General features: G+C 35.9%; 49 protein-coding genes, 2 non-coding genes and 5 pseudogenes across 81 annotated transcripts; 26 read left to right on the forward strand and 30 right to left on the reverse strand.

The window, feature by feature from the left end:
* Positions 1–4,105: 4,105 nt before the first annotated feature.
* Positions 4,106–7,660, reverse strand: LOC148930156 (uncharacterized). Its single transcript, XM_089066372.1, has 7 exons — positions 7,451–7,660; positions 6,529–7,296; positions 6,321–6,437; positions 6,119–6,250; positions 5,836–6,062; positions 4,892–5,414; positions 4,106–4,369 (listed from the first exon to the last, which is right to left on the reverse strand). The coding sequence occupies exons 1-7, from the start codon at positions 7,658–7,660 to the stop codon at positions 4,106–4,108; spliced, it is 2,241 nt and encodes a 746-aa protein (XP_088922498.1).
* A 1,842-nt stretch (positions 7,661–9,502) lies between these two features.
* On the forward strand, positions 9,503–10,442 carry LOC148930157 (putative disease resistance protein At3g14460). Its single transcript, XM_089066374.1, has 2 exons — positions 9,503–9,595; positions 10,002–10,442. Exons 1-2 carry the CDS (start codon positions 9,503–9,505, stop codon positions 10,440–10,442), a joined length of 534 nt encoding a protein of 177 aa, XP_088922500.1.
* Positions 10,443–13,457: 3,015 nt separating this feature from the next.
* Positions 13,458–17,299, forward strand: LOC125214089 (ATP-dependent Clp protease proteolytic subunit-related protein 1, chloroplastic). Its single transcript, XM_048114967.2, has 9 exons — positions 13,458–13,697; positions 14,665–14,780; positions 14,967–15,170; positions 15,267–15,371; positions 15,507–15,569; positions 15,711–15,822; positions 16,457–16,518; positions 16,597–16,779; positions 16,914–17,299. Exons 1-9 carry the CDS (start codon positions 13,475–13,477, stop codon positions 16,995–16,997), a joined length of 1,152 nt encoding a protein of 383 aa, XP_047970924.2. The 5' UTR covers positions 13,458–13,474; the 3' UTR covers positions 16,998–17,299.
* Positions 17,300–17,430: 131 nt separating this feature from the next.
* BUB3.1 (Transducin/WD40 repeat-like superfamily protein) lies at positions 17,431–20,927 on the reverse strand. Its single transcript, XM_089068503.1, has 9 exons — positions 20,675–20,927; positions 20,438–20,568; positions 20,145–20,227; positions 19,180–19,446; positions 18,754–18,829; positions 18,351–18,431; positions 18,016–18,094; positions 17,814–17,914; positions 17,431–17,740 (listed from the first exon to the last, which is right to left on the reverse strand). The coding sequence occupies exons 1-9, from the start codon at positions 20,792–20,794 to the stop codon at positions 17,653–17,655; spliced, it is 1,026 nt and encodes a 341-aa protein (XP_088924629.1). The 5' UTR covers positions 20,795–20,927; the 3' UTR covers positions 17,431–17,652.
* Positions 20,928–23,166: 2,239 nt separating this feature from the next.
* LOC148930159 (uncharacterized) lies at positions 23,167–27,310 on the forward strand. The gene is made up of 9 exons (XM_089067022.1): positions 23,167–23,325; positions 23,697–23,777; positions 23,863–23,983; positions 24,082–24,176; positions 24,835–24,906; positions 25,415–25,654; positions 25,765–25,873; positions 26,526–26,712; positions 26,961–27,310. Exons 1-9 carry the CDS (start codon positions 23,302–23,304, stop codon positions 27,043–27,045), a joined length of 1,014 nt encoding a protein of 337 aa, XP_088923148.1. The 5' UTR covers positions 23,167–23,301; the 3' UTR covers positions 27,046–27,310.
* A 238-nt stretch (positions 27,311–27,548) lies between these two features.
* On the reverse strand, positions 27,549–32,926 carry LOC125215510 (vacuolar-sorting receptor 3-like). The gene is made up of 12 exons (XM_089068322.1): positions 32,467–32,926; positions 31,338–32,030; positions 31,170–31,258; positions 30,983–31,052; positions 30,835–30,918; positions 30,673–30,749; positions 30,520–30,601; positions 29,567–29,649; positions 29,408–29,474; positions 28,303–28,431; positions 28,112–28,221; positions 27,549–27,961 (listed from the first exon to the last, which is right to left on the reverse strand). Exons 1-12 carry the CDS (start codon positions 32,765–32,767, stop codon positions 27,863–27,865), a joined length of 1,884 nt encoding a protein of 627 aa, XP_088924448.1. The 5' UTR covers positions 32,768–32,926; the 3' UTR covers positions 27,549–27,862.
* A 1,744-nt stretch (positions 32,927–34,670) lies between these two features.
* Positions 34,671–34,744, reverse strand: TRNAN-GUU (transfer RNA asparagine (anticodon GUU)). The gene has a single exon. It is a non-coding gene; the product is annotated as a tRNA-Asn (tRNA).
* A 1,492-nt stretch (positions 34,745–36,236) lies between these two features.
* On the forward strand, positions 36,237–41,344 carry LOC125214405 (uncharacterized). Of its 6 annotated transcripts, none has more exons than XM_089069177.1 (3): positions 36,237–40,775; positions 40,879–40,955; positions 41,080–41,344. In XM_089069177.1, the coding sequence occupies exon 1, from the start codon at positions 36,769–36,771 to the stop codon at positions 38,293–38,295; it is 1,527 nt and encodes a 508-aa protein (XP_088925303.1). In that variant the 5' UTR covers positions 36,237–36,768; the 3' UTR covers positions 38,296–40,775; positions 40,879–40,955; positions 41,080–41,344. The 6 variants fall into 6 exon arrangements, with proteins under 6 accessions (XP_088925303.1, XP_088925302.1, XP_088925300.1 ...); XM_089069176.1 differs by having other exon boundaries at positions 36,237–40,197; positions 40,277–40,345; positions 40,457–41,344; XM_089069174.1 differs by having other exon boundaries at positions 36,237–40,955.
* Positions 38,327–42,897, forward strand: LOC125214407 (beta-1,4-xylosidase). Its single transcript, XM_048115420.2, has 2 exons — positions 38,327–41,146; positions 42,247–42,897. Exon 2 carries the CDS (start codon positions 42,495–42,497, stop codon positions 42,762–42,764), a length of 270 nt encoding a protein of 89 aa, XP_047971377.1. The 5' UTR covers positions 38,327–41,146; positions 42,247–42,494; the 3' UTR covers positions 42,765–42,897.
* Positions 42,898–42,941: 44 nt separating this feature from the next.
* On the reverse strand, positions 42,942–45,522 carry LOC125214406 (cyclin-like protein). Its single transcript, XM_048115419.2, has 4 exons — positions 45,338–45,522; positions 45,029–45,245; positions 44,258–44,318; positions 42,942–43,712 (listed from the first exon to the last, which is right to left on the reverse strand). Exons 1-4 carry the CDS (start codon positions 45,403–45,405, stop codon positions 43,123–43,125), a joined length of 936 nt encoding a protein of 311 aa, XP_047971376.1. The 5' UTR covers positions 45,406–45,522; the 3' UTR covers positions 42,942–43,122.
* A 135-nt stretch (positions 45,523–45,657) lies between these two features.
* Positions 45,658–54,614, forward strand: LOC125209228 (mediator of RNA polymerase II transcription subunit 14-like). Its single transcript, XM_089069171.1, has 8 exons — positions 45,658–45,975; positions 46,785–47,855; positions 48,648–48,745; positions 49,277–49,451; positions 50,018–50,780; positions 50,894–51,915; positions 52,414–53,495; positions 53,615–54,614. Exons 1-8 carry the CDS (start codon positions 45,763–45,765, stop codon positions 54,393–54,395), a joined length of 5,205 nt encoding a protein of 1,734 aa, XP_088925297.1. The 5' UTR covers positions 45,658–45,762; the 3' UTR covers positions 54,396–54,614.
* Positions 54,490–55,448, reverse strand: LOC125213282 (uncharacterized). Its single transcript, XM_048113735.2, has 2 exons — positions 54,874–55,448; positions 54,490–54,747 (listed from the first exon to the last, which is right to left on the reverse strand). The coding sequence occupies exons 1-2, from the start codon at positions 55,393–55,395 to the stop codon at positions 54,580–54,582; spliced, it is 690 nt and encodes a 229-aa protein (XP_047969692.1). The 5' UTR covers positions 55,396–55,448; the 3' UTR covers positions 54,490–54,579.
* Positions 55,449–57,789: 2,341 nt separating this feature from the next.
* LOC125209229 (endo-1,4-beta-xylanase 5-like) lies at positions 57,790–60,599 on the forward strand (annotated as a pseudogene).
* A 747-nt stretch (positions 60,600–61,346) lies between these two features.
* On the reverse strand, positions 61,347–63,468 carry LOC125210140 (putative indole-3-acetic acid-amido synthetase GH3.1). The gene is made up of 3 exons (XM_048109714.2): positions 63,105–63,468; positions 62,929–63,030; positions 61,347–62,818 (listed from the first exon to the last, which is right to left on the reverse strand). The coding sequence occupies exons 1-3, from the start codon at positions 63,383–63,385 to the stop codon at positions 61,489–61,491; spliced, it is 1,713 nt and encodes a 570-aa protein (XP_047965671.1). The 5' UTR covers positions 63,386–63,468; the 3' UTR covers positions 61,347–61,488.
* Positions 63,469–71,622: 8,154 nt separating this feature from the next.
* On the reverse strand, positions 71,623–74,304 carry LOC125216213 (zinc finger protein 7-like). The gene has a single exon (XM_048117870.2). The coding sequence runs from the start codon at positions 72,179–72,181 to the stop codon at positions 71,750–71,752; it is 432 nt and encodes a 143-aa protein (XP_047973827.1). The 5' UTR covers positions 72,182–74,304; the 3' UTR covers positions 71,623–71,749.
* A 2,622-nt stretch (positions 74,305–76,926) lies between these two features.
* On the reverse strand, positions 76,927–78,905 carry LOC125211600 (uncharacterized). 5 transcript variants are annotated; one of them, XR_016136532.1, is made up of 4 exons: positions 78,664–78,905; positions 78,407–78,522; positions 78,059–78,156; positions 76,927–77,273 (listed from the first exon to the last, which is right to left on the reverse strand). XR_016136532.1 is itself a non-coding variant. In XM_048111466.2 (4 exons), exons 1-3 carry the CDS (start codon positions 78,819–78,821, stop codon positions 78,134–78,136), a joined length of 297 nt encoding a protein of 98 aa, XP_047967423.1. In that variant the 5' UTR covers positions 78,822–78,905; the 3' UTR covers positions 76,927–77,273; positions 78,088–78,133. The 5 variants fall into 5 exon arrangements, 3 of the variants coding, with proteins under 3 accessions (XP_047967423.1, XP_047967422.1, XP_088923453.1); XR_016136531.1 differs by having other exon boundaries at positions 78,088–78,156; positions 78,365–78,522; XM_048111466.2 differs by having other exon boundaries at positions 78,088–78,156.
* A 4,817-nt stretch (positions 78,906–83,722) lies between these two features.
* On the forward strand, positions 83,723–85,775 carry LOC125213384 (transcription factor bHLH113-like). The gene is made up of 5 exons (XM_048113899.2): positions 83,723–84,179; positions 84,256–84,369; positions 84,506–84,574; positions 85,151–85,291; positions 85,373–85,775. The coding sequence occupies exons 1-5, from the start codon at positions 83,961–83,963 to the stop codon at positions 85,520–85,522; spliced, it is 693 nt and encodes a 230-aa protein (XP_047969856.1). The 5' UTR covers positions 83,723–83,960; the 3' UTR covers positions 85,523–85,775.
* A 1,201-nt stretch (positions 85,776–86,976) lies between these two features.
* REV1 (DNA-directed DNA polymerase) lies at positions 86,977–97,860 on the forward strand. The gene is made up of 23 exons (XM_089068083.1): positions 86,977–87,316; positions 87,637–87,778; positions 88,015–88,130; positions 88,221–88,297; positions 88,796–89,283; positions 90,140–90,304; positions 90,497–90,629; positions 90,707–90,795; positions 90,896–90,946; positions 91,022–91,225; positions 91,415–91,534; positions 91,770–91,862; positions 92,595–92,654; positions 92,726–92,812; positions 92,933–93,016; positions 93,094–93,166; positions 94,095–94,163; positions 94,287–94,376; positions 95,402–95,689; positions 95,805–95,878; positions 96,077–96,597; positions 97,457–97,517; positions 97,729–97,860. The coding sequence occupies exons 1-23, from the start codon at positions 87,147–87,149 to the stop codon at positions 97,777–97,779; spliced, it is 3,306 nt and encodes a 1,101-aa protein (XP_088924209.1). The 5' UTR covers positions 86,977–87,146; the 3' UTR covers positions 97,780–97,860.
* On the forward strand, positions 97,729–100,001 carry LOC125213386 (uncharacterized). Of its 2 annotated transcripts, XM_048113900.2 has the most exons (3): positions 97,729–97,860; positions 99,057–99,312; positions 99,385–100,001. In XM_048113900.2, exons 1-3 carry the CDS (start codon positions 97,806–97,808, stop codon positions 99,758–99,760), a joined length of 687 nt encoding a protein of 228 aa, XP_047969857.1. In that variant the 5' UTR covers positions 97,729–97,805; the 3' UTR covers positions 99,761–100,001. The 2 variants fall into 2 exon arrangements, with proteins under 2 accessions (XP_047969857.1, XP_088924210.1); XM_089068084.1 differs by lacking the exon at positions 97,729–97,860 and having other exon boundaries at positions 98,869–99,312.
* A 5,885-nt stretch (positions 100,002–105,886) lies between these two features.
* On the forward strand, positions 105,887–107,091 carry LOC125209891 (uncharacterized). The gene is made up of 2 exons (XM_048109465.2): positions 105,887–106,194; positions 106,549–107,091. Exons 1-2 carry the CDS (start codon positions 105,890–105,892, stop codon positions 106,925–106,927), a joined length of 684 nt encoding a protein of 227 aa, XP_047965422.2. The 5' UTR covers positions 105,887–105,889; the 3' UTR covers positions 106,928–107,091.
* Positions 107,092–110,337: 3,246 nt separating this feature from the next.
* LOC125208892 (uncharacterized) lies at positions 110,338–111,236 on the forward strand. The gene is made up of 2 exons (XM_048108404.2): positions 110,338–110,660; positions 110,735–111,236. Exons 1-2 carry the CDS (start codon positions 110,353–110,355, stop codon positions 111,111–111,113), a joined length of 687 nt encoding a protein of 228 aa, XP_047964361.1. The 5' UTR covers positions 110,338–110,352; the 3' UTR covers positions 111,114–111,236.
* Positions 111,237–112,903: 1,667 nt separating this feature from the next.
* On the forward strand, positions 112,904–114,199 carry LOC125216968 (uncharacterized). Its single transcript, XM_048118772.2, has 2 exons — positions 112,904–113,302; positions 113,624–114,199. The coding sequence occupies exons 1-2, from the start codon at positions 113,001–113,003 to the stop codon at positions 113,997–113,999; spliced, it is 678 nt and encodes a 225-aa protein (XP_047974729.1). The 5' UTR covers positions 112,904–113,000; the 3' UTR covers positions 114,000–114,199.
* An 809-nt stretch (positions 114,200–115,008) lies between these two features.
* Positions 115,009–119,307, reverse strand: LOC125212869 (methylthioribose kinase 1-like). Of its 3 annotated transcripts, none has more exons than XM_048113150.2 (7): positions 119,011–119,307; positions 118,202–118,511; positions 117,584–117,758; positions 117,278–117,479; positions 116,662–116,876; positions 116,289–116,487; positions 115,009–115,848 (listed from the first exon to the last, which is right to left on the reverse strand). In XM_048113150.2, the coding sequence occupies exons 1-6, from the start codon at positions 119,194–119,196 to the stop codon at positions 116,316–116,318; spliced, it is 1,260 nt and encodes a 419-aa protein (XP_047969107.1). In that variant the 5' UTR covers positions 119,197–119,307; the 3' UTR covers positions 115,009–115,848; positions 116,289–116,315. The 3 variants fall into 3 exon arrangements, with proteins under 3 accessions (XP_047969107.1, XP_047969108.1, XP_047969106.1); XM_048113151.2 differs by having other exon boundaries at positions 115,009–115,876; XM_048113149.2 differs by lacking the exon at positions 115,009–115,848 and having other exon boundaries at positions 116,012–116,487.
* LOC125209231 (uncharacterized) lies at positions 115,137–115,841 on the forward strand. The gene has a single exon (XM_048108834.1). The coding sequence runs from the start codon at positions 115,137–115,139 to the stop codon at positions 115,839–115,841; it is 705 nt and encodes a 234-aa protein (XP_047964791.1).
* Positions 119,308–120,621: 1,314 nt separating the features above from the next.
* LOC125209232 (uncharacterized) lies at positions 120,622–121,365 on the reverse strand. The gene has a single exon (XM_048108835.1). The coding sequence runs from the start codon at positions 121,363–121,365 to the stop codon at positions 120,622–120,624; it is 744 nt and encodes a 247-aa protein (XP_047964792.1).
* Positions 121,366–125,861: 4,496 nt separating this feature from the next.
* On the reverse strand, positions 125,862–130,624 carry LOC125210586 (uncharacterized). Its single transcript, XM_048110122.2, has 10 exons — positions 130,388–130,624; positions 129,731–129,798; positions 129,238–129,263; positions 128,529–128,619; positions 128,149–128,244; positions 127,163–127,231; positions 126,907–126,965; positions 126,702–126,824; positions 126,354–126,425; positions 125,862–126,276 (listed from the first exon to the last, which is right to left on the reverse strand). Exons 1-10 carry the CDS (start codon positions 130,472–130,474, stop codon positions 126,203–126,205), a joined length of 765 nt encoding a protein of 254 aa, XP_047966079.1. The 5' UTR covers positions 130,475–130,624; the 3' UTR covers positions 125,862–126,202.
* Positions 130,625–131,395: 771 nt separating this feature from the next.
* LOC125211826 (reticulon-like protein B11) lies at positions 131,396–133,973 on the forward strand. The gene is made up of 6 exons (XM_048111765.2): positions 131,396–131,589; positions 131,715–131,895; positions 132,262–132,403; positions 132,509–132,578; positions 132,667–132,843; positions 133,616–133,973. Exons 1-5 carry the CDS (start codon positions 131,538–131,540, stop codon positions 132,834–132,836), a joined length of 615 nt encoding a protein of 204 aa, XP_047967722.1. The 5' UTR covers positions 131,396–131,537; the 3' UTR covers positions 132,837–132,843; positions 133,616–133,973.
* Positions 133,974–134,603: 630 nt separating this feature from the next.
* LOC125212285 (stress enhanced protein 1, chloroplastic-like) lies at positions 134,604–136,014 on the forward strand. Of its 3 annotated transcripts, none has more exons than XM_048112404.2 (4): positions 134,613–134,782; positions 134,868–134,948; positions 135,111–135,295; positions 135,706–136,014. In XM_048112404.2, the coding sequence occupies exons 1-4, from the start codon at positions 134,728–134,730 to the stop codon at positions 135,727–135,729; spliced, it is 345 nt and encodes a 114-aa protein (XP_047968361.1). In that variant the 5' UTR covers positions 134,613–134,727; the 3' UTR covers positions 135,730–136,014. The 3 variants fall into 3 exon arrangements, with proteins under 3 accessions (XP_047968362.1, XP_047968361.1, XP_047968360.1); XM_048112403.2 differs by having other exon boundaries at positions 134,616–134,782; positions 135,690–136,014; XM_048112405.2 differs by lacking the exon at positions 134,868–134,948 and having other exon boundaries at positions 134,604–134,782; positions 135,690–136,014.
* A 380-nt stretch (positions 136,015–136,394) lies between these two features.
* On the reverse strand, positions 136,395–138,044 carry LOC125215212 (ribosome biogenesis protein). Its single transcript, XM_048116566.2, has 5 exons — positions 137,890–138,044; positions 137,722–137,780; positions 137,462–137,499; positions 136,954–137,102; positions 136,395–136,866 (listed from the first exon to the last, which is right to left on the reverse strand). Exons 1-5 carry the CDS (start codon positions 137,907–137,909, stop codon positions 136,671–136,673), a joined length of 462 nt encoding a protein of 153 aa, XP_047972523.1. The 5' UTR covers positions 137,910–138,044; the 3' UTR covers positions 136,395–136,670.
* Positions 138,045–138,200: 156 nt separating this feature from the next.
* On the forward strand, positions 138,201–141,065 carry LOC125216391 (DNA-directed RNA polymerases II, IV and V subunit 3-like). Its single transcript, XM_048118085.2, has 3 exons — positions 138,201–138,741; positions 139,756–139,993; positions 140,547–141,065. Exons 1-3 carry the CDS (start codon positions 138,293–138,295, stop codon positions 140,817–140,819), a joined length of 960 nt encoding a protein of 319 aa, XP_047974042.1. The 5' UTR covers positions 138,201–138,292; the 3' UTR covers positions 140,820–141,065.
* A 3,650-nt stretch (positions 141,066–144,715) lies between these two features.
* LOC125213032 (cyclin-D3-1-like) lies at positions 144,716–146,931 on the reverse strand. The gene is made up of 4 exons (XM_048113380.2): positions 146,361–146,931; positions 146,104–146,299; positions 145,885–146,018; positions 144,716–145,254 (listed from the first exon to the last, which is right to left on the reverse strand). Exons 1-4 carry the CDS (start codon positions 146,817–146,819, stop codon positions 145,081–145,083), a joined length of 963 nt encoding a protein of 320 aa, XP_047969337.1. The 5' UTR covers positions 146,820–146,931; the 3' UTR covers positions 144,716–145,080.
* Positions 146,932–149,270: 2,339 nt separating this feature from the next.
* On the reverse strand, positions 149,271–150,950 carry LOC125209040 (protein IRX15-LIKE-like). Its single transcript, XM_048108623.2, has 2 exons — positions 150,520–150,950; positions 149,271–149,874 (listed from the first exon to the last, which is right to left on the reverse strand). The coding sequence occupies exons 1-2, from the start codon at positions 150,930–150,932 to the stop codon at positions 149,373–149,375; spliced, it is 915 nt and encodes a 304-aa protein (XP_047964580.2). The 5' UTR covers positions 150,933–150,950; the 3' UTR covers positions 149,271–149,372.
* Positions 150,951–152,770: 1,820 nt separating this feature from the next.
* On the reverse strand, positions 152,771–156,154 carry LOC125211454 (CBS domain-containing protein CBSX1, chloroplastic-like). The gene is made up of 8 exons (XM_048111256.2): positions 155,872–156,154; positions 155,093–155,180; positions 154,918–154,982; positions 154,731–154,779; positions 153,928–153,983; positions 153,655–153,770; positions 153,418–153,475; positions 152,771–153,325 (listed from the first exon to the last, which is right to left on the reverse strand). Exons 1-8 carry the CDS (start codon positions 156,082–156,084, stop codon positions 153,254–153,256), a joined length of 717 nt encoding a protein of 238 aa, XP_047967213.1. The 5' UTR covers positions 156,085–156,154; the 3' UTR covers positions 152,771–153,253.
* A 4,068-nt stretch (positions 156,155–160,222) lies between these two features.
* On the forward strand, positions 160,223–165,007 carry LOC125213652 (polyadenylate-binding protein 2-like). Its single transcript, XM_048114306.2, has 9 exons — positions 160,223–160,869; positions 162,032–162,150; positions 162,278–162,934; positions 163,033–163,110; positions 163,219–163,308; positions 163,567–163,704; positions 163,970–164,149; positions 164,235–164,435; positions 164,597–165,007. Exons 1-9 carry the CDS (start codon positions 160,629–160,631, stop codon positions 164,828–164,830), a joined length of 1,938 nt encoding a protein of 645 aa, XP_047970263.2. The 5' UTR covers positions 160,223–160,628; the 3' UTR covers positions 164,831–165,007.
* A 441-nt stretch (positions 165,008–165,448) lies between these two features.
* On the reverse strand, positions 165,449–168,910 carry LOC125213653 (wax ester synthase/diacylglycerol acyltransferase 5-like). The gene is made up of 5 exons (XM_048114310.2): positions 168,096–168,910; positions 166,422–166,494; positions 166,052–166,332; positions 165,826–165,963; positions 165,449–165,750 (listed from the first exon to the last, which is right to left on the reverse strand). Exons 1-5 carry the CDS (start codon positions 168,834–168,836, stop codon positions 165,598–165,600), a joined length of 1,386 nt encoding a protein of 461 aa, XP_047970267.1. The 5' UTR covers positions 168,837–168,910; the 3' UTR covers positions 165,449–165,597.
* Positions 168,911–171,447: 2,537 nt separating this feature from the next.
* On the reverse strand, positions 171,448–172,098 carry LOC125211222 (small ribosomal subunit protein uS9-like). The gene has a single exon (XM_048110943.2). The coding sequence runs from the start codon at positions 172,045–172,047 to the stop codon at positions 171,607–171,609; it is 441 nt and encodes a 146-aa protein (XP_047966900.1). The 5' UTR covers positions 172,048–172,098; the 3' UTR covers positions 171,448–171,606.
* Positions 172,099–173,112: 1,014 nt separating this feature from the next.
* LOC125215650 (caffeoyl-CoA O-methyltransferase-like) lies at positions 173,113–174,499 on the reverse strand. Of its 2 annotated transcripts, none has more exons than XM_048117133.2 (5): positions 174,356–174,499; positions 174,193–174,272; positions 173,953–174,097; positions 173,701–173,832; positions 173,113–173,496 (listed from the first exon to the last, which is right to left on the reverse strand). In XM_048117133.2, the coding sequence occupies exons 1-5, from the start codon at positions 174,425–174,427 to the stop codon at positions 173,203–173,205; spliced, it is 723 nt and encodes a 240-aa protein (XP_047973090.2). In that variant the 5' UTR covers positions 174,428–174,499; the 3' UTR covers positions 173,113–173,202. The 2 variants fall into 2 exon arrangements, with proteins under 2 accessions (XP_047973090.2, XP_047973089.2); XM_048117132.2 differs by having other exon boundaries at positions 173,701–173,835.
* A 1,861-nt stretch (positions 174,500–176,360) lies between these two features.
* On the reverse strand, positions 176,361–177,266 carry LOC148930160 (caffeoyl-CoA O-methyltransferase 3-like; annotated as a pseudogene).
* A 1,493-nt stretch (positions 177,267–178,759) lies between these two features.
* Positions 178,760–181,567, forward strand: LOC125210852 (uncharacterized). 8 transcript variants are annotated; one of them, XR_016136896.1, is made up of 6 exons: positions 178,760–179,457; positions 179,985–180,593; positions 180,658–180,705; positions 180,843–180,946; positions 181,043–181,202; positions 181,304–181,430. XR_016136896.1 is itself a non-coding variant. In XM_089067970.1 (5 exons), exons 2-5 carry the CDS (start codon positions 180,000–180,002, stop codon positions 181,424–181,426), a joined length of 852 nt encoding a protein of 283 aa, XP_088924096.1. In that variant the 5' UTR covers positions 178,760–179,457; positions 179,985–179,999; the 3' UTR covers positions 181,427–181,567. The 8 variants fall into 8 exon arrangements, 2 of the variants coding, with proteins under 2 accessions (XP_088924096.1, XP_088924095.1); XR_016136898.1 differs by having other exon boundaries at positions 180,843–180,858; XR_016136895.1 differs by having other exon boundaries at positions 180,843–181,202.
* Positions 181,568–190,077: 8,510 nt separating this feature from the next.
* On the forward strand, positions 190,078–191,821 carry LOC125209233 (transcription factor bHLH95-like). Its single transcript, XM_089066898.1, has 3 exons — positions 190,078–190,350; positions 190,859–191,284; positions 191,420–191,821. Exons 1-3 carry the CDS (start codon positions 190,078–190,080, stop codon positions 191,504–191,506), a joined length of 786 nt encoding a protein of 261 aa, XP_088923024.1. The 3' UTR covers positions 191,507–191,821.
* A 2,719-nt stretch (positions 191,822–194,540) lies between these two features.
* Positions 194,541–196,063, reverse strand: LOC125210439 (U-box domain-containing protein 26 pseudogene; annotated as a pseudogene).
* A 6,954-nt stretch (positions 196,064–203,017) lies between these two features.
* On the reverse strand, positions 203,018–207,782 carry LOC125214946 (uncharacterized). 4 transcript variants are annotated; one of them, XM_048116188.2, is made up of 4 exons: positions 207,683–207,782; positions 204,850–206,523; positions 203,486–203,552; positions 203,018–203,416 (listed from the first exon to the last, which is right to left on the reverse strand). In XM_048116188.2, exon 2 carries the CDS (start codon positions 206,487–206,489, stop codon positions 204,903–204,905), a length of 1,587 nt encoding a protein of 528 aa, XP_047972145.1. In that variant the 5' UTR covers positions 206,490–206,523; positions 207,683–207,782; the 3' UTR covers positions 203,018–203,416; positions 203,486–203,552; positions 204,850–204,902. The 4 variants fall into 4 exon arrangements, with proteins under 4 accessions (XP_047972145.1, XP_047972148.1, XP_047972146.1 ...); XM_048116191.2 differs by lacking the exon at positions 207,683–207,782 and adding an exon at positions 207,493–207,676 and having other exon boundaries at positions 203,018–203,352; XM_048116189.2 differs by lacking the exon at positions 207,683–207,782 and adding an exon at positions 207,493–207,676 and having other exon boundaries at positions 203,018–203,410.
* A 2,281-nt stretch (positions 207,783–210,063) lies between these two features.
* Positions 210,064–210,843, forward strand: LOC125216375 (uncharacterized). The gene is made up of 2 exons (XM_048118066.2): positions 210,064–210,471; positions 210,588–210,843. The coding sequence occupies exons 1-2, from the start codon at positions 210,138–210,140 to the stop codon at positions 210,725–210,727; spliced, it is 474 nt and encodes a 157-aa protein (XP_047974023.1). The 5' UTR covers positions 210,064–210,137; the 3' UTR covers positions 210,728–210,843.
* Positions 210,844–215,256: 4,413 nt separating this feature from the next.
* On the forward strand, positions 215,257–217,161 carry LOC125211482 (uncharacterized). Of its 4 annotated transcripts, none has more exons than XM_089067648.1 (5): positions 215,257–215,406; positions 215,940–216,099; positions 216,217–216,430; positions 216,621–216,749; positions 216,832–217,161. In XM_089067648.1, exons 2-4 carry the CDS (start codon positions 215,944–215,946, stop codon positions 216,707–216,709), a joined length of 459 nt encoding a protein of 152 aa, XP_088923774.1. In that variant the 5' UTR covers positions 215,257–215,406; positions 215,940–215,943; the 3' UTR covers positions 216,710–216,749; positions 216,832–217,161. The 4 variants fall into 4 exon arrangements, with proteins under 4 accessions (XP_088923774.1, XP_088923775.1, XP_088923772.1 ...); XM_089067649.1 differs by having other exon boundaries at positions 216,846–217,161; XM_089067646.1 differs by having other exon boundaries at positions 215,258–215,406; positions 216,621–216,757.
* A 1,177-nt stretch (positions 217,162–218,338) lies between these two features.
* LOH2 (LAG1 homolog 2) lies at positions 218,339–222,097 on the forward strand. Its single transcript, XM_048117953.2, has 6 exons — positions 218,339–218,742; positions 219,346–219,554; positions 220,080–220,235; positions 221,017–221,202; positions 221,291–221,469; positions 221,743–222,097. Exons 1-6 carry the CDS (start codon positions 218,626–218,628, stop codon positions 221,760–221,762), a joined length of 867 nt encoding a protein of 288 aa, XP_047973910.1. The 5' UTR covers positions 218,339–218,625; the 3' UTR covers positions 221,763–222,097.
* A 109-nt stretch (positions 222,098–222,206) lies between these two features.
* Positions 222,207–222,279, reverse strand: TRNAR-CCU (transfer RNA arginine (anticodon CCU)). The gene has a single exon. It is a non-coding gene; the product is annotated as a tRNA-Arg (tRNA).
* Positions 222,280–224,263: 1,984 nt separating this feature from the next.
* On the forward strand, positions 224,264–225,044 carry LOC125217120 (uncharacterized). The gene has a single exon (XM_048118946.2). The coding sequence runs from the start codon at positions 224,501–224,503 to the stop codon at positions 224,918–224,920; it is 420 nt and encodes a 139-aa protein (XP_047974903.1). The 5' UTR covers positions 224,264–224,500; the 3' UTR covers positions 224,921–225,044.
* A 262-nt stretch (positions 225,045–225,306) lies between these two features.
* Positions 225,307–228,761, reverse strand: LOC125216486 (uncharacterized). The gene is made up of 7 exons (XM_048118201.2): positions 228,484–228,761; positions 228,008–228,065; positions 227,697–227,777; positions 227,366–227,401; positions 227,046–227,285; positions 226,813–226,954; positions 225,307–225,926 (listed from the first exon to the last, which is right to left on the reverse strand). The coding sequence occupies exons 1-7, from the start codon at positions 228,660–228,662 to the stop codon at positions 225,496–225,498; spliced, it is 1,167 nt and encodes a 388-aa protein (XP_047974158.1). The 5' UTR covers positions 228,663–228,761; the 3' UTR covers positions 225,307–225,495.
* A 1,786-nt stretch (positions 228,762–230,547) lies between these two features.
* On the reverse strand, positions 230,548–231,829 carry LOC125214607 (2-hydroxyisoflavanone dehydratase pseudogene; annotated as a pseudogene).
* Positions 231,830–232,405: 576 nt separating this feature from the next.
* LOC125209236 (stemmadenine O-acetyltransferase-like) lies at positions 232,406–233,723 on the reverse strand (annotated as a pseudogene).
* A 4,924-nt stretch (positions 233,724–238,647) lies between these two features.
* Positions 238,648–241,863, forward strand: LOC125213041 (polyadenylate-binding protein RBP47-like). 2 transcript variants are annotated; one of them, XM_048113391.2, is made up of 6 exons: positions 238,648–239,137; positions 239,829–240,306; positions 240,816–240,847; positions 240,924–241,054; positions 241,334–241,430; positions 241,532–241,863. In XM_048113391.2, the coding sequence occupies exons 1-6, from the start codon at positions 238,805–238,807 to the stop codon at positions 241,670–241,672; spliced, it is 1,212 nt and encodes a 403-aa protein (XP_047969348.1). In that variant the 5' UTR covers positions 238,648–238,804; the 3' UTR covers positions 241,673–241,863. The 2 variants fall into 2 exon arrangements, with proteins under 2 accessions (XP_047969348.1, XP_047969349.1); XM_048113392.2 differs by having other exon boundaries at positions 238,650–239,137; positions 241,550–241,863.
* A 1,084-nt stretch (positions 241,864–242,947) lies between these two features.
* LOC125213040 (serine carboxypeptidase 1-like) lies at positions 242,948–245,033 on the forward strand. Its single transcript, XM_048113389.2, has 7 exons — positions 242,948–243,376; positions 243,460–243,567; positions 243,659–243,930; positions 244,000–244,245; positions 244,315–244,430; positions 244,507–244,593; positions 244,666–245,033. Exons 1-7 carry the CDS (start codon positions 242,989–242,991, stop codon positions 244,916–244,918), a joined length of 1,470 nt encoding a protein of 489 aa, XP_047969346.1. The 5' UTR covers positions 242,948–242,988; the 3' UTR covers positions 244,919–245,033.
* A 1,370-nt stretch (positions 245,034–246,403) lies between these two features.
* On the reverse strand, positions 246,404–247,367 carry LOC125210964 (uncharacterized). The gene is made up of 2 exons (XM_048110617.2): positions 247,105–247,367; positions 246,404–246,773 (listed from the first exon to the last, which is right to left on the reverse strand). Exons 1-2 carry the CDS (start codon positions 247,343–247,345, stop codon positions 246,514–246,516), a joined length of 501 nt encoding a protein of 166 aa, XP_047966574.1. The 5' UTR covers positions 247,346–247,367; the 3' UTR covers positions 246,404–246,513.
* A 2,082-nt stretch (positions 247,368–249,449) lies between these two features.
* Positions 249,450–250,661, reverse strand: LOC125208884 (uncharacterized). Its single transcript, XM_048108390.2, has 2 exons — positions 250,340–250,661; positions 249,450–249,923 (listed from the first exon to the last, which is right to left on the reverse strand). Exons 1-2 carry the CDS (start codon positions 250,596–250,598, stop codon positions 249,664–249,666), a joined length of 519 nt encoding a protein of 172 aa, XP_047964347.1. The 5' UTR covers positions 250,599–250,661; the 3' UTR covers positions 249,450–249,663.
* Positions 250,662–251,735: 1,074 nt separating this feature from the next.
* Positions 251,736–256,010, reverse strand: SQN (peptidyl-prolyl cis-trans isomerase / cyclophilin-40 (CYP40) / rotamase). Of its 2 annotated transcripts, none has more exons than XM_089068193.1 (10): positions 255,718–256,010; positions 254,805–255,305; positions 254,612–254,699; positions 254,453–254,505; positions 253,514–253,618; positions 252,518–252,593; positions 252,375–252,412; positions 252,224–252,284; positions 252,013–252,123; positions 251,736–251,925 (listed from the first exon to the last, which is right to left on the reverse strand). In XM_089068193.1, the coding sequence occupies exons 1-8, from the start codon at positions 255,889–255,891 to the stop codon at positions 252,231–252,233; spliced, it is 1,089 nt and encodes a 362-aa protein (XP_088924319.1). In that variant the 5' UTR covers positions 255,892–256,010; the 3' UTR covers positions 251,736–251,925; positions 252,013–252,123; positions 252,224–252,230. The 2 variants fall into 2 exon arrangements, with proteins under 2 accessions (XP_088924319.1, XP_047971949.1); XM_048115992.2 differs by having other exon boundaries at positions 252,009–252,123.
* A 1,203-nt stretch (positions 256,011–257,213) lies between these two features.
* Positions 257,214–259,421, reverse strand: LOC125217110 (la-related protein 6C-like). The gene is made up of 9 exons (XM_048118937.2): positions 258,925–259,421; positions 258,775–258,856; positions 258,614–258,708; positions 258,386–258,537; positions 258,206–258,287; positions 258,081–258,128; positions 257,938–258,006; positions 257,761–257,853; positions 257,214–257,629 (listed from the first exon to the last, which is right to left on the reverse strand). The coding sequence occupies exons 1-9, from the start codon at positions 259,267–259,269 to the stop codon at positions 257,426–257,428; spliced, it is 1,170 nt and encodes a 389-aa protein (XP_047974894.1). The 5' UTR covers positions 259,270–259,421; the 3' UTR covers positions 257,214–257,425.
* Between the last annotated feature and the right edge of the window lie 3,909 nt (positions 259,422–263,330).

Below are 263,330 nucleotides of genomic sequence, written 5' to 3' on the forward strand. Positions count from 1 at the left end.
TTTATATATACAAAATAAAGAATTTTTGGCATTCTTCTTTAGTTCCATATTTCTCAAAGTGACTCGTGACATTACTCTTTTTGTCTAGTTTAAGGAATAATAACAAACACCCACAATTATAAATGTTCCCTTTACATACGTGATTTTATAATTCAATTGATTTCTTATGTGCAAGGATTCAAGAATCGGTTTTCCCGGCGCACGTAATTTGCATTTCCTTCAAAACGATCGAGGTTTGTGAGATTCTGTTAAAATTCAACTGCGACAAGAAAAAATCGAAATCAATCTCTAATATTAAATGTAACTTATGATATTGCTTTGCTTAGTTGGTTGACTTCAATACAGTTGGATTGATTAATGAACAAAATTTTTACTCTAAACCAATATCAATGGCATTGATTATAGGGCGCTGTTAAATAGGTTGCGCCTGCAAAAGTCTCAAATGATTAATTCTTATAAAATACTCCAAAAGAATTTGTTAATACATCTATTAAAAAGGTAATCAACTTATAGTATAGAGTCAAGTAATTTTTTATTTAAATTTTGAACTTTACATTGAACTCATAAAATAACAACATTTAACGTATAACTTATAAAATAACAGCACTCAACGTATAAAGTAATCGTTGTTTTGCAAATATGTAAATTTTGTGTTTTCTTTAATATGCAAATCAAATACTATACGATTCAATATAGAGGTACCTATCCTTTTAAACTATGAAACAGAGGTACGCGTATATTATATTAAAGTAATTTAATATTGTCCAGCTTTATACACACCACAAATGAAGGTACAAATGAAGGTGTAGATGAATATAAACGCATGTTTTATGGGTTGAAATATATTTTGAAATTTTAATTAAATATTGACTAAAAACGATGAGAACCTCTCCAAATTAAAAAAGAGTAATTTAATAGAGTTGATACAATGAAAAGCTGTGCCTTATCCAGAAAGACACCTAAGTTTCATGAACGGGAATGCGTAGCCACGTGTGTAATGATTGGTCATAAATATCCTTCCACTCGTTTTCTAGAACTTTACGGAACTGTGTTATTCCACTACACTTAAATTACCATAAATGCCCCTCTTAATTCAAACTAGGAGTAAAATATAACGATATGTGACTGACTGACTATTATTATCAAACACATATTCCCTCCGTTATTTCTAAAAAAATTAATTGCTAGTACTGTTAAATGGTACTCCATATTTGGTAGTAGTAGTAGTAGTATGATAGCTACTAAAAATGGAACAAGACCATTAGTATTTTTTTGTATTTTGAGCTAGACTGCTCATACAATTAAAAATAATAGTACTAATGTTAGAAAGATCTGAGTTCATGAATATTAAAATTCTTTATACCACAGAAAATATTTTCTCATGAAGTACGCGACTTAAGAGTTTCTACTCTTTTTTCAAACCATTAATTAAGTTTATATTTCTAAATTAAAAAATGAGTGTAAGTTTTAAAAATAGTGGAGTAGTGTACGACGGGGGTGATTTGGTAATTTAGAAGTGAGCAAGAGTGAAGAAGTGGGTGATAACTAGAAGAAAAGCTCGCCGTAGTTGTGGACACGGCACGTAACGACACGTGTGAGTAGCGATAAAATGAGCGGACACGTGTAGGTTGCATATGCAGTCGGCCGTTTGTTGAGTATCTGGGACACGTCAATGTGGAGTGGAGTGTAACCGGCTACTTACTGACTAACCGACTCGCCACGTATCAGGAAGTGTGTCTTAACCAAACTAAATTTAGCTACCTAATTAATACGAACCGCCACATGTTATTTCTTCACGGACAATCGGATTTATACTAGTATTAATTTGGATATGCTATAGTTTATATAAAATAGTTTGGTCATTTTTGTGATATACTTTGATTCTTTTGACAGATCTTCAGGTTTATGATATGCGTTTTATATTATATCTCGAAGAAAAGCAACACCACACTATTTTTTTTTATTACTGTTGAATCTATATTAATATTGTGTTGATAAGTATTGTGTTTGCGTAGTTTCATGTGATTAATGATCAGTATTAGTATGTTATTGGCATTTAAGGCTATTATTCTTTTTTTCCTATCAATTATAGTTGAGAGGAATAAAATATAAAAATTAAAATTGTATTTTATATGAATACTTAATCAAATCACAATTAATAGTTATGTTATTCTATTTTGGTCTGTAAATAAAAATGAGTGGTTGTCTTTTGTTTTAATAAGTTCCTCTTTTTAATAAGGTCACTACAAAAAACAATAAAATTACCGACGGAATATGTTAATAAGTTTCTCTTTTTAACAAGGTCACTACAAAAAACATAAAAATTACCGACGGAATTTTCCGTCGGTAAATATCTATTTTCCGTCGGTTATTTGCTCACCGACGAAAATTTTCCGGGCGTAAACTTCACGTCGATAATATTTACCGACATAGCACATTCCGTCGGTAATTTTTTCCATCGGATTGCCCAACCGATTTCTACCGTCGGTAAATTTAGTGCAAAATCCGTCGGTAAATACCGATTTCTTTTTCCCACTATTTCCGTCGGTAACTACACCAATTCCGTCGGTAATTAATAAGTATTGTTCACAAATTAATTCAGTAATTTACAGTGTGTCACCTATTTTCATTTATACAGTCAAATCACCTATAATAGCCAAAATAATCCAATAATAGCAACAAACCAATAATAACAGCCAAAATAATGAAGATATGATAGATAAAAGGTATATTAGTTAAACATCACCAAAGTACGGATAAAAAAGGACACATAATAGGGAGTTTATATTAAATATGTATTAAGTCTGTGAAGCATCATCATCAATGAGTCGTGAGAGATGGGATTGTTGGGACATCATGATCCGGTTCATCTTCTCCTCCATTAATATTTATCAAGTCTATGAAGCATCATCATCAATGAGTCGTGAGAAATTGGATTGTTGAGACATCAAGATCCGGTTCATCTTTTCCTCCATCGCTGAATTTTTCACACTTTGCGCATCTAAATATTGTCGAAATTCCCCCCTAATTTCCTCTCTTATTTCTCCTTTTAATTCACCCCTTAAATTTTTTTTTTGAAGAAAAAACAGTAGATTGATTAAAAGTATTCAACGATACAATCCGGAATAAAAGACCACAACATAAAGGGAGGGTACATAAAGGAGTTACGAGCTGAATATGTGCTAACATATTGTTTGATCGACGAACCCAAACAACTACCACATCAGGTCTCTGTAGTAGTAATTGTTGACATTCTGATATGACGACTCCATATTCGGATCAATCGGGTGATGTGTTCATGATGGAGAAGACTACACCTTGTGCATTTGTGTATATGATACCTGGCCCTGGACAGTGTTGAGAAACATACTGAAGCGTAGTACGAATGGCTATCGCTTCAGATACACGGGGAGGCACAATCCCATATTGGCAAGATGAAAACGCATTAAGAAATAAACTGTCGTGCGATAGCAATAAAGAACCTGTGCCGATCATATTGGACTCTGAGAATGTAGCGGCATCCGTGTAACATCGCCAGCTTTCGGATGGTGTTGTTCTAGTGTTGAACTGTGGAGGTTCGCGAGCAGCTATGGGGTCTGCGTGAAGGCATGTTTGTTTTCCACCTTGTGCCATTTGCCATTCTACAAGTGTTTCTCGAGCTTGATCAACAATTACACCGGGTGGAAAATAATTCCCACTCCATACCGCTTGGTTGCGTGCCCACCAAATCCGCCAAGAAATCATAATAAACTCCTCTAACACATGTTTGTTGTTTAACTCCTTGATAGTTTGATAACATTCTACAAATGGAAGTGATAAGCTTGTTCACATTTTCCCCAATGTTGCCACACGGCTCTTGCTTTAAAACAAGTCAATAGGGCATGGTTGAGATCTTCATTCGAGGAGCCGCAACCGCAAATAGTATCAATAGATATGCAGCGTTCTTGTAAGCGACATTTTGTTGGTAACACATTGCGTAACACACGCCATAGAAATTCATGAACTTTTGGGGGAATGTGGAGTTGCCATATCTTCTTCCAGTCAATAACATGGAGTGGTCATAATAACCGGACTTTACCGTGTAAGTGCCACATTTATCGAAGTGTCAAATACATCTATCTGGGATGGTCGGGGAGACAGGGATAGATAGAATGGTAGTGATGTCGCGTTCGCTGAACACATTACAAACTTTATCCAAATCCCATTGTGTTTGAGACTGATCAAGTAAGTCGATGACGCGAAGTATAAAGTTGTTCGCCTGATCAACCTTGAAATCATACTCTCTTGGTAGCCATGGGTCGTGCCAAACACGAATCCTTTCACCATTACCAACTCTCCATCTAAGTCCCGCTTTCAACATAGCAGTAGCCTGATGAATACCTCTTCAGGTGAAACTTGGGTTGTGCCTCAGATTCGCAGATAAAAAATCACCATTGGGAAAATATCTAGCCTTGTAAATGCGGTAAATAAGAGAATTTTCAGAATTTAGTAGCCTCCATCCTTGTTTAGCTAGCATAGCCAAATTAAAGCATCGCAAATTCCTAAAGCCTAAACCACCGTTAGACTTTTTCTCACACATCCTGTCCCATTTCAATCAATTCACTTTTTTACCACCATCATCTTTCGAACCCCACCAAAAGGAATTCATCATCTTCTGTAATTCGTCACAGAGAGAACTTAGAAGCATGAAAACACTCATCACATATGTGGGAATGGCTTGTGCTACAGCTTTTAATAAAATCTCTTTACCAGCTCTTGACAAAAATCTATTTTTCCAATTTTGAATGCGTGCCCACAGTCTATTTCTAATGTGTGCAAAGATAGATCTTTTATTACTTCTGACAAGGGATGGCAATCCTAGATATCGACTATGATCAAGAGGAGTGAATACCTGGAGAATACTTGATAAAATCTCTTTCTGAATCTCGAACACATTTGAACTATAGAAGATGCCAGATTTTGTAAGGTTCACTGCCTGTCCTGAAGCACGTTCATAGGTCTTCAAGATATTCTTGATGGCGAGACATTGTGGTTCTGTAGCCTTGAAGAATAAAAAGGAATCATCTGCAAATAGCAAGTGTGAGACGAAAGGGCTGCCTTGACATATGGAGATTCCCTGGATGATTCCGCGTTGCTCAGCCTCATTTAGCAAGGTAGTTAATCCCTCCGCGCATAGGACATACAGGTATTGCGAAAGTGGATTGCCCTGTCGAACACCTCGTAATGAGAGAACTGGCCCTATCTCATTTCCATTGATAGAGATTGAGTAACGAACATGTCGAACACACATCATAATCATGGTGGTCCATCTACGATCAAATCCGAGGGCTGCCATCATAGCTTCAAGGAAACCCCAATCAATGCGATCATAAGCTTTGCTTATATCAAGTTTTAAAGCAACATTCTCTCCTGCTCTGCTTGAACGATTTTTCATGTGATGGATTAGTTCGAAAGCAACCAGGATATTATCGGTAATCAATCTACCTTTGATGAAAGCGGACTAATTTTCAGAAACTACTTTGGGGAGTAATCTCTTAAGGCGGTTAGCAAGAACTTTTGCAATAATCTTATATACTCCCTCCGTCAATAAAAAATAGATCACTTTTGCCATTTTGGGACGTCCAAAAAAAATAGATCACTTTCTAAATATGGAAAGTTTATCTTTCATACTTTTCCACTTTTTCTTCCCTCTCTCATACTTTACTCAATTTTTCTCCCTATCTCTCTCTTACTTTACCTACCTTTTCTCCTCCTCTCTCTTACTTTACTAATTCTACATTAAAACCTGTGCCATACACAAAGTGATCTATTTTTTGTGGACGGAGGGAGTAAGACCCTGCAGCAACAACCTCATCACCTATCAAATGCCAAAATTTCTGATAGAAAGCAGGATTAAGACCATCAGGACCTGGTGCTTTATCGGGATGCATAGAAAACACAGCTCTTCGAAATTCCTCATGTGTAAACGGGGCAAGTAATTCAGCATTATCATTTGAAGAAACTCGTGGATTAACTAAAGACGTTATGGGCTCAAAATCTGTAACTTCAGCAGTATATAATAGCTGAAAATAATTATTAATAATAGAATGAATACCATCTTTGTTGCGGATTGTTACACCTGAGTCATTTCGCAGCTCTGTAATAGTGTTTCGTCATTTGCGATTATTTGCTGCAAGATGAAAATATTCCGTATTCGCATCTCCTTCTTGAAGCCAAAATTCTTTAGCTCTTTGTTTCCACTGAATTCTTTCTATGTCAAGGATTGTACTCAACTCAGCTCGTAAGTTAGTGTGCTCATCTGTGTTATTGTCTCGACAAACTTCAAGTCTGATCTTTAAATGTTTCTTCTTGATGTTGAGTTTCTTGTTCAGATTGCGTCCCCACTTCTGTAAGGTACTACCCATATGCTGAATTTTGTGAGTAAGTCTGTGATTTGCCTGATTCCACAGTGATACAACCAATTGCCGAAACTCAGGTTGTTTAAACCCAACTATTCTCAAAACGAAAACGCCTCATATGCCATTGTACTGCAACAATATCGGTAGATAGTATGATAGGTGAATGATCAGAAACTGAAGAAACCCCTGTTTTGATTATTGCGTTTTCAAATTTCTCAAACCATTTAGTGTTAGCTACCGCTCTATCAAGTTTCTCACGAACCCAATTAGGTGATCCTCTACTCCTCTCCCATGTATAAGAGTAACCAAGCCATTCTATTTCATGTAAATCACAGTGCTGGAGTGCAGAACGGAATCCATTTAGTAAATAGGTTGGGTGATCATTACCACCGATTTTCTCTGAACTACATGCAAGATCATTGAAATCACCAATTACTAGCCAAGGTACATCAAGACCAGGGTCAAGAGACTTCAATAGTTCCCAAGAAGCATGCCTACGAAATTTTTCTGGGTAGCCATAAAAACATGTCATTAACCACTCAAAACCATCATCCATATAAATTTTCACATTTACATAGTTATGAGAACTTGTAGTTACAACTATCTTGCTTGATAATCTACTCAAAACTGCAAGACCACCACTTCTACCTGTTCGGCTGACCCCGTACCCAAAATCAAAATGCAACTTCTTCCGTAGCTCTTCAATTTTCTTACTATCAACTAAAGTTTCAATAAGAAAAACCACATCCGGCTTGTACTGGCGTAGGAGATCGTCCAACGCTTGAACTGCCCGGAGGTTCCCGAGACTCCGACAGTTCCAACTTAGTATTTTCATGATGACTGGTCGGGTTGCACAAAGGCGCCCGCCAATGTAATTGTTGAACGAGTAAGTAACTCGCTAGAGACGGCTGTCGAGTCGATCTCAGTCGAAACTTCAGCGGTCGGTGAAACAGTTGTCCTTTGTCGTTTGAAGTTAGACAGAGGAGTGTTCTCACACGTAATCATATCATTCATATTGTGAGTTGTTGTTTTCTGAGAAGTTGTATTAGTACCTGGTTTACTGAATGATCATTCGAGTGGGCTTCCATCATTGTTGCGCAACCAGCTGCTCCTAGGTTGTTGTATTCGACGTGGTGTTGCCCTAAGGGAGCTGTCCCATTCGAACTCTCTGTTGTTACCATTCTCTTGAAGGCGTTCGGGGCACAGTTTTTCTCCGTGTCCAATGATACCACATAGGAAGCAAAAAAGAGGAAGGCGTTCATATCGGAATTTTGCAAACAAAGATGTGGTAGCAGTCACACGGATTTAATTCACCCCTTAATAAAGCCTTAATTTATCACGCAATTCAATTCGCAAGGAAGGATCCAAGGTTGTTGCTCTTGCAGACTCTGTCGAGGTGTAAACCACGAGGTTAGGTGCCAAGTTTCCTGTCCCGAACATCCTCTTCTTCTTATCGAGCTTTCCTCCACAAACATCCTTGATGAAGGATGAAGATGTCACTCAAATTTGGATTTTCTCCCTTTGTTGCTGCAATCGCTTGCACCATTGCCTAGATAATAACAAAATTATACGCATAACTAAAAACATTGAACTGCACCTCAAAAAACATATTACTTGAATAATTGATAACAAAGAACCAATATGACAAATTGTTCATGAAAACTTCTTCATTCCTATGCCTCTGACCTCTCATACCCCTTAAACCAGACCCCCCACCACTTCCCTGACCTCTCTTACCCCTGAATTGCAACAGTTGTTGGGACACCAATGGCTTTCCTGATTGTGCCCATGCAGTCCCTTGGTCAGGATAACTGGAAAATAGCTTGCTCTGATGGGCAGTTATATTGGTGGAGGCAAGTAATTTAAACCTTACATTGCAATCTTACAACCTTCGTGAATAGCACTAAGTCTCAAATACACATTTATCTTGATAGCTTTTGTTTATGATTTCTGGAAATTGTACTATTGTAGAATGTACTCTGGCTAATCCTATGTGGTCGATATGCTGAGCTGGAAAAAATGTAGTGTTCGGTGACATGTTGTTAAAATCTTATTATGTGGTAGTATATTTAGTATACTATCAATACTGTTTTTTTTTCTTGTGTTTTCACATGCAAATAGAACTTATGCTCCCCATATTCATTTTTGTTGCTGAATAAAGCAGACATCCTAAAAAACTTGATCTAATCAAACAAACAGCTTGCTTTACACATAACATTCCTATTACCAAAAAAGTTGAAATCATTCTAATCTCTTCTTCGCATTCAATCCCAATTCCTCTAATCCTCCTATTCACCTCCACTCACCACTAAAACTTGAAGTTGTAATAACCTTGGAGTTGTGTTCAACGGTAATTCCGTCAGTAAATAGCGCATTTTTTTAGTGGGTTATAGTAGGTTTCAATTAATAATATCTCAACCACTTATATTCAAATTTATATTCGTTCCATTTCTTTTTGAAAATGATATGAATTTTAATATAACGTCAATAACATAGAAAATAGATAAATATATCATAAATAAATAAATAAATTTGACTAAATTTTATGGAAAGGAAGAAAGTGTATGATCTTAATATGAATTTAACAATAATGCATGATAGTATGATGTTTAAGAAAAAGAAAAAGAAAAATAGTGAAGGTAGAAAATTAGTAATGGTCAATGGTAAAAGCATAAAATTAAGAAGATAAAATAAGAAATGGAACCAGATAATAGGATCAATCTAATTATACGATCAAATATAGAAGATTAACACTAAAAGTGAATAATCTTCAATTCCAACGTCACTACAATAAAATCGCTAGTTAGTGGCAGATTAATGTTATATAAAGTCGTAATTCAATAGCTTGTCACTAAAAATGTTTAGTGGCAGATTTGCGTCATTAAAATTACTAACCTGCCATGGTGGAAAATATAGGGTTGGTATATTCATATTAGTGACGGATAAATGTGTCACTAGTTAATGACTAAAGCTTTCCCATCACGTAACCGTCACTAGTTACTAAGTGATCAATCGTTGTTATTAATTTCGTCACTATTTTGGTACAATATACTGTATCGACCCAACCCAAGGCAGAAGGGTTTGTCCAGCCTAAAGGAGCTGAAATGTTGGAAGTGGAAGATTTAGCTGAAGGCTATTTCAATGATCTACCATCCAAGTTCTTCTTCAAGCAATGTGAAACTGCATCAGATCAACAAGTAAGATATAAAATGCACAGTTTCATTCATGGTATGGCCCGACTGATTTCCAGGGATATATGCTTCCACTTGAAACATGATGCGTCGAGTTGTTATCCTTTATTTGGGACTTCCTGTCATTTTTCATTGCTTAATGACAGCCAACAAACATTACTGTTGAAGGGGTCGATTCAGAATACAAGGTTGTTGACATTCATACTAATGAGTATTGATCATGTTTCAACAGAGATCGATTCCAAGTTATTCTCACATTTGAAGTGTTTGAAAGTCTTGGGATTGAGTGGTGCTAAACTAACTGTGCTTGTGGAGTCGATAAGCAAATTGGAGTATCTTCGCTACCTTAACCTCTCTGACAACCCGATTTCTCAACTTCCGCTCTCCATATGTAGCCTTTCTGCTTTTACAGATACCAAAGTTAAGAAATTGCCCCAACCTTACTAAGTTGCCGAAGCATATGAGTCGTTTTACAAATTTGCGACATGTTTTTCTGGATGAGGAAAAGATTCAACGCATGCCACCAGAATTTGGTAAAATAACTCAACTCCAGCATCTCTTAGTTTATGTCATTAGTAAGGACAGTGGTTGTGGCATTGTAGGGCTGAAGGACCTGAACTGCCTTAGGCGCTCGCTTCACATAAGAAATATTGAAGTTGTAAGTGCAAGCGAAGTCAGTGACGCGCCGTTAGGCATGAAGACACTCTTAGAGAAACTGGAACTTGAATGGACATCAGGTGAAGAAAACTCAGCACATGGTCAAGTGCTTGCAAATCTTCGGCCTTATGTAAATTTGAATGAGTTGTTCATCCGGAACTATTCTGGCACAGATTTATCCTTCTTGGTTAAGTGATTCTTCCTATCACTTTACAAGTGTTCGACTGGAAGGATTGCAATATTGTGACCGTCTTCCGTGTTTGGGAGAACTTCCTCCCCTCACATACTTTTCTGTGTCAGACATGCCTCGTTTGGAGTTGATAGACGATGAATTTTACGGTAAAAATGTTGTGCATGTGGTGAAGTTCCCTTCATTGAAGTGCTTTGTGATTGAAAATGTGTCAAAATTGACATAGTGGCAGAACAACCGCAGCGCAATGATATGTCATGTCTTGACACATTTACAGTTGTTGAGGGTCCACTGCTATCCAGTCTACCTAAAAAGCTTCAATCCTTTTTCCCACCTCACATGTTAGAAACTGCCCATCCCTTCAGCCTTGATGTTACGGGTAATCTCATCTTTCGTTATTAAAATATACTATTACTATATTTGAGAGGCTACAATGATTAATGTATATGCATGCAGGTATATTATGGGATTGTGCAAACATCTGGATTCGCACTTGTCTTTCTGTACACCCTTGTCACCTACTCTGGTCTCTCTGTGGACCATATTCAACACCTTAGTAACCTATTATTGTAATGTTTGTTAGTATATTTTATATGTTCAAACAACTCTTTCTTATGCACAATCGTGTTTAAAATCGACAGGGTGTTTAATAGTTGTAGGGTTATTCCTCTTTTTCGATTAGATTACAGATAAAGCATGGCACTGTGTATATTAATAATCACCCAAATTCAAATAAATTGCACAAGCGATATTGTAACCAACTAACCAAGAATATGAGATATATATACTCTCAGCTACACACGAGCTTCTACGCTTCCTCCAACCGTTTCAACTACCTTTCATAGCGAACTATAAAACTTTGTTCAATAGCTCCCAATATATCCAACACATAAAACTCAGGCAAGGAATTGAACCATAAATCATTCCTCGTAGCCGCATAATCGCAAATGAAGGGGGAAAAATGATGTCAATAAGCTCAGGCGATGGGGATTTGTGTGGCTGCTAACCTTCCACATAAAGGGCAAAGTGGTTTATTACACCAACCAAAGTATAATTTGGATTATATATTAGTAGTATGTTTATGTACAAATGAAATCAATCATAAGCATGAACTAATTATCTCAAGCGTTCGCATCCACTTTGGAAAATAAAAAATCACCTATGTTTGAAATCAAATATATTTGGTTCACACTCGTTCAGAAATCAAATATATCAGCCATTATTAATATTAAAGTGAATTACTAGTAACATATTTGAAATTGTATTCATGTCCATTTTAAATACTATCAAATATACAAGGCTTTATTTTTTAAATGGGTGCCATGCATAAATTTGCTTTCCTAAATAGAGAGTTCTTGTTTAAAATTTTGAAATTGTGACAAGCACATCCCATAATACATCACATAAAAGACGTATATATTGGTCAAATGGTGGTTCATGACCCCTAAACATATGTGAATAGCCTAATTTTAAAAAAATAATTAAATTACATATAACATAAAATATAAATTTAGTATTGGGGAAAATTACCCAAAAAGTCATAAACTTTGGGTAAAGTTTGGTTTTTCCCACAAATTATAAAAGTTGCGCCTAAAATCACGAACTTTATCGAATCGTGCAAATTTCCCAAACTATCAACCTGACGACATATTTCCGTTAAAAACTTATCCCACGTGGCATGGCGGAGGCGTGACTTGGCAAAAATTTTTACTGGGCATAAAACGACGTCGTTTTATGGTTTTTTTTTTATGTTAAATCTTCTTTATACGTAGCCGATTTCATCCCTAAACTGTTTGACGACGATTTCACTCTTGTCGATTACGTTTTCCATCAATTGAATTGGGGTTGCGCTTTCGAAATCAGCCAAAAAGAGGTTATATTACTTGAGTTTAGGGTTAAGCCAGAAATTTTGCCAAGTCATGCCTTCGGCATGCCACGTGGGATAAGTTTTTAACGGAAATATGCCACTAGGTCTGGTAGTTTGGAAATTTGCACGATCCGATAAAGTTCGTGACTTTAGGTGCAACTTTTATAGTTTGTGGGAAAAATCAAACTTTCCCCAAAGTTCGTGACTTTTTAGGCAATTTACCTAAAAACAAATTAAACTTATGAATATAATAATCGTAATGCTTATAGCACCATAATCCAAAACTAAGACTAAATCTACACCCTTGGATTTTGAAATGAGTGGATGAGATTAAAGCTCACAAATTTCAATAAATAGTATACAAAATATCAATAAAAGGGTAATATCGTCATTATGTTATCATATGATAATTTTCGTGGGTGTTTTTTGTTATCAACATAGTGTATTACAAATATCAACAATATGACATAAGAATATCAACACAAGGAAAAGAAAATATAAACACATTTTTATTGATGTTTTACCTACATTATATTGAGATTTTGCATATACTATATTGAGATTTTTTTTGCATTTTTTGATAAAATCTGCTTATCAACATATATTATAATATAATTTATCAAATTTCATCACTCGAACATCGTTGGAACATATGCAATTGAAATCTCGTTGAAATCCTTATAAAATTATCTTTAATTTAATATATTTTTTATGTAAAAATAATTTAAATCAAGAGAATTGCATTAATTTAAAGTTTTGAGATGATTTTGATGAGAGAGAATTGACATTAATATCCTTTAAGTTTATTTAATAATTTTTTTAAATTAAAAAAATCTAATCTATGGTATTATTTCAACTGTCAAATCTCCTAATCTAATGATTAAATTTTTATCTTAATTTATAATTGCTAATTAATTACAGTAGTAATTAATCCTTCTAATCTAATAAGTAAAATTTGATCTTAATATAATATGTAATTACTAATTAATTAGCGATTGATTACTCCCTAGATGTAGGTAAAGTTGCGAGTAAAAAAAAAAATATACTACAAAGTTGGGCAGATAAAATGAGGAGAATAATTAAGCCCAAACCAAAGGGTAAATTAAGCCCAATAACTAGGATTCATAATATAGTTTCAATTTGGTTGGCTTCATTTCATTTCGCAATTTCAATGGCGTCTTCTTCTCTCCTACTCTCGCCTCTCTCATCCACTACTTCCTTAGACAACCGTGAGCAGGCCGCGACCTCTGCTTTTCTGCACAATCCCAAGCTACTATTCGCAGCTAAGACCCGTAAAACCGCGATTCGGAGATGCGGATTCAAGTCTCCGGAAGCTCGCAAATCTCTCGACCATATACCCAAACAGTTTCGCCAGGAAAATCTCAAAGATGGCTGTATGTGATGCTCTTCTCTCACCTCCTTTTCCATATTTTTTGTTTTTATTTTTATTTCTGGCGTATTGTCTTGCTTGGTAGCTTTTGTGGGAGCTTCATTGGTAATCCTTGTTCGTTGGAGATTTTTGGGGATTTTTTGAATTCGGAGGCGTGTCTTTGTGTGTGTGTGTGTGGAGAAGAAAGAACTAGCGTATGTTATGAAGATTTTATATGTATGAAGTAGCTGATTCTTACAGATTTTCCCCCTTTTGCTTTCCTCGTGCATCGTGCTCTAATCTTTTTTCGAAATTGCAACCGCTAATGAAGCTAAGTGTGAAAGAGAAGATGATGTTTACATATCAATAAACGTAATCCAACCTTAGTTAAATGTATTAGCTTTCCAATTGGATAATGGCAAGTTATTCACATATTAATTTACTGCTAACAGTGTCAATGCTATCTGGTTGCTGCGTAAGCCTACTCTGAGGAAGGACGTTATTTATAGCTAGGTCTTCTGAGCAGCAAACGCGCTATTTGATGAGATCATCTGTGGTTATTTTCATTTGAGATAGAATAAATTTAGGATAAGTTTGATTTCTATTCCCTAAGTGTAAAGACTGATCCATAGAGTTCAGACCTTGACATATTAGAGCAGAGTGTGCCCTCAGAATCAGTTACTAACATTTCCAATACTGGTTAGTTTTGGTTTGAATTTAGCATTTAGGTAGTAACTTGTGATTAATCGATTAGTTAAATGAAGCTTTTAGATGTTAAGACTTAAGACAATAATGATCAGACACATGAGGTCATGTTTTTCTTTTTGTCTATGTGTAGTATTACAGTACTGTACACTCTTTTTGGTTGAGTTCTTTATTTTTGAAATTTGAATTACTTCATCATACTATGCTTTGTTGAACAAGCTTTTATATTGCATCAAAATGCCTCAAGAATTTTGCAGCCTGTAACTGAGGTACCATCTCTTTTGTAGTGATGGAAAATTACAAGAATGCGCCTCAGTATCTATATGGCCTTTCACCATCGCAGATGGATATGTTCATGACAGAAGATAACCCTGTCCGTCGACAGTCAGAAAAAGTCACAGAGGTACAAATCTCTGTGTTTTCGCAACACCATATATGTGATACCTCTTTCCTTTCCTTGTTCTTTTCGCTGTATTGCATCATATGGCTGCAATTTGCAAGTATCATAGTTATACGGTATGAGGAAACAATTTTTGCTGCTTGAGGAATCTTTCCCCAAGAGAATACTGATTAGTTTTTGCTTATTTAGGAAAGCATTTCATCAGCCTGCAATTACTTGAATAATGGTGGAATGTGGAGCACAACTGGCATGAATGAAAGAGGACCCTCTAAGTATAGCATGAGTGTAAGCATGTACCGCGGAGGGGCCAGAGGAGCTGGAAGGCCTAGAACAGCTCCTCCTGATTTGCCATCTTTGCTATTGGATGCCCGGATCGTCTATCTGGGGATGCCGGTAGTGGAGCTCTTGCTTTACTGACCTTGTACACAATACTTGATTCTTTCAAAGTCACATTTCTTTATTCTTACTGTTTGATTCTGTTTGATGCAGATAGTACCAGCTGTTACCGAGCTTCTTGTTGCTCAATTTATGTGGTTGGATTATGACAGCTCAACAAAGCCAATATATCTATATATCAACTCTTCTGGCACCCAGGTAATCAATAATCACCTGATATAATTTGTTTTTCTGTACATGTGCACAAACCCAATTGTCTCGCATGCACTAGTACTCCATATATATATTTTATAATCTTACATTTTTCTCTTCTGGCCTTGTTTGTTTTCCCAGAATGAGAAGATGGAGACTGTTGGATCTGAAACTGAGGCCTATGCAATTGCTGACACTATGGCTGTAAGCTCCTGATTATAAATAATGACTTAAGTTTATCAGTTGACAGTAAGCTTCATGATCCAACTGTGGAGAGACTGCCTCTTATAATTGTTTTGTTGGAGTCTGGTGTTTGACATTTTCGTCCAACTGTTCTGTCATTAGTATTGCAAAGCAGATGTCTACACTGTGAATTGTGGAATGGCATACGGACAAGCAGCAATGCTTCTTTCTCTTGGAGCAGAAGGCTATCGCGGATTACAGCCAAACTCATCCAGTAAGATATGACCTGTATATATCACTCTGCTTTTTGTTGAGATATTTAGATCTCATATTATGATAGTAATGGTGCATTGTGCTTCAGAGAACCTTTTTCTTATTAGTACTACTTTTCTGGGGTAGTTCGTCATAAGCTTATCTCTCATTCTCTAGGATATCATGGACTAACACAATATATAATGCGAGTTGATAGATTAATGAAGTGAATGATATATCGTTGGTGTATTTTGAAGTCCCTAATGATTGATTATCTATGAAGCTAGCTCCTTTTCTGCTCGAGAAAAATATTTTATATGGCTTGCTTTTTATCTTTGCCTGGGGCCAACCTTATTACCCTCAACCACTAAGAGGAAGAACATGCTACTCTCTGTTGCTACTGATTAAACACATGAGTTTTCCAGCTTTTTGAGTTTGTTTCTTGGTTGTTTGGATCCTGCTGGTTTTTGGGAAACATTTTCAATTTTTCTACTATCATTTAAGGCACAATGGCAATGCCATAGGAAACTGCTTGTGCTTTGCCTACTGAATTGGCTTTGATAGTTGATTTGTTTGGTGCTTTGGTGACTTGTAGATTCCATGCTCATCGTAAACTTGTGGGTTTTTGGTTTTTACGGTTTTGCTTCTTGCTGCAGCAAAACTGTACCTTCCAAAAGTAAATAGATCGAGTGGAGCTGTCATTGACATGTGGATTAAGGTATCTCTCTCTCTCTCTCTCTCTCTCTGTGTGATAGCTTGTTGCATCCTTAAGGTTATGTCTTCTATGTCTCCTCAGGCAAAAGAACTAGAGGCAAACACGGAATATTACCTCGAACTCTTAGCCAAAGGAATAGGAAAACCAAAGGAGGAGATTGAGAAAGACATCCAACGCCCAAAATATTTCCAAGCACAGGAGGCCATTGACTATGGCATTGCTGACAAGATCATTACTTCTCAGGATTCCGCCTTTGAGAAACGGGTAACATACATAACTCATTATTTTATTTCATTTATATTTTTTGGTGTACTTAGCAGCGTAGTTTCTGACCACCACTGTATGCTTTAAAAAAATACCTACCATTTGTATTCTAACAATGAATCTCCTATTGTCAGAACTACGAAGAGCTGCTAGCACAGTCGAAAGCAATGAGAAGAGCTGCAGCAGGCCCTCAAGCAGCTCCATCGGGGTTTAGGTAACTTGTGAGATATTTGTGGCAAGGTTGGCATGACATTGCTGTTACTGGCCCTCAAGCAGCTCCATCTTGGATCTACCACTCTTGATGATGTTACTGGCCCTTATATAATGCTTGTACTTTATGAAAAACATATGCCACAAGTATTAGAGCTTTAATGCTCATCCTTTACAATTATTGTATTCTGAATCGAAGAAAATATAAGATGTAACGACTAATAGTGAAATGTTGTTCGAAAATTGTGTATATGACCCATTTTGCCTATAACCATTTGCAACACTTGAAGTGGGGCATCTTTTGTTTGTTTGTCTGTGAAGAAAATTGTGTATATGATCCATTTTGATTTAAATTTCTCAAAATGCTAGTATCATGAACATACATTTACTCCTGTCGTACATGTTCAATTGAAACTAAGTATTTTTAGCAATGTAGTCAAATTATATGGAAGTGAGACAAACTGCTGCGGAAGCAGAGCATGCTTTAGTTTTTTACTAAATCACTTGTCAATTGTATTCGTAGCACACTACAATATTAGACATATTCGTACCATTAAAAACTAGACATCATCGTCCCATTAAAACTAGTCATCAATGAGTAAATGATCACAAAATAACACTCGCTTAGGAAACAGCACACAAGCAACTTCACTCTTGCCTAACTCATGAAGCGGGGTTGGGAAGCATTTTAGGCTTTGGCTTGACTTCTACTTCGTTCACACTGCGGACATATATGGCATCTGGCTCATGGCTGCAAAAGTGATCAGAGTTAGAAATGTGAATTTATCGAAACAGGGAGAGGGAGAGAGGGGGAGGGTTCTCACTGTTTATCTCCCTCTTCGTATGTGTAACTAGATGCGACAGCCAGCAGTCTACCGTCTCTGCTAAAGGACAATGCTGCAATACTTGTCGGATACTTTGTGTACTTCACAATGTAACCAAATAGCAGCGGACAAGAGCAACTTAGTAATCACGTCTTTTGAAACATGGCAGTCTAAGTAAAAAATGAGATTTAGCATCTTATACCTGATACAGCCTCTTCTTGTTGTTTCCATCCCACATGTTAACATAACCATCACAACCCCCAGTAGCAAAGGTACCATAGCTGCATGCAGCGTTATCAAGCGAAGTTAGAGACTCCAACAATTATCTTAATTCATGACTAGCCAAATTTCTAACTTTGTTCTACATGTATGCTTGCCCTTCTCCATTATAGTGCATGATGACAGCAGTTTCTACTTCTATTTCCTATTCTTTGAAAAGTGAACTTCAACAACAGACTCAGCCAAATTAAGAATATGATGAAGTTAAGATATAATCTAGGACCAAAAATTCAATATTTAGAGAGAAAATGAACTTACATAGGGTGAAACGCAATGGCATTCACAGGGTATACAATATCTCTTCCTGCTTCAGACTTCCTATGGCACTTAAATGCATACCTGCAGATGAGAAATTTAACAAGGATATTATGAAACAGTAAATATTATGCAGCTAAGTGAAACTTCAATAAAGATTATTACATGCTACCAAGATAAAACTGGTCTGCCAGTTTATAAATAGTCATGCAGAAAATTAAATTAAGCAAATTGGTTATTTGTTATACGAGTACAACTACTGTAAAGATAGTGGCACAAAGAACAAGGTAGACATCAAAAAAGAAAAATAAAATAGAAGTTTTCTCCCAAAGTTATTTAGTCATATGTATCTTCAGGAAGTTTTTCGTATTCCTACATCCTCAAATATGGGGCAATTGATACATACTTTTTAGATTGGCCTGCCTCTGACAGATCGAAAAACTCCATGGCTACTCGCCCTTCAACAGAGCTAAGAGCATAACCTGAAAATCTCAAACTTACAGTCAGAAAGAGCAGTTATGAGTTGACAGTTTCAAAAAAATTTGTACTCAGTATTATCTACTAAATGTAGAAATTTTTAATGTAACTCTTTTCCATAATCCATATGGGATCTACCAAGCAGCATAACTCCATTGTTATAATATAGCAGAGTTTTCACGATTCCTTAGCAACTGTTAACCAACAGTCACTAATAAAATTTGATATTTTTATTTTCTATGTAAAGGAATTCAATCTACTTAACAACTGCTCATGATAGCTAAAAATCTCTGGACCAACAATTGGTTTTACTCCACAGCAATCTATGGTGAATAGTAAGTTGAGAAAGCAGCACCTGTCCCATTAGGATAACATCGGACACATCTTGTTTGGTATTTCAAAGAAGATTCCCTCCGTTGTTCAGGTTGAGACATGTTCCGAAGATCATACACATTTACATGTCTTCCAGCAGTAGCAACCACTACGCGGTTGCCCACAACAGACATAGAATATACACGCTCAGGTTGAGTATATGTTCCAACAAGAGAACGATCCTGGCCACTGGAACTTCTTGGATCCCAGCACTTCAAGGTTTTGTCCCAGCTACCCGTGATTACTTGACCTAAAAGAAGATAATGTACATTCATCAAAAGAAATAGAATTATCCATAGCTCCATGCATCTGCAGTGAACCAAGCTGAAGTTGAGTATTGGATAATTCAGTGAAAGTTCAACTTCCTGACTTCTGCACTTATAGCTTGTTCAAATTCGAGAATGGACTTATACAACCTCAAGTGCATGTAGTGGACATCAAGTAGCCAAATAAGTGCCTCTTTGGCAATCACATAGTTCAATAAAATTCAAAACTTTATAACAAGCTTAAAAGTGTAGACAGTGGTCCAATGGATAACTGAACTGCATTACATCAACTTGCTAAAAAAGGAACGAGATTTCAAAATTTCATAGGCTACAGCCTACAGTCTATGCTGACATGCAAGTACTGGAAAATGGATAAGAAAGAAAGTAATAACTGATATTTTGCTCAAGTATCATTCCAAATGCACTGAACAAGGGATAAATATAGTAGGCCTTTTATGTGTACATTAGTCTTAACAACTATATGAGCATACATGCTGTAACATTTTCTCAGTCCTAACATGTTCAGCTCAGGCTAAACGTGCTCCACAAATAATCAAAATCACGTTTAGAGCAAAATAAAAGTCGTTTTTTTGTGGAATTCATTAGAATACATAACTGTCAGAGAAAATTATACTTTAGCTATAGACAAAGAAACAAAAAACGGTTGTGATGAAAGACCAACCAGTTGCGTATGAGTATTCAACACATCGCACAGGCCCATCGTGCCGCCCCAAAACATCCTCCCTGTTGTAGTTGAACACGAGCCTGGAGAATAACAACAACCAGTAGCCACATAAATCAACAGCAACCAAAAAAACTCAAGAGGAACTAAGATCCATCACACTATCAATCCTTTCATGGAACTAAAATCAATTAAACTAATAAATCCTACCAATGACCTAAAACATTATAGTGTACCATTTCAGAACAAATCACCCAAAAAGCTGTCCAAAACGAATAAAAATCGAAAATCACCTTCTAACAGTATGATCAGCAGAAGCACTAAACCCCGAGGTATCATCATGGAAGCAACAATCTAGCACAGCGCCGCCGTGCATAAACTCCCCTCTGAGCGCATTGGCACTAGCATCATACAATCGGACACTCTGATAGATAAGAAAAAAAGGAATTAAATCGAGATATCAAAACGGAGAAATTCAAAATTAGAAAACGAGACTTTGCATTCTAAGCTTAATGAAATATAGTGATAACCTTATCCCATGAGGAAACAAGGAGGTGGTCGCTGTGGTTGGAGAACCGGAGGTTGGAAATTCCGTCGGTCGGGGGGTTCAATAGCTCCCTCCCCGTCGAAGGTGGTGGCGCCGCCGTCATGATTACTGCAATTCGCAGTGGGGATTCGGCGGTGAGAGAGACGAAACGGAGGTGATTTGATTATTTGTGATGAGAGAGAGAGAGAGAGAGAGGCGGAGGAAAAGGGAATTCAAATTCAAATCCAGATGAGCTCCGTTTTTAAAACAGTTTTAGGTTTGGCCAAAAAAATCCCTAAAAAGTTTCCCAAACCCTTTTTTTTTGTGAGTATTAATTTACTATTGTTTTCTAATTTTCATTCCACTCTATATATTTAAATTACTATACATTACAAGCATTTTAGTATCTCTTGCAACTTGAAAAATTGGACGAAAAAATCATAAAGTGTAATGTTGTTTGAAATGACGGAATTAGAAATTTAAATAAGTTTGAAGTGCTATTTTTTTCAAATTATAATATTGAAGTATTCATTTGGTACATACTAGATAGTATCTTTACAAAAGTTAAAATAAAAAAGCATTTTCAACCACTGTTTTTTTATGTCATTAAGAGTTCCAGTTTATTTTTACTAGATAAATTTTATATTTCATTTATATTTTACTATAAAACTAACAAATACTCCTAAAAAAGGTCTCAAATTCTTCTATTTTTTCCACTCACATTCTTTTATATTTTCTAAAATAATAAGTCAAATGAGACTTCTAAATGCGAGATGGAGAGATTAGTATACATCCCAAAACTCACAAATAAAAATGTCAACACGTAAACACAACTCATAAATATATTACAATCGAGATAGAACTATCCTATGTTTCGCAAAATTGTGTTATTTGTCAATTGATTTTTGTTTTTTTATTAAGTTTTCGCTATAGAAACCTCAGTGATAATACTGAAATTGATGACACTACTTGGAAGACTTTATTTGGTATTGTGGTGTGGAAATTATGGCATGATTCTGATAGGAACGATACTGTATTATTGGATGCAGATATTGGCGGATGTAGAAATATTTATTGATAGGGGTGTCTTGCTTGGTGTCGAGCTTGGGAAGGGCTGTTACTTAGAACTAATGATGTTAAGAAATTGACGGTAAGGAATAGAATCACAGAGCCGTTGTTGGTGGCGTCATTAGGATCTCGAGCCGTGAGTGGTTTTTGGATATAGAAATGGGCCGTAAGTAATTAGCTGAAAATAGAAAAGGCCCAATAGGAATAAGCCCAGTAGAGAAATACTATGACACAGAGCTGTGAAAGTCTCTGAAAGATAGATTACAAGATTTATGCATGCTGCAATTTTATGAATCACACAATGACTATAACATTGAAGCCTTCTTTACTAGGAGTATTATGTTTTTGGAAAATTTTAATCTATTTTTATGCTCCACTAAATACTACTCTCTTCATTCCACAGTAACAGGGGCGTTTTTCCATTTTCATCCGTCCCATAGTAATAGAGTCATTTCCCTTTTAGTAAAAGTCAACACATTTTTCCACACCTATTTTACTCTCTCTTACTTTTTCCTCTTTCATTCGATCAGGTCATGTAGGAACAAGGTTCAAGTCTACCGGTTTGTTAGGATGCCTCAGCTGCATACATCACTGCACTTCCACTTGACACCTATCGTAATGATAAACGGCTCGTCTCGCCAGTCTAGGCTTCCTTCGCGCAGGCTACACATGGCTCCGGGCGTCATAAAAGCTAAAACTAATTCCTTCTCTTGTCGCAAAGGTGAGCTACAAGAAAAATCCCCGCTGCTACCATATGGTAGCAGCGGGTATAAGAGCTGAAATAGGAGTGGGTCCCTCCATAGCATCAGGTAACCACACATGAAGGGGAAATTGTGCAGACTTAGCAACTGCACCGGCAAATAATAAAGTAGAAAAACGGCTCGAATGGTACGATCCCTCCGTCACCCCAGAATAAAGGAGGTGATCTCGTAGTTCTTGGTCTGTGAAGATGCATTGTTAGGTGCTCTATTTTCTTTTCCCATTGAGGACGAACCTAAACTTGTGCTCGAGAGATAGTTGTCCATACATTGATAAGGGGTGTATGGATTCTCGAGAAGAGAGGAGCCGTAATGGCCTCCTCCGGACCGCCCGGATTCCACGAGTGAATCGAAAGTTGGATCTTTTCTATTTTCATCTCTCCACCTTTTTCATTTTTCATTTTATTTTCTTTTTACTTAACTCACCTAACACAATTTTTCTTAATTTTCGTGCCGAAAAGTTTTACCTCTATTACTATAGAATGGAGGAAGTAATACGCCAGATGGACTATCCCACAAAATGAAATGTCTAATAATTGGGCGAAAAAAGTAAGTACATAAATAAATAAATAGAAAGTAATTATAAATAAATTAAGAGAGGTTTGTCCACGAAATTTGAATAATTAAATAAATAGTGAAAGTACAAATAAAATTAATGATTTTTTCCACGATTCGTAACCAAAATAAATCAGGAATTCTCCGACACGATGCTAATACTGTCACTGCAATTTCTACACCAAAAAATTTCACCTAAAACCCTCTAATCTCAATTTCGATCTGGTTTTTTATCCAGCAGCTCTACAGCATGGTGGTCTGCAAATGCCGCAAGGTATATTTCACTGGTTTGCCTTATTCTATTGTATGTAATTTCTGAAATTGATTGAATTGTTGTATAGTATAATTTAATTTGCAATCGGTGGTGGTTTTAGATCCGATCGTATTCGCCATTTTCCCTCATAATATAGGAGATCGTTCGATTTTGTAATTTAGATTGTAGTTTGCGATCGACTAGCTTAGCAGATTCGAGCTTGCGTTTTTTTTCGCTACTGATATAGTGATAGGCGGTGGAATCTAGTTCGTCGATGGATTTGCGCAATATGGAATCAAATTGCGCAATACAGTGATATATGGATTTACTGATGGTGTTTTTTTTGTTCCCGATTTTTGGAAAGCTGATGAGTTTTATCTATTTGGTTTTAGGCGACTAAGTTGTATTGCTTCGTCCACAAGGTGCCGGTGTGTGGTGAATGTATATGCTTTCCGGAACACCAAATCTGTGTGGTATGATTAATAACAATTCATCGAAATTCAGTTTTGGAGAAGTATTGCCTGTGTAGCTGTTAAACAAACATGTTGTTGCATTTAGGTGCGTACTTACTCGGAGTGGGTAATTGATGGAGAGTATGATTGGCCTCCTAAATGCTGCCATTGTCAAGCTGATCTTGCAGAAGGGACTGACCCTCAAACTGCTCGATTGGGCTGTTTGCGTACGTCTTCATGCTTCTTTATATTCATATTCAAATTAGTTTAGAGGGGAAAATGTTGAGGCTAGCTATGCATCTAACTCAATGCTTGGAATGTGCAGATGTGATACATTCGGATTGTTTAGTTTCGCATGTTAAAAGTTTTCCTCCGCAAACAGCTCCTGCTGGATATGTCTGCCCAGCCTGTTCTACACCGGTATGTTCTGCTTATGGAAACACTTGGAATGTTCAGCTACACACACTTGCTTTTTCTGCTTTCCTTTTTGACAATGTTATGGTGATACAATAAGGGTATGTTTTGTCAGGGATTGGGAGGTTTATGTTCCGAGGATGAGATAAATGACTTTTGAAATCCTATTAAATAGTATAGTGTTGTGTTTGTTTACAAATGTTACCTTTTACCTTAACATCCAATGGGGACAGGAGTATAAGAGACTATTTTTTGTTAAGATTTCTCTGCCAACACGGCAACACCTCCTTGCTGTTTCTGTTCATCTAATCAAGATCATAGATTAGATGATCGTAAAATTGGAAACACCTACGAAGCACATGGTATGTAAGGAGTCAGGAGGTCACAGTCTTAAAATTGGAAACTAGGTTTTATATACTTCATATACTGACAAAGTAACATGAGAAAAAATGAAAATATGTTTATATAACTCTATAAAACCTTGGGTAGGAGTATTTTACTTCATCTTACTGGATTTGGGATGGAATGTCAGATTTTGCTCTGCTATCTATGACAATCATGTGTGTTCCTGAAGTTATTCCATAGGATCTTTACCGCTAAGATTGTTTGTAGGTATCTCCCTTTAGACCATGATACTTTTTCACAACTGATGCTCAACTTACAGATATGGCCTCCGAAAAGTGTGAAAGATTCAGGATCACGCCTCCATTCAAAGTTGAAAGATGCAATTATGCAGGTTGTATAATCATTTTCTATTTTTTGGTTGCATAATGTTGTTACTTATAAACTGTTAAATCTCATATCTGGTTAGAGAAGTTAGTTAGTACGGAGTACTTTTTTTTTTTTACTTTGGTGGTGTCTATCTCTCTTGACAAAAGCCATGGCTCATGCATTCTAGATGATCTATTTTTTAGAGTAAGAAACACTCATATGTCACTAAGTGCTTCTTGGATTTGTGGATACTTTTGCTATGATCTTGTTCCTGCATTGTGAGACCCAGCATTGGGTTGAACAATATCTTTTGTGGAAACTGTTATAATGTGTGTTTATGAATCTTTTGGTTGCTTATGTTATTATTTATATAGAATTTGGTTCAATTTTCTAGGTGCTCTCTTCTTCAATTTAATCTTTTTTTGGGCGTAGTGGATTTACAGAACTTTGTGCATATAAATCAGTTGGGAACTTTCACTCTTCTTTTTAATGCATGCTCTTCTCACATCTGATATACATGACCTCTCTTGCAGACTGGTTTGGAGAAGAATGTATTTGGGAACCACCCAGTAGCACTCCAGGGAGCAGAATCCCGTAGTCCTCCACCTGCATTTGCTTCCGAACCCTTGGCACACACCTCTGATGGTAAAATTGCAGCTTCTACTGAAAGACCTGAAAATCTGGATATTTTGGAGATAGATGGATATGGCTCTGGGACGTCATCTTTACCCAATCATGGACCTGACTTTATGAAAAACACAAGTCCCACTGGTGTAAGATATTTTTATGCATTAATTGTTTTGTAGCTTTCGCTCTTCACCTCCATGTCTTGTGTGGTTTGCGTCTGGCTGGTTATGGGTTTCTCAAACTTCTTTTTTCCCAGCCTGGTGCAACCACACGAAAAGGTGCTATGCAAGTGGAGAGACAAAGCTCAGAGGTTCCATATTATGCCGACGATGAAGACGCAAATAGGAAAAAGTACTCTCGAAGAGGTGTGTTGAAGTTATTTACTGCTAAGATATTTGATTAAAATGCAAAGCAATAGAATGGGAAATAAATAGATAGGAAATCCTTATGCCAACCTAAGGCCATGCACAACCTGCTCATCCATGCAACTTGGTCCAGCCCCAGAACCCTGCTTCATAATATTCTCACCCTGGCAATCAGCACCTTCCTTGTCAACCTCAGTCTCGAACATATTACTTTCCTAATGAAGCCTTTTTGGTTGGATATTCATGCCTTTTACAAACTCTAGTTATTCCTAAAATTGTTGATTTGTTCAGTTTTCATTCTACTATATCTGGAACTGAAAGCAACAATTAAACATACTACCTTGTTACTTATGATTTTTCATATCCCAAGGCTTTTGTACGTGGATTTCTACACTAAATTGTAAATCAAGGGTTCCAATTAGGTTCAGTGAAATGAAAGAACAAAACAATATTTGCATAGGTAAAGATATTTTGACTTTTACAGATGCACTAGTTTTCACCTCAAATCTAGATTGATTGTCCATGTTTGGATATATTTGGTGATATGTTTTCTATCCTGCGGTGTACAATCAAATTGGTTTCTGCCAGGTGCGACTTATGATATTCTACATTGCACAATGCTAAATCAGGTGTGTGGAATTATGAAATGTAGGTTCATTTCGCCATAAGTTCCTCAGGTCATTGCTGCCTTTCTGGTCTAGTGCATTGCCTACTCTACCAGTGACTGCGCCACCAAGGAAAGATGCATCTCATGGGGATGATGGCCCAGAACGCCGTACAAGGCACCACAAGACTTCACGAATGGACCCAAGGAAGTTGCTCTTAATTTTAGCCATCATGTAAGATATTATTACCTGCAGTTGTTTCATTTGGTTCTGAAAATTTATTTGGAAATTTTCATCTATAATTCTTTGCATATTTTACTTTTAACAGATATTGTAAGCTTTTCCTAGGAATGGTAGTTCGATAGCTTGGTCAATAAGATTGGCAGATTGTTTTCAAATTTTAGCTGATAGAGTTTTTCTCTGCTTTCCTTGCTTCAGTTATGAGCATGAATTCATTTACAAGCTTTTTCTCGTTTGCACAGGGCGTGCATGGCGACAATGGGTATTCTATATTACAGAATTGCACGTGGTCTGGGTGACGAATTGGGCGATGACGAGCCACAATGATCAACCTTTGAGAGTGAGAGTGATTCAGGCTATAACACAGCCGATGAAGGACCTTTGTTAATTTTATGGTTTTTGTAGAAAACACAAAATCTCCAAGATGTGATTTTTGGTCTAAGCAATATTCAATTTCGTAACCCTCTCTCCCGTGATCTTGTTTCCGGATTGTGTAGCTAAAGTACCATTGACGAGTTCAGAGCGATGTAATCGATTGAATTGTACCTTTTATATGGGACACTGCTTTGAATGATTTAAAACTTCAGTCACAGTATTGGGCTTAGAGCATCGGCAACCCAAGTATTCTGTGCACTACAATGCTTGCATAAGATTCTTTCATTTTCCCACTTAAGACATCTTTTTGTTTCAAAAAATTTAATTTTCAGTAAAAATCACAACAACAATATGATAGTATTAACTTTAATATAAATCTCAGCACACTTACACGGACTTGAACCAAGCGATTTAACCATCATACATCTAAAATCTGCATAAAACATTTCCACAGAGAAACAGAAAAGAAAAAGGTCCACTCAAAATCCTAGTTTTCCACAATATTAAATTAATACAAGACTCATTTTGTGAATAACAAGGTGTCTTTCCTTACATCAAGAAAAGGGTTTGATGCATCATCTATTGTATACAAAATGCTATCTGCTAAAATGTACACAGTTCGAACCTATCACCTTCTTGTTCACCAAATACATTTGAGGGTTAAATTTCATAATCCCAACAAAGTTTTACTAATATATATAACTCTTTATCTTCCCAACCGCGTTACCGCTACATCACACCCTTGCACGCCAATGCCTGTTCTCCATCTTCAAGCACGCTCTTCATTTGCATGACTTACAACTTCGTTTTGGCTGTCTAGCGGCATGTATTGCGCCATTATAGCCCGTATCTCCGAGTCCATATACGACTGACAAACATCACACAAGAAATTATATCATGTTAATGACTTTGAAGTGCCGTAACTAACTAGTAAACGCCATGCTTTTGCTTAGTACCAATCGTGAATCCATGAATGATATGAAACAAGATAATATAGTGATATGTTTAGAAAGCATACCCTCAGCCTATATCTGTACACCAGATATGCTCCACAGGTAGCCATAGCCAATCCGAGAAAAATGACCCAAACAGCAGTCCAGGCAGACCTGACCTCGGTAGCCCTCTTACCTGCACAAGAAATGTAATTGATGAAAAACAGACGAATCGAAGTGAACCAGCGACTTGACAAAAAGATGAAAGTGGACTGACTTATGCAGGTATCATGGTCCCTGATGTACAACAGGTCTCCGCTACAGGTGCATTCATAACTACCCCAAGTATTCTTGCAACTGCATTCAGGGCACTGACATGCCTTCTTCTCGCTACATTCATCAATATCTGTATGTATAAAAGAAAATCAGCGAAGGGCAGAATTTTCTTCAAGAAAACAGTGGACAGTCATATAGAAAGTGATGATCTTTTTTAGCCTCATGTCCACAAATCTTTCAATTTGTAAGCAAGATTTGCCCAATAGTCATATCCGATTCTCAGTTGATGACATAGTATTCCATGCCATCCTCCACTTCCTAAATATGTTCCATAACAATAGCAGAGAGGAATTGCAGATGCATCAATCTTGTTAATGAAAGCAACCAATTAATGTGTTTTCATGTGTTACTTTGTAACTAGCATCCTTCATGAATTGACTTAATAATAAAAACCTTTAATAGTATAGGCAACCAAGAAGGGCTTCGAAACTATGGCTTTGCTTTGGTCATGTTTCTTGGCATCAGTTGTAATTTTTTCACTGGGCCCACTTTATATATTTTTCCAACCATATTACATACTACTACTACTATTTTTCATGTAGAACCATACCTTTACAATGAACCCCTCATTTTCTAAAAAAACACTTCATAATATTTATATACTATAAAAGTAAAGTCAATAAAATTCCCAATTTCCAATACAATCATCTTAAATGCATGATCCTCTTCATAACAAAATCAATGCAACCTCCTAAGCTCAGCCATGTACAATGGAAACTTGATATATGAACAAATTTAGGATCATCACTCGCCCAAGATATTTAATGAAGTTTTAGCTGAGCTGAGAAGACAAAACTTGCAATTTATCTTATTGATTCATTTTGGAGATAGCAATTTTTTCATTTGGCAATTCAGTTAAGACTAGTGGAAGTAACGTTTCGGCAGCTTATCAGTGAAGTGCTAGTTTTTAATATAATGGAACTATATAACAATACTTAGTGCAGTGGAGTTATTCTTCATGAACCGGACACGTGAAAAATGCGCCTGGAGGGACACAAAGGTATAACATATATCCAAAATACGTAAAAAAAATCAAGGTATCTTACCTTCACAGCTTTTGACACCATCACCTTTAAATCCTGGAGGGCATGTGCATTTCCCATCATCATTATCCTGTTAAAAAGGAATGCCAAAAATTTTATATCGGACCAAATAATTAATTTTGGAAATAATAACTAAACATCATAAGAAAGTAAGAAACCAACCACACAAGCAGAGAAAGTGATCCCATTTTTGGTGTCGTGCCAGCATCCACCATTAGTGATTTTGCAGCGCCCAGGTCCACTTGCTGCATTAAATATGGGAAAAAATTATGACAACTAGACAATTATCTCCAAACAGCTTAAGATATTTTTGCAAGGAAATAAGAGTTTTGTCTCCTAATTCTAGCGGATAAATAAAGATTTGAAGTGGTCTACCAAATATAATTCCTACAAACAAGAACTATGGTTAAAAAATATACAGAACTAATTGTTCTATTTTTGCACTAGCCCATTGATTTACAAGATGATGTGAGTGAGCATCTAGGAGAGAATTATATGCCTTCAACACTAGTATCAGAATCCACATGGAAAGCACTGTCATAATTTATGATTTTAATAAAAAATTAGAAGTACTGGCATGCAGTTCTATGTGGCTTTAAATATGGGACAAAACCTCCACTTTTCACCCTTCATGTTAGTTGCTGAAATTTTGTCCACATATTACCGAGTATGTTACTATGTAAGGTTGAAAGAAACAATCATTGGTGAGGTTGCATATATCATCATATTATGGAAGCCATGCGCCTACTCCAGTTCATGATAATAATGTGAATAACTACACAACCAAGACCCCTCACAGCAATGTTGACACATGATTCATTTGATTAGCACTTCACATATAATTCCGTGATGTATTACAAAGTTTGTGCGATCTTGTTTAAATGCATGGCACAAAAAACTAGATCCAAGCGATCAAAAGATGCTTGTGTATATTTATTTCTAAAATGAAAAATGACCGCATAAGATAAACTTTATACATGCTTACATTGCTTACTACTCTCAATTGTTAAAAAAAAAACAACTTTCAAACACCGGTTTTATGTCGTTAGAGGCATTACAGCTATAAAGAAATAATGAGGATCATAAAAACAACCAGCTTCTTCCAGTTTACTTACCAACGCAAGAGCTATAACCATCTCCCTTAAACTGCACGCCATTAACTACTGGGCATTCACACACTCTTCCTCTAAATGTATCCTGGATGTGCGTAGAATAGATGTTAGAAATTAGCAACCTCTGCAATGATAAAAATAATTTTGGTCAAGCACCTTGCAAGCAGTAATATTGTTTGGTTTGTCTTCCCAACAGCCACCATTGTTATCCAAGCACTCATTTGTTTCTACATCTGCAGTTACCAGATCAATTAATCCAAGTTGTAGATGTGAATGGACGCTTTCATTATGGCACGATTTACTCTCAAAATATCTTACCACCACTTAAACAAACAGATGGCTCTGTTGTTTCCTCAAAACCAGCACATAAAGCCTTCAATACTGCCCCTTTCTCCAATTTTCCTGTACAGCAGGCACATTAGATAATTATAATATGAGAGGTAATTATATTAAGCAGTGAGCATACCCCGATATTGCCGATTATTCACCACAAGGGTAGGCAATATGGTTACGTCACCGCGTGAGCCTTTGCCAACCTGCAGGACTTGTACTTCTCAGAAATTTTACACAATCATCTTCAAGACAAAAAGGTGGTGCAAACAAAATTTCTGTTTTACTTCAAAACTGTTTCCAAACTTTGTTGTAATACTAACCTGAGCATCCTGCTCTTCCTTCAGAACCTGATTGTCCGAATCAGCCTCAGGATCACCCATGCATTTTTCAATTTTTTTCAGATCAAGCCCTGATTTGCAAGAAACATCAGTACATGAGTATTCCACAACAAAGGCATGTGTGTTAATGAGAAAGACATAAGCAACCACCTAATGATTTGATGACACCCTCAGCACATTCCTTATTGTATTTCTTCTCTTTCATGGGGCATCTAATTTGGAAATCTGTAACATAATCCCACCATATCCAAGGCTTTTTAGTTTCATTGGCTACCCTGAACACACATAGCTGCCTCAAGTTTTCAATGACGACGTCTTTTCCCTCGTAACCTGTGCTGAAGTCTTGCTCGGGATCTGGAGCACAATACCTTCCATGGTTGATGCACTGCGACTTGCACTGTTTGCTTATGGTAAATGCCTGTGGGCAATACCATGTGATATAATGTGGTGTAAATTGAGTATAACCAGATTTCTCGAGAATCTGAGCTGCACCCTTAAAATCCTTCACAAATTCCATCAGCATATCACACTTGAATCCACACTCATCGTTACTGTTAGTCCACAGTTCATATTCAACCCGATCATCCGGATGGGGAACAGCTTCTCTCCAATCAAGATTCACATTCACCATGTCACCTTTATTGATTGCCTCCTTCAACTTTTCGCCAAAACCTTTATCAATCAATGCAGATGGAATTGTTATGTTCGAGATGTACTTTTCAGCCCTAGATTTCTCTTCAGGTGAGTCCATTGTAATCAATGCTTCATCAATGTAATCAGCCACTAAAACTGCAGCCGCGCCAGCATTTTGGGCATTCCAAACCTTTAAAGCAAAAAAACAATCTGCAGTGGACATGAAGCATAATAAATAACAGTAGAATTGAGTCCATCCCAGAAAAATGATGAGAAATTATGCTTTTAGCCCACCAACCAGACAATGTAAAAACAAAATTCCAAATACGTCCTAGAAATCAAATGAATAACATGATATGTCAACTAACTAAATAACCATCCTAAGAAAAGAACTGTCAAAATCAGATTGATATAAAAATCAATAGAATAAGCCGAAAGGGAATCGTTCAAAACTAGGGATACTGCCTATAAATAACAGGCTTCAAAGCAAAATTAGAAACCAAGTAAGCTAACAAAAGAAGACATCTCACTATCTCGCAAAAACAACACCATCAAATTAGGCCTCTTTATCATCGTCGTCAAAAGCCCCCTTTGACTACTGGAGATGCCAGTCACACCTGAACATTAGGTAAAGAAAGGACCGTACCTCCGCGATCGAGAAGAACAAAATTAGGCATCGCTCCAGGTTTAGCCTTGAAAGAAATCCCAAAATCGTCACATCCTTTCTGATTATCCTTCGGATACACCACAGCTCCGGCCATGCTTCCACCGTATTGTGGAATCCCGAAATTACCGATGGCGCTATCGTGATTACCCTTTATGCTATCTGGCGACATGACCTTCAAACTGTTCTTCTCCACCACGAAACGACCCACCACTGATTCCGTGAAAATCAGCAACGCGACTCCAAGCAAGAGTGCGGCTTTTAGTCCCCGAGAACACCCCATTTGATCGGATTTGCAGAATAATCAATGAAATTGGAGATCAGCTGAATTCTCCAGATATTTTGGGGTGTTTTTCTAGCTTTGTAGGACTTGTGTGTGTTAAATATTGACCGGGAGACTCCAAGAAGAAGGTTGAAAAATCTTGAAGAATGACAGTGAGTTGAGAGTAGCAGTTGTGACTATTTTTACTTTTTTAGTGATCAAATTCGTCATTTTGCTGCTTTTACTATTGTTGTTTGAGAATGAGGCGTGAACGTGTAAATTAGATTAAGAAACCATACTTTATTAATTAGGTTTGGTTTAGTTTGAGAATTATAATATTAGTAAATTCAACCTAATAAATTGTCGGTTAGTCGTAGTAGTAGATGGAAAGCGATAAATGCATACGCCCAAAGAGCATACATATGTTATGTAGAGGTGTATTAGAAACCAACATTTTTAAAATAAAGAATTTAATAACAATATGATAAGGGCCCATTTGATAAGTTAGTAATGCATAGATATAGATACTTATATGAATATTTCTAAGCGTTTGATATCATAGTTAACCTACTAGGTCAGCCTGTGGTTTTCTCTATGGCCCATCCGAGCCCGCAAATTTTTCCTTAAAATACAAAGATATGTATCTCACAAATTTGGTCGGATAGTATTTCTACCTCATTTATTATGATTTATAAACAAAATCTAGATAATTTCTTGTCTACCAAACAACAACGAAAAAACCTTCATCCGAGCTTATCTTGACACGAAGCCCGCATTTCTTTTCTTATTTAACAAATTTTGTTATATCTCATCTTTCTTATCAAACGGGCCCTAATTATAGAATTATACTCTGATGATATCAATAACATTAAATCGTGGCCATCAAATTTCCGATCCTGAGAATTATAATGAGCTTACTTATGTACCATAGGGTCAATTTTACATTCATATGATGTGCGCATTTTCTCTTCCCTATTCTTATGCCTTTTTCTACAAAATGCATGAGCTCATTGTGCGAAAAAAACTACTCCACTACTTAATTTACATAGTTATTGATAATATGTACATACAATTATGCTACTTAAAATATACACCTATCTTCACTATAGTTTTTACATATGTATATGCTACTATATTTTATGTATAAATTTAAGATTTGGAACTTATATATTACTACTATGTTTTATAAATTTTACATCCAACACAAATTCAAAAATTTATCATCATTCATTCATTTATTAAAATATAGAACCAAGTGTCCAGGCCACCATTCAGTCATTCACCACCCAAAAAATAAAATTAACCATGTAAAATATCAAAATAATCAAAAGTCCAAAGACTTCAAATTGAAAAAACGACCAACACAATATCATCAATCACCATCTATATCGATTATGAATAACTGTTGGTGTCTTTTAAGTGATTTATCCAATGATGGCTAAAAGGAGTACCAAATCGATAGACATGAACAAAAAAAGTTTGAATTGAATAAATATTACTACTAGTATTCAATATTATTTAAACTTTAAATCATGGATAAATTTTTGAAAGAGCACTGTGTAAACATGCTACTCCAATATTTGATAGTCAATATTATTCAATTTAACATTAAAAACGAGTGGCTCTTTATCTGTTCCATATAACATTACTTATTTCTTTGGGTATTAATTTTAATAAGAGTTAAAGTATGCTAAGATAAATGGCAGATGCCACGCTTAGTTTTTATATAAACATTTTAGAATGATAAAATGAATAATGTTTTAAGGAATGAAGCAAGTATTTTTTCAAGTTAACATGATTTTTTTGTGAAAAAATGAAACATGTTCTCATACTAAATTTAGGTCAATTATAATTATATATAGTTATTTTTTACAGAAACGTATTTTTAAATCTTTAATATTTTGCTAAAAAAAAGCCTAGAAATCGCTAGAAGGAGGGCTTGAACCTCCGACCTTGTGGTTAACAGCCACACGCTCTAACCAACTGAGCTATTCCAGCTTGATAAAATTTATTTTATTTACAATTTATAAAGCAACTCACTAAATCATTTTGGCGAATGTCCCATTTTCTATGCATGAAAGATTATGTATTAATAAAAACAAGTGATGGAATATATCTATAATAAAAAATCCATCATAATCCATTGATTAGAGATAAACTGTCATTATTTAAAAGACTGGGATTTTTTTTTTATCTCTGAACTTTGTTAAGGTATTACTTTTGGTCTATAAATTTGAAATATCTTCCGAAGTCTTTGAACCTCGATTTAATATTTTTGATCTACAATTTTATTGTTAAACTTTTTTTATGGCGAAATATCCTCAAGACTACAAAGGACAATTTTGTCAATTTACTATCTTCTTCATTAAAGTATTGGATTACATCTTTTTTTGTCTGGAAACTTTGCCAAATTATCATTTACAATTTTTTGTCTGGAAACTTTGCCAAATTATCATTTTTCGTGTAAGCTTTAGTCCTTTCTATGGTTCTTTCTCTTTCATCCTCTCTCACTAGTCAACGAAATATAAGCTCACTCCTAATTCATGGAGCTTTGTTACCAAGCTTAATTCATGAACTCTTGGTCACAATTCTCTTTCTAGAAAAATCTCAATTCTTTAGCAAGATTAATATTTCTCAAAAAGTTGGATTTGAGTTGCAACAAATTTGAAAGAAGTATTGATGAAATTGACAGTTTGTTGTCATTAAAGAGGATAAATCTAGAGAAGAACAATCTTAAATTTTATGGCTTGATTCCATATTTAATTTAAAAACTTCTAATCTCTTAGTTCTAAATCTGAACACAATAGATTTCGTGATGTAATCCCACAACTCATCGAAAACATCACCTCTTTAAACTACCATGAACAATCTCACTGGAGAATTCTCACTTTCTCAAGGAATTAAAGCTTTAATCAAAACTGATATTTTAACAAAGTTTGCGGATCAAAGAAGATATTCTCTCAATATTTAGTGAAGCAAAGAAAGTAAATAGACTGTAAACTAATACCTTTCATGAGCTTGAGGGTATTTTTATAATTTTTATTTTAAAATAATAAAAAAGTAGCTCTAATAATATTAATAAAGTTTTATAGACCATGAGGACATGTTACGTGCCAAAACGGTTTAGAATGTTTTTAACATAACGTGACAAAAATAAACAAATGGTGTTAGGCTAGAATCTCGAGTTCTAGCAAAATAAGTAGTAAATCACAATTAATTTGTAAAGAATTGCTATATTACAATGGATAGGTCGAAAGTTTTGAGTTATTTTGGACACTTATATTAATATTTCTGTTAATATTATTTTGATTTTATTAATTCATGAATTATTATTTAGTACTCCGTCTGACTTAAAAGCTACAATAAATTCCAAATTTAATTCGTTATATCTTCGGTATCTAAATCCAAAATAGACTAGTAAAACAATGAATTAGGTTTTAAAAAACTACTTATTTCTACTAAACCAATATCAGCCATCAACTGCATGACTGTTTATGTTAGGCGTTTCACGAAACGGCATCGTTTTTTACTTTGGCTTTTCCCTTGATTTCTCTTTACCCTAAATCAGTTTGGGCATCTTTTTTCCTGAGCTTGTCGTCCCCAATCCAGAATTTTCAGGTTCTGCACCAAGATTCCCCTTCTTCCGCCACCACGCCGCCGCCGCCGCAACCGCCACCGCATACTTCCACTCCGTAGTGAACTAGGATTTGCAAATTGGGGCGATTTTACGTACGCTTTTTCTCAATTTCGCCGCTCTTTTCCCTCTCGGTTTTATCTGGTGGTTATTTTCCGCTTCCTTTCGTTCCTGGAGATGCTGTGCAGAGGAGTTGTTACGGTGAAGGAGAGCAGAGGAGGAGAGGTTGACCTCCGGTGACTAAATTGTAGAGCTCGTTACTGCACAATCACCGGCCCTAATTGAACACTTAACTTCCTCGTCGACCATTAACCGATCGCCCCCACTATTTTCCTTCCTCTCTACCTACCAACCTTCTCTACGCTGACAGCGAAGGGAGTTAGTGGGAATGAATTTAGTGATGAACAACAACCACCCCAATTTGGGGCCGGTTTTACTAGATCCGTCGCCGATGGGAATCATCGGCGAGAGCTTAGGTAAGCCGTCTATCTATTTCTCGGCTACTGATACTCCTTACCTCGCACCTCGCCTAGGACACGTCATTGTTGGAAAATTCCCCCTCTCAATCCCCACCTCCCAACATATCCAAAACGCTTTTGCTAACATGAATTTTGTTGGGTCGTGTTCATGGAAATATTTAGATGATAGGCATGTTCTCATTGAACTGTCTGATTTTACTGACTATGTTAACTTGCTTAATGGACCTAATGGCATACCTGTGTGGTTCATTGAACAACATCCTATGCGTGTGTTTGAATGGACAACTGAGTTTGATCTGTCATTTGAATCCCGTAATGTTGGTGTTTGGTGTAGTCTATTTGCCTTGCCTCTGCGTTTCTTTGATACTGCCACCCTATTTGCAATTGGTAGAATGTTTGGCAATCCTATTAAAATAGATCACGCGACTATCACGCGCTCTAGAATATCCTTTGCTAGAATGTGTGTGGAAATAGACATATCCAAACCACCACCAAAAAAGTTTGTGCTTGATATTGGTGGACGTGAAATCACCCGAAGGGTGAAATGGGACAAGATCCCTCTGCTTTGCATGGATTGTCGAACTGTGGGGCATTCAAAGGTGACATGCTGCAAAGCTTTTAGGAAGAAAAGAAAAAGACCAATCCCTCTGTTTCGCATGGATTGTCGAAATGTGAAGCATTTAAAAGAGACATGCGGCAAAGTTTTTAGGAGGAAAAGAAAAAGACTAAAGAGAGACTATAACAAAGCTGTGCAAATGCCCATTGATCAAACTACAAGAAGAAAACCCACCAGATCTGCCTTCACAGGAGCCACGGATTTGGGTATTGGTATGCAATGTGAGACGTTGCACGGTAATGAAGAGGACGACTTCATGCTACCAAATCCACTGCGACCTAGGATTATGAGGTCCCTTCTTGTGCAATGGCAGCCTCCAGATCATCCCTGGGTCAAGCTTAACACTGATGGCTCCTTTGCCGCAGGATCGGGGCAGGCAGGAGGTGGAGGACTGGTGCGGAATTCAGATGGCATGCTCCTTGGTGCCTTCTGCACCCCCCTCGCCGCTACTTCAGGCTTTGAAGCGGAGCTTCTTGCTCTATGTCAAGGTTTGTTGATGGCAAAGGAGCATGGGGTCCATGTTTGGATTGAGCTTGATGCGGCTGCTATTGTCACCCTGCTTAAATCAGGGAAGCAAGGCCCAACAGCTCTCCGACACACAATAGTTCAGATCAGGCTTCTCCTTCGGCAGATTCAATACAAGATCACTCACATACCCCGTGAAGGCAATCGCGCAGCAGACTTTTTGGCAAGCAGCGGGACCCAAACCTCTGACCTCACTGTTTATGATCATATTTCCGCGCCACCAATTCTGACGGCACTTGTTAGGATGGACCAATGGGGTTATCCTAACCTCAGATTTAAATTTGAGGATGGGTAAGACCCCCCCATCGTTTTGTGGCAGCTGGGTATATCATGTTTTCTTTGTGGGGGATTGACCACTTTTGGGTCGTTCCTATGTATATTTCTCATAGTCGTGGGGGATTTCCCACTTTATGTTGTTCCTATGCATGTTTGCTACTTTGTTTACCAAAGTTGTAGAGTTGGTTGGTGACCCGCCATCCTTGGAAATAGTAGAAAGTTGGTATTTTGGTATGATCATTCTTTTAACTTACTGTTTCCCCATGGTATTTCCCATGCGTAACCGTTATAATTCATAGTATTAATTTTTTTGACGCTTTGAGCCTACTTGTGATGCTTAGCTAGATCCTATCCTATTCTTCTGCTGACTGTTAAGACATTTCTTCCCTCTCATTAGCAATTTCTCCAGGAAGAATTTTCTATCTCATTTATAGAAGGAAGAGCAAAATAATAAAAATAGTCTGCAATAATAATTGAGATATTACAATACAACACAATAATCTGCATAAAAGTTTAGCAAATAGAATATCTATGATCTGGTATCTTCTAAATGAGCATCAACGAGAATAGACTTCTCAATTTCTCCAGCAGCACAAGTCCTAGACGATTGAGATGGATAAGCTTCGTATTCTCTTTCCATACAAAGATGGTCTGGTAACTAATTAGTAAGGAAATTAGGATACTGAGCTCAAATTTGTATCTGCTGAAAGTTCATTTTTAATACTATAAAAGCTTTGATCTATTTAGCCATCTGTGGTGAAAACATGTCATCATATAACTTCTATCAACACTTAGCAGAAGTGTTTGTTATCATAGGGTCAAACAAAGGCAGCTGTACTTTCAGATAGTTCACTGATCATGGGTGTACGTTGAGGTTTCATCTCATTTGTAATGGTAGTTCCTCACCAGGAAATTGTCTGCTAGGTATGTAACTTTCAAAAACCAAAGTCACATGCTTGGCTATGTGTGTACTGGGTGAGTCTGTGTAAGCATTTCTTGTATATGTTTGTTAAGAATGGAAAAGTCGGAGAAGGTTTTTCTTTCCTGAGCAAAATGAATTTCCCCAAAGCAACACTATTGTTGTAAGCTTTTCAAACCAAAACTTTGATGACTGCTCGAGCCAAAGGCCCTTTTCAGCTTGCATTCCATCCCTGCATCCAGATCAGTTGTAGGATCTATCAGGAATATATAACAAGTTCAGATTAGTTCGGTAAATAGCAAAGTCAGTAAGCAGTTACAGAATCTATTCAATGAGTTAGTAGGATTGAAGTCAGAGTGGTTACCAAAATTGAAAAGCAGTTTCCTTATGCGACTCTTGTAAGTGCTAACTTGTATTATTAGAAACTACCTCTCTTTTCTATTCTCTTCCTATTTGTTATTTATTATTCATATTGTGATATCTGATGCAATAGTTTCTGCCAATTTTTTTCTATCATGCCATTTTCTTCTCTAGCATTCTCTGCTACAACTAATTTTCTTCTTTCTACCTTCAGTAAACTCTTTTCCTTAACTTGGTTCTGGATGGATTCTGCTAATGAAAACTCATGTTTTAGCTGCATTTCATTCTTACAGTCCTGACTACATTCTCCTCAGATTAAAGGGTGCACCTCCTCAATTTCATTCATGTTAGAGCGTTTCTTCTAATTCTAGTCAATATCTCATCCTGAAAGTTTGGTTTCTATTCTTCTCAGGTTACTAAGTATTCTAATAAGTAATATCTGCTTGGGCGTGTCTGTCACTTTGGTTTGTTTACATCAGTTTCAGCGCGAAGCTAGAGCTGTGCACCCGTGTTTGGTCTCTTATTCTGTTTGTCCAAGGCCACGAATCCGCTATATTGTCCTATTACACAGCCCAAATCTCTCATCCCTTGCTGTTTAGGCCTCTCTTTTTCTGCTATGACCCTTCTGCAGACTTAACCAAAGTTAAGTCACACCTGTAATAAGTTCGTCCCGTATACTGAACCCTTGTTTCTGATTGTTCATAATTGATTTCTTGAGCAGTGGGCTGTAATAGGTAGTTGAACTTGCACTGATGTCCCCAAACACAGCATTCCCAGTTAAGAGATTCAGGTTCTTCTAACAACCTGACACCAGCAACCTCTATGATCTCATTAATCATAGCAATTAACAGTATTTCATTTCTACCAGTTGTATTATGCTCTTCTTTCAATTTTTATGCAGGTCCTGCTGTCAATTACAGTTGGATCTGGGGATCAAGACAATGAACTTTACAAGGATGCACTTCCCTCATCTGCCAAACACTGTGTTCCATACTTCCGTGGATGAACCATCATTTATACCAGTACTTTAAATGCTTAATCAAAATACACTGAAATCATGCAGGGGTCTTTAGCTATATGCGCATTTGTCTGTCCAGATATGTTTGTGAAAGTAGCTGCCATGTAGAGAATATGGGGTGTTGCCTGTTGGTGGTGTATGTCCAATAATAGCTTTGTGATACTGATACAGACTGGCTCCCACCTTAACTCGAACAGATACTGTTTGTAGTTTGTTATCCTTTATTTGAAGCATTTTGTTGGTTTTTTACATTTCGATATACAATTCAAAAGCATAACATTCTAATTTGTTTTTACGTTTCTCAGGTTTTGTCTGCAACCATCACCGCTTGGTCGTTTATCCTGACAATAACCAACCTTAATCAACATCTCTGGCTATATACGTACTCTCATGAACTTTTTATCTTTATTGAAAAGTACTGTTATTCCTATTTTTAATTTTGTCCTTCAGCACACACGCGTTTCACCTTCTGAACCTGGACAACGGTGATATCTCTGTCCGTGCAGCAGCCTTGGATGCTCTACGTGTTGCCATCTACACCTAAGACGGGAAAATGCACCGCCACATTTGCTGGTCTGCTTTCCTTGTCGCTATTTTCTATTACGATTTTCACAGTAATTCTATGTTTGATTTAGTTATACTCTAGTACTATTCTGATGGGAAAGTGCATTTATGCATAATCTATTTTATGTCATTGTTGTCACACCTGAAGAACATTCATCAAAGGAGGAGGGTTGTGCTTATTATTTATAGAGAAAAGCTTAGTTTGTACTTCCTTGGTCCCGCCATAAACTAGTCACTTCTTTTGGCACAAGATTTAAGGAATTGATAGTAAAAAAGTTAAAATGGAGAGGGTAAAGTATAAGAGATGGAAAAGTAGAGGAGTGCAAGGAATAAAATAGGCAGGAAAGTAAGAGATGATTTTTTGCTTAAAATGAAAATGACTCACTTATGGTGGGACATCCCAAAAAGAAAAGTGACTCGCTTATGATGGAACAGAGGGAGTAAGTATTATTATAAATTTTTTTTGAGAAACTTTTAGTAGTAGTTTGTAACTTGTTATACCATGAACTTGTTAATTCATAGGTACATGGAAAAGTATTAGGAATAATACTAGTATTCCTTTTCTTTAATGTAGTAAAAATTATTTTGGTTGGAAAGCAATTCATGTAAACCCTAAAATTTTTGTTATAAAATTAATACTCCATTATAAATTAAATTTTGAACCCTAACAGACAACACAATAATAAATCAGAACTAAAAAGTATAAATTATAGTAGTATGGTTAAAAACCTACAGACTAAATTGGATATAATTAATCTGAATTACTATTAGTTAGTACTATAAATAAAATTCAAATATTATTAGAAAATGAAATTGAAGAGAAAAACCCAACTAGTAGTGATACACAAATAGGACACTGAGTATGTGATAAACTAGAATAGGAAATGCAATTGATGAAGTAATTCATTTCTCGAAGGCATTGAATAAATGTGAGCGTGTATCTTTTAAATAACCAAGTTGTGTTTATCTGTAATGATAAAGAAGTCAAAAACAATTAATTGGAATTGAATTTCAAACGAAAACACTAAGATAAAAATGGGGAAATTGTATTGTCTTAAAAAATGGAAATTGTATTTGACTATTCTAATCGCCGCCATTGTCTTTGCCAGCTGCTGTTTTCGTCAACCAGTCTAAATTCGAAACACAGATAAAGATGGAAACATTTCCAAATTGTCAACAAAATGTATCGTCTTGGGATAAACATGTAGATGTGGTTGTTCAAAGCAATACACCTCCATTTTTCAACTAAGCTGACCTGAAACAAGTCTATATATTCCTCATCCCAATTCATAGAAGTAGTATACCAAAAACATTTTATTGCATAATCACATCTATACTTGAAGAATCAGATCACAAAATGGAAGGTTTGATACCGTTTCTTATCCACGCCATGAAGAAGGAAAAGCCGCAAAATGCTTACCGATGTCTCTCCGACAACTCCACCACCGCCCGCAGCTACCATCTCCTCCTCGGTGGCAGTGACTCCGTCGAGGGCTCCTCCCATCGTCGGACTCGCTCCGACTACCAGCCTCCATCCACCATCGATTTTGGCCATTTGCCGCATGCCAAGAGCTTCAGTGCCAAAGCTCCGGCCAACGTCGACCATGTTGGAAGGACTAGTAAATGAGGCCATTAGCAAGAGATGATCATACATACTGTCATGAAGTTTGATGGAATGTTTAATTGTTTGTATATTCTTTTATTTGGTGTTGTAATGGTAGAATGTAAAGGGATTGAATAAATCAAATTCAAGTTGTTTATATGCATGCAATCTTTGAATGTGTTACTAGTAAATCAACAAAAATGAACAATAAATCGCTTTCAACTTTAATTACAGCAAGAAAAACTAGAAATTGTTCAGTTACTCAAAATAGGTTGCATTCCAATTCCAAACGAATGTATTATGCACCAAACCAATCAGAAGAATGCATTTCATACAATAAAAGTTGGGGTTTATGAACTCCCTAGATTCAGGAACAAAGCATTTACGAGGCCAAGAGAGATTCAATTTTCGAAATCTGATCTTCTTCATTCTTCCGGGGTGGACTTCTGTTGGCCTCATCGTATAGGTCGTGCTTCCACTTCTCAACACGCCCCCCACTTGGAAGATTGCCTTGCCTAGGAGTGAATCTATTATCTCTACCTCTCTGTCTACCGTTGGCGTTAAATCTGTCTCTGGATGGGAAGTTACCCCTCCAAGGTTGAGCATTGTTCAACTCTCTTTCCCCTGCAACTGGTCTTTCAGGTCTGTCAGAGTACCGAGAGCTATGCACCCTGTCGTTTCTTCTTCCACCATCTATGGCATGATCTTGTGGGTTTCGCAGCACTGGATCATCAGCAGCTTTGCTGGGTTTCTCTGGATCGGCAGGAATCTTCTGCTCTCTGAAAGATGGCCTTCTACGAGCAGGAGGTTTTTGATTGCCTTCCATTTCAAAGTACCTATCATGGCGCCACATATGACTGCCTTCTCTGTTGTCTTTAGATTTTTCATCCTTTAGCTGAGCATCAGTTGACACAGTTTTATTGGTAGATCTATCATTTCGCTGTTCCTTGGAATCAGGCCACCATCCACGTTCTGGAGAAGAAGATGGATTTTAAAAGATAAACTCTTGATATAAGAGATAAGTAACACTTCTAAAAAGTTTCAAAAGCTGAAGCATAGCTGGGATGCATCTTGATATACTGGTAGTAGTCGAGAATTATGAAGACATCACAGAAAATGAAAGGACATACAAACAAGATGTAGGACATAGAGATAAATTGATCATATCAAGGTGCTATGCGTGGCTAAAAAGACCCCATCAATATATGATAGTCTTATGAGTGCTGAAGACCGTACAAGTAAAGAATAACGATGCTCAACATTTTTCTGTTCCCCGCTTACTCATACTAAGAACCATTCTGAAGTTCCTCTGAATAATGCAGTCACTAAGAAAAACTTTTAAGAAATTTAATACTAGTATATCATTAAGTAGTTGGATGGAGATGAAGTAAGCACCTAAAAGCAATTAAAGAATGCTGATCAGACATCCAACTACTACAACTTAAGAACTGCCCCAGAAGTCATTTACATGAAGAATGAGAGGAACGGGAGTAAGATTAACAAGATAAAAAGCATACCACTCTCTGTCCTGCGGCTGAAGCCTCTTCCATTCTGCCCAGCACTATCACGACCATCGTGCTGTTACAAGACATGCACAGGCAGGCCTAAACTGTTATATAAATGGGGGTACTCGTATTCAACCAGCTGAACACAAAAGTAAATACCTGGGTAAACAGTTTTCAGAATGCTGACTGAATCAGGACTGATATTTCAAAGAATTACACGTAGACCCTAGGTTTCTGAATTACAATTACTACTAAATTTAAAGAATTGTACAGTGTTTGAAGACTAGTACTCCAACATAGCAACAGAAAGCATTCAACTACTTTCATGATGATGGAACAAACTCCTATCTGGCTCCAGCAACCTCGAGTACAAACACCATAATCATGGACGTCCGAAAGCTAAAGCTTAGGTTATTTCAACGCATGTCAGAGTCCAAGCAGCCAAGCAAATATCAACCATAGAGATTATGATTTCGCACCCGATAAGAATAGCTCGTTTTCTATTCCTATCAAGTCCTACATGCATGAACACTCTAGGATAATATAATTTTGCTACACATAATATATAAAAATAATGTAGTACACTAAATCAATTTGAAATCATCAATGAAGAACACCGGAAAGATACATCACAATTTGAAAGCTATATTACTCAAATAGCCAGCAATTACAACCAACAGGCAGAATAAAGAAAACTCATATCTGAAAGATACATCGCAATAAAAATTTCACAAAATTGTAGAACAAAATCTGCATTGCAAGTAAAGAAATTTAAATAGATACCTGAAAGTACGGCCGCGACTGAGGTATTTTCGTATGATTAGATTCTTTATGTCCATCAGCTCCTCTATCAGATTCACGGCCGTTCAAGTTTCCAGATTCAAGCGGCGGCGGACCTGGAAGGCGGCGGTGGTGCCGATGAACCCGGTCCGACCGGTCCCTATCCAAGTCCGGCTCGGTTTCAGTCTCCGATTTACCATCTCTCCTAGATCTCTTGGGGCTTCAGCGCAGACATACAACACGAGAAGCACTCGTCAATTCATCAGTTATCAACAATCAGAGAAATGTGAAAAATGTATCATTTCGAAGTACCTAGGTTCACGGTCGAACCGCGAACGGTGGCGCTTCGGTTCCGAGCTACGGTCTTCTCGACGTGACATTGGATTGCGTACTGAGTGAGCGGCGCCACCACTTTGTTCTGGTGAAACTGCCGCACCAAATTCGATCCACTGAGCCACTCAGCTGAACCCTTTCACGCCCTATTTTTATTCTTCTATCTATGAATTAACTTTATTCGTGTTTGAAAATAATACATTGGGCCGGCCCAGATCCGAATCGACCCGAGCCCAGAACTGAGTCGATGTTAAATAACAGTGGCAAGCGAAATCAATTCCTTTTACTACAAAGAATAGAAGAGAGGAGAGAGAGACCAAGAAGCAAACATCCTGCTCCGATGATTTCCTCTTCTCCGTCATAACGATTCAATTGTTAAATTCGCGAATTCACTTGGGGGAATCATGACGGAGGTAGGGCAGGAGACGGTGGATTTCGCCGCTCTCGTGGGGAGGGCGGCGGAGGAATCGTACGTCGCGCTGAAGGAACTGGTGGAGAAATCCAAGTCTTCGGAGTCGATGCCGGACTCCGAGAAGAAGATTATGATTCTCAAGTACATTGTTAAGACGCAGCAGCGGATGCTCCGTCTTGATGTCCTCGCTAAGTGGTGCCAGCAGGTGCTATCTTTTTGTCAATTTACTTTCATTTTCTACTCCAGGTTTTGTGTGGATGTGTATCACAATGGTGTGACAGAGAATGAAGCGGGTTGAGTTTCCCTGGACTTGTGGTGGTGGATTTGTCCAGTTGAAATATTAAGGCATTTAGGTTATCTTTGATGGAATGGAACGGATGATAGATTAAGTGGCCGAATTCTTGATTTGAGTTCAGTTAAATATGGGGTGGAGAGAGGGGTTTTTGGGGTGTATAGGAAGATTTGTTGTTTAACTTGTTTGGGAGGGAAGATTATGATTAAATATGACATAAGGGTTCGATAAATTGGGAACTGGGGCTTCATTGATATTTGAATTTAAATGTATTGGTAAAAATTGGAGGATACAGTCAAAAGAGTTGCTTGAGAGACATTGTGCCTTTCTATGTTGTTTCTGATTAGTGGGTACAGATAGAGGATCTAAATTTTTCACTTTTTCTTTTGGACCCATATAGTGAATTTGTTTAATCTGGTGGAAGTACCCTTTGGATTTCCTTTTGGGGCTGTATTTAGGTTGTGTTCAACGGAGTTCACAGTGTTTGTTAGTCTACATATCATTGCAAATGCAAATTAGTTCCCTATTAGTAGTTCATTTAGGTGGCAGACTTTTACCAAGCTGCTTTTTTGATGACCATACTGCATATCGTTATTATAATTTCAGAGAGAGATGCTATTCAGTGTTCAAGATTATATTTTACCTTATCATATTCTTTTTTGGGTAAAGATACATATTTTCATAGTATTTATTGTTTCTGCTTCTTGCTACTGGAGTCACAGGTCCCTTTGATACAATATTGCCAACAACTTTCGTCGACTCTGTCCAGTCATGAAACTTGTTTCACTCAAGCTGCAGATTCCATGTTTTTTATGCATGAGGGACTACAACAAGCTCGAGCTCCTATTTATGATGTTCCCTCTGCCATTGAGGTTCTACTTACTGGAAACTATCAGCGTTTACCAAAATGTGTTGAAGATGTGGGCATGTTGGGCACATTGAATGAGGACCAGCAAGGGCCAGCTTTAAAGAAACTAGATACACTTGTTAGGTCCAAGTTACTTGAAGTTTCACTGCCAAAAGAATTTACCGAAATTAGAGTCTCTGATGGTGTTGTCACACTCCGTGTCGATGGGGAATTTAAAATTCTTGTTACACTTGGTTATCGAGGTCACTTATCAATGTGGAGAATATTGCATTTGGAGCTGCTTGTTGGTGAGAGAAGTGGACTCGTGAAAGTAGAAGCCTCACGACGACATGCTCTAGGAGATGATTTGGAACGTAGAATGGCTGCATCAGAATCACCATTCATGATGCTGTATTCTATCCTACATGAGCTATGTGTTGCCCTTACTATGGACACTGTTATAAGACAAGTGAATGCACTTCGACAAGGCAGGTGGAAGGATGCCATTCGCTTTGAACTCATATCGGATGGTACTGTTGGGCAGGGAGGGAGCACTGGCTTCTCTCAAGATGGAGAAACTGATTCTGCTGGGTTGCGGACTCCTGGATTGAAAATCATATACTGGTTAGAGCTTGATAAAAGTAATGCTTCATCTGAAGCAGGGGCATCCCCATTCTTAAAAATTGAACCAGGTCCTGATATGCAAATAAAGTGTTTGCATAGCACATTTGTGATTGATCCTCAAACTGGCAAGGAGGCAGAATTTAACCTTAACCGGAGTTGCATTGATGTTGAGTTGCTACTACTCCGAGCCATCAGCTGTAATAGATATACTCGGCTGCTTGAGATATACAAGGAAGTAGAGAAGAATGTAGAGATTAATAGAACTTCCGGAGATGTCCAAATTAAATTTCATTTGGATGGTTCTGAAACTGAAGATGAAAAGGTACTAACCATCATAATGTTGTACATATGTCTTTATATTTCGTTATAAAATGAGGTTTCTATAGTCAGTAAATAGTCCCATAAAACAAATCTCCTTATTTATTTATTTTAATCCCTTTTTGTGTCCAGGAAGAACTTTTAATATAGTCTGAATAGTGAGTATGGTTTGCTTATGCTTGTATCTGGTGAAGCGAGAAGATCCTGATAAATGAAAATAGAAATCTGCCTGTGTTTTTGGCTTCCAGAATTTACACTAGAACTACAATAATTCAATATTATATAAGTCAGATTGCCATTTGATTTTTTATACTTAAATTGTACGGAGTATCATTTGAAAATACTGATAAAATTATTACAGTGCTGCTATTCAGCTCAGGCAGATCTTATTGTTTGAAAAAAAGGCATCAATACCACATCATTATGTTTTAAGGCTTATATATTCTCTATCTGTTTCCGGTGATCTATTTTTGCAAAATGTCCATCTAAATTAATTTGTCTATGTCAATAACTGGACCTACATGTAATCCTTGAATTTTTGGGAATACTTGATTTTGCATACTGATTACTGAGAATCCATCTCTTCTAAATTGGTGCTCCAACATCTAAAACAACATAGCAATTGCATACTGCTGATTTGGTTTGTTATTGCACCAAGTTCACTATCATCGGAAACTGTTCTTATACATTGGCATTGTAGTTGTCCCCTTGCTTTGGTTCTTATGCATTGTTTTATTTTTTCTAAATATTTTGGTTATTCACTGTTTAACCATGATTTTAATTTTTGCATTTACAGACGGATAGTACGCTTGATTCGCAGAAGCATGATGACGAGGAAGTTCTTCGTTTGCGTGCCTATGGTTCTTCATTTTTCACACTTGGAATAAACATAAGGTTTCTTTTACTTCCCTTTCTGCTGCCAATGCCTGTGCTCTTTCAATTCTCCATTATGATATTGACACTATAATGTGTACTGCTACATGATATATCCTTGTAAATATGGTCAGCTCATTGTTTATAGTGTATCTGATTACTATATAAGGTGAGGATTCTTTTTATCTTTTCTTGTGTGTGCCTGTGACCTGCTAACTGTACTTGATATTATTATGTTTGAGCTATATAAATGTGGTGCTCAGATAGGTTATTGGATGGATCAATTGATGTGCCTGTATGTAAGGTGTTTTGAGATATCTTTAAGTATTTGGTGAAGTTATGAAAGAATCTTATGAACTCGCCTGTAAGTTATGAGGGCTTGATAAGGTTTTCTTTCAGCAAAAAAATGGTCTGACTTACTCTGAGGGATGGAAAAAAATTCTTATTTAACAAAATCATTAAATTTTGAACAATGATCTCCAAAAGTATTCTTTTATGATAAGATATGATTACTAATAAGAACTAAGGACTGTTTTTCCTTTTATGTTGCAGGAATGGCCGTTTTCTTCTTCGCTCTTCAAAAAATATTATATCATCGAAAACTCTGCTAGAGTGTGAAGAGGGACTGAACCAGGGAAGTATTACTGCAGCCAAGGCTTTTGTCAACTTGAGGAGTAGTAGTATTCTACATTTATTTGCATGCATTGGGAGATTCTTGGGTCTTGAGGTACGTATAATTATTTTATAATAAATTGTGATATTACTATCCAAGAGGAAGGTATTGAGATCTGGTAACAGTACTTGATTTTCATATATGCATTCAGAAAAAAGGAACTGTAAGATATACTACAGATGCCTAGTGTACTCCCTCCGTCCCAAATCAAGTGATACACTTCTTTTCCGCACGTGTTTTGGGAAAATCATAATAAATAGTTATAGTAGAGGGAAAACATTATTCTCTCTCTTACTTTACTTTCCCTCTACTTTAACTATTTATTATGATTTTCCCAAAACACGTGCGAAAAAAAATGTGTCCCATGAAATGGGACGGAGGGAGTATAAAACATTGCATATAGAAGTTGAGATATTTCTGATGCCACTTTTAGCATATGACACAGTGGTTCCCATGTATTTAACAAACTAAAATGCTGCGTGTCAAAAAATACATGTAACAAGAGTAAAATTGTAATAGTTATATCACTTTGTTGTCTACACAAGACGTTGGACACCTAATAGGTGTATCTTCTGTTAATTATTATCTATTAGAGGAATCTAATTAGGTATGCCTTGCAGGTATTTGAACACGGTTTTACAGCAGCAAAATTGCCTAAAACCCTAGTAGAAGACTCAAATTCACTGTTCATGGGATTCCCGGAGTGTGGAAGTTCTTATTTCTTGTTGATGCAGCTTGATAAGGAATTTAAACCCTGTCCCAAGTTGATTGAAGTCCAGTCTGAATCTTCTGGGAAAGGTGAGCCATTTGGTGACATCAGCAAAGTTATTCGAGTAAAAAACTTGGATATTAGTCGGATGCACATGTGTGAAGATGAACTCAATTTGAGCCTTCTTGACCGGAGGAAGATTCTATCAGTTCCCAATGAGGTTAATGCTAATGAGACTTTTGAACACGGTATTCCTTCTAACTCAAACTTGGATGGTGCATCGCTTCGGTCTAATATTCCCATTAGTTTTTCCTCCATTGTGGATGAAGTTTTTGGGCTTGAGAAAGGGTCAAATGGACAGAGCTCCTCTTCCAAATCTGTTCTGACCTCTTCATCCAATTTTGGATTGGGCACTATGAATATTCACAGCATAAAACCTTCCATATCATCACCTAACTGGGAAGGGAAAACATCCCAAAATGCACTGAGCAATTTCAAGAGCTCGATGCATTCTGGGTCTACCAATTCGCTAACCACCAAAAACCAATCCATAAAGAAACTAACAGCTTCAAAGTCAGATCAGGATTTGGCTGCTCTTAGGTCGCCACATTCTGAGGCTGTGTCTGGTAGCTTTGCTGTCTCTGGTTCTAACCCATGGGTTGTTTCTCCCACAGGTAAGGGGTGATCCACATTGTTTCTTATTGCCTTTATTTCTTTGAATGCATTAACCTTTTTTTGTACTGTTCTTAATCACAATTTCCATGCTTGCCTCGTCTCCTGTTCTCAGTTTCCACACTGAATTCTGCTGTTCTCAACAATGCAAATCAAGAAAATGTTACTAAACAAGAGGGCAGACCTCGAAAGCGCACTGTATTGGATATGTTAAAATCTCTTCCCTCACTTCATTCCCTTGAAGTAAATGAATCTTCTAACAAGAGAAGAAAAATCAAGGAAGCTCCACAAGCTCAACTTCCTCCCATGCAGTCGATTATTTCTTGCGAGCATCCTAACAAAACGGGAGGACACAGTTTTGCAAATCTTATAGCTGAAGCAAATAAGGGCAATGCATCTCCTAGTATTTACGTCTCTGCTCTTCTTCACATAGTAAGGCATTGTTCACTGTGTATAAAACATGCTCGGTTGACCAGTCAGATGGAGGCACTTGACATCCCCTATGTTGAAGAGGTGGGTCTAAGAAGTGCATCCTCAAACTTGTGGTTCCGCCTTCCTTTCTCTAGAGGTGACACATGGCAGTATATTTGTTTGAGGCTGGGCAGACCTGGAAGCTTGTACTGGGATGTGAAGATTATTGACCCACACTATAAGGACTTGTGGGAGCTTCAGAAAGGGACCATTACTACTCCATGGGGTTCTGGTGTTCGAATAGCTAATACATCTGATGTGGATTCTCATATTTGTTATGATTCAGAAGGTGTTGTATTGAGTTACAACTCTGTCGAGGCTGATAGTATTAAAAGGTTGGTTGCTGATATACAAAGACTATCAAATGCTAGAACTTTTGCTCTTGGAATGAGAAAACTACTTGGTGCAAGGACTGATGAGAAGATAGATGATAGCAATGCAAGCTTAGATAGCAAATCATCTCCTGGATCAAAATTTGCAACAGAGGGTTCTGAAAAATTCTCTGAACAGATGAGAAGAGCTTTTAGAATTGAGGCTGTTGGACTTACGAGTTTGTGGTTTAGTTTTGGCTCAGGAGTTATCGCCCGCTTTGTTGTGGAATGGGAATCTGGTAAAGAGGGATGCAGAATGCATGTTTCTCCTGACCAGCTTTGGCCTCATACTAAGGTTTGTTTCCCTTGTTGCCTAGAAGACAGTTTCATTTCTATTTTGTTCAATCTCTCTGTGTTCCTGTCTTCTCACTTTACTGAAGGAGTATATATGAATTATAGTTTGTCATACAATTGAAGTTTCTTCAGTATTCTTTAGGAGGATGAGATATTAAAGGCTGGTCATTGGCAATATGGCACGTTCTAGATGTGTTGATATCTCTTCATCCTTATCACGTGGCAATGTTATTTCTTATCGTCGTGTCACATCTAAGAAATTAAGCATTCTCCTCCTATAAGTGCAGAAAGATGTGTTGCATACTTGCATCTGTGTTTGTGTTATTATTTGAATTACTAATAGTAGTTTGACTTGATGGATGAGTTTGGTTATATACTTGGTTACTAATTGCATAGTTGCTTTTTGTGCTCCCTAGTCCCTGCAATCAAGTAATTTTTCTTTTTTCCTCATGTTTTTTCCTATATGAGTACGTAAACATATGGGGTTTTTTTTGGATAGTTTCTTGAAGACTTCATCAATGGAGGTGAGGTTGCATCTCTTTTGGATTGCATTCGATTGACTGCTGGACCACTGCATGCTCTTGCTGCCGCTACAAGGCCTGCACGAGCTGCTCCTGTTTCCGGACTCCCTGGCATCACAGCTTCTCTTTCTTCCACTTTAAAGCAGACTGGATATGTGCCATCTCAGGGTCTGCCTAGCAATGTCAACACAAATGCTAGTCAAGCTTCATCTGGTCCTGTAGGTAATCCTGGTATAACCCCACAACCAGGCCCTATTGGAACTCACAATACAGCAGCTGTGTTGGCAGCGGCAGCAGCTGCAGCGGCGAGAGGCGGACCTGGAATTGTTCCCAGTTCATTGTTGCCCATTGATGTTTCTGTGGTACTAAGAGGCCCATATTGGATTAGGATTATATATCGCAAAAAATTTGCAGTTGACATGCGGTGCTTTGCTGGAGACCAAGTATGGTTGCAACCAGCTACCCCACCAAAAGTTGGTCAACCCATCGGAGGATCCCTTCCATGCCCGCAATTTCGACCTTTTATTATGGAGCATGTTGCTCAAGAATTGAATGGCATAGATTCTAATTTTCCAGCTGCTCAGCAAGCACTTGGATTGCCTAATCCAAACAGTGCCAATCCAGGTCCAACTCCAGCTCCACAGTTGTCAGCTGCTTCGGGGAATAGGACCAACCTCCCAAGTGCTGCTGCAGTATCTCGAGCAGGAAACGCGCTAGCTGCTTTGAACCGCATAGGTACTGCTCTTCCAGGAGCAACCAATTTACCCATGGGTAGTCCATTACGTAGACCACCTGGTTCTGGGGTCCCTGCTCATGTTAGAGGAGAACTGAATACTGCTATTATCGGACTTGGCGATGATGGTGGTTATGGGGGAGGGTGGGTCCCTCTTGTGGCACTTAAAAAGGTCCTTAGAGGCATTCTTAAGTATCTCGGAGTTCTCTGGCTATTCGCACAATTACCAGATCTTCTCAAGGAGATCCTTGGATCGATTTTGAAGGATAATGAAGGTGCTTTGTTGAATTTGGATCAGGAGCAGCCTGCCCTGCGCTTCTTCGTCGGGTAAGGCACTCGTACAAGAGCTCCTGCGTGCATTCAGAGAGAAAAAAAAGAACGGATTCCATTTTCTTCATTCTTGTATTGTTTGTACAGTTTCTGATGCAAGGAAATGTCTTTTGCAGAGGTTATGTGTTCGCAGTTAGTGTTCACAGAGTCCAGCTTCTTCTCCAAGTTCTCAGTGTGAAAAGGTTTCATCATTCTCAACAACAGCAACAAAACCCTGCCGCTGCCCAAGAGGAACTGACTCAGTCCGAAATAGGAGAGATATGCGACTACTTTAGCCGGCGTGTTGCATCAGAGCCGTACGACGCTTCTCGGGTTGCTTCATTCATTACTCTTCTGACTTTGCCAATCTCAGTCTTGAGAGAGTTTTTGAAACTCATAGCGTGGAAGAAAGGGTTAGGTCAAGGGCAAGGAGCCGAAGCCGCCCCCGCACAAAAATCCCGTATCGAGCTGTGCCTCGAGAATCACATGGGGTACAACAGAGAAGGGGTCTCTGATAGCTCATCAGCCTCCAAGAGCAATATCCACTATGACCGAGCCCATAACTCGGTCGACTTTGCATTGACCGTGGTTCTCGATCCCGCCCACATACCCCATCTGAATGCTGCTGGCGGTGCTGCCTGGTTGCCATACTGCGTCTCTGTCAGGCTAAGATACTCATTCGGTGAAAGCCCCGTGGTGTCCTTCCTCGGAATGGAGGGCAGCCACGGAGGGCGCGCCTGCTGGCTGCGCGGCGACGACTGGGACAAATGCAAGCAGAGAGTGATGAGAAACGTGGAAGCGAACGGATCATCAGCTGGTGATAGCAATCAGGGAAGGTTGAGAGTGGTGGCCGACAACGTGCAGCGAACGTTACACGCATGCCTTCAAGGGCTACGGGACGGCATTGGGATGACGTAACCGGAGGAGCTGCATTCTGTGGAAACTAGGAGAAGTATGATTTAATGTTTGTTCCACCTTGTACATAGGTTTTACTGAGAATGTTTTGTTATGATGAAAAAACAAGTTTTGAGTTAAGATGTGATTTGTTTGTAACTGAGAGTTTCATTCTTTATAATACAATTTGTAGTGTAGAAAAATGATTTTACTTTGGTTTGAATCTTGAACACCATTTGATCATTAGGTCTTGAAGATTGGCATCCATGCGAGTTCCAACACCACCCCAAACTAACATGTCACTCAAATCTCTTAGGCTTCCTCCTTCAACCTCGTACACTTGTTTGAACCCTAACCTTGTGTAAAATCTCACAAGCTGCAGGCCAAACTCGTTTCATTTTAATTAGTACTATCATATAAAATCATGAAGTTTAGTACTAGTACCAATTATTATTATAGCTTAGAAATATGAGAGGCAAATGATTATTAGGAGTACTCCTACCTTGGAATGATAGAGAGGAGTGTCGTTGATAGCAAGCAGCTCAGCTTTAGCACATCCACACTCATATCCAAACCTAATCGCCATAGCGCCAAGAAACAAACCGATCCCAAATATGGATTTGTTCATCCCAATCGTCTCCCTCTCAAGCTTGATCGAATCCATATGCAGAATTTTCCCCCCAAACCAAAACCTAATCACACCCTCCGCCCTCCCCAATTCCCTCCCGGATTTCAAGCTTTTCGCTGTAATCCTGAAAAAAGGCCCAAATCTTCGAAGCTGAAGATGGAGCTTCTGCAATCTGGATGATTCCACGATCTCCGCCATCGTGGGGACCTCAATTTCGAGATCAGATATGGTTTTCCTGGAGACTTGAGAATTGTTGGTTGCTGTGAGATTGGGGCTTTGTAGTGCGTTTGATTTGGATTTGAAATTGAAATTGAGATTTCTTAATGGCGTGTTGGAGTGCTGGATTTGTTTTCCCCGAACAAGGAGTGAAGAAAGTGGAAGCTTAGCGATCTCCATGAATGAGATAAATTTGTGAGAGCAGCAAATTAAGGTTTTACTTATCCCAACGCCAAACGTGGCACAACGCCAAACGTGGCACAACGCAAACCAGATATGTGCAGTCTCGTGTCTCGTCCCAACGATCCGCACTATCTATCTTATGACTGATTAAACTTTTTTATTAATAAGACCGAAATTAAATATGGTAAAGAGAACTATTGGAAATATTTTCATAGAATGAAATCCATTAATTATTAGTAGTGTATTGTGTAACGGGAGCGATCAATCAAGACACCGATTATCTAGCTTCTCTTATTTTAAGTCCTTAAAAGTGCCAACTTTCTTCCTAGTTTGGATCTCAAAATGAAAGTCAATCATAAGATTTCTTGTCTAAATTTAAATAAATAAATTTTTTAAAATATACCTCCATTTTTACTGTCAATGTTTCTGGCCCTGCACATCTCCATTTTCAGGTTTTCTCACACTATTTTATTTTTGTTTTTCAGAAAATGAAATCATGATTACAATTATTCTAGTTCATATGTTTTTTAACCTTTTTTTGTGGAGCAACAATACATTTTCCAAAGATAGCATCTCAAAGATGACCACAGCATCCAAAAGGTGTAACTTGGTCGATTTCTGATTAATCCCACAAATTTATAAACATGGTCAATAATATCACAATTTTAACATCTTTTAGTTATCCTACATGTCTGAATTTGTAGACGTGGTAATACATGGGTAAAAATTAAAGACGAGTAACTAAGATGGAGTTTAAATAGCGGAACATTTTGTCTACATAGTATAATATGTAATATGTTAGGTTGTGACATCCTACATAATTGATCATTTTTTTTAGAAATCAAAATTTGATAAAATTATGTGCAGGCGCGCAAGACAAGGGTACGACTAGAGGCGGTGAACCAACACAAGCGGCCTCTCGCCAATGCCACCTTCTCCATAAGACAGCGGTGATCCGCCTTCCCCTTTGGCTGTCCGATCAACGAAAACATTCTCCAACAAATTGGTTCTTCTCCAGATTCCGATACACTTCGAAAACGAGCTCAAATGGTACTCCACCCAGAAATCCTGCGCGGAGGACTACTCCACAGCCGACGCCATCGTGAACCTTGCCAAATCCCACGGCCACAACGTGCTCTGGGCGGGCTTACGTTACGCCCAGCCACCCTAGGATCAAAGACGCTTCTAGAAGATTCTACCAGACAGCAAACAAGATCGACGACGCCTTTTCTCAACGAACACAACACCATCGACTCCTCCTCGCCGGCCAATTACTTGAGGAAGATCGCGCAGAGCTATAAAGGTCCTTTGGGGATTGGATTCGAGGGCCATTTATAGTCTTCAAGTCTGCCTTACCTTAGATGTTATCGATACCTTTCACTATATAAAGTTAGGCATATAGTAGTCAATTTAATTTCATCCTATTAGCCACGTCTAAAATGTGACTTGAATAAGTTAATGGTAGGTAACATCTATTTACCAAAAATAATACTCCCTCTGTTCTAGATAATTTGGGACACTTTGACCCGGCACGAGTTTTAAGAAATCTAATGGAAAGTGAGTTGAAAAAGTTGGTGAGATGTGAGTCATACTTTTAAAGTATTAGCTTTATACTCCCTCCGTCCCCTGTACATTTTTCTATTTCAGTCCGTCCCCCATTAAGAGTCACACTTCCTACATACTATATTTGTCACACACAAAAAGTCAAAAAGGTCCCACATTCCACTACCTAACTCCATCTATTTTACACAATCAAACACTTCCTTAAAACCCGTGTCCGGTCAAAATGTGACTCCTAATCGAGGACGGAGGGAGTAATAAAATGTGAGTAGGAATGAGTTAGTGGAATATGAGATCCACTACCTAAAATGGTAAAAATGAAGTGGGACAAATTATGTGGGACGGTCCGAAATGAAATACTGGATCGAATTATCTGGGACGGAGGGAGTACCGTTAACTTTTTTTGTCCAATTTTTTGACATTTTAATACCCAAATTAAGTAAAATGACATAATTAATCACAGACGGAGAAAATAAAATTGATACGTAAGTCAAAGTAATATATTAAATTGCGGACGGAAAGAGCAAAAGTGATGGATAAGTCAAAGTAACACAATTAATCATAAACGAATAGAATAAAAATGATAGATAAATTTAATGGTGGACATCTAAAAAGAAATACTCCATATAAGACAATTAACCGAAATCTTGCTCAAACTAACATTCTTTGCACCAAAATTTGATCCTTCGCATGTGGAAAATATTCAAGTAACCAAAAGATCTAAATTGTGTAATCCACATATGATTTACTTAAAATATTACTGAAACGTTTATGTCTATATAAAGAGTCCGTACATGGCATTTACCATGAAACATTCGATTAGCGACAACGATGGCAAATCATTCAAATTATTGTTTCGTCGCCATTTTCATCCTAATTCAGGCTATTGGTAAAACTCATCCAACTCTATCTTCTCCTTTTGTAGAGGAGTTTGATATCATTGATAAACACAAAATTAAACTAATTAAGTCCATTCAGGTCTTCAAGTTAATGCTGTTGTGCCTTATGACCACAGTTACACACATGAGGCAAGTCTTTTATAAATTATACTACATGTATGACATAGAAAACAATTTATATGGTTAAAATAATTAATATGATTTCTTTATATTTTCAGTGTTTGGAGAAGCCTCTGAGCCCTCATTACAAAGGAGGTATAGTGGTGAATCCGGAATTCAACGAGGGATTGAAAGGATGGACGTCGTTTGGTGATGCAAAAATAAGGCATGAAGAAGCCAACGATGGCAACAAGTATATTGCTGCCACTGCTAGAAACCAAGCCCACCATAGTGTTTCCCAACAATTTGATTTTGACAAGGATAAGCTTTACACATTTTCTGGTAATTTTGATTAATTGATTTCTTAATAAAATGTTATAATTGTAAAGTTGTGATGGAAAGTGATTAAAATGGTTGATATTTTATGAAGCTTGGCTGCAAGTAAGCAAAGGCAGCTCTGATGTAGCAGCGGTTTTCAAGACAGCCAAGGGCTCGATAATCGCGGGCTGGGTGTCTGCGAAAGAGGGCTGCTGGTCCATGCTCAAGGGTGGCTTGGTTGTTGATACTTCTGGCCCTGCCCAACTCTATTTTCAGGTTCATTCATTTTCTTTTTTACTTGATAGTTATTTTTTTTTAGGAAATAATATAAATTTAAACATATGAAATTAATTAAAATTTGGTTGGATTACATATACTAGAGTAGTTGTTGATGGTCAAATTTTTCTTATTTAATGACAGAGCGAAAATCCAACAATAGATATTAGAGCAGACAGCGTGTCACTACAACCATTTACTCAAGAAGAATGGAAATTGCACCAAGATCTGAACATACAGAAGGTATATATAAAGAAATTTTAAAAGAATCAAGGTGATTTAGGGTTTCGTATCATGAAATTGAGGGTTTGGATTTGAAAATTGAGCTAGCAATTCATATCTACTATAGTACCACAAGAATGTTTGAAATTTAGAATTAGGTTTCTATTGCATATTCATCTAATTCAATTGTCTAAATTCTATCGCCAAAAGCAAATACTACTCCATACCTTCGCAATATTCATCTAATTCAACTGTCTAAATTCTATCCCCAAAAGCAAATATTGCTCCATATCTTTGCAATATAATAGTAATTTGTTTTCACTTTAAAAGTGTTTGAAAAAATTAGTGTAATATGAATATTATTTTTATAATTTTTGTATGAATCTAATAATTTAGTGAATGTTGTTCCATTTACCTAAAATATAAAAAAAAAATAAGAAGAAGAAAATGATGCTTTTGAGTGTGGAGACATGCATTACACATAAAAGCACATTAAATTCTACTATTATGTTTATTATGTTTGTTTGACTATATGATTTCCTTTTTATTATTTTTATCTGCCAATCACATTCAAATGCAACTCACATTTGAGTAATTTTTTCAATTTGCATTTATTAAAAAAAATGTACTTATAAAAGGACTTTTAATCGTGGACGAAGAAAGTATATACGAAACCATAATAAAATATAAATTTGCAGGTGCGGAAGACAAAGGTGAACTTCCAAGCGGTGGACCAACGCAACCGCCCCATCCGAAACGCCACCGTCTCAATGAGCCTCCGCCGATCCCACTTCCCGCTGGGCTGCGCCATCAACCAAAACATCCTCCAAAATGCGGCGTACCAGAAGTGGTTCACGTCCCGGTTCCGCTACACCGTCTTCGAGAACGAGCTCAAATGGTACTCCACCGAGCGCACCCGGGGCGCCGAGGACTACTCCGTCTCCGACGCCCTCATGCGTTTTGCCAAGTCCCACGGCATCTCCGTCCGGGGCCACAACATCCTCTGGGATGACCCCTCCCGCCAGCCCTCCTGGCTCCCCACCCTCTCCCCCAACGACCTCCGCGACGCGGCGCTACAGAGGGCAGCTGATCCACTGGGACGTCATGAATGAGAATCTCCACTTCGACTTCTTCGAGAGCAGGCTCGGCCAGGGCGCCTCCCTCAGTTACTATCTCCGAGCGCAGAGGCATGACCGTAAAACGGTGCCGTTTTTAAACGACTACAACACCATCGAGGAGTGCAGCGACGCGGCCTCCTCGCCCCGGAGGTATTTGGATAAGCTTCACGGGATCTGGAAGGGAGGGTTCAAGGGGAGCATAGGCATTGGCGTGCAGGGGCATTTCACATCTGCCAATTTGCCCTACATGAGGTCGGCCCTCGACATCCTGGCGACTGCCAAGGTTCCGATTTGGGTGACGGAGCTGGACGTGGGGCCCGGGCCGGATCAGGCGAGGGATTTGGAATGGGTCATGAGGGAGCTGCACTCGCATTGGGCGGTGAAGGGGATCGTGCTGTGGTCGGCGTGGGGCCCGCAGGGGTGCTACCGGATGTGCTTGACGGATAATGATTTTAGGAATTTGGCGACCGGTGAGGTGGTGGATAGGTTCATGAGGCAGTACAAGGAGGAGGCGAGTGGGATGACGGATGCGGAGGGATTCTTTGAGGCGTCGGTGTTTCACGGGGAGTATGAGGCTAAGGTTACTCACCCTAATGGAGAGGGATTTTCTAGTGTTGAAGCGATCAATTTGGTGCCGGAGAAAGCTTCACAAGTTTTTCGGTTTAACATTACTGTATAAATATATACGTTATGCAGGCATTATACTAATGATTAGGGGTAGTATGAATAGTTTGTATTAAAATTACCCCAATATAAAATTTTACTCCATTAGACTCAATACATGAACATGATAATTCATTGTGTAAAACTGCATTGATGGCTGAGTTTTCATTTTGAGAAACAATTCTAAAAATACCATACATATAAGAAAATAAATTTCAGTCCTGAAAAACAGTTCCAGATAAGAATGGAACAAATCCAAGCCAGAAAAAGTAATTTTAGATTGGATATTTTAGCCCAAAGGCATGGCCCGTTGTAAAGATTTTGAGTTTTGCTATGAAGTCATTACTTAAACTTCAACGGATGTAAAAAATACTGAAATCAGATCTAGCTAATTAGTTAAAATTTTAAATAAAGATGTTGGGATTGTTCATTTATAAATCTAGAATTCAGTTGCTTCCCGAAATCACTTTGTTATAAGGGGATTAGTCTCAAGTGCGTACAGAACATGATAAGGAAATCACATCCAAATATTCCTATATATACTAGACATGAAAAAATGATCTCCTTTTCAAATAAGGAAATCTAGCCAATTAGTACAGTACTTCCATATTCTTTTTACATGCAACCTTTTTCATGCCCTTAATTCACTTCTCTTTTTCTGTTTTTCTGCGCCAATATATATTTTTAATGAATTTCTAATTTGATCAATATCTCATAATTTTAATTTGGCGGCAATACCACCCTTAATTGATCAAATTACAATTTTGAACCACGTGGATCAAAAAAGAAGCAATTAAACGATAATGAAATACTCCATTAATCATTAATTAAGCATATAACGCAAGACAATTAGGAATATAATGGTAAAAAGTAAAAAACACAAACATAAGTAGCTCTTATTCTCAATTATCCATTCAAAGTTTCAAACCAACTCCTCAGAAGCGGCGCTCGGGGCTCCACCGCGGCGCCTCGGGGCTGAAATGGCTCGACACGACCCTCGCATCGAGCAGCTCCAGGATAGGAGCCGAGGTAACACACCTCGGCACCTTATACTGATTGATCGAAGCCCCTTTAGACAGTGCATAGTCCATCAACTCCTCAAACGTGCCACTCCTCAACAATCGAATCTCCAGCGCCCCGATCGACCCGTCCGCCGCCCTGCCCTGCCGGTACACCGCGTTCAGCTCCTCCTCCATTGCCAAGCAGCACCGCTCCATCACCCCCTCCTCGGGGGCCCCACCCCCCATCAGCTCCCAGTATATCACATAATGCCCCGGCACCGTCTTCGTCTCCGCGTAGCTCGTGTACTCCACCACGCTCGTCTTCGTTAGAATCTCCGACGCCTTCTCCACTGCTGCCTGCAGCTCCGCCTCGTCCGTCTTGTCGGCATCCACGCTCAGAAGCACGTTCTTCCGCCGCACGAATCGGAATTGCGGCGCCGAGTTGTGGTAACCCGTCACCCGGAGAATGTCGCCGACGCGGTAACGGCACAGCCCTGAGTAGGTCGTCACCAAAATCTCGTACTCCTTCCCCACCTCAACGGCGGCGAGCTCAACGAGCTCGCCACCGCCGATCGGCAAAAACTCGAAATAGCCCATGTTTGGCATGATTGTGTAAGACACCTCCGACGGGTCGCACATTGGCTTCAAATTCAACCCGAAATAGCATTCTGACGACGCGTACATGGTGCACGCCTTCGGCAGCCCGCCGCTGTAGTAATCCAGCGTCCGAATGTACTGAGCCATGGCGCCGGTGACGATGACATCGAGATACTTCACATTAGGCCAAATCCTGGTCACAATCCCCTCCCACGTGTCCTTTTCACACTCACGTGTGATGAAATCCGCGAGGTCCGGGTCGGGCCGCATGATCCGGGCCAGGCATTCGCGGAGGGGCGGGTCGGTGAATTTGGGGCTGACCGACCCGGTTCGGATGTCGTGGGAGAGGTGCTTCCAGTTGAGGCGGAGGAAGGTGATGGCGCGGCTGAGGCCGGAGGCGAAGACAGCCCCGAGGCGGAGGACGTGGAGGCGGTCGTAGAGGCCGCAGAGCATCTGGGCGTACATGCTCTGGGAGTTGTCCTCGCAGAGGATGGCTTCGTTGGGGCTGGTGTAGACGTTGAACGGGTCGGCGGGTCGGTTTTTGAAGAGGTCGCTTTTGTAATAGCTGGTGAGCACGGGTCGGGCTAGTAGCCCGCTCGGTGTCTTGGTCTCGGCCTTTATGAAATAGAAGTTGAGCGCCTTGCCTTTATCCAATCCTTTCACATATCTGTTCCATCAATACTACTTATCTCATTTCTACTCATTTTACTATAAATCCAAAATTTGCCCCAACTTTTTCAATTCATTTTTAAAAAATTAGTATATGCTCCTACTTACTGGTCCATAACAGGCATGAGTAGACTATATAGAAGCTGACGGCGATCCCATTCTTCCTTGATGCTAGGCATCAGTTTTCTTTCACCAGCTGATGTTCCAGAGCTGCCAAAAAAAGAATAATGAACCAAAACCAAACATAAAAACTTCAAAACAGAAAATAATGCATGAATGCCAACCTGGTGAGGAATTCAGAGATGGGGCGAGCGGATAAGATCGGGGAGCGATCGCCGTTGGCGATCCTCTGGATCAACGGTTGGATATCTTCGTAGGTCATCATCGGGATTTTTGACTTGAACGTCTCCCGATCGGTGGCGCCGCCGAGATCGAAACCCTTGAGATACTCCGTTTCCGAATTTTGAGCCAGGATTTCTGCGAGCACGCGCTGCTGCACGGCGTCTGCGTTTCGCGTCATCTGTTCGATCAACTGAAGAGCCGTTGCAGTTGAGTTAGCTGCCATTGAATTAGTTCAGAGCTTTTTTGGAGGAGAGTATGTATATTGTATGCAGTATGAATGAGAGAGAGAGAGGTAGTGAGATTGGGATAAGGGAATTCGTGTCTATTTATATAAAAAATATTGGGAGCAGAATTATGGCGTGACGTCAGGCTATGCGTGTGGTGGGATAGGGTGACGTAAGCGTTGTGGAGTCGTGTAGGGGGAAGAGTGTACATGCCGAGCCCGCTCTGTACAAGCTAAAGGGGACAGGTGGGGTCCAATCTGCCACGTCATGCCAATCCTGTGCGGTTTTTATTCATGTTTATTCGTCAAAAGGGGAAGTCAAAGAAAATAAAAGTCAATTTTATAGTCAGGTGTAAAACAGGATCAACATTATTAAAAGAGTTGAATTTAAATAAAATTTTGTAACAAGTGGATTCAACTCTAAAAGATACTATAAAAATAGCCTAGAATAAATGGCTCCAAGGTTAATATATATTATGAATATATTCGTAAATCGTGAACTCACCCAAGGATGTTGAAGATGTGAGTTGGTAATAAGATTGTATTCCGTCAAATATATTATTCATTCTCATTTAAAGCATATTGTATTTGTCGACCATAATCACTCTATATGGAATACTAATCTATTATGGTAAAATTTATTTATTTAAATCTATTCAATGCGCCTCAACTCTAAAATTTTACCTACTACCCTAGATTATTTTTAATTACTATACCTCTGTCCCTGAAAATTTGATACATATTACCATTTTGGTCCGTCCCTGAAAATTTGATACACTTCACTTTTATCATTTTTGGTAGTGGACCCCATATTCCACTAACTCATTTCTACTCATATTTTATTATAAAACTAATACTTTAAAAGTAGGACCCACATCCCACCAACTTTTTCAACTCACTGTCCATTACATTTCTTAAAACCCGTGTCGGGTCAAAGTGTAGCAAATTTTGGGGGACGAAGGTAGTATATTTTAGCTAAAACGCTGACTACTATATCAAAAATAGTGACATGCAGTCTGGCTCAGACAATTACTGTACGACCATTATCATGTCCTATATCCCAAATAATTTTAAAACAATTGGTGGTTAACATGGAGTATATGATAGTAGTGGTGTTCAATAATATTTGTGTAGACCGGTTGATATCTTTCAAGATACATTATTGGTGGCCAAGATACATATGTACTTGGAGGTAAAAGTATGAAATTATTGGTGGCCAAGATACATTACTTTTATATTAATTTATATTCAGATTAATAGCTATATATGTACTTGGGCGGAATTTAATTAATCTCAATTTTTAAGTGCTATATATGGATGCAGTCATAATTTTATCATAGATTTTTGCTTGATTTGAACCAAATCAATCGAATGATCACCTTGATTTGGTTCAGTTATAGTAGTTCAATTGTAACCAAATAGATAAGGTTTCAAAATAAATCACAAAAACTCTTAAATAATAACGTGTTCAGCTTGTTTATAAATAGACACGGTTTCAAAATAATCACAAAAAATCTTAAATATTAACGTCTTCTGCTTATTTATATTTTTCCTAGAATTGTTTAACTTAATTTGTAAAACTGATGCGTAGATAATGCAAAAAAATAGGAATAACAACTTAATTTGAATATTGAAAGCGACGTTTGCACTAGGAAAATACCAGAAGCTTAGCTTAATATTGAAAGCGATGTTGCATTAGAAAATTACTCAAAATTCAAAGTAAATTAGGCATATTTTACAAAGGCATCAATGTATGATTATGCACGTAATTAATTAGCAATTTCTTGCTCAGACCAAACACTTATTTTGAGGAACAGTAACTGTGGACTTCTCTTATCTAAGTTCTAGTCTATCAGAAATTTAAACTAGACAATTATGAGTTTTATTTTTGCACGTTTTCTCCGAGTTTTATATTCATACGGATAATCGCCACAAAGACTATAACAATATTTTGGATAGGATAAGGGGTGTTTCATCTTATTGTGGTATGGTATTATATAGTCTATGGGAGTAAATATTTCTCGAGATATATATATGGATAATTGGACATTTGTAGACATTGTAATAAAAGATAATATTCATTTCAATCACGAACTTTGGTCAAACATCTAGTTAGTACCGCAATGTTTAAAAATAATGAAATTTCAATTATTTTCAGTTGTCCTATTTTATTTAAAATGAAGTCTTTTGACTCGAAACGATATCCTTTCAATAAAATAAATATTACTATTTCTTTTGTTTTCTTATCCAAATTAAATAATGTCGTTTAAACATCATCAAATACCTCGTATTATTCATGGATAAAGTAATTGTGAAAGACTAAAACTTAGTGATTTAATATTAAATTTTCAAATATTATGCTGATCAGATTTTGAACAAAATTCATAGCTGTTATCTTCGTAATGAAATACGGTGAGGAAAAAAATCAAAAATTTACACATTAACAAAGACGTTTTTTGAAAAAACAAAATCAAATACAAAGGTTTATCATACTAAAATAACAATAATTTGTGCGGTACACCATATTGATCATATGCTATAATTATAAATCACATGTTTAATCAAGTGTTGTGGAATCAACCCAAGGGAGGTGGTCGAGTGATATAAAACTCGTTCATTTAGCCAAGTGGTCAGAGGATTGATCTATGTCTTTGGGTATGGAACAACTTTAAATCCTTGGGTCAGTTGTCTTATCCTTCGAGGTGCCTATAAATTAGCACGAGAAATAATTAATGGATCTGCCGATACGTCCCTTTCGTTAAACGAAAAAACAAATAAAGTGTTGTGTACTCCATCAATCTTAAATCGCTTAGACTCGTGTTATTTTGAGGAGATGCTTGTGTGTATCCCACCAGAATTTTCCACACCAATTATTGAAGTGTTGCTTCACTCATTCTCATTTTTCCAATTCTTTCCATAATATAACTATAATATTTTTTGATGGTAGACTATTTGCTCGGACATATATAGGAAACAAGTGGGGTATATTTCACAGATGCTGCTTTTGCTATAAAACAAGACATTCATTCATTGCAGATGCAGAGTATTGCATGATCAGTCATTTTCTTCTTTCAAAAGTCCATAATATAAAAAAATTATGCCTAGCTATATACTGTATATATATACTATACTGCATGTTTATTTATTTTTTTAATAATTAATCGGATATTCAATTAATGTAACATATCTTGTGACTCTGGAACAGCTTTGTAAGATGTCGCGTGTAAATTCAGAAACATGTAAACACGCGTGAAAAGGATCTAAATATATATATTTCGATACTAACGAGATTAATGATTCGCATAAGAAAAAGAAAGATCATATACATGTTTAATTAATTGAAAAAATATTATCGTACACAATTAATTAAATTTGTTCCTTTAAAAAAGAAGGCAGATTTGTTCAAATAAAATCAGATTCATTTGTTAACTTTTATTACCTACTGTAATACTGTTAAAAGATCATATCAGCGATTAACTAGTAGGCGTATTAATGTAATTTATAATTAGAATATCAAATTAACTGTGGGTAATCCAATTTTTACTTTAATTAATTAATTTCAAGAATTTAAACAATGTAATTTTCTTATATAAATTATACTATAATTTTTAGAGTTTCAATAAGTTAATTTTAATCTATAAATATTGCAATTTGAATAAATATATGAAACTGAATATAAATAAATAATTGTGGTTAAAATTCAAAATATTTACAAGAATGTGTGAAACGTAAACTTTTATCACAAAATTCGGGACTAAATTCCATAGTGTGCAACAAATAATAATAATAATAAATTGTAGTACTACGTGTTTACGAATAGTGTAAATAGTTTTCATCCATCATGATGAGTCCTTATACGCATTAGGTCACTTCGCTAAGAATTAAACTAAGATTAAACCGTGATTTACTTCCTTAAGGGTAAAGCCTTTTTGGGATAGGAAATCACTTTTGGAGTACAATAATATCTAACAAAATATAAAAAGTAGAATTTGCAAAAATAAAATCAAACAAAGTGTAAAAAGTGGGATTTGCAAAAAGAAATATCGTGTGGTGTTAGAATTATTGGAACATCAATCATTTTTGGTAGAAGGCAGTATCTATCACCAATTGAAACCGACAAACAAGTGTCGAAGTCGTTACATGCATGTACAAATAATTTCGAGGACAAATTGAGCACGAGTGGGTCTATCTTATTTCCTAAGGTAGTTGCACTTTTTTTTTTCTTTTATCGATTTGTTCCGTCAATTTAATCACAGAATTGATTGGTCGAACAACGTAGAATTTAATTTTAATTTCTCAAAAGGCGATTCGTACTGTACTGTTATAACTTATAAGAAAAGAACCAAACGTGTAGTATTAATTATGATAGCAAATTCGAATTTTGGTTGTCTCATATTTTTAGTTTTTATTTATTGGTTAATAAATTGAGACCGACCAAACCCGGGTTCTGTATTTGTCACGTGGGCTAAGGCCCATATATAAGTGAATGGGTTGACAATAGATGGCGTGTATTTCCTTTATTTTCATTGGTTGAGTTTGATTACAACTCATTATTAATGTTAATTACTAATAAATTAAAAAAATACAATTTGATTCATTTAAGTCAATATAGATGTGACAACCTCATCATTTCAAATTTTAGAATTCATGGTTCATGATTCAAGTTGTTGAATTTTGATGTGTATTGTTGTATTGATGCTTATGCGAATTTTGTCTCCGCATACTAATTTCATGAAATTAGTGATTACAAATTAATGATCCCACATGATATCAGTATATATGGAGGAGCCGATTTTTTAATTTTTTTTATACTTTAAATTGAGAATTTGAGCTTTAGAATTGGGATCTAGAACGAATAAAAATTTAATCGTTCGAACTTATTAGTACGTAATATGTTTAACCCATTATAAAGACCAATATAGAGGGACTAAATAAATGAAAATTTTAATTTATCATTTGGATGCCAGATTAACAGAGAGAGATAGACTAAATAAATAAATGTAGTATTTGTTTAATTAGAATGTACTGGGCTTACATTACATTCATTCTGGGCTTGGACCTAAAAAGGGCCGCTGAAAAAATTAAACTCTTTTTTTCAGATATCGACACTCTTATTTGTATACAGAGACGATTCTCAATATGGGTTTGTTAATTACCACTATTTCGTCTAAATTAAAACAAATAAAAATATAAATTTGGATAAGATAAATAATAAATTAAAATAATCTATTTATAAGATCAATATTCACAACATAGCCCCAACCCCATATTCAACTTCAAATTTAGCCACAGCTCCAACTTTTAGCACTCACGTCAATATTTCATTCAACCACAAGTAACCATAATTTCACCTAAATTCAGTTACTCAGGTCCTACTCAAAATGTCTATATTCTTTAATGATCCGAGATTTTAAAAAGAGTTGTTAGATAAAGAAAGTAGAGAGAGAAAAAATGTAGTTAAATATTTTTAATAAAGAAAGACGAGAGAGCCAGGGATTTATTTCCAAAAATAGAAAATGAACATCTTGAATAGTATACAAATTAAAAAGAAAGGTGGACATCTTGAGTAAGATGGAAATAGTACAACTCAATTTTTAATTTCACTAATATCACGCTTGTGCTATGCACAGATAATATATTTTTAAAACATTAATTTTCAATTTAAAATTAATTAAATATAATTAGAATCAATATAAATAATAAACTATATAAGTAACAAAATTAGATCTTACCATTTATAGCCTCCAATCTCAAATGCATTGCTCCGAAGTTCTCTTTTGTTAATTTGTCAAAACTTTTCAATTTTCTATGCATGCTTTCCATATATGTTAGATGGTTTAGGACTTGAAACATTTAACTGACCAAATGAACAGTGACTAATGATAATAAAACTGCAGTGTTCAGTTATTCACCAGTATTAAGATGAAAATGTGAATTAAATAAGCATCCCTCTTTTTGAAGGATCCTGAAACTATTTCTACTTCAGAAACATATCAACAGATTGTGGACACCACCTGTTAAGATATCAACAAAATATAAATGACACACCTCCATCATTGCCGTAATCACTATCCCAATAAGGAGGCGAAGTTGATGGAGTTCCATTCTCAACCTGGCCCAACGACCTCCATTCTATCAATACTTCTTCATACTGGCATTTATGCTGCTCACTCAAATCTCCTTCAAACGACCTCCCATCCATCAGTGATTGATTTCTCCAAATTTGCGTAAATTTGAATTGATTTTTGATATTTTTCTTACTCCTTTTCAATTTCAGAGTTTCTCTTCTATCCTTCTTCCCATAAGTTTCGATATTCAAAAAAGAATACTACCAAGGTATCAAAGCAAATAAGAAATCATTTTCTAAGTTTAAAAAGTGCTCAGAATGAATGTCAGGAAATAAGATAGTAATCACGATTAAAAGATCTTCCGGATGCATAGGGAACACAAATAAGTTCATAATTGAGCTCATGAGAAGAAAACAGTGAATGATCCAAATTAATAATGCACAGTACTCACTACTCAACAATGATAATAAGCTGTATGAGTAAATCGAACCCTTTGATTTTGCAACATAAAGAACTGAATGATCAAACATAGTGGTAACTCCACAACTCATTGAGCAATTGCTCTAAAAAGATTGATCTCAAGCAGGCACTTCAAACTGAACTTCGTCAAGATAAAATCAAATTCCAAATTAACACATCAATTAACTCCCTATTAACTTTAAATAACTCTCCACTAACTTCAAATAATTACCCACTAATATAACCACCAAGAAACCGTATAATATAGCAGATTAATATTTACTATTACTACATTTCATTCAAAAGAAAAAAACAGTTTTATTAAAATAATAATATACTATATTTTAAAAGAATATTTCCCTAAATACCCCCAAAACTCCCATTTTATATATTTTATAGATTTCATCAGTTTTATTATTCTTTAATTTTATATGTTTATTTAACTTATGAAAAGCTAAATAAATAAATATAGATTCGGAAGTTACTCGGTAAATATTCGAATTTATGACTCAAAATATTAAATTATTAAATTGAAAATTAGAAACTACACATAAAGATACAGATTATGAAAAATTAAAATTAAGATAGTACAATATAGAGAGACCTCACCTCACCTTTATATTAGAAAAAGATTATAAATACTATTGCAATGAAGAGCTTTGGTACTTGAAGGTAAGAACTTATGTTCCATCAAAAGAAAGAAAAAAAAGGTGAGGAATAAAAGTTGTGTTGGTAAAAGAGGGAAAATGAATAGGTTGTTTCCTATTTGGAGTTATAGGAAAGTAGCCATTAATGGTGGGATAAGAGCCAGTTGGGCCCCATTAATGTAATAAGGGGTTTATCTTTAATCTTTATAATGTTATTTTTGAAACATGTTAATCTTTTTGAGCTCAATAGTTTTTTGCTTTTTTCGTAAATCGCCTTATTTAAGTTCTTTTATATTATTCGATACCAATATTATAAAAAAATGATCGCTTCTCATGAGCAGCAGCGTTATTCCTTTTCAATAGTGTGTTGAGGTTGTATTTTTTTTTCGAATTTGTATATATAATTCGGCTGGGTAATATTAAGAGAATTTAAAATAAAATTATGTTAATTTCAAGCATACTCCTATTCTATAACAATTAAATTATCTACAAAGCAAAAATAAAATTAATCAATAATAATAATGCTTGGACCACCCTGTATGCTGAGAAGACGACAAAGTGTAGTTGCCCCATTATGTGTTATATATTGTTCCTCAAAATGCACATGTAATAATTTAAATGTTAAATTAAGAAGAGTTGAAGACTTGAAATTCGAAAATGCAAACATGTGAAAGATTAAATAAAATAGATTGTGATTAATATTGAATGTCACTCTCAACATAACACTCATTTCTTATGAATTATGCATGATTCCGAATTTGTGCTACAAAATAAATAAGTAAATTAGTACATGACCCAAATCAAATTCTATCACTAACTAAGCTGAGTGTGAATTGGATAATTTAATGTGATGTGTGGAACCCTCAAATCCAGCCATTTCATTGTCGTTTTCGTTCACAACTTTTTTTCTTGACTTTCCATCATTTTCAGACTCGCAACTTCTAGTTTCTTAAGTAATATCCATAACCTCAAATTGCTGGTTGTGATGATTTCAAACAAAGAGGGATCAATTTCAACCAAGAGGATGAGTATTACATTGTTAATTAGGGCACTGATCCTATAAAGGAAAAAGAATGTGCAACATCTACAATTCTGAAGTATTTCAATAGATTAAACATATTGAAAGAGTACACGTTACATCACTCAAATACTACAAGTAATCTTAATTCTTACTCCAACATAAAATAATTTCAAAGTTTAAGATTTAAATCAAGAACATCCTCCTCCTCCTCCTTCGCCTGTTGACGTCCGAATCTGAAACTCCCCGGCCAAACTGCATGATCCGCTGCTTCGTACAAGACATGGCCTCCCACTCCATAGCCCGGCCTTCCCTCCTCAGCCCGGCCTGATACAGGCGGCTTGTGAATCTGAGAGTGAGCTTGCACACCAAGTGATCTTGCCATCACAATCCTTCCTGTCTGATAATGTCTGACAAGACCTCTCTCCCTCTTGTGAGCATTCTGGTGCCCTCCCAACGCCTGCGAGCTGTAGAATTTTCGCCTGCAGAAGTTGCACGGGAACGTCTTCCTTGCTTCTGTTGGAGGTGCAGGAGGAGGACTAGTAGTGCTAGTCCCACTCAAATTTAGCCACCCTCCTTCATCTTGCTTTTGTGCTTCTTCCATCTTTGAAGTATTAAGTACTAATAATTTAGGGTTTTTGTTGAATGAGAGCAACTACATTGGGCTATAGGGTGTTATATACTTATATATATATAGTTTTGTTAACTATGTGAGTATGTGTTAATGAGTTTATGTATGTATGCTGTTGAGATTGAGATTCCCCACTAATACTCTATCTACATCAACTTCCATTGGAGCTCTTTGGAAAAGCTAAAGGTTGACTATCAATGGACATTTAATTGGATCCATTTCTAGTCATGTCATACTCACTACTTTATCTATATATTGCCTGCCATCATATATTCTTGCCTACTACCTGTTTTTGTGCCATCTTTAATAATTGGGGGATTATGTGTCTAATTAATTCATAAAACTTATCTGCAAGCTTCTGAGCCAGTAGATATCATGTTTTATTCTAGAGGAATGATGGAACCAAAATAATAGTAATATTAATTATTTCCGGATGTAGCGTAAATTGGAGGTAGTACGGTCGAAAGAGTATGACTCGTATTCATTCTTTTGATCGGTTATCCACTGCAGTTGAATTATTTTCTTTTACGATAAAAACACAATACATTTAATTGTTTCCGGATATAGTGTAAATTGGAGGAGGTAGTGGTGAAAGCAGTTGACTCGTATTCATTTTCTTGGTTGTCCGCATAGTTGACTTATTTTTCTTTTACGGTACAAATCAATATGTTTACTTTGTTCTTTTTTCTAATTTAGCCTCTCTTCAATTGGTATTTATCTTTTGTTCATTTATCTACTTTATTCTTCTTCAATTAACCCATTAAATACATAGTATTTCTTAATTTTAGTGTTTAAATAAAATGCATCAACTCCAGTTCAACGTTTTAATTGTTTCACTGTTAATTGTTATGGTTGTTGTATAAGAAACAAAAGTGTTACTGAGAATTAGGTAAAGTAACAAAATATTTATGGAGCATTTAAACCAGTTTTCTTTAATTAGATCTGTGCTGGAAACATGAGAATCTATGTGGGGCGCGCCTATTGTTGGCAGTATATGTAATTAATTAGTTTTCGTGTTAATAATTGTTGTGTTGAGATAGTACTGTACTTGCAACCTGAGAAGAAATTTTAAAGTTTTTTTCAAAAATATCAATAATAGTTCATCATTTCCTCGTGATGACTCAAACCTCGGATGAGTAAATGAGAGATAATATTAGTGATGACTCAACCTTGGTTGGACACTACTTTAGTTTGAAGGTTTCACTAGCAAGTAGCAACTATCATTTGGCCTACATCTTGGATGAGTAAATGAGAGATAATATTAGTCATTCTAATTCTTAATCGAATATGCAAAATTCAAGAAGCTTGATAATGATTATATTTTTCACTTACACGGATATAAATTTTGACAAAAGTATCATCAGATCTTTACAAATTATTGCAAGATTATCTGTATAAAATTAGTTATTTACAGAATACATCTTGTGCTCTAGACAAACGACGTTCCTATGTTTGATGATTAGACTTTACTTTTCTGTTTTGAACACCAAGAGTTGTCTGATTTTAAGCCATAAATGGAAACACTTGGGAATTCCACTAGGTCAAGACCACAACTTCGAAGTCAGATTTCCACATCATTGCTTTATGCATTGTCCTAACTACTATACTAATATTCAATTTCATTCATCTCTTTCAACTCATATCCATACAAACATAGCTTTAATACTATAAGGAGTGAACTACACAAATGGTATCTGATCTTTCACTTTCGCACATAAATGCTACCTGATCTTTATTTTATATCGTTTTTAGTACCCAGTGACAAAAATAACCCTAGGTACCAAATATGTGAATTTTTTTTCATGGAGGATATTTTTGGAAATTTCAATTAAATGGTACCAAATATGTGATTATTTTTTCTTCCTTTCTTATTTCTCTTTTCTTATTTAGTTCCTTATTCTTTATTTTTTCTCATTTTCTTTTTTCTTTTTAGTATTTTATCTTCCTTTCTTTTTTTCTTTTTTTCTCCTTAATTTATGTTTCTTCTTCCTTTTTATTTCTTTTTTCTTCTTTTTCTTCTTTCTTTTTAGTGTTTTATACATACATCTTATTGCATTATATACATAAAAAACAAAATACCTAATTAAATTAATTATTTAAAGTAATTAAATTAATTAAATATTTTTTATTAGATTATTTTATACTCATTTTAAGGTTGAAACACCTAACTAATAATTTTCAACTTTTATATCATTACAGTTCACAATGTTAAATTTTTATTAGGGCTATATTGATTAGTTAATAATATAATAATAGCATTATTATTATTATTATTATTATTATTATTATTACATAATATTATGTGATTCATAATTTATATAATTATACTACAATTATTTAATAATTACTATTAGTTTATAGTATTATAATAATATTATTATTATAATAATTAAATATAATTATAACTATAATTATATTTAAGTTAATTTGAATGATATTAAAAATGAATTAATTATTAATTTATAACATCAAAATAATAATATTAATATTAATTAATAATAATAGTATAAAGAATTAGGAGAATGAAAGAAGATATTATAATATCACTTTTGGTACTAATTTTATGGATGCCCAAAATACCCTCTATGACATAAATGGAAAAATATATTTGTTTAAAGGGCTTTTTGGGAAGAAAATTGCATCAGGTACCAAAAATGTGATTTATAGATACCAAAAACGATATAAAATAAAGATCAAGTACCATTTACGTGCGAAAGTGAAAGACCAGGTACCATTTATGTAGTTCACTCTACCATAAATACCGTGTATAAATAAAATGCTAGTAGAAAGAAACTCATGTAAATGTAATGTTGCAATAATTTTATAATAATATAAATACGGTTCATCATTTAGCCTCATTGACTCTAAGACCATGTTTATCGGTGGGGTGGTCGGCCTCTACCTCATTTTGCAATTAAAAAAAAAAAAGAAGAATTGAAATGGTGGTTGGTCTCTCTCCTCGGCCAAGGTCTGTTGGTTGCCAACCATCAACTAGGCGGTCTCCCAAATATGTTATGAATCATCCAATGAAATTGTGCCACATGGCACAATTTCATTGGTTGATATTATTATTTTTTTAAATTGATTTATCTTTTATATGTTGTATTAAAAAATTATAAAAATTATACCAAAATTTATAATTTTTCGTCCTCTACAAATAGAGACCACATTTGCTATAGTTTTGCATAAAAGAAATCTTATCTTTTCTCTTCATATAATCCTTCTTTCTTTTGTACTATAATTTATTATTTATTAGTTCTATTTGTTGTTCATCTTGGATGATGATGAGAATAACATATTCTCTTACTCTCAAAATATTTATTCGACCCAAAATTTCATTTCTTCCCAAATTTTCAATCGTTCCCAAGATTATTTCCCGAACTTCAATGTTTTTATAATTTTTAGTTTATCATTTATTATGTTCTTTTATAATTTTTATTATTCGATAATAAACGTTTCATATAATAATACTATTGTTAAAAAATAATATATAATGGAATGGTTGGGTGGTCATTGATAAACCATGAATATATATTTGGTTGGGTTGGATGAATATTAATGATGTGGAAGATGATGTGGAGGAGATAGAAATGAATTAAATATTGAAAAAGTGGATGGTTGGGTTGAATTGGGTTGAATGGTTGCTGATGAACATGGTCTAACCCTCAATCTAATCTATTGGATAGAGTATAAATACGGTTCTTCACCTCTCCCTCTCTCTCTCTCCAACTTTTTTGCTTGTTATCTTATCATTTATTTATTTAATTGGTTGTACTTACGCATGATTCTGAAAGGTCCCATTTTGATCCCAAATAGTAATTGGCCTCCCACACCTTCACAAATAAAATACAAATACCAAAATATAAATAGGTATCTGACCTCCTTTGGTTCTTTTATTTGGACACCTGAGTCCTAACATGTCTAGAGCCTATATACGAATTATTGATGCTGTACGAATGAACTCGATCGCTCCAAGATAAGATATAGTATAAACTTTATCATGTGTATGGCATAATAATTGGTGGGGAAGGCATCCGAAATAATCTCCTAGCAAAACTGTACTTCCTATTGAGTCTTTGACAATATTAAAAAGTATATGAAAGGAAAATTCAAGATTTCAAGTTGAGCAATATTTGGGTAACTAGTTCGATGTCATAATTCCCTCAGGACTTCATAAAAGTTGCTGGGAAGTTTATTATGGTCAAAATATAATTGAATCCATATATGTGGGTGGCTACACAGTATATGATTATATTCTTTGGCTATAGGTAGTTACTTTTATGGATTCCCACTCCAGGAAACATCTAACATGTCAAGCTTTAAAGTTTAGTAACAGCAGTACTTTATTTTTTGGATTGAATTATATTCTGCAATTGACAAGACGATTCTCTAATCCTCTTTATATCACAAATTGCACCCAGCCTTCTTAACCAATTCCCTGTCTATGAAACTGGCGGATATAGCTGAACTACTGGTCATGAGATGAAGGCAAGCTTAGTCGAATATACCATAAGTTATAGAAGTAAAACCATCTTAGAGGAATCCAAAATAGATTCCACAGTCACCCTAGGCCCCTGCTATATAGAGTAACTAGTAGAATTTAACACTATCTTTTGCCAACTAAAATGGTGATCATTAAAACAAAATAGCTTAAGAGAGTGGTGAGTTTGACATCCCAGCCAGCCAGCACTAGACGTATAACTAATGGTAGAGTGGTGTAGAAAAAACAGTAAAACTTCAAATTAATTGGGAAAATAAAAAATTGACAACTGTATAGCCAGTTCTCTGGATTGTAAACACAAAAGTTTAAAGAGCATCATGACTCAAACTCCAATATACAGGTCAAGCATATGCATGCATATATAATGCAGCAATTTTTGAATGTCTCAGAATTTAAGACATTGAGCCATTAATTGCAATTCAGTCAGCAAAGGCAAGGAGGGAAGGACATATCTTTATTTGTTTTTCCTATGTAATGAGGAAAAGTTCCAGTAAGACACCCCTAACGATAAGACCCAGATCTTTGAGCTCCTTCTGCGCAAGACCCAGAAATACATTCAAGTACCTGCAACAGTGTAAGATGAGTAAATGACAACAGCAGAGAAACAGTCTGAAACTGTGTTTAACTTTTACTATAAGAGAGCTAACTTAAGTGTTTGCTGAGGTGTTTAGCACTCTGAGGCAGGGGGCGCAGTATGAACTATGTACAGCCACTTGTTACTTGTGAATAAGATAGTGGTGCAAAAGAGACATTGAGAAAGTGAGTGTGATTGTGTGAAACTCCAATCTAATCACGCCAGAGTGTGTATGGAACTGTGATTAAGAATTAAGATCTTTCCATTCTTCTACTTACACAATTTGGAAAAGGACAAGCCAGAAAAAATTAGTTCCTTCTGTTCCATTTTTAGGCATACAAGACCACCAAGATTAATGAGTATAACTACAAGACTTCAATCTCCTTGATTTCAGTGAAACATTTTGCACTATGGCAAAAAAGGAATTAGAAAGAAGCTACTGCCATCCATGTGTATCAAACCTTTTTCATTAATTAGCATACAAGTAATTTCTTGAACATTTGAGAAATAAGGCATTCCCAGAAAATGTTCAATTTGCAGTACTCTAGACATATAATATTGACACACAGACACAGATACAAACATGACAAGCATAGACTCAACCAACAATACAAGTTTCAGAACGACATTGAATTCGGAAGATCACAGTGTTTTAAGATTAATCATATTCGGCCCCAGCTATATATATTCCACATTTTGTCAAAAATTAATAACAAACAGATTTTACAAAACAATAAACTTAAAAGGCATGATCCAGTGTCTTCTATTATCTCACTTTGTTGCACGAATTGACAATTAACCTACAGGGTAGAGTGAGGGAGCCTTTGATTGCCGGGAAGCGTTGCTGAAATCACCCATCTTTTCCAATCCTCCCTATCAATCCCAAATTCCCAATCATTCCAAATCTCTTTATCAACCAAATTCAACAAAGTTACATAAAACCACATACCCCAACCTTTATCTCATAGGTGATTGCACGTAGTTACACTAATACCAGGATTCAGAAAAGGGAAAATTCCATTTCCTTTATGAACATTTAAGTATCACGATGACAATCCTCAAACAACAGTATTTGACTCACAAAGAAACTATTAGCGATCTTGACAAGAACGGCGGAAGGTACCATGGGACAGCTCACAGAAAGCCCGCACGTTGAGAGACAGATGTGAAGTCAGCTGCACTCCCGCCATGCTACTCAATGGAAGCAACGACTGCGCACATCCTAGTTCTCCCAGTGTCCTGTAACATCAAAAACTTCATAAAGTCAACAATAATTCGATAAACAAAATATCCAATGCAATAATTAGGGTAGGACAATGACGCAATTCAGCAAGAAAAATGTAGCAGTTCTGGTGCAACGTGGATTAAATTGAATCTGACCTAGGGTTGGAGAAGGAGAGGCGGGGAGGACGGAGGCGAGGGGCGACGATCGGGGAATGGATTAGGCGGGTTGGGGCGGAGAGTGGCGGCGGAGAGCGGAAGGCGGCAGCCCTTGCGGTGGGGATGAGAGATCTGGAAATTGAACCACGCCAAGCCATTGTTGTAGAGTTCTTGTGAATTTGGGGAAAGGGCTAGGGTTTTTGTCTAGGGTTTTAGAAATGATTTTGGTAATTTTGCGGTAGGCGGTAGCTCGGTTCATATTTTCCCCTTTTTAATTTAAAATATCGATAGAAATTATTTTAATTATTTAAATAAGATTAAATGTATAAAATCTAATAAGGACAAAATTAACTAATTTGAATCATAATTTTGGTTAATTTTTTATTAATCTCATAACTTTCAAAAGTAGTGAATTAAATTATAATATTTGTATAGTTGCCAATTTCTAAATATTAATATGTGGTGAACATATAATAAAAAAAAAATAGAGTACTACTACAGAAGTATAATTTGAAATTTATTGGAATTTTAATGGTACAAAACAATTTAGAAAATTGAATATGAACTTCTTTTCATCTCTATTGGGCCTAGCCCGCCATCTGTATCCCTATTTAAAAATTACATAATTAAAAAAATTCATAAAGAAATACAATAAAATGCAATAAAAAAATGCATAAAAAAATACATTAAAAAAATGTAATAAATATAAAAAATTTAAAAAATAGCATTGGTCAATCGCTCGCCGATCGGCACACCACAATGGCGGCCAGCGCATCGGCGAGCGCTCGCCCAATCTCTCGCCGATTTTGCACTGGCCGATTCCAATAGTTCAGCTAGCCGACCGGCTAGCGACGCGAATCAGCTAGCCGGTGGCACTGGCATAGCCAGTAAGGAACAAGGGGGTACAATGTACCCCCAAAACTTCCAATAATATATACTACTAAAATCCCATTTCTAACATAAAATATAAATGGTCTAGTGGTATTCGTCTTCCCCTGCAAAGCAAGAACATGGGTTTGATTCCCTTTTAGCCCCAATCGCTTGTTTCTGTAACTTTCATCCACTTGCCTTTTTATTTTTTACACTCTCTTTTATGGCTTTGTTTTTTCATTTTTATAATATAAATAAATGTATCTTTTTTGTCTTATTTTTAAACTCTCTTTTATGGCTTTGTTTTTTAATTTTTATATTTTAAATAAATTTGTCTTTTTGTCTTATTTTTTCAACTCTTCCCTAGTTCTGTTGGCTTTGTTTTTTAGACTTCTATAAATTAAAATAATTTTTTTATTGGAAAATATAAGCATGCATTATGTCCTTTTTTCAAGAATTTAACTTTTGCACGAATAAGTGAAAGGATTATTTTTGGTAAAGAGAGCACATTTCACAAAAGCTAAAATAAAATTTTAATAATATAAGTATATAAATCTAAGAGAAGTCATCTAAATATTAGTGATACAATAGGTTAATCAATTTTTTATGCATAAAAATTTTAAAAAATAAACATTTTTACTAAAGAACTGAATAAAAAGAAGGGAAAATAATTAGTAGTAAGATTTTAAAGTTATGCTTCATTGTAATATCATTCGTACCCTCAAACTCAAAATTCTGGATACACCACTGGCCGATGGACTAGCCGCTATTGGAGATGCTCTTATACTCTATTCTTCATCAGCTGTCAAGATATTCTTCATCGAGCATGCCCCTTTTAAGAAAGCACTATTACATTAACTTTGAATACATGATATACATCACACTACTCTACTTAATGATTCCATTTTCATTCAAATTTCAGATAAACTTGATTACACTAATCATCCTACTTTATGATTCCATTCAACTTATAATTAATCATACTCCTCCCACTAATTATAATACCGTACGTAGTAATTGTACATCTAATTAAGATTGTCATTATCATATTATTTGTATCAGGGATGAATGAAATGCCCTTGTTGCATAATTAGATCCCAATTTGACATTTGTAAAGAGAAATGAAAATCAGAATCAATCCATTCATCGCTTTAATGTGAGCACACACAGGCACAGCGCAGTTACCAACTTGAAAGATGCACATTAAAAAGTTAACGATAGCGCTGAGACGATTAAAAAATAAAATAAAGTTCCTTTGAAATATAGAAAACGAGCATCAAGAAATGTGGTCAAATGCATATTGCTTTGGAAGTTGGAGAGAAGAAGATCGTGAGACGAGGACTGTGTTGGAGAAATAGATCTGCATTTTTCATTTTAATACATTAATTATTTGTGAAAAGACTGTTTGTCGCTTTCACTCATTTTCCCCCCCCACACGTGTCCCCATTTTTTAATTTTGTTTTGGAGACATAATTTTGTATTTTCATATTTAACGTCCCTAAAGAAATTACTAGTAAATCATAGTATTACTACTGGGAAAGTATATAGAGTTCAATTACTAGTGAAAAATTCAAACTTTTTAATTATATGTTGGAGTACTACTTTCGTCCATCACTAGGAGTCTTATTTCTTTTCGGCATATGTTTACCGAAAAATTGATGGAAAAAAATTAGTAGAAATGAATTTCAATTAGTATTAGTTATAAATAAAATATATGAGTGGAATGTGTTTGTGAAATATATAGTTTATTATCGTTTATAAAAATGAACTAGTATTCATATTTGTGGACGGACCTAAATAGAAAAACGGGGCTCCTAATCGCCGACGGAGAGGGATTAGTAATTACGTACTCCCTCCGTCCCAAGAAAATTGATACAAAACTGTTGGTCACGGAGATTAAGAATTTATATTAAATAAATAGGAGAGATGGAAAAATAGTAAAGATAATAGAGAGTAAAGTAAATGATGAAATAAGATTAGATGTTTTGTCTTTTTGTTAAAAAGGAAAATGACTCAACTAATTTGTAAGGACGGACTAAATGGAATACGACTCAACTTTCTTGGGACGGAGAGACTACCTTTTTTAATTTTAATTTTTCAATTAATTGTCTTAAAGTTCTCCTTGTCAGTAGTTTCATTTTCTTATAAGAGACTCATGATAGCATACCCTAAATTACTTTTAGTAGCAATACCGCGAGCTTATCATCGCTTATATGTGCCGAATGGATCACTATAATATCTTAATTAGTTAATTTAAATGGCCTTTTAGCCAGACATTATATAATTAAATAATATGCCGCATATTTTAGAGCATCCACAGTGGGGCGCCTAAAGCCCGCCCTATGTATCGGGCGGCATTGCAGCACCACGTCCTATGCGATTTTCTTAGTCCACACCCTATGCATCGTCCGCGGACTAGGCACACATTTGTGCATAGTCCGACCTATTGTCCGCCCCTTTGTAAGGGGTAAGGACGATAGTCTGGACATGCACACATTTTTTCATTTTTTATTTTATATTTTATTTTCTTCTATATATATCACCATTTTTTTTACTTCATTTCACACCTTTTACTCCACTCTCTTCCCATCTCAATTTCTCTCTAAATTCAATAATGAATTCTGACGATTTTCATATTTGCAAGCATAAAATATAAAATATAAAAATAAATACTGACAATAGTATATGCCTTTAATTTGTGGTGTTTTTATATTTTTATTCTTGCTAATTGATATATTTGCAAACATAAAAAATAAAAAACAAATATAAAATAGGAGTTAAAATTATAGGACGGGCTATAGGACGTTTAACTGTAGGTGAATGGGTTAAAGGATAGAATACTAATGTGCGAAAAATAGAATTATACGGCGGACTACAGGGCGCCCACTGTGAATGCTCTTGCAATGCAAGTATGCCGTATTATTTTATTAGATACTCTACATATATGTGCTGACAATGTATTATTTAATTTCTTTACATCCCTTAAATCCCTTTACTCCTGTAAATAATTAAATGCAAGGTACTTGGTACTTATATAAACTTTTTTCTAGAGAGAAAGACAAATTCACCAAATTGAGATATGCTCTACTTAATTTATAAAACGACATAAGTAAAATGAATAATCACCGAAAGTAATTTATCCCAAAAGTTGAATTTACTTTTTCGGGACAGTAAACCATAAACCATAAATCATGAACACACATTAATGCATCTTAAATACCGGATGGGTCTTATTTCTATCAGTTATTTGAATAGTAGTATATTGTTACTTTCAAGTATATATTATATCATTAAATATCATATTTAATTTTATTATTTTTAATAAATAATAATCACTTTAATTCTATTGATTTATTTATTCACGTTGTCATATAATTAATTATATAAAAATATAATTTATATTCATTTAACATTTTCCACCACTTTTCTTTAAAATTCATGCCGAGTTTTTTCCACCATTTTTAATTTCTTTAATATTCGCTCCGAGTTTTATAAAATGATAATGCCATTCAATACACATTACCATGTAACAATAGAATATATATTTTACAAACCTTTTCCACCGCTCTTCTTTACCCCCTGTAAGATTCGCGTCGAGTTTTATAAAATGAAAATGTCATTCAATGCAGATTACTACTCGCCTGTAAGATTCGAACCGAGTTTTATAAAATGAAAATGTCATTCAATGCACATTACTACACAACGATGAATTCAAACAAACACTCTAAACACATTAGTACTCCCTCCGAATTCTATTAAAAGTCCCATTTTTTTTTTTATTAAATTTTAAGAAATTGGTTAATTTTATATTAAAAGTGAAATAAAAACTTAGTAAAATTCGATTTGAATCATACTTTTATATATTATTTTAATTATAAAATATTAGAAGAATGAGTAAGTGAAATATAATGTCTACTTGATAAAAATAATAAAAATGAAATAGTAAAACATAATACGGGGTAGTAAAGAAGTTATCATCTGGCTAAACTAAACCACAAAGTCATTCAAAATAATTGTAATGTGATCGATGAGTCATGCCATGCATGCAAGACGAGTGGGCCAGAGTGAGTGGAACCCTGCCACGCCCTAAAAACGGGTCGGGTCGGGTCATGGCCATACCGCTTTGGAGAAATAAAGCACGGTTTTCCTCGGGTCGGGTGGCTTTGGAACTTTGACTGTGAGACGACGACAATACCGAAGCCCGCTGTCGTCTCCTCATCTCCCTCCCTCCCTCTGTTTTTCTACTAATTTCAATACAGATATAGAGATTACTATGCTGCTACAGTTGTTGAAAAACACAACACATTAATAGGCTAGCCTACCTACACCTACATGTATATATATATAGCCATACAGACCCCTTCATTTTACTCTCTCTCTCAAATCTAAGTCAGAAATTTTACTCTCTCTCTTTTTCTTCTTCATCAATGGCGGGTAATAATTCCGGGTTCGGGGAGGACCCGCTAGCTCCCGGGTGCTACTCTCAGCTTCTATTCGGCGATGAGATTTCGGGTCTCGATTCGGATGCTTGCTTCGGCTTTGATGATAATCCGAAAATGCTCTGTTTTGGTGATTATGGAAATGCCAACAAAATGGAGGACAAACCCGGATTCACATGCATCGATCCTTCACCCAAAAATAACAATGTCACAATTATCTATTTCATTTTTATTACTCTGCCAAAAAAATATTCTTTTTCTCTCAATTTTTTTGATGGTGCAGAAGAAGAGAAACGGGTCGGGCACTCGGGGTGCGGGGCAATGTGGCGGAGTCCCGGCTAGTAATGGCAAGAAGGCCAAATCGGAGAAATCTGCCGGCGCCGGCGGCCATGCAAAGGTGAGTTTGAATTTTTGTTTTGTTTCTTTTTTATTGATTTATAGTCCAAATTATAAAATTATGCATCTGTTATTTAATCTAAAAAGTAAAAATTGTGGTGTTAATTTACTGTTTGACTGTTTGACTGTTTGTTTAGGTGGTTAAGAAAGAGAAGCTTGGTGAGAGAATAACGGCGTTGCAGCAGCTCGTGTCTCCGTTTGGAAAGGTCGGTTTGAATTTGGCATCGTCTGAAATCACTGTTTGCCTTTAATTTTTTTACTATGTCATTTCATTTTATTGATTTGATTACTTTACGAGAGTGAATTCAAAGAAGTGAAACAATTCTTAATTATACACGTGATGTGATGTTCTGTCTGGTCTATTGGGAAATACAGTCAAATAACCACATATTTGAAGACTTGAAGTGGTCCCTTCATCCCTTGTTCCCCAATGTTTTTTTTATGAGTATGGAAATTTGTTGGTTGTTAGATTTTACGGGTGCTAGGTATGGGGAGAACAATCAGCGTAGTTGATACGCGAAAGGGGTACGACTATAGTAATTGATGCACCTGAATCATTGAGTAATCAAATTTTAGTAAGTTTTCATCCGAAAACAAATTGCTGATATTGGTGTGTATTTAAGTTGATCTATTTTTTTTTTATCATGTTTTCAATGTGAGATGTGAATATCTCAACAATGGTTCCATAACTACAATTTTGTACATACATATTTAATTTGGATTTCATGTATGGAACTATAGAATTATAATACTAAGCTAATACTAAGCTGGGGATTGTGCAGACGGATACAGCATCAGTGCTTCACGAAGCGTTGGGTTACATAAGATTTTTGCACGATCAGGTGCAGGTCCTCTGTTCTCCGTATCTGCAGCACATGTCACCCTCCTCCTCGGACGCCCCCCATAGTTCTCTATCTGTCGGGGTACGTATGTATCTATGTTCTTATATTCGTGTATGCTATGCATATGTAGTACTAATAGATTGTTTTGATGAAATTTGACAGGATGAAATAGATTGCAAGAGTAGTAAGGATGATCTGAGAAGCAGGGGACTGTGCCTTGTCCCGGTTGATCTGACCTTGCACGTGGCCGACTCCAATGGAGCCGATCTCTGGTCGTCTGCACGCATGGTCAACACTGTTTCATCAAACTAGGCTTCTGTGTTCACAAATATGTAGTTTGTGAAGAAAAGTTTCAGGGTAAAGAAAAAGAAAACAAGTACTACCTACTAGTAAATATTCGATGTAAAGATAAATTTTTGTTTGGAGGTTGGGAATTTTCATGTTTTTTTTGGGCCCCAATTTTTGTTTAATAGCCGAGGCAGGGGGAGCAACATAATGTGAATGGTGCTCTGGTGATATTCAGGCACTTTTTAAAATGAATTCAGGAATTTAGTTTGTTGGTCTATTTTCTAATGCTTTGATTTGATAGTTGTACTATTTTTACTGCCATGTGCCTTCCATAATGTATTTTTTTTGTGTCTTACTTGAATTCTTTTTTAACAAATCCACGTGATCAAATTTTGTAAAATCAAAAACTAGTTGATTAGAAAAAAAAATTGGTTTATTTATGCATTTAATTAAAATATATGGATGCATATATAGTACATGGAAAGTGCATAATACTGTGGTCATATATTTATGATTTGTGTATATTTTTTTTTACTTTTTTGAAACCATAAATGTAGTTAGTGCATATTTTAATTCAAATTTTAAAAATAATATAAAGAAAATTTAAATATAAAACTAAAAAAAATGAGGTTAAAGGCTAATAAGTCTTTTTAACTTATTCACTAACTATATTTATTATTTTAATATATAATTAATACATCAAACTAGTAATGTAACCTTATTTTGGTTGTTTATCATTACTCATTTTTTTTTCTTATGCTATAATTGAAGTATGGAATCTTTTAGGGAATTAAAATTGAAGAAGTCTATTGTTGCGAGGTAGGGGTTGCCGGATGATCTTGAGGGCCGTTGGAGTCAAGTATGACGATTGAGAGTATCAGCCAAAGTTCATAAACCATAACACAAATTTTTTGGTGGTGTTTAATTCTAGAGAATATCAATCAAAGTTCATTGACAATACAAGTTTCAGTTCCTAGTTATCACAATCGATTTAAGTGTCAAATTTAGGTTACAATCACTTTTATTAAAAACATAGACTAATTCTCGATCGAAGTGGATCCCCTACTCCACAATTCCTACTCCATGGAGGGGATCTCCTACTCCACAATTCTACTCCATCTACTCACAACAAAATAAAATAATCTCCGCTCCGTTCTCGACTCACTCGGCTTGCCATCCTTTCTCTTGCGATGCTTTGCAGCAACCACCACCGTGACGGCTCCATCTCTATAGCTACACTACATCGAAAAAATCCTCAACAAAAATGTCTCGCTTATTGTAAAAAGGTAGAAATAGAAACAAAACAAGGAAGGAAGGAATATGCCCACACGTTTAAACTAGAAAGTGTTGTGTTTGCAAAGATAAGGGAGGGATAAAAAATATAAGTACCAATATAATTTAAAATAATTAACCAAGAAAAAATGAGATAATTGAAATAGTTGGTAATTTCAGTACCAACGCTCGACTATATCTTGCTTTGCCAATTTTTTCTACTATGACACAAATCACGACGTCACCGCTTTGCCGCGTCATTTAAATTCTTCCCCTCCAAGTTTCAGTTTCTTATATAAATTCTTCTCGAAAACATTTCTCGATTTTTCACAATTCAAATTTGCACTCGAGTTTTTCCAGTGTCTTTGCGATAGTGATGAGTTCTAATTCGGCTTCCCAATCGAAACGGAGTTTGAAATCGACGTCTTCAAACCCTTCTTCATCCGATGCCAAGAGGAAAAAGACCGCTCAGAAAACCCTCGGCATGGCTTGGGGGGCGAATTCTCGTTCCGCCTTCCGCAAGTCGCCATTCACCGATGTTGGCAGGTTTCTGATTTGTCTACATTAATATAAAATGTTAATTGTCTGTTTGACATCAGATTTCATTTTGTCTGTGTGCGTGGAATCCGTGATTCCTTGTAATTGGTGCTGTGCAGTGCGTGTAACCTTTTTCGAGTGACCTTTCAGTGAAAATCAAGGATGTTCGGAGTGGATTTTGTAATATATTGGTGAATTGAAGCACCCTTTTCAGTTTAATTTTGCAAATCATGATGTTAATTATTGTGAATTGTTTGAGGGGTGCAATTTTGTTAATAACAACTCTTTAGTGCTTCTGTTTTTTGATGGTTATTGCTTAACTGGTCTAGTTACATGGCTGTGAAGAATCAGAAATTACACGAGCAGTTTGCTGCGGCTGCTTCAAGCTCTTCGTGCAGTGGGTCCAGTTCGGGGAATATATTTTCTGGGGTCTCAATTTTTGTTGATGGATATACTGTTCCCTCAAGTCAGGTTATTTTGAAGCCTGATGCTTGTTGGCCATTGTTTTTTTACTTCGAAGATGCATTATTTGTTATACGTATTCTTCGTCAGTGACTTCTCAGAATAGCATATACTGTTTCTAGTATTGTTTTTCATCATCAATAGGTTCTCTTTCTTCCTTTAATTCCTTTTGAATTGGAAGAAACAATTGTCTGTTACTGCGACACAGTGTTTCAAGTAATCTTAAGACGAATTTCATTTTCCAGGAGCTCCGAGGATATATGTTGAAGTATGGAGGTCGCTTTGAAAATTATTTTTCAAGGCATCGGGTCACACACATAATTTGCAGCAATCTCCCTGACAGTAAAATCAAGAATTTGAGGTTCAGTACCTCAGTCTGTACAGAGCATCATGCCGACTAACTTACTGTTTTTCTTTTTGCTTGGTTAAAGATTGTTTTTCATTGATGTAGGGCTTTCAGCGGTGGGCTTCCAATTGTTAAACCTGCGTGGCTGCTGGAATCTGTTGCTGCTAATAAACTTCTTAGTTGTAAGTGTCACTGGTATATGTCAGGTTCATACTTGTTATAACGCGGTATGAAAAGGAGGTTTTGGTTCAATGCACTATTTCCCCCCCACCCAACCCCCTTCCCATTTTAAAACACATCGGAGAAGTACTTAGAAGCTTCACTGTACAACATAGTTGGTTAAACTTATGGATCTATATTATATACGTTTTAGTTTAAGCACTTCCATTTATTCAGTTACTATTTTTTTATAGCACCACTAAAATTGAGTTTTTGTTTGAAATTAAATATGGATTATGTTCTATTTTGTGTTTTGTGGTTATTCTTTATTTTAAATAAAATAATTTGTCATTAATGGCCCAGAAATAATCTAGTACTACTATATAGTATTGATTTCAATTAATCTTCATTTTCACAAGGCCAAATGATTTCCACTATCTCAGGACTACTTTTTGGTGGTCTTAAAGATATAACATGGTACCTGTTGGCTGTCATGTCACTTGGATGTTTTGTTTTGCCAGGGACTCCTTATCAACTTGATCAACTTGCTGCTGAAAATTGTAACCAAGCAAAGTTGTCTGCCTTCTTCTCTCTCCAATACAACGAAGCACCAAAGATTGCAAATATTTCTGTTGATGATTGTGATAATCAATTATTTATTAAGAAGGATGAAGGTTGTGCCTCTTTAGAACAAGCAGAAAGCTGCAACGAAGAAGAGATTGACCCTGTGCAACTTAAGACTGATAGCGTGATGCCTGAAGGGCCATCATGTAGTGTAGAAAGTTCATGTGAAGTAAAAGGTCTTGAACAGAGTGACTGTTCACCTTCAGATATGAAAATTTCTGATTTAGAGTACAAGTCTAGTCCATGCAAGGCTTCTGTTTCTCATTGCAGCAATAGCCTTGATAATTTTAACTCTTGTGAAGCTTCAAGTTCAAGAAACTGTTTGCCCACTAATCAACTCCACTCAACAATCTCAGATCCCAATTTTGTGGAAAATTATTTTAAGGTGAAAATTATGCCATTTTTGGTTATAATTTCTTTGGCTGCTTGCTTTTTATATAAAGACCTTTAAATAATTAGCAAAATTGACATGTTGAAAAAATTGAGTTTTCATCTTTTGTAGTTTGAGGTTGTGAGCATAGTGCCCCAGAAATGATGTTATCCAATAACCAAATCTTTGCAGTTGCAATATGTAACATGCTCTGGAATTTACAATTTTGTATAAAATGGAGATGCAAACGAAATTAGTCATATTATGCTTTCGTTTCTCCTTTAATTTCAGTTTTAATCCGAAATCTCATTATGTATGTAAGTGTGTGCTTCAGGTTAATATGTTTAGATAGATTTTATATGAAATAGATTGTTTTGTTGAATATGTGGGATTCGAGATGAAAGCACCCATTTGGATCAACCTAAACTATTGCACAACATGTTATTCCTTGTGAACATGGCTTCATGAGCAGTCCCCTGGCAGCCTAACTATTTAATTGTTGGAATGCATAGGGGAACTCTGGTAGTACATGTTGTGTAGATCCTTTTTGTTCTTATCCAGTTAATGGTTAAGTTTGCTCATATTATTCTCTATTCTTTTCCAACTAACATCTACGTATCTTTTAGGAATATTGCATGTTAAATGTCCCTCATAAATATACGAGCACTCCTCTTATTTGCTGATATTACTTCAGACTGAATGTGTTTTCTTCTGGTTTATATGTATTATAATCCAGATAACCATTTTTTACTGCTTGCTGATGTTTAGAAAATTTTGATCTTTAAATATTCTGGCCTTCTGGTGCGGAATTCTAAGTTACAACGACATGATCAGACATATATGGTATTCTAAAAAATTTTACACCTTTCAGAGTTCCAGGCTGCATTTTATTGGTACTTGGAGACACCGATATCGTAAGAAATTTCCTAGCTTGTCTAATGGGATTACATCCGGAGTTTCTAATCTCTACAATGCGGGTTCCAGTCTGAAAACTGGTGTACCGAATGAGAAGAAAGTTGTGATACACATCGACATGGTAAGCACATTAGCAGCTTCTAAGACTAAATTATGACGTCTTCTCCCTTTATGTCTTTCTAATCGATTTGGTTAATTCATGCCCTTTTGTCCAGCCAAATTTGTATCTTACTGTCTTATGTATTTAGTTGGGTATTACTTATTTATGTTTGTCCTAATTTTACTTTCGGTTATTTGAATGGCCTGTTTTCAGGACTGCTTCTTTGTTTCAGTAGTCATCAGGAACCATCCTGAATTACAGGGGAAACCTGTTGCAGTCTGTCATTCAGATAATCCCCGTGGCACAGCTGAAATTTCATCAGCCAATTATCCCGCCCGAGAATATGGTAGGGCTGTCCTCTGTAAATCACACTTCTTCATTGTTTTCCATACGCACTCTTGCTAATTCCATGCATTCTTCCAGGAGTGAGGGCAGGAATGTTTGTCAAAGATGCTAAGATTAGGTGCCCTCAGCTTGCAATTGTTCCATATGACTTCAAAGCTTATGAGATGGTATCTACTCAAGCGAAGGCTCATAGCAGATATAATCATTTTCCTATATGTTAAATGATGGTCACATGTCGCTTCTTCAATACGATTCTTTCATTTTCAGGTTGCAGATCAGTTTTATGACATTCTTCACAATCACTGCAACAAAGTGCAGGTCTGCCCTCGTCAATGCAGTTGAAATGCTATTTCTATGGCCCTGTTATTCTTTAAACTGTTGTTTCAATGGCAGGCTGTGAGCTGTGACGAAGCATTCTTAGATGTATCTGACTCAAAAGTGGGGGACTATGAGATTTTAGCCTCGATAATCAGAAAGGAGATTCTTGACACCACAGGATGCACTGCTAGTGCAGGAATTGCAGAAAATATGCTTATGGCTCGCCTTGCCACAAGAACTGCAAAACCTGATGGGCAGTTCCATATTCCTCCTGGAAAGGTACAGGTCTAACATAAGTTGTTTCAGTATGTTCGGCCCTTCTAGGTTTCTTTTCTTCACTAAGTTGTTGTTCTCGTCTTATAAAGAGCATCTGCTCAAGAGGGTTCATAGTTTTTGGCATCAAATCGGAGAACTTCCAAGATTCATACTCTTAGTTTATCCTTATTACCTAACCATGTCTCAGTCCAGGTGGATGATTATTTATACACACTTCCTGTTAAGGCACTTCCTGGTATTGGACATGTTTTGGAAGAAAAACTGAAGAATAAGCAAATTAGAACATGTGGCCAATTGCGTCCAATTGCCAAGGTTATCTTTACAGTAATTGAACTGAGTTTTTTTCATTTGGCATTGTTTGTTATGGCACTTTCTTTTTGTACACATCCTTTTCAGACTGACCATAAGGGAAAATATTCAGAGTGGCTTTTCTTTGACTAATTCTGATGCACTTCGTACTACTCTGACCAACTCTGCCTTATGTTTATCCAGATATTTCTCGTGGTCATTCCAGTCCTCTTGATTTTCCACTTTTTAACATGTCCAGGAGTCCCTTCAAAAGGATTTTGGAATGAAAACTGGAGAGATGCTGTGGAACTATAGTAGGGGAATAGACAGCCGACTGGTTGGATTGATTCAGGTGAGTTTCTCTTCGAGTCTGAAATACAAGGTGGTCTACGCTTTATATTCTATGGATCTTTGTTTTTCAGCGGATTAATATTTGTCCAACTTTTTATCATGTGTATGCTTGGTGTAGTTGATGATATCTACAGCCTTCACTGCTGGATAGACATGGTTCTGGAGTCTATCACAAACATGTTCTATTGGACCCTGTAAAGTGTGTAACACAGGCTTAGTTAGGCCAACCTGCATGAGCGAACTTTATACAGAACACATGCATTGTTAGCATTTACTTGCCTCTTGGCTACATGACAACTAGTTGAAACAAGATGCACTTGACTTCAAAGGCCTACACTAATTTATTGCATTTTTTAGAATTGGCTATTGGCTTCATAACTGTTGCATATACTGCATATAGGTAGGGTCCAACTGAAGTATAAAGTTTACATCCACGTAATTCCTGTGATCATGTGGGTGCCCATTAATAGTCTTCTTTTCTACACTGCCTGTAGGTAGATATTGTCAATATCATATTTTAGTTTTATACTCCTACATACTCCCTCCGTCCCACAAAAGATGTCACATTTCCTTTTCTGGAAAAAGTTTTCTCTCACATTAATATAAAAATTATATTTTCTCTCTCCATTTAACACACAAAACAAAACCTCCTAAAATCACGTGCCGTCCCACAAGTGTGACATCTTTTGTGGGACGGAGGAAGTATCTTATTTTATGTTTTTTTTGGCTGCAGGAAAGCAAGTCTGTTGGTGCAGACGTAAACTGGGGTGTCAGATTCAATAATGCAAACGATGTTAGTCATCCATCATATTACGATTCTTCTGTACTTGAAATAATTTTGTAACTGTTGTTTTCTGGATTCAGGTTCAGCATTTTCTAACAAGTCTATGCAAGGAGGTAGCACTTCGATTGCAGGGATGCGGAGTGCAAGGACGAACTTTTACACTCAAGGTTGTGTCTCATTTCCTCAAGTAAAACAGTATACTTATATTCGAATGCAACTGTTATAGAATGTGTCGCCCATTAGTTGATATCATAAATGCTTAAACAACTTTTCAACCTTTATTCTAGTTAAAGAAGAAGAAAAGTGATGCAGGAGAGCCAGTAAAGTACATGGGCCATGGGGACTGCGAGAATCTGAGCCATGCTATAACGGTACCAACTTTGCTCATCTGATGTTCTTAAGGGAAATCAGCTTAATGTTTCTTATATATTTAAGGGTTCCTATGCAGATACCAATGGCCACAGATGATGTTGGCGTGCTTCAGAGGTTGGCAACTCAGCTTTTTGGGCATTTCCACATAGGTAGTGTAGTCAAGCTTATTAATAATCTTGACGGGCCACAATTGTTTTTCATAGTGCTTGCTTACGTACAAACTATAATTTACTATGTAAAGAATGGTGTTTTCAGTTGATTTGTTTGGATGGATCATTTTTGAAAGACTGGTATTAATTATTGCTATAATACTACAATTTACTTCTTTTAACTTTTTTTTATCTCTACTTGTGATGCCCTGCCATGATGTATATTAATACGTACACTTGATGTGTTCTTAACCCTAGACAAAATACTTGCTCTGACTATTTATCATTCTGTACATTTCCCAAATGAGAGAATCAGTTTAAAAATTTTCTGGTAATTTGCTGTTTCTTAATACTGTTATTGTTGTTATCATCATCCAGACTTGTGATGTGATTCTCTGTTTTTCCCTTCAGTCTCCTTGGGATAAATAAGTAAGAATGCTTACGGAATTGTTATTAGAACTTATGCATTAGCACACAGTAGAGTAGTTGGTTTCCAAAGATTATGGGTACACAAGGGCATCATTTCCCTGATAAGCTGTGTTTTGGAAGAGAGAAATTACATAGAACTAGTATATATGACTCTTGAGCAATATCAGTAATATTTTTGGACACCATGGCACAATATATAATATACTCCCCAAAAGAATATGCACTTTGGGATCGGCACGGGTTTTAATACAAATTGGTAAAGAGAGGCAGAGAGAAAAAGTAATTAAAGTATTGTTAGTGGAGAATGGGTTCCACCTCATTAGAGATAAAAAGTTTTCGTAATTAGAAAGTGCATATTCTTGTGGGCCGGACTAAAAAGGAAAGAGTGCATATTCTTGTGGGATGGAGGAAGTAACAAGTATCTACTTGTCTATTTCAAATTCTAGTCTACTGAAAGTTATCTTTGTTCTTACAAATAACATGCCTATGTCAATGCCAGATGTTGGTGATATTCGAGGTGTGGGCTTACAGGTCTCAAAACTTGAAGGAGCCGGTGATAGCAAACGTGGTATGATGGAATCAATTTCTTTGGGGATTTATGATCATTTGTGAAGAAGGCCAAATTGTTTTCGCTAGACTGGATACTATTGCATTTGCATAAATAGATTTGTTCTTTCTTCTTTCCTTGAAGGTAACAAACGAAATTCCATTCTTTCCTGGGTTTCCTCTACATCAGCAAAGGAGCAGAACCAGAACCCAATAAGCGATCTTCCAAAATGTGGTGAGTCAGGTAGAATTAGGGCTGGGGAAAAATATCGAAAAAATGATATATCGCTCGTATCGTATTGAAAAATATCGAAAAATTATCGAATTTTCGATATATCGTAATTTTCGATATATCGTAATTTTCGATATGATACGATATCGTATCGTAGGTTTTCGATACGATAACGATATGAATTTCCTTATATCGCGATATATCGTTTTATATCGAAAATACGATATATATCGAAAATTTTCGATATATCGATATTTTCGATATATATCGATATTTTATTTTCGATATATATCGAAATTTTCGATATATGTCGATATTTAACGATATATCGAATTTCAGTACGATATATCGAAATATCGATACGATAACGATATGAAATTTTTTTATATCGAAAGTTCGATATATCGAAATTCGATATATCGAAACTTTCGACACGAAAACGATATGAAATTCTTTCATATCGATATTTTCGATACGATACACGATACAATGTTTTCGATACGATATATCGTATCGACCCACCCCTAGGTAGAATAAATACGTTGTTTAAAGTTTCTCCAAAGTATATTTGTCTGTAAATTTAATCTGCTTGAACATTTGTTTTTCCTTTCTATTCTATGATCTTATGTGCTATAAAGTAGAAATATGTTGTGTTTAGAGTTTTTACACTCCAAATCGTTAAATTGTCATCTCCATCGAAAATTGAATTCCATCTGCTGTTCTAGCTTGGCAGTTTTGTTCACTTTCTCTTCAATCCTTATTGGTTTATTGGTTCAAATTTGTACTCATTTGCAACAATCGAATGAATGAAATTTCTAATCTGTAATACATTGCAGAGTGCCAGAGTTAGTAGTCCTTTGTACAGTTGTACTGCTGAGTTAGTATCAGTCATAAGTTGTTATGAATAACAGGGATGTTATCTTTCTCATTTGTGGTTGTAAAGCAATTCAAGTTTGGATATTCTCTCATGCATAATGAAATAGGTTTGCCGTATATTCACACATTTGATGGATCTTTCTCTGATTTAGATGCTTGGAGGCCAACCGATGGTGTGTTCCGTCAGCCAGGCTCCAGCATGAAAGGATCCTCTATTGAAACGCAAGCTGGCTTGTCCAGCTCTGAAACTGGCATTCACAATTCCACAGGCATTCCTCCTCTTCAAGATCTAGACGTGGCTGTTATAGAGTCTTTACCCCCTGAAGTGGTTTCGGAAATTAATGAAATGTATGGAGGAAAGTTATTAGGTTTCATTTCTGCATGTAAAAACAAAATTATCGATACAAACATCCATGGTGCCTCAACAAAAAGTTGCGAAGGTAACATGATGGTTTTAACTTGAATTTTAAACTGCTGGATGGATATATAGTCAAGTATGGTTGCGACAAAAATTGCTTTTCTTATCATTACTTGTAAATGTTGCCTGTAATTCAGGTGTAACAGTTGAGGATATGGGATCTGTCTCAGAGGCACATCTTTTGGAATCAAATATCGTTACTACTGATAAGGTGCGAACAACAATCTTACTTTTCATGTTGGATGGATAATGACAATTCTTCTGGGGACTTTGCTTCCTGTTGCTACTTCTAAGAAAATTTCATTTTAGCTACAAAAACTTTTTTCCTATAATGTTTTGTTTTTACTTGGTATATTTGTTTTCCTTTTTTGTTAAGATTTTAAGAGACATAGTAATGCGTGTTTCTAAGGTAATGGGATGTGACAAGGAAGAAGTTCCTGATTTTGCTGCACCTGCTACTTTCTCTCGGAAAGATATCATGCCCTCATCTCTAAGTCAAGTAGATTCCTCAGTGTTCCAAGAATTGCCTGAGGAATTTAGAAAAGATATTATTGAGCATCTTGGCCATCACCAACGAGCAGAATTTGTCAAAGGAGCCATCAATGACGTGTCTGATAAACAGACTGAAGTTGAAGCCTCTGACTTAAGTGGCCTTTGGGTCGGAAATCCTCCGAAATGGGTTAAGAAGTTCCAAATAAGCAACTGTGGCTTGTTAACTATTTTTGCTGAAATATATCTGTCTGGATCTGGTGGCTGTCTGTCTTCTCTACTGCAGTGTTTGATGTCTAGGATATTTGTACTTACTGGAGTCAGCAGTGACGGATTTGGTAGTGCCGTTGGTTGGTTGCATGAGCTTTTCAAGCAATATATAGATCTCAAAATTACAACAGATGTTGAGGAGATCTATGTATGTATATGCCTATTGAGAAGGTATGTTTATTTATCTAAATTCTCCTTGTTACTATGCTATCTATGATTATAAATATATCTTTTATTCATCTATTACTTTGTCAAGATTTTCTGCAATTAGTGCTGTTAATTCATCAAAATTGTTTTCTAGCTTTCTTTATTAACTACAAGCATTATCCATCATTTTAAGCCATCTTATTATGAGTTCAAAGGGAATCTAATTGATCACATTATCAGAAGGGTTGAGTTGTTTCCTTGAATATGGTCCGAGGGCAGAGATAGAATTCTTTAATTTCCTATATATTATGATTCGGAGAAGCTGAAGAAGATTTTATTGTAGTACTATATGTTAAGGTTGTTTTTGGAGGAATAACATTGAAAATATGCAGTACTATTATCTAGTTCTCCAAGAATTGTCATGTCAATGTTGCCATTTTGACATTGTGAGTTGCTTTGTTTGATTTGCAGTTATATGCATAGGATGTTGCATGTTGAAAATATGTGAAAGAATTATGAGGTTAATCAGATTAACAGTGGGATTCGTAATCACAGTCTATAATTTATGAAAATGATCATGCCTCTACCTGTCTTCACATCTGCACTTGTTTGGTTTTTCTCAGTTCCTGTATTGTTTATCATCAAAGATACATGACTGAGACAGTTGGTGTTTGAAGCCCGTATTAGAATTCTATGTGATATAGACTGATATCTTGGCTTCTGTTCTTGCAACAATGAAAATGTGAAGTTACCTATTGCCCTCTAGTTTCTCCCTGATCTTTGAATTTATGTCTTCTAACATGTTGCTCTTTTCTAATCAATGGTGGTATCATATTATGTCCTTGTCTTAATTTGTTATTGAATTCATTTTTTCTTCTGTCAGGTTGACTGGGAGGTTTGAGTTTCTCTTACAAGTCTACAATGCTATAATACCTCACTTGCAGGTTCTTACTTTACTCTCCTTTATTATGTTTTCCCATCTCCGAACACACACATTTAGCGCCCTTTTCCTGTAAACAGAGTCGCCGTGGTTTATCTTTAAACTCTATCATAACCCTTTTTTCCTTCATTTTTTCTGGGAGGGGAATAATTGTTTCTGCTCCTTTTGAGTTTTGTCTTTTTCTTTATGATGACTTGTTGACTCATATTTTTCAGGCATCCATGGGTGAACACTATGGGGGCACCCTTTGCATTCCTTTACTGTAGAAATTGTTTGTGCAGACCTCATTGTCATGACAGCTAATCTGTCCTTACACTTGAATCTGGTTATGATGGAAAATGCTATGGGTAAGCCATTAGTTCACTAGTTATTATTTGTTATTTGTATATATCCATTCAGATGTAAAGTATGACGTTGGGGTGTTTGAATATTGTTTTGTTGAGTGCGTGGGATTTGAGGGGAAGAAACCCATCAGAATCAGAGATTGTCACTAGATATGTTTGCGACCCACATTATTATCAAGCATACTTGACTCGTATAGTTTCTCTAGTATGATTATCCTATCGACCCAAACGATTACACATCATATTCTGCTCTCTGAACATGGCTTCGTGACCTGTCCCACCCAGGTCTAGCCTAACTATTTCATTGTTGGAATGTATGAAGGGAACTAAATAGTTGAGTTTTGCTCATGTTGTTCTATATTCTTTTCTAGCTAACACCTACTCCGTGTTTTAGCCTCTTCGGTAATATTGCATGTTTTACCACCTAAATAAATATAAGAGTGATGCTCTTATTTGCTGATATTACTTCCATAATGTGAATGTTTTTCTTCTGGTTAATGTATAACCAGATGACCATTTTGTACCCTGCTTGTTTCTGTTTATCGGTGTAATTGTTTTTTATATTTAGAAACCATGGCTCCTTCATCAGGCTTGGTGATAAATTAAATATCAAATTCATGCTTCGCCTTTTTGTTCTTTTATTTTGTCATTTAGCAAATGAGGAGGAAGAAGATTTTATGAGTTGATCTTGCTGTTTAGTTTGATCGAGTATTAGATAGGATACTAATGTCATTGTTTTATGACTATGAATGGGAAAAGGTATGTTGACTCTTTAACCAGAAAGGGAGGGCCTGTTCCTAATAGAAGAAAAACCAAGTCAATTGAGATAAGGATATGTATAGTTGAAAGTGACAACACGGTAATTCCTTTCTATAGTCAAATGAATATTAAGTATTAGTGTACCATCATCATTTATTTATAGTTGAAACACCAAGATTTTGTAGAGATATACAAGTGGCGGAATTCTTATCTTTGTGGTGTTAGGCGGAATGAAATTACAGAAGACTTGGTCTCATCTTCTAGTCTTGAATCATTACTTTAAAGATAAGTATTTAAATAATGTAGACGTATTTGACTGTATATGTTTTGTGTCCACTATATATAGCCCTAGTGTTTTGACACTCATACCACACCACAAAGAAGAATAACAGCAATGGCTAACTTTGTGTTGATATTGTCTTGCTTGGCATTCTTATCAGCAATGCAAGGGAATGAGGCTGTCCAGTACACTGCCACGAACAATGCAGCAACAACGGCAGGTGGTGCTCGGTTTGTCAGGGATATTGGGACCCAGTATACCTTACAAGCCATGGATGCCTCCACTACCTTCATCTGGAGGACCTTCCAGCAGAACTCCGCTGCTGATCGGAAAAATGTGCTGAAAGTGAGCTTATTTATCGATGACATGGACGGGGTGGCGTATGCCAGCAACGACCAGATTCATGTCAGCGCCAGGTACGTGTAGTTTTCTACGCATGGAAGGAAATTTGTCTTGTTTCTATTTGTGATGAACTGGTGTTGGCGCAGATACATTAATGGGTATGGGGGCAATGTGAAAAATGAGTTCACTGGCGTTCTGTACCATGAAATGACCCATGTGTGGCAGTGGAATGGCAACGGGCAGGCGCCGGGTGGTCTGATAGAAGGAATAGCCGATTTTGTGAGGCTGAAAGCTGGTTATGCCCCGAGCCACTGGGTGAAGGCTGGGCAAGGTGACCGATGGGATCAAGGCTACGACGTGACTGCTAGGTTTCTCGACTACTGCAATGGACTCAAGAATGGGTTTGTGGCTCAACTCAACAAGAAGATGAGAGGTGGATACAGCAACAATTACTTTGTGGACTTGCTGGGGAAGACTGTGGATCAGCTCTGGAAAGACTACAAAGCAAAGTATGCAACTTGAGTTTATGCAACTTTTTGTGGCAACAAATTATGGTTATGGCTTGAGTTTGTATTTCCTGTTTGAACAATTAAAAACTAGATGCATACATAAAACATACAAAAAATGTGGACTTCGACATGATGCGATGTGTGTTGTGACCTGCTGTAATGGTCTATTTTAGAATAATAATGATAAATACGAATATGATATTCGAAAAAAAAATTATTTTCATACATTATGAAATACAAATCTTTCGTCTTTACTCTTTCCGTCCGTCATTAGGAATCTCATTTCTTGGTGGCACAGGTTTTAATAAATACTCCGAATTAAGAAAAGTGGGTGGAAAAAATTTAGTGGAATATAAGCCTCACTTGTATATATTACTACTAGTATGAAATGTGAATGAAATGAATTGGTGGATTGTGATACCTTATTATCATTTATAGTAGAAGTGAATCGAGACTTCTATTTATGGAGGGACTAAACGGGACTACTTTTCACGGACAAAGGGAGTATAACTGAAATATACTTCCATATATTTCAATTTATTCATGAGGGTTCGAGTTTTCTGAATTAGTCGTGACCCACGAAAATAAGATTAACTATATGAATAATGGGCCTCTAATGGGCTGGTCTTGGGCCTGGTAAGAGCACTCCCAATGGTCCGGCTAAAAACTCCCTTATTTCTCCCTAACTCCTGCCACATCAGCGCCACATCAGCACCAAAATTTATCCCCAGTTTTTAGCCAACTTTTAGCCAACTGCTCCAATGGTTTCTCCCTTATTTCTCCCTTATTTCTCCCTAACTCAACATTTCATTTTTACATCATTACTAATTTAATTGTTTTATTTTTGTATATAATAAAGCTAGCTAATTTATAAGACAAGACAAATAATAGTAATAAAGTTCGTTGTATTAAACACGAGTAAAATATTACAACGACGAAAAAAAAAATTCAAAGTAAAAAAATTCAAGGGCGGTGGGCGCGGTTTCTATTTGCCCACAATTCTTCGATCATATCGTGTTGTAGTGCTCGATGGGCCTCCTTTTGGTGTATGTCCATGAACGCCTTGAACCGTTCATGTTCGTTGTACGGTACACCCCGGCGGGCGGACTCGGACTCGGTTGAGACACCGTGACTCGATGATGCATCACTGGTGTCGTTGGTGACGTTGAGGACGCCTTCGTGTTCATCCTCGATGATCATGTTATGCATGATGATGCACGCATACATGATGTCGGCAATATCCCCCTGGTAGTAAAAGCGCGTCGGGCCCTTTACCAGTGCAAATCGTGCTTGGAGCACCCCAAACGCCCTCTCCACATCCTTGCGCGCAGACTCTTGCGCTCGGGCAAAATACTTTCTACTATCTCCGATTGGGCATCTGATCGTCTTCAAAAACACGGGCCATTGCGGATAGATGCCGTCAGCCAGGTAGTACCCCATGTTATGCACATTGCCATTGGCCGTGAATTCGATGGAGGGGCCTAACCCGTTGATCCGCTCGTTGAAAAGGGGCGACGAATTGAGAACATTTAGGTCGTTGTTCGACCCGGCTATACCAAAATAAGCATGCCAAATCCAAAGCCGTTGGTCGGCAACGGCTTCAAGAATGATGGTGGGATGCGTACCTTTGTAGCCGGTAGTGAACTGGCCTCGCCACGCGGTTGGGCAGTTCTTCCACTGCCAGTGCATACAGTCGATGCTGCCGAGCATCCCCGGAAATCCGTGGGTCCTCCAGTGCCAATCCAGCAGAAACTGGCAGTCAGCTGCGTCCGGCGAGCGAAGGTAGTGCCCCCCAAATATCTCTCGCACGCCCTGACAAAAATTCTTCAGGCACTCGTTGCCAGTCGTCTCGCCGCATTGCAGATACTCATCGAACATGTCGGCGGACCCTCCATATGCCAATTGTCGGATGGCAACAGTGCATTTCTGCAGGGGCGATAGACCGAACTTCCCTGTGGCGTCTCGCTGGAGCTGGAACTCGGGGTAACGCGCGGACAACGCATTAACAATGCGCAGGAAGAAGGAGCGGCGCATTCTGAATCGGCGACGAAATACATCTGCCGGATAACGTGGTTCCTCAGCAAAATAATCGGCGAACAGCCGATCGTGCCCACCAGCGTGGTCGCGGTGGATGTATCGGCGCCGCCTGCGGATTGGCCGTTGGGGTGGCTGCTGCATTCGAGCAAGCTCGCTTTGTATGAAACTGGAGATATAGTTGTTGACTGGGTTGTTGGCGAAACCCGCGACATCCCATCCGGTGGGAGCGGGAGGTACCTCCTCTTCGGAAGAAGAATGAGATATCTCCTCGTCGGACCGAGAATGAGAAGATGATTCAGAATTCATTAAATATAGATGGAGAGAGAGAAAATAAATGAAGAGAGAAAAGGGATGAGGATGGGGAGAGAATGAAGAGAAGGTGTGTATTTATAGGGGGGGAAATTAAAAAAAAAAAAAAAACTATTTTTATCGCCGGATTATCTCCCACAGTGGTCGGCGATAATCCGGCGAATTATCGGGAGTTGGCGTTAATTTGGGAGAATTAACGCCGAATTATCGCCGAATTCTCCCCAATGCCCGGCGATAATCCGGCGATAGTCGGTGTTTTTTCGCCGGATTTAACGCCGACCCATTGGGAGTGCTCTAAAGGAATTATCATTTTCATAATTTGTGAAACTGGGATTTCAAACCCCACGGTTAATCTGGTTAAATGATAAAATGAAAAGATTTATTAATGCTAGCCAACAAGCATTTCAAAGAATGAAGAGTATAAGGACATGTTTTATTATGTAATGTATTTTTTAGTTTCTAAACTTTTTGAAGGACACATGTTACATATATGTAAAGACTTAATTAAAATTAGAAATAACCCACTGTTTATTTTTTACATAGTACTACTATTGATTGATTAAAAACCATGGCTCCCTTCATCAGGCAAGGGATTGTTGGTCATATGGTATGGATATGGTTTAAATTGAATATGAAGTTCGTGCTTGACCTTTTTCCTTTTATTTTTCATTTTGGTAAACAAGTAAGAAGAAGAATTCATGACCTGATCTTGTTGTTTTGTTTGATCGAGTATTAGATAAGGCGCTTAGAGCATCCCCATCCGTGCTCTTAGCTAAGAGCACGAAGTGGGTCCGGACCCACTTTTACTGCTTGTCCTTAGCTAAGAGCACAACACCCACATCCGTGCTCTTAGCTAAGGACAAGCTCAAGGGTCCCACCATTCTATTATTCAATTTAAATAAAAACATTTCCACAATATTAAAATGCATTAAAATATCCGAAATACTATTACAAATTACAAAATAATTAAAAATTACATAATTAAAATCCTAACAATTAAAAATTACACAAATAAAATCCTAAAAATTAAAAATTACACTACTCGTTGCCGAATTTCGCCCAAATGTGATTGATTAGATCTTTTTGTAGCTCAGTGTGGGCTCTTGTATCGCGCATTGCGTGTCTTCTTTCCATCCTCTCGTTTACCGTCGTATGCACACCTCGGCGTGGGGGAGACCTCGCGGTTGAGCTTCCGGCTTCATCCTCGTCGTAAAAGTTACCCGCCATCGGTCCTTCGTCAGCTATAATCATGTTGTGCAAGATAATACACATGTACATGATGTCGGCGATATTCTTAACGTACCAAAGCCGAGAAGGGGACTTCACAATGTTGAATCGGCCTTGAAGGACACCAAAAGCTCTTTCGACGTCTTTCCGAGCAGACTCTTGACGCTGCGCAAAAAGAATCCGTCTTTGCTCTAGTGGATTGCTGAACGACTTCACGAAAGTCGACCACCTTGGATAGATACCATCGGCGAGATAGTAACTCATGTGGTATGCATTTCCGTTGACGGTGAAGTCGATCGCCGGTGCTACACCATTCAAAACATCATCGAAGAGTGGTGAAGAATATAACACGTTCAAGTCGTTGTTGGATCCGGCAACACCGAAATATGCATGCCAAATCCATAGGCGGTAGTCGGCGACCGCTTCAAGGATAAGCGTTGGGCCGCCACCTTTGTGGCCGCTTAAGTGTTGCCCCCTCCAAGCAGTCGGACAATTCTTCCACTTCCAATGCATGCAGTCAATACTGCTTAGCATACCGGGAAAACCATGGACTGTTTCGTGAAGACGAAGCAACCGTTGAATCATCGGTGGTGGGTGCCCGAAGGAATTCCTCGCCGAAAGCAGAACGAACGCCGTCGCAAAAATTCTTGAGGCATAGGATTCCACTTGACTCACCGACATGCAAATACTCGTCGAAAATGTCAGCCGTTTGCCCAGTAGCAAGTTGTCGGATGACACAAGTACACTTTTGCAACGCCGTGAGACTTTGCCGACCGGTTGCGTCTGCACCTTCTTGAAAATATTCAACCCGGGTGGACAATGTGTTGACAATATGCATAAACAACCGTTTTGACATGCGAAAACGGCGCCGAATGTAATCTTCTGGATACCGCGGCTGGTCGGAAAAATAGTCGGCAACGAGCCTTTCATGGGCTCCCTCTCGATCACGAGGGATGTAGCGACGTTTTGCTCTAGTTGGTTGAGGAGGAGGGGCGGGGGTATTGGCGGCGACATAGGCTTCATAGGCGGCACGATATTGTTCATAATATTCTTGTTTTTCGCACTCCGCTTCCGCAATGAGATTGGTGAAATCCATTTTTGAATTTTTTAGAGAGAGTTTGGATGAGAGAGGATGATGTAGATGATTTAGTATGAAAAAGTATGAATGAGAGATAATTTGATGTGAAAAGTGGATGATAAATGTGTGTATTTATAGATGATTTTGGGATTAAAAAAAAAAATTCACAAAAATCCAAAAAAAATGTCAATAAACGGCTCTATTTTTTTGGGAATCCAAAAATATATTTTTTTTATTTTTTGGTATTATTTATGAATTTTTTTTTTAAAAAAAATAAAAATCGAATTTGCCAACGCCTATGCCGTTGGCCAATAAGAAGACGCCACGTATGGCTGCTAAGCGGAACGGACGTGCTCTTAGCTAAGAGCAGCGCCGTGCCGCTGGCACGGACGGACGAGCACCGCAACCTTCACTGCCGCGGATGCCCTTATTTCATTTGTTTTATGAATATAAGGGAAAAAGGCTTGTTGACTCTTTTAACCTGATCAAGGGCCTTGTTCAAAAAAAGTTTATGCCTTTCTATTGTCAACAAATACTATTTAGTAGTATTAATTATTGTACAGTTATCATTCATAGTTGAAAAACTTAGATTAATTATTGTACAATTATCATTCATAGTTGAAAAACTTAGATTGAGATTTACAAGCGGCGAAATTATCATATTTGTGTTAGTCCGAATTACATTATACTAGAAGGCTTTATTGGTCTGCCCCCCCTAAAGTCGAGATCATGAAAAAAGCATATCCATCCCAACCGTGTGTAGAAATATACTTTGTTTTCAATACATATTAGTATATAAAATTTTGTAGTCCAATAGTTTAACTTGCTTATGGTTCAATTAGGAACATATTTTTCCTTTTCTTTGTCCATTCTTTATTTTATCAATTCATATTTCTTTCTTAACATCAATATAAACCAAATATTTACTATTTTATCAATATTAGTTATATATTTTTAATTAAAATTAATTTTATTGATATTGTAATGGGAGTGATATATAATTGATATGTATTTAATCTTTTTTTTTAACTCAACTAATTATAACAAAAGAATCAAATAATTCATATATATAGTAAGTTTTAGATGAATAATACATATGTGCAAGCTAATGCATCTCATTAAAAAGTTAAGCATAATCTTATTCTGTTGGATATATTTTATTTTGAGATGAAATTAAAAAATGTTCTACACGCAATTTTTAATATTTTTTTAAACTTGTTTATAAGTGATAAGTTAACTTTTAATAAATTATTTATTTTATTATTAATATTATATAATGGAGTATTATTAAAATACGCCCCCTCCATTTCCAGATTCTGGATCCGTGGTCATGCCATTACTAATTTGAGAGCCGCCCTTGAATTATTACTTTGGAGATATTTATTCAAATAATGTAAACATATTTGACTGTATATAGATTGCATCCGCTATATATAACCCTAGTGTTTCAACACTCATATCATACCACAAACTAGAATAACATTAACAACAATGACCAATAGCTTTGTGTTGATATTGTGTTGCTTGGCATTACTATCCGCAATCCGAGGGAATGAGGCTGTTCAGTACACTGTTACGAACAACGCAGCAACAACGCCAGGTGGTGCTCGGTTCGCTAGAGAGATCGGGGTCCAGTATACCTTACAAGCCATGAACACCTCCACAGCCTTCATCTGGAGGACTTTCCAGCAGTACTCCGCTGCTGATCGCAAAAATCTTCCGAAAGTTAGCTTGTTCATCGATAACATGGACGGAGTGGCATATGCCATTAACGGCGAGATCCATGTCAGCGCCCGGTACGTCTAGTTTTTTATGCATGGCAGGAACTTTGCGTCTTGTTTTGATACGGATATTTTTTCCACATCATCTAACTTTCGACATGAATCTAGAATATAATTTAGTACTACTATCATTCTTATTACTAGTACTACTATTTATTTCAATAAGTTGTTAGGATTCGATAAATATTAATGAAGAAATAAGAAATAAAATAACTCTGTTATCCTAGAAAGTTTGTCACTTATTTCCATTTCCATCCATCTCACAAAGTTTGTCACATTGCGCTTTTACTGTTTTTGATAATGGACCCTACATTATTAATTATACGTGCATATGATGTTTGTATTTGTGATGAATTGGTATTGGCGCAGATACGTTAATGGGTATGGGGGCAATGTGAAAACTGAGTTCACTGGCGTTTTGTACCATGAAATGACGCATATTTGGCAGTGGAATGGCAACGGGCAGGCGCCGGGTGGTCTGATAGAAGGAATAGCTGATTTTGTGAGGCTGAAAGCTGGTTATGCCGCGAGCCACTGGGTGAGGCCCAGGCAAGGTGACCGGTGGGATCAAGGCTACGACGTGACTGCTAGGTTTCTCGACTACTGCAATGGACTCAGGAGTGGATTTGTGGCTCAACTCAACAAGAAGATGAGAGGTGGTTACAGCAGCAATTACTTTGTGGAGTTGTTTTATCCACAACTTAGGGACGCTTTCTTTTGCGTTCTAATTAAATTATTGTTATTTTGAAAATTTTCAAACGCTGATAATTGCGTATCAATTTTTGTATCCTTAAAAGATACAACAAGTTTTGTAGTGATCCTAACATCTCCTATTGTTATAACTTGTCCCGGTGGCACGTCGTCATGTCCTCATTTATGAATTTGAATTAAACAATTTCTTAAAATTAACAATTTTTTAATTTAGAAAAAAATTCTTTCTAAGATTTGGACTAATTTTTATTACTAATATTTTAGTTTTTTTCTATTTATTTTAATATATCAATTAGGCATTATAGAACTTATGTCGTTTTAAAAAGAGTAAAGGCCAAAATTGGTCCTATGGTCATTTTACGTTTTTGGTCCTAAACATTATCTTTTGGATTTTTTGGTCCTGAACATATGGAAATTTGATTATTTTGGTCCTCCGTCAACATTTCCGTTAAAAACTAACGGTCAACGGATTTACTCCCGATTTTGACCAAATTAAACTTTTAATTCCGATTTTTTACACCCTAATTAATTCCCTAATTACTTTAATAAATATTCATTTAAAATCATCTAAATTATGGCCGACGAAGCCAAAGCAACGCTGTCTTCTCCGCCAGCAACCTCTCCCCCTCCAACCACGTCCTCTACTCCAACCGCTCCGATGCCTACGCTTTCCCTCCACCAATTCATTGAAGCTCTTTCCGACGCCGAGAAGACCGTCGAGCTCAAGCCCGATTGGACCAAGGGCTACTCCTGCCTCGGCACCGTGCACATGGGCCTCCGCCGCTACGCCGACGCCGCCTCGGCCTACAGAAAGGCTGATAGTTTCCACCATGTAATTACCGCCTTCAGAAAATAATGATAAAATTGACAGCACAAAGTGCAAAATTTTGACATAATCTTGTTTGACAAAATTTTGACAGCACAAACTGGTAACTAAACTGAAGGCCCTTTCTGTAGGCGGAGGCCCATGTGCGCGGCGCCGAGGTGGGAGTAGCCCTTGGCCCAATCGTGCTTGAGTTCGACGGTCTTCTCGGCGTCGGAAAGAGCTTTGATGAATTGGTGGAGGGAAGCGTAGGCGGTGGAGCTTTGGAGTAGAGGACGTGGTTGGAGGGGGAGAGGTTGCCGGCGGAGAAGGCGGCGTTGCTTTGGCTTCGTCGGCCATAATTTAGATGATTTTAAATGAATATTTATTAAATAATTAGAGAATTAATTAGGGAGTAAAAAATTAGAATTAAAAGTTTAATTTGGTCAAAATCAGGATTAAACCCGTTGACCGTTAGTTTTTAACGGAAATGTTGACGGAGGACCAAAATAATCAAATTTCCATATGTTCAGGACCAAAAAATCCAAAAAAAAATGTTTATGACAAAAAACGTAAAATGATCATATGTTCAGGATCAATTTTGACCTTTACTCTTTTAAAAATTACTATTTTTAAATGTCTGAAGTTGTATAAGGATATCGATAATGCGAAGACAAATGCAAATGCAAACTAGAGATTTTTTATTAAGAGATTAATGTATAAATCGTCAAGACTTTTCCTCTCTCCAATTTTACAGCCTATGTTTTGATATGCACGTGTCGTTTTCCCAAACATTCCTTATTTTGGTCGAAACTCGTGCACATAAGCACATTTATAGCCCCAAATATGGCTCGTTGTGGGTCTCATACAACTCCTACTTACTTAAAATAATTATATATTCATTTATTTTTTGAAAATAAAAGTTCTTTTCTTTTAAATCCGGTCCTAAAAAATACTCTAGAAATTTTTGTTTTTAGGAAATATCGTGAGGTCTATTTTTTAATAACACACTTTTCTTTCTATATCTTTTAATTTACTTAATTTATTAATTTTGTATTGTCATTTAAAAAATTTCTATTTTTAGGAGCCAAGATAGTATAACAATTTTAAATTAATCTTAATTATTTAAGTGTGTGTGTAGTAACGTTTTGGTAAAAAAATTGAGTACATAGGCCACTTAGACACAATTTGGTTGGACAAAGGTTAGAGGGCATGAATTAACCTAATACTCATCGGAACTGTCTCAGCCATGTATCATTGATGATAAACACTGCAGGAACTGAGAAAAACCAAACAAGTGCAGATGTGAAGACAGATAAAGGAATTATCATTTTCATGACTTGATCTTGTTGTTTTGTTTGATCGAGTGTTAGATATGGTACTTATTTCATTTATTAATTTTATGAATATAGGGAAATAGGTTTGTTGACTCTTTAACCTGAAGGGCCTTGTTCGAGGAAAAATATTACTCCTATGTAGTATATACTAGTATTTATTGTACATTTATTATTCATAGTTGTAAAATGACTAGTATTTATTGTACAATTATCATTCATAGTTGAAAAACTATGATTTTTGTAGAGATTTACAAGTGGCGAAATAATCATATTTGTGTTACTCCCAATTACATTATGCTAGAAGGCTAAATTTTGGTCTGGCCGCCCCTCCCGATCGGCCGAAGGGCCTAAAAATCCCTTAGAGTCGAGCTGAGAAAAACATATCCATCCACCGTGTGTAAAAATATACTCCCTCAATTCCATAGAAATTGGCCCTTTAGGGTTGGTACGGGTTTTAATGCGTAATTTGATAAAGTAAGAGAGAATGAGAAAAAGTAGTTGAAATTGTGTAGTGGATGTGGGCCCATAAATGAAAAAGTAAAAAAGAAGGAGAGAAAGGTTATCACAAATGGATATGACCAATTTCTATGGGAAGGACGAAAAAGGAAATATGGCCAATTCTTATGGGACGGAAGGAGTATTTTGTTTTCAATACATAGTATATAAGATTTTGTAGTCCAATTGTTTAACTTGTATATTTTTCCTTTTCTTTGTCCATTTTTTATTTTATCAATTGATATATCTTATTATTATCAATTCAAATATTTAATATTTTATCTATATTACTTTTGTATTTTTAATAAAAATCGATAAGTATTTAGTCATTTTTTAAACTCAACTAGTTATAACAAAAAGAATCAAATAATTCATAAGTTTTAGATGAATAATACATATGTGCAAGCTAGTGCATCTCATTAAAAAGTCAAGCATAATCATAATCTTATTCTGTTGGATATATTTTATTTTGAGATGAAATAAAAAAATGGAGTATAATATTATTTTTTTCTAAACGCAATTTTTAATATTCTTGTAAAACATGTTTACAAGTGATTAAGTTAACTTTTAAGGAGGAACTTAAAAGGGAAAAAAAAATCACTCTATTATTAATATTGAATTATGGAGTATTAAATAATAGTACTAAAATTTCGCCCCTTCTATTTCCGGATTCTGGATCTGTGGTCATGCAGCGCTTGAATTTTTGGAGATATTTATTCAAATAATGTAAACATATTTGACTTTGACTGTATATATTTTGCATCCTATATATAACCCTAGTGTTTCAACACTCATACCACACCACAAACAAGAATAACATTAACAACAATGGCCAATAACTTTATGTTGATGATATTATGTTGCTTGGCATTACTATTTGAAATCCGAGGGAATGAGGCTGTCCAGTACACTGTAACGAACAACGCAGCAACAACACCAGGTGGTGCTCGGTTCGCTAGAGAGATTGGGGTTCAGTATACCTTACAAACCATGAACACCTCCACAGCCTTCATCTGGAGGACTTTCCAGCAGAACTCCGATGCTGATCGGAAAAATTTTCTGAAAGTTAGCTTGTTCATCAATGACATGGACGGAGTGGCTTATGCCGTTGGCAGCGAGATCCATGTCAGCGCCAGGTACGTGTAGTTTTCTAGGCATTGAAGGAAATTTGTGTGTTGTTTCTATATGTCATGAGTTGGTGTTGGTGCAGGTACATTAATGGGTATGGGGGCAATGTGAAAAATGAGTTCACTGGCGTTTTGTACCATGAAATGACCCATGTGTGGCAGTGGAATGGCAACGGGCAGGCGCCGGGTGGTCTGATAGAAGGAATAGCTGATTATGTGAGGCTGAAAGCTGGTTATGCCGCGAGCCACTGGGTGAGGCCCGGGCAAGGTGACCGGTGGGATCAAGGCTACGACGTGACTGCTAGGTTTCTCGACTACTGCAACGGACTCAGTAATGGATTTGTGGCTCAACTCAACAAGAAGATGAGAAGTGGTTACAGCAACAATTACTTTGTGGACTTGCTGGGGAAGACTGTGGATCAGCTCTGGAGAGACTATAAAGCCAAGTATGCAGCAACTTGACTTGTTATGGCACCAAACTATGTGGACTCGATATGATGTGCTTTGTGACATGCTCTATTTCAGAATAATGATGAATACGAATAAAGTATCGAAATAAATAATATTTTCATATTTTTTAAATTATTCATGTGGTTTCGAGTTTTATGAAATAGTGGTGACCTACGAAAATACGATTAAACCGTATGAATATTTTTTCTCCTAAGAGCATTAACAATGGGTGGCCGATCGCCAGGGCCACTATCGATTTGGAGATCGACCATCATTGTGGAGAAGGGGTCTATCATCAGCCCTCTCTCACCACCCCCAAAGGGCTATTTAGACAAATTAATTATTAAATTTTTTGAAAAGATAGATACTCCCTCCGTTCCGGATAATTCGTCCCAATTTTTTATTTCGGTTCGTCCCACATAATTTGTCTCATTTCACTTTTATCATTTTTGGTAGTGGACCCCATATTCCACTAACTCATTCATACTCACATTTTATTGCAAAACTAATATATAAAGGTATGACCCACATTCCACTAACTTTTTCAACCCACTTTTCATTATAATTCTTAAAACCCGTGCCCGGTCAAAATGATCCGAATTATCCGATACGGAAGGAGTAATAGATATGTCATCTTTAACATCCTAAATTAACTCTCCACGTGTACATCTATTGTCTATCCAGTGGTACGTCGCCATGTCCTCATTTATGAATTTTGAACTAAACAATTCCTTAAATTAACTACTTTCTTAATAATTATAATATTGTTAATAGAATCTATTTTCTATTAATAATATTTCATTTTTTTTATATTTCTTTTAATTTATCAACAATATATTATAAATTTTTGTTGCTTCAATAGTTATTAATTTTAAAAGGTGGAGGTAATATAGGCAAAGACAAACAATAGATTTTTAGTATTGATCATCAATATGACAATATCGACAGCCTCTGTTTAAATTATGCATGTGTCGTTTTTCCAAACATTCCTTATTTTGATCGAAACTCGTGCAAATTAATTACTACTATCACCGAACCACCAAATATGGCTGTTGTGGGTCTCATACAACGCAGACTTATTTAAAATAATTGTATATTACTATAATTTAAAATTTATCTAAATTATTTAAGTTTATGTATAGTGACGTTTATTAGGACATGTTTTAAGGTGAATTTATTATGTAATTTATTTTTTAGTTTCTAAACTTTTTGAAGGACACATACATATAAAAACTTAATTAAAATTAGAAATAACTTACTGTTTAGTTTTTACGTAGTGGAGTAGTACAATAGATTGGTTAGAAACCATGGCTCCCTTCATCAGGCAGGGGATTGTTGGTTACATGGTGTCAATGGTGATAGATTGAATATCAAGTTCTTGCTTGACCTTTTTCCTTTTATTTTTCATTTTGGTATACAAGGAGGAAGAAGATTTCATGGCTTGATCTTGTTGTTTTATTTGATCGAGTATTAGATATGATACTTATTTCATTTGTTTTATGAGTATAATTTGTTGACTCTTTAACCGCCTTGTTCCTAAAAGTTTAACCGCTTTCCACTAACAATACTATAAATCCTTTTTTTACTATCTCTCTTACTTTACTAATTTTACCTTTAAATCCGTGCCGAACCCAAAGTGTTTATTCTTTGCGGACGGAGGGAGTATTTAATTATTGTGGAGTATTAGAGTATAAAAATTTCAATCCCTCCATTTCCGAATTCTAGATCTTCCACTGGTCATGCCATTACTATAATTTGGATGCCATTACTATAATTTGGGAGCCGCCCTTCAATTATTACTTTGGAGATATTTATTCAAAATAATGTAGACATATTTGACTTTGTATATATGTTTTGCATCCACTATATCAAACCACACCACAGAGAAGAATAACAGCAATGGCCAAATTTGTGGTGATATTGTCTTGCTTGGCATTAATATCTGCAATCCAAGGGAATGAGGCCGTCCAGTACACTGTCACGGACAAAGCAGCGAAAACGCCAGGTGGTGCTCGGTTTGCTAGAGACATCGGGGTCCGGTATACCTTACAAGCCATGAATACCTCCACAACCTTCATCTGGAGGATTTTCCGGCAGAAATCCGCTGCTGATCGGAAAAATCTGCAGAAAGTTAGCTTGTTCATCGAAAACATGGACGGAGTGGCGTATGCCACCGGCAACCAGATCCACGTCAGCGCCGGGTACGTCAAGTTTTTTATGCATGGAAGGAAATTTGTGTCTTGTTTTGATACGGATTTATTTTCTATATCATCTTTGTTTAGTTGATTAGGACTATAAGTACATATTTTTATTAGAAACCGTAGCCAAAATCCATCGTCCACCATCATGATGATGTCGCTATGATTTTGATTTTTAAGCTTGATTCGCAGGCACCGTGCGAATATCAAGTCATTCTAACATAGAACGTTTTTGGCACGTTTTCAGCATCGCTGACGTCTTGGAATTGCATCATCATCTGTTCGTATGATGTTTGTATTTGTGATGAATTGGTGTCGGTGCAGATACATTCAGTTTTATGTGGCGAGTGTGAAAAATGAGTTCACTGGCGTTTTGTACTATGGAATGGCTCGTGTGTGGCAGTGGGATGGCAACGGGAAGGCGCCGGGCGGTCTGACACAAGGGATAGCCGATTATGCGAGGCTGAAAGCTGGTTATGCCCCGAGCCACTGGGTGAAGCCGGGGCAAGGTGACCGGTGGGATGAAGGGTACGACGTGACTGCTAGGTTTCTCAACTACTGCAACGGACTCAAGAGTGGGTTTGTGGCTAACCTCAACAAGAAGATGAGAGGTGGTTACAGCAACAATTACTTTGTGGAGTTGTTGGGAAAGACCGTGGATCAGCTCTGGGTAGACTACAAAGCAAAGTATGAAACTTGACTTTTTATGGCAGCAAACTTAGGCTTGAGTTTGTCGATCATTTCCTGTTTGAGTAGTAAAAACTAGTAGTTGTATTGTAGACTAATGACACGAGTCACATGATGATTAATTGATGTGTGTTGTGACATTGTGCAATCGTTTATTGTAGAATAATGACGAAAACGAATGAGATATAGACGGAACTATTTTTTAATGCCGAACCGTCGAACTAAAATGTGGCGTAGTTTATTATCAGACAACACATAGTTTATTTTAAAATCTTTAGTTCAGTCTGTGCAATGAAGTAAAACAATCAAATAATCAAGTTCGTATAAAATGAAGTAAAACGATCTAAAAATGAAGTATATCATTTGATTAATTTATCTTATCCACTAGATTAGAAAAATTGATGTATGAGATTTGGTGTCTAGTTCGGTTTTAATATTTACTTCGATATTGAATACAATCCCAGTTTTTTTACATACTAAATCTTTAAATATGTAGAAAATTTGAACTATAGGATTTATGAGATAGATTAGTGAGATTGAGTACTACGTTCTAATAACTGAAATTCAGGATTTATAAAATGGATGAATGAGATTCAGTACTACTCACTATCTTAAGCTTGAATTTACAATTTTACATACTAGATCTTGAAACATGTAAATTGTAAATGGCGAAATTGTAAATAGCCTTAAAGTTTGATATATAGGATTAATAACATGTACTAGTGTTTTTTTAAATACAAAAACAAGCAAGGCAAGTGGATGAGAAAGTGAAATTGTAACCCAATCAAAAAAATACGTAGATAGTGTAACTCTTTTTTTTGTTTTTTAATTTAAAATTTTCATATATTGAATAAGAGTAGTACGTACTACTATTTGTTAATTTTGTGTTGATATTGAAATGAAAAAGTTATGTTTTATTATTATTATTATTATTATTATTATTATTATTATTATTATCATGTTTTTGTAATTGTTAAAATTATAATACAATCTCACATTATTACAGGAATGGTATGGATAAGAAATTTATCAAATATTTGGTAATAACATAAAATATTATCCCAGCCCAAATATTTCGGAAATCATTTTAACACAATTTATAAGACCACATTTAACTGGCCTAATTTGCCTTGATAATCAATCATCAGTCATGAATAGAAGCCTCTGCATTTTCCTCATCCCTGTTTCTCTTCTTCTATCATGCCTGGTACAACACATTCATGCAACCCAATACATCGTAACGAACACGGTCCCCAACACCCCGGGCGGCCAGTTGTTCGACACTGAAATCGGTGTTGATTTCACCTTATCAATCATGCCAGCCATCAACAATTTCATCCATCAAGTCTTTGAAGAAAGTAGCCCTGAAGATAGAAGGGACGTCCCTGTTTTGAATGTATACATCTCCGAATTCCCCGGTTACGCATATAAAAACGGTGACAACATCAACATAAGTGCCTCGGCAATGTACAACATGTACCAGCCTAGGTCGGTCTCAAAGTGGATGTTCATTTCTGTATTGACTCATGAGATGACTCATGTGTTCCAGTGGCATGGTAATTTTGGAGCTCCCGGTGGCCTCACGGAGGGGACTGCAGACTACGTGAAGGTCAAGTCGGGCTACTACAGGCAGGCTTATTATACTAAGCCCGGTGCAGGTAAGAAGTGGGATGAAGGGTACGGTGTGACAGAGAGGTTTTTGGAGTACTGTGACAGTTTGCTTCCAGGTTTTACTGTAAAACTGAATAAGAAGATGAGGTACCAATACAACAATGCGTATTGGGTTGAGTTGCTCGGGAAACCCGTGGAAGAGCTCTGGGGAGAGTACAAAGCCAAGTATGGGAACCAACCTTAAGAAAACACTGTTGATATGTTTCAAGGTTTAAAGTACTGATGGCAATAAATAAATGAAATTAGACGTTTATATGAACGTTTTATCAATTTATGCATATGAATAGAATATGAGGTCAGGTATGCAGGTTTACATAGTTCATTCTCTAGCACAAACAAATATGACAGCCTACATGTGAAAAATCATACTGTTTATTATGGCGTAACTATATAGACCAAAGTACAGGCACGAGCGAGGAAATAAACAACGAGCAATTTATAGAAAAATCATCCCAAATAGTGAAGAAATAAGTATAAACTAGAAGTTGTTCATTTCACACCTTTCTTCGTACAGGTAGCTATAAGCAATCCAAAACAATACGATGTACACATTATAAACCATGCTGAATATTCGAGAACATGGCTAAGCATGACACATTAATTATCTGGGAAAATATTAAAAATAACTGACCTGTTTAGTTTAGCTCTTGAAGATATCTTATGTGTCGAGATCCTCAATTGCAGAAACGACTTCATTTATTTTGTGAAAGTCTCTCCTCTCCTTCAGAAGGGTCTTAGCAAAGTTGAGAGCTTTGCGCTCACATTCAGAACGTTTACCAGCCTCTTGAATTGATTCAAAATCTTCAACATGAGCCACACCAACAATTCTCCTACAAATTAACCAGAAACCTGTCATTTAGACACAATATTCCTCTTTTTTTTTGCATATAAATGTGACAATAATCAGTAATGTAGTAAAACTGGATTTGAAGAACATCTGGTGGACTATCAAGGGTACAAGTATAAATAAATCAGATCATAAAATGCATAAGGCATCATCTAACCTTATCATTTTAGCAGCACCAAATCCGAGAGTGTCGTGGAAAAGATCATCCATATATCTTTGCTTTACCAGCAACTGGAGTTCTGAATTGTTATATATTGCTGGAAGATAAGCATCACCTGAACCATCCTTGTGTTTATCCCAAAGAGCAGTGAACTTTGTATGGAAGAGGTTCCAGGTATCCAGTATTGTCTTCAGGATCCACTTCTTATATAACTAATATAAAATTAAAAAAATATTATGTCAACAAATCAAATTACAAAACCAGTAAAGATAAACAAAGAGAGGGAAAGGTTTCCCAGCTACATCTAGACTTATAGTATGACTATACTAACTAAATAAGGTATGGTTGAGCTTAAGTAGTCACCCTAATATATATACATAAGCTAAAAGTGCAAATCTTTCAACAATTTCCCTCCCTCAATTAAATCAATTAACTGGTGGTTATTAGTTATGAAAAAACCACAATTTCGACTTGTGAAACGACCTCACAACTGCAGCAACTAACAATAATGGATCGAAAAACCATTATTTAGTGGACTAAAAGATCCTAAGGAACAAGGACAAAAAATAAGATGATCTAGATTCGTGTAAGTAAATGTAGGGAGAGTATCTACTTTACGGTCTCCCTCCTTTTCTGCATGTCCATCTTGTGAAAAATAAGCTAAAATGAGGTTTCCAATAAAAGCTCCAATATCATATCCCATTGGCCCATAGAAACCGAATTCGGGATCTATCACTTGAGTTGAATCAGGAGTAACCATGAATGAACTAGTGTGAAGATCACCATGTAAAAGAGCTTGGGCTCTCTCACAGAATCTGAGACCGAAGATAGAAAACAATTGTAAGAACATTATCACATGAAAATGTTAGAAACTAGTGGTTAGGAAAAATTACAAAAAAAGATCTGCACTGAATTTTACTTAGATTTCAGCCCAGCAACTTCGAGTTTCAACATGTTATCCTCCCGAAGCGCCTCAGCATCAGCATCAAGGTAAGGAGTTGTCCAATGGTTATACTCAGACACTTTGTATGGATCAGAAAACACAACTTGTTCAGTAAGTCTGCATAACTCCACATTTCCACAAAATTTAGCAACTGCAAAATAGCAAAATTCTAGTAGTAATTAGAATATGTAGCAAGTCATTTCAACAGGATTAATTTATCACTAAGAATTCAAAATAAAAAACCTAGGAGGCACAAAACTCATAAATATTTGTATGCTTTCCTATTCTAACATTTAAGAGAAAAATGTAGAAAACAATGGCAACTAGATGGAGTGAGAACTCACAAAAGGATCAACAAAGCGTTTTAAGTAAAGGGTGCTAAGACTCAAAACCAAATACCATGAATTATTGACTAAAGGCAAATGGTTCAGATTGACACTGTGGCTGAAGTAACATTCACCATATGATATAAACTTCAAGTGTAAAAAGTATTACTACAACACTTTATGTTTATAATGTATCGATACTTCTAAAAGAAAATTGTTGTCAAAAATACTTTTTAAAATCAAGATAACTGTAAAAACAATTTCTTACCACCACTTTTGTGATCGGTAGTGGTCTGATACAGCAGGGAGGTATAAAAAAGCGTCGATGCCATATATTCTGATACATGGTCAGCAAGCAACGGATACTCCATCCCAGCAATCAATCCTTTTCTTAAGATAATATGAGGTGGCTCAATGTAACGCATGCCAATCAAACACATTTTCCTGTCAAAGTGGTAGACCTCAGGGACATGATTTGGGCACAAGCGACCATGTTCTTGCAAAACCGTTGCTTCAAAATAGGAACGTTCTTTTGCCATTGGCCACGATTCCCCTATAGAGCGAACGTATGGAAGAGCCTGCGTGTTTTTACCATCAGTTAACAAAAACAACTCACAGCCTCTTACAAATATAATGGTATGATTTAATAATCCTTATTCCTTAATAGGGAGCATGAGATCAACTTGGTATCAGCAAACTTCGGCCACAACATTTAATGAAATTAAATACTAGCATTACTGAAATAAATTTAGTCTACAGTAATATTCTTATGAGAAGTGGCAAAGATCAGACCAGAACCTATAAACCACCTTTACATCTGACTTCCAGCCTAAATCAATCTCATGAGCAGGTCATCCTTTCTCTTTTTTGCTACTACTACTATTTAATTGCTTGTACAAATTCCATCAAAAACAAGTAAATTTTTCGGATGTTAAACGTAATCCTACTTCCAACAACAAATTTAACTTCATTTGAATCCCTAGACAGGTGACGAACAGTGCCATACTTAAATCGTAAAATTCATAATCGAAGCAAATTATGTCTGCGATTAACAAAGAAAATCGGCGTCATACGCACCTGCTTGACGACGATAGATCCAGACGGTGCAGTAACAATGTAGACGAAGTTGAGATTTCCGTCGCCGACTTCCTTGATTTCGAGGTTATCGAAGTGGCTGCCTAGCTTGGCGGCGAGAGATGGAGTGGCCTTCAAGTAGACCACCAGTGACTTCTCGTCGAGCGCCTGAAATCCGTCGGAAGCCATGTTGATGTGGTGGCGTTGATCGTCGGCCTTTGCTTAGTGTGTGGTCGGACTAGTAACAGTACGTACTCATACTATCATTTGCGTGGAGAATTGAAAGGGTATAATTGGAAGAATATTTTTCTATGCTTCTTTTGGGCTGACCAATTACACGACTTCTCGCATTTGGAGGAGGAAGTCTGGTACATTGAATGTAGTCGGATTTTTAGTTTGGAAATATTATCCCTCTGTTTCGTCATAGTTGGGTCATTTTTCTATTTCGGGAAATTCCTTTATAGTTGATTCATATTTATATAAATATAGCAACTCTTTTTTTCTTTGACCTTTACTTGTTTTTACTTTATTCTCCCTATTTTATTCACTTTCTACTTTATTTTCTTTCTTACTGTTTTATCAATTTATTTAACACACTCAACATCCATTTTCTAAACTTCGTGCCGAAAAGTTTCGCATCAACTATGAGGGAACGGAGAGAGTACAATTTAGACTAAAAATATATTACTCCCTCCATCCTATAAAAATATGTGCACTTTCCATTTTTGCCCGTCCCACAAAAATATGTGCGTTCCAATTTTGAAAATTTATATCAATTTAATAATGTAGGTCTCACTATCAACTAACACTACTTTAACTATCATTCTCCTTATCTCTCTTATTTTACCATACCATTCTTCTCCCTCTCTCTTACTGTACCGATTTTGTCTTGATTCTCGTGCTATACACATTGCACCTATTTTTATGGGATGAAGAGAGTATATTTTTCAATAAAAATTAAAACGACTTTATTATGTTTGAAAAAAACAAGAATTTAAAATGACTCTATTAAGTGTATATTTTTCATTTAAATTATAGGAATAATGATCAAGTTTATTAAATTTTAATACTATATATAGAAAGTATATCTTAAATTTATGATTTTTGTGTAAGAATTTTGCTTGATCTTTATCATTTACTATGTCACAATTTTTTTATTAATGTTATCAAGAGTATATATGAACTAAATCAATCCCATTTTGATTGATCGTAGTTTTCATTTTCCACGTTCATTTTTTGCATGAAATGTAGATTTTATCATATTCTTTTAATATAAGATGAATATTCAAAATATCATTTTGAATCCATTACTCTGTTTTTATAAAAAGAGGGGAAAATAAAAATAAAAAAGAGAATTGGATTTCCTAATCTCTCTTAGTCCTAGTTCTAGTCTTTAAGCTATATTAACTTTTCATTTTATCTTCTCTATTTTTCATAGAGCTTAAAGCTCTCAACTTTGCTAAGACCCTTCTAAAGGAGATGAGAAACTTTATGACATTTTCACTTGTAGAGAATGAACTATATAAACCTTCATACCTTACCTCATATTCTATTCATATGCTTAAATGGGGAAAACATTCATATAAATATTCAATTGCAAACTAGGTATTGCTATTAGTACTTCAAACCATGATATATGTGAATAGTGTTTTCCTGAGGCTGGTTCCCATACTTGGCTTTGTAATCTCTCCAGAGCTGCTCCACCGGTTTCCCGAGCAACTCAACCCAATACACTTGGTCGTATTTGAACCTCATCTTCTTGTTCAGCTTCACTGTGAAACCTTCCAACAAACTATCACAATACTCCAAAAACCTCTCTGTCACACCGTACCCTTCATCCCATTTTTGCCCTGCACCGGGTTTCGTATAAGAATCCTGGTTGTAGTAGCCCGACTTGACCTTCACGTAGTCTGCAGTCCCCTCCGTGAGGCCACCGGGGGCTCCAAAATTACCGTGCCACTGGAACACGTGAGCCATCTCATGAAACATCACGGAAGTGAACATCCACTTTGAGATCGACCTAGGCTGGTATATGTTGTACATTGCCGAGGCACTAATGTTTATGTTGTCACCGTTTTTGTATGCGTAACCGGGGAATTCGGAGATGTATACGTTCAAAACAGGGACGTCCCTTCTGTCTTCAGGGCTACTTTCTTCAAAGACTTTGTAGATGAATTCGTTGATCGTTGGCATGATTGATAAGGTGAAATTAACGCCGATTTCTGTGTCGAACAACTGGCCTCCCGGGGTGTTGGGGACCGTGTTCGTCACGATGTATTGGGTTGCATGAATGTGTTGTACTAGGCATGATAGAAGAAGAGAAACAGGGATGAGGAAAATGCAGACGCTTCTATTCATGGTTGATGATTGATTTATCAATGCAAATTATGTTTTAGTGTGTGTTGTGTTAGTAACTTGTATGGTTTGGATATATATACAGAAACTATTAAACTAATTAAATGTGCTCATAAATTGTGTTAATGTGATTTTTTGGATGCTAGTACAAAAGAATATTTTCTTTTATTACCCAATATTGATGAATTAAATACTCATACTATTCTTGACTTCTTGTAATAATGTGAGAGTGTATTGTAAATTTGTAATGTCAATAGTAGCAAAAACATGATAATATGAACTTCCGCATGTAGTTTACCATAGGGCTTATTGTAAACAATTTAAAGTCGTTAGGATAGGAAATAAAATATTCTAATATCAACACAAAATATCAAATTAATACTACTGTTATTTCATCATTTACTCTGTGTATATATGAAGTCCTTCATTCAATATTAACACAAAATATCAAAATATGAATTATTTAAATTAAAAATGAAAAAATTACCGGTTCAATTCTATTTAATTTTTAATGAATAAGTCCAAATTATTACTCTACATTTGTCCAAAACAATCCATAATTCAATCCCTACATTATCTCAAGAGCAATGAAAGAAACTAGCCACTCTTGCTAAAATAGATTTCGCCAAAGAAAACTAAAATCGTAGATTTCATGGTGTTTCGCCAATGTTGATAGTATTTCATCCTCGGATTGAAGAAGATTTGATGTGAATCAGTTTCTCCCTCTTCCATCCTATTTCTTATATGAATTTTTTTTTTCCGTTTTCCATGTGAAGATCTAATGCCAAAAAACATCAAGCTGCTAATTAAATGAGTCGAAATAGTTTTAAATTAGTTTTAATACGTAATGTTGGAAATTTTTGATTAAATGTTCACCCGTATTTTGCTTCAAGCTTTACTTGCGTCCAGGAACAATTTTGAGCTTATGGTAGTCCTAATCCATACGACATTATTCATACAACACGTTTGGTGAAATAATTTTATTTATAAAATCGAAAGACAATATACAATAAGGAATTAAGAGATACAGGCAAGTACTTCAAAGAAGTTTACCAAACAACAATTAAAATATTAATTGAATTATAAATTCTTATTTACTTTTGTGAAATTTATGAGGGTGTATTATTAGTAATAGTATAGAATTGATCTAAAAGTTTAAGTTGGCTGTTTTATTTATATACGACTATATGAGATTCAAAATTAATATATAATAATAATGGCTTAGGGGTGCGTTATATTGCTAACTATTTAAGTTGCTAACTCTGCTAACTCATCAATACAGTGTATTAAAAATGTTAGTATGGTGACATTATCAACATATTAGATTGAAGTTCAACAAAATTATGTGTTGACATTTTAATGTCACCGTGTTGACATTTTTAATACACTGCATTGATGAGTTAGCAAGTTAGTAACTTAAAAAAGTTAGCAATTGATCACACCCTTAATGATTATATAAGAGATTTGTTATTTACTCTACAAAAACTTTTATCGTCCAATTAGAGAACTGAGAGATTTCAAATTAAAACTGATTTTGAATTTCTGCTCGAGAAGATCAATATAGATTCAATTTTTTACATAAACTTTTTGTAAATTATTCAAGAAAATAATTAATTTATTGTGTGTTTGGCGTATCTAACGTAATATTATCATTGTGGAATCGATTTGAGTAAATCAGTTAGACTTGAATATTCGCTAAATCTATAAAACCATTAACCAAGTGCTAAAACTTGTAAATACCACTAATTAGTTCTAGTAATTACTCTCCATTTCTGGAAATGTTAAAAATGAAGAACTTGTAAAAGCTCTTCGAAGACATTACGACCTTTAATTTGTAGCTATATATATATAAATTCTTTTCAAGAAGGTATATTGAAAAAATATCAATATGCATGGAAACATATAATTTCAGTAAACACAGCTTATTTAACTAAACATTTTGCTAGTGTAGGTAGAGTGCAAGGAACACGTTTGATTTATATCCCATCAAAGTAAATACTTATTTTAATTAGGTGAAGAGGCACTTCCTTTTTCTGTTTCGATATTCCTTCCCACTGTGTTGGATTTCTTTCAAATGCTTTGAACTTTTCTCTAATTCCAAATGTGAGATTCATTAGCTTATATGGCATTCTTTCCTCTTACACCTACACTATGAATTTATACTAGTAGTACGTAGTATATAATTCACTCAAATTGTGTTTAATATTGATATTGTGCAACATTCAACATAATTCACATGCTCCTTGTGACAAAAAGAGTCCAATTGTGATATTTTCGAAAAAACTGTAATAAAAAATAGTACTATTATTTTACGAATTTTGTATTTTTTTTTATATATGCATGTCTCTTAGTATATTTCAAAATATAACATTGACATTTTAGGAATATGTGTGCTCACGAAATGAAAATGGAAATCATCATTACAAATAAAGACTTTCACTTTGTAATGGGTCCTAACTTAAACGTGTTGGGCTGCTGCATTGAAATTTCACCAAATCACCTACTAGTCATCCCATGCATGCATATTCATTCATCAATATATGTATAACATTAATTATATTTATCTGAAAATGACATAGATACATATATACCAATTATTTTGGCATCGTTTTTCCACATTGATGGAGTCATTTTCCAAATCCCAAATCTTTTCCTTAACCACCTGAAAATACTTTTTGGATTTCCCATTCTTGAATTTTTGCTGCTTCCTCAACTACAACCCTTTTTTGAGATAGCTGCGTTTCCTCTTTCAATTGCCAAATGTCACATTTGCTTCCTAATTACAACTTGTTATAATTTATTAGTGGTCTATATCTAACTTCATGCCACAAAAAGTTTGTCAACTATGTCCGTGCACTAAGTCTTGTAGATCTCCCAACTCAAATCTCGATGATACTGACATACCTTGTGCTGCGAGATCGATACTTTTGATAATAGAGATAGGTTTGTCGGATATTATCATATTGTTGTGTGTTTTTGTTGGTTGCTCGTTGGTTTTTGTCTTTTGCTAGCTTCTTTGTTGTTCTTTTCAGTATACTGCATTTATTTTGTGATAACTAAATTTTCACTATTATTGGTGAACTATGTTCGTCAGTTTAACTTTGAGCAAGAAAAAAATTATACATCATGATACTCGGGTGCAACACTCTATTCATGATATGCATAGAAGATACGAAATGCAAATGATTTAAATTTTGAAGATCTCAATATATTTATGTCATATGCATGTCATTTTCAGAGAAATTGGATATGAAAAAAGTTTATGCATGTAACTAGGTATTGGTTAATAAAAATTTACAATATTTAATTTTATCAAATGTGATAGGTCTACTTTTGCTTGACTTGTTAGATAGCCATCAACAACACAGATTGCACTTATTTTATAAGATAAGCAAAAATTTAAACTAACGTAGTCAAAACCATCTCCATCGTTAAGCCCACTTTCTGAAATCTATAAATTGTTGCACCAAATATCTTGGGATTCATATTCTTAAGGAAATCCCATTTTCAGCAGCTTGATACACAAAGCTAATGGCTAAACTATCTGCATATTTCGTAGTAGTATTTTTTCTCTTCTCTCTGGTAATAAGGCCCGGGATTCAAGCCCGATTACTATCAAAGGAATCAGGACTGCAAGGGAACGAGTCAAGAAGGATAATATCATCCGAAGAGGTGGAGGTAGCAAAGTCCGGGCCAAGCCCAGGAGCTGGACATGAAATCGGTCAAAAGAAGAATGCTGTCGTGGATGTGTACTCGCGCCCGAGCCCAGGAGTTGGACATGCGTTTGATCGGAAAGATTATGGTAAGCGAAATCCTGTCATGGGTATGAGATCGGGCCCACTTCCTGGAGATGGAAATGGAGTTCAAAATAGGGAGGGGAGTCTTGTCGCAGCTATTCATTCGGGCCCGAGCCCGGGAGAAGGTAACGGTCATGTTCCGGCCAAGCCCGTGGAAGAAAATAAGTTTTGAGATACGGATTAGCATTTCTATGTGCATAATTTACTATTGATAATTATCATTATACACATCTTATACACCGAAGTTAGGATATGAATTTGTATCTTATATTAGCAACCAATTACTATATACTATCTAGTATTGAGTTGCATGTTATTGTAGATCGGTTCAAGTTTATAATAATATTGTTATTACTTAATTCAACGTCCATTTTATTGGATTACGGTTCTCTACTTTGAAGAATATGTGAGTTCGTATACATATATAAAAATTGTTAAATTGTTACTTATAGAGAGAGCACTTCATCCATACCATTATAATTAGTGGCTAATTTGATTGACTTGGGTACTAGATTAATAAATTAGTAATATAAATCTATGTGTTAGAGTATGAAGTATATTGCATTCTATGAGGTGTTTTGTTGTATAAAGACGATCTATTCGATATCATTATAGAGAGTGAACGGTTTATTATATAACTAAAATAAATGGTTTATTATAACTAAAATAAATGTTTGAAATGCTAGAAGGGATACACAAGACTAAGGCATATATCTGAACCGTTACTCTTAGAAGTGCAGTAATCTCTCTATTATGAACATTCACTATTGAAGGCCATTGATAGTAAGCTCAGAATACGAGTCGGTCAAGAAGCAAAAAGTATTACAAAAATGCTACGCCTAACCCGCGATCCTAGTTAGGAAGAGACCACTTAAAGCGCTCCGATGCATTCTTACTTTACTCAGAAGCGGAGCGCCTAACATACTAGTTGAAGTGTGCCGAGACAATTCTCTCCACCGATCTATCCCATGTGAAAAAAACCAGTATCAAGCTACTGGGTTAACAGGATCGTCTCGGGTAGTGCCATGCTACGTGAGGAGTTGTTAGCTGATGTATTGCCTTTGACTAAAATACATGTTCATGAAATATCTCGATGGGTTGAAGCCACTTAGACATACTGCAACAAAGAGTAAATTACTCAAAACTTGAGCAAACAAGGTGAAGGCAAGTTATTATTTATACCAAGATGCTTACATATGGGGGAAAGAACTAGAACAACACCAATTGGATACAGGAACACAGTGGTCCTCACCAGGAAGGGTAATACTGCACCAATGAAGCAAGATAAGAAAATGCAAAAATATGACTCACAAAAATATTTTCCAGTATGAAAATCCATTGCATTCTATTTTAATGGGACTTCAGATTATTGAGTGTTAAATGGACTTTTAAATAAATTGTCACCACTGCAAGGCTAGGTTATCATCTCACAGCAAAAGGTGGCAAATTAGCCTCTAACATTTCTGGACTTTACATGTAAATTGTTCACTGCAACTTTACAAATGAAAAATGATAGTAAATGCTTTAGGTAAGACGACTCACCATCATAGCCTAAGAAATTTAGGTAATGGTAATAGGATACAGCTACCATGAAGAGCACATTTGAAAGTAGTAAGGGAATAAAACCATGAGCCACTAGCAGAGGTGATAAGAAATAATGAAGAACTGCAAAAAACAGACATAAATGTCATAGCTATCTAGAATATTGTTTGAGAGGATTATTCGCACATTTTCAATTTACACTTACCATAAAGCAGTACAAACATAGGGAAGAAAGAGTTGCAGTGTACATCAAAGGCGTACAACCTTCAGAAGGACAATGAAAAGTTAGACCTTAGTTCAAATAGACACACATAAATACATATAAAATCAATAGTACCTTAAATAATAGTAACAGAAACAAAAGTAATTGTAGTCACATAAGCAAGTAGTCACCCAATAGAGAGGGATAAATATTACTTAGCAAACAAAACAGACTCTGATAGATAGCTCAAAATACTTGCCATTCCACCCGTTGCTCCACCACGTAACTGTGCGGAGCTTCTTCTCGGAGATAATTGTTAGTGAAAAACCTGGAGAAAATGGACAAACAATTGTCAGTTAGACAGACTATCATGACATCCACAAATAGACATATATAATGCAGTTGTCTCAACAAACTTCCATGATGCAATAAAGCCAGAATTGCAACAATTCTAATGCATATGTGTGGATGTCAATGTGAAAAGTTCTGAAGATGCTACTTCTTTTTCCATACTTCCTGTTAAAATCTCTTAAATTCTGTCCAACATCAATTTGATGAAGATCCCATCTAATGTATATAAGTTTGGATAACCCTCCCCCTTATGAGGCCTTTTAAGGAGGTGAGTGGCCCATTTCTAATATGGTATCAGAGCTGACCCAAGTCGACGATGGATCTATTTATTTCTTATCTACCTCATGAGTGGAAGACCGATGTTCATTCCGGCCCACATCAATGATTGTTCTCTTTATCTCTTGTCTTGCCTACCCACGTGATGGAAGCCCGATGAGTCTTTCGTGGTGAAGATCTCATCTAATCTATATGAGTGTGGATAACCGTGCCCCTTGCCATTTAAGGTGGTGAGTGGCCCATTTCTAATACTTCCCTCATTGTTCATCTTACGAAAAACTTTTGCAGTAATACGAGATGCTTCATGGAATATAAACCTAACTCTTCCCAACAGATTTAGTATGAGGGAGTATTTCTTCATTAAACCTTAGAACTTAGGCCTCAGCAGACTACTACGGATTCTACAACCAGGAAGAGACCTTTCACGGTCATTGAATCTAAAATAACTTGGAACTGCTTGAATATACTAAAATCTTAGTCAGGGAAATGCAGTATCTCCATTTAGGATTCAGGGGATGAGAGATTTTAAAAAGTGACTGATTGAAATAAAAGAACAAAATTGAGGAAGCTATTCCCAAATGCATGTAATTAACAATTCATGTTCTTAAATTTCCTTACCAACAAAATGTAGCCAAAATTGCACCAATTAGAAAGAAATGGACGAACAAAGATGATATAACTACAAAAACAGCATGCCCTGCACTATGGTCGTACCTGGTCCACATGAAAAAACAACGATAGTATAAGGGTGATCAGCAAATATGATACAGTGATTCAAATTAGTGTATTTTGAAAGAAGACAAAACAAAGGAAAAACAGAAGTTTGGTCTGAAAAAAGAGTTTTTTTGAATGAACTGACACAATGGCAATAGGATTGATATTCAAACAACATATTATTAGTTACAGTTTACAAAAGAAATGCTAGGCAGGGCTTGTTTACCACACTGATTAATAATAATGATATCAGGCATGATAGACAAAGCGTTAAAGATACTTACGCAGCACAATATGCAATAAGGGAAACTGAAAAAAGAAGACTGCATATGACAACAAATGCAGGATCATCACGAGCCCATTGGTTCTTTGTTTCTGCAAAAGAAAAGAATGTCTTATATATTATGGGGAGTTAGGGCATTAGTAATTAGCAGCTAAACACTTCTTTAAAACCAGTAGGATTTAGAAATTTTAAATGTGCGGCATAGGAAAAATTTAAATGGATTAAATATAAGTTAACCAGGTCTATATGGAACTATCAGTGTGAACATATAGATTTTCCAACTTATGTAAAAAAAAAATTGGTTTGTAGACCTTCAGAGAGATCAGAGAATATACTATTAGTGACTTAGTGTTCCACAAAGCAACACCATTAAGTAAATGAGATAGTATTATCTTCCTGAAGATAGATTCTTAGAGTTTAGCTGGACAATGTTGAAGCTAAAGCTGCAAATATGTAAGAATACCTAAAGAGTGAAGATATCTTATTACAGTAACTAAACTGAGCTGAACATACGGGGTGATTAATGTTTGGCAATAGCATTAGCAGATATGGCTCCATTACAAATAAGACTTAGCTGAAAAATAATTTTATTAGTTAAAAATATATGGGACGAGTAATGAAAGTATCACAGCATCATATAAGATGGTTGTCATTGGAAAAACAATCTTCAGCAAAACAAAAGTACGCAAGAGATCAAAGAGGAAACTCACGCTTGTGATACTTGGTGTGTTGATATCTGCACCCATCGTTCCACATGTGAAATACCAAAATAATGTCACAAGATTCAAGTAAGTAAAAAAAATCATGAAGCCATTTGATTTTACATTACTATCTTTAAAAGTGATAGTGCAAGCACTATAACATGTTATCTAATTCACAAGAATTATTGATGATTATCATATGTAGAATCCACATAAAAAAAGTATAACCTCATTTGGCTTATTGTAGAATCATAGTAGTAGTTTACAGATTGACTAATTTTTAAAAACTCCGTATATCTTCCCAAATTATAATTGTAGAAACCCAAACCAAAACCAAATATACGATAGTAGTACAAGAACCCACAAATTAGCAGAACTGAAAATGTATCTATCTGTCTGAAAAACTTTCAACACAGTGAAGGATATGATGAAAACATTAAGATGGTTCAGACTTCAGATTTACAGAAAAACCAAGAATAATATGCAGAGGTTGGATACGCACACGACTTTTGGTGATGTGCATAGGTTAAGCATTTGCCAGAAAGTGTATTCAATATCCATCTGTTGCCACTGCAATTGACCACACAATAATTGGTGTTACCGAGAGAAAATGCTAAATCCAAAAACATGTCCATGCAGGAAACATATCTCACTAGTCAAACATATGCTAATGATAATTGCAACAATTGAAAATTTCTATTAGTACATAAAAATCTTAATCTTAGAACTTCTATTTCGAATTAATTTAGAAAAAAATGCTCCATTAAAGCTATATTATAACCAATTACTATATCCTAACGTTCTCTACTAGAGAACATTCATTTGGTCGATGCACCAGCTACCACCAGCTCTAATCCTGAAAATTCATGCTCCTATTAAAAATAACTCCCATCACCCTATCAACAACAGCAAACCGAATGAGAACAACATGAGAATTGCGTTCCTCCTTGATTAATCAGCCTATTTCTCCACAGCCCAAAACAAAAGACTATCACCGACTAATCAAGCCACAAAGTCGGCACAAAATTGCAATGAGGCAACACTTAGGAAACCATCCATCAAAATTGAGGAAGAAAAATCGTGATCAGATCTGAAATTTCCGGCACGAATTCGGAGAAAAACGCATATGCGTGAGAATTTTGGAGGAAGGACGCAAAACCTTGACTATTCTGCGGAGGTAGGGGAAGAAGGAATTCGGCCGGGGTTGCGGGCCCGATCGGCCCTTTGTTGAGGCGGTAGGCAACATGTTCTTCTTCTTCTTCACTTCTCTGCGAATGATTGATAGGGAGTACTAGTATATTTTACTTTTACTTCTGTGATCGGTGGATTGGATTTGAAGATTTCAAGTAGTAATTATGGTGTTCCCTCCTCTCCTCTCCTCTCACCTGCCAGCTTTTCGCTCAACTGTAAATGCTAAACTGGGCTCCGATTTCGGTTGCGGGTCGAATCGTATGGCCCAATATATTAGTTACATTTTGAGGCCCATTTCTCTTGTTGTAGTGGTCAAAAATAAAATCCTCTTGTTTCTAAAAATATAATTGGATATAATTATACTCATTTTGTCCGATCACGAAAAAACGAAACATTTTATATTTAATAAATAATTAAATATCAATTCCTTAAATCTCGTACCCAAAAAAAATTCATCATTTGTGGTGGGACGATAGTATCACACCCGTCCAATGTATGGACTAAAATAGTTTGAAACATTAATTTGAGGTTATAAATTAATTAAATAAAATTAAAGACAATATTATTATATAAAAATTACAAATAAAAAATTAATTTAGAAATATGATAAATGTGAAACAATTAATTACAAAATATAATGTTTCAATATTAAATTATAAGTATGAAATAAAAATCTATTATAGTAACGAATTAAACAAAAGAGTATTTACTCATAAGTTTGATGCTTTATACTATGATTTAATTATTAACATCATTTTCTATAATCTCATGAATTTATGTACCAATGATACCTTAAATAAGTAAGTACCTCAAATATACATATATATGGTTCAGATATTATTTTTGTAGTTTATTCTAAATTATTTCAATAAATAAATATCCCAAATGATTAGTCAACAACTAATATAAATCAAATCCATTTAAAATGCATAATAGTAGTATTGATTATTTATGACATCTAATATGCAATTGAATGAAAAGGAAGTTGGAAAAAAACCGACTGCACAGTAAAATCTAGAAATCGGCAGTCACTACTCTTCAAATTCTCCCTCCCTCGATTTCCTGAATCTCTCAACTTCCTTTTTCCATTTCGGATCCGGATCCATTCCAAAAATCCCATGGACAAATCTCATCGATCTTCTGTTCATCGCGTGTTAGGCGGTGGTGCAGGTACTATCATACTCGCTTCTGTTTCCGATTGTAATCGATCATTCCAATGTTATGTGCACTGTTTTGGTTTCGCTGTGATTTAATCTACCTATCTCATTCAATTGATTTTCATAATTGTGATGCAGTTGCTGATGTGATACTATGGAGAAAATGGACTCGCAGCACCGCTTTTCTCGTGGTTTCAACTGCGCTCTGGTTCCTTTTCGAGAGGGCCGGATACAATTTACTGTCATTTATGTCGAATGTTTTATTGTTGCTCATCGTGATACTATTCTGCTGGGCTAAATCTGCGTCGATTCTCAATAGGTAGATGAGTGGATGCATCTGTATTTATGTGCTTAATTAAAATGTTTTGTTTTGATTGACATTGGGGTAGATGAGTAGTGCTCTTATCTGCTAGTCGATTGAACTAGACGAATAATTTTATCCGCTATAGGTAAGCTTGGTCATGCCTTTTCAATAGTGAAAACAATACCCAAGTGCATTAATGGTAGAGCATTAGGCTCTTTGGCAATGATATTTTGTTGGTTGATCTGGAAATTGGTGTATGGATCTTTTCCGGTATGGTGTTCCTCAATTTTATTAAGGGGTTTGGGGTTCCTTTTACATGATATAGTTTAATTCATTGTAAAATTCTAGAAATTGAATAGAGAATTCTGTCTATGACTTTAGACCACTGCCTCCACTGCCAAGTCTTGAAATTTCGGAAGAGACTACTGTCAAGGCTGCTGATGAGATGCGAGTCTGGGTAAATTACGTGTTGTCAATTGCACATGACATTGCGATTGGGGGAAACCGGAGAGTTTTTTTGAAGGTGTTTTGCTTAGTTATGCTCCTGATTGACGCTTTCTTTGTGCACTCTCATTGTCACAATCACTGACTGTGGAGACTCTGTGGTCTTATTTGCCATGTTTATTAGGTTGCTGCACTATTGTGGGTGATTTCCTACATTGGCAGTTTCTTCAACTTTCTGACACTGATATACATTTGTAAGTGTGAAGTGTGCTGTATATAGTATTTGCAAGTTTTTGTTATGCCAATTTCAATTGCTTACTTGTTGGAACTATATTTCAACAGGCGTTCTTCTTAGTTTAACACTTCCGGTGCTGTATGACAAGTACCAAAATCCAATTGATGATAAGATGAGTGTTGCCTATGACATTGCTCGGGTACAGTATGAGAAGATTGATAGTCTAATACTTCAAAAGATCCCTTTTCATTCGAAGAAGGAGAAGAAGACCGAGTAAACTCATTGTAATTTCTCATCTCCCTATATATAAATGCACATCTGTCTCCTCATACATGTATTGTTATGAGTGTACTATGGCTAGCTGCACATTCCACTTACCTCAAAGTACTTCGCAAATCATATTGTTTTCATTTTTTCCCTTTAATTTCTGATAAAGTGATTGCCATCTGCTGTCTGGAAACATGTCTTAACAAATTAAGTAGGTACATGCCACATTTAAAGTATTTGAAAGTTTGAAAATATGCTTATTTAACTTTGCAGAACAACTGCTGGACTAGACTAGTAAAACAGCTTTGTTGCTCAATACATCTGCTGAAGGAAAATTATGATGTTGGAGTACTATGTTTTGGCCAAAACTTGACACATTAAATAAGTATTCTACCTTATTAATCTGCTGACATAACTTAAAGGTCTGTTGGATACATTTAAAAGATATCTATTGGTTGATATATGCTTCGGTTCCTTCGTATAAGTTCACATTTTTTCTCTTGCACATGTTTGTAAATAGTTCACAGTGAATGTCTAATGAGGTGACATAAATTCTATCTGCATGGATGAGATGAATATGCTTGTTACTACCTAACTTCTGGCATTTACTCAATTTTTATAATCATGGTAATAATCGGTTTGTCATTTATGGACAATGTGAGAACATTCAGACATTGTTTTTGTAGTTCTTCTTCAGGAGGGATTTCTCATCTAAAATCTGGAAGGTCATGGCTTGTTGTGCTTTAGTCGTGGAGTAGTTAATTTATGAAGTGTCAATGCTACTTGCAGGTGCCTTTTACTTGGTTGCGTAATGCTTAGCATTCTAACTGTGACGGTTGAATCAAGTTTTGAGAACATCAGTGAATGAAGGGTGTCAGCCAGTATAGTCTTTAACCGCGTGCTCTTTTATTTCTTGTTTTCGTTTCAGTTATTTGTTTCATAGTGATGTCAACCGTTAATGCAGACTCCATAGTTCTCTCCTCACTTGTCTATAGCTGAAGTTTTGAACAAGTTATCATTGGTAGTATGTTGATGTGGTGGTGAAGCATTCGTTTGTAAGTAACATTACAATATGCCATTTATGCAACTCTTGTGTATACTATTTCCGTTTGTGCTAATTCGAATTCTATGGATCTTGTAATGATCAGTTCCCGCCTGTGTACATCTATATTGTATTGCTTGCATTAGAATAAACCAGTACCGTCAGGACGCGGGGTGTACTGAGACGGTTAGGTAAAAACATCGGGCTGACAGGGACAGGGTGCATGCTTACAAATTGGAGCACATTTCAAAATTTAGTCAATTATGGACAATAATTCAGAATACATTAATAATGCAAATTTTTATATGTCTCGCAATTTTAATAATGCAAGTTTTGATTTGTCTCGCAACTTTAAAAAAAATGGAAAGATCTGAAATTTCAGATTGTTCGTAATTATCACGAGAAGAAAAAATTGGAGAGCTACCATTTAATACTCCATATTGATAGTATTTTACAACCAAGCAATGTTGTCTTCTATGCATAGACAACATAATTTAATAGTAACATCATGTACAACATGATTTTTTCAATGTCAATGAAAAAAAGTTATTCGTGATAGGAGAATTGTATTTTAATGGAGTAAGTTGACTTAATTTTAGGATGAATAAATTGAGTAGTATTCCTTCTTTTGGTTACTAGGATTCTCATTTTTTTTGAATAAGTTTTAAAAAGTAGTAGGAAAAAGTTAATGAAATATAAATCTGAATAAAATTAGTTGATGGAATATGATACGAGTGGAATGAATATTACTACTACTAATATTTTTGCAAAGCTGAAGGGACAAGTGTGGGATATTTCCCACCTCTCAAATTTCCGGAATTTCTCGAGGCCATCGTTGGCTGAGTAACTGAAGGATCCAATGGCGGGCGCCGTGCTATCTTCTTCTTCTCTCTGTTGCTACGCCTCCATTCGCGGTAGTACAATTTTGCTTTTTCTCATGTACAATTTGTGAAGCGTCAAGTACCACTATTCTAACTCCTCTGAACGATTACGGTCCAGATATTCGCATACCTCATCCATCTAAATTAGCTTCTTCTTCTCGTCAATTCAGCACCGCATTCGCCACCGGTTCTCCTCTCTGTGAGAAATCTCGATGCTCTGCGCTTCTGATTTGATGCATATTTTGTGCTTGTACAAGATAACTTGCTTGATTTTGATTTTGAATCGTCTAAATTGGCATTGGTTATAGCTAAGATTCGTGGTTTTGAAAGTGAGAATGTGATAATTTGTGCTGTTCTTCAGCGATTCGAACACCAATCTACAGGAGAAAGGCTGCTGGTCTGAATTCAACATCAGTGTCTGTAAGATGTGAGCAGAGTACAAAGGAAGAAGGCAATGGTTTAGATGTATGGCTGGGACGGCTCGCTATGGTTGGCTTTGCCGCCGCTATTAGTGTTGAGGTTGCCACCGGCAAAGGGCTCCTTGAGGTACGCCATCTCGGATTTAGCATGTGTGTGCAATAGAAAGGGGTGGCTCTTTGTAATTGTTGTCAAATAATGAAACTCAGCTAAAAGTAAAGAATAGCCTGTTTAGATGGTCTCCATGGACCAAGGATGTATAGAAAATGGGGTGCCTCTTATTTCTAATCCAAGTTTTCTATAGTCTATGATAATTTAAAGCAAGTGATTTGGTAGGCGCTTCCTTGTAAGTTGGCTGGGAATTATTCTAGTTTTTTCTATAGGTTTTAAATGGAGTACCATCGTTTGTAAAGATATCAAGATTTGGAAGCACACTAGTTGTTCGATGATATAAACTTCGTTTCCTTTCCTTTCTTTTCCTTTTAGATGATTCTTGTATTATGTATTTCTTCTTATTTGGCAGAATTTTGGCCTCACAGATCCTCTGCCAACCGTGGCGTTAGCAGTGACAGCGTTGGTGGGAGTTCTTACTGCAGTCTTCATCTTCCAGTCTGCATCAAAGAATTGACCAATCTACTTTCTTTCTACATGGTGTGTCTACAATACAATTCATTTGTTTACCTTGAAGATGCTGTCTGCTATATACAACGCAACTCTACTATGTATGTACTTTTGCAGGATGTATGGATGTATCTACTTTAAGCATAGAAATCATATTTGTTTCAAAGTGTAAAGATACTGATGCCCTTCTTTACCACTTATCTTCCTGATTTTCAATCGACACACAACAGCCATGGTCATTCGTTTAGCGATTAATGCCTAAATACACAAGCTCAGAAATTGCTTTTACATTTCTCTTGATTAATAATTCAAATGTCATGGCAAGTGATGAAGATTTTTAAGACACTGAAAATCCAGTATTTTCTCATGATTGGCAATTCAAATTTCATGGCAATTGCTCTGACAGTATCCTAAATTGGCTAGAGTGAATAACTTACAAGTGTATCCGTAGCCAAGTTAGTAATACCACTGTACATCTCAAGCTTGAAAGGTGTAGCAAGAAAATCTGGAGCTCCAAGAGCATATCATAGCAATTTAGTACTCCAGTATTGAACAATAAATTTGAGGTACCATGATGAAATCGAAAGAAAGCACAAATCGCCCCAAAGAAAAAAATCACAATTCATTTCTTACATTCAGGCACATAAAATCTCCTTTTAACTGTTTTTTCAGTTATACTGCAGCAAAGTCCTAACAAAAATAGGCTGCCTTAACTATGCACATACCATGAAATCTAAACGAATAGTTCATGACCACCATTTACTGATAGATTCAGTGTTACAGCTTCCCATCTCCAAGTATGTCAGGCAGCATGCAGAACTGTTTGAGAAACTGGTGCGAGAAGGTACCCATAGCAAAAAATGAAGAAATCCAGTCCTTGCATTTATATATCCATCGACTCTGTATCTTTAGACTTCTTCTTTTTCGTCTTACTTTTTCTAGATTTACCATCCTTTTTCTTAGGCTTCTTGTCAGGGGCAGGCTGTGTCGTCTGCAAATGCTGATAAATAGCAGCTAAAGGATCCGACTGGTAAACCGGATGATTGATAACCATCTTCAACTTATTACTCTCTTTAACCCTGAGAAAAAACAGCATACAAACAAGTGAATAGTTTGTATGAGAAAAGAAAATAGTGTCAATCGTTACACATATTTTCTAAACTCACACTAGGTCATTTCTCCTCTTGCAATTAAGTTTCAATTCAACCGGTACTGATGCTGAGGGAGCTTTTAACTCAGGGAGGCACTCTGTGAGGGAAGTCAGATCATATGCTTTTAGTTTCTTTTGTCTGCTTCGTTTCTTTTGCTTTTGCTCCTGTTGCAAAACAACATTTAATCAGAATCTAGCAGATAATTGTTTAGAAACAACCTTAGAACCACTATGAGAAGCCAACATATCACAAGGTGAATTGATATCCGATTGCGTTGGTATTCAAATTTAAATTATTACTTAATAGCCAATACTAACATTTAGTGTTAAAACTCTCTATATCTTCTCCCACATCGACTTGGTAAGGATCCTAGCTCACCTATATAAGTGTGGATAACCCTCCCCCTTATGAGGCCTTTTAAGGGGTGAGTGGCCCATTTCTAATATCTAGCAAGCTGATTAAAGGCCATACATCACAATATCACATACATTCACCAGTGTAGTTTAAGAGCCAGAAACCATACCTTGCTAATAGCTTTGCTGGTAACTGCTGCTCTGACCTCTACAAGCCAAAATAACAGAGATGATGAGATTCGTAGTTGTTAGTTTAGCACTACCAATTAATTTCCATTACATAAATGTAGATAAACTACGATAGCTTAAGGAATATTTCTAATGCGTTCACTAGCAGCAGACACCACAGTGATGAACTCATTAAATTTAAGTGCAATGCTCAGGAACATATCTAACAATGTAACTGGAAATACAAAATTCATATCCTTACTCTCGTAAAATTCCAATTTCTTATCGAACTTGCGATCTGCACTCGACTTTGCTTCACCACTGAGAAATTTGTGCAACCAACGTTAACATTAAAAAAGGAATTAGAACTATGTCAAGCGCAAATACAAATCCTCCTTAAACAATTCAGGAAACTTTCAATAAATTTTACCGTGCGCTGGTTTTTCCCATCGGTAGAATGCAGTTTCAGTCCTCGCGGATGATTATTATGACGAATCCGAAATTTATCAAGTCGAATTTGAGCTAGAAATTCAATGGTGAATGATTAGGGTTTAGAGAAAAGTTCATTGAAATTGATTGATAGAGAGTTATCAGTTATCATCACTGTTATATTCAAGCCCACTAAAACGGCCTTTTTGCAATGAAGCCCAATCGCAATTTCGAAATATTGTATTTTCAGGAATAAAGCATAGTACAAATACTACAGTGCAACGTACTACTCATTTTTTTAGAAACGATTTTACCCCCAATTTCATTTCGAAGGTCAGAAAATAGGGTTTAAACCAAAACCCTTTCAAGAGAGAGGTGGTGAGTGAGAGAGAGGAGAAATCGAAATGGAGGGCGTTTCGTACCAGAGATTCCCCAAAATCAAAATTCGGGAGGTGAAGGACGACTACATGAAGTTCGAGCTGCGAGAGACCGATGCCAGCATCGCCAACGCCCTCCGCCGCGTGATGATCTCCGAGGTCCCAACCATCGCTATCGATTTGGTGGAAATCGAGGTCAACTCTTCCGTCTTGAACGACGAATTCATCGCCCACCGCCTAGGTCTGATCCCTCTCATCAGCGAGCGCGCCATGGCCATGCGCTTCTCCCGCGACTGCGACGCCTGCGACGGCGATGGCCAGTGTGAGTACTGCTCCGTCGAGTTTCATCTTCGCGCCAAGTGCATTAACGACACTACGCTCGATGTCACCTCGAAGGACCTCTACAGCTCGGACCACACAGTTGTTCCCGTCGATTTCTCCGATGCTTCGTCCACAATCGATAACACGGAGTCTAGGTAGTTATGCTATTCTCGACACGATGTTTTTATGTGCTAGACTGCTAGTTTACATTTTATGTGCATGATTTTATTCGTTAATTTATTTATATTTTTTGGGTTGTGTGGACTGATTAGCTGAGTGAATGGCTAAATAAAATTTGAGCTACAGTATTTGGTGAAAATTGTCTCTGTTTGATCGAGTATTTCTTTTTGGAAATTTTGAAGCTTTAATTTGTTTGGTAGTGAGAGTATTTTCTGTTCTCGAACTCAAAAATATTATTGATGTTCGTTCAGCTGGGAAGCGAGTTACGTTTAGTGGGGAGAAATTGTTCTAGGGGAAAAAGGCACAATGTAGTTGAATTAAAGGGAAAACTGATAGATTGTATGGCCTACAGTCTGATTCAAGATCCATGATATGTGGAAATCAAGGAAGTATCATTAAGTCCTTGTAAAAATTTTAGTAAATAGAGATTCTTCTAATTTTCTGCACAGTTGGTAAAGGTATTGTTTGTTAAAGGAATTTGGAAGGCGTACTAAGTTAGAAAAACCATGCCAAGTTACTAAGAAAATACAAGATGTGTATACATATTTGTAATCCTCTAAGGCGGGAGCATTTTGAATACGTAAGATTTTCTTATCTCTCCATCTTCCCTCCCTCCCTATGGTGGGTGGTGGGAGGTCAGTGATGGGGCTGAAGGGAGGAGTGTTGGTTGACCCTGTCACCCTGGTACAAAAATACAAGCTCTGGCATTAATTGTCATTTTCATTACTCAAATGACTAAATTGACAGAATACTTGTCAATGTAAGGTGCATGAATTGGTTATAGGTCTTTTTGGGTGGTTGTTATGTTCCATTCCCACTATATCTAGTATAAATGGGTGATACTCTGTTTCTAGTGTTGTTTTCAAGTTTTCCTTTAATTCTTTCTGTTCATATTATGTTTCTATTTCCCAATCTACATTTGCTGGTATGATCCACAATCATTTGTACTATATAAATGATCTGACCAGTTCAAGTTATTCATGATGTAGGGGAATCATAATTGTGAAGCTTCGCCGAGGTCAGGAGTTGATTTTGAGAGCCATAGCACGGAAAGGAATTGGGAAAGATCATGCCAAATGGTCGCCTGCAGCAACTGTCACTTTCATGTATGAACCTGAGATCTATATCAACGAAGAGTTAATGGAAACCTTGAGCATGGCAGAGAAACAAGAGTTTGTTGACAGCAGTCCCACAAAAGTGTTTGACATTAACCCCCGCAATGGGCAGGTAAATCATTCATCTTGGTAGGCTTCTTTTGGCATGGAATTATTTCATCTTTGAATATGTATGTTTCTTATGCTGGTTCTTCCCTGATTTCATTTCTTGATAATTGCTTGATCATATTGAATTTTTGTGCTCATGACAGCTTAAATGACTTTACATGTTTTCCTGTTTAAGTGTTTATTTTGATAATAAGTTGCTGCTTAATGTTGGTTTCATATGCAAAGAAGGTAAACTAAATTATTGAGATAAATGGGCAGTCGTGTATTTGACTGTCTTCGCATAACGACATAACCTTTTTTATATGAATGGATATGAATCCATTCCTTGAAGAGTAAGAAGAACTTTTGTAGAATATTTTTTTGATTAACTGTTGAACTTCTTGTTTGTGGTGGCTCGATATCCTGAGCCCAGGCTGGTACTGACTTCTTCAATTGTTCCAATAAAAAATAGATTTCACAGGATCATTATCCTCTGGAAATAGTTTTATTTAGACTACCAGAATGTTAGCCTTGAGGTTTTACATAACTGCCATTGCTAATTTGGCCCCTTTTCATAGGTCTATGTGCACAATGCTGAGAATTATACGTATGACGATGAAGTTCTCAAGAAAGCAGAAGCAATGGGGAAGCCCGGCCTTGTTGAGATCCATGCCAAAGAGGACAGTTTCATATTCACGGTAGAGACAACTGGAGGCATAAAGGCATCCCAATTGTTAATCAATGCCATCGAGATCCTGAAGCAGAAGCTAGATGCTGTTCGCTTGTCAGCAGACACTGTGGAAGCTGACGAGCAGTTTGGCGAGCTGGGAGCACATATGCGCGGGGGCTGATTCCATGTACTGACTGTTATAACTCCATCTTTCTTATCAAGGTATGCATTTTGCTTCAATTAACTTTAAGGTGTATGAAATCTGCTACTAAGTGCTGTAATTACTTCAAATTTCACTAGACTTTGCATATGGAGGATTCTCATGTAGTGATGCGTTATGTGGCTAAAAAACTTATCCAATCTTTTCTGAAACTGTCGATGGATAAGCAGTTTCGTATTTATGAGAAACCCTGTTAGTTCGGTTTTACATGGTGAACCTATTATCTATGTTGATGCATCCAAATCTAAATCCCAAGATGTTCCATTTTGTACACCAAAAGTTGCAAGGGGTGTGGGGCATTTCTTTTATCTATTTGGTTATAATATGAAAGAGGTTATTTAGTGATCGAACCTCAATATATATACTGTATGAATGTGAAAGTGGTGTGAAAATCTATCTGAATTTTTTAACCACCAGATTTCACAGATCCCCCTCCTGACAAGTGTTCTGTGGTAGATACTACATTTAATGAAACAGTTAACTTGTAATTTAATGTTTTCTTGTGTGTATAGTTATCATCAATGCATAATATTTAGTCTTATCGAATATGGTAGTATCAATATTTTGCAAATAACTGAAATTTTATGTACATAGTTTACTCTAAACAAAAGTCATTTGTCCCTTTTGATAAATTTATCGAGTGTGTTATTGAGTATGTCAAGTCTATCTAATTTCAGTATGTATTTAAAACAATAAATCAATGGAATACAGTATAAAATTTGGAAATTGAAAATAAACCAATCAAACTCACAGCACAAACAGATTGGACCACCTGAATCAGAAGGTGGATGACAATAGACTGGCCTTCATCACTTCGCATTCAATGCTATCAGTATATCTGTTCGATAATAAGTTGCAATTCCCTCGCAAGTCTCGATTTGGACTTGAATAAATGACTTCGTCAATAAATTTTAGAGTTGTCTGTCCTTTACCTTTCAAAATATATTGAAAATCAAGATAGCATGCCCATCCCGTACCTCAATGGGACCGGACCGCGAAAATGGTAGTCCGGTCTGGTCTCATGCATTGAAGAGGAGGGCTGAGTGACCGGGAATTGGTGGTGGTCTGGTGCGACCACCGGTTAGTTGCAGGCTTCTAGAGCGCACTGCAACTAAAGTGGGGGTGGGATAATATACTCAGTTGTAATTAGTTGTGAATTTGAGATGGATAAAAACATATTTTTATGTTATAAGTTAATTCGTATACACACAAAATAGTTGTGATTGTTCAAAGGTTTCAAATAGTCTATTGAACTAATAGTGGGTGGAAAATCTAATGTTTTGTCTTTGGGTCTATTAAATGTAATATCAGCCGTCAATCTATACCTCTCATGCAGATTGCTGACTTTTCAATCAACATACTAATACAAGATTGAGTTTCTTCTCGAGGAATAACCTTCATATTATATTGCTTGGTTTATTCATTCATTTATTCTCAAATAGTTACTCCTTCCGTCTCAAAAATGACCACCTTTCTTCTTTTGTTTGTCCAATCAAGATGGTCACTTTCCAATTTTGGAGATAAACCCCTCTCTCCTCCCTCCTCGTTAAAATATTCAACTATATTTTTCCTCTCTATTTTATTTCACCTAACAACACTTCTTAAAATTTTGTGTCACTCAAGAATGTGACCATCTTAAATGAGACGGAGGGAGTAATTATTTTAAGTCATTCTAAACTTTCTATACACTATTGATCTACTCCAAGATATCACGTTGAGTCAAAAGTCAAAACTACAGAACTGGTGAGTGTAGGAAAAAAAAAGATCTACCACTTCCTAGGATGCTTGGGGATAACAATAAATGTGAGGGATTTGTGTCGGTAGTGTATATACATGGCTATCCTTCACATTACATTGTCTTGTGAATATAAATAATGTCCTAAATCAAATTTTTAAATATTACTTATGAACAAAAATTAAAACTACCCTCTGCACACTTACATTTAAATCCCTCAAGTTCCAAAAGCACTAAAAGTGTCGTTGTCTCGTTGACATATTAAAGTGACACAATCCACATAGAAATGAGCTAGAGCACTTATATATATATATAAAATAAGGAAGTTAAATACACCTAGAGAACACATGTACATTAAATTAAGCACAAATTTGAAAACAAAATTGAGAAGCCAGTGCTCCATCTAGAAATCAAATACTACATTTATTGTACAATCATTGAAGAACCAGCAAGCAAGATTCATAATAAAACACAAATTCGGAACAATTCAAGAGTTGATGTATGTACCTCAGAAATGAAATTAGGTCAAGAGTTGACTTTCCTGTCTATTATTTGTTCATGTTTGTTCTCTGTAGTCTGATCGTGTTTGTTTTCGTTTAAAAATGCAAATAGGTCAAATGTAAGGCATTAATAAAATTTCAATAAATTTTAACCATCTTTGAAATTAAATGTAATTTAGTGTCCTTATTTTAACTTGATACACCTAAAAAGAATCGGGACTGTTCAATCTAATCAGAGTAGCACACCTTGTATGAATTAGGACAATATGTATAATGTGTCAATAGTAATTTGATGTTGCATTGTATTCATGTGTATCATGTAAATTTTGATCAATATGGTGATAGGGCGGGCCAAATTGACATATTTGCTTCAAGGGCAATAATTTTGTTCAAACTTGCGAAAATCAAGAAAAATTGTAGTACTTCAAATTAAGTTCATCTTTTAGTTTTCATTATCTATAAAGGATTATCTTAAATGTTGCCTCCAGTAGTTAATCGAATTTGTATGCGTTCAAGGGGAAAAAAAGAAAAATTAAATGCAATAATTGATTGACTTACCAGTAAATGTGCAACACAAATAAATAGACAAATGGATGGATTAAAATTATTAGGAGAAAATCACAATTTGTATCCATATGAGCTTAACCAATTAGACACACATTGGAATGCAAATAGCAAAGAACAAAGTAATGTAGTACTATGATATAATAGAAATTGACTTAGGAAAAAGTGACAAAATTTGAGGGATTGTGAAATCGAAAAGAGGGGCCAAAGTTTGATAATTTTGGGAGCATCTCATTCTGTCCTTCACAGCTTTACAGCTGTGACCACAAAATAATCCAAAAGAATGTCAAACAAAACCAAAAATGTCACCAAAGGCCTTTTTTTACACTTCACCACATTTCACAATTTACATCAAAAGAAGTATGGAGGGAAGGTATTTTATTCAATATGGAGTATGTAAATCATTATGTGATAATTCAAGATATGAATGTGTAATGTTACTTTCTTACTCACTATTTATCTCACCAATCTAATTACTTATAAAAGCAAATATGGCATCATGTTTAGATCAACAAGTAGTTTTTAGGGCCCACCATAAAATTTGAAGTCAAACTTATAAAAATGGAGTAGCTATTCAATAAGTTAATTGAAAAAAATAAAACAAGAATTAAAAATGTTTATGTTCAATGTTAACAATACAATAGTTAACTTTTTTTTTTTTACCAAACTACACTAAAATAGAAATGTAGTTTTCTATAGTTTTATTTAAGTTGAATATATTATAAATTAGATAAATTGACCGGCATAGAATAAATAAACCAAAAGAGATTAAAATATTTTACTTTAGAACATCCTAAATGCTATAGCTTTTTTCTTTTCCTGGTTGATTATTCAAATTCTTAATTATTCAAATACTAGTATACTACATAACATTACTTACTTATTTGTAGGTAAATAGACACGCCCAATTTTTCCTAGATCAAAAACTTAGTCATTGGCAAGAGAAAGAAAATAGTAGTATTAAAAACTAGTAATAGGGTTGTAAACTAAAATTGTGTGAAGAGTTCCAATTAAACATAAATTTGGTAGTAAAAAAGTATTGTGAATGGCAAAGGCTATTTACCAGAATTCCAGAAAATGAATCTGTTTTATTCCAATGTTAGGATGCAAACAAAGTTGCAAAGTAAGAAACTAGGAGTTTCTTACAAATGGAAACACACAGTAAGCTCAACAATATGGTTCCATTCATTAAATTAGGCATGTCCACAATTGGAATCCAGGGGCAGTCCTGGTATTTACCCATAAATAGCACACACTTCTCACTTCTCCCTCTCTCTTTCTTCTCTGTTTGTGCACAGATTTGCAAGTGATGGTAAAAGCTTTTTTAACTTTTCTTTGCTTCCAGCAAGCATACATTAATTATTATTGAAGAGAGAGATGATTTTGATTTTTGAATATTGAGGAAGGTGGCTTAATGCCTGCCTCAATGCTTCTTGTGTTTCTTTAAAATAGGGTTATGATCATTTGCAACTTCACCATCAATTATTGTTGCATCATTCCAACTTCCACTCAATTCGCAGTTTCTGCGTTTTGAGACCTTCTTCTTGTCGTTTGGATGTATGTCTGAGATAAGCATGCTACACTTGTCCACTTCCATCTGTTCAAAATCAGCACACATCATTCAATTAATGGTCTTAATAATATGAAAAGATACATTACTTTTTTAAAAAAGGGAGTAATAAAATATCAAAATTACTGCATAGGCTGACACACAAACGCAGCCACGTGCATGACGAAAAGTCAAATTCCAAAATCACTATACCGTGGCGGACGAGTTAAAACAGGAATACTCAATTTCCCAAATAAATTAACAATGTTAAAACAAGAATACTCAATTTAACAAATAAATTATCAAGTGTGTTAAATTTTTGGTGACGCCCTCTGTTTTTCAAAATTTAAATCACAGTAGATCATAAAGTTTGTAATTTTCATAGCCATCTAAGCTGTTTCTTATTCAGTAAAATTAGCCACGATATGATAATTATTTAAACATATGGAACTATTATAGTTATTCCCTCAGTTCCACAATAAAACTCTTATTTTGATATTGTAATTGATCGCATATTTCACTAATTTTTTTCACTCACGTTTCATTATAAAACTAATATATATATTCCAGGTCAATTTTGTTTACATTTCTTAAAATAAATGAGATAAGTAAATAAAAGTGATTGTATATTTGAATAATTTGACATAAAGATGATGTGGCAAGAGGGAAGAAAGCAACCTTACTGATATGAAGGACCTCAAACATCATCTTCTCACACTGAAGCGCAAAGCCGCAGTATTCCTCCTGATTGACGACGTGAAGCATCGCCGCACTCGCCACAACTCCCGCCGAATATTCCACACACCTCCAATCTACACCACCAAATTTTAGTTTTAACTTTTAACCACTCACATGATAAATCACATTACAGAGAGGGAGGAGAAAGAGATGAGTCACCGGAAACGAAGGAAATCACAGCATCTTCACAGCTCGCCAGAAACCCCAAATGAATCGCAAACCCAAGCCTCCTCACAAAATGATCAATGAACGAAAGAGGAGTCACCGGATTCATCCTCCAATCCAACGCGGACAGAATCAAAAGCTCCATTCTCTTAATCGTCTTCGCCTCGAACAAATACTTCGCATCCTCCACCTTCAAAAATCAATCAGCAACTAAATTCCTAATTATAAAATTAACAAAAAAAAACACATACTTGAAGGTCTACGAGAAGAGGAACGTGAGTTTCTTCAACTTTGGCGGCAATAGAGAGGCAAGCAACGGCCACAAGCTGCGTCAGCCACGGCCGCTTCTCATCTCCCTTCAAACTCAGCAAGAATCTGTCGACGAAATTGACGGCCAGGACGGCGGCGGAGGCGGAGAATTTATGATGCGAAGCGATTTTGAGAAGGATTCCGACGGCTTGATTTCTAGCTGATGAAGAGAGGCGACTGGATTCGGGAGGCGTAGTTTGTTGGCTGTCTTTGCGGAGGAGGAATTGGAGGTCTTCGTCGTCCCATTTCGAATCGTATTGGAATCGGGAGGTGTTGTGGTTTGAGGTGATTTCGCTTTTAGGAGTAGTTTCTTCTTCGCAGTAACGGGTGTGGTCCACGGCCATTGTTGGTTGAGGAGAAGGGGTGTTGGTGTTGGTGTTGGTGTTGGTGTTGCTTTTCATTTATACGAAGAGAGTAAAGCAATCTCCATTTCGTCCATGGATATGAATGGACGCTGCACTTTCTTGACAAGAGAGATAAAAGGTGGAGTTTTTTTCATCATAGGGTGTCACGCTTTGTTGTTTAAGTAGTTGGATGTGTTAGTAAATGATGCAGTGTTTCAATTACTAATAAATGCACAATATTAGATTCACAGTTAATCATCATGACTTGACTCAATTCGGACTTTAAAAGATGTAGTTTGAAAGAATTTGTAAAATATGATGTAATGTGAGTTTTATCACTCAAAAATTTAAAATAGTGAAGTAATAGTAATAGGTTAAAGTGTCAATTAATTATGAGCGGATGAAAAGCTAAATTATGTCAATTAATTGTGGATTAAAGAAATTCTAATAAATTGGAGTCACCGTATAAATATATAATTGAGCGAAATCTAATGTATTTTATCTTATTAAATGTATAGTTTTTATTTAGTACTATTCCTACCCGAAAAGTGATGAATTCATAGAGTTGATTGAATCAGTGTATCTAGAAGATGAGTGGCGCTAAAGAATGTCGTACACTAACACAATAAAAATCGTCAACTCTTTGTCGATATATTTTGTTATTTTTTTTGTAAGTTTATATGTATGTGATGATGATTAGGTTCAAGAGTGTGCGCGTGCCTTCAAATGTGGAAACTTACAAAATTAGAGCAATACTGTATTTGTTTTGGGTGATTTCTCGTGGTACATCCACATAATGAAACTCGTAGGGTTATACGAAGTGAAGAAGATCATCCGCAAAAGGCAAAAGCGATACAACAAATGAAGAACAAAAGTGAATCCCAACCCTGGACAATTGAGCCAAAGTTGTTGCTCCGTGGAATCGACGGCAAATCCAAATCCAAATGGCAAAGTTAATAATTTGGCATGTGTATCGTGTGAAACCGCATAAACTTATTGTAGTCACTGATGATAGGAAATGAAATTCGTAGCCTATTAAAAGGTCAGCGCAGGTATCAGAAAGCTCAAACAAAGAAAGAACACAAGTGAATCCCACCATCCAAAGATAGAGTGAAGGTACTACACCTAAGTAGGCGATAACTCCAGGGGTGATAGATCGTGCAGGTTGTATCGTTATCAAGTCAATATGATAGCAGCCCAACCCAATAAGACCTAACCCGAACCCGACTTGTGAATGAAACTCTCAACCCAAAGACGACCCCCCAAAAAAAAAATCAAATTATGGAATTAATATGTGTTTTTCTAGGTGATTTCTTGTATTCCCTAGTGGCGGGAAAATGGGGAGGCACACACTACATACAGGGAGGTCCCGCGAAAACAACCACCCATGGAATGCAAACAAACATTAACACCATATTCATATATATATTTGGTGGGTATAGTTTTTCACCCCAAATTCAAACCGTGTGACACCATAATTCATATCCACCACATCACACATTTGCCTTTTTGGTCTTATTCGGTTTCGTGTAAGGTCGTTTTGCATAAATTTTTGAAATTTGACATACTTATAATGTAAAATAAATTGACCGGCAAAGTAAAACTTGAATACGAATCAATAACCCAATGGCAATGAGGGAAAAGCACAAATTTCAATTTATGAGTACACTACTACTTACTATGATGGTCCACACCTCTGCATCAATGTTTAACCATTTCTCTTGTTTTTTTACCTTTTAACCAAACCTATAAACCCTCTAGCTTACCTTAATAATTTAATTTTCACTGTCGCGGAATTTGTATTTATTTTATTTTTGAAAGAAGACCTATACATAGTCACTGTGGAATAGTAAATCTTTAATGGGGCTAATTATCAATGCCAGCTTAACCATGGCAGCTTATTCCATCTACATTCGAGGAACCAATTGTTTAATGACTTTAATTAGTGGAGTTGTCATCCAGTTTAATCATTAATTAACGAATAACTCCAACATCAAATTCAATTGATGCTTGGTGAAACCATCAATTGGTCTTGGGAATTCTCCTCCAAAGTTAAAATGGCCCCACTTCTATTGTCAACTTGATAAAATTAGCTAGTGTAATGCAACTTCAAATTTTGTTATACTCGGTAACTCTAAAAACACCATCGACTACTACATTATACCAATTTTTTTTTTAAAATTATATTAGTTGACTCCATAAAAGATATCTTTATCAACGATGATAGATGTCTATTGTCTTACCTCATATGAACATTAATTTGTCCTCAATTTATAACATTTAAAGAAAATAGAGAAAGTGACATAGAATTCGTTAGGCCCACTGCTCGGCCCGGGCTCACTTCGTGCTGAAACTGTATAGTGGGCCTCAAAATGGGCTTCTAAATGCGCATTGTCCATATTATTACTACTATTGAAATCAAACTTAAAAAAAATAATTTTGGGCTCTAAAGCCATTAAATTTCTCAAAAATCGGCGATTTTCCAAAGAAATATAATACTAGTACTAATACTCGCTAATTATTTATTCTATATGGAGTACTATTACATATGCGTTTGTTACATGTATTTGGTACTTTAAAAAAAATAACGCACATATATATAAATTTAGATCAAATTAAGTGAGACGAAGAAGGAGTTGTGTAACAAAATCCATAAGTATGTTTCCGGCCGCCGCCGCCCATTTTCCCGACCACAAAATGGCCCAACATATCGACCGTCTCCACCAAATTCTCGCGGCAAAGGAACAAATCCGTGCACACGCTCTCCACCTCTCTCGTCATCTCATGCACGAACACGTGCGTCCCTCCTCCGCCGCCGCCGCCTCTAGTCCTCGCCATAACCCCGGCGGAGAATATCGACGCCATCCTCCCCGGCGTATTTGGCGCGTACCCGGACGGCCCGTCGATCACGATCACGTCCCACCCGACGTCGTACATGTAGTTAGGGAGGTCGTTCACCGCCAGCTGGCAGTCGGAGTAGAGCAGGTTCTGCACCGGCCGGCACTCTCCGTCTACCTCTCGCTTGAAGTCCTCGATCAGACTGCGAAGGTCTCGGACTTTGGTGGTGAACCGGACGTCGTAGGCCTCGGCCGACGGGTGCCGCTCCTCGAACCTTAATTATTGACAAATGAAACAAAAATAAATAGTACTATAACGATATAAAAAGAAACAACTAAAACCACTATATAAATCCAGAGATTTCAGGATTTGAGATTGAATTGAACGGTCTTTTTAGTATTTGGGATCCAATTGGCACCTCTTTCAGAATATGAGATTGGGGCACGCAAAATTTTCAATTTAGAAAATTTATGCCTTTTTATTCTCTTTCTCTTTTTATTTCATATTATTTCTCTTCACAAAATACATGAACCGACCAAACTACCATTTGTCTCATATCTTCACTTTTATTCCTTCAAGACAGATCGAGAGGATCGATCTAATTATCAACAAGTTCATAACCATACATCATCCATCATCTATGAACTTACTTGTGAATAAGAGAAGATAAAGTAAGGGGCAGTTTGGACAGTTCAAGTAATTTGAGAGAGAAAAAAGATGAGAAAAGGACAAAAATCCTCTAAAATTAAAAAATTGCGTTCCTCGATTCCATTTTTTGAAAGACATGCAGATTGGATACCAAATACCGAAAGACCTTCCAATTTAATCCAAAAACTGAAAATTCTAATATAAGTCTAATCGGTCACTTCTAAAATCACCAATTGATTTGAGGATGGAACTATACAGATTTCTGTCATACCTCGTCACAGAGAAGGGGTACTCGTCGACGAAGACGGTGCGGCCTTGGTGGTTGAGGGAGTTCCAAAGGAGGGACTCTTGGGTGAGGCCGAAGACGAGGAGGTTGCACGGTGCGGAGCAGCGACGGAGGACGGAGTGAACAGAGTCTATCTCGGCGGGGGTCATGGTGGGGGTGGCGTTGGTGGAGGCGTAGTAGAGGAGGGCGTCGGAGATAGGGTCCGGCAGCGGCGATAGGACGGCGGCGGTGTCTCTTGTGGCGATGAGGCTGAGGAGGAAGGTGAAGGTGAAGAGGAGGAAGAGGGCGACGACGGTGATCCGAATGCGGCTGCCGGTTTTGTAGGGGTGGAGGAGTGGGAATTTTCCGGCGGTCTTCATCGGAAGCACACAGAGTCTTTTTTCTTTCAATTGTGACATTTATATTTGATGTGCTTATTTAACATATGATATTTAAAAATTTCAAACTTATAGTTCTTTTTGTGACGAGTTTCATTTGATTAGATACGAGAGTTTAATTTTTGGTATGGCATTGATTAAGTAATAAGACGTGCGGAGGACTTACAAGGGTTTGTGTCTCCCAATTTTGGTGGCACATCCCTTGTCTACTTATTTATTTTAGTTGGAGTATGTTTTATTGAATTTCAGTAGTTAGGATTTATGATTTTAATTTATTATATTCAGTTCCCATTTCTAATAAAAAATATTTATTTTGGTTGTAATAGGCAATTTACATTTTAGAATTTTTTAGCTAGGAAAAAAATGTAACTATATCAAATCAAGCTCGAAATAATGTAAAAAATTATCATAAATTATTCATATCATTTCCTCTTTATTGCTAAAGAACAACATAACTAATAACAAAAATGATTTATAATTTAATTTAATTGAATTAAAAATTTTAAGGATATTATTATTTACATTTATCATTATTCATAATTTTAAACTCTAATACTAACATTTATAATAGAACTAAAGTTCAATGCGACTTTGCGAGTCCGATTGAATCTTACACACTTAATAACTATATTCCTTTTTTTACGATGTTGATATTGATTGGATTTAATTTTGTATTCCTAACATAATACGGAGGTTTAGTGGTCATATAGTTGATGCCTGATGGAGTAATTAACTGACCGTTATATATAGATTGAATACCTCTTTTATTTTTTATTTTCATGCTTTAGGGGAACAAATGTCTTCAACCAAACTAAATAACTAATACATTCGATATTTAAAGCAGATAGTAGACTATCAAAATCTCATGTGGTATTATAAGACAGCCACCTAAAACCATGGTAATCACAATCACATTATCTGAATATTACAATACTAAGTCTGATTAGCAATAATATGAAAATTCATAACAAAGTGCATATTCAACCTCAACATTCAATAAGTTGCGACTTTGAGTGTGGGATCTCATGATGCTATGGAAACTCGCAAATGCGTAAGAATGAGCCGTTTGACACGTTCGGCTAAACATCAAAATGAAACACTACTTTTTTTTCTTTTTCTTTTTTCAACCAAATTTAAAAGTTTGAGTCACTATAATCACAATGATTAATGAGGAATCATCAATGATCATCTTTACGACTCTGGCTTAATGTGGATAGTGGTAAGTAGTATGTCATGTTGCAATTGTAACTTGACCAAGTGATTTAATAAATATGAAATTATTCCTGAAATTTGGAGTAGACGACATGCATGTATTCATAGAAAACAATAATATCGATGTTTAAATATGAAAGTAGAGAAGTCACAATCTCATTGATATCATAATAAAGTGAGCCAATGCTTCATACGCCACCACCACTCGTTAACATTAATTTTTAATAAAATCATAGATGGTATACATCAAACCCTTAATTTTACGAGTTATGTGATTAATTGTAATTACATAATTCATCAATTGTATTTTTTTTTTATCATATATCGCCATTGTAAATCAAGCATAATTAGAAATATGATTTCTTATAAAAACATTTTGTTCAAAAATTCAAAACAAAATTCAGGGAAATCTTATCTTACATTCTAACAAATTGCATACTTATAATACATACTAAACTACCACAGGTGAAATGTCAGATTAAATTAACCGATTAAGAAATACTTTAATAATGGTAATATCATCCTTATTAACCTAATTTAGCATGAAAATGATTGAATATAAAAATATTTATATTTATCACATTTATACAGCATATATTTATGACCACTATAATAATGTAATAACATTATACAGTAAAAAATTGGGATACAGAAAGTCAACCTATTGATCTCAATCTCACTACAATTCTGAATATTATGAATTAGGGAAACAGTGATTGTTGTATGCTAATAATTTACCCCCAAAAAATTTAGCCTAATAAATGTCTATTACAACAGCTATAAGGGCAGCAGAAGCCCAGCCCATGAGGACACAGAAAGTCTACCTATTGATCTCAATCTCACTACAATTCTGGATTCTCACCACCACCACATGCAAACAAGAATACGAAATCTAAATATACAAGCCGGGCAAGAATGAAGTACTCGGTTTTGGGGCGTCACCGATACATATACATTATACTACATATTACCTCATTGTGCCATATTCACTGCAGCTGTCCTTTTATGGAGTAATCAGCCACTACATCACAGAGAGTACCACTTCAGTTCAACCAGTAATATGGCTAGACAATCAAGCACGTGTACGTGTTATTTTCACTCATGCTTAGACAAGCAGTGGTGAAGAGTGATCAAATTTCCTCGGCAGCCTGTTTTATCTGAAGAGCCGCCCTGACAACATCTCCCCTGGTAATAATACCAATCTATCACATGGCAAAATTCAAATTGTAAGAATTCCATACAGCTGATTTTAGTATACTGTGCCAATGCTGTAAGTTGAGTAGAATCACATTACCAGCTTTCCTTCAATGTCTACTACAGGTAACCGACGATACTTTGTTTTAAGCAATAACCTGCACCATAAGCATCTCATTATTCCTTTGAATGATTGAATCTGAGCTTGTAGATTGGTACACACAAACTGACCAGTTCTGTAGTTAGTGTTGGCTATAGAAAAACTAACATTTTGGGATAATTTTTAGATCAACAGATTTACAATTGTTGTACTTATTTAAGAAAATGATCAAAATACCTCGCCGCATCCTCAAGATTGGTGTTTTCACGCACAACTAGGGGGGAAGGAGTCATTACGTCACCAACAACCTTCCCATTAGTTTTACTGAGTAACTTCTGAACTTCATTAAATGTCTGCATAAATAGAATATTAGAAACTCAGACAGGCCAAGTAAAATAGTGGGATGCTTTACATTGATCCAGGAAATTAATAGATTCAAGTGATACCGACAACTGGAAACAAATTTATCAAGGAGAGTAATAGATTCATGAAAGAAAAGTTTATACGTACTTTCCAAGTGCTACCGACAACTGGAAACAAATTTGTACTATCTTGTTCACCACCACCTAATTTTGATCAATGAGAAACAGAACAAAAATTATAAGCAATGAGTAATAAGGAACTCTACTTGATAATAGCTATGTTGATTTAGCCCCAGGAAATAGAAGGAAAGTACAAAAATATGTTAAACTTAATCGTTAATACACCGAAAGGAAAAAACAATCTAGTTTACATATCTTATAGTCCCTCCGCACCTAGGCATATAAACAATGCACAGTGCTGATAATTGCTGCTATAAATGTGTCCTTTTTCTTACATAATCTTAGGTTTGGTGACTAATAAACAAATCTTCCAATTCTAATGGAGTTGTCAGTATGTTATAGTTTATGTGTGATTCACTCTTTTCAGTGTGATTCATTCTTCTTGATGACTTTTATGTTTTTTCTTATATAATATGCTAGATAATAAGTATCTCACATCGGTTATGTGACCACTTCGTCTCTTGAATTGTACTATATATATGTGCTTTTATGAAGTAACGAAATATACCTACTTCTTTTCTCTACTATGTCTGTATACTTCTTTACATATCTCTATGTTTTATTGTTCGACATTTTTCATTTTCTTCCTTTTCAAACTCATGAATGGAGGGAAAGCAAGTCAATATCTGCGATGACTACCTAATAAACTGAGTAACCAGCTTTAACAGGTAGATGTTGTACACTCGTACTATAAACTAAGTTTCTATCCTTAGAGGTGCAGCTTAACAAAAATACAAGAATATTAAATTGGTTTCACAAATCCAATGGTACCTGAGATGGAGTCAAGTGCCAACAAATCATAGTCGGAAACCACACCGACCTGTAACACCATCACACAGTTGGTCAAGATTATGATGAACGGCCACCAAAGTCATTACTACTAAAAGGTAGGAAAAGTGAGATTTATGTTGCTCTCTACAATGCAAAAAGATAAATCATACAAGATACGTAGCATTACCAACTTCCAATCATCATCAACCACAGGAAATCCAGTAACTCTTTTCTCCACAAGGGTGTCCAAAGCTGGGAAAAAATTAAGAGGGTGGCCAAAAGAATGAACTAATTGAGAAACTCTCAAACCCAAAAGTGTATAAATAAATAAATAAAAACTAAGATGAAAAGATAAGAAATACCTTCATCGACAGTAGTTGTTGGCCTTACAACATGCAATTGCTCTTTTCTTGTCATAAACTCACCTACATTGTAGGTTCTCTCTCTTTCCTGAAAGGTTTAAATGCATGTTTAGTAAAGGTGAAGATTGGTTATACTTGTGCTAGGGTGGTGGAGTATTCCATAAGCTAATCCACCAGATCACCACATACTTAGAGTTAGATGGATCTAAATAATTTTGAGTTCGTTAGATCATCTAATCCTACAAATATTCAATCACAGGCATTTTCAATCTAATATGGAGTATCGCCCAAAGTAGACGCCCCCTCAGTATATCCATACAGTTTCTGTGTCCCCGGATTGCTCCAAAAAAATGGGCTGAGAACTACAACATGGTTATAATGGCCACATGGATAAACTAAGGATGACAAAGCAGTTAATCTTATGAAAATTCATGGGTATTGGAGGTTTATAGATGTCAAAAACTCCTAATAATAAAAGCATTCATGTTTTTGTTAACTCTACTAGATGCGAACAAATTTTAAGCATAACCATACTCCTATGTTGCAGAGTTCAGACAAGTCATAGATACAATCCAGATACAAAACCTCATAGGTATTTAACTCTTCAATTAAATTCTGTGTGTAACGATCTTCATCACTAGCCCTAATACACCTAATATAGTAGTACTACATCATTAGAGCTCTAATTGCTTAAAAAACTCTCGTATTTTTACTTTCAATTACGCAAATATAGGCAATAAGTAGCCAAATTCCAGGACAGATGCGCGGCGATTACTTACGGGAGCCGAATTGGTGGCGCCGGCGGTGGCGAGAAGCGGGCGTCGTGATTCAGGCCGCCTCCGTTTGGTGGTGGAAATAGTAACCGACGGATTTGGGAGGGGAGAGCGAGTGTAGCAGGTAAGGACGCAGGGTAAACTGCAGCCGTGAACGAGTGGATCTGCTCCTGAAAGTGAAAAAACAGAGGGAAATTGTGCGAAAATAATGGAATCCATGAATGTGGAGAGGTGATGGAAAAAAGCAACAGAGAGATGCAGAAAGAAATCAGATATTTTTCCACATCTCGCCTGTATCAGTATGCTGTTTATATACGGAGTACTTACAATGCTCAAGCAAGTTGGGTTCGTGATTAAGGACTTGTTTGGCAGGAATCAACAGGTAATGATGTTTCCCGGCAAAATTTGTCAAGTTTCATAAATTAATTAATTTGAAACTATAATTAACAATAATAAAATAGGGAAATAATCATTAAAGAATGACGTCATCAACCTTTTCTCAATAATTCTCAGGAGCACTATATAGTGTAAAATACTAAAAGGTAAATAGTGTAATGCGCAAAGTCTTTTTTTTTTTATTTCTGTTATCCCTTTCAGCATATTGCCAAACAAGCCCCGAATATGTTAGCAATTTAGGCGGTACTGTTTAAACGAGTAGTTCAGAATTAACTTTCAGTTCATTTCATTTACAAATTGATGCAAAGTTTGCAAACTAGCAAAATCAAATGAACCAACTAGATTGTATTCGTTGACTTGGGATAAAGGGTGTGTTTAGTGAATTTATGGTATGTATCGTCTTATATTGTAAAACTCTAGTTTAATTGAGATAGATACATAAACAATACTCCTTCCGTCTATAAAAGATAAGGCATATTATTAATGGCACGAGTTTTAATATAGAATTGGTAAAGTAAGAGAAGTAGTGGTAGTAGAATGTGGGTCAATATTATTAGTAAGAGAGAAGGGAAAAAAGTAAGAGAGAGTTTACTGAAAACTTTCCTTTATTGAATGCATCATATTTTCCGTGGACAACAAATGGCAAATGTGCCCTATTTTTCGTGGATGAATGGAGCACTAAATTTGCTTAGGGGCTACTTAGTATGGTGGAATGTATTGAGGGAATGGAATGGATTCGTACCTCCATTCCATATCTTTGTTTGGTATTTTTATTTCTTAGAGCATCTCCAACAAGGAATGGTAAATAAAAGAGGTATATCATCTATATATCTCCTCAAAAAGTGAAATATACTCTTCTAAAAAGAAATATACTCCAAATGAAAAAGATATATATAAAGGTGGGACAACACGAAATTTTAGGAGGTTTTGTTTTATATATTATGTGGAAAGAGAAAATACTAATATTTATATTAATGTGAGAGATAACTTTTTCCAAAAAAGGAAATGTGACATCTTTTGTGGGACGGAGAGTAGTACAAAATGCATTAAAAAATATAAAGTGTAATGTCTTCTCAAATACCTTCTTCCTTGGAGAATGATTTTTCATGAAAAGAAGACAAATGTGGTAGTTATAAAATTTTACCTCTCCATTGATGAATAGGTAAATATACCTCTTTAAAATGGGAAAAAGTATAGTAATACCTTCTCAAATACATCTTCCATTGGAGAATGATTTTTCATGGAAAAAGGTAAATATGGTAGTTATATAACTTAACCTCTCCATTTACCTCTCCCGATGCTCTTAGGAATCATCATTTCATTCCACATGGGAATAGTCATTCCTTTCATTTAGCTAAGAAATGACTATTCCATTCCATTTCACAATCCCCCTCCACACTAAGCAGCACATACGTGCGCGCGCACATACCTACGGCAACACATGCACATATACACACACACACTCACACACACAAGCACATATGCACGCACACACGCACCGGCACATATGTACACACACATAAACAATATATACACCACATATACACACACTCATTTACGTGTATAGTACAAATTAATATGATTAACTGAGGTTGAGTGATTACGAAATTGCTAAGCTTCTATGCGTAGTTTTTTAAATTGAGTTTGGGACATCTATGAATAAATTACTATGACCATAATCGGGATGTCTGCACGCGAATTCTTTTTTTTTTTTTAATTATTTTATTATTCATTCCGTCCCACTTAAAATATTTACCTTTTTTTTTAATATGTCTCATTTAAGATGCCCACTTTCTATATTTGAAAATAAACTCTTCTACTCTCTCTCCTTATTAACATATTCAACTAACTTTTTCTATCTAGTTACTCCATACGTGATCTATCATATATAGGGCTCGTTTGCTTCTTCCTATTTAGAAAGGTAAGAAATGAATGTTGACTCAATCAAAACAGGCTGGTCTCATCAAGCAGGAAATAGTTGAGGGAGTTTGGTATTCCATATTTGACTGACAACACGCAAGCCCCTTCCATGCATTCAGACGAATATGTCCCTATCATTTACTTGTAATTCCTTCTTCTACCCCATCCGTCGATTAAAACGACAAAACGAAAAAGTCGACTACCCAAGATTATGTCCTCGCCGGAGTATGGCCCCTCCGTTTAGCGGCCAGATCTGAGACTGCACACACAAATCGCATGTTAGATCCACATTATTGAAGAACGATGGAAGGGGTGTACATGTATATTTTTGTATCAGCTAAAGGGCCTTTGTCAACTCCTAATGGCCAAAGAGAAAACAGAACTGAAAAAAATGGATAAAAAATTGATCTTTAGAGCCCAACTTGACAAAATCAAACGACCATTTGTTTCTCCTCATCATCAAGATTCTTCAACAAAAAAAAATCTACAAATCCGGTCACGAAAACACCGGCTCGGAATCCAATTTTTTCTCAGAGTCTCAAAGCGACAATCACAACAACAGTAGATAAGGGAGTTTGGTGTCCTTCTTCTACCCTTCTGTCGATTAAAGCGGCAAAACAAAAAAAGTCGACTACCCAAGATTATGTCCTCGCCGGAGTTGTTTGTACGTGACACCGGTGTCGAAACACTGACAAATGTATGGATCTTCGAAGCCGTTTCTTCAGCACCGTTTGAGGAGAAGAGGGTAGTGAGAGAAAGTATCCACACAATTTTGAACCCTCAAATGCAGTCTACTGTGCAAATGGTGGGAGCCCCAAAAAGTTAAGGGATGCTGCAGTCATTTCACCACCAATTATGGAGGACTGTAGCGGACGAGTTTTCAAATATCAAATGCTCCGCGTGAATTATTTGTGGTGAAAGTTAAAGCCAACAGTGCTGGCCATAGCTTCAATTGAGGGCCATGCACAAATAATTAATGAACACCGAACCAACCTTTTTGCCATAATTTGACCCCCTTTCTGCTCAATTAATAAAACACCGAAAGAGACCACAATATATAGTAAGTGCTCTTCCATATTTTACAAGTTTACAATACCAACGGTTTTTTTTTCGTTCTTCCTACTACAGTGATATTTAACTACTTCCTCCGCCCATAAAAGTTGAGACAAAACTTTTGGGCACGGAGATTAAGAATTTATATTAAATAAATAGGAGAGATGAAAAAAGTAGGAAAGATAAGAGAGAGTAAAGTAAATGATGGAATAAAATAAGAGTGATTAAATGTTTTGTCTTTAGTTAAAAAAGGAAATGACTCAACTTTGTTGGGACGGACTAAAAAGGAATACGACTCAACTTTTATGGGACGGAGGGAGTACAAAACAATTTTTTCTGCTCCGTATACTTGTGCTTATAAATTATAATGTAATATTGTACTCCAACATATTTCATTTAGTTTTTAGTACTACAAGCATATCTCAAACTTAACTAAAATTCATATTTTTTTTTTGTTTTTCATGTACTCCCTCCGTCCCACAAAAGATGTCACAATTTCTTTTTTAGTTTATCCCATAAAGATGTCATATTTTCATTTTTGGAAAAAGTTCTTTCACATGAATATAAAAATTATATTTTTTTTTTCTATTTAACACACAAAACAAAACCTCCTAAAATCTCGTGTTGTCCCAAAAGTGTGATATCCTTTGTGGGACGAGAAAGTAGTAATTTTTTATATTTTTGAAAATGCATACCAATCTCATAGATAATGAGATCAGAGGGAATATTATTTTGTTGACTAAATTCACCCTACTAACGACTTAATCGTAAAGTTGACTATTGCACAGTTGAGCTTTCCAGCTAATTCAGAAAAGAAAGAATCCTTTTCCTAAAAATAAAAAATATCCTTTTCCTAAAAATAAAAAAATCCTTTTCCTGCTGTCGACGTAATCTCGGACAACCAACAACCTAATCGACGGCTGAGATTTAGGGTTTTTGAGTGCACGCAGGCAGCGCATCCCTCACCCCTCACACACATATAAGTACCGCCGCCCAAACTTGGCGCATTTTGCCCTCCACATTTATCCCCATTTTTACCCATCTTATCGGCGTCGCCGCCGCCCGCGTTGCTGGCGGTGATCGTGTCTCTCCGTCGGATCTCCGACCTATGAACCCTTCCCTCTCCTCTCTCTATTGAAAACACCCAAAAAAAACAAAAAAAAATTGAGAAAATCAAATCCAGTGAAAAAACCCTAAATTTCTTAGTTCCATTTTGTTCTCGCTTTCGTTCTACTTGGCGAAGAATTTTTCTGATTTACATTCCAGTGAATTTGATAATAAGAAGAGGAGAGGGAAGTTACAGAGAAAATCCAAAAAAATCTGAAAAATTAAAAAGGAAAAAAAACTGCTCGTTTCCTTATCTCCCGATTTCGTTTCGTTTTTTGTGAATTGAGATGGCTGCCCAGGTTCAGATGCAGTCTCAGGTTCCGGTGGTGAATGCGGCGGCGGCTTCTGGTGGCGCGCCGTTCGTGACCTCGCTGTACGTTGGCGATCTCGAAGTCAACGTGACTGATTCTCAGCTCTACGATCTGTTCAGCAATATGGGAGATGTGGTATCGGTTAGGGTCTGTAGGGATTTAACCAGCCGGCGCTCGCTCGGATACGGATACGTCAACTTTGGCAACTCTCAAGATGGTATGTATCAACTCTGCTTTTCTACAATTTAATGATGAATTTTTGTTGATTATTTTTCCACTGATAAAATTTTGAAATGGAAATGGTAAATTGCTGAAAGGTTTTCCATTTTCTGAAGATAAGCGTCTCTAATTATGCTGTTTTATGCTGTATGTTGTATGCTTAATCGTTTGATTTCTATGTAGATTCTGATCTAATTATCTCAAAAATCCTTAGTTCTACAGTGTTTGGGAGGCTTGAGATATTTTATAAATTTTGTTAATTATGAACACATATTAATCCAACATGTTTTGTGAAACTACAATAGAAAAAATTCATGTCAGAAAATATTGAAAATATTAATAAATTAGACTTTTCATAATAATGATCATTTGACAAAATTCATCTCTAGGATAGGCACTATTCAAAATCATTATATGAATAATCTTGGATTTGAAATGGAACTATAAGTGAGCTCATTGTGTCAAGATTACTTGACAAATTTAATCTTTTTTTGGAAATAATTATGATAGAACACTACTCCCTCCGTCCCACAAAAGATGTCACACTTGTGGGACGGCACGAGATTTTAGGACGTTTTATTTTGTGTGTTAAATGGAGAGAGAAAATATAATTTTTATATTCATGTGAGAGATCTTTTTCCAAAAAGGGAAATGTGACATCTTTTGTGGGACAAACTAAAAAGGGAAGTGTGACATCTTTTGTGGGACGGAGGGAGTACTTGTATGTACATATCAATATTATTTGTAATGTATCAAAGGGAAATTTTATCAAAGTTAAAAATGATATGCTTGTCTCTTGACTGTCCATCACGCCTCAAGAGTTCTTTCTTCTCACCGAATTTATGTTTTCGTGTTGATTGTATTGGATAATTTGATTGTTGACCTGAAGGAATAAGTCTGATGAAGGTGGGGCTGTACATATTAAGGAATGTGTACAGTCTAGTTTTAGATTTTCGATGAGCATGGCATCTATATCCATATTTTGGAATGTGTAATATAGTTGGGACATACATAATTTGGATGCCTGTTTCTTGCACGCCCAAAACCTAAATACCCCTAATTTATTTTTCGTCTTGCTTAAGGGTGGACAAAAAGATCTCTAGTTTCAAACCTAACTGTGTTATTTCTTTCCATTTATTTTCCTCTCTTTTGTGGTGTAGCCGAAAGGGCACTGATGGAGCTGAACTTCACTCCACTCAATGGCAAACCCATTAGGGTTATGTATTCTCATCGAGACCCTAGTGTGCGCCGTAGTGGCAATGGAAATATATTTATCAAGGTATTGTTTTCTGTCTCTTTCAAAAGTTCGGTTGGATATATGATGTGCATGTGTCATGGTCTTGCAGTTTTAAATAGAAACTTCTTTGGAGCCTTCTCTTTATTTTGATATATATTTTTCTGAGCAGAATTTGGACAAGGATATTGACCACAAAGCTCTGCACGAGACATTTTCTTCTTTTGGAACCATCCTCTCATGCAAAGTAGCAACTAATTCTTCTGGCCAGTCATTAGGTTATGGCTTTGTGCAATATGCCACTGAAGAATCTGCTCAGAAAGCTATTGAGAAGCTTAATGGAATGTTATTGAATGGGAAACAAGTTTATGTCGGACCTTTTGTCCGCAAGCAAGAAAGAGAGATGGCAGTAGACAAGACGAAATTCACTAATGTGTTTGTCAAAAATATATCCGAAACAACAACTGAAGAAGATCTTCAGAAGATGTTTGGTGAATTTGGGCAAATTACCAGTGTAGTTGTGATGAGAAATGAAGATGGAACTTCCAAATGTTTTGGATTTGTCAACTTTGAAGATGCAGATGATGCTGCCAGAGCTGTTGACTCTTTAAATGGTAAAAAAATTGAAAACAAGGAACTGTATGTTGGTAGAGCCCAGAAAAAATCTGAGAGGGAGGTACAACTTAAGAACCAATTTGAGCAGAGTTTGAAGGAAGCTGTTGACAAATCACAGGGTTCCAACCTGTATGTTAAGAATCTGGATGATAGCATTAATGATGATCAGCTTAAGGAGTTATTCGCTTCATATGGTTCAATAACATCTTGCAAGGTCGTTGATCCTGCATTTCATGATTTTCAGCCCTCATCATTGATAATCAACATCTTATGGGCCTATAACTTACTAGACCTGCTCTGATATGTTTTCAGGTTATGCGGGACCCAAAGGGAATTAGCAGAGGTTCTGGTTTTGTTGCATTTTCCTCACCTGAAGAGGCTGGCAGAGCTGTGAGCCCATCTCCATTCATTCTACCAGCTTTGTCTTCTTAACTGTTTATCTTTTAATGTAGGAGGTTTTTGTTATTATTAATATTGTTACTATTTTTTGTATTTCAGCTCTCTGAAATGAATGGCAAGATGATTGCTAGCAAACCTCTTTACGTTGCACTTGCTCAGAGGAAAGAAGATAGAAGAGCACGGCTACAGGTCAGTGTTATTTACTTCAATAGTTCAATGTATGGGAAAACCTTTTGATGTGAAATCAAAGCATTGGCTGAGGAGCGATATGGTCTTGTTGTTCTGACAACAGTTGCAGACCACTTGTTTTCTTCACATCTCTCTTACTCTTCCTTAAATTTTCTTTTCTCCAAGCACCATTGGTTTATTGAGCACAAATGATTTACAAGTTGTATCATCGTACACTATGCAAGCATATATGCTGATCTGCATCATGACTTAATCCAGGCTCAATTTTCTCAAATGAGGCCAATTACAATGGCACCTACTGTGGCTCCTCGTATGCCAATGTATACTCCTGGTGGTCCTGGTCTAGGGCAACAGATATTCTATGGTCAAGCTCCACCTGCAATGATTCCTCCTCAGGTAATAGTTTTCTTGACTTGCTATTTTGTGTGATTCCTATTGTGGAATAAGATTCCTAATGTTGAGATAATTTCTTTTAAACAGGTCTTTTGTACAGAGTACTTTTGAAATGAAACAGTTTGCTTGCTTGTATCTATTTATTCCAACCAGTGTGTCTTGTCTTTTTGTAATGACACAGTTTTATCCTAGATTATGAATGATCTGGGATAACTCATATTTCTGTAAGTACTCCTAATGTGTTCTAATACTTGTTTTTCTATTTCAGCCTGGATTTGGATATCAACAGCAGCTTGTACCCGGTATGAGGCCTGGTGGGCCCCTCATGCCAAATATGTTTGTCCCTATGGTTCAACCGGGTCAGCAAGGTCCACGTCCTGGTGGAAGGAGAGGTAATGCTGGGCCAATGCAACAGGGCCCGCAGCCTGTTCCCGTAATGCAACAGCAGGTCTGTGTGTGGCATTTCGACCCTTGTCTTCCTTTTTTCTTCAATTTCAAACGTATTTGTGTGCTAAAGTATTCCTTCTACGCAGATGGTTCCTAGAGGACGCGGTTCCCGCTTCCCTCCTGGACGCGGCATGCCTGATCCTATGCAAGGTATGGCAGGAGGCATGCTGCCTGTCCCATATGAAATGGGTGGCTTACCATTGCGTGATGCAGGAATCTCTCGGCCAGTTCCTATTGGGGCTCTGGCATCTGCACTTGCAAATGCTTCTCCCAGTGAACAAAGGACGGTAAGCATTTACTTCTGCACAAACTACAAGCTGTCTTTAACCTAGAGGTCTCCCCAGTACTTACTCTGCCATTCTTTTATACCTGCCGTGATCATCTTATGTTCGTAAAAAATCAATTTGAGGATGTAATAGAGAATTAATACATTACTTGTATACACCAGATGTTGGGAGAGAATCTGTACCCACTTGTTGAACAATTGGAGCCGGAGACGGCAGCCAAGGTTACTGGAATGCTCCTGGAAATGGACCAGACAGAGGTTCTGCACTTGTTGGAGTCACCAGAAGCTCTTAAAGCGAAGGTTGCAGAGGCAATGGACGTGCTTAGGAGTGTGTCCCAGCAGCAGAGCGGCGGCTCTCCAGCTGAGCAGCTGGCTTCGTTGTCATTGAATGAGTGATCTCATTGAATGAGTGTCCTATTAAATTGTTGAACGGCACACAGTTGATGTTTTCATTTCTGAGGATTTTCAAACTTGCTGGCATGATGTATTTGGCTTTGGAGATATTGTTTGTTCTGGTATTCTGTGAAACCTAATTTAAACCTTGTGCTTTGGATATTGATCGTTTTTCTTTGATTTGATTTATTGTTCCATACTCCGTCCCCCAAAAATAGGTCTATTTTGTGCTAGTGTCTATGAACAAAAATGACAGTCGTATGTCTGATGAATTTGAACAACTAATTAGTATAGTTCTTTTTTAGGTATGCCTACGAAAACGACATTTTATCAAGATCTATAGATTTTTCTTAAATTAATTTACATACTATATTTTCTTTGGTTAGGCGCTGGTAAAATTCGTTTGCATTCTCTATCGATTCCAAACATGATTTTATTTATGCAAAAACTAGCATATTGTTGAATGCTTTTGAATTGTTAAACTCATGCGCTATTATGTTCTAATCGCCAGAAATTTTAAGTTATGGGACAATTATGAAAGTATGATAAGTTCTGATTTAATTATCTAACTTTGTAAGTTGTGGGAAGAAGTCGACAAACAATTATTGATTTGATTGATAATTTTCCCTTTTAAAATTGCAAGTTCAAAGAGATGTATTAATTTGTGATATGGGATTTGATTACATACATTTACACCCTGGTTGATACTCTTATCTATGAATGACTAGATGAATATTTGATAATACAGACTGAGCCAGTTATCGTAAACATTAGTTGTTTGCCGCCTCAACAGCTTCCTTCATTTCGCGCAACGCATCTTCGAAACACTTTGCTAGTGTTTTGGGGTCCGGAATAATATCTTTGGCAACCTGGATTTGCAGTTCCACCATTCCTGCATAACTCACCATATGCATTGTGATTGCCTGCACCACACAATCAAAAGATCTTGTGTTAATGTTATGCAAACCATACATTTACGTTGAATTGAGAATGTTTACATGTGGTAGGCTGCTTGAAGTAACCCTTATGCGCTTCACAGGGTTGCCTGCGATCAGGATGCATTCAGTAGGGCCGACCACATTTGATATAGTGAATGTTGTATTGCAAAGGATCCTGTAGTTGAGAAGGCAAGCAACCTACCATCCAAGCAAGAGAAAACATGAAATGATTAATCCTCATCTTTTCATGTTTATGTTCCTGTTTCAAGAAGTAAACTAAACTCACTTTTGGCCCGAAAAGAGACATGAGTAAGTTGCCAATGCTGTAGGAGAAGGGGCCTTCCAACGAAAGCTTTTTCGAGTCGATCATAGCTTTGGATCTCTTGACAAACTGGATTGGATCCGAACCTCCTCTGTGGTAATAAACAGGTAACAGAAGCATCCCGAATTTGTTGCCCCAGCGCGTTCCAGAATCGCCATCCATCAGCTTTGATATGTCCTGCAGTCCTGACTGTGGCCTCAAATTCACCATTGCAAGACCAGTGAGCCGAAGCCCCTCGGGCAGAGCTACAAACACCAATAAACATTTCATTTAGTTTTTTGTAACACATGTTGGGAAAGATGTTAGAAGTGAAACATGATTGATCATGTTTTACCTTTGGGTGATCTCATGTCCAAGTAGCGTGACAAGCCGCATGTTAGTACCCCGAAAAGAACATCGTTAATGGTCTGCACCAAATATACATAGCTATCTCATTATTAAACAAGATTTGAGTTATCAAGTTTGATCAAATCCCTACTTTCACATGTATATACCATACCATTATTTTGGATCAATTCTCAGGAGTCAAAACTCAAGAAATGTGCACAAATTCAATGGAATATCAATTTGAGAGATGCCTAGATGGCTAGATCCTTAAATGATGCTATATCCCCTTTATATCAGTGTCATGTATATGTATATAAAATGATACTGTATAATTCTAATTTTACACATAACAAGAGAGTCTCTGGGTCAAAAGCCATCGTTAAATGATGCAATATTCCCTTTATATCAATGTCATGTATATGTGTAAAATTTATAACATGACAAGAAAGTCTTGGGTCAACTATTTTCAGCCATCAATTACCACGTCCATCTTTTTCACTTTGAAAAAGGCTATATGCGTTGGACTTTGGTGTTTATTTTATGGTAAAAGCATATGGTTATGTAGTATTAAAACCACAACACACTGTAGAGTAGTCTAAAACTATAGTATTATAAACAATCCATACTTAGCACACAACACTCATCTCAAAATAAGAAAGTGAGAACCCCAAATTAGACACAGTGTATTTATATAGACTATGTAAAATTGTACTGTATAAATTCTTCGACTGTCATATCAAATACAATTTCACCAAAAACTTACACCAGGGGATAATTGAGAACGAATAAAAAATTCATAATATTTCTAGCTGATTTTCAAAGAAGTTGCAAAACTTTATGATTTTTCCTGCCATTTGGCCCTAAATTAAACGACCATCAAGTGGCTATTCATTTTGAAGATGGACCCTCATGGTGGGCGAGCAGTTGCATATTTATTATTGTTCGTGAAAATTGGTCCCCTTGTTAATAATTTAAATCGTGGATGTTTTTCTAAATCAAGTAGTAATAAAATAATTCCATTGACTTTTTCTACACTAACATGACATGACATGACAGTGACACATTCCATCGAGTGGTTAATTAGGAAATTAAGATTGTTAAAATTACTAGAATTAAGAATGATACGAGAAAATTGGTTAGCTAGTTGGTTCCTATAAATTTCCTTTTATATTTTTGGAGATAGTTATAAAAAACAATGCTCTTATTTGTAATAAGAAAATAGTCCTCATCAAGTCCTTCAATACTACCCAATCCATTATAGTAATAAAACATGCTCAATATTACACTTATTTATATCACTAATCAGCCAAAATGTGGAATCATTATTATCCTAAAATAATCAGATTGTATACACTCAATAATCCAATAATAACGTTAAAGAGAAAAAGTTAATTCATATTCTTAATTTGTAGTTAAATAATTTATCATAAGTAAAATAATAGATGAAATTTTATTTGCTAACTCTATTAATATCATCAAATTTTGTTCCTTCCATTTAAGGAACGCATTTTTAGCTATGCGTTTTTGTGAAGAAAACATGAGGCCACGTGGCGGATTGGCCATTCAAAAATAAAACATTCCAGAAATCAGTTAATTCGTTAACACCACAAAAAATGGTGCAAATCAATCCAACGATGATAAATTCAAACACGAAAAAATCCAACGGTTCAGAGAAACTCACCGCGTTCGCCACCGCTCCCTTGACTACCTTCATATCGTCGAGGCGGAACCTCGCCGTCGTCAGCTTCCGCGGCCAGAGCTCCACCCCGGCGCCGCCGCTCACCGCGGTGGTCCTATCTCTCCGCCACGCCGATCTCAGGATGAATTCCACGATATAGAGCAAGGTATACCAAGCAGCCAGCACAATCGTCCCCAAATTCATCCGCCTCCTCCCCGGCCCCGTCGCCGCCGCGCCGACGCCGCCAATCGACGGCAGCCGCGCCGGATCGTCGGATCTCCTGCAGCACGACAGCAGCAGCGACATCAATGAGATCCCGTCGCCGAGCGCGTGGTGCACGCGGAAAATTAAAGTTTTATTCGCCATCAGCAGATGGATTTCCCAGAGCGGTTTATCGGCGGAGAGAGGCGAGGAGACGGATAGATCGGCGATGAATTCGTCGACGGCGTCGTCGCCGGAGATCGAAGGATCGTCGGCGAGAGGCTGGCGGTGGACGATTAGGTGCCGATCGACGTCGACGGCGGTGCGGCGCCAGTGTTCGCGGCCAGCGGAATCGCGCACCATGAGGCTGCAAAACCTTGGGTGTTTGAACATAATTGAGCTCTGAACTTCAGCGCGGAAGCTGTCGATGTCGATCGGGAACTCGACGGTGATGGCGGCGCTGATGATCTGGTTCATCTGCGGCTGCAGAAAGAGGCGGCCGGCCGGGGTCAACGGCTGGTCTCTGTCAACACTCTCCGCCATGAGAGAGAGAGAGAGAGAGTTGATAAATTCGCCGCTAATTTAGAATAAGCGTGTAGTTGAATAAATATGAAATAATTGTATATTAATTTCGTTTTTATTCAGTTTTAGCAACAAATATCACAAACTGAGATATCAATATAGAGATACAACAAATTGTATACTATTGTCAGAAAACTTGTAGATCATAATCAATGAATTGAACCCACAGCCATCGGTCATATTTATTAGTCATACAACATTTTCAGCATCGGCAGCGCCGTGCTCAATTGTATACTACTGTCGCGCTCACAAGTCGTTGCAATGTCTTGACCGCGCCGAAAATCATTTCATTCTATTCAGGGGCGGATGCAAAAATATCAATTAGTAGAGACTAATATTTATTCGTAAACAAATTTAATTAGAGTTTATGAATAATAAATTATTAAAAAATTCTATATGAAATAAGATTGTATCTATGATTGTGAGTCAATCTTTAATGTGATTAATGCAGTGCTAAAGTCTGACAGCTAATGGTCAATCTTTATCTGCAATTTAATTTTGTATAAGCCGCTTTAAATATGACTTTATCTGCAATTTAATTTTGTATAAGCAGCTTTAAATCTGACTTCATCTGCACTCCCCATTCTGATATAGTGTGAAATTTTTTTATTAAGCACAAACTATTTTAAGTTAGGTAGATGAAGAAGAGAGATAACTGGAATAAGGAAAAAGTACATATTACAATGAATACTTACTCAACTAAAAGCAATAAAAACTCTATACGGATTCCAACTAAAGGAATCAATGCATTAGTACGATTAATTAAATTGATGTGAGAATTGTTGAGATATTAATTTGTAGTAGTAGTACCTAAACAAGGCCGATTTGAAGAATTATTTTATATATTCTTAAAATCATGTGCTTAATTAACTAGGTTCTTTCTTCATAACTGCATTGAATATATCTTCCACCACTAGCTGTGAAGTCAAGTCCGGGAAAATCCTCAAAATCGAGTTTTTTTGAAATATAATTGAAGGTATTTTCGCAAGATAAATTACACTTTAGTTGGTGCCTTGAATTAACATATAGTCAAAAGATAAAATGACCTAATGACAAAAAACACCTCCAAATCAGACACCGACGAATTTGAGAGAGTTGATGAAAATTGCACTGATAATACTTCTAAAGTAGGTAAGTTATGATATGCATATATGGGTGTGGGCATACAACTCCCGAGGCCGACTCCTATATATTGCATCCTAAGGAGGGAGTCTTGAGATAGATTGTGCTTTGAACACTTTCCCAGCTCACTCCTATATATTGCATCCAAGGGTGACTTAGATTAATACTATATGAAACAGTTTAATTGATCAGTCGATAATTTGAGAAGTGTAGGTCTTTTTTTATAACTTGATATATAGAAAGAGTAGTCAGACAAAACTTTAGCCCAAAGAGAACATCATTAATGGTCTACATCAAATTTTCATGGACCACATAGTAATATATGAGGTTCCGAAATAGATCTGTCAATTACTGAGTGATTGAACTATCGTCTAATTTAATCCGTGCAAGATACCTCAACCCCAACTACTTTGTTTTTGCAATTTTTGAATCAAACAACACTATCTATGAAGACGACTTAAAAAATGTGGTTTGCAAGGTTGGAAATTCCAATTACTCTCTTAGCTGCCCACCCCGGAGGCCCTAACTAACTAATGGCGGGTCCAATAAACTAAACTCATGAAATCAGACTTGATGATCCAATAAACTAAAGTCGTGCGATAAAGGTTGTCATCGATGTTGGGAGGCAGAGGCTATGCAACAATAATCATTTGTCAGTGAATGACTTGAAAAACAAAAGTGAACCTCAACTGTTAGAATTGCAGCATCGTAAGATCAACAACTCTAGAAGCCAAATTTATTGGAGAGATGGGCTTAATCATCCCCAACCCCACCCCACAAAAAAAGAGACCAATGAAGATAGCTTCTGCGACAACTCGCTCAATAAATCTTCTTATACGTTCCATCTAAACTTATTTAGTGCTAGGAATTGCTTCTATCAAATTCACATAAAAAACTATAGTACATAATTCTCAACAAAGGGAGTACTATGCATTAGCAATATGACATTTTTCCACAAGAAAAACACTAGTGTGAATCTAGAAGTCATTATAAAAGATCAGAACTAATTTTCACTCTCCACATATTGTAGCACCCAAATTCATTACATAAACAAGACAAGCACCCATAACGAAACATTTCTCTCAGCCCATAAATACAGCAATTTTCTTCTTCTAATGTAAAGATGCAAGTCTCAAACACAAAAATCAGTATCAGGGGCAACCAAATGCAAGGTAACAACTAACAAAACATTGATAGTCATTGCATAATTATTGTTATGCTATGATTTTAAAAAAGATGAACAAAATCAAGTTCAACATAAGGATGACTAGAAAGTATATCAAGTTCAATTTTTTTTAAGAATGAACAAAAAATCATGTTTAAAAGGAGACCAATGCAGTTAACAAGTGGGCAAGACAATATAGGAGTACGAAAATGGAACAATACAATGAAATTTCGCATCAGCTATGGTTAAATAGAACATAAACAAATATGACTAAATACTCCCATGTCAAAAACTATTAATAGATGAATTAAAGGCGTTTCTCACAAAAAAAGCTTCAGGTGGAAGCAGGAACAAAATTCCAAACATTCAAAACATAAATAACAAGGTAGTATCTTAATTCAATTCAACCAAAATTCGATTATAACAATAAAAAACGCAAACATTTTAACGGTAGGATTTCTGGAACCTCGCACGAGCACCGCGACCTCCAAACTTCTTCGGCTCGCAGCGACGGGGATCAGCCACCAGCAAGGTACGATCGTACCTGCCGAGAATGTCCTTGATCTCCTTCTTAGACTGCTCATCGACGTACTTCTGGTAGTAGGCGACGAGTGCCTTGGCAATAGACTGGCGGATAGCGTAGATCTGGGAGGTGTGACCGCCTCCTTTCACGCGGATGCGCATATCGACGCCGGCGAAGCGGTGGCGGCCGAGGAGGAGGATGGGCTCAAACGCCTTGTAGCGGAGGATTTCCGGCTGGATGAGCTCGATGGGAACTCCGTTGATTTTAATCAGGCCGCGGCCGCGCTTGCAGTGAGTGACGGCAACGGCTGTCTTCTTGCGCCCGAAGCATTGGACGGATTCGGTCGGGGTCGGGGCCGCCATGGTTGGGGAGGATTGGGGGAGCGGAGGTACACTGTGATGGAATTGGGGATTAGGGTTTTGATGAATTGCTTAAATACCACCACTTTTTCTTATTTACCCTTTTTTCTGATTTGGGCCTATCTCGATATATTGGGCTAACTAGTTAAATTAAATGGGTTATTAACAATGAAAATTCTTGGGCTCTTTAAACATCAAAGCATATAGCTCACTAAACGCTATACAAAAATATAGAGTAGCCTTTGTTTATAAAGGAGGAGTATTAGTTATTTTATAATGAATTTTGATCGAATTATAACCTTTGAATTATAAATTTTATTTTATTAGTAATTTTATTTATATACAAAATGTCATTTTTTTAATGATGCTCAAAACAATGTACTACTAGTAATTTTGTTCATTGATGCTCCTTCCGTTCCCTTATAGTTGAATCATTTTTTCATTTCGTGAAGTTTCCTTATAGTTGAGTCATTTTTATATATAGTAACTTTTTTCTCTTTCTTACTACTTTATACTCTCTACCTTTTTATATATACTCATCATTCATTTCTTAAACTCCATACCGAAAAGTTTCGCCTTAACTATGAGGGAACGGAGGGAGTATTTCTTTGTTTATCTTATTTCTCTCTTCATTTTATTGAAATATTGTTGTTAGACGTAGATTTGTACATGAATAAAACAATTGAGAAAAATTAAATTTCAAATTTAATATTCTAATTTTAAAGGACATGGGATAAACCAGAATTTGACCAAGGTTCATAACTCAAATGGCTAGATGATAAATAGTCAACTAAAATGTGATTATTGGACTTTAGATTATGATAGATGATAGATGATAGATAAATTATATAATGACGATAAAAATATATAAAATAGTGATGGATAATTTACGTAAATAAAAAATGCAAATTTACAAGAACATACAAAATTAACAAAAAAGAAAAATGTATAGTAATTGAAGGAAATGTTTTAATTTAAATGTGATAATATTCGTGATCCATGGACCATATTGAAAAATCAAAAAGAGTTATTAAACTGAATATAACTTTTTTATATAATTAATCCACGTAACAATAGCACGTTTTATTAAATCAGAAAGAAGCCACAAGTCACGTAACTTGAAAATGTACTCCATTTGTTTCATAATAAGAGGTGCTATCAGCTGATACGACGGCACAATGTAATCCCGTCACCTATGGCGAGCTGACAAATCTCAAACCTCTTATCAGCAGAGATAGCCTTGTTGAACTCCAACACGGAATCTCTACTGTCTCTAATGTATTTCGGCATCGGAGCGTCTAATGGGGCCACCACAGACCCGTTCCATAGGGTGTTGTCGTACCCAATCAACCCTCCAACCTTGACCAATTCTATCAGCCTATTGTGGTAGTTCCAGTAGTTGACCTTGTCGGCATCCACAAATACGAAATCAAACATCCCATGATTCTTGCTCTGCAAAAAGAATAAATCAAGAAAATACACCACTAACACTCTTGTTAATACGATAAAACTGAATGATGAAATAGAATGTGATTCCTATTCATTGGTACAATAGAACGAAGAAGGGAATAGAATAAGAATGCAAAGAAATTGTGATTTTATTCCTATCTTCATTCTATTAGCAACGGTTTTCATTTTGTTAACATGTAGACTTACATCTTTAATCATTTGATCAAGAACCGGTAAAGCAGGGCCTTCTCTGAAATCAATTTTGTGTGCGACGCCAGCCTTTACAATGACCGGCAAACCCAAATCGTAATTCTCTCTATCAACGTCCATAGCCAATATCTGCTAATCAATTATAATTTATTACGAAGATACAATATGAGAGCTCACACTGTAATTATTGACGTCAAATTTGGAAATTTAATGGTATAAAGTTTAGTTTGCCGTATAGTAGGACCCAACCTTTCCATCTGGGGGAAGGGCGAGGGCTGTGGCCAAGAGAGAGTAGCCAGTGAAGACCCCAATTTCCATGGTGTTCTTCGCATTCATAAGCTTCAACAACATGCCCAGAAACTGCACTTGATCCGAAGATGTCGCCATCATATTCCTATTTAATTCACTCACAATTTTGATGTTACAATAACAAACAACACCAACAATAATAACAACAACAAAAGGTTAACTTAATCCGTATCAACAAACATTGGGTGCTTTGCAGTAATTTCTCTAAGCTCTTTCATCGCCTCATGCTCTCTCGGATACACACTTGTCTCCAGAATATACTGTATTTTTTCAATAAATTAAACAAATATATAAAATTCACCTCAATTAATAAAAATAATGAACATTTTCCTTTAGAATTTACTTGGTAGAGAGCATCACTCTGCAGAAGACTCTTGTGCATAAGACTCTTGTGCCCACTTTCAGATTCTGCCATTTCCCAAATCAATTTTTTTTTCTCACCCCTTTGAGGTATGGATTTGCCTCATTTCTACCATTAAAAAAGGTATTATATAGTAGTAGAAGTTTGAGTTAATGGTTAGCTTGTTTATAACGCATAGTTGTGTGCCTGCCACCTTTTAATCAGCGTTGTTTTTGTCAAGTATAACTAACAAATTTGTTATCACCCTAATATAGAAAAAAATCACATCAATATTTATTATTAATATTGTCATACATAAAATCAGCTTTGAAATAGTCGTTAGAAAGGCGTGCAAGCATTTAGTGAAAAGATAATGAATTCATTCAATAAGTAATTAATTCATAACAAATTTTCATTAATTAATGAATGGAAATTATTCCTATTTTTTAAAAAGCGTGTGATTTTGTGGCAAGAGTTTTCTAAAAACACATGAAATCCGTGTATCTTAAATTCTTAAGCAGGTAGTGATAATGCCTTGTTTAGGGATTCATTAAACTGCAGCCTAAACCTATATTATGAATATATGATGTTGGGCTTGTTTATACGCATTGGTTAGTTCACATTGAGACAAAAATTCACATGAAAGTCTTGCATGTTATAATATACCCTTTACAGATAGGATTATTTAAGAAAACGAATGAAATTGGAAGAATACGAAGATATAGTTTTATGACTCATCCTATCAATGCAACTGTGGAAAAAATAATTCATTACAAACTAACTTCTATGTAATTGTGGAAAAAATAATTCATTACAAACTAACTTCTATGTAATTGTGGAAAAAATAATTCATTACAAACTAACTTTAATGTAATTGTGGAAAAAATAATTTATTACTACAAATTAACTAGCTGCAATACAATAGTGGAAAAAGATAATTTGTTACAATTACACTCCGTAGTAATTAGTATGATCATAGACTCATTCAAAAAATAAGAATAAAGTTGAATAATAAGGCATGGTTTGGTTTTTCAAATAGCATATATATAGCAATATGATTAACTCGAGATAGAAATACGATCCAAGAGTTAATATATGATCAAGACAAAGTTTTTACGTTATTATATGTGATGAATAGGATAGTCATCCAAATTTTTATAGAGAGGGATGAAGGGTTACGAATTTTGATCGAATTCTAGTCAATCCCGCAACTTTAAAAATAGTCAATTGTTCAATTAGTTTAAATTTAGGAGGAAGTTATGTATGATTTAGAAATAGAAATTCATGACTTTTTTTACAAATTTATATATCACTCACAGAAACATAAAATTTAATATGAAAATAAGAATATAAAATTTGCCTAAAATACTTTGGCTTCCAAATCACACCAAAATTAATCTAAATCAATGGGATACTTAAAAAAATGTCAAAATTATGATATAATTGATTATTTTTAAAAAGTTGCATGATTGATTAAAATTTGATAAAAAAATTCATGATTTTTTATGACAATTTAGCCTTATAAATAGTACTGTACTCCACATTTTTTATTAAAGAAATGGGCTTTAATTGGTAGTTTAGGGTCTGTTTTGTGAATTTGTTTTTTTTTTTTTGATAGTTTTCATATAATTAAAATAAAAAGAAAGAGTTGAATTGGTAGAGGGCTTCTCCCTTTCTAAATAATAAATTGTTTCGAATGATTCGAGATTAATTTGATCGATATTATTATGGTCAAGTGAGAATCTAAAGCCCCGTAATACAAAATTCATGTGACATTGTATTGAGATTAAATATCAAATCATTTTTTTCTAACCAATAATAATTTGAGACTCAATATTGTCAACTACATCAAACTAAATGCCAATATATTAATTTCATTATTGCAATCTGAGTTTGGCTATACCGAAAATTTGTCATATAAAATTTCGGTATATTAAATAAGAAAGATGTCACTAGTCACGTAACTTGAATACAGACTCCATGATCAGTTTCATGATATGAGGCAGTATCAGCTGATACGGCAGCACATGGTAATCCCGTCAGCTATAGCGAGCTAGCAAATCTCGATCCTCTGATCAGCAACAATAGCCTTGTTGAACTCTAGCACGGAATCTCTAATGTCTCTAATGTACTTCAGTAGTGGAGCGTCTGGTGGGGCCACCTCGGACCCTTTCCATAGGGTGTTGTCGTATCCAATCAACCCCCAAACCTTAACCAGTTCTATAAGTCTATTGTGGTAGTTCCAATTGTTGATCTTGTCAGCATCCACAAATACGAAATCAAATGTCCCATGATTCTTGCTAAAACGAACAAATTGTCATTTCATTTGTCTCTTCTTTCTATTGCAACTGTTTTCATTTTGTTAATTTGTAGACTTAATCTTTAACCATTTCAACAAGAACAGGCAAAGCAGTGCCTTCTCTAAAATCAATTTTGTGTGCGATGCCAGCCATTTGAATTACCGGCATACCCAAATCGTAATTCTCTCTATCAACGTCCATAGCCAATATCTGCAAATTAATTATACTAGTTTATTGCGAAGCTACAATGTGAGACCTTACATTGTGACTATTGATATCAAATCTGAAAATCTAATGGTCGAGATTTTAGTGTGCACTATAGTAGGACCCAACCTTTCCATCTGGGGGAAGGGCGAGGGCTGTGGCCAAGAGAGAGTAGCCGGTGAACACACCAATTTCCATGGCGTTCTTGCATTCATAAGCTTCAACAACATGCTCAGAAACTGCGCTTGATCCGCAGATGTAGTCATCCTATTCCTATTTAATTCACTCACAATTTTGAAAATCACACATATAACAACAACAAAAAGAGGGAAAATAAATCAATCAAAATCATCTAACATTGGATGCTTCGCAGTAATTTCTCTGAGCTCCTCCATCGCCTCATGCTTTCTCGGATATACACTTGTCTCCATAATATACTGTATTTTTTTAATACATTAAATAAATATATAAAATTCACTTCAATTAATAAAATAATGAACATTTGCCTTTAGAATTTACTTGGTAGAGAGCTCTTGTGCCTACTCTCACCTCTGCCATTTCCTAAATCAAGGTTTTTTTTTCCCGCTCACTTTTGAAAGGCATGCATGTTGTAATAGGATTGTTCTAAGAAAATGAAACGAATATTGTAGATATTCATATAGTTTCATCATTCCTATCAATGCAATTGTGGGAAAAATAACTTCTTACAGAGACTAACTTCAATGTAATTGTGGAAAAAATCTTTTATTACAAACCAACTTAAATGTAATTGTGGAAAGAATAATTTATTACATACTAACTTCAATGTAATTGTGGGAAAAAAAACAATTTATTACTACAAACTAATCAATGTACGTAACTGTGGAATTTTTTTTTATTACAAACTTTAATAGAATAGTGGAAAAAGAATAAAGTTGAATAATAGAGCCGGGTTTGGTTTCCAAATAGAATATAGCAAAATGATTAACCGGAGATAGAAAATACGATCCAAAGTTAAGAAAGTGATCACGATAAAAGTTTTTACATCGTTATTTGATGAATAAGATATTCAATGAAATTATTTATTGTTAAGGGATGGAAGGCAAAATGGAGTCTCACCAAATTCTAGTCAATTTTGCAACTTTAAAGTAGTTAATAACTTTGACATTTTTTTCAATGGTGCCATTAATTTAAATTTAGGAGAAAATTATGTACGATTTATAAATCAAAATTTATAAATTTTTTTACAAATTTAAATACCACAAACAAAAACATTGACTTTAGTATGAAAATTAGAATATGAAAGTTGGCTTCCAAATCATATCCAAATTAATGGAATAATTGAAAAAATGTTAAAATTATGATTATTTTTAAAAGCGGCATGATTAACCAAAATTTGATAAAATTTCATGATTTTTCTTATAAATTGACCATTTAAATAAAACATTTTTTTATTAAAGAAATGAGCCTTAATTGACAGTTTTAAGTTGGGTCTAAAAGGGTATCAACAGTGGTGGCCCTTTTGGACATGCCCAACAAACTTGGCCCTCCTGCCCATGAAAGCTTGGGAGGGCCACCCAATTAAAATTATTTTCTTACATTTTTTGTTATATTTTAATTTAGCTAAAATAAAAATTATTGGACTATAATAAATTAAAAAATCTAAATTAATTTTAAAATTTTTGACAATTACAAGTAAATATATTTATTGAAAATTCAAATTTTAATTATTTTCATAATTAGGGTGTGAATTGAAATCACAATCTTTAATTAACAAGTTGACCAATTTAATAGGGATTTAGTTTTAAGAGATGATTTGTTTCCTAAATTAATGCTAAATTAATTTTTTGAAAACTGCCGTCCTCTTTTCCGCAGCACTCTAATTAATTTTTTGAAAACTGCCGTCCTCTTTTCCGCAGCACTCTCTCTCTCTGTCTCTCTCCACTTCATCTTCTCCAATATGCTAAAATTAACACAAAAACCTGAAAATAAAATGAAATCATGGCCCGGGCCGTGGCTCTCGGCCCGTGCAGTGGCGAGCCGCGCCTCACGCCCATGAGCCTCGGCCAGGCCGAGAGCTCGTCTCCCTCTCGTCCACCCCCCTGAGCCGACTCCCTCTATTGCCTCAGTAGTGGGGGGCAGCGCCTGGGCCGACTCCAGGCCAAGGACCACGGCCCTCCCACTGTGGATACTCTAATAATACTACTAGCTTAAAGAAAGCCCAACATTGACGGAAAAATTAGTAGGTGGTTTTGGATTTTAGGATTTAGTTCTGTTTTTATAATTACTAGAGATCAATGTGTATTTATTTATTTTTTGATAATTTTCATATTAATTCAAATAAAAAGAAGCATAGACCTAATTTCGTTTGTTTATTTATGTTTAAAAATGAATTAGTTTCCAAGTATAAATACAAGAAATCCAAAATTGAGATTTTTTGAGCTGCATCTTCACTCAAATTCAAATACAGTCATCCTTTTTTTCTTTCCCCTCCAAAATAGAATTTCATTTTTATTGGAAGGGGAAGAGGAATCAAAAACGCAATTGCGGAGATTTCTTGGAAGGAAAAGGAAAAGGAAGCCGTTGATCGCCTGCTAATATATTTTGCCCAATTTCTTCTTGGTATGATTGCTCATCTTTTTGTTTGGGAAATCATATGAGATTGAGTAAATTTACAAATGTATGCTAGTATTGAGTTTCAGTAATGCTCAAATGCTGCAATTTTCTCTGGATTCCGTATAAACTGTATCGCCACATTGCATTCTCCAATTTTCTCAATGTTGTTAGTACGTTTTCTTGAATTTTCGTGCTTTCTTGAGTCGTTATTGCCTTATATGGCGTAGTAGTTAAACTTATATGTGTACTCCTATACTATGGATTTTGACTAACAAAAGAGTTTTAACATACTGTTAATCATGCCTCACGAATCAATTGTACATCGATTGTGAAGCAAATGATTTGTTTGATAGGAGTATGTTCTGTTGATCAAAGTATACATTAATATCATGTTGTTTTGGTTGCTAAGATGAATGTGGTAGAGTAAAGAAAAATGATGGTTTAATTAAGTTTCTCTACTTTGCAGCTTTTCTCATTCTTTGAGTGATTTGATTACCTTCCTTAATCTTGTGCATTGTTTGGTCTGAACTTAGTGTCAAAGTCCTGCTATGGAAGGAGAAGAGTCTCCTAACAGTCATGTGGATCGATTGGCTTCTCTTGGTCCAGTTGAGAGTTGTGGTGATCAGATAAGCAGAGGCTGGGACCATGACTACGACTGGCTTCTCTTGGATGATGATTCTTCTGTGCCACAAACTTCACGCTCATCTTGGGCTTCTTCGTCTCCTCAGTGGAATGCTCTCGAGGGTAGTTCACTACACTTTGCTCCAAGGTCAAGTCCTAAGCACCGCGAAATGATTCCATTCTATCCATCAATAGCCCCTTCTACTCAAGACCTTACTCCTTACGTGTTGATGGCGCACCTGTTGGATCTGAAAAACTTCATGAAAGGACCTAGTTCTCTGTTGCTTCCTGGAGAAAGAGGTTATGCAGCATACGAAGAAGTAACTGCTGCAAGCTTGGCTGCTAGTATCCGAGCGCACCCCAGAGCGGCTTCTGAGATGGATCCATTAAATTATTTCCAAGTTGATTGGAGTTGTACTAATCCCACAAATGATTCTGCTCCTTGGATTCCTTTCCCTCACATCCGGCCTTTTCATCCGGCCCCACCAGACAGACGCCAGTCTAGCGTGTCACGTGAACTGGTAAGCAGTATGATTACATATTTTGGGGAGAATGGTGATGAAATTTGCATCATGGTTTAAACAGGTTACTGTGATCGTGGATTTGCTGTTGAGTTGTAAATTTGAAGATAAGGTTTGTTCTAAGTTCTTATTTTTTTTACTCGATGAATGACTCTACCATAGGTTTATGAGTGAGAAGTATCGTTTTATTTTATGACTCTCTTCATCATCATTGGCACATTACAGAATTAGCTCATCTTTGCATTTCAGGACCATATGCCCAACGGTGAGTTAATAGATGGATTTTCTGAGTTATATAAGCAGAACATAGATATGAGGCTTGATCTTGGATTCTTGACGAGCTGACTTATCCAGTAAATCCGTTTAAATTTTCCTGGTTGTTCTCATTCATTCATAGCCTTCGATCAACTTCACAAAATTTAGTCCATCAAATCCGTGTTGTGCAACAGGTGCTGACTGAGAAACTCATTCGAGTCACTTTGAAAGAGCGAAAGCACAGAGCCTGGCATTCAGAGGAGCGATGCAGCCTCTGTCTGGTTAGAGTCATTGTCTTTGAAGGAGTATTATTTACTCCTATATCACAAGTCAAAATGAGATTTTCAAAACATGGTAGTATTAAAATGATCATCTTGTTGTAAAGTATAAGGGATCGAACGCGAGACCTTTAGTCCTAACATTGACTAATCTTTTGTGGTTTGGGTATTGATCAGGAGGATTATGTAGATGGAGAATATATTGGAATATTGGGATGCAGGCACAAGTTCCACCCGAGGTGCATCAATAGATGGATTCGAAAGAAGAACATATGCCCAATTTGCAAAGGAAAACTCTAGTGATGGAGATAGCAGCAGCTAGAATAATCAAGAAAATGTAGTTAAAAAAAACGATCAATATTAATAAAATTCTTAATTATAGTAGCTTTTGTAGAGAGCTGATTGAGTTGTAACCGGTTTAACCGATTCCTGCTATGTGAAATATGCGCTTCTTCATTTGTTGGTTCCGCTTTACTTTCTTTTCAAAATTGCTTTGTAGGAGTATAGTTTTTTACTTATGAATAACATTTGGTTTAACTTTTTTATAACTTAATCCATAAACTCCAAAGTTGGAAACGAGAGGATAAATAAAATAAAAGTTTAATACTACAACGGACTACCTCAACTATATCAATATGCATTCTGCTTATTTATATGCATATTATCATATATTCCAAACCATCATACTTTCATGGAGTAATATATCTAATAGATTCATATATCTAGATATATTTTTAATGGAAAATAGTACTCCCTCCGTCCCCGATTAAGAGTCACACTTTTCCATTTCGGTCCGTCCTCAATTAAGAGTCACACTTTATTTTTACCATAAATAGTAAGTAGGTCTCACGTTCCACTAACTCAATCCACTCACATTTTATTATAAAACCAATATAAAAAATAGGTCTCACATTCCACTAACTTTTTCAACCAACTTTTCTTTATATTTCTTAAAACCCGTGCTCGGTCAAAGTGTGACTTCTAATGGGGGACGGAGGGGTGGGAGTATAATGCAATCACAAGAATATGTACTAATAATCGCAACTAATAAGGTCAAATTACATGATAATGATATTATAAGTAAATTAACTTCCTTTTTTTCTATTTAAAAATTATTGTTTACAACTTACAATACAAATAAAAGAAATCCAAATTGAGACGATGCATTGCATATTTAAATTCAAATCAAGTAATCTCTTTTGTTTCCCTAGCGTCGTTTGGCGCCAAATAAAATTTCTGGGAAAAAGAGATCACTGAAATTGCGGAGATTTCTTGGAAAGGAAAAGGAAGCCTTGGATCGCTGTGTTTACTCGTGAGTGCATCGGCATCCCCTGCTAATATATTTCGCCCAATTTCTTGGTTTATTCTTCATTTTATGTTTTTGTTTGGGAAATCATATACATGGAAAGAGGGATATTCGTTTTTGTAGTTAGCTGCAAATGTATAGTATTGAGTTTTAGTAATGCGCAAATGCTTTAATTTGATCTGGATTCTGCAATGGTGGAGCTGCATTCTACGTTTCTTGATTTTCTTGTGTAGCTATTGCCCTATGGCGTAGTAGTTAAACATGTACTCCTATACTAAAGATTTTGACTAATAAAGGATTGTTAATCATGCCTCAATGATCAAAAGTGCATCCAAGGAAAATTAAATTCAATTGTAATAGGAGTATGTTCTGTTGATGAGAGCATACATTAATATCATGTTGGTGTGGTTAAATTTGTGGTGTTTGCTCATTCTTTGAGTGATTTGATTACTGAACTTTTGTGCATTGTTTGGTCTGAAACAGAAACAGTCCCGAGATTCCTGCTATGGAAGGGGAAACAAATCGGGATGATTCATGTGATGAAGGATTGGGCTCTAACAGACATGTGGATCGATTGGTTTCTCCTGGTAACAGGCTCGATTCAGTTGATCAGATAAACAGATGCTGGGACCATGACTACGATTGGCTTCTTTTGGATGATGATTCTTCTGTGCCTCCTCAACCTTCTTCTACTGCTATAAGTCCTGTCCCACTCCACTATACAAATCCATCTCCAGAGTCCAATGCTCTTCAAGGTACTTCACAACACTTTTACGGTCAGAAACACTGGGAACTCATTCCGTTTAATCCATCAATAGGTCCTCCTCCTATTCCAAACCTTGCTGCTTTGTTGCTCCCTGGAGAAAGAGGTTATACAACATGCGACGTTGCAGCTAATATTGCTTCTGAGTTGGACCCATTTGATTATTTCCAAATTGACTGGAGTTATACTCCAAGAAATGATCATGTTGCTTGGATTCCTTTCCCTCGGTTCGGGCCTTTTCATCAGACCTTAGAAGAATCATCTGGTCAGGACAGACTGGTAAGCAGCCTAATTTAATTACTACTCCATATTTTGGGGGAATGGTGATGAAATGTACATATCACTTTGTTCTAAATTCTTTTTACTAGTACTATTTTACTATGATACTATGATTCTGTTCCTCTTAATTGGCACATTACAGAATCAGCTCCCCTTTTTTATTTCAGGACTATAACGTAGATACGAGGTTTGATCTTGGGATTCTTGGGGAGCTGAGGGATGAGGTAAAGCTTTAGTTATCCTGGATTGTGTTGCCATTAATAGTCTTGAATCAACATGCTAAAAATGGGTCCATCAAATTGGTGTTGTGCAACAGTACTTGCCATGGAATTGGGGGAGTAATGGAGTGAGTGAGGAAATGATTCGAGCCTCACTGAAAGAGCGGAAGCATGGAGCCTCGGAGTCAGTGGAACAATGCTGCATCTGTCAGGTTAGAGCCGAGCCATGTGTGCTTTCAGAGATTATGTATATATACACAGACAGGACTACTCCTTATTTATGCGAATCTGGTGGCACTGATTCAGGAGGATTATGTTGATGGAGATGATCTCGGGATATTGGATTGTAAGCACGAGTTCCACATGAGTTGCATCGAGAAATGGTTGCTTCTCAAGAACAGATGCCCAATTTGCAATAGAAAAACCATGGAAAATGTAAATTAATCAAACGAATGCAATTCTACCAGCTACAAAGTGTTACATTTCAATTTTCATATATAGCTAAGATAATACAGCAAACACCAGTTTAGTAACGTTTTCACATTGCGCTTCTTTGATCATTTATTCCCCGCTTTTTAGCACCTTTTATTGCGTGTGAAAAAAATTGACAATGAACACATTTTGCATATCGTCTCATTTTCATCAAATTCCGCTACTATATTTACAACTCGGTAACGCATAATGTTTTCTCCTAAAATTAATGAACTCCATAGCTATATCTAATAAGAAAATTCTGTGTTAGTAGTTTCTAAATGATTTCTTTTTATTTATTCTACTAAATGTAAACAATAGTACTCCTACTATGAATTTCAACAATCATCTCAAGCATCAAGAGTGAAAACAAATTTTACGAAATATAATTGGGAGCTTCAGTTGGGCCGAATAATTTAAGTTTATAAAATGAATACTGAAAATATTGTAGTACTAATTAAACTCACTTTGTTACAACTAAAAAAAGGAAGTCACAAATAGATAACCGTCGTTTGGCGCCAAATATTTTGTATTTAAAGGGGAAAAGGGAGTCTCGGAAACACAATTGCGGAGAGATCAACTCTACGTTATATAATCTTATGCTGCAATATTCAAGAAAGGAAAAGGAAGCCGTCGATCACTGTCTTTACTCTGTGAGGTTTAAGCGCTGCCCCATCTTTCAATGTTTCCGACTTAATGTTATATAGGTTGATTCTTCATTTGATTTTGCTTGGGATATCGTATGAGCTAGATTGAGATTTTATATCTTCGTTTTTGCTTTAATTGCTGTAAAATGCTGTTGTTAGTTGCAAATGAGTTTCCGTAATGTTCCAATTTTGTAATTTTATTTGGATAGTTGGATTGCACTCCCATTTTCCTCCTTAACTTTCAACTTCTTAACGCATAGCCCTTTGTTTCGTAGCTGCATTATACGTTTCTTGAATCTTCGTGCTTTCTTAAGTCGTTTCTTGAGTAGTTAAATGTGTACTATATAATAGAGTTAGTACATCGATGATGGTGAAGCAAATCAAAATCAATCGTTTGACAGGAGTATGTTCTGTTTATCAAAGTATACATTAATATCATGTTGTTTAAAGAAACGATTAAATTTCTCGGAGTAGTTACTACTTTGATGCTCTTCTTATGCTTTGAGTGATTAGATTACCTTCCTTAATCCTTTGTTGGACCTCCAAACTTTTCTCTAGTGTTTGGTCTGAACTTTTGAAATGGAAGGGGAAACAAATCAGGATGATTCCTTTCCTAGCAGTAATGTGGATCGCTTGGCTTCTGATGGTGGAAGTAATGTTAGCACTGCCTCGAGAAGTTTAACTACATCATCAAGTGCGTCTTCTTCTGATCAACCGAGTTCAAGTAGTGGAATTGGTAGACTACTCTCCGGACGTTTCACTTTTAAGTCCAACCAGCTGGTAACGAAGTTATTGCAGAATAGTGTTCATTTCCGTGTTGGTGGCATTGACTCGAGAAGTTTATCTATATCATTACATGTGCGGTGTGCCTTCTTCTAATCAACAATGGTATACAAGTATTGGAGTTAGTACTCGTGGACTACGCCTCACTTAGCTCCAAGCCTAGTTGGAGATGTTGCTCAGGTGCCTGGGAATCAGCAGTGGATAAGTGACAATCTGTGGAGTACCGGAGTGAGTGAGGAACAGATTCATGGCCGTTTGAAAGAGCGGAAGCATACGATGGAAAGATGCAGCATCTGTCTGGTTAGAGCCATGCCTTTAGTATTATTTGAGAGATTATAATTAATATACACAAGTGTTATTTATGTGAATGTTAATCTGTTGCTATTGATTCAGGAGGATTATGATGAAGGAGATGATCTTGGGATATTGGATTGTAAGCATCGAGAAATGGTTGCTACTGAAGAACACATGTCCAATTTGCATAAGAAGAGCCTTGGAAATTGAGTGATGGAAATACAACAATCAAGAAAGTGTAAATTAAATGTTGAAATCAATCAATTTCATAGCTAAGACTAAGATCATTATGTGATAACCGTTTTAACTGATTCTCGCTGACGTGGTGTTGCTAAATGGAAACGGCGTTTCTTCTTTTGTTTTTTTATCCGCTTCTTCGCACCTTTGCCATTTGCCATTTTTTGGGGCTATTAACTTAAGCCCAACGGCACTTTAGTCGTATGCCAAAAATTTATAATTCGAATAGCGTTTCTCCTAAAATTACCCTAAATAAGATAAAATGGACTCCATAACTATTTCTAATACGAAAATTCTTCATGTTAATTTTAGTAGTTGCTAACACAGATGCTCCTCTTGCAACGGACTATATATCTCGATTAGTGATGGATTGATTCAAAAGGATTGTGTATTAATTAATAGCAATTATGGAGTACTTACATTTATAGCCAAATTTGTACTCCACATAACTGTTGAGGAGAATAGAGTGTATAAGAATCTTCTAAAAACAATTAATTTAAGTGAATGAAAAAGAATAGAAAGTTCAAATTAAAGCCGGATTTAGGGATAAAAAGATGAAAATGACTTTTCTTGTTGCACACATAATTTTTAAATCCGCAGACGTAATGATAGGAAATTAAGGAAGTTTGTGGAAAATTGATATTCTTCCGTAGTTGAGTCATATACATTTTCGAGCCGTCTCAAGATAATATCATTTCATTTAAAAAAACTTAATTGCGGCTCAAGATAATATCATTTCATTTAAAAAAACTTAATTTTTTTCAATTTCTTTGTTATTTTAGAAAGGAAAATTCCTTTTTGTTTGGAATGTAATGAAAGTGGGTCCCAAGCCACGTAATCAGGTACATAGGATGTTATGCTATATTTTGGCAAAATACATTAGAATATTTATGGCACACAGAAACCATTGTAAGTTCTTCATACTACTGGAGAACACCACTAGTAAATTTATTTTGTGTTTAATACAAAATCGATTATTTTTATGATAAATAAGTTTAGTTATATTGTTATAACTAATAAAATAAAATTATTTGTATAATCAGTTATCAAATAATATACTACTACAAGTTTACTCGCCAAGAATATGATAAAATTAATTTGTGACTTGTTTATATGCATGCTTAGTTAAATCAATTAGTTCGACTATTCTTTTAAATTCTTGATTTTGAAATGATGCAATTCAGTTACAACTCTGTATCGTGCCATATATGTAAATATATCAATAAGATTATTCACATATTTGAATTCATAAAATTATACTTTAATAGAGATTTTAATAGAGATGTATCGTCTAATGGGTGCTGACCTGGTAGCCAGCGCATCATAATGCTTTTATGAACACAATATAATTCAGTTACAACTATGTATCGCATTATATTTTATGTCTACATATATGTGTTATATAACAACAATCCTATTCTACATTTGAATCCTCGATATTATACTTTAATAAAATTGCATCGTTTCATGAGTGATGACCTGTTATACAGCGCAACAAAATACTTTATATGATAATTTAATTTAAAAACTAGGTATAAAATTGATATTTTACAAAGATTAGAATAGATTTGAAAAAAAATTAATATACTAGTATAAAAGATTTTGATGAAAATTATAATTAGCTCGTAATATAATTCAATTTCAACTATGTATCCTATTATATACTATGTATATACATATTATGTATCAAATAAAGTTTTGAAACGTGTAACATCTATAGAAGTTTTATGTGGCAAGTGATGTGATGCGGTTACTAGAGTCTCAAAAAGGGCATGAAAATGGACAAAATTTGATGATTGTAGAAACGCAAGCATTAGCCATAAAACACTCAAAATCAACAACCATGCACCCAATTTAAAACGCTTTGCAGATTCTTCCAACCATCCTTCTCTCTACACAACAATCCAAATAATAGTAACAACAATAAAAAATCAGCTTTATTTAAAAAATCTAGACGAAAAATAAATCAGTCAGTGGGGGTTATTTTTAAATAAATAAAAAAAATATAAGTTTCGTTATAAAATGGTAGTATTAGGTATAAGGTGATACTTTTAAATACTTAGTTGTTTATTACTATTTGATTTCTTCTTCTTTTAAAGGTAGGTTAAAGTTCTTTTATTATCTACGTTATAACATTTTTGAAAAATGAGAAAACTAAAATATACTTTTTCAGAGAAATATTTAGCTCCAGCCCCAGCTATAAAAAAAATTTGAGAAAATGTTTAAGCTTCTCTTTCCATTATATATATGGTATTACAAAAGAGTCAACATATTATAGAGAAAGTAATCATTGCATGTTTGTATATAAAGATAAGCAATGTGAATGACTTGTAATGTAAAATTAGAATGTACATAAATGAAATCCTCGGATTCTTAATAGTCAATCATTTGACAATTAATACTTTTGTTCATTCAATTACAGGATTCTATATATAAATTTCGATATTAACTATGTTTGATGAATAATTGGTAAGAATGAACTACGAATTCAGCTCCCCAAATTGATTTAATTAAACTCAAAACGAACCAAGGGTTTATATTGCTATTTTTAATTTATGAGATTATCTATAATTCTTTAAGATTTAATATCATTTTTTGACTCCTCTGGCTATTATAGTGAAAATAATATTTCAAAAATTGGTTTGAAAAACTATTTGAATTTCCACCGTTGGATTATTGTTTAAAAAGTGGACGACGACAAATCATTACATGCAGATATAAAACAACTACAAGTAACACATTTTCTGTAGTAATACAACATTTGCACGACACCTTATTTTTAGATAATTGTATAGGCTTACTTTCGATTTCTTGAAATATCAAATAATTATAAAATGACATGAAAAAAAACTTATTATTTGCATGTAAGTTTAGAATTGGCATTACGATTTGTCTGAAATTAAATGAAAATTTCGAGTTCACATATACACCTCAGTCCTCAGCAATTGTCAGTTAGAGCTTAAGTACAAAATTAACATATGGTAAGTAGTAGAATAGTAACGTCCTAAACAAATCTAAAAATAACACTCCTAACTTTTATTCTTGAAAAGATTTAGTAGCCATTTTTGAAACACCAAGCAATAGATTTAGGGTTTCAGGCCAAATCTACATCAATATTGAACGTATAATATAATTGTAATTGTACTGAAATTTATATGCCTCCTCCCAATTTCAAACTCAAATCTAAATTTTACTATCCATCAAAATAGTTTATAATTTTTAAATTGAGTGCAAGATTTATGTTGGATAAAGTTTATATTCTATATAGTCTCTCGTAAACTATGAACTTAGAATCATTTCCAAAGATAAAAAATTATAATTTTTAAATTCATTAATTCCCAATAAATTCATGATTCATAGTTTAGATTTACAAAAGTGATTTATATTTTATCCACCTCCTAAATTTAATTATTTGGGAAAAAGGGAGTGACGAATTTGGATTCTAGATTTGTTTGTTTATACAAAAGTTTTTTATAGATGTAACCAAAGAGACTCCATTACAAAATACATACACCAATGTATAACTAAATATTTGGGAGACTTGTTAATTAAGGTATAGGAATCCAAATATGTACAACCTATGCTCATAGATTTTACTCAATCAATGTGCTAGAGAGACACAACTAGACCAATTCATCAAAATCAAAATTTTGACATAGTAGGATCCTTAATAACAACATTTATAGACTAAAAACACATACACCAATGTTCACAATCTATTTTCTTAAAACGTATTGTATATTCTTATTAGCGGACAGAGAGAGTATTATTGAGCGAGACGGGACCACTAGCGTCATTTAATTTAGGCATATGATTATACTTTGGTTGATTCTAATTGAGTCTTCCATTAAATAATGCTTTTCTATCTCTAACCCTTTTTCTTTATCTATAAATATCCTACCCAAACCCTCCATTCTCTCATCACTACACACACCTCTCTCTAGTTAGGCACCATGGCCGGAGAAGTCGAGCACGACATGTGGAACGATAACCAGTCGTGGGCGTTTCCAGTTCTCCCAGTCGAAGACAGTGGCGGGAAGACACTGATCGAGAGTGGCAAGATCTTGACGGGCACAGAGCAGAAGATGAGTGACAGGGGGAAGAAGAGGGTCGGGAATGAGATCGATGAACACGAGCTACATATATGGACCGAGAGAGAGAGGAGGAAGAAGATGAGGGATATGTTTGCTACCCTCCATGCTTTGATCCCTAAACTCCACCCCAGGGTAACCCTTACTCTCTCCCTCCAATTTACTATTCTCTCTCCAAATTTTCTTGGTTGATTTATGAAAGAATCTTCTAATTCAGTTACACACTCAATGTTATGTCACCATCAATTTCTTTCAATACTAATTCTCATATGATTTGTGTTTGAGGCAAACTTCACTCAATTTCTCAGAACCCTCAAGCATCCATTTTATACAAACTAGTTTTCCTACAAATTAATTAATCCCAGTTTGTATTTAGTAGGAATTGAATGGATGTACAACTTACATACTTTTCATGTATACTAAACAACAAATAGAATATTTTTAATATTTACAAAATTATCTAGTGAATTTCTTTTTGCAGATTCACAATTTTTCCATCACAGATGGGATTAGCATATATAGCAATAACATAATTAAAAGCACAGAATAGATTTTCTTGGCTAATTACATAAAGATGGTGGTGGATAAATCACACACAAAAAATTAAAATGAAGTCAATAATTTGAAAATTGGATGAATGCAGGTAGACAAAACCACCCTAGTTGATGAAGCAGTGGTATACATCAAGAAGATGCGAAAAACCCTCGAAAAACTCGAAAAGCAGAAGGAGAAGAAGCTTAAAGGAGGAAACATCTGTGATATTCCCGGCATCACCAGCCAATCCCGGGAGGCGTTCATGGCGGATCAAGCATCGATAAGCCAGCAGCCTCCGCCTCCGGTTACTCAACTAAACCCTCATTCGGGCCGGGCTAGTTTCACTTCATGGGCTTCTACGAATGTAGTGCTGAATGTGTGTGGGATTGATGCTCATCTCAGCATTGTTTGCAGCCCTACGAAGACCGGGATGATGGCCTATCTCGGGCTTGTGATGGACAACTACAACCTCGACCTCGTGTCAGCCCACATCTCGTCTGATTCCGTCTTGCGAAACTACATGGTTCATATCAGGGTGAGACATTATAAGCCATATTTCTAAGCAATTAGTTAATTTTTTTTTTATTAGTGAATTAGGGTTTTTGCAATTGATTTGATGAAAGTGATTTTTGCAATTGAATTTTGTTTATTTGGTTAAATTGTTAAGCAGGCAAATGGAGCTGAGGGGGCATCATTTCATGTGGAAGAAACGTACAAGAAAGTTGCAGCTGAGCTCATGCTTTGGATTAATTCCTAAATTTGTTTTTGTGGAATTTCAAAGGAGGAATTTTGATACCGTCCGGGCCCACACTCGCCTCGCCCCCGACTCTCCGCCAATGAGCCCTATCCACCCCATCAGCAGCAGCAAGCGCGCCTGCGAGGCAATGTCGTGCAGTCCGGTTTTCAGTAGTTCTTTTATTATTCGGTTTTTATTTTTATGTAATTTAGTAGAGCGTAATAATAAGTTCCGATTCGGGTTTTCTTTGTCGGTTCTTTCCCGAATTGCAAAAGAGAGTTGAACCGATATCTGTAAATAGGGATATCGTCTGTTGAAAAGTAATTTGCATATTTAAATTAGTCAAACATTCATCTATCATTTCATGTAGTATTAAATAAAAATCATGTATCTCATTTTATTTTTTGTTCATGTATTAGGCTATATTCAGGTTTATATATGTTTATTAAGTACCTTGGAAATCGTCACCATTTCATCATTCACAATCAAGCCAAATATAATATATTCTCTCTCAATATCAAAGTGCAGCAAGACACTATATTTCACTTCCTATGGCCAACATATTTTGGTATCAAAGTCTGTAATTCAACAACAAAATCAAGCTCCAGTCATTTAAGATCTATGGGATGTTGTAGGAGATGGTTTCCACAACAACAAACTACTGATGAAGTAAGACAATTAGAAACTGATAGGTCTTCAAATCAGCCTTAAGAATAGATATATAATTCGATTATAAACAAAACCTTGTGAAACAGTTTTAACAAGCAATTTTAATACTAGCATTTATGAATTCGGTGGACAAAATACATGCAAAATCTGGTATATATATAAAATGGCCCAGTGGAAATTCAAGATAAAACCTTTCGAATTAGCATTTCAATTTGTACTTTGTAGTAAGCGTACGGCCCAAAAGAGAGGTTAGAGGGGTGGACAGATACTATAGAGTTCCAACTTAAGAAATTATAGAAATTTTCAATTCTAATCGTTTGATGCTCCAATTTAACTCTATTATCTTCAACACATCTTTTTCTCAAGAAATTATACTAGTCTTCAATGGTAGCATCTATAAACCTCTGTTCTCTAAAATTTTGCTATTACAGATAATATTTTGATGGCATAACTTAACTCTATGTTTTGAAGGTTTGGGCAATGTAAAAATTGGGTGGCAATTTGATTTGTTGGGTTCAAAATCCATACTGGGCCGCTGTAATAGAGCCCAACAGAAAAATGGCTGTTATATTTATGATATGTCTAATTTTATTTTCCCTATTTGGCACATGAATTTTTATTTGTACAATCCTTACCTATGATTTTTTAAATCAAGATTAGAAGATAATTTATGAATAAAATATAATTATTTGATTTTTTTTAATTAGTTAGCCCAATTAGAAGCAATAAAGATAGATCAAATGAAACTTACCTTTAAAATATTTAGATAAATAGGGGGAAAAAAGGATGATGAAGATGAATAGGAATAAAGGGATAAAATAATATTGCTCCACTGATGGTTCTAGTAAAGAATGTATCACTGTCTTAAGGTATAGGATTTTTTTCTTTTTCATTTTGTGGGTGGCCTTAATAATAAATAGATGTATGTCTTTGTATATGACCACAACTTGGCATCCACAAATCCAAAAATATCCACAGCCCATGTGAGATTCCATTTGTGTGGTCTTATTCACCAAACATGATACCCTACCACATTCATATATATATCTACCTCTCACTAATATATTCATTTCCAAAAGGTTCACTTTCTACATAGTATTTCTTGCCTAAGCCCACCTATCAAACTCATACATAATTCGGCATTTCAATCAAATACATAAGTGAACTTCTTTCATAGATTATGAGGAAGGCATTTGCCAGCTTTTTTTTCAATCAACTTTTCCAATAATATTTTCAACAAGGTATGTGTACTAGTATAATGATGTTACTAATGGGTTCAAAATATAGTACACTACAAGTATCATAAAAAATTAAACAGAATAATTATACTCTGTGTATTTATTATTCAATAAAAGGGTTTCAAAAATTTCAATATTGGAGGGGCCCCACCTATTGTGTTTGTTTGCTGACATGTCATTGTTGGTAATAGACAGTTGTGGCAGTCTTTGGTCAAAGGATGTTGAACCATCAGTTTTATTGCCTCTCACATTAATATATGTGATGTCTCATGTCTCATTTACCTTACCTCAAATCATTGTCTTGTTCTAATAGGCCCACCATTCAAATTCATTCAACCAAGTATCAATTCAAGTTTCAACTTACCTTAATTTTAACAAACAAGCCACGTGGCGCGAATACCCACCTGTACAATTCATGGCCTAGTTTTGGAAATTTTGGAAAGAGACCAAATTCACTTCTATTACAAAAAATTATTATGTTCCTTATTGGTTAGATTTGTCCTACTTTTAGGTTATAAATATGCGTGCCAGCGCCATATTGCATTACGCTGACGTCATGTGTCAAAGTTGTGAATTTTAAGGTGCCATCAGGATAAGATTCTCACTGTTCAATTCCACTTCAATAGTTTTGCCAAATTAAAGAAATTACTGATGCTAACGATGTTTTAAATTAATTTGCTTTGTTCCTCCTACCAATAGGCAATAGTATATGTCAAAGTTCACAATTCTCTTCACCATAGTCTTCACTCTAATTATACTATAGTACTCCCTCCATTCCTATATATAGTCCCAATTTGATTTGCACAGATTTTAAGAAATACTCAGTATAATAAAAAAATGTGTAAAAAAATTTAGTACTCCACAACTTAAATCTCACTTCTATATATGTATTAGTTTTACAGTGAAATGTGAGTGTAATACTGTAATGATTTAGTAGATGATGAGACTCCCTTACGTAAAATGAAAAAAATAAACAAATGAGACTTTAAATTATGGACATCCCAAAATATCAATTGAAATATTATTTCGTAGATGAAGAGATTAATAGGTTTGATAGCATGGTTAATTATTCAATTAATATAAATTTCAATCAAATTCATTAATGATCCATAAATAATTAATTCATGTTTCCAGTTGGAAAATGGACATAGAAAAGTTGAAGGTTTGCGCTGTAGATAAGACTTAAGAGTAACATGCATGAGTTAACCAATCTTAATTACAAAATCAACACTTCCCTCATCTAATTAATCTGATCTACTTCTCTTTTTATCAATAGTGTTAAAACGTTGCAATTTACCTCTCCGATTGCAAAAAATTAAGAGGATTGTTTAATCCTCTAATGTCAGAAAAAAAAATGTCAAAATAGAACGACGTCGCTTCCGGCGAAATCTTCCGATTTGACGACGTACGCATCAGGCCATGAGTTCCGCAGCAACTTGAGCAGCATCTGCGCCTTCCTCTTCGCCCTCTCCGTGCAGTCGCTCTGCACCACCAGCAGCAGCTGCGTCACCACCCCCGCCGCCACCGCGTCCCTCTGCGCCCTCTCCGACGCCGAGCACAGCGCCAGCAGCGCCCCCGCCGCGTACTCCGTCGCCCGCCCCGACACCTTCAGCGTCACCTTCACCAGCAGCGGCACCGTCAGCGCGTGCGCCTCGAACGCCGCGCACCCCGCCGGAATCCGGCACAGCAGCTCCACCGTCGCCAGCGCCCTCTCCGCGTCGCCGCAATTCTCCACCTCCGCCAGCCTCTCCACCAGCGCCTCCACCGCCCCCGCCGCCACCGCCCTCCCCCGGTGCTGCTTCGCCAGACACAGCGCGAACAGCGCCTTGATCCCGACCTTCACCCCGCGCGGATGGATGAACGGATAATTCAAAATCCCTACGATTCCGTCGAAAATCCCCTCCGCGCCGCTGATCTCCGCCCTCAGCTCCGGCGATCGGATCCCCGCCACCACGCTCTCGATCACCGCCGCGGAATTAACCCTCACATCAATCGACGAATGGAACAGTGAATTCACCAGAAATCCGATCCGATCCGGATCCGATCCAACGCTCACGCACTCCTCCTCCGTCAAAGCCAACACCGAGAGCACGGCGAGCGAATCGTGCCGCAGATCCGATCCTACATCGGCAAACGCAATCGACATCATCACCTCGCGAGCATTATTCGCCGCGATCACAATCCTGTTCTTATCCGATTCACGCGCCAGCGATCTCAACTTCCTCAGCGACGAAGCTCTGACGCCGTACGGACCCGAAGCAGCCTGGCGAAGCAAACTCCGAACCAAAACCGGCTCGGCAGGCTGCTTCGGAGTGGGGATCCGCTCGACTCCGAAGGAGCGGTTAGCGACGCACCAATCCTGAATCAAACGGCGGAGCGTGTGGTTGGGGATGAGATTGAAATCCGTGAGCGGCTGCCTTGTGACGGGGCAGGTGGTGTTGCCGGTGGCCACCCAGGCCTCGATGCTTGATCGGTCGTAGGTCTGACCGGTGGAGACGGTGACCGGGTCGCGCATGAGCTCGAGCGAGATCGGGCAGCGGAAATGGTGAGGGATGTGCAGCGAGATATCCAACGGCTCTAAATTGAAGGTTGCAGGCATGTTGATGAAGATGAGAAATGGAGTGTAAAATTGGTGGATATATATAGGAATTGGGAAGAGAGCAGGGGAGAACAGAGGGACATTTATATTCTGACGGATTTGTAATTTGTTGCATTATGTATCCGCCACACGTGTGGTTCAAGGGTTGGGTTTGGTTAACCAGGGTTGGGTTAGTGGTCAAAGGGAATGTGATGTGAGTGAGTGTGGACATCCAAAGCCCACCTCTTCTGTCAATTATATTCATTCATTGCTTTCAAATTGTGATCTCATCAACACACCGCACACGCGCATGCATCTTACTATATTAATTCTTTTTTATTCTTTTATGATTCCATTTTTCTACTTTACACATAATTTTGGAGATGACTGTCTTTTGATTTGCTCTTCAAATACTTACTTTCTTTTCATTTTACAACATTGCCATATAGTGATTCGGAAATCGACCCAGTGGATGAGCATTAAAATTTCGGATCAGATTTTATCAAAAATGAATGTGATCTCATCCAAAATTCCAAATTTTGAATTATGAAATACGATCCGATCTGTAAAATCCGAAATTGCGTAAAAATTTATCATATCCAAAAATCTAAACTAGATTATAAATTTTGGTTTGGTTCGGATCAGAATTTGGAATTTCAAAAGTTTTACTTAGTATTAATCGAATTATTCTATGCCAGTTTGGATATAGATGTCACTGGATAGTTAGACCATTAAGCATACAAGATAAGTCCAGAGCCGTTGTCCAAGTGGCAAGGAACTTAGACATTATTGTATGAGGTGTCGGGCCCTCTTGATATCAGTTGTAATTTACTCCTTCCTATTGAAGTTTACATATAGGAGTTAATTTAAAATAAAAAAAAAAAAAAAAAAAAGCATAAAAGACAACCACAGTGTATCGTGAAACGGTCAATAGTTGAACCGATTTTTGAAAAAAAAAATGAAGCTAGTAGAATCAACCAGCTATGATATGAGTTGCATTAATCTTGATACTAAAAAGAAGAGAAGTAGATAATTATTTAATAACGTAATTTGGATTCATAAATTTTAATCTGTTACTATTATATTTAAGATATTTCGACATCTAATATTATTATATATTTTATTTAACAGTAAATGAATCCTAATTTTGTAATTATTTATTATGATACCATGTATCGATAACTTTCTCGGCGGTCAAGTAAAAATATTGTTGAGCTGTTACTACACCATTCTTGATTTCTTATTGTTTGTTGTTATTAAGAGGTATCGTGGCATTGCTTTCTTTTCACTTGTGTGTCGACATCATAGTTTGGATAGAGCAATTAGCTAGTTAGTACTAATAAAAAATTACGCTTCTTGATTATGTAGTTTTATTATTTTATATAATCATCCCTCCTTTGTTATTTTATATAAATTCTTCATTTGTGCCATTAATATTGATTAAACATATAAATTTAGTGGCGATGACGATGCCTTGTGGTGGACAAGTCAGGCGCTCAATTTATTTATAAGTTACTTATTTCAGTCTCCTACTTCTTCTTAAATATAAATTCCTTAGTTAGTTTGTTATTAATCTTTAATATTCAACACAATTGTCTCTTATAGAGAGTTGTTTTTCCATATTCTCTAGAGTTGTTGAACTTTGTGATTAAAGCAAGGACGTTCTCTTTGTCGTTCAATATAAAATTTGGATTTTGTCAATTATTGAATTGTGTTCGAATATGTTTGTTCGGATTTTACCTGCTACATGCATGCATCAAAGTTATTAGGAGGGAAAATAATTTTATAAGGCCATTCACAATTGCGCGTAAATTGATCAGTTCTCGAGTATATATGTACCGATGTTGTGGCCCGTTGAGCACGCTGCATCGCGCGTGTCAGAGCACACACCACTTACCCAATCAAAGACTGTCACGCGGTATTATTCAATTTTTTTCATGATAAAAAAATATGCTACTCCTATTTTATTGATTTTTACTCTTAATTTTCGTCAATAAATCCATTCATTCTTACTTTTTTATGCTATAGTTTGATTATGCAAAATTTTTTTCGTTTATTTCCATGCTATAGTTTGATTATGTGTTTTTTTCGTTTATTTCCATTATGTAATCTCATTGTTTTATTAAAATTTTTATATTTATTTATAATTAATTTAATTAAAAATTATAGTAAATAATAAAGAATGAAAAGATTTGAAATGAAAATGTAGGTGAAAAATGTAAATACTCAACGGTTATGGATGTATAAATTCAAAATCATGTGAAAAAATTTGTAGGATTACCTGTTGATTTAAATAGCAAACTTAAATGTTTCTCAAGTAAACTGCCTCAACATTTTTTTCTCTCAAGTACAATATAAAAACTAAAAGAAATAATTTTAATATGGATTATGTTACTAATATTTATCAAACAGAAATAATAATGTAAATTGTTTTACAGTTATAAATCAAGGAGAAAAATTAGTTTAATTATTTATTAACAGTAGGCCGAAAGTTTATGATTCTGTTCAGTGTTTTGGGTCTGCTGTTGACTGCTGTTGATGGAAGTGACAAACGGTCAACGGTCAAATATGAATAGAGGAATGTGCAGCCGACAGCTTGTCATACTTTCTCTATCATCACTCATTTTTATATTTTCACTTCACAATATTTAAATACAGTATTTCTAATGGATAATCATGACCCAAATTCCCAATAATCGATTTCAATAGCTAAAGTTAAACTCTCATGTTCTTAGTTGAGACGTAATTTTTTCATAACTTTATAATACTTACTTGAGTTATTTCACTTTATGTCATCTTATTATATTTGGCATGTAGATATAAATGAACTAAATTCAAATGTACTCTCTTGTTCTATAATAATAAAGTTATTTTGCTATTTGGGTACGTTCTGTAGTAGTGAAATCATTTACATTTTTAGTAAAAGTCAACATGTTTAATCGCGCTTACTTTATTCTCTCTCCATCTCTATTTTTTTCATTTTCTACTTTATTCATCATTATTTAACTAATTTAATACAATTTTTCTTAAATTACATGTTGAAAAGAAACGACTCCACTATTATGGAACTGAGGGAATACACCATTTGAATTCGTATCATTCCTATCAAATATATTTCGGGTTTAGAAAACAAATAGAGGCAATTGGAACTGCTACAGCTGCAACAACCGACTATCATCTTTTTATTGTCCAAAAGTAGTACTCCTCCATTTCTCATTATTACCAAACATAAGTCTGGAAAAGAATAATTACATTTATATATAGCGCTATATATTATCTCAATTAACTTTTAACTGTAACTCATTAAACTCTAATTAATTAGTAATAGAGGAGTACTTAATATTAGTTGATCACGTTGTTTGATATAATTGACCAAATATGAGAATCGAAGACATGCATGTGCACCCAGCTAAAGTCCAGCAACACACATTGCCGACTTGTCATTCAACCTTTTCCGATAGTAATTTCTTATCAAATTAAGATGGATTTATTGAGAAATTAAACTAGTAAATACAGTATGTCACATCGTTAACGTTGTAAAAAACTACTCAAATGAGAATTTTAACTACTACTACATTAATGGTTTACTAACTTTAATCTCGAAAATTAAATCATCCAATTAAGGGTAGGAAATGAGAAATTTAGAAAAGGGGGAAATAAAATTGTGGAGATGTTTTACTAACTTTTAGGACAATTTTCCAACCTAAAATGAGGTGGCTAGTGGCTACAATGATGTAACAAGAGTGGGTTGTTCTAACATTACATCAACTTATAATTAATCACATTCTAATCTTATTATTGTCTTCGCCCTTTTGCCATATATCTGATGCGTTTTGTCTTCATAATAATATTTGTAGATATCCATTTGTAAAATATACAAAATGCATCATCTTAGTATTTCATTGTAACGTAATGAATAATTGAGAATTTAATCATAAATTCTTTCAATAAGCTAATGTTTGATTAAAAAGTTAAGTAACAATTTAATCAATTTCGTTTTGTGTAGGCCAAAACGCGTAGTTAGTTTGGTTTGGTTTGTTCCAGCCGAAATTTCTGAAAACTAATTTTTTTTGTTTTCATATGAGTATTATTATAGTCACAATGAGAATTGAGAAATTAAATTATCTCATAAATACATAGTCCAAAAAGTAAAAGTTGAACGCCAAACCCCACTCGATATTTAATTTCATACCAAGCCGCAAATCCTCGGCCTTTGATTCCCATTGTCATGTCATGAGTATTTGTATATAGTATCGTTATAGGGATGTGATTAATTACTAACTTTTTTTAATTGTTAATTTGCTAATTTATCGATTTTGTATATTTAAAATGTCAACACATAATTTTGTTGAACTTCAATATAATATGTTGATATTATGTGTTGACATTTTAATGTTATCGTATTGACATTTTTGATACACTGTATTGACAAGTTAGCAGAGTTAGCAATTTAAATAGTTAGCAATATAACGCACCCTGTGTGTTATATTAAGTGTGTGATGTGTCACCTTGTAATGATATGAGTATTAGTATATTTAGTGTAGACTTTCATTTATTTAAACTTATTAGGCTTATATTATAGACTATGTGTTTGATTCTCCCTTTATATCGGCGTGAGATATTTTTATTTTTCATTTATTTTGTCATCATGTTTCGTATAGTAAAGGGGTATTTGCACAATTGTACATTTGTACTTGGATTTCTTATTTCTGCCAAATTCTGGTTGTGCACCTAAAATCTAGCTAATTATTGAACTATTGATTTTGTTAGTAATTTGCAAACAACTGAGATAGTGAGATCATTGGCATGACTTGATAACTTACTTGATAACTTACTTGCGTGACACTATTGAACGCCAGCCAAAACGATGTCATGTAGTAAACATCAAAACAGTGTGGTTAAATTATAAGTTAAATAATTCTAGTGTGTTATACTTCTCATTTCAATTATTATTTCTTTTTTCCATCTTATTAATTCTTTCTTAATATAAAACTACCTCGTTTCATATTTAATGTCTTATCGAACATATTCACAAATTGCATGCTAGTATCTGTTTTGTTTTAGAATCGAAGACATGTGATCTTTGATTAAATGTCACACCACCTTTTCTTCAATAGTGGATTAGGGTAGGGTGCAAATCACACTATCGTCACCTTCGGTGATTTTACTTTCTCTAGTCTAAGAATCAAGATATTTGATTGTGTTCCAAATTCTTTGATATTTTTGCCTTTTATCATCATTATACGATACTCGTGAAAAAAAGTAAAAATATAATAGTCCATATATCTTGTACTATAAAATATAAATTCATAAAAACATAATAGAATCATAGAGACGACCTATACCAAAAATTAAAGTCTAGTCGGCTTGCGAATATGCCTAATTTTTAAAGTTCTTTTCTTTCCTAAATTGTGACAATAATTTCAGATTTTAATTAATATTAGGTGCTCTCACTTTATCATGTTATTGATATCTTACTTTTACATTCATTTAGGGTGGAATAATAGAACAATATATAGAATAGATTCATTAACTGGTCAAAAATTCATGGATCTAAACTGACATCAGCATTAGAGAATTTCTACCTAATTGACCCAAAAATCTGATCAGATTATCTATCAGAACCTAAGTATAAACTAATTGCATAGAATTATAATATATTCTTGATTGCAACTGCAGCAATCATATTTCGAATAACGAATTTATCTCTCTTTTAAGTAAAGAATATTCTACACAAGTTAGAGATGACAAACTATCTGAATTTTTCGTGAGTTCATCAACTAATGGCTGCGGCATAAAAGAATTTTAAATTGAAAATGATGAATTCTATGTTGGAAAATAATTTTGTAAAAAAATGAGACGTACTAAAAAGTGTGGATTGTTGGTTCATATCACAGTCCAGTTGATTGGTATTAGTATAAATGTTGATGCTTTATTTCTTTTATAAGCAAAAAAACAAAAAACAAAAAACAAAAAAAAAACATTTATTGATGATATTGAATTATGCCAAAGTGGAGACAGCATCCACCTAAGTCTTCATATGTCTTAATTTTACATCATTATTGTAGAATATATAGACAATGGAAACCTTAGCCACAAGCAACTAGCACCATAGCATTTCCTTTAACCCCACAAAAATCATTTAAAATATTCAATATTCACCGCCACTCTCATCATCCACGAAATTTAGAATGCTAACCCTTATCCACTCGCACTACTAACCATTTTTATTAAAATTCATGTCATTTACATTGTTGCAGACTTTTCTAAGACGAATGGAGTGTTATTTAAATTGTTGCATACTTTTCTAAGATGAATGGAGTGTTAGTTAAAAAAAAGATGTTAGTGAAAATACACACATTCCACCTAAACTACCCACCCCCCTATTGTTGTAGGGTGTTTGAACATTTCTCCTACCTAAACTACCCCTATTGTTGTAGGGTGTTTGAAAATTTCTCCTCTAATGCTTTGCTTTAAGTTAGTGGTGGTAATTATTTAACATAAATTATGTATAACAGGAATCTAATTCCAAAATACTTTAAAAAAATAAAAAATAAAAAATAATATCATTTAGATATGTTTGTGGTTATATAGATTGAAAACATACACCAGGCTCATGCTCTTTGCCTCTACTAATTTATTTGGGTCAAATTATACAAAATCTAGCATTATTGCAATATTTTTCATGGACCCTATTTCCCCTTCTTTGTTGTTTTTTTCAGCAATATATTCCAATAATGAGCCACCAGCAATGAAGAGCATTAGACTTCTGTCTCAAGAAAAAATGATTCCATGTAACAATTATAATGATTCTGTTTAGTTACATTAGTTATTTCAATTTCTGATTATCATTTCGTGGAGTAAAAAATCAATGGTCCTGACATGATTCCCCGTTGTGTGTTCAGCCAATCATAATTGCAAAAGGAAGAGAAAAATAAGGAGAGAAAATATTGGCATACCGTGTAGCAAAAAGGTCTTTACCACTAAATTTTTTTTCCATTTCGTTGGCAAAGTTGAGATTTGCTACAACGTAAAGCCTAACGCAAATTGTCGAAAATAGTTGGTGGGAATAATTTATAGTGAAGAGTTCAGTACATGAGAAACACAGCAATAAATCAAAAATCACATGGAGCCACCAACTCTACTATGGAACCATTAAAAATTGTTACTATAATACACAATTCTTCAAAGCACAGAAATTAGTTTGCAAATGACAATAAATTAAAACCTCAGTTGCCTTACAAGCAAAAGCTGAGTTAATACCTGATTCATTGGCTCCTCAACAGGAGGCAAAACAGCAGTAAGGACTCCAAACGAGACGAACAGCATTCGTAGCATGCTAATGTATAAATGAACCCTAGTGTCGAGAAGCAGCAGTCCTACTGATATGAAAGGATCTTTAATATCCAATGCTTTCCATAAAACAGAATGCAGAATTAACTTCATCTGCATAATTTGAAAATATCGATCTTCAAAATTCTCATGACAGAGCACAATGTGCAGTTAGCAACTTACCCATTTATCCCGACGATTGACATTCTTGAGCAGCACTTTCCTAGGCATGCGATTCCCACTTGGTAGCCTGAGAAACAATACGCTTTGGAGGTGTAAGAGAAAAGAGTAACCAAAATGAGAAGTTTCGACATTCATAACACCAAACACCATAGATTTGATTTGATTTCATATCGTAGGGCATGGATCCCGTATAATTGAGTTTGTTCATCACCTTCCTCAGAGGCTCCTACCCTCCTTATAGTTAACCAAGAAACTAGAATGATGAGTGTAAATCTACATGCCCTGTATTCGCTGGCGCTATGTGCTTTGACAGGATATTTAGCTCATACTGAAATAGAAATATTCTAATACTATAACTAAGCTGCTGTTACTAATGGGACAGCTTTGACGTATTTGAAAACCGAGCAAAGTCATCAGTGTCGTTAATGATAAAAAAAATGGAACTGTGTACATAAAAATGGAATCTTCAGAAGCAGGATCAATTATTTATGGGGATCTTTTGATATGAAGCCATAAATTCTTATGATTATAAAGGAAAGATGCTACAATGGACAAGGAACAATTGTGACCAAAACTAAACTTCACCGTAACATTAACCCAAATCAAATAAAGGCTGCAAATTATTACTCCCTCCATCCCTGAAGAGTATGCAATATTTCCTTTTTCGTCCGTCCTCAAAGAGTATGAACATTCCAATTTTGGAAACTCTCCTCTCTCTAATGAGGTGGGACCCATTCTCCACTAACAATACTTAAAAAACTTCCTCTATCTATCTCTCTCTTGCTTTACCAATAATGAATTGAAACTCGTGTCGAACCCAAAGTTCATACTCTTTGGGGATGGAGGGAGTATTATTATTATTATTTTTATTAATTAACTTTTTATGAACTCTTGGAGGGATTCTTCCCCTTAGCACTATATGAATTCTTGCTAGCTTGAGCCCCTCCTCGAATCTGCTAGTGGATGAAGCTTAATTTACTAAATTTGGTCTTTCTTTCATTGGCATTGAACCTAACCAGAGGTTTTATTTGACTTCCAGAATTCTAACATAAAACAAAGCACAATCACGAAGCAAATATCTCCTTAATTAAATAGCAATTCAGTATAGTAGTAACTTTTAGCATCATGAATTCATGAGTCAACATAAAGATTAGTAAACAAACAGAGGAACTCCCATTTGTGTTTGATCAGACTCAGATCCCTAGATGAGGGTCCCAATGATCATTTCATAAGCACCTAATTAGAATAAAACAAACGTAGGCACAGTATAGACAGTTATGACGTATGTTGCCTAATTTCTAGTTGAAAATTAAAAGACGACGCCAAAAGACTGAGGACTAGGATTGAGGAAGTAATGACTCTACCTCATGTGACGCAGATGTTCCTGCAATGAACAAAGCAGGAGCAAGATTTTCATTTAGCCACAAACAGCAAACATATACTTTCTTTTACTTATGGGTTCTTCTTGCAACAGAACCACATCCCGCGCCTTCCCCAACAGCTCCTCCAGATTATTCACACCAAAGCTTATATAATCCAGTTGTTTTTTGTATCTTTGTTGGTATAAGGACTCGAAAGAACCAAGTAATATCCGGCAAGAGTAGCTCACCATGATCTCTTGAAGCTCATACTTAAATTTGTTCAGGCTTTTGTCAACAATTTGAGATTGACCAACAACCTCAAGAAAAGAACTTTCTCCTTCTTGCCTACCATCATTTCCTCCTCCCCCAGCTGTTTCGTCACCTGAGAACTCATCCGAGGAGCCACTTCCAGCTGTTGCATCAACGTTGTCTTCCCGAGATTCTTTTTCTTTTTTCTCCCTCCTAGACAATATTACAGGATTACCAGCTGCTCCAGATTTAGAGTTATGGAGGCAGACGAACTTTTTTTGGCCTTTTCCCTGGATAGCAATCATATCACCCATCTTCTTAAGAAGGTTTGCAAGCTTAACTGCCCCATCTTCAGAAACAAACAGAGGCTTCCCGTAATATTTTTGGTATTCTGCCGGAAGTCGGGTCAGAGGCAAATTTCCATCTGCCAATTCAAGCAACCTTACCAGTTGGCCCTTTAAATCGTTTAGATCTCTGGGCTGCACCCAAGTTGTGTCGTTTTGTTTGCATGGGACACGGTTTCCTGATGAAACTTCATACAGAATAGATGGAAAGCTAAGAGATTGCGAAATCATAGGATCTGAGGGCATTGCAATTGGATTACTTTTATGCTCAGATGTAGACTGTGATACCAAAGATAAATCTCTTGTGCTGCAATAGCCTCTTGAGACCCCCCTATAAACTATCGACTCCTCTTCATTCTCAACATCCACATTATTGTTAATATGACATCCCACCAAGAACCCTGCAATATCCCCTGCACCTCCACGAGATGGAATCATTGCTTTAGCCGGGGGCATAAAACCTTCCCCACGAGCAATACTAGGCCAGTCCCATACAAACCTACCTGCATTGCAAAGGGCAGATGACACCCCCACTCGAGAAGGAATAGCAAGAATTATGGTATATCCTCGCTGACCAAGAATATGGAGAGCAGGAGCAAAATCAACATCTCCTGAGATCAGCATGATGGATGAAGGTGGGGGATTATCAAGAGCAAAAAGGAACATGTCGATCAATATTGCCTTGTCGGCTGCATCCTTACGTCCATTGGGGACATCTATGAGCTTCACACCAGTTCTCTGGCATCCTTCTCTTAGTCGTCTGGGGAAAGCATTAAAATCCCCGTATGCAGAAAGCATTGTTACAGCTCCATCGATTACAGGATGAAACCGCAGAGCCATCCTAATGTTACCAGCCACATCTTCAGATCGCACATCACTTGGCACGGGGCAGTTCTCCATGTCCCAAAGAATAGCAACAGGACCCTGGGAGGAGCTCCAACTTTGATGCAACAGAGGTTGATAACGGTTTCCATTTGAGCTTTCCAATTGCCTTGCATGTCCTGAGCATTCCGATGGCAACAGCAATGTAGATGCATTTGAGCTCGACATCACAGACTTAAATGGATAAACTACTTCTACCTTCCTGGTGACAAGGATAGACCATAAATCTCCATTGATTTATTAAGTGGAATAATTTGCAGAATTGAGTATAACAACACAAAAAAGGGTACTTAGACTTAACATATAGTCATATACCCGACATTGATTCACCACAAGCACTCACTCGCCACGCACTAGCCCTTTTATTAACTTTCAGAGCCTACTATCAAATCTTGATTCACATTGGCAAAAAAATGAAGTGTCAAATTCATTCTATTCCAAATTCTTTTCTTGATCAGAAGAATTCAAATTGCATAACTTTGCATAGAAAATAATGACAGAATATAACTGAAGAGAAACCCTTATTATTATTCGAAGATACCCAATTAAAAACTACACCCTGTAAAAGTCTAGTACAAGCCAGAACAATTACTACTACTATAAACAAGACGGATTAAGATTGGCTACACATTACTATATAGGGAGTACAAGATAAATTTAGATTAGCAAGATCCCTTTAAGTACTGCATCAGAGGATACTATAAAATTGGCTCCAATAAATACTGCATCAAAGGATACTATGGAAAACGAACATTGAATGGATGCACAAAACAGATTGCATAAAATTAGCATAAGAGCTTCAGCTCCAGAAGGTAAATAAGTATTAGAATGAAATTTCAGACAAGTGCATGATGAAGATGCAGATGCAGATATCTCTACACCTAATTAAATAGCCACCGATTATTGAATCTACATGAAGAAATATTAATCATATTCTTGCCTAACGAATAAAAACCAATTCAAGATCCAATTTTTTCCCCTAAACCCATCCAAAACGAACAATAAATTACTCGCCTGAAATATTGTTATACCAAAATAATTCAGAAAAGAAAAGCGAGGATCTAAAGAGTAAAACGAGTTGGATTATATCGCAGTTATATCGAGATCAATTTGGATGCAAACATAGATTTGTATTGAAATTGCATTTCCCCGGGTGGAGGAGGAGGCTGACCTCAACTTTCTAGGCTCTCGAATTTCGCCTAATTTGCAACTTCAGAAATAAAATGATTACTAAGTCAGCTATTTAAATGCGTATAAATAACATTGCCCGCCGACATACTGTATATTCAAGAATCTAAAAATAGGTGATAATGAAATTAAAAGAATTTCGTTTTAAGAAAAACCCATCGGAATTTTCTCACCAATTTCTTCAGCTCCTCTTAAAAAGGGCCCTTTTTTCTCAGTTGGCATTAGATTTCAAGTAATTTTGCAGTGGTTTGTCTTTGAGTTTCTGGGGTTTTCTATTAAATAATTGCTGATTGTGTATGTAATTGGATATTAATAAAATATATGCTAATAAACTTTTATTTATCAATTTTAGATTTTTAATATCAATATGAAATATAATTAAAAAAAAAAAAAAAAGCGTTGTGGGCCCAAAATCCGCACAACTCAACGAATAAACCCCCCCAAAACCCATGTCCTCTTCCAACTCGCCCATATTAGCATTTAGTATAACCGAACTTAGAATATCCAAGAAACATAATCAAGGGAACAAATCAAGAAGAGTTCATGTAACTTACCCATGGCCATACCTACGACGAAATTGGAAGTTAGAATAATCTAACAATCCTAGTGTAATAAATTAATCGCGAAAAATTTGAAGTCAATTCAGTCTTGACCAAATTTGATCCTCGCACCTTAAGAGTTTAATACATTAATTCAACAAAATATTTCATGAAATTTCCATAAATAAGTACAAATAGTTTCATTCACAACTCATTTTAATACTACTCTCATTGTTCATAATTTAAAATCCCACTTATACGAGTTTTAAGAAACATGAAGAGAAGCGGTTGAAAAAATTAGTGTACTATAAGTCGGAATTTTATATACTATTGATTTTATGATAGAATGTAAGTGTTGTTAGAAATAATGGGATAAAATTCCCAAGCCGTTACAGACGGTACTCTAACTATTACAATCGAAGGAAGATAATAACAATAAATGGAATGAAAATTACAACGGAAATAAAATAAAACAAACCAACAATAAGTCGAGTTGAGGGAAGCCCTCTTTCCGCAAGACAAATTACGCCCCGGCTAGTGCTCACGGAATGACGTATTGCCCCCAAAGATAAAACGACTTCCTCCTAGCGTGTAGAAGTACCTCAAACCCGCTAGGCACCGGCGAACTTGATGGAGTTCCGAGAATCGAGCTATGATGCACACTATGATGTAGAGCTTGAGAGAGGATGTAATGCTTTTGTTGGTGTATCTTCCCTCTTCCAAACTCCACCTATTTATCGGATAGGGAAGGCCACCTCAAAGGTCTTAGCATTAAAGGACATCATAAACCAAATGGAGGTTACAAGAACATGAAAGGCCAAAGGACTTAGCCACATGAAAGGCCAAAAGCCTCTTATTTATCACACGTTTTCAACAAGTGTAACGAGTTAGTGGAAAATGGAATCCATTAACAAAAATGAAAATTACTACTAAATATGAACATTATTTTGTAGGAGCAAAATGACAAATGTTAATATTATATGTCAACATTTTGTGCACACACGGTATAAAATGTTTTGACATTATTGGTACAAAATATTTTATTAACATTCTAAAAATTCATAGTATAAAAAATTCATCATTATTTTTATTATACATTTTATACATCAAAGATTGACATTGTCTAAATAAAATTAATAAAATATATATAAATACGATATTTTTATATCAATATGAAATAGAGTGAACTATAGAAATGGTTCCTGCACTATATATTTATCTCGTCCATAGTCCCTGGACTTTAAAAATATTGTCAGTAGTACATGGACTAAGGATTTATTTTGAAATTGGTCATTTTAGCTATTTTTTTTTTTTTTTTCTGAAAATGCCCTTTTGAACATTCGGCAATTTCGCCTTTTCACATTTTAACTGTTTTAATATGGTATTATTTCAATGATATACTAAATCTGATATTATTTCAAAATTATCTTCTTCTTTACTTTGTCATCCTTCACTTTGTTTTTTTATTCAATATTAGATTTAATTTTATAAAATTAAATTTAAAATTAAAATTTTTAAATAACAATAAATTGTTTTTAATTAAAATTATTAATTTATGTATATATTATTTTAAAAAATTTTAATTTATATATTCTTTCTCATCTCATCGCTATATATATAGAAATAAAACTATGCAGCCAATTCAAACAACTCTTTTATAATAAATACATAAAGTAATAATTTTAATTAAAAATAATTTATTGATATTTAAAAATCCAAATTTTAAATTTAATTTTATAAAATTAAATCTAATATTAAAATAAATAACAAAGTGAAGGATGGCAAACGGAAGAAGAAGATGATTTGAAATAATATTAGATTTAATGCATCATTAAAATAATGTAATATTGACCAAATTCGAAATAAACCCTTAGTCAAAAGATTACTAGCGATATTTTTAAAGTCAAGAGACTATGACGAGATAAACGCACACTCGGGGAGCAATTTTTAATAAGAAAGCGAGGTGGGCCCAAAATCCTGACAACTCAACCTACCGAATAAAACCCCCAAAACCCGTGTCCTCTTCCAACTCGCCCAATTCAATTTTAACGAACCCAACCAATTATTGCTCCACGGCGGCGCAATCTCCATGGCGCAACCGCGCCGAGCCCCCTCCCCCCTCTACAAGCAGAACTCGTGGTCGCCGGACATCATCCGTGACGAGGCCTGGACCAGCCGCCGGAAGAATCACAGGCTCCACCGTGGCCGCAGCTGCACCGAAGACGACCTCGAGGAGCTCCGCGCCTGCTTCGAATTAGGTTTCGGCTTCGATTCAGCCGATTTGGATCCCAAGCTTTCGTCTACTTTTCCTGCGCTCGAGCTGTACCGCGCTGTCAACCGGAACTACTCCAACAGCTTGTCGCGAACTTCATCGGCGACGTTTTCCGATTCCGATTCGGCCGCCGATTTCATTGTTGCTCCAGGTATGGTTCAACTTCAATTAATTACCTGCTTTTGCAATTTGCGAGTTACGGAATTGGGAATAGGGTTTGGGGATGCAATTGAACTGAAGTTGTGTTGTTTTTGATTGAAAAAACAGGTGATGAGCCGGAGACTGTGAAGGCAAGGCTGCGGCAATGGGCGCAGGTGGTGGCGTGTTCGTTGCGCCATTCTTCACCAATTCTTTGCGATTCAGATTGCTGTTTAGGGAAGAAGGAGAGTTGTGAAGAAATAAATTAATCAATTTTTTTTTAATTTTTAGACTTTACAATTTACTAGGAATACATGTTTTTGAACAAAAGAATTTTTTACCTCAACTCTTGCAATATAAAAGGATTTTAATATGAGTATTTAAATTGGTATAAATTTTTTTATCATTATTTTGTGATTTCTATGCTATATATATAGATAAATGGTCCAAACAACTATGATAGAATTGAAATACGAAACTGCTTTATAATCTATGCAAATATTATATGATTATATAAAATTAATTTTTTTGTACTAATATGAAATATCATTGAAGTTTTATGTATTAATCATGTAATTATCTCGAATTTTGATCTACCATACTTATTGAGAGAACTTACATTCTAATTCATTATTTAAGGAGCATTTGTTTCATATTGATATAAAATATTTGACAATTTGTATAGATAAGTATCCATCTTGTTTATGATTAATAAATAAGTTAGGGAGTTTCCACGGCTTTTAAAAACTACTCCTACTAAACGGAGAAACATTGGGAATGTTGTAACTCATGAAATTTTACAGATTAAATGGAGTATTCTAGTTGACGTAATACCACTTCATTTAAACGATGGCGTCGTTTTATTTATGTAATATTTCTTCTATTTCAAGCTTATTTTAGTCAATGTTTTGGTTACAGATTTAAAAAATTGTATCCGTAACTGTATAGTAGATTAAGTGGAAAGAAATTAAAGAACAAACAAAGTAAGTATAAAACAGATTTATGTTTTATTTTTATGTCATAAAGAAAAATAATTTAAATACTATGGGACATCTAAAATGAAACTCAACATGCGGAACGTATGAGGGTAGTTTTGCACTTAATTTTGCAAGTATTGAATTTTGATCTCTATTATATTTGCACTTTCTATGATTCTTTTTCGTCTACCTCGTTTAAGAACCATTAGCTTATTACTTATTCAATAAGCAAATAATATAGGTGCAGTTCTCCCTAAACAAATCACAAATTTCCTTATGGTACATTTATTGCCATTATTAGTTAATATGTTGTACATATTTTAATCCAAATATATCATTATTAGAAAGTGTTAATGGTGTGTTCTCTGATAGTATGAAAATTTCCACAATAAAAATACAACCAAATAGAACGCATCCTAATTGGATTATCTAAGACAGACGAACACATTTAATTCACATTCAATTGTGATTTTCCAACACCCTCTCATAAACAAAACAATTATTTTTGAAAATTCAAACTGACCATTTTCTAAACAAAAAAAAAAAAAAAATGTAATCTGATTTTGCCAACCGGTTTAGCAAAACATTGAATTCAAATTTTAACCTGGCCGCCGTGACAACATTACAAATTAGACTTAGTATTAATTATTTTGGTGTTAGGTTCGTTCTAACTTTCAAAGTCTCAAATGGTCAATAAATTCTTGACCTCTTGTATTAGTCCAATTGACCTACTTTTTAATTTTATTTGTTTGTTTTACATTATATTATATGAAATATAATAAGCTTATTTAATGTTATCTTGATCTGGTTATTCACGGTTGGTTTTTAATAAATAAATTGAACGTTGATCATTATAATCGAGTTATGAATGGTGGCTATTTGCCGTATGAGGAAGAAAACTGGATGTTGTTTATTTATGGTGGTTTATATTTTATTTACTCAACGTATTTACGAATTGAATATGAGAAGTTTATTGATTACATATGAGATAAGACCAATAAATTCAATGTAATGTTTTTTTCTACAACGTTCGAGCAAATTAATGTAGGGCCGTTGGCTTGTTTGATTGATAAATAGGGAACTACTGAACACATAAAATATAAGGAATAAATAGGGAATTGGTTTTTCTTTTGTTGCATCGCATGTGTTGTGTTTCTCTGCCAAATTAAACATGTTCGTTGTCGTGGAAGTGTATATTAAGTGTAATTCAATACTATTTCTTATTAATTTTATCGAATGTAATTTTATCTATTCAATCAAAACCTTTGAAATTAGTAGTACTCCCTAACATATACTATTATCAAATGACTTTTAATAGATTCGTTTTCTAGAAAATTAAATATAAGTTCTGAAAGATTAGTACATGATTGATACTACGTTCTAAAAATTAAGATAAGCTTCAAATCTTTAGAGATAATTAATGAAATTATATACAACCTTAATGTATATAATTTTTTTTATTAATGATTGAATTCATGACAATCTTTCGAAATTTATCAATTAGATCACAGCTTTTAGTAATTATATTCACTATATCTTAATATCTTTAATTTATAAAATTTATTCATTTGCTACCTTTAAAATAAAATATTAGGTATATAATATTATAGTATATACACAAAATAATAATAGGTCATACACGATCATGTCATGATTGCACGAACCCTTGAAATGAAATTATGAGGGTAAAAAGTATTGATATGAAATCAATAGATATATCTCATTAAAAATAAAAATAATATCATTTTAAATTTTTTCATCTTTATTACTTTATTTTCTGATATTCGTGTAGCAATACAAAATGAAATTTTGTACGGTACCAAATAAAAAATCTATTTTAGTTACTTTGTATATTAAGATATTATTTCATTTATACTCGGCTGACTGGGGGCCGTAATTAGTTTTCTCAAAACAGTGTTTAATATATATTTTAATTCATTATTTATAATTTTAAAATTGAAAACGAATCCACACTCCATTATAAGAGCATCCGCAATGGTCGGCTAGCGACCGGCTAGCCGATTCGTCGCGCTAGCCGATCGGCTAGCCGAACCATGCATTGTAACCGGCGAGGACGAAATTGGCGTGGGCTGGCCGATCGCTCGTCGCTGGCCGAAGCGCTGGCCGATCGGCTAGCCGCCATTGTGGCGGCCCGATCGGCCAGCGCTATTTTTTAATTTTTTTTTTTAATTTTTTTTTATTACCCCGTTCGGCTAGCGGCAAATTATAACGGATTCAAGGCATACTAACATTTTTTTATGTATTTTTTTAATAAATTAGTGAGGAGTAGAGTGGGGCGGTGGCTCGTGTGTGGAAGCCCGGATTTTTTATTATTATGCAATTTTTTTTATTTTTAGTTAATGTACATTTTTTTAAAAATAAAATTAATTAATTTTCCCGTATATGTCTCGTAAATTTAATTCGGTAATTTAATCGTGATTTTAATTCCGTAAATGTAGTATATTTTGAATTATTTTTATTACGACTGGCCTATGGCTAGCCTATGGCTGACCTAAATCTGATGTGACAGGTGGATTTTTTAGTGTTACTGACATGGCAGGGGAGAGAATGGCTAGCCTATTGCTGGCCTATTGCTGGCCTATGTACCAACGGATAACTACCGCGAATTATAAGGCTACACGGTTTGGATAAGCCTAACCGTGATTGCGTATTGGAAAACTTTGCTCAAAATTTGGTGAAGGATTTGATGTCCTAACAAACACGTCTTATTATCTAAATCATATGAATCGATACTGATACTAAATCCAAGTCTCAATATCAACGCCTTTCAAAATATAGATATTTTATTTTGTGTATGAATATGATATCACGTCCCAATGTAACTTTTTTTTATTGCACAATTCAAATTCCATACTTTTTGGTCAAATAAATCCATGCAATATATGATGTACGGATAATAAATTTCACTATAAATATTTTAATTCATTAAATGCTGGTTATATTTAAAATTGACTAAATACAGTACAGCTAAATTACTTAAAAATATGACCTACCATGAAATACACAAAAATAAGGGCAAAAATAAGTCACAAAGTTTAGGAAAGTTTGATTTTTTCCATTAACTATAAAAATTGTGCCTAAAGTCATGAACTTGACCGGATCATGCAAATTTCCCAAACTACTCGACTCGGCAGTATATTTCCATTAAAAACTTATCCCACGTGATCTGCCGAAGGCATGACTTGGCAAAATTACTGGCTTAACCCTAAATTCAGGTAATATAACCTCTTTTTGGCTGATTTCGAAAGCGAAACCCTAATTCAATCGACGGAAAACGTAATCGACAAGATTGAAATCGTCGATGTGTAAAGAAGATTCAATAAAAAAAAGCATAAAACGACATCATTTTGTGCACAGTCAGAAACTTTGCCAAGTCACGCCTCCGGTATGCCACGCGAGATAAGTTTTTAACGGAAATATGTCGTCAGGTCGGATAGTTTGGGAAATTTGCACGATCCGACAAAGTTCGTGACTTTAGGCGCAACTTTTATAGTTTGTGGAAAAAACCAAACTTTCTCCAAAGTTCATGACTCTTTAGGCAATTTTTCCAAAAAAAATAAAGATAAGTAATTGAACCACTATCTAGTTGTAAAAAAATAAAATACGGATGGATAATTTTGTCGGAAGAAAATATCAAATGAATTTAAAAAAAAGAATTAAAGCCTTATCATATATCAGCACACGCCTCCAAATGGGCGTGTATCCGACGCGGCGTAAATAAATATCTGGCTGACAACTGCTGAAGATCTTTAAATCTGACGTGGCAGCATTCCTCCTTTTAAGCATAGGTGTCACCATGGTAACTGCACTTTCTCGCTCACCGCTTCTTTCTCTTCTCTCTTCAACGATTACAAATACAAGCGGAAACTGTATCCGCCGCCATCGCTGGATATTTGTTGTGCTAATGACTTGAAGTCAGATCTGCGAAGATATTTCGTAGCATCAATTGCGTATATTCCTTCTCGATTTTTCCCTCTCCAGATTTGTCTTTCTTCTTCCGCATTTTTTTTTCGTTATTGTGATTTTCTATCAAGTAGTACTTGTGAGAAAATGTATAGGATTATTCTCTGGTGAAGTTTATGTTGAATTGTTAAGTATGTGTAGTTCCATTTTGAAGTAGGTTTTCTGAGTTTGTTTTAGATTTTTTATGTGAATATGTGATTGTGTGTTATAGATGTGACAAACAACTCTATCTCTGCAATTCTGCTAACGTATATTTTCTCCTTTTTTGGGACATGGACTATATATTGATGATGAACAATTGACAGACGCATTAAGCCTAGATATTTGGGTGCTGATGGATATTTGGGGTTACAAGTGCGACATAATCCTAATCTTATTAGATATCTGTACAAAATATGATATGATATGGGTAGCTATAAGATATCCTAGATATTTCTGTGTTCTTGTGATTTGAGTATATCGTCCAACAATGTATGGCTTCATAGTCACAGCTGGTTTGAAATGCTCCTTCTTCCTGCAGCACAATGTGGACTGATGAGAAGCACAACATATACCTTGAACATTTGGAAGTCTCATTTGTTAAACAGCTGCACCAGTCAATCAGTTTGCTTGACAAGTGTTCAGATCAGGACGAGGGAGAAAGAAGCATTTCACAAATACATCAAATAAACGATGCGCAGGTTGAGACTCGAGGCATCATTTACCCCCAGTATTTCATTTTGTCAAACTCTCTTGATGGAACATATATGTAATTCTCCCGCCTGACTAACTGTTGATGATACTTGTGTGTTGTGCAGCCTCATGGTTGTTGCAAAAAGATCAAGTGCAATAGGGGTTGTCTTCTTTCCAATGTTTTAGCTGATTCTGTTGGTCATATTGAGAGCCAGCGGTTGTATCGTAATAAGCGCATCGGGATGAAGCGTCCTGCTCGTACGCCACAGCCTCATGGATCGGATACTTGTTCTTCACATCAAAATTCTGCCAGTACCAAATACTGTGACTCCAAAAGAGGTGATTTAAATACATTCTTGAATGAGACTGGCCAGTTCTATCGTGATATGGTTTGTTGTTTGGTATCTAATGCATACAATATCCTTCAGAAAAAGATCCCAGTTAATCTGTTGCTGAGTCCATTGCAAACCATGCTCTAAAATGTATCACTTTCTATTGTGCTGACTAATGAGTTATTGGATTCTTGCAGAGGGTACAGGCCAGAATTTTGTTGATGAACAACATGAATCAAACTCAAATACCGCAAAAAGAACAAAGGCTTTCTCACCACCGGATTAGTCAAGATTGAGTTACAGGGCACTTGTATTCCCAGTTTCATGTACAGAAGTAACTCTTCTATATCTTCTTGATCCAGGCAGCAAGCACATCAACTATAGAGAAATGTCTCAAACAGATGACAGCTCTAGTGTTGTAGGTTAATTATATCGCGTCGTGAACTGAGGAACCCTTTGAGATCTTCATCAACTATAGAGAAACAGATGACAGCTCCAGGTTTGTTTAAAAGTTCTCCGTGATAATATATCTTGTACTCCTATTTGTTTATAAGATTATTGGATGAGTTTGGATGTAAAAGTAAGACTATATTCTGATTCTAGCTAGTTGTGAAGTAGTAGTACTACGTGGTACTAGTTCAAGAATATGTATAATATGGAGTATATCTGGAGGCAAGAAACCATTTTATATTTTTGTATTCTTCATAAATATTAAATATTAAATATTCCGCCCCCACATATCACAAATTACACTACTAAAATAGTATTATCCTTTTTATTCTTCCAAAAAAATCTATCCTAAGATATCTTTTTGGATGATTGAGAGTTCAAGCATCAAGGGTCCACTATTTCAAGTCAGATAAGTATGGAGCAAACAAATACAATATCTGGATATTTGTACTTATTTTACAATTAAATACTCTATGATTTTACTTTTTATATAGCTTTTTATAGAACTTTGTATACTGCTCCATCTAATCATAAAAAATAGTCATATTTGTGGATTGCATGACTATTAATCCTTAAAGGTAGTGATAAAATATAAACTCATATATTATACAAACTCAAAAATTTTCAACATAGCGTCAACACAATGTCAACAGTGTAAAATTTTAAGATTTTAATGTCAACACAGTATTAATCGTTGATATTGTGTTGACATTTTTTATTGCTATTATTTTATCATGTGTAGATATTTTCTAACTGTCCAGATCATAGTTTAAAGTTTTTACCATATTTAGAGTTTTTGCATTTGATCACCTTCCTAATGTGTAATTGGTAAAAAAAAGATAGAATAAGAAAAAATTTGTTAAATATGGAAAATTAATCAAATGAAAAGGGGATTATTTCGTTGACGGAGTATATAACCTTAATATACGAGTTACTACTATCAATTACACATTCAAGCATTTGATTATTATAATTATACAGTCAATTACACATTCAATTTGAAATTAGATTCTTAAAGAATTTTTGTAAGCATGATAAATTTCATGAACACCTAATACAAACTTGGCCAATTTGATTTTAGATTTTTAGAGAATTTTGTAATCATGATAAATTCCATGAACCCCTAATACAACGATAGAGTACAAATTTAAACAATTTGAATTTAAATTAATGGATTTTGTAACCATGATAGTAAATTTTATGAACTCTTAATGCAAACTTAGAACAATTTCATTTTTTATTTTTTAAAGAATTTTTGTAACCATGATAAGTTTCATGATTCCATAATAGTACTACTACAAACTATTGATGTTATTAAAGAACAAAAATGATGTTCATCTTTAGAGCTGCCATTTGTTTTCTACATTTAATTAACTACTAGGATTATATAACCATTGACTAATTAAACCAAATAAGGAAAAATGAAATTATTTAATTAGAAATTTAGATCCGAAGCAGATCGTGTTTTGGAAGCAGCAGAATCAAAAAGAGTGAAATAATTGAAGGAAGCGCCCAAGAAATTCCTCAGCCTTCCCTATTTAGTTTTTACTGCTGCATCCCTCAATCCTCTCTTCTCCCTATATTTTCTCTCTTCTTCCTCATACCTCGCGTTTCAATTGGCCCAGATTTCCCACCGCCTGCCAAATTGCATTCGCCTTTTCTTCAGCTACCGCTTCAATTGATCGTCTACATTCAACATTTCAATCTCGCGTTTCTCCATCGGTTCATGCCTCATTGCTTCCCAATTCTCTGATGGAATCGTTCTGGACGGCCAATGGCGTCCCCGACGTTTCTCATTTTGCCGTCGCTTTCTGCTTCGTCTTCGTCTTCTTCGCCGCAAGGGCTTTCCTCGACAGATTCATTTTTCGCGTAAGTTAATTTTCCAATTTTTGGCTGTGAATTGATTTGGAGAATGTGTAATTAATTGTGGATGTATGCTGAGAATCTATCATTGTGGTTTTACTTGCTTGATCGATAAATCTTACGATTCGTTGCATAATTCCTCTTCTTTCATTTTATTTTTCCTGCAGACCGAGCTGGTGGAATATAATATTATTAGACTTACTTTGCTATATTCACTACGATTTGAACAATTCTGATGTAAATTAAGTTTTGAATCTCTTGATTCCAAGTTTTTGGCCATGAAATGGCTGAAACTTACTGACTGTTGTACAATTCCGAGATTAGGTTTCTTGACCGTAGAGGAGAATTAAAATATTCCAGAGATTTATTTGAAGTTATTTTTTATACTATGTGAATATGATAGGACTGAATGTGGAATGAGTCAATCTTCACAAATTTGGTATCTACTTTTTCCATCCTATTAACATTTTGTGACTTAGAAATAAACTCTGGTTAATCTTATAGAAAATAGGTATATTTGTAGAAAGAGAAGACACAAGATCATGGTTCAACATTAGCCTTATTTATGTCATGATTTTCCTTTCTCACTAAGTGATCCATGTATTTCAGAGACTGGCAGTGAGGTTGGTGACCAGAGGTACTGGTCAGTCGAAATGGAGTAAGGAGACGAGCACAAAGATCGCCAAATGTGCGGAGTCCATGTGGAAGTTTGCGTACTATGGTACTGTTGAGTTTTGTGTTTTGGCAGCTAATTACCAGGAACCATGGTTTACAGATGTGAAAGAATACTTTACAGGCTGGCCTGATCAAGAACTTAAGTAAGTCCGATCTTCACAATTATTCTCTTTAACTACTGTGATTGAATTTTCATGATAAATCCATAAAATATTGCTGGAGTCTAGGTATAGAGCGCCTTAACAATTGATTTGATGTTATTAGGGGCAAATATGGGTTCAGGGTTTCCAAAATATGTGTAAACCTCCGATGAAGTGTAGTCTGTTGCAATTTGTATGCTGCACCTTCTCATATGAAGAGTTCTGAAAACTGGTCCCTGTACTAATCAAGCAACTTGAAATGCTTCAGTTTTCTTGTTACTGCTGGCAAGCTTGCCTGCCTTTCTGATGAAACAGTTATTCCCCTGTAACACCACATCTCAAATTGTTAAAGATGCTGCCAAGGCAGTATCCTATTTGATTTTTCATGAAGCTCTTTCACGTATTGTTTGCATTATGTTTTGCTTCTATATTCTCTCTATGTGGAACATGGCTGTTTAAAACCCCACGATATTACATGTCTTGAAATGCCTTATGATGTGCATAAAGTAGCCTTTGTTAATGTTTCAGGCTTTCTGTGAAACTTATCTATATGTGCCAGTGTGGATTCTACCTCTATAGCATTGCTGCCCTCCTTACCTGGGAAACTCGAAGGAAGGATTTCTCTGTCATGATGTCACATCATATCGTGACCGTCATCCTAATTTCTTATTCATACATGACAAGGTACTTTTTTCACTTTGTTTATGTAATTTTTGGTCAATTACATTGCACAGAGAACAATTTTATAAAGTACATAGAGGAAGTTCATGAACTACTGCTATCCTTAGTAGGCCAAAGAAAATTTTGTACTCTTATCTGATTTTGGATTGTCTGAATGCAGATCTGTAATTTTTTTTATAAAGATCAGCAAGTGCTACACTTAGCTAGTCAATTTACAAATTAGCTAGAAAAATTGCCAGGATGGTGTGTGATCCTTTCTGCTCTTTCCATGTATGGCTTTTCTTATGTATTGCCTTGTTAATCCTAATATGCACGTATAGTTGAGATGTTTGGTAATGTTTTTGCATGAACAATCTTGAGTTTTCTTAAGCTTGTCCTGAAGTTCAATTTTTACACATTTGAGTACTTAAAAGTCATAAAAAGTGTGACATATAGTCAAAGGTTTATGATAACTTTAATTCTAAACTCTACTATTCTCTCTGGTAAATTAGTGGCTGTATGATTCATTTGTTTGAATGAACGTGCTTAATTGCCACATATACTAGTTTCCATCTAAATCCTAAACGCTTGGAAAATTTTGTTGCCAAATTGAGGTGAGCAATTTACACCCATGTTTCCTTGTTAACAATGAAAGATGGAATTCTCTTACAAACTCTAAAAGCCTATCCATGCCATCTCAATGATGAGTTAATTATAAATGCATGCATGAGAAAACACACACACACACACGCACAATTGATAAAGAGTAACTTATTAATGGACTGTTTCTATTTACTATGTGTAGGTTCTTCCAGATAGGAATTGTAATTCTTGCATTGCATGATGCAAGCGATGTATTCCTTGAAGGTGCTAAAATTTTTAAATACTCAGGAAAAGAGCTAGGAGCTAGTGCATTTTTTGGTTTGTTTGCCATATCATGGCTCGCGCTAAGGCTTATATACTTCCCATTTTGGGTCATCAGGTCATCGAGGTGGGTTTTTAAATGATTTTAGCTCGAATTATCTTAATGTTGGATTGTTATATTCCAACTAATCCTTTTCTGGTTACTGTTCCCATAGCTACTATTTGTGTCAAGTCCTGAACCTGTCACAGACGTCCCATGCAATAATGTACTATATCTTCAACACAATGTTAATCACTCTGCTGGTTTTCCACATTTACTGGTGGTTCCTCATATGTTCAATGATAACAAAACAACTAAACAATAGTGGAAAGGTTGGGGAAGACATACGATCAGGTGAGTCTTTTGATTCTAGAGATACGCATAACCATTTATTATTCCTATGAAGTGTTTGAATGCACGTTTAATCCTACATGCTATTTGAAATGCTTCGACAACTGTGCTTAAAATATGGCAAGAAATTCGATTTTGAAATTCTGCCTTCAGTTTGGATTAGTGATAGGTGCTCATTCATCAACTACGCCTTTCTCCATAAAAAACCAAATAATATTTCAGTGAGTTTTGTGTTGCTACTAATACTTGCATATGTATGTATGTATGTATGTACAGACAGCGAAGATGATGATTGATGGCTAGGTTAGGTTGGAGATGACCCCGCTTGTGAAAATATGGATTGTTCGATGAAGGTTTGTTCAGCAGAACTTTCGTGACTCGTATTCTCCATTGTTGTAGTAGACTAGTAGGGTTAGATAGGGGATTCTTGCATTTAAAGAGAAGGAAAAAACTTGGTAGAATTTTCTTGTGTGGTATTGTGAATTTAATTCCAGGCAAGTGAATGTATTGTTTTGGGACTAGTGCGACTATGGTTACAAAAGTTGTTGTAAATACTTCCTATGCTATTACTCCATTAGACATGTAACTAACACTATTTCGAGAGAATAATAAACTACCATATCATTAGGAATTTGTTTTTCACACCAAAATATAAATTACATTTCTTGTCATCTTGTTACATTATGTTGATACAAAAACTGTATTTGAAAAAAATTCATTAAATAGAGAATTGATATATTCGCGCCAGGTAGGGGTCGAACCTACGACTTTCTGCTTAGGAAACAGACGCTCTATCCACTGAGCTACAGGCGCTTCTTGTTATCTTGGAGGCTATTCAATGCCTTAATTTCATATTTATGGTTGATGAACCAATATCAAGATCATTCTTAAATTAAATGGTTTGTTCTCTGCTCTTTTAGAGATTAATTGATTGTTTTGATTAAGTATAGATTATTATAATTATGAAATTAAAAATCTTGAATTACATTCAAGAAGGGGCCTGTAGCTAATGTCGTCGGTTCGTCTCCTATTTGGCGCGATCAATATTTTTTAATTTAAATTTTACTTATTTCCGTACAATATTCACAAGTTGTAAAATCATTTTTCTCATGTTTTTATTTCTTGTATCACAACTCAATCAAGTTGCAATATTCGTTCTTAAATTTTTTAAAACAGAATATTAGTATGGCTGTGCGGTGTTCTTGTTTGTTTCCCTCTGTCATCTTACATAACCAAATTTTAATTGAACCAAAACTAGTAGTACTACTATTAAATACCATGAATCTTAAAAAAGAAAAAAATAAATTTCTATGTTTTGGTGAGCTTTTGCAACTAAAAACTCATGTTATTCGATTTAAAACTTTCAACTAAAGTATCCAATTTTAAGAATACAAAATTCTCACTTTTCAAGCAATAATTGGACAAAGCCCGTGATATGATTTATCGGCAATGAAGGTATAAAATACAAAAGGAACTAGTATTAAAAAATTAAACTGTGTCCAAAAGGATTACTAGAACAAAAGAAGACAACATACAAATAGGAGTTTAAAAACAATGCTTGTTACCTGATGGGAAACCAAAACAGACACAAAACCTAAGTTCACTCCACTTTTTATTCACGAATTCTTGTCCATTTCTTGCATCGTAATTTCACTAGAGATAATATATTGCACACTCTACAATTACAGTGTGACTCTAATTCTAATCTTTATAGAATCCTTTTCACTTATTTATCTACAGAACAAGACAAAGGAAAAAACAAGATTTTTATTTTATTGTTAGTCAAGATTCAATACTAAAGTTAAATCAACTTCACATGTGAAAATCTCATGCACACATGATTTAAGGTGAAGTCTAATGTGCCATAAAGTAATTGTTTGAGTCATAAAGTATAATAATTTTGTCTAGAGAATTTTAGTGGAGTATGAGAATTATCATAGATAAATATTTGTTGATTATACAATCAAAGTTTTGTTTGCAGAGAAAAAAATGCCTAGGTTTATAATGTGCAATAGTTTCAGTTGAAGCAAGACCAAAGATGAACTCAATTTAAATAACCCCATGTTGATAAAATTGCCTGTGTTAAATTGTTACATAGGACCTCTACAGATGTCCAAAGGTTGCACTAATTGATGTAGTTTATATGTATAAAAAAATACTACTACTATGGTTATTATGTATTATAACCAATCTTTAAATTTCACATGGGGAAGGGAATGACCTCATTGCTCTCACCATTGAAAAAAAGTTTAATATTTCTGATTTACCATGTACACTTAATTTAAGAATAAGACAAAATATGAATGAATTATTGTGATTCATTGAACATATGTAATCAGGTTTGGATTCCTCCATTCAAAACAAAAATTTTACCATAGTATTTTGCATATAAATAGATCTGAATTTAGTTTCTTGACAAAAAAGAGTATACAGCTGTTGAAATGAGCAAATTAAAATATGACACAAGCTGGATTTTAACAGAATCATTTGACTAAACTGACTGGTAATTAATGATATTTGATACTTGGTTTTAAGAAATTTCCTAGAAGTAGCTCATGGCTTTTGGATCTTACTCTTTAATGAAGACAGCTTAAGTCCAGTTCAACAACCACAAAAAAATCTAGGTGAGATACACATAAAATTATTTTAAGCATGAGAGATGAATTAAGACTTATTTGATTGTTTTATTTAGTTTATCTTTAGCTTAATCCAACTGTTTCCTCCAAGATTAAGATGCTCTTATAACCCTTTCACCACATTACTATGCCAGCTTTTACTAGTGAGAAAGCAAACAAAAATACTTAAAATTTGTCATGCTACATGATTTAATATTTGATATACACAGATCTATGATATCATTATTATATGCTCATCACATTTCTTCTCTTCATCAGCATAAAGGGTCACATCCACATTTTTCAACTGCTCAAAAAATTTGAAATAGTCCTATATAAAGAGGGCTCTAACACATTGCATGGCAACTCCAACAATAAAGCAAACAAGATTTGAGTTTTGATCTTGCTTCTATTCTACAATGGCATGCTTGAACATGTCGAGCAACGATCAAGCCTTGTACAGCACGAATGCAGGGCCAAGAATCTCGTTTTCAAGTGATTTTCTTGAGCCGGTGAAGCTGGAGAAGAGCTACAGAGAGGCCCCTGTGTCCTCGGATTTTGAGTTCTCTGTCCGGAACTACTCTATGATCTCAGCAGACGAAGTTTTCTTGGATGGCAAAATGCTGCCATCGAGGGAGAGCTTCACGAAGGCGAAAACCCTCAGAGACGAGCTCCTTTCTAGTGACGATGGCTGTGACTGTGAGGATGTTTCGTCTCGGAGGGCAAAGGGCACGAGCCGATGGAGGGAGAGGTTTGGACTGAAGAGAACACACAAGAGTTTGGGAAGTATAGATGAGATGAAGGCCTCAGAGATGGGTGTTTTTAGCAAGAAGAAATGATCATGTATTTTGTAAAAATAGTCTGATTTTTGTTGTAAATTGTGCTGATTTGTTAGTTTTGGATGTTGCTGATTGATGACATTAGAAATTTGACGTAGATTTTGTTCTCCTTTTCTGTTATCTAACATATGGAGTCTTCTATTTCCAAGAGTCACTGTAATCTCAACAAGAAGAATAAAATACGAGACTGAAACACAAGACAAGGGCTTAAATATTCTTGTAATGGTATAAGCAAAACGTACATACAATAGGCTAAAGCGGAATACAAACCAACTAAAGAATATAAGATATACTTAATCGATCGTAGATCAACCAACTTTGATTACAAGGAGGAGTTTCTCAAGAGGCGAAATGATGTGCATTGTATAATTGAGTACTTTATAATATGATTAAATAACTTAAAATTAGTCGAAAACTTTTTATAATACATGGTTAATATTATTTCTCTCTTCACAACTAGAGGTTGAAGATTATTACAAGTTACAATAGTGAATGAAATAATTTACAAAATGTTAGCACAGACAAAAATCACTGCAGGAACTACAGTGACATCTATTTACAGTAGCCTGAGTTCTTTATAATCTTGATCTCTGTTTCATTGCACAAAAGGGGGAGCGTCTCCGTACAGAAGCAAACGGTTCTCCATTCAAACTCCCTGAGAACTTAATATCCCAACCTTCGACATTTTTTGGAACACAAGCATCGAACAGAACTTGGCCAAGAACAGTATTTGTGCACATACGAGGGCTAGACCGATGAGATGACCTCTCTTTTAGCTGTCTGCTCTTTTCATATTCTGATGAACATGGCAGGAGGAAGTGGTCATTTGTATTTGAGAGAACTGCTGAATTCTGGAGATTATATCTTATGGGGGAGATAACATCATGCATATCTTCCATGTTCGATTTTTCTCCAAGTTTCTGAATTTTTTCTGAGAAAATTGAAACGGCCTGCTCAAGTAACTTGGTTATAGCTATGCACTGCGTTGATTGGTGCTGATGACGGCCTGTGAAAGGCAAATGACAAATCAATCGGGATAGCAGAAAGAGAACGACATGAAAATAGTGCTTCAAAAACTATATGAAATAAACCAAATATGGACATATCAGTAAAAGTGCTAAATATAGAATTAAGCATATCCGAGGACCATTAATTATGATAAGGCTCTAACAAACAAGAAATACAAAGAGGACCAAGATGTGTATATAAGATACTAAAGTTTAAAGAAATTTTCAATTGTTTCACTTCTAACTAATTAGTGTCACAAAAACTGTATGTAGTGTATGGTTTGATTCACTTCGACCTAATGTTCTTTTTCTAAAAAATGGAAGGCAGATCACATAAGAGAAATTGCCAATTGTATCATGCTAGTTGCCAAACGCACACAGGGGATAAATCATACTCAAAAGAGAACTAAAGCAGCTGCATGCTAAAATGTCTCCATTTAATAAACCATTCAACAGAAGTAAGTTGCACATCGGAGTTTGAGAAATGTCCACACACTTGATCTCTGAACTAACATCAGGTTAATATTCAAGGAGGCATTCTAATGAAAATTACTAACTTGTTTGTTCAGTTGAGCCTCATCTTTCCTGAAGAATCTAGCGAGATGCAATAATTGATTCAGTGTAATGTTTTGCCCTACCTCAATCTATAAAATCTAATTGAGATTTATTGATATTAATGAAGCAGAAAGAATACCATGATAAGCTGCAGGCACTAGTGAGATTGTAGAAATTACAACAGAGGATTATTTGTTTACGAAGATAACAAACTATTAGTTCCCAGGTCAATTTTCATCCAGTTAGACTTGGCGAAATCATAGGTCATCTTAAAAAAGAAATTCGGCATAAGCTGCAAGATAGAAAAAAGTCAAGCTATTAGAAACTAACCTAGATGAGAAGAGGTAGATCTCTTTATAATTTTGACAGTACCGCCCACATCCAGTAAATGCTTTGCAAAGGTACATAGGGTTGAAAAAGGAATTGTGTCTTCATTTTCTGGGCATAGAATGAGAAAGGGGGCCCCCAAACGCTACCAGCAAAAACACAGAAGGGGAAGAAGGATGAAAAAGATATAAAAGGAAGGATATTATTGGAAATCCAGAATACAGTTGGTGACTCACCACAGAAGAATAAAGAGTTTGCAAGTATTCAGCCTGTTGGGAACCGAATCTCGTGAGAAATAAAGCATCCAAGCTCAAAGTAACACCTTTTGCTAAAAATGATGCTAGCTTAGCTGCACCAGGAACTTTGAGGACGGAGCGATGCAGCGCAAATCGAGCACCCAAGTCGGTTGTAAAATCGATGGGGTCGGAATCATAGATCTGTCCAGAGATGCAGCTTGCAACCAACCTACGGTCCTCCTTCATGTAAAACAAATTGATAACTAAAAGCAGGTTTACGGTTTACCAATCCACCACCGACAATCACTGTCTAAACTTACCATATTGAGTTCAACTTCAGAACAGCCTTCAATAATCTGCATCAATCGGGAAATGAATTACTAGCATGCTACAGCCAGAATAAGCAAGGAGCAAGTTTCGCAAACACACTGCTCTAAGCTGATCTGTGTGTATCTTGATGTTATGCAGTTAATTATTTTGAGTTTGTTTCTTTTACTGACTAAGAAAATATAACTTACTCAGAGTCAGTTTAAGGCTTAATTGATGCAAATGCAGGACAAAGTTCTGAACCAAAGAGCCTAATAACATAACATGTGAATAGGTCAACAAACACAAAGACTCATTACGACAATTCTAATGCATTTGCATTACCTGTAAAACCTTATACATGCATGCTTTTGAACCACCAGCAAAAGCTGCAAGTACTACAGGACATAAGCCACCTTTGAGCTCCTACACATACAAGAAGAGCAGCTTATTATTTTCACCAAACTATATCTGGAAAGCAAACAATTCACTCTAGGCTAACTGGGGAAAAACTACTTTGCTGGATAACTCAAATGATTTTCAAGCAACCCAATAAACAAATCATGAATGCATGATTTAAGGGAAAACCTTTAAGAAGTATAATCTTCAATATATACTAACATGCCGAGAGTACAAAAAAACGATGCAATACTGACCTTGATAAGCTCATCTAGGACAGCAAAAGCAAGTGATGTAGCTCTCTCCGGAAAGAAACTACAGGAAAAGCAGAATGTCAAATCCTGTTCTGAATTGAGTCCTAATTCATCAATAAGCTCACAAAACATCTACTCCATAAGAAAGTGCAGTAATCATACTTGATATTGCTGATTTGGTATGACCATTTACCACATAAAGATACGGGCTAATTAAAAGGCTGATTTCATATACTCCATAACGATATCTGCAATTCATATTAGGACCTAAAGTTGCAAACAAGGTCATCCTCTTTTCTTTAAGAGACGAAATTAACTAAATATTTCTTCCACTATAAAGAGACATATAGCACCAAATTGTAACTCACGCCGCTTTCAATTGAACCACGCAACGAGTATAACCTAAAATTGATTTCAAAAAGCTACAAAACTGAATCACAAAAAATAGTTGGGAAATGGTAAAAAAAATAGAGCGTTACGGGTTGAGATATTTGGAGCGGCAAACCAGAGAGTTCCATCCGAGAGAAGAGTAGAAGGCGATGCAATCATTCAACAGAGGTTCGCAGAAGGGCACCCAGGCGAAAACCACGACAATTCCCTTGGCTTGAAAGTCGTTGCCGCAATTCTGCGCCCAGTAGTAGCTCCCGCTGCTGCTCATCTCCAAAATCAGAATAATTGAAGATTATTTCATGGACTGTGATGAGAGAGACAGAGAGAGATTCGTATTAGCTCTCGTGGTGGGGATTCATATTCAGATTGTTTAGGGCTACTTTCGTCATTTCCGTAACTGATAGAGTTGAATGCTTGCGTCGATACACACAAAATCCAACTTCATTAATATCCCAACAACAAAACTTAGGAGTGAAATCATTGAAAATATTTTGATACTCCATTTTATACTCTTTTTTTTTCTACTGCTACTATTCTAAAGTAATGAAGTTGAAAAATTCTGATAGCTCCGTTACAAGTAAAAGCTCTTACTTTCCATTTTAGTTTATCTCACTAGTCATCTTTTGCCTTATTATTATTTACATTGTGTACATTTGTGAGCAATAAATAATCTTAGGTGTAAAGGATCAAATTAGTAGCATTTGAGTTAATAAGCCTTAGAGTGTTCACAATATGAGAGCTGCGGCTCGCGGCTCGGTCGCGGCTCCCTATTACGAGAGCCATAGAAGGCCGTGGAGCGTGGGCGCTCGCCATGGGAGAGCCACGGCGGCAGCTCGGCCGCGGCTCCCTATTGTGGCGGCCGAGAGCAGGGGCTCAGCCCAATTTTGATTTTTTTTTTATTCTTTAATAATTTCAAAAATTATTTATAAATACCTCATTCCACACATTTTCACCTCACACACAATTTTAATATTTTCGAAAATTGTTTATAAATTTTTAATTTTTTTATAATTATTATAGTCAGATAATTTCTATTCTACTTAAATTAAAATATACAAAAAATAAAAAAAATAATTAATTTGGTGGCTTGGACTTGTCCACTATAGTGTGAATAAGTATTTTTGGTGGCCCTGCCAAGTTTTGTGGCTTGGCTCAGGGCCACGGGCTCTACCATTGTGGATACCCTTAGGCCCCCAGCCCCCTTACCTATTGAGTACATTGGGATCTTTATGATTCTTTTCGTAATTTCATTTTGTCTCTATGTTTATATTTTGGTTTATTTCATTTTGCCATAGTCTTACATTCTGACTTATGAGTTTAATGAGAGTGTGAGAGCGGTACTGCGGTTTTGTGTTGTAGCGGTGACCGTCATGTGATAGTCGGTTCGACCTAAATTTTTTGTAACGAGTACTTCGGGTATTTTTCACTAGCTTCCCTTGCGAATATGATATTCGGTGAAATGGGAGGTTCGAGTGACATGTGTAAGTACGGACTGAGGCATCGACATCTTCTACGTTTTTACATGTTTTTATTCACTGTTAGCTTTGTTACAAACTAACTTGTGTGTTATTGAGTGTGCCGGTGATACTTGTGAATGGTTTGGGCTTTAGATCAAGTCGAGATCTAAGTGTAGCTTAAGTTGTTGTTGTATCTTGCTCTTCTTTGCTCTTGTAATTATTAGTTTAGTCTATTAATTGAGAAATTGATAATATTCGATTCCTATCCTAAAAGAGGTACGAGTAATTAATAAATATTGGTGATATGCTCCCTAAATGTATTGTAAATGACACAGACATGCACAGTTAAGACTTAAAAAGCAATGATTTGTTTTTGGTGGGAAGGATGAATCGGTGCCATTTGAATTAATCTATAGATCAACTTATCTACTACTATCATGTAATCTTTGCTCATTTATTTATCGAGTAATTGAGACCATTAGGAGTAGAATTTAAAATAAAGCTGATCATTTTACATAGTTTTACATTCTTATTGTCTGTCTATATGGGTGCTACGTTAATGTCACACCAAAACCAATACAAACTGAAATCAGTTACTAACATAAATTCAGGAATTATGTTTCCGTAGCTTCTCCTAGGACAAAATTATTATAGTATAATGTATTTCATTAAATATAACACAATGACCATAAATGATTGAAGCAAGAAGTAGTAGGAGTATTAAACATAGCAATTGGTTGACATGCAATTTACCAGAGTGTAGACCGACAAGCTGGCGCCAACTGATTAGTTTAGATCCAGAGTCCAGACAAAGAGGATAACAAACGCGGTTTTAATATTTGCTGATAATAAAAAGAAAAAGAAAAAGATAATACTAAAATCACGAGTGGTTGAGAAACGCAGCCAACACTCGAATCATGGCGGCAGCCTTGGGCGTATTCGGGTTGATCAAATTGAACACGTGGCTCTCCCCTTCCACCTCCACCACTTTCACCCCCCCCTTCCACCCGCTCCGCCTCAGCGCCGCCGCGTAGTACTTCCCCCTAAACCTCAACACATCCTTCCCCGCCACGTACACCAGCACCCTCCCGCACCCCACCCTCCTCAGCCCCGGATCCATACCCGGGTTCACCAGCGGGTTGTCCAGACCCGCCTCCGAACCCGGGTAAGCGTACACCCACAGCTTCCGCATCTGCTCCTCCGTATACGCATCTCCCGATTCATTCCCGATCTCCTTCTTCCCCAGAAAATACGGGCAATTCAGAAACATCCCTCGCAGATTAATTCCCGGGGCTGGATCACCCGACCCGACCCGGATGGACATGCGGTGGGCTATATTCGCCCCGGCGCTGTCTCCGCCTAGGTAAATTTTCCCCAAATCGGCGTGGTTTTTGATCCACGGATCGGAGCGGGAGAATGTCCATTGGAGGGCGAGCCACGCGTCGCTGTAGGCGGCGGGGAGGGGGTGCTCGGGGGCTAATCGGTAATTGACGGAGACGGCGGCGATTTTGGCGGCGGCGACGAGGGAGGTGAGGTGGCGGTGGTAGGTCGGGGAGAAGGCGGACTCGGTGAAGAAGCCGCCGCCGTGGAAGTAGATGAGGAGGGGGAGTTTGGCGGAGGGGTTCGTAGGGAGGTAGAGGCGGGCGGAGAGGTGGGAGAAGTGGACGTCTTTGGATTGGACGCCGGTGGCGGGATCGGTGGAGGGAGGGGAGAAGTCCTGGCCGATGAATCGCTGGATTGTGCCGTTTTTGTAGACTCGGATGAATGGGTAGATGTCGTAGAGGATGGTGGGGTCGGACTGTGATTGGGAGAGGGAGAGGGAGAGGGAGTGGAGAGTGGAGAATGCTAGGAAGAAGATGAGGGAGAGATTCCGGCGAGCTGCCATGTTTTGATGGAGAGAGAGAGTGAGTGACAGAGAGAGGTGTGAATGAGGATAATGAAGGTGAAGTGGACTAGTGTTCCTCTACAGTTGACGTTTTTCTGATTTTTGGCGGTTATGCTTGAAAGCGCTGTTTGGTTGAAAAACTCGCTTTTCCATCTTGTTTTTAATTGTTTTCTCATTTGAAAAGAAAATACTAGTCGTAGGCTCGTAGCAATTATTCGTGGGCTTCGACTCCCTTTCGTGTGTAGGTTTATAATCGTTAATATTCATATTCATAGCATTAACTATTCACTTTCACTTACTTTTTTAATTCGTTAATTTATAGTACTACCTCTATCTCTATCTCACATTAAATGTCACGTTCAATACGAACAAAAATTTTAAGAAATATAAATAAAAGTGGGTTGAATAAGTTAGTGGATTATGAGTTCCACTTATATATCTTAGTTTTATAATGAAATATGAGTAAAATTGGTTGATGGAATGTAAGAGTTATTTATCATTTATGGTAAAAGTGAAATGTGACTCTCATTATGGTACGGATCGAAATGGTAAAATGAGACACCTATTGTGAGACGAAGATTGTATATTCCAAAAATATGTTTGTATTCTCAATCAAAGTTGACATTCTTTATTACAACTTGAGATTGAAATAAATTTAGAAATAGAAAACATGAAAACACAATCATTTATAATACTAAGCATTGAAACATATACAATAATACAAAAACCATAACAAAGGAAATAAACATGTGTGGGGTGTGCATACATTGGCATAAACATAATGTGCATTTTACTTACAACTTACTCATAAAAAATGACTCTTGAAATTTCTCCATATCATGTTTACTCAATACAATCAATACCTCTATTCCACCAAAGTTGGCATCCCGAAAATAAACCGTATTCATCAACGGAAACCAGCCCAGCCCGACCCAAACCGGCTTTCCAAACTCGAAATCCACCTCATGAAAGGGAAACCCAACCAAGCTCGTGAAACCCAAACAAACCACCCCCTCATCACAAACCAGACCGGCATTCTCCTCCATAAAATTATCACCACCCTTCAACCCAGCCACATACCCTCCGTCGACCGCGTTCACCGCATCCCTCATTTTCCGAACAACCTCAGCGCCGTCGTCCCCGGCCCCCGGGTTCGCCCTCGATTGCCATATCACGTTCCCAAAGTTATGTTTCGACATCGGCGGGTCCACCTGCGCCCGCACGTTCACTAAATGCAACAACGCACACTTTTTAACCGGTTCGGATCTCACGCCCATGAACCGGGTCCATATAAAAGCCGTCAAGGCCTCCACCCGTCCCCCACAGAGGAGTATCTTTCCTGGAGAGCCGCGATCTCGGACTCCGGGAACGAAAATATTCCCGCCACGAGATCTTCTCCCATTGACGGTTCCGGGATGGCCCGGTCCACGGGGATATTATCCCGTGGCGGAAAATAGGCGGCCGCGTTAAACTTCGGCAGTGTGTCACCGGCGGCGGCGGTGGTGGACCAGGTCTTGGCGATCATGAAGGCGCTTAAAGCGTCGCCCAGTTTGTGCGAGAATGAGACGCCGCCGCAGCGGAAGTAGGTGAGTTGAACCGCCATGCATAGGCCTAGGGTTTTGGGGGAGATTGCAAATTTGTAGGTGTTTTTGGGGTCTGGATTGGTGACGGCTCGAGAGATAGTGCAGTTTGCTTCGGCTTCAGCGAATGGGATGCCGGCGTCATTGCAGTCGACGTGGAGGTTGCCGACGAGGCGGCCGGCGAGGGGGTAGTAAATGGAGAGGGTTTTCGATAGGGATTTTTTGAGGTGGTTTGAGATTAGGGATGTGGGGAATTTGGAGTTTGATGGGTAGAAGTAGACAATGGGCATCAAGACAGGTGCAAATATTTGATCAATGAATGAGAGTTGGTGTTTTTGCATGGATTTTGGGGTTGGAGAAGATGGTTTGATGGTTTCAATTGAGATTACCTTTGTTTCAATCTCCATTCTACCTATTGCTTTTCTTCTAGTACATCACTACTACAAGTTTAGTAGTATTATATATTGGCATCTAAGTAATTAAAATTTTTAAATGAAATGTTGACGTGATAAAAATCATTAAAATTAGAGGTTCTGAATTTATAATAACATAGTTGGGATAATTAGTTGGGATAAATAGTTGGGAAGAGTTGTCAACTTTAGTAATTTAATAATTTAAAATTTAAAGGTTTTGAATTTATATACTTCCTCCGTGACTCCGTCCCATAAAAATAGGCCATTTGATATGAGCACGAGTTTTAATGTATACTCCATCTGTTTCTTAAAAATAACAACTCTTTCATTTTTAGTCCGTTTCTTAAAAATAACAGCTTTCAAACTTTCCATATTTGGAAATCTTTACATCCTTGTACATCAATTTATTTACCACTTATACTATTTACACCTCCCTAATAAAGTGGGCTCTACAATCCACTAACATTAATTCAATTACTTTTTTTTCTCTCCTCTCTCCTCTCTCTTACTTTACCAAATTTTGCATTAAAAACCCGTGCCGTTTTAAACGTCCCTATTTTTCAGAAATGGAGGGAGTCATTTGTAAAGTAAGAGAGAAGGAAAGAAAACAGTTGAAAATGTGTAGTGGATAGTGGGACCTATAAATAATAAAGTAAAGAAAAGGAGAAAATGTTTACCATAAATAAATATGGATTATTTGTATGAGACAAAAAAAAAGAAATATAACCTATGTCTATAGGACGAAGGGAATACATGATTGGAACAATTTATTGGGATCATTTTTTATCTCTGCTAATTATTTGAATATGACAAGGAGCGAGGTGGGTGCACATGTTCACGGTTTATGCCTTTATGGACTATTTCTTCGATGATAACGGAGTAAAATATTGGTAGTATTATTGAAACAGTTGGCACAATGACAATTAATGACAAGATTAATTTGTTGGAATCTAAGACAGGTCAACGCAGTTCGACCGAGTCGTATAAGTAACGAATAATTTAATTTTGTAAACTTAAATAATACTACTAGAATTGATCTACGTGTTCCCAGTAAATTATCATGGTATATTTTTTAAACTGATTCGGTGAGTGAGAAATAATGAATTAAAATAGTCACAAAAGGCAGAATAAACAATTTATGAGGAGTGCAATTTCAACAATTTTGGAGAACCCTTCGAGCGCATGAAAAAGTAATTGCAGAGATTGAAAAAAAAATGTATTTACCGAACAAATTCTGAGCACAGTCAACGTGCTTGGAATATGTTTTGGCGGTAAAATTTTTTGAGTATTGTATGAGTAACTTTCAAATCACACGAGTACTCGATTGCAATGTTTTCATCTGAGCACGGGTCATGTGCTCGGAAATTACCAAGCACATATATTTAGTGTGCCTGACCAAGGAGGATGTTAGGGTGTGGGTCGAGGAGAAGATGCTCATCGCGAAGGCTGAGAAGAAGGCCGGAGAAGGAGAGGGTGACGGCTATGAGTACTGAGTGGCCGGGTAAGAGCTATGGGATGTATAACAACAGGATTGCTTTGCTGAGAATGTGGAGTTTCTGAAGATTAAGGCTGTAGTTACGGTCTTACGGATGGTGTGTTGTAGTATCACATTATCAATATACCCAGGATATTGGATCGGAATTAAGTGGTGAGGTTTTTGACATTAATGTTAACTAAAGAGTTGGTTGGTCTACAAATTGTTAATGGAATTTTGGATAGTTTAATTTATGTGAGATTTGTTATCGTAAATAAACCAATTGGAGTGTTGCTTAGTAAGAATATGCAATTTAAAGTATTAGATCTATATAGATTGTAGTATTTAGATTAAAATTAACTTTAAATAAAATGTATCTCAACTTGGTCTAAAGTCTAAAATACCACCAACCAATTGGCCGGCCAATTGAGATAAAAAAATAAAAATAAAAGATTGGGCAGTCCATCAATTCAAAACGGATTGATAGTCATTTATATCATGAAATTTGGTCAAATTTTAATTTGTTCCATGAACTTTGAAATTGGAATATTAAAATTATGGAGTTTTAGTTTTTCTTAACTGTCTTATATATGTACAAATCGCCATATTTTTTAACCTTAAAAATGATTATAATATTTCAATAAAATATAAATATAAATATAAATGAGAAAAATAAAGGATATAATACTTCATCTGTTACAAAATAGTAAAGTCGTTTAATTTTCTTGTACTCATTTAAAAAATAAAATTATAAATAATTAAAGTGAAAAAATAGTACAGTAAAAAGAGAATAATACGAAGAAGATAGAATAAGAATAACAAACGCTTCATCTTAGTCGTACAAGTTTTTTGAGACAATGGGCCTGGGCCGAAAATCAAGCGGGCCATAGGGCCTTGGCTAGTTATACAAGTTTTTTGAGAATAGTGTTAGTTTAGGAGGTTGTTGATCTACAAAATGTTAATGGAATTTGCGAAAGTTTAATTTATGTAATCTTAGTTATCGTAAAGGAGTAATAGTGTGTTTGTTTGAGCACATTTAATTATGTTTGTTAATATGGAGTACATTATATATACCAACCAAGGAGTAGAAATAAATAACATTCGAGTAAAATAGGATCAAATCACAAACAAAGTCCCAATGTATGTCATTTTAAACCGTGACAAGTTTATGCTAACGAACCTTATCTAGTACTCCACTTGATAAGTTTATTGCTCCTACTTATTTATCTTAAGATGGTTGGCATCGCGCAACCAACAATAGTGGAGGGTCTTTTTTTCCCCTCATTTCATCTATATCCCAATTTCTATCGAATTAGTAAACTTATGAATCAAAATTGCGGGTGCATAATTTAATAAAATAGTTCATGCTAGTATTAAAAAAAATGGGGTAAAAGGTGTAAGATATTGTTCTCATATGAATACACACCGGCTGAAACTCTCTTACTTTTACTTTTTTTCTTTTGAAAATTTGTGTGCTTTCAGAAAATACTACTAGTACTAGTAACAATCAAAATTGAATCGTTGACCCCCCTTTCAAATGGCCTCGTGTGGAATGGATATACTTAGATATTCAATGTAGCAACTAACGTGTTCACATCAGTTAAAAATCTTAGTTCAATTCTTAATTTTTGCTGGTCAAAATAAGTTGAATTTACTGTTTAAAATAATAAATATTAATTTTGTTAGTCAACCTAACCAAACCAATAAAAAGGATAGATAGATCTGATAGAAACCAATGCTAATAAATGATAATAAGCCGCCGCAATCGATCTCAGTTGTTAGTTGTTCCCCTTTCCAGTTAAAGAGCAATCCAACGGTCTAGATTCCGCGGTGCCGATATCAATGCATTATCATTCTCCTCCACTGAAAATTTAATTTGTTTTTATTTTTATTTTTTAAAGTAATTATTTTGCATTTAAATACTTGTCCAATAGTTATGAGATGAGGATGGTGTGGGTGAAAGGATAACTTAGAGAATAGAGACCAAAAGTGATAAGCTTAAATTTTCAGCAATCTCTGTCAACTATCATAAGAATTTATTTGAGATATATACATCGACGGTGTGCATGTTACTTTGCTCTACCAAATTAATAAATCGATTTTCTACTTATTTTGGCATTTTTCATGATATATTCCGAAATATGAGATCCCGTTTTCTAAAAAACTATACAAAAACACTACCAATTAATTAAAAATGAAAAAAGTATCGTTGCTTCCAAAACAATAATGCGTCGCGAAACCGAGAGAATTCATTAACTCAGTCCAAATATATCACTTAATTATGATCCAACGTGATAAGGAAAAACAACCAAATAATCGAATTACTTCATGTAAAACCATATGATGTGTTCCATACAAACTAGATTGGGTTAAGTTACTTCAAGTTAGATTAATACGAATGTCGTATGATATGCTCCATATCTTCTAGCTTGGCCATATGACAATTTAGCGTGTGAGACTAGAATAAAAAAGTTGATCCTTCACTTTTTGGGGTAATACCAATAGTTTTGGTCGTTATATGTATATAATATTGACTTTGTTACTTTGTCTTCTTGCACAGATATAACGATACATTGAATTCAACCTCAACTACGAGTTCATTCTTTTCTTTTTGGTAATAAAAGGTGGAAATAAAAAATTAAAGAATAAAAGAAATACATAATCTATCGTGAAAAAACTTATTACAGATATCCATGATGTCATCTCTAATGCGTGGAAATCTTTGTGAAACCTTAGACGAAGTGTGATAAATTATTGATAGCAAGATTCTCTACCCTATGTACTTGATGGATACTTTTACACAATGTTCGGACTACTAATAAAAACGTCATAACATCCCAAAATCATCGATATCCCAATAAAATTGTTACTCTCGACTTTTAATTTCCTAAAATCCAAATCTTTTGCTAGCAGAACATCATATAAATTGCATCAATGTTCAGCAGTGAGAATGAAACATTTTCCAACGCTAGCGACAAATTCATTCCTCCAAGTTCCAAAGTCATGACGAAATAATTCCCTACCAAGAATATGTACTGAACCTCTTTTTAGAAAAGCATTCGTGTTGAGCTTTAAATTAAAATACCTCTCGACAGTGATATAGGCAATCAAGAAAATCAAGAACTCTTCCATCAACTATACTAGCCTCCTCTACCAATTGGCCATATTAATAATCTGTATCAAAACTTTAATGAAAATTGTAATAACAATTTTTAATTTATTAAAATGATAGTATTCGAGCATAATATTTACAAATAATACATCCGATTATTAGATTATTTAGTTATTTTAGGAACTCTCATCCTATTAGGAAGGTTGTTTGTATGGAAAAACTTTAAATTTAATTTAAATCGATATGTGACTCAAATAGAACCCTTCCAATTTAAAATAAAAATTTCCAATTTCATTTTTCTTGTGAATAAAACAGCGGCATACCAAATCCTAGAGAAAAATACTTATATTTGGGAAAAGAAGGGAATCCATTCAACCCTAAAAATAAATCCCTTCAACCCTAAAATAAATCCCCAAATATTTTTCTCCACACCCAAACTCAGGCAAATCTCGCTCTCAAGACTCAAGGAGTCCATACCGAAACTCGAGGATGAGCGGCGGAGATTCAAATCAGCAACAGCAACAGCAACAGCAGATGCTGCTTCAGCAGCAGCAGCAGCAGCAATTGGCGGCGATGCAGCACTACCATCAATGGTGGATGGCGGTGCAGTACCCGACCATGGCTATGCACCAGCAGCAGATGATGTATAACCATCATTACTTGCCCTACTACCCCCACCAGCAACAACCTAAGCAGTACCCGTCCAAGCAACGCAATCAGATTCAGGCTTCTGCCGAGGACAACAAGACAATCTGGATTGGAGATCTCCAGCCGTGGATGGATGAGGATTATCTCCAATCCTGTTTTTCTCCAACCGGAGAGGTGAGAATTGTATCGCATCAGAAAGCGTAGATCCTATTGCTCTTCTCTACACGTTTTGCCTGCTCCAGATTGTTCGTTGTTTGAATATTTTTTAGCCGTAGGGATTCGAAATTGTAATCTCGAATTCTTTGATTTGATGAATTAGGTTTTAGATCATGTGTGCACAGACACACGCCGCCGCTCTTATAATTTATTTGAATACTATAACTAAGGAGAATTCATGTAAAGTTCGGCAACTTATTATTGGAAAAGATTCAATTGATATTAATCACTAGGTTATTATATCATCCTAACTAAATGTTGTTTGTGAAAAATTCATTGGTTGGAGAGAGAGTGCTGAATATTGATAGATATACTACTATTAGTTAAAGGAATATGCAGATAAGAATTGATTTGTGAAGCAAACCACATACCGTTAGATTGTCACTGTAAAGTCTTTTTCCTTTTACACCACGATGAAGAGAGGTGGAGATAGCATAGAAAGGTGTTCTATCAGTCCAGGACCCAAAAATAGGGTATCTACAATTCGCAACCTAAAAGATGAAAAGCATACTCTGTATCAATCTATGAGTCTGCGACTAGGAAAGCATGTATTGCAAGAAAACATATTTTTATGCTGTCGGTCATTGTCATTTTCTTTATGTTTGTTATTGGTAGTATTTGATATGATTTATTAAATCGAAACATGCAGGTTATTTCTGTAAAGATGATTCGCAATAGACAGACTGGTCTATCAGATAGATATGGATTCATTGAGTTCAGTTCTCACGATGCAGCAGACAATGTTCTGCAGAGCTACAATGGTGCCAAGATGCCTAAGGCAGATCAACCTTTTCGCTTAAACTGGGCTGCCTTTAGCACTAGTGATAGGCGCCCTGAAGCTGGTTCTGAGTTGTCCATATTTGTTGGAGATTTAGCACCTGAAGTTAATGATGAACTGTTGCACGAAACCTTTGCTAGTAGGTATCCATCTGTCAAAGATGCAAAAGTGGTGGTTGATATAAATACTGGACGTTCGAGAGGTTATGGATTTGTCAGGTTTAATGATGAAAATGAAAAGTCTAAAGCAGTGGACGAAATGAATGGTGTTGAATGCTCTAATAGGCCTATGCGAGTTGGTGTTGCAACCCCCAAGAAGTATTCATCTCAGCAACAACATTATTCTCAAGGTGCAATGTCTCTCGTACTAGTATTATATTGCTGTGACTTTTGGGCCAAGAAAACTTCCCATATTTTAGTTATTAGTAGTATTATGTTTTAACAAGTCTCTTCCCCTCAAATATGTCTTGGGCCAATAAATGACTTGCTGCTAGTTTCTTAATTTTATTTTATCACAGGTCTCTTGTGTTCCATTCATGTTATAAAGTTCATGAATATGTTTCTAATTTAAATTACACTTCACTTCGTATATCATGTACTCCGTGACAAAGTTAAGTTTGAAAACTTGTCACTTTGCATCTTTTAACTCTAATATTTCGTATGGCATAAAAAATTTCACCCAAAATTTAGTCTTTCCTTGCTTTTTATTCTTTGTTTTGTTTTGTTTGGAAAGTTCCTTCTTTCTATATATATTTTCCATATGAGCTATATCTGTTCTTATTAGTTAACATTTATTCAAGAATCCTGACTTATTTTGTCTCGACTGGTTGATGTCCTTCAAATGATCCTCTACGTGTAGGTCAATCTGAATATGAGTCATCCAGCACAACTGTAAGTACCTCTCTGATATTACTAGTTATTGGGAAAAAAATTCATGATTAAGCTGATATACCTGTGTCTGTTGTAGATTTTTGTTGGAGGACTCGACTCTGAAGTCACTGATGATATGCTCAGAGAGTCTTTTTCTCCATTTGGTGAGCTTGTCTCTGTGAAAATACCAGCTAGAAAGGGATGTGGTTTTGTACAATATGCAATAAGGTAATATTGTTTTGTGGTTTCTTTGTGCTTGTGACTGCAACTTCTGAAATCATTCTTAGTTACTTTAAGAATTTCTTGAATATGGAGATGGTGCCGAGCGATATAATTTAAATACTATATGGATATGTATATATGTAAGGATTGTCTCTTCCAGCAGTTAGATACTGTTTTGTGAAGAGACTTTTTTTCTTATACTACATTTTTTATTTTATGGGTGGGAAACATGGATTTTCAATCACTAAGCAATAAAATGACCTATATAATTTTGCATTTCAACAGAAGCAATGCTGAGGATGCAATGCACAGATTAAATGGGGCAGTTATTGGTAAACAGAAGGTTCGCCTTTCCTGGGGCCGGAGTTTAAACAACAAGCAGGTAAATCCAATGTCCTGGATAGCAATTGTCTAATTATGTTCGAGTGAAATGTATAGGGTTTTGAAATATATGTAGAGGGCTCCCATGGTATGTTTTATCAGTTAATTTGTGTTTGGCAGCCGAGAGGGGATTATAATCAGTGGAACGCAAGACAAGGTTACAACGGACCTGGCTATGGTGGTCCAGGCTATTGGGTGGCTTCTTCAAATGGTAGCAGGAGCCGCGAGCAATCAGTCAGCTAGTCCTAATACAACCACCACGGTCAATGTTGTAGAACCAGTTATCCAGTCAGAGAGTTTTTTTTTTTAATTGGGATTAAAAATTTTGGTGTGGAAGTTTGCTGGAATTGGTTAATTTACTCATTCTTTGTAGGTCTGACAGTGTTAAATTTATTTCACTATGGATTATATATGGCTTGTTATATTGTGATTTATGAGTTGATATTTTGCTTATGTGCTTTTCACACTTCTTACTAGTGAAATAATAATTAGGCCAAATGTGTTTTGTGAATTTCTTAAAAACTTTTCTTATTGTTTATTTGAATGTAACCAATCCTCTTTTGTTCAAGATTGTCTTTGACTTTGTGTTTGTGTTGGTGAAAGGTTGAAGGTAGAAATAAACACTTGATTTGTGATTCGGCAGTATAATACAATGTTTGTTTCTGTGCCTTCTATATATGTATCACTCAGTAAGTTATGATAAATTTATTGTATGATTAGTAATTAATGGCTTGTTTCTTCAAGAACAACTTTGCCTGAGAACTTAGAATCAATTTAGTTTTACCTTTGGATAAAAAGTTTTTCAAACGAAACCTTGACAATTAGATTTAGGTAATGTTTTGAAAACCTACCGATAAGCAAATCTACGAAACTATATTCAATTATGGTTCAACTGATCCGACCAATTTCAATTATCACTCGGACGCATGAACTCCATCAGTATTAAACCCACACTAAGACAAATAAACCTTAATTGTAGATTAATAATAAAAAACTTTAATCGGATAGTGAGCACAACACGCACCTTTCATTTTCTTCCTTTTTTCCAGCTCTAATAGTTCACAGTGTTAATTCTGTGTGTTCTTGCTTTTAAATCTTTTTGATATGTGATCTTGGCTTTAGCTCATTTATAAATGTTCCTTTTTCGGTTACTTGTGTATTTTATCTTAACAAAGAATTATTCTTATAATGCATTACTATTTTGTGCTGGTGAGAGAGCAGAAATATCGTCATTAATATCATTTGATCAAATAAAATTGGCAACTGAACTAGTGACAAAATTAGTTACTACATCTCCAATGAATAAAGTATGAACAAAAATGAAAGAGATTAGGAGATCTTTCAAAATTTTATCTCAACAACTAGTTTCCTATAAACAGAGGAATTCTGGTGCTGTAATAAGCAGAGGGCAGCTGCAATAATTTAGACTAATTTAGCTTGTAAACAAAAGCAAGCCAGCTGCATTGCTATGAGTTCTTGGGAATTCACTCTTTATAAGGAGGCCATCTTCATTCCCTCTTTACACCATTCAAACACAAAAGAAAAACAAAAAAAGCAAAATGAAGGGTGCAAGTGTAAGTGTAAGTGCAAGTGAAAGCATTTTGCTGCTCTCTCTTGCCTGTGTTGCGCTTTGTGCGCAGTGCTATGGCGGTACTAAAGGGTTCGATCCTCTTACGAAATTCATCAAAGGTCGAACCGCAAAAGGATGGGAGAATTATGGCACCACCAAGGTTGTGTCTGATGAATACAAGCCTGTTTATGTTGGACCTCAAGAGGGACTCAAGAAGGCTGACATGGTTTCGAGTTTGCCGGGCCAACCACAGGTCAACTTCTCTCAGTACTCGGGGTATGTGACCGTGGACCCTGATGCCGGTAGAGCTCTCTTCTACTACTTTGCTGAATCCCAAGACCCCTCGACCACGCCTCTCGTGTTATGGCTCAATGGAGGTAAGTAATTAGTATATATGCCACCATTCTTAAGATGTGTTATTTTTTGCCAATGATTAAGTGAATGAATGTTGTTGGTGTAGGGCCTGGTTGCTCATCTTTAGGGGGTGGTGCAATGACAGAATTGGGACCTTTTAGAGTGAATCCAGATGGGGAAACTCTTTGGTACAATCAATACAGTTGGAACAATGGTTTGTTATTTTATCACTTTGAATCCAACTTGTTTGTGTCTGAGAATTGATTCATGTTAATTTGTGGTCTCTGACTCTCTATTTGGTGCAGTGGCAAATGTGATCTTCCTCGAATCCCCGGCTGGTGTGGGATTTTCTTACTCGAACAGGACATCGAAATACACCACTGGGGACGAGCAAACAGCGCAAGATTCCTACACCTTCCTAGTGAACTGGCTGGAGAGGTTCCCCGAGTACAAAGCCCGGGAGATGTACATAACCGGAGCGAGCTATGCCGGCCACTACGTGCCTCAGCTGGCTTCACTCATCATACAGAACAACAAAATCACCAATCAAACTTCCATCAACTTGAAAGGAATTGCTGTGAGTTAGTTTGATTTTGAACTAAAAATATTCACCATGTATGACAAAAATGTGAGTGTTGGTTTGCAGATTGGCAATGCACTGATTGATTTGGAGGATTACCAGAAAGGTTATTATGATTTTCTAGGGAGACATGCTCTCATATCCAATGAAACTCATCAAGGAATCTTGAAAAGTTGTGATTTTAGTTTAAATGGGACTAAATCAGATGAGTGCTATGATTACTTATCTGAGGCTTTAGATTCAGAAGGCCGTATCTTCCCTTATAACATCTATGCTTCCTGGTGTTCATCCTCCTTCTCCTCCTCTTCCTCGGTAAAAAACCTCGGCCGTCTCTTGAATCTAGTGATTCTTGTGTTGACAAGCATGTCTTTTCATGTGTAGATACCATCAGGATTTGATCCGTGCTCTGATATATATGTCGAGTTATACCTAAACACCCCTCAAGTTCAGACAGCCCTTCATGTGACAGCGATCCCCGTATCTTGGACCGAATGCAGGTACTAAAACCTTCTCACACTCACCACAAGTCACAACATCTTGCAACATAATTTCAATAATGTTGCATTTGTGCAGTGGGGATGATTGGAATGACTCACCATTCACAGTGTTATCTACCATCAAGGAGTTGATGTCTGAGGGGCTTAGAGTGTGGATATTTAGGTATGTATTCATGGAAAAAAGTGTGTAGTAAAAGAAATGGATGATGATCTTGGGGTGTGTGTGTGTGTGCAGTGGAGACACGGACAGCGTGGTGCCAGTGACAGCCACGATGTATTCAATGGCGAAGATGGGGGTACCGGTGAAGACTCCATGGTACCCTTGGTACATCCAAGAAGAGGTGGGAGGATACGTTGTGGAGTATGAGAATATAACGTTTGTGACCGTGAGAGGAGCCGGACACATGGTGCCTAGTTACCAGCCGGAGCGTGCTCTAACAGTCTTCACTTCGTTCTTGGAGGGGAAGCTTCCTCCATCTCTGTCTTAGTCTAAGACATGATCAAATGTATTAGCACTACTATAGTAACAAGTGTTGCACATCTTGTCCTTGATTCAATATTTATGCAATCTGTGATGAATAATAGTGCTCAATAATTTATCAACACTACTCTTGATTGAAATCATACAAGAAAAGTAGTACTAGTACTATAAGTCTGTCCAAATATCAAATATGGCAACAAATGATTGGTTTCATATACTACTATTTGAATATAGTACCAAAAAAATCAGCCTAATTTACTTAGTGTACCAAAATAATACATTCCGTCAAGGCCCTACTAACACCAATTCTTCTAATTACATCATGCATACAAAAGGTTTCACTAATGTTTCAAATTTGTACAAAATAATTTTAAAACACCGATGACAGAATGTATCAAGATGAGGCCAAATGAAACAATAATTATTACTGTACAACTCTTAACTTCTTGATTAAAAGCATCAAAGTTAAAATTGAAAATTAAGGCAAAACACGTAACTTTCATCCAACTAAATACATAGTAGGATTGAGTATAATAAAACAAATTTAACAAAAAATAGCTATTAATTATAGTGAGACAAAATTATACGTACATGTACAACTATACAAATAAAAACAATTCGGTGCTGCGTCACTGTAACTATCCTCTTAAATAGCCAATTTTATTCACATTGAACTACACCATATATCTCGTCTTAATTATTGTTCTAGTACCACAATTACTCAAAAGAAATTCTTCTAAAAGAAATTCTTCTTCTTCTTTAGGCATACCTTATTAATTAGGTACTACTACTACTACTTTATTCGTTCTATAAAAGTATTTATAGTATTTAATTTCTTATAAAATTTTCTTCTATTTTCCTTCTCTTTTTCTGGGTGACGAATGCGTAAAACAATGCATGCACTTAAACTATCAGCCATATACATAGAAATAACTTTTTGTATTTTTGTTCATTTGTTCATGTGTAAGGTTAACTTTATTCCACCAACTACAAATTTTTTTGCAACAACAATTTGAGGGTAACATAGCCCTTACTTTATGAATTGGAAATTAGGGGATAAAATTATGTTTGTCATTTAAGCATGACTTGGATGTCATGTAGACACACAAATATTGACATCGTCAAACATCGTACAGATAAAACATTTTGTTTCAATTAAGTCAACTTGAATATTTTAGTATCAACGTGTAATTAATAATGGTGAAACTTTTGTATGATGGTGTAATTATCAGATAATTTAATTAAGCCGATGATTCGGATGCAATTTAGGTAAAAACTGACGTTGTGAAACACCGATGACGGAATGTATCAAAATGTGGCCAAATGAAAACAATAATTATGACAACTCTTAACTTCATATACCAAAATGAAACAATTAGTTAAATTAAGTTATGGATAAGAATAAAATTTTGGATCTACTGCCACCCTTCACTAATTAAGGAGGTATAACTATATAAATTTATTTTGAATTGTAGAGCGAATACAAATTGAACAAGAATCTTGAGCTACAAAATGGAGGGAAAGAAACAAAAGCAAAAAGGGCATACAAAACATAATTAATGATGTATAATTATTGTTTGTTACAAAATTAGTGTGTTTGGATCAATAGAAGGAGCGGATCAAGGGCCAGACTGCGAATTTCATAAGCCCAACTTTGCAGTGGATGCCGTGGTGCTGCCCGCATGCAAAGTAGTACGGCTGCCACCTCTTCAACACGAACCGGAAGCCGTCTCCTCCTCCCTCATTCACATCCCCAATCTTCTTGGCTCTCCTCAGATCACAGTTTTGGAAACTCTGGAAATCGCTCAGCAGGTAAACACTGTGTGGGAATGTGGTGTCGTTTGGCGGGTCGTACTTGAACACTGCATATTCATATATAGGGGTGCGTTAAAATAAAACAATATCATATGCATGACAAAAAACTATGAACATTTTATGCAATTGCAATTAACATTTTACATATATAAAGGACTACCCCATGTAAACACTATGTGGGAATGTGGTGTCGTTGCGTATTCGGTAATCATATATACTTTTATCAGTCACATCGACAAAATAATGATCCTGACTACTTTATAAATGAGTGGATAACCACCTTCCTCTTATAAGGCCTTTTAAGGGGGTGAGTAGTTCATTTCTAACGATCAGAACAAACACAGACAAACAAAGAGAGATTGTAGTTATGTTAGGTACCTAAGGTGTCATTCAAGAAGAAGGGGGCATTCTTGATGGACCAGTCGGTGTAGTTGAAGCCGAAGCGCCAGTTTTGGGATCCGCCAACGACCAATGTGTTGGAGGTGTAGGTCATGTTTCTGGGGCTGTAGCCCCAGAAACCACCTGCGCCGCCGTTGCCCCAGTTCTTGTTAGCATCGGCAATGCTCAAGATCGATGTCGATATGAGAACAAGAACAAGAAGAGTGCATTTTGCTGCCATTTTTTCTTTTGTTTTGAGCTAATTGAAGGGTTGTTAGCTTAAGATTGAGTGTTTCAAGGAGGGAGGGGTTTAGGGTTTATATACTTGTTATTTTTGTTATGTGTCTTTTTTTTTTCTTTAGTTGGTTGGTAAATTTGCATATCGGAGAATTATTAAGGTTTGGCGGGTTTATTTTTCTTGGAATTATTTTCCAAGTCATCCACTTAATGTCATGATTATTATACATCGCGTTTTGCCGATTATGTCACTTAATTCTAATTGTTTTTATTTGTGTGGGTTGGAGTGTGTGTAAGAATGGATAAATGCAATTGGTCGGAAAGCATAGAGAAACTAGTGAAATTAAAATGTTGAATAAAAAACTAGTGATATGCAATTGGCCCCGTGAATAGAGCAAACCATTGTCTACCTTGTTTTCTAATTTGGATTTAAATTCAATTATTATAATTGTTTGTGTCAAATCTGTCTATTTAATGGGACTGAATTTATTCGCAGTAAACTAGAAGTTAGTTTGAATATAATTATATTTGTTTAAGAGATTAAATTATCATTTGTTTGCAATTAATAATATATAAGGTTTTATTGTTAGTTTGAATGGTTGTTTATGGACTATTTAATAAATGAGATTTAGAAAATTGAGTTTTTTCAACGGTTGATTTATTTTTATTTTTTTTATTATTCAATCATACTCGAGAGCGATTTGATATCATTACCGTTCGTTGGGACGAAGGATAGGTCCTATACCTATCAACAAAAGGGATAAAAAGACCGAGTCAATGTAAACCCAAAAATGGCCCAGTCTTTGGAATAAATTAACAGTAGTAGTTTTCAACTAAACAAAAGTCAAACGAGGAAGAAATAATCCATCAATTTTAGGTATAGTTGATATGAATTTGCATCTAGTCATTTGCACTGGAATTCAACTTTATTTCAAAAACGTGTTCAACAAAATCTCAATTGCTAGAATGGAATGGAGTATTATGTATTGGATTTTGTTAAATTTTACGATTCTTGCTATGGACAACTAAAAATAGAGAGTTTGTCCGTTCTTTGCATTGAACACTTGAAATTTGAATTTTTAACCTCTACTTCATTTTCCTTCAACGCTACAATGAATAAGCTAGCCGTAAAGTGATAAATGATTTATTTGCCTCTAATTTGGGGGCTATGGACTATAAGGTTAAATAGTAAATTCATAATTATTTAGATGAGATTATGGTGAGAAAAATGGGGGCTCTTTTTTCAAACAACAAATTTATTAATTGTGTGTGTGAGTTGGCCTAATGGATGCCAAAAGTTTCGAGTTTGACTCTATCATGGTGCGGCTTTTAAATTTATTATTTATTTGGCTTACAAAGAAAATATACTACTCCCTCCGTCCCCCATTAATTGTCCACTTTCACTTTTTACTATAAATGGTAAGTAGGCTGGAGATATTCCACTAACTCATTCCACTCACATTTTATTACTTTAAAACTAATATATATAAGTGTGACTTATATTCTACAAACCTTTTCAACTCACTTCCCTTTACAATTTTTTAAAATCAGTGCCAAAATCAAAATAGACAATTATTAGGGGATGAAGGGAGTATCAGTTTTTAAACCGTCAAGACACAACATACAAATTCGTTACTAAGCACACGAATTTGAACGAAAACACATGCCTCGTCACATTCGTGTTATATTGAGTAAATAATTTCATTCATTGAGGAATCGGTAAAAAGAGAATAAAATGGAGGACCATATGTGTTAATCTTTCTCACAATTTTATAAGTAATCAGCAATAAAAATAAATTTTAACATTCTTCTCAAATTTCGCACGAATCTGGGTGAAATTGTCTGACGTAGCGTCCGGAAAAATTATACATTTGTTCAACACACTTAGCATATAACTCAGTTATGTGATCAATTTTAAATACAAGTATGCAACATCAATTACATATTGCAAATAGGCAACATGTTATGAAAAATTTGAGAAAAAAGTTAAGACACATAATGTATCATCCAATTTTAAAATTGTAGAACTAAGACCAAAATTTATGATTTTTCCTATTATTATTTTGTTAATTAGATTTGTTTATTGGAGCTATGTCACTATTTGATCAAATAACATTCATTTATTGAAATTCAAAGTGATGAATACAAACTCAAAACAACTCAAATCTGTTGTTACAAATATTGCTTTATGACCCATGCCCGTACATAGCAAGATATGAGTAACAAAACATGTTAAAAACTTTCTAGAAACGAATAACAAAATCACACGCAAACAAACCAAAAACAACAACTCAAATAAGAACGAAAATGGGTAGTGTTTGTTCAATAGAACCAACGGATCAAGGGCCAGACCGCGAATTTCATGAGGCCATCTTTGCAGTGGATGCCCTCGTGCTCGCCACATGCGAAATAGTATGGCTGCCACCTCTTCAACACGAACTCCAAGCCATCGCCACCGCCTGCACTCACGTCTCCGATCTTCCTCGCTCTTCTCAGATCACAGTTTTGGAAGCTCCGCAAATCCGGCAGCAGGTAAACACTGTGAGGAAACGTGGTGTCGTTTGGTGGATCGTACTTGAACACTGCATTCATGCATGTATATTTATATCAATTTTTTTAGCACGAGATTTAAGAAAGTGTTATTTATTTTTATAATTTTTATTTTTTAACAAAGAAATAGAGTGGTAATTAATAATAGCGGATGTATTTGTTGCTAATTAGTAGCGGACGTTGAACTGTTACCAACCGCACCACTAATTATGGCGCGCTATTATGTTACCAAAAATTAATGAATATCTGCTACTAACATTCCCAATATAATTCGCTACTAATAGTGTTAGACTTTTATCTCCTGGTGAAATCCGCTAGTAATTGGCGAGATTTTTGTCGTGAATATTTTAGTTAAGTGGAAATTGAATAAAGTAATTATTAGCACTTAACAGGGGATGTCTCAAAAAAAATATACAGTTCACTTAACATGGGACGAAGGGAGTGTTACCTAAGGTGTCGTTTAAGAAGAATGGCGCGCTGTTGATGGCCCAGCTAGTGTAGTTGAACCCGAAACGCCAGTTTTGATCTCCACCTACCGTGAATCTCTTGGAGGCAGCCTCGGTTGCATTTGGGTGCGGCCTCTTGTTCCAGTTTCCGGCTACGGTGCTCCACTCTTTGTTTGCTGAAGCAGCATCTAATGTCGATGTTGCTGCAACCACAACGACAAGAAGAAGAAGAAGAAATGCACCTCCGAATTTCGCACCCATTTCTTTGTGCAATTAAGTGAAGTGGTATGGATGAATGTTTAAAGGATTAATATGAATTGTGGTATTTGATGGTGTTTGTTGGAAGGAAAGAGATTGGATTTATATAGATATCGAGAGGCTTCATTTAGTTTGTAATCCACTCTCTTTTTCTCGTTGGTGGATGGTAAAATTGCATTGTAAAATTTATAAAGGTGTGAAAAGGATTTATTTGGTCTAGCCCCATCTTAATTTTTCCAAGTTTTCTTGGTTATTTCCCACGTGAGTTTTCTGTTTAAGCATGGCGTTTTCATTCCGTGGGATGAAGAAACTCATTAAAATTATTGTAAATACTCATGGGAGTATGCATAGTTAATGGAGTATATAAAATGTACAACTTGGAAAATATTGTAGCCAATATAAAATTGCCTTTACAATCCTTACTAAGTACTAAGAGAAGTTGAAAATGTTGACAATAATATAGTCAACTTATAGGTCAAAAGAATCGACTCGGTCGTGACCACCATTTTCAGATTTTTTATTCAGTACCTCAAAAATGTCGAAAGTCTAAAACTACTGTGTAATTTTTAATTAATTAATAGTAAAAAGTTGCAGAATAAGTAGTTTAGCAAAGTGCGCTTTTGCCTGAAAATGGAAGGTCGTCTACGTTTGGCAACTTGCGATTTGTAAATCATTAATTTGGTGATGTTGTCATGACATCATTTAATAGCACGTTAAACCTACACATTGTTTGTATTTGACTTTTTTTTTATTGGAGCTCAAGGAAAAAATGAAATGATACCATTTAAATCCCATATTTCTTTGTTCTTCTTATTTTCAGTTTTCAGCGTCATTTTTTAGCACTAAACTTCTTATTTTTATTCAGACGAAAAATACTCCCTCCGTCCCAAGAAAGATATCATTTTTTTGGACAACTCAACGATTTATGCAGTTTTATTTTATATGTTAAGTGTGGAGAGTAAAATAAGAAAAGAAGAATGAAGTAGAAATAAAAGTGTTTCAGTTTAGTAATGAATTATCTCGGTTGCGACAAATAAAAAAGGAAAGTGAGTCATTTCGATGAGACGGAGTGAGTAACAAACGATAAATTCTCAGCCTAAAAAAAGGCTACCAACTGAAAGATGAGAAAACACAGTGGAGTACAAAAAGTTCGAAAATTCGAATAGTAAAGCACGAAAGTCTGAACTTTTCAATGGAAGTGCAAAATAAAGTACAGTAGACTGCAACAATACAAAAAAAGCTTACTGCCTTTAAGAATGGTCCAGGCATAATATAGTACTGTGGTGTTTACCAAAAAGGGGTCTGGTTTCTCAAGTCTCATCTTCAAAATCTGTAAAAACTCTTAAACATAAGCAACTTATTTTCATCTGTAGAAATTCAGCCACTGATACATGAAAGTGAAAAAACAAATACCTACAGTCAGGTGCCGAAATCTTCTGCAAACGTGTAGATCTTTCATGACAAGTTCAATACCTTTAGACCCCTTAGGTGACTCGAGAACAACAAAAACAGGCCTGAACCAATCACCCTAAGAAACCAGATAGAAACAAAGTATTCAATAAACAGACAGATCGTTGATATCTAGGCATGGATATAGAGATGTAAAAATTATGTTATGAAGTTCTTACTCTATCACTATAGGAACATCTTGGAGTATGCTTTTTTCTCCTGATTGCGCCTATCTGCAACCTATTATTCCAGTAATAGCAAATATTTAGCACACTGCACTAGCGTTGGTGACATTTCAATGATTACAAAATCTCAAAGACAGGTCGTCACCTTCTTCTTTGCAGCAGCATACTCCTTTTTTATTGATCCTACAGCAAACACAGTAAAGATAGTTATGGAAAGATCGTAAACATGCACAAACACATGTGAATCTGAGTGAGTAGAGAGAGAGAGAGAGGAGATTGGTCGTTAACCATCATTTGGTTCCAATTCCAATGCCTTCCTAAAGCTTTCGACTGCTGAATCGATATCATTGAGAGCCACATGTGCCTAGACAATTTAGGGGATGAGTATACAAGTTATCAGTATCATAAACGATGAGAAGCAGCGAGAATAGTTATGCTGCAATGCCTGGCGGGGGCAATCAATGACATAGCTTGAAAAAAGAAGAAATGAATGTGCACCAAAAAAAAAATGACATCATTTCAAAATACAAAGACCAGATTCCATATGATCTAAACAGGCTCTCAGCGAATCACTTAAAGGTGTGTGCAACAAAATTTAAGATGTAGGCACACTTCAACGAAAAACTAGAGAAAAGTCCAACCTCTCAAGAGTAAGTGAAAATTACCGTATATCAAAATCAACTTTCGACTGACAAGGTACCACTAGAATAAACTGATCTAGTTCACACAATAAGTATATAGTTCATCTGTTCATGCATTAGACATGCAAATTTTGCTGAAGCTAAAGAAAAGTCTAAGTCATGTATGAAATTGCAATCTGTATTCATGCTGTATTTTCACAACTATCAACTCATTCTCAGGCATTTCCCTTCCAAAACCTATGTTTTATGCACAAGTTATACCAGAAGCAGTATTAAATCCTTTTGTCTGCATCTTAAGCATAATGCACAACATCACCAAAAAACTACAAAAAATTATCACATGCTGACCTTGGTCGTATCAGGTTGGGTCATTACTTTTTACAAGGGGTAAAGGGCTGAGACTCATTGTCAATTGATTGAAACACAAACATCATAAAAGGTAACAGGACACTCACATAATGAGTTTTCTTTTAAGAACAAAATTACAATATTAGACGTTCCAAATTGAAATGTGAGGTGCCCAATCAAGTTAAGGTAAAATGTCCATTTACTATGATAACAACCAAGTCAACTATCACAGGACACATAAGGGAAAAAAAGTGCGAATGCATCAGAGGTGTTCACGATTGATGGGAGTACCAACCTGGCCCTGCCGGAACAATGCCTTGGCATTGTCTCCACCATCACGCATCGCAAAATCTGTGTCCAAAAGTGCTCCCTTCAAGTCTCCTAGTTTTAGTTTACATGCCTAGAGAAAGACAATTGTAAGTAAGGAGCAATAGAGAACTCTCTCAAATGATAATTCAGCAAAAACATATAGTCAAATACAGTGCCATAATTACCAAATGAGACAGAAAATGTTTACAGAATAATCATTTAAATTTTGAACTAATTCAAGCAAGCTAGTAACGTAACTGCTGCTAAGCTAAACGCTTGAAACCAATGCATGACTACATGTTGAACTGGTAACTGATAAGCCTATTCGAAAAATATCTTGCTACACATAATGAGCGTGTGCATGCATGAGTGCAAGTGCACTGCTAAGCTAAACGCTTGAAACCAATGCATGTTGAACTGGTAACTGATAAGCATATTCAAAAAAATATCTTGCTACACATAATGAGTGTGTGCATGCATGAGTGCGAGTGCACGCACATGAAAAACTCATGGGAAAATGTTGAACATTAACATTTCTATATGACCCTGTTACATCTAGTAGTTGTCAAAAACTCCCCTTGTAATCTGGTGTGCCATTAAAAATGAAGCAAATAAAGGATATGGACCACCCAATGCACATGGGTGAATAGGAACATGCTATAACTCACTCAAACCAAACAACATATGCAGAATAGTAGGAAGCAGAACTAAGTGGCATTAATCATACAAATCCATCATCATATTGCTTGAAGTCTTGAACAGTTTCCCCTATACATGTGGGTAAAGCAACTCAGCACTTAAGTTGCAAGTACGCACTTGAGTTAGGTCAAAGCTTTCCTGTTAATTAAAATTCATTCCAGGAAGAAAAAGAAAAATCTAAAAAATTGTAAGGAAGTGATGGCAATTAAAAAAAAAGGGAACTCACAGAACTATTGGTGAATATCTGTCCCTTCAGCTTTCTCAAAATTTGGCTCTTATCTGTCTCAAAAAAAAGGAACAATAATGAAATCATCCCTAAAAAGAGAAGGAAGTATAAAATGAAGATGCTACTTTTAAATGGAAAAGATGGGAATATTCTGACCACCTTGATCAATCTCTTCCTTTTCCCAGGACACATCCAAATAGCGGAGAGCCTTGCGGTACTTCCGAAGAGCCATCTTGTAGTCTTGCTTCTACAAACACCAGACATATAAAACTATGAAATGACAATTCAATAGGAGCGATAACGAAAGAGGGCAAAGTATTCTTATCAATTACTGATTCAATGTACTCTTCACCTTAAAATGCTCATTTCCATATCCTTTTATTGATTCTACAGCTGTCACCCACCAGGATAGGTCACTAGAATTCTCATCAAGGTCAGCAGGCCAGTCAGGAAACAAATCACCATCGTTGAAGAAATTTGCCGTGCCATCATCAGCTCCCTCTGGAATTTCTCCACAATCAGATATAACAACATCAACTGTGGGACAATCATTTTCACCAATAGTGGCATGCTCAACAGAACGAACAACTCCCATGCCTTTGATGACCTTCCCAAACACAACGTGCTTTCCATCCAGATGTGATGTCCGAGTCGTGGTGATGAAAAACTGGGAACCATTAGTATTGGGCCCAGCATTGGCCATGGACAACATACCCTTCCTTTCATGTTTTAGTTCGAAATTCTCATCTTCGAACTTCAGCCCGTAAATGGACTCCCCGCCGGTTCCATCCCCAGCAGATATATCGCCACCTTGTACCATAAAACTTTTAATGACACGATGAAAACGTGACCCCTAAAATGAACCAAAAACAATCATAAGAAACTATCACAAAATTAACCAATTGCTTAATCCAATCAGAAAAGCCTCAATCTATTCTGCACAGATTGCAAACCTAAAATAAAACAAAACAAACTCAGTGAAAAATCCATGAAACAGAGGCAGCAATTAACCTCAAACAACCATCATTCCTTCCACATTCATGTTCTACAACAACTCTACAGTAGAAATTCATACAAACGAGACATCGATGGCCCAATCCAATCATTTCCACCGAAACAAAATATCATCAGAAAACAAATAAAATCATCCAAACAGTCAGTTACGCCACACTTCCACCAAACAGAAATTCCAAATGATCAATCAAATTAAAAAAAAAAAAAACATTGAAAAACTTATGTGTGGGAAAAACACGAGAGGTAGAAACCTTGTAATGCAGGGGAACGGCGGTGTTGGGGCCAATGCCCTTCTCTCCAGTACAAAGAGCTCTGAAATTCTCAGCGGTTTTGGGGACTACATCATTGTAGAGTTCGACGATGATCCTCCCCTCCAGCTCATCTCCGATGGTAATGTCCAAAAAACAGCGAGGCCTGCCACCCATGATTGCTCCCCTTCTTCACTCACAGTGCACGTTGACTGTGTGTCGTTTCACAGAAGAAGAATCTGGAAGAGTCAAATTGATTAAACCCTAAGTCTGTTTCTTTCCTATTCAATCATCTACTGCCTCTAGCTAACTTGCGCCGCATGTATAAAGTTATTAATTATTTTTCGGCCCTTAGTTGTTGTATTAGTAATTTTTGTTTAATAGTTTTAAATTGCTAATAAGAAAATTAAGTAGGATAATTAGAAAATGAGCCGGATCACATTTAATAAGAAATCAGATATAGTAGTAGTACTACTTATCTTCTGTACTGCTGCCTCTGTTTCCGAAAATTTAATACAGTTTACCATTTCGGTCCGTCCCTTAAAATTTGATATACTTCACTTTTACTATTTTTGGTAGTAGACCTCATATTCTACTAACTCATTCATACTCACATTTTATTATAAAACTAATACTTTAAAAGTAGGGCTTACATTCCACCAACTTTTTCAACTCACTTTCCATTACATTTTTTAAAACCCGTGTCGGGTCAAAGTATAGCAACTTTTGGAGGACGGAGGTAGTAATTAGTTAGCTCATCCAAAAGTACTACTCCATATAGTAAGTGGAAATTTACTTGGTGTATCATAATTAATTAATTTTTATTAGACAAATCAGTCAAGTCTGGTAATTAATTGGAGTGAAGAAATGTTGGAGCCATAATTTTGAGGGTAGATTAAAATATTAGATTTATGACGTTGGAGGAAGCGTATAGCGTAGATTTATCCAAGGCTGTCGTCGTGTTCATGTGTATGGATTGATTTTGTTAAGAAATTGCTTTGGAACAATAGCCAGCTTTTAGTTGGTACACTGGAAAAATCCAATCTTTCTTGTTAAATAATACTCCTACCCAATATAGAAAAGGGCCATAAGAAAAAACAAAAAATAGGAGGTACTAAAACAAACCCAAAATATTTAAATGTTTTGGCATTTAAATCCGGATGTCTCATAGCAAACGGATCGTTTTTTTTTCTAATAGGTTATGTTTATGTGTATCGTCTTCACTATATTTATTGGGGGGGGGAAAAAAGAGATTCTAATTTGAAAATTTCAGTTGAAATCAAATCATTCAAGTAGGAGGCAAGGAGCTAATAATACGGAAAGAAAGTTGTAGAATGACCAATTCATCGAAACACAAAATCAAAATCAAAATGTTAGGATCTTTATATATGTTTCGCCTAAATCGGGCAAGCTCACTGAAATGGACCTAATTTCATTTTACAGAATTATTTGGAGTAATTTTTTTCTGAACATTTACCGAATATAAATAATCCACAGAATGAAACATATATAGTATATATATCCACTGAACAAAAAAAATGTATAAACAAATAAATACAAATATGAAAAGTAGGAGTATTAAGTTAATGAAAACATAAGGTGGTCTCTTGCAAGCAAAACCTAGCCATCTATTTTACCTAAAAAGCAAACATTCTTTGCTTGAAAAAGGATCAAGCTTGGTCCTATCTATAATGAATTGAAATCCTGTGATTCAAACTTGGATGGCAAGCGGCTTTCCCCGCCCCATGGTGAAACCTCGAGTCCCATCGGGCATCCTCGGCCCCTTAGCCGGGAAGTTGTTGCCAAAGTGCGACGATGTTGCTGGCAGACTACGCGTCGCCTGCAGCTGCGGCTGCTTCCCCTTTCCTCTGTTTTTCGACCAGCTCCTCTTCAGCGTCGCTCCATTCTCATCCGCCTGTACATCATCAGAAAGAAAAAGTAAAGTAAGAAACAAAATAAAATTTTTGTAAAAAGAAAAAAGAAAAGACTCAAATAGACAATCCAAAAAGAAATACGGAGTACTAATAGTAATAGACAAAGATGTACCTCAGTTTCTGAGTTGCTTAGGCGGGAGGAGGAATCTTCGTCTTCAAAAGACACGTCGAATTCTGACTTGCGGCACTTGAGCACAGACTTAGGCTGCAAATCAATAAACATAAATAGGAATGAATGTTAAACAGTAATGGGTGATCATTGATGGGAGTTTGAATTAGGCGTACGCACCGAGCGCTTGAGCATGACCCTAACTCGCATCCCCTTTCTCCAGTTCCTTTCGTCGTTGAGCTTCTCTGCCTGAGGAGTTTTTTTCATTCTATGAGTTACCACATATAATTAAAACTACATTAATCCTCCCACACAATACCTACTGCTCTCTCCGCTGTCTCTGCATTCTCATACTCCACCAGGGCGTGAAGCTACACCATCACAAACAAGGAGATAAGCTAAGAAATGGGCTCACAAGTCACAATCTTTGGTTGCTTCTACTTTTTACCTTGTTGCTGATAACTATATCGCCCTTTGAAGACCGCGACGAACTGTGCTCCTGTGGTTGGCAAATGCGGATCGACTTTATACTGCATACATACATCCATGCATACATTACTAAGCAATCTATTCTCTACAACAGAATGATCAATCAAGCAAGCAAACACAGATTAATTAAGCCTCCTACTTTCCGACCACATTGAACATTTTCTCGATTTTCTGATGAGAGTGATCATCAGGGAGATTTTCAGCAATGACAGTTCTCAACTGCAGCTCCTCTTTTTCTTTCTCCGTGAACGGATGCTTTCGTTTAACCTTCTTCGCATCACTGCTCACGATCTACACACATTAGACATAACCAACACATCAACAAACAAACCAACCCAATCATTTCCTTTCCTCATTAAATCATTACCAGTTTGGTCGAGAAACGGATAGCCTGCGCCACCATCTGATTGTTCACGTTCAACGATTTCAGCTTCTTCAGCGTCGACACGAAATTTATAGGCACTGTCGATTCGACATGGAAACATATTACATACTCAATTTTACAGATTTAATTTCGAAAACTCTCACCGTAGCCTTCCGGATCCTTATTCACGTGTTTTACGAGGGTTTCGTTCGCGAGCATGCTCATGTCGCTGAACATGTATTCCGCCTGATCAACACAATCAAATCATTTTTTTTTCCAAAAAAAATGATTAAATGGAGAGATAATAGACATACTTGTTTGATGATCTTCTGCTTGAGCTCCTCAGAGAGAGCGGCTTCTTTAGGGTGGTGGTGCGGAGAAATGTGGGCGGAGGCGGCGCCTTTGCCGTTAGGCCGAGGCTGAACGGCCAAAGGGATTGGCATTTCTGGATCAGAGACGTAAATCCAGCTGCCCGTGCCGCCGTCGATAGACGGGAAGCACGGGTAGAAGTAGCCGGTTATGGGGGCGGCGGGGGCGGGGACGAACTCCGGCGCCGCCACGTTGAATTTGAACGACCCACTGCCGCCGCCGCTGCTGCTGCTCTGCCGCTCGGATTCTTCTTTTTCTCGAGCATAATCATATTCGTTCATTTGCGCCATTTTATTTGTAACCTTTTTTTTTTTTGTTAGATGGGAATGATCCTTTTTTTTGTTAAAAATATAAAGGGAAAAATACAAATAAATGAATTACTCCTATTTTGTTAATGCAGATCGCATAGTATGAGAGGTTGGAATTTGTGGGGATGTTTGTTGTTTTCTCCTGATTTTTAGTTTTGACCCAAATTATTTGTATGTTTTGGAAGTTCGTGGTATTTGTTATTTGTATGTATTTTGAATTTATTTAGAGATAATAGTGGCGTTGGAATAGAGCAAAGCAAATGCCCAAAAATTTCGCAGCTCAATTAAATTAAAATAAAAATAAAAAATCGCAACTCAATTATACTTAGGGATGTCAATCGGGCCAGCCCTATTCTGGTTGCAGGTCAATCGGGTGCGGGCTAATTGGGCTGTGATCTGTTCGGATTATAAAAGTTCAACCCTAACTCTAAAAGCTCGGGTTTCGGGCTAGCCCAGCGGGCTATTCGGGTTGCTATCGATAAAATTAACATGCGATCAATTCAAAAAATAATGGTGAAAATTAGTTATATTTATAAAATGTAAAATATTTAATTATGATAAATTTGAGATATATGCTTAAACTCAAACATAAACATAATCAAATACTAATATTTGAGATTTATAAAAAATAAAACATAAACATCAATATATTTTAAAGCATGATTTAAAAATTTAAATATATTTTTTAGTGAATTTGAAGTTTCTAATTTATATATCTATAATTATGTTAATAGAAATTTACTATATAATTCATATATTTAATATATAAAATTGAAATTAATTTTTTAAGTAATCTATATTATAAAATAATCAATGAAGTGTCGAATTAGAGTTGAATAAATAGAACGATAGAAATTTTTCGGGTTTTTAGGCCAGCCAATCGAGTTTTCGGGTCTGGCCCTAACGGGGTGCGGGCTAATCGGGCTGTAATTTTATCGTGCTAGAAATTTTCAGCCCTAACCCTGTAAATTTAACGGTCTATTTCGGCCGATCCATGGATTGCAGGCTACATTGGCATCCCTAATTATACTACAAGAAATACTTTTGTTTCATGGCTTATATCACATTTAGCCCATTAAAAGGGTAAAGGTAATGGGCTGGCCCAAAAAAAGCCCATTGATGCAGCCATGATTCTGATTCCTTCAGTTTTAGCTATTTTGGAAGAATTCTTTTGACTAAAACAATAATGTGTTGGAAGACTTCAAATAGACATCATCACATATTTCGCCAGAAATTTGACTTATGGGATAATTGAGAAGTCTTCATTTTTTATTATTTAACTTTTAGATTTAAAAAAAAATGTGCGATTGACCAGAATTTGACCATTTGTCGTGATTCAGATAGTAATTTACCCTATAATTTAAAGCGGTAGATGCATTATTTAATTATGGGGATATACATAGTTGCAAAGTTGTTTGAATTGGGCATATTATTTGTGAGGGCATCAATTGCAAGCCAATAATAGGTAAACATTTGTTAGGAATATTATGAACATGATATGGGCACGTTGGATGCAAGTCATATGCATCATAGTATCAGATTCTCTTTTCCAATACAATGTTCAATTTTGGGAATTGGCTGATTTTTAAAATGGAATCTAATCAAATAGGGGACAAGATTTGGAAAAGCAACAAAAATGAGTTGAAATAAATAAACAAGAACCCTTGAGAACTATGAAAAGCAAAAATTAGGTGATTCCACCCTTTTCAACTAAAAAACAATTCACCTAGCAATTTTCTTGGCCAATATTTAATGCATATCTACATTGTCTCAGTCATTATATCTGCCCCCAAGATTCTCCCTCCATTATTTTTGCATATGAAATTAATAATCTTTCTAGCCATTGACGTAAAAGTGGAGTGATATGTTTTAATATATGTATATAGATTTAAGTCATTAGGATAATTTTGTTTTTTGGCCATGCTTGAATAATATATTTTTCGGACAGCTTAATTTAAAGTGATTGTTTATTCTTTTTAGATACGGCTATTTTTTAACAAATACCATTATTTTACCGATTCACTAATTTGGTCAAAGTAAATTATTCCCTCAAAGTCTAACACGCCACTAATTTCATTGAATTTCGTAGTTATCTAGTAAAAATACTCACTTACACGTCATTAAGCTAAAACCATATCTCAATCAACAACTTACTTCCCTATTTACTTTTGTGCATTTAGAATAAGTAGACCACGCACTTACACCCCATGTTCATGTTATGAAACTAATATATTTTTCTTCTCGCAAAAGATGTTACATTTTTCAAAAAAGATAAACTTTTAGAAAATTTAATTTTTATGTGGAGAAAATATAATTTTTATAAAACTATGAAAGTGAATTTTTTTTTTAAATAAAAAAAATATCTTTATTAGTTTATAAAAAGGAATGTTAGACATCTTTCTTTTATAGAAAATAGAGAATAGGAGTATAAAAGTAGAGTCATATTTTCATTAATTTTTTTAGCTAAATTTTTTTCTTTCATATATTTTTTAAACTTCACCCCGATCAAAGTGGAAGGAGTGCTATTTATTTAATTATAACACGAAAGTAAATAGAAGATGGAAAACAATCAATGGTTTTGTTAAACTTGTATACTACTCCATGTAGCCAAGGCTAAACTCCTAGAAATTTGAATAACTTGTGCAATAAAATTATAAAGGTTAACGTCCACTCTAATATTCCAAAAGTGTGTTTGCAAGGTCAAGAGCGGAAATCGGTACTATTATTAATTCAAAAAAAAAAGTCGTACTTCCCATAAAGACAAAGATTAGGGGCTAAATTGGCAATTAAGAGGGTGATTAGCTGAATAATGATGGATTGGCGCAAAAGGGATTGAAAAGTTTTTGTTTTTTTATTTTTTTTCATTTTCTTTTTTTAGGTGAGAACTCGTGTTTGAACATAGCAAGATTCTCGTCCTTTTGTCTATCTGTGTACCATTTATTCACATTTGATATTTTATAATTTTCTGCCTTAAGATTCCAACAAATCAAGCAAAGAATTATTTTTTTCAACTTTTTGATTCTCGAACATTGCCTTTATTTGGAATACAGATGGCAGGAGCAACAACACGGAATCTGCGTGCTACATTATAACCTAATTTAATTCATTCAACAACTATATGAATATGAATTTTGAATAGTTGAATATTACTATCAACTACTTCATCTTATAGTATGAATTACGTTACAATTTACCTCTTCATTTATTAAATTGCTTAAACTATGTGAGACTGAATTTTTCATGAATAATGTCTTTTTTTTATGGGTTGTACCCTAATGCATAATTGAATAATTTGTTTAATTAAAAAATTGCATGGTCCAATAAAATAATCGCTTATAACTTTTAATCTCTTCAACTAAAATTAGAACTTATTGCTTTTCAATGAAAAAGATATGGGATAAAGGAACGATAAAATATAAGGAAGAAATGAAGAAGAAAAATGTTTCAAGAAGCAACATTTTATTCCAAAAACAATGAATTATATTTAGAAGAAAAGGAATATCTTTATTTAACGAATAATTAAACTATTACTTTTTCTGAACAGTTGCCAAACCACAGTTTAGGGCATCCACTATAGGGGCAGCGCGCCGGCCGCCCCCTTCCCGGCTACGCCGCGGCGGCGTATAGTGGCGGACGCGTCCGCCCCGGGGGCGGACGAATTTGTTGGGGCGGAAGGGGTAGCGCCGGCTTTGCGGTGAGGACGAGCCGCTGGAGAGAGAAAAGCGGCGGTTGCCGCGCCTACCTATTGCGCGGCGACACCGCCGCGGCGGACCGCCGGTTCCGCCTTTTTTTTTTTTTTTTTAAAAATTTCGATTTTTTATTTAATTTATTCCACTCCACACCCATTTAAATTAAATACCCACCAATTTGTCTTCCACTCCACACCCATTTTCACTCCACCCCCAATTTCACAACCCTAAACCCTAGATTTTACCGAGATGCACGGGAGAGACGAAGATTTCACTTTTTAAATGTTCGTTGTGTAATTTTCCAGTATCCATGAATACAACGAATATTTAGTCTCATCGCACTTTTTAATTTTA

This window comes from Salvia hispanica, chromosome 3 (genome assembly GCF_029641045.1).
Source record: "Salvia hispanica isolate PSC_SH4W2 chromosome 3, Shi_PSC_v1, whole genome shotgun sequence".
Classification (NCBI taxonomy): Eukaryota; Viridiplantae; Streptophyta; class Magnoliopsida; order Lamiales; family Lamiaceae; genus Salvia; species Salvia hispanica.

Coding starts and splice junctions, on each gene's coding strand:
- LOC125215510 (XM_089068322.1), bottom strand. CDS start 32,767: ATGGGGTGTTCTCGGGGACTAAAAGCCGCACTCTTGCTTGGAGTCGCG. Junction 32,031..32,466: donor TGTTCTTCTCGATCGCGGAG/GTACGGTCCTTT, acceptor TGTCCACTGCAG/ATTGTTTTTTTGCTTTAAAG. Junction 29,650..30,519: donor TGGTTATAGCTCTTGCGTTG/GTAAGTAAACTG, acceptor TATTTAATGCAG/CAAGTGGACCTGGGCGCTGC.
- LOC125213282 (XM_048113735.2), bottom strand. CDS start 55,395: ATGGAGATCGCTAAGCTTCCACTTTCTTCACTCCTTGTTCGGGGAAAA. Junction 54,748..54,873: donor CTCCTCTCTATCATTCCAAG/GTAGGAGTACTC, acceptor TTTGGCCTGCAG/CTTGTGAGATTTTACACAAG.
- LOC125208884 (XM_048108390.2), bottom strand. CDS start 250,598: ATGGGTGCGAAATTCGGAGGTGCATTTCTTCTTCTTCTTCTTGTCGTT. Junction 249,924..250,339: donor CTTCTTAAACGACACCTTAG/GTAACACTCCCT, acceptor GCATGAATGCAG/TGTTCAAGTACGATCCACCA.
- LOC125210140 (XM_048109714.2), bottom strand. CDS start 63,385: ATGGCAGCTAACTCAACTGCAACGGCTCTTCAGTTGATCGAACAGATG. Junction 63,031..63,104: donor ATCTCTGAATTCCTCACCAG/GTTGGCATTCAT, acceptor TTTTTTTGGCAG/CTCTGGAACATCAGCTGGTG. Junction 62,819..62,928: donor CTCATGCCTGTTATGGACCA/GTAAGTAGGAGC, acceptor TTGATGGAACAG/ATATGTGAAAGGATTGGATA.
- LOC125215650 (XM_048117132.2), bottom strand. CDS start 174,427: ATGGCAGAATCTGAAAGTGGGCACAAGAGTCTTATGCACAAGAGTCTT. Junction 173,836..173,952: donor CCCTTCCCCCAGATGGAAAG/GTTGGGTCCTAC, acceptor ATAATTGATTAG/CAGATATTGGCTATGGACGT. Junction 173,497..173,700: donor TTGATCAAATGATTAAAGAT/GTAAGTCTACAT, acceptor TTCTTTTTGCAG/AGCAAGAATCATGGGATGTT.
- LOC125211826 (XM_048111765.2), top strand. CDS start 131,538: ATGGACAAATCTCATCGATCTTCTGTTCATCGCGTGTTAGGCGGTGGT. Junction 132,404..132,508: donor ACCGGAGAGTTTTTTTGAAG/GTGTTTTGCTTA, acceptor CATGTTTATTAG/GTTGCTGCACTATTGTGGGT. Junction 132,579..132,666: donor TCTGACACTGATATACATTT/GTAAGTGTGAAG, acceptor ATATTTCAACAG/GCGTTCTTCTTAGTTTAACA.
- LOC148930156 (XM_089066372.1), bottom strand. CDS start 7,660: ATGAACGCCTTCCTCTTTTTTGCTTCCTATGTGGTATCATTGGACACG. Junction 6,438..6,528: donor TATCTACCGATATTGTTGCA/GTACAATGGCAT, acceptor CTGTGGAATCAG/GCAAATCACAGACTTACTCA. Junction 6,251..6,320: donor ATTTAAAGATCAGACTTGAA/GTTTGTCGAGAC, acceptor TCCTTGACATAG/AAAGAATTCAGTGGAAACAA.
- LOC125209233 (XM_089066898.1), top strand. CDS start 190,078: ATGGCCGGAGAAGTCGAGCACGACATGTGGAACGATAACCAGTCGTGG. Junction 190,351..190,858: donor TCCCTAAACTCCACCCCAGG/GTAACCCTTACT, acceptor GGATGAATGCAG/GTAGACAAAACCACCCTAGT. Junction 191,285..191,419: donor ACTACATGGTTCATATCAGG/GTGAGACATTAT, acceptor ATTGTTAAGCAG/GCAAATGGAGCTGAGGGGGC.
- LOH2 (XM_048117953.2), top strand. CDS start 218,626: ATGGAATCGTTCTGGACGGCCAATGGCGTCCCCGACGTTTCTCATTTT. Junction 219,555..220,079: donor TGGCCTGATCAAGAACTTAA/GTAAGTCCGATC, acceptor TTAATGTTTCAG/GCTTTCTGTGAAACTTATCT. Junction 220,236..221,016: donor TCTTATTCATACATGACAAG/GTACTTTTTTCA, acceptor TACTATGTGTAG/GTTCTTCCAGATAGGAATTG.
- LOC125212869 (XM_048113150.2), bottom strand. CDS start 119,196: ATGGCTTCCGACGGATTTCAGGCGCTCGACGAGAAGTCACTGGTGGTC. Junction 117,480..117,583: donor GTTGCTGGGCTGAAATCTAA/GTAAAATTCAGT, acceptor CTTCGGTCTCAG/ATTCTGTGAGAGAGCCCAAG. Junction 116,488..116,661: donor GGTGCTGCTAAAATGATAAG/GTTAGATGATGC, acceptor GTTAATTTGTAG/GAGAATTGTTGGTGTGGCTC.
- LOC125216375 (XM_048118066.2), top strand. CDS start 210,138: ATGGCGCAACCGCGCCGAGCCCCCTCCCCCCTCTACAAGCAGAACTCG. Junction 210,472..210,587: donor CGATTTCATTGTTGCTCCAG/GTATGGTTCAAC, acceptor TTGAAAAAACAG/GTGATGAGCCGGAGACTGTG.
- LOC125213384 (XM_048113899.2), top strand. CDS start 83,961: ATGGCGGGTAATAATTCCGGGTTCGGGGAGGACCCGCTAGCTCCCGGG. Junction 84,370..84,505: donor GCGCCGGCGGCCATGCAAAG/GTGAGTTTGAAT, acceptor CTGTTTGTTTAG/GTGGTTAAGAAAGAGAAGCT. Junction 84,575..85,150: donor TCGTGTCTCCGTTTGGAAAG/GTCGGTTTGAAT, acceptor GGGATTGTGCAG/ACGGATACAGCATCAGTGCT.
- LOC125211482 (XM_089067648.1), top strand. CDS start 215,944: ATGTGGACTGATGAGAAGCACAACATATACCTTGAACATTTGGAAGTC. Junction 216,100..216,216: donor ATCAAATAAACGATGCGCAG/GTTGAGACTCGA, acceptor TGTGTTGTGCAG/CCTCATGGTTGTTGCAAAAA. Junction 216,431..216,620: donor ATACTGTGACTCCAAAAGAG/GTGATTTAAATA, acceptor GGATTCTTGCAG/AGGGTACAGGCCAGAATTTT.
- LOC125216968 (XM_048118772.2), top strand. CDS start 113,001: ATGGCCAAATTTGTGGTGATATTGTCTTGCTTGGCATTAATATCTGCA. Junction 113,303..113,623: donor CAGATCCACGTCAGCGCCGG/GTACGTCAAGTT, acceptor GTGTCGGTGCAG/ATACATTCAGTTTTATGTGG.
- LOC125209228 (XM_089069171.1), top strand. CDS start 45,763: ATGACGGAGGTAGGGCAGGAGACGGTGGATTTCGCCGCTCTCGTGGGG. Junction 47,856..48,647: donor CTGAAACTGAAGATGAAAAG/GTACTAACCATC, acceptor TTGCATTTACAG/ACGGATAGTACGCTTGATTC. Junction 48,746..49,276: donor ACACTTGGAATAAACATAAG/GTTTCTTTTACT, acceptor TTTATGTTGCAG/GAATGGCCGTTTTCTTCTTC.
- LOC125213032 (XM_048113380.2), bottom strand. CDS start 146,819: ATGAAAAGCAACACCAACACCAACACCAACACCAACACCCCTTCTCCT. Junction 146,300..146,360: donor CTCTTCTCGTAGACCTTCAA/GTATGTGTTTTT, acceptor TGATTTTTGAAG/GTGGAGGATGCGAAGTATTT. Junction 146,019..146,103: donor TGTGATTTCCTTCGTTTCCG/GTGACTCATCTC, acceptor TTGGTGGTGTAG/ATTGGAGGTGTGTGGAATAT.
- LOC125214946 (XM_048116188.2), bottom strand. CDS start 206,489: ATGTCGAGCTCAAATGCATCTACATTGCTGTTGCCATCGGAATGCTCA.
- LOC125216486 (XM_048118201.2), bottom strand. CDS start 228,662: ATGAGCAGCAGCGGGAGCTACTACTGGGCGCAGAATTGCGGCAACGAC. Junction 227,778..228,007: donor TCCTAGATGAGCTTATCAAG/GTCAGTATTGCA, acceptor TTGTATGTGTAG/GAGCTCAAAGGTGGCTTATG. Junction 227,286..227,365: donor CTGAAGTTGAACTCAATATG/GTAAGTTTAGAC, acceptor TTTTACATGAAG/GAGGACCGTAGGTTGGTTGC.
- LOC125210586 (XM_048110122.2), bottom strand. CDS start 130,474: ATGTTGCCTACCGCCTCAACAAAGGGCCGATCGGGCCCGCAACCCCGG. Junction 128,620..129,237: donor ACACACCAAGTATCACAAGC/GTGAGTTTCCTC, acceptor TTTCTTTTGCAG/AAACAAAGAACCAATGGGCT. Junction 127,232..128,148: donor ATTTTGGCTACATTTTGTTG/GTAAGGAAATTT, acceptor CATTTTCTCCAG/GTTTTTCACTAACAATTATC.
- LOC125209891 (XM_048109465.2), top strand. CDS start 105,890: ATGACCAATAGCTTTGTGTTGATATTGTGTTGCTTGGCATTACTATCC. Junction 106,195..106,548: donor GAGATCCATGTCAGCGCCCG/GTACGTCTAGTT, acceptor GTATTGGCGCAG/ATACGTTAATGGGTATGGGG.
- LOC125217120 (XM_048118946.2), top strand. CDS start 224,501: ATGGCATGCTTGAACATGTCGAGCAACGATCAAGCCTTGTACAGCACG.
- LOC125210852 (XM_089067969.1), top strand. CDS start 180,000: ATGGAAGGAGAAGAGTCTCCTAACAGTCATGTGGATCGATTGGCTTCT. Junction 180,594..180,657: donor CTAGCGTGTCACGTGAACTG/GTAAGCAGTATG, acceptor TGGTTTAAACAG/GTTACTGTGATCGTGGATTT. Junction 180,706..181,042: donor GTTGTAAATTTGAAGATAAG/GTTTGTTCTAAG, acceptor GTTGTGCAACAG/GTGCTGACTGAGAAACTCAT.
- LOC125211454 (XM_048111256.2), bottom strand. CDS start 156,084: ATGGATTCCATTATTTTCGCACAATTTCCCTCTGTTTTTTCACTTTCA. Junction 154,983..155,092: donor AACAACTACTGTCGATGAAG/GTATTTCTTATC, acceptor ATTTTTTCCCAG/CTTTGGACACCCTTGTGGAG. Junction 153,771..153,927: donor TTGTCGGTAGCACTTGGAAA/GTACGTATAAAC, acceptor CTATTTATGCAG/ACATTTAATGAAGTTCAGAA.
- LOC148930159 (XM_089067022.1), top strand. CDS start 23,302: ATGGTGGTCTGCAAATGCCGCAAG. Junction 23,984..24,081: donor TGCTCGATTGGGCTGTTTGC/GTACGTCTTCAT, acceptor TGGAATGTGCAG/ATGTGATACATTCGGATTGT. Junction 24,907..25,414: donor TGAAAGATGCAATTATGCAG/GTTGTATAATCA, acceptor CCTCTCTTGCAG/ACTGGTTTGGAGAAGAATGT.
- LOC125216213 (XM_048117870.2), bottom strand. CDS start 72,181: ATGGAAGAAGCACAAAAGCAAGATGAAGGAGGGTGGCTAAATTTGAGT.
- LOC125214407 (XM_048115420.2), top strand. CDS start 42,495: ATGGAAGGTTTGATACCGTTTCTTATCCACGCCATGAAGAAGGAAAAG.
- LOC125213653 (XM_048114310.2), bottom strand. CDS start 168,836: ATGGCGGAGAGTGTTGACAGAGACCAGCCGTTGACCCCGGCCGGCCGC. Junction 166,495..168,095: donor AGGGAGCGGTGGCGAACGCG/GTGAGTTTCTCT, acceptor TATTTGGTGCAG/ACCATTAACGATGTTCTTTT. Junction 166,333..166,421: donor GGACATGAGATCACCCAAAG/GTAAAACATGAT, acceptor TGGTGTTTGTAG/CTCTGCCCGAGGGGCTTCGG.
- LOC125213041 (XM_048113391.2), top strand. CDS start 238,805: ATGAGCGGCGGAGATTCAAATCAGCAACAGCAACAGCAACAGCAGATG. Junction 239,138..239,828: donor GTTTTTCTCCAACCGGAGAG/GTGAGAATTGTA, acceptor CGAAACATGCAG/GTTATTTCTGTAAAGATGAT. Junction 241,431..241,531: donor GGAGTTTAAACAACAAGCAG/GTAAATCCAATG, acceptor ATGTTTTATCAG/TTAATTTGTGTTTGGCAGCC.
- LOC125216391 (XM_048118085.2), top strand. CDS start 138,293: ATGGAGGGCGTTTCGTACCAGAGATTCCCCAAAATCAAAATTCGGGAG. Junction 138,742..139,755: donor ATCGATAACACGGAGTCTAG/GTAGTTATGCTA, acceptor TTCATGATGTAG/GGGAATCATAATTGTGAAGC. Junction 139,994..140,546: donor TTAACCCCCGCAATGGGCAG/GTAAATCATTCA, acceptor CCCTTTTCATAG/GTCTATGTGCACAATGCTGA.
- SQN (XM_089068193.1), bottom strand. CDS start 255,891: ATGGGTGGCAGGCCTCGCTGTTTTTTGGACATTACCATCGGAGATGAG. Junction 255,306..255,717: donor CCGTTCCCCTGCATTACAAG/GTTTCTACCTCT, acceptor GGTTCATTTTAG/GGGTCACGTTTTCATCGTGT. Junction 254,506..254,611: donor AAAGGAAGAGATTGATCAAG/GTGGTCAGAATA, acceptor TTTTTGAGACAG/ATAAGAGCCAAATTTTGAGA.
- LOC125210964 (XM_048110617.2), bottom strand. CDS start 247,345: ATGGCAGCAAAATGCACTCTTCTTGTTCTTGTTCTCATATCGACATCG. Junction 246,774..247,104: donor CTTCTTGAATGACACCTTAG/GTACCTAACATA, acceptor ATGAATATGCAG/TGTTCAAGTACGACCCGCCA.
- LOC148930157 (XM_089066374.1), top strand. CDS start 9,503: ATGTTGGAAGTGGAAGATTTAGCTGAAGGCTATTTCAATGATCTACCA. Junction 9,596..10,001: donor AAACTGCATCAGATCAACAA/GTAAGATATAAA, acceptor CTGCTTTTACAG/ATACCAAAGTTAAGAAATTG.
- LOC125217110 (XM_048118937.2), bottom strand. CDS start 259,269: ATGGCGCAAATGAACGAATATGATTATGCTCGAGAAAAAGAAGAATCC. Junction 258,129..258,205: donor ATATAGTTATCAGCAACAAG/GTAAAAAGTAGA, acceptor GTGATGGTGTAG/CTTCACGCCCTGGTGGAGTA. Junction 257,854..257,937: donor GGGTCATGCTCAAGCGCTCG/GTGCGTACGCCT, acceptor ATTGATTTGCAG/CCTAAGTCTGTGCTCAAGTG.
- REV1 (XM_089068083.1), top strand. CDS start 87,147: ATGAGTTCTAATTCGGCTTCCCAATCGAAACGGAGTTTGAAATCGACG. Junction 88,131..88,220: donor AGTAAAATCAAGAATTTGAG/GTTCAGTACCTC, acceptor TCATTGATGTAG/GGCTTTCAGCGGTGGGCTTC. Junction 91,863..92,594: donor GACTGGTTGGATTGATTCAG/GTGAGTTTCTCT, acceptor TTTTGGCTGCAG/GAAAGCAAGTCTGTTGGTGC.
- LOC125212285 (XM_048112403.2), top strand. CDS start 134,728: ATGGCGGGCGCCGTGCTATCTTCTTCTTCTCTCTGTTGCTACGCCTCC. Junction 134,783..134,867: donor TTGCTACGCCTCCATTCGCG/GTAGTACAATTT, acceptor ATTACGGTCCAG/ATATTCGCATACCTCATCCA. Junction 135,296..135,689: donor CCGGCAAAGGGCTCCTTGAG/GTACGCCATCTC, acceptor CTTATTTGGCAG/AATTTTGGCCTCACAGATCC.
- LOC125213386 (XM_048113900.2), top strand. CDS start 97,806: ATGACAGCTAATCTGTCCTTACACTTGAATCTGGTTATGATGGAAAAT. Junction 97,861..99,056: donor TATGATGGAAAATGCTATGG/GTAAGCCATTAG, acceptor CATTCTTATCAG/CAATGCAAGGGAATGAGGCT. Junction 99,313..99,384: donor CAGATTCATGTCAGCGCCAG/GTACGTGTAGTT, acceptor GTGTTGGCGCAG/ATACATTAATGGGTATGGGG.
- LOC125211222 (XM_048110943.2), bottom strand. CDS start 172,047: ATGGCGGCCCCGACCCCGACCGAATCCGTCCAATGCTTCGGGCGCAAG.
- LOC125213652 (XM_048114306.2), top strand. CDS start 160,629: ATGGCTGCCCAGGTTCAGATGCAGTCTCAGGTTCCGGTGGTGAATGCG. Junction 163,309..163,566: donor ATAGAAGAGCACGGCTACAG/GTCAGTGTTATT, acceptor GACTTAATCCAG/GCTCAATTTTCTCAAATGAG. Junction 164,150..164,234: donor TTCCCGTAATGCAACAGCAG/GTCTGTGTGTGG, acceptor CCTTCTACGCAG/ATGGTTCCTAGAGGACGCGG.
- LOC125209040 (XM_048108623.2), bottom strand. CDS start 150,932: ATGTCACAATTGAAAGAAAAAAGACTCTGTGTGCTTCCGATGAAGACC. Junction 149,875..150,519: donor TACCCCTTCTCTGTGACGAG/GTATGACAGAAA, acceptor TCAATAATTAAG/GTTCGAGGAGCGGCACCCGT.
- LOC125214406 (XM_048115419.2), bottom strand. CDS start 45,405: ATGTCACGTCGAGAAGACCGTAGCTCGGAACCGAAGCGCCACCGTTCG. Junction 44,319..45,028: donor AGTCGCGGCCGTACTTTCAG/GTATCTATTTAA, acceptor GTCTTGTAACAG/CACGATGGTCGTGATAGTGC. Junction 43,713..44,257: donor CAGCCGCAGGACAGAGAGTG/GTATGCTTTTTA, acceptor CTTCTTCTCCAG/AACGTGGATGGTGGCCTGAT.
- BUB3.1 (XM_089068503.1), bottom strand. CDS start 20,794: ATGACGGCGGCGCCACCACCTTCGACGGGGAGGGAGCTATTGAACCCC. Junction 20,228..20,437: donor GCTGATCATACTGTTAGAAG/GTGATTTTCGAT, acceptor GTTATTCTCCAG/GCTCGTGTTCAACTACAACA. Junction 17,741..17,813: donor TACGAAGAGGGAGATAAACA/GTGAGAACCCTC, acceptor TCACTTTTGCAG/CCATGAGCCAGATGCCATAT.
- LOC125214089 (XM_048114967.2), top strand. CDS start 13,475: ATGGCGTCTTCTTCTCTCCTACTCTCGCCTCTCTCATCCACTACTTCC. Junction 15,372..15,506: donor TCAACTCTTCTGGCACCCAG/GTAATCAATAAT, acceptor TTGTTTTCCCAG/AATGAGAAGATGGAGACTGT. Junction 15,823..16,456: donor ATTACAGCCAAACTCATCCA/GTAAGATATGAC, acceptor TTCTTGCTGCAG/CAAAACTGTACCTTCCAAAA.
- LOC125208892 (XM_048108404.2), top strand. CDS start 110,353: ATGGCCAATAACTTTATGTTGATGATATTATGTTGCTTGGCATTACTA. Junction 110,661..110,734: donor GAGATCCATGTCAGCGCCAG/GTACGTGTAGTT, acceptor GTGTTGGTGCAG/GTACATTAATGGGTATGGGG.
- LOC125209231 (XM_048108834.1), top strand. CDS start 115,137: ATGAATAGAAGCCTCTGCATTTTCCTCATCCCTGTTTCTCTTCTTCTA.
- LOC125209232 (XM_048108835.1), bottom strand. CDS start 121,365: ATGAATAGAAGCGTCTGCATTTTCCTCATCCCTGTTTCTCTTCTTCTA.
- LOC125213040 (XM_048113389.2), top strand. CDS start 242,989: ATGAAGGGTGCAAGTGTAAGTGTAAGTGCAAGTGAAAGCATTTTGCTG. Junction 243,377..243,459: donor CGTGTTATGGCTCAATGGAG/GTAAGTAATTAG, acceptor TTGTTGGTGTAG/GGCCTGGTTGCTCATCTTTA. Junction 244,246..244,314: donor CCTTCTCCTCCTCTTCCTCG/GTAAAAAACCTC, acceptor TTTCATGTGTAG/ATACCATCAGGATTTGATCC.
- LOC125215212 (XM_048116566.2), bottom strand. CDS start 137,909: ATGGGAAAAACCAGCGCACG. Junction 137,103..137,461: donor CCAGCAAAGCTATTAGCAAG/GTATGGTTTCTG, acceptor GTTTTGCAACAG/GAGCAAAAGCAAAAGAAACG. Junction 136,867..136,953: donor AAGAGGAGAAATGACCTAGT/GTGAGTTTAGAA, acceptor GTTTTTTCTCAG/GGTTAAAGAGAGTAATAAGT.
- LOC125211600 (XM_048111465.2), bottom strand. CDS start 78,821: ATGGCTTGGCGTGGTTCAATTTCCAGATCTCTCATCCCCACCGCAAGG. Junction 78,523..78,663: donor CTCTCCTTCTCCAACCCTAG/GTCAGATTCAAT, acceptor TTGATGTTACAG/GACACTGGGAGAACTAGGAT.
- LOC125214405 (XM_089069174.1), top strand. CDS start 36,769: ATGAATTTAGTGATGAACAACAACCACCCCAATTTGGGGCCGGTTTTA.